Consider the following 288,358-nt stretch of genomic DNA (forward strand, 5'->3'; position numbering starts at 1 on the left):
AATCTGTAAGCTCAAAAGCTTGTCTCTCTCACTAACAGAAGTTGGTCCAATAAAAGATATTACCTCATCCACCTTGTCTATCTAATATCCTGGGGACCCCCCCCCCCACAGAAAGGATGTGAACAAATTGGAGAGAGTCCAGCAGAGGGCAACAAAAATGATTAGAGGGCTGGAGCCCCATGACTTATGAGGAGAGGCTGAGGGAACTGGTCTTATTTAGTCTGCAGAAGAGAAGAGTGTGGGGGGATTTGATAGCAGCCTTCAGCTACATGAAGGGGGTTCCAAAGAGGATGGAGCTAGGCTGTTCTCAGTGGTGACAGATGACCAAGGAGCAATGGACTCAAGTTGTAGTGTGGGAGGGTCTAGGTTGGATATTAGGAAAAACTATTTCACCAGGAGGGTGGTGAAGCACTGGAATGGGTCACCTAGGGAGGTGGTGGAATCTCCATCCTTAGAGGTTTTTTAGGCCCAGCTTGACAAAGCCTTGGCTGGGCTGATTTAGTTGGGGTTAGTCGTGCTCTGAGCAGGGGGTTGGACTAGATGACCTCCTGAGGTCTCTTCTAACCCTAATCTTCTATGATTCTACAGTGGTGAAATCCAGGATTGATAAAAAGACTGGTTAATGAAGCTTTCTCACCAGCAAGTAGCGGAGATTAGGAGTTTGCTGGCAATGGATCACTCTTGGTTGGGCAGGAGAATCTATTCCTGTTCTCACTGCTCCAGGAGGAGGAAAACATCTCCTAGCACTCTGTGTTTTCTATGTTTATGGCTGCACATTTTCAGTGTGAGGTGCAAATGCATAAAGTATATGCCCTACATTGTCTATATACACACCCTGTACTGTGCATAGATACCTTCATACATGATTGGGACATGGTATATAGATTTTCAGGATACCAGTGGTGGGTCAGCTATAGGGGATTACTGACCCCTCTGCCCCACACCCTGACACTCTAAGAGGCATGGAAGGGGGAGAGTACTGGAGGAAGGATCTCTGTGAAGAAGGCTGGAGAGAGGAGAATGCGAGTGGTGGTGGTTCCCTCTCTAAATTGGCTGAAGTGGTCTGTGCAGCCTCCCTTTTCCTAGGCAGCGGGGACCTCTGTTACATTTGTTTGGCCCTGAAATGGGCAGATCATTCTTTACATTTACTTTGCTGAAACTAATAGGGTTGTACTCTTAGAAGCCTATAGAAGCCATAAAGAACAATCTCCTTCCTATAAGTTTGTTGAACTCTCCGGCTGGGATTTAATTCTCTATTACTATTGGTCTCTCCGTATTTTTGTTGCATTCAATAGGACTTTTCCATAAGAGTATGTCCCAAACAAATCCCAGGTTTGGTTATTACTCTGCCTTCTTAAATCCTGCCTGCACTCTCAGTGGGATACACTCTTCTCTGATTCCTTTCCAGCTCTCTAATTCAGAGCCAGGCAGCCCCAGCACAAGACACAAGTTCCCTTATATCACCAAAGGATCAGATGTAGGGAAGCTCAGCTTCACCACACATCCTCCTGTCCTCAATATGCCCCCCTAGTCCTGGCACACTCCTTTCTCCCACCTATGCTGACGTGACAGGTGGTTGGCATAGGCTATGTCACCTTTGTATCAGCAGTGATTCCCTGTACACAGGAGTCATTCTCTGCTGAACCAGGATTATGTAGCAACCATTGCTATTTGTTTCGTTATTTATTTGTATTACAGTAGCACCTAGAAGCCTTACCTGAGATCAGGGCACTGTGCAAACATGGTAAGAGTCAGCCTCAGCCCTGGGGAGTTTACAGTCTAAATAAAAAAGATGGACAGATGTGGAAGGAGAAACTGAGGAAATGACTTGCCCAAGATCACACTGCAGGTCGTTGGAGAGCCAGGAGCAGAACTCAGCTTTCTTGTGTCTCAGTCCAGCATCTTATCTACTAAACAATGCCGTTTCCCCCATTGCCATGTGCTTTGTGTGCTAAATATCTCTGCAATATCTTTGATGAAAAATACGTAGGAAACCATTTCCTGTCCTTCCTCCTTCCCTTTGGAGGTAAATGCAGCATTAAACATAGAGAAGAAGGGATTCATCTAGCTAAGAAGCTGTTTTTATGTTTCAGTTAAGTACCTGGGCAGTTGGACTGTGTATTCTGCATCTGGTTGTTGAAAGTCCTAGTATATTTGGGATGGCTTTTGTGTTTTCCTGCTATATTGAAGTCGTTCATTAATATGATGTCCAATTACCCTGCCCACCTAGAAAGGAGATGGGTAGGGATGTTTTTTTTTCTGAATTTGCACAGGCACAGTGTGAGGATCTTGCACCAGAATGGGACATGCTCAGGGCCACTGTTTGGTCTTTTTTGCTTTTGATTCTAAGGGAATTCCTCAGTAGGACTTGCAGCTATGGGGAGTTGAATCCTTGGTCATCCAGTAAAATCTCAGTGTCAGTAAAGACATCAGTTTCCAAAGTCTCTGCTGCAGCACAGTGGTATGTGAGTGGTGGGGAAGTATGTCCCTTCTACTTTAGTCCATAGGTAGGTGAAATATTCCCAGGTGGGCTCCCACATAGCACTGCTTCCCATCACCATTCCTTGTTTGTTGTGGTTCAGGAGGAATAGAGAAATGGGTTATTGCATCCGAATGATATGTAGGATGAGAGGTGCTGTGGGCCAGGCAAGCAGCAAGCGGCCTCAGGAACTCACCGAATCAGTAAGTGAGAACAAGAAGACTGAGACAGATGTACCCTCGAGGTTCCATTTGAGATGGCCACATGACCCTGTGATGGGAGATGCAGGTCCTACCCTCTGGTAGTTGGCAGGTGGCCAGTCTTGCTACAGAGACTGCCAAGGAAATGAACCATGAAGGAATGAGACTGGGCTCAGCTGGCTGGCTAATAGTGAGGAAAAGCAGGAGCAATAACAAGGGAGTTACACACTGTCTCTGTGGTCCGTGACTGAGACAGGAACCACTCTGGGGCTGTAAGATACTCCTTCACCCAGCCCTGTGCACAAAGTTTGGAGGATTGTGTCCTGGGCCTGATCTTGCTGAGTGACCTTTGCCATGTAAAAGTGAAGTGACTTGGCCCTTTTCCCACCTGTGTAAAGCACATTATGATCTCTGGCAAAATGCCTTGCTCTATTATTCTTTCATTAGTGTGATATGGAATGGGTGGGATAGGGCTGCCTACATGTGAGGAATCTGAGCTGTGCCCTGCAAGATGCTGAGCACTTCAAGAGGGAAGCAATTTTGCTTTTGTGTGTTTGGGACCCTCCTTCTGGACCTAGATGTATGGGCAGGGACTCCTGCACTTGGGCCCGCTCCAAGTCTCCCCTGTCCCTTGCCTCCTCTTAGCTCTAGCTCTAAGGAGGAGACTAGTTGAGAAGTCCAGCCCCTACCCAAGAATTATTAGTGACATATGTGATAGACATGGTTCAATACAAGGTGCTACTGAGATGCATCTGCAATGGTAGTTTATCAGCTTGTCTCGTGATTTCTGTGGTAACCCTACTCTTTCCCACGCCATTATCTACCACACATCCTTTGTCATCCCTAGTTGTGCTAGGGCTAGCTGAAGGCCAAGCTCTGGAAGATACTGAGCACCTTCTACTCCCATTAAAGTCATGTGGCATTGAAGAGCCTCAGCACATGTTTGTTTGGCCCTAAGACTGTAAACTACTTGGGCCAGGGTCCTGTCTTTTTAAATGGTCTTTTTAAAGGACAGAATGTTCAATGGGAAACATTAGGCTATTTTTAACTAATTTGAATCATCCAAGTATTGCTATAAACTATTTAAAAAATACAGGCCAGGACCATGCCACTGCAAAGAAAATATCAACTAAATAGGAGATGGATTCTTTGGACTAGACACCCATAACCACCCAGTCACTCCTGGCCTATCATACTTGATGAAGCTCTGAGAAGTATTTGAGCCACCACCTGTGAAAAAGATCCTTGACATCCTGTCCGCCAAAAGCCAACAGAGAGCAACTGTACCCCTGCTAACAGGAAAGACTGATGCCTCTTTCAGAGACGTAAACCTGCCAAACTCACTGATAGTCCATCTGTGGTGATGCTTAACTTTAGAAAGCGGGCTGGGAGCAAGTGAGGATTTCTAAAACAGCGAGGAAGCTAGTCAAAAGTGAGGAACTGAAAATCCTTAGTCCCAGCATGAAAGCTACTTAAGCTCTCATAACAGAATTGCAGAAGGCATGCAGACCCCTCAATGGAAAAGGAAACAGGATGGCAAGAGAAAAAAAATTGTCTGGTTAAATGGTAGGTATCAAGAAGTTTAAACATATAGAAGGAAAAAAACTGCAGAGAATTGGTGCGTCCATTAGATGCGTCCTTCGCACCTCCCTGGCAGTAAAGGGAGCAATTGAGGAGAATGAGTGCATTGCAGAGAAACTAAATGGAAAATGCCAGTTTGTCAAAAACCAAAACTTTTCATGAGGAAGGATTGGTTTTGAGGAATTTTTTTACTCAATTTAAAAAAAAAAAAAAGTTTAAAAATTGTCAATGTTTCATTTCAACATTTTCACTGCAAAATTCCAGCTTTCTTTCTTTGAAACAACTTTTTGTTTCAAAACTTAAGGTAATCATAGTAAAAAAATAAATAAGCAGAAACCCAAAATGTTTCAAAAATATCAAAACAAAATGTTTCAATTGACCCAAAATAATTATTAATTATTATTATTTATTTTCAGATCACACACATTTTCAAGATTTCAAATTTTTGGCCCAATTTGGGACAGAAGTTTTCTCTTACATCTTGAAAATTTTTGCGGGATGGGAAAACCGTCTCCCATACAGCTCTAATACCAAAGCACTAGAGGATAGCACATATACTTATCTTTATAAAAGGTTAAACAAATCCTTTAGCGGGCCCTCTTCAAAATCCTCAGGTCATTGTTGTCATGATGGAGAGGAGTCGGTTATGTCGAAAGGGGTGTATGGAAAAACAAATTGTCTCAGGTCAGCCCCAAAATTCTCACACTGTCTCTGCCAGTTAACACTAGGGGAATTCTCAGATGTTTCCCAAGACCTAGGATGTCTGGGAGATAAACAGATCTTAACTCCAGTGCTCTGTCTACCAAGTGCCATTTGTCCTCTGAAATAGAGTGGAAAAAATGAACTTGATAATGAAGTGGAAAAATCTGGGCATTAATGGAAAAACCGAGCTGCCTACAGACTGGATTAATTCAGTGATTGTAATTGAGAGGGCCAAATGAAGAACAGATATGAATTGCTCCTCATGATTTAAATAAAGCTATAAAATGTAAACAGTATCCTATGAACTGCTGAAGCCAAGGCAGTAAAGCTTTCGGAAGCAAAAGTATTCTTAGAATTAAATGCAGGAGATGCACTTTGGCAAAGTTAGATGAGTTAAACTACAATGTGGCAAGTTTTAATGCACCTCTTGAACATTTCAAATGTAAGCAAATGACATTTGGCATTAATTCTGCTCCCACACCATTTCAGAGAGTAATTCCAAGGTCTCAGAGGTATTATAAGGCATTAAAGTTATAATGGCTAATGTTTTAATTTGGTTTAGGGTCCTTAAATAACTCAGTGAAAGACTTGGGACAGTTTTACAGAGAGAAAGTGAAAGACACATTCACGTGCATACAATAAACCTATAAAAAGTCATTAATTGGTCTAGCAGAAATTATCTCTATTAGACATAAATTGAACAAAGACAGCTCAATTGCTAATTCAGATAAACTAAAAGTAATAACTGAACTGTCCAGTTCACAACGGAAAGTGGACCTGCAGAGAATTATGGGGATGATTAACTACTTGCCAAAACTCATTCCAAATGATCATATGTATCTTAATGTTACACAAGCCCTTATGGGCATCGCTGAAAAATGAATTTTCTTGGCATTGGGAAAAGAGACAGAAACAGGTGTTTGAGCAGCTCAGAACCGTGATCATGAATCCACCCATTAAAAAAATGTGTGATTTAATAGAGCCAGTTACGTTGTCCTGCATGCTGAAGGAGGAGGTATATGCCTTATTCAGGAAAGGCAGCCAATTGTGCTTGTGTGGAATCCCTTAAATGAGACAGAAAGAAACTATGTCCAGATTGACAAAGAGATACTGAAAATTGTCTGATCTTAATGTCCTTCAATATAGTATAATATACATGGGAGAGAAAAGGTACATACAGAAATGGATCATAAAATACATAAAAGTTTGTTTTAAAAACATTTGCTTCAGTTGCAAAGCTACACTTTCCATGTGGAAGGCACATTGGGTAAGGATCTACATAATGCAAATATTCATTTAGCAGTGCAGTAAGCAGATCAACATGCCCTATAAGTGATATTAATGGATATAAAATCCCTATAATGAGGAATACCAGGCACAGTGGCATGTGCCTATAATCCCAACTACTTGAGAGGCTGAGGCTGGCAGATCGCTTAGGCTTAGGGGTTCTGGGCTGTAGTGTGCTATGTTGATCAGGAATCCAGTGCCACAGAGAAGCCTGGCCAGTGGGTGGCTGGAGGAATGGCTAGAACAACATGAATGATGTGTTGTGATCGGTGCTCTCTCTGTGAGGGCTGATGGACCAATCAATCAAGGTGATAATGAGGAATATGATTTATGACTACTTTATAAGTATCAGAATTTCAGACTGAAAGACAGTGAGATCTAATTTGCCATTAAGAGTTTTGTAGGGCTGGTCTAAAGAAAGAGCAGTTAGACCTCAAACTGGAACCACAACAGCCATTTGGTGAAGGAATTAGGGGAAGGGACAATGTTTTGCTGATTGATTGTCCCAGCAACTCAGAGAAAAGAGACACTCACTAAAATATATAACAGTGATCCAGATATTAAAAAATGTAAGCAAAGAACAAGGTATATTTTGTTCTGGTCTGGCCTGAATACTCAGGTAACAGAAACAAGACCTTGTTGTGATATAATTGCTTCATGAAAAGAGCCAATGCAGTGTCATAAAATCCCTTGGAGACCATGATAAAGGCAAAGAAGCCATTTAATTGAGTTTGACAAAGAAACCATTACTGTGATTTGATTAATACCCTGAATTCAGGGATATTTTAAAACTAAGAAACACAACTGATGGTTACCTCTATCAAATCACAGTTCACAAGGCATGGGATGCCAGCGGTTCGGGGAACTGACAATGGAACCCATTTCTCATTTGCCGAATTTCAGGGATTCACTAAGATTCACTGTTTGGCCACATCATCTACTCCTCTGGATACTCAGAGGAGTAGATGATGTAGAGCAATGGGATGGCCAAAAGCTTTCTTTAAACAGTAACAAAGCTCTTAAAGAAAGCTAACAATGGCAATAAAGAATTCTGCATTTAGCCCTGCAGTATCTTGCACCAACAGAAGATTTAGCTTCCCCAGCACAGATGCAAACGGTCAAAGGAATAAAGACTTTCTTTCCCACAAGACCACAGTTACTCCAACTTACAGAATTTTCACACTTGCAAATACAGCTGGAGGAAAGACAGAAAAAACAAAAATATTATTTTGTAAGGTGTACAAACTGCAGCCCAGGCTGACAATCAATTCACCTGAGCCCCTGAGCTGGTAACAGCTGTTCCCACCACAGCAGAGTCACAATCAGAGGTTATGGAAACAGATGGTTAGAGGTACCAGAAAAATCAGTAAGATTTACTTTAAATGCTTGAGGCATCTCTCAGAAAAAGGTGAACCCTTGATTCCTCAAGGAATCTGTCTCAGGGTCTGCAGAATCATTCCAGAGACCAGTGTTACCAAATGTTGGGTCATTACAGATACTAGCTTTGTCCAGGCTGTCAACCCAAGTAGCACCTGGCTAAAGCCACAGCATAATCAGCCTGATGGAAGAAAAGTTAGCAGCTGTGTTTTGAGAAAACCAGCCAGATACACACAGGGCTGATATAAAGTGTAAATAAGTAAGTGAGGAACTCTGAAAAGTATTTCAGCACCTATCAAGCAGTTACATTGTGTTATTATTTCAGTGTTAAAGTTGTCAGCTTAGAGGAGCTAAGTGGCTTAAAAGGGGGAAGGTTCAAAAAATGGGTTTCAAGTTACTAGCATGGGAGTGCCAATTCCCATGAAATGATGTGATGTTAGTATGGGAGTGACTAGGCTGATGCCTGTTTTAACCTGTGAGCATGCCATGGGGAAGGAGATGTAGTTTCCAGAAGCATGAGTGGCTTCAGATTGAGCGGTGTGCTTGTGCAGTTAGCAGAAGTGCTGGGCTTTCGCTTTCCTGCAAAACCTGCCTCATGCATCATTCGTTACACACATCTTTGCATTGTGATATACTTGAAAGCCCTATGGGAATGTTAGAATTGTTACAAGTGTGATAAGGGACAGGCCTGGTCACTGTGATTGTGGTGGGAGTGTTGTAATGTTGCTGAGTAGGTGAAGGGTTGGGGTGGTCTAATTACTTATTTAGATTTTTAGATTGTGCCAGTCTAGAAACTAAATGCATGCACAATAAGCAAAATTCAAACATTACAAACAAAACTGAGCAATAGAAAAACAGTTCTGTGCCTTCCAATCAAACTGTCCCCATTGAGACTGTCATAACCAAGTGCAATACCCAGTTGGTTTCAGTAGGCTTGTATTGTATTTGAGTGAGTGCATAGGCTGGAGAGATGTGGAAGGGTGAATAGGCCCCCTTCATGCCCCATTTCTCTGCAATCCCCTTGCCTGCCTAGTAGAAAGTGAGGGCAAGTTTCAGCAAGCACCCTTGGCTATTAATATGGCAATGTGCCATGCTCACACACTTTGCTGCTAGACACAACACTGGCCCTTTTCCATAGTAATGAGATGATGTGAGATGCCAGCTCTTGAGGGGAAGAGAAGGGACAAACTATGGAAGAGATGAGCAGCAGGGAAAGGAAAGCAAGAAACTGAATGAAAACTAGAAAAGCTTCTGAATGGAGAGTATAGGGATGGAGAGCCAGCTGTGTCCCCCCTGTGCATACAGGCCAGGGAGGCACTTAGAAGAAGTGATGATGTTGACAAGGATGGTCCGGAGGAACTGAAATGCTGTTTGTTAAGGAGCACCTAATAACTGCAAAGTGCAGGGTCACATTGTATGACCCAACTGGCCTTTTCTGGATCCCCATCTCTGGTTTTAGAACCCGGATTCTCCCTTCCTTCCCCTTCAGAATCTTAAAGTTCAGACTTTCTGGTTTTGATGCCCTGTTTGGGGCCAAGACTTGCAGCTGATAACAGCGACTCCCAGCAAATGCTGAGAGCCATTTAAAACCTAGGCCTTGGCTACACTTGCAGATGTACAGTGTTGTGAGTTAAACCTGACTTCGTGCAGCTGAGTGGGGAAAGCGCTGCAGTCTGTCCACACTGATAGCTGCCCAGCGCACTGTCGTGGCCACATTTGCAGCAATTGCAGCGCTATTGGGAGCGGTGCATTATGGGCAGCTATCCCACAGAGTACCTCTTCCCATTCTGGTGCTGTGGGTTGTGGGAAGGGGGCGTAGGTGCAGGGCATTCTGGATCCTGTCCCAACGCCCCGTGATGCATCGCTTCGCATCCCAGAAATCCCTTTGTTTCCGTCCACCTTTGGCGCCATCTTTCAACGGTTTCTGTGCAGCGCGATCTGTCTGCAGGAAATGGAGCCCGAACTGCTGAGGCGTATACTGACGAGTCTCGCCAGCACGGCACGTTTGGCTGTCGAACTATTTCTTAAGATCCAAAGTGACAATGAGAGTGAGGAGTCCAACGATGCTATCGAGCCGCGTAACGCGTACGACACGAAATTGCTTGTGGCATTCACGGACATGCTCAGCATCGTGGAACGCCGCTTTTGGGCTCGGGAAACAAGCACCGAGTGGTGGGATCACATCGTCATGGAAGTCTGGGATGATGAGCAGTGGCTGCAGAACTTTCGGATGAGAAAAGCCACTTTCATGGGACTGTGTGAGGAGCTCGCCCCCACCCTGCGGCGCAAAGACACGAGATTGAGAGCTGCCCTGCCAGTGGAGAAGCGGGTGGCTATTGCAATCTGGAAGCTGGCAACTCCAGACAGCTACTGGTCGGTCGCAAACCAGTTTGGAGTGGGAAAGTTGACCGTTGGAATCATGTTGATGCAAGTTTACAAGGCCATTAATCGCATCCTACTCAGAAGAACCGTGACTCTGGGTAACGTGCAGGAAATAGTGGATGGCTTTGCACAAATGGGGTTCCCTAACTGTGGAGGGGCGATAGATGGGACGCACATTCCTATTCTGGCACCACCCCACCTAGGATCTGAGTACGTTAATCGGAAGGGGTATTTCTCTATGGTTCTCCAGGCGCTCGTGGATCACCGTGGGCATTTCATTGACATTAACACAGGCTGGCCCGGAAAGGTGCATGATGCACGCATCTTTCGGAACACTTGGCTGTTCAGGAAGATGCAGGCCGGGACTTTTTTCCCAGAGCGGAAGATCACGGTAGGGGAAGTTGAAATGCCCATTGTGATCCTTGGAGATCCCGCTTACCCATTAATGCCGTGGCTCATGAAACCCTACACAGGGAGCCTTGACAGCAGCAAGGAACGGTTCAACTACAGGCTGAGCCGGTGCTGAATGAAGGTGGAGTGTGCCTTTGGCCGTTTAAAGGGCCGCTGGCGATCTCTGTATGGGAAGCTGGACTTGGCCGAAAACAGCATCCCTGTGGTTATATCCGCGCGCTGTGCCCTCCATAACATTTGTGAAGGGAAGGGTGAAAGCTTCACTCAGGCATGGACCTCTGAGGTTCAACACCTGGAGGCTGAATTTGTACAGCCAGAGCGCAGGGCTATTACAGGGGCCCAGAGCGGGGCTGCAAGGATTAGGGATGCCTTAAAGGAGCAATTTGAGGCTGAAAACCAGCAGTGATATCTGGTGCCCTGCACGGGAGTGAAGTGCAGTAGTTCCAATCTTTAGGAATCAGTGTCTGCTTAGCAGACAAGCAGACTTGCAGTGCCTGTTTATTTCCTGGGCTAAGGAGTCTTTTACTTTATGCAATAATAAAGAATGTTTTCAAAGCCAAAAAATCCATTTATTGAAAAGAAAAAAAAATATTTATTGAAAAGAAACAAGGGGGTGGAGTGGGGAATGGTACAATCACAGAGTTGCGTATGTCCTGTCTGGTGTGCTGTGCAGTGAGTGCTGCACTTCAGGATAGCTATACTGCATGGTGATGGGGGCTGAGTGCAGAGGGTAAGGGTCGTGGTTTTCAGGGCTGGGTGGTGAAGATACTGGTGTTGGAGGCAGCGGGTGGCGTGAAGAACACGGAAGTTGGGGAAAGTGGGTTGGAGGTGACAGTGGGGCACAACGGAAAGAGTTTGGGACCAGGGCTGTGGGGGGGGTGGCGTTTGCGGTACTGCTCCTCTTTCTGCAGGGCTATCAGCGCCTGGATAGCGTCTGTTTGGCGCTCCAGGATGCTTATGAGCTGATCCGTGCTTTGCTGCCGGTGCTCGGTGCTTTGCCGCCAGTGCGCTGCATTTTCCTGGTGGATCCTACTTTCCTCCCTCCAGTTCTGTGCTTTCTCATTCTCTTTAATAGATTGCCGCATCACTTCTTGCAGCATGTCTTCTTTGCTTTTTCGCAGTCTCTTCCTGAGTCTTTGCAGTCTCTGAGCAGGCGATAAGAGGGACGACTGAGGTCTCAAGGTTGATGCAGCTGTATAGGCAAAATGCAACATTTAACAGAGACAGCATTGTTTATACCAGACAGATTAATGATTCCCCCCGCACTTAAGGAGTAGAAAACACACAGGGTCTACACAATAGCATAATTTTCCCGTCTGAAACAGAGCACACACATCCCACGGGAGCCTCAAAATGGTGAGTAAGGGGGACTGATTGTTTCAGGGCTGCACTGTCCTCGGGGTTTCTGTGCCTTGGGGAGAGCCAACAGCTTCAGGGGGCACCTACACTGAACACTGTCCCAACATTTTCCACAGGAGTTCGTCCTAGACGATATCTCACTGCTGAGAGTGACCTGGGAAGCAAGGGAGGGTCTTCTACTGCAATGCGGCTTCCGCCCTGGCCCATATGCAGCTTGCCTGTGTGCAGCAATGGTCCCCCCACCCCTCGCGGCACAGTGGCGCGGACACGTTAGTCTGGCTGGGACAAGGACCACGGTGGCTCTCCCGATAAACCTGCGCAAGCGCATTGCACACGTTCTGGATGAGACATTCGAGGAGATTACCGAGGCCTATTACCGCAATGTGATAAACCACATCAATGCACTATTCCGCATCTAGGCATGCATGCCTAACCCTCCTCTCCCAAAGAGCCTGCACTGAAAAAATTCCTTCCCGAAAAAAAAAAAAACGCTTACCAGGAACCTGCTCTTCTGTTTGTCCTCTACCAAGTACCGGCTGCTGCGACTGGCTACCTTCCTCCTGGCTCGAGAAGAGCTCCTGGCTGCATGGCTCCAGGGATTCCGGGGTGTCTTCATCCGGGCCCATCACCATCACTCCCGTTTTCCTCCTCCTCCTTCTCCTCCTCCTTCTCCTCCTCCTCCTCCTCCTCTGCCTCCTCCCCCCCCCCCCCCCCCACACCGGCTCTGAAGTGTCCATGGTGGTGCTCGGAGTGGAGGTGGGGTTAACCCCAAGTATCGCATCCAGCTCTTTGTAGAATCGGCAGGTCGCGGGGGGAGCACCCGAGCGGCCGTTTGCATCGTGGGCTTTGTGATAGGCATTCCGCAGCTCCTTCACTTTAATCCTGCACTGAGGGCGTCCTGGTCATGGTCCCTTTCCATCATGTCCTTTGATACCTTCCCGAAGGTATCATAATTTCTACGGCTGGAGCGCAGCTGGGACCGTACAGCTTCCTCCACCCAAACACTGGTGAGGTCCAGCAACTCGCCATTGCTCCATGCTGGGGCTTGCTTGGCGTGTGGAGGCATGGTCACCTGGAAAGATTCGCTGATAGCACTCCACACCATGCCGGGCTGAGCAAACAGGAAGGGGATTTTTAAAATTCCCGGGGAATGTAAAGGGTGGGTCACATGGTTGGTTACCCGAGGCCAGGGCAGTAGAGTTTGAACTGATGACCAGAGTGGCTAGAACAGGCATTGTGGGATACTGCCGAATAATTCTGGAGGCCATTCACAGCGCATTGGGCCGCCACACAATACTCGCTATTCCTCTCGGGGAGGTGGAGTACATGCAGTGCTGCAACCATGAAGATACAGCGCTGCAAATGCCTTGTCAGTGTGGACGGGGAGTGAGTTACAGCGCTGGGGGCGGCTTTACAGCGCTGCAACTCGCAAGTGTAGCCAAGGCCCTAAGAGCAGTGGGAGTGCACACCCTGGAGCAGCACAGCTGCTTGGAGATGCAGCATGTACTGTGCTGAGCCACAGCATCTGCTCTCTCCAGAAAGAGTAAGATCACAGCCGCACTGGGGGGTGAAAGCAGATAGTTTGCAAGGTGTGTACAAATTTGGGATTTCCTTCATTTCTACCAGTCACTGTCAGAATGAACGTGGCAAAATTCCACTCCCCTCTGAACCTCCCTGCCCAGGCAGGTACTGGTCATTTCTGCTGAGCATCTTGCCATTTCGGAGTCTATTTTGGGGAGACAGCACTTTCTTCTTTGTGGAAATCTGAGGCAAATCACTTCCTCATGAAATCAATTTTCTCATTGGCAGTGGGAATTTTTTCACACCGCTATAGCAATAATGCTAACAGATCCAGGCCTACCCAGCCATTCCAGGGCTTGGTCCAGGTTCTCTCTGGAGGTGGGGGAGGGGGTTGTGCTACAGCCCGAGGAGAAGCTCACTCCTGGTTCCCAACACCATGAATCCCTCCCTCTGAGGCCTGTTAGCCTGTTTATTACCCACTAAGATGTGTTAGTGTTTGCATAGGAACTGTCACCAGATCCGATAGGCTAAGGATGGCAGATGTACAGGGGAGAGTCAGACCTGATGAAAAGCAGCAGCCTTGCTGTATAATAAATACCCTGGGAGTAGTGAGAGGGGTCCTGCTTTGCTAGAGGCTTGTTGTTTTAGACACTGATTGCTCTGAAGTGCTAACCTGACACCAGCACCATGTGTGGAATGAAGCAGAAACAGGACAGGGGTCACTTCTTTGCAGCTCTGTCAGTGGGGGATTAGAGAAGATCTTGGGACCTCTGAACCACGTCTGGAACCATTTGTAATGCCTCATCTGGGAGTGGGCAGATGGGTGTTTGAAAAGATGCTTGTGAGGTGGGGGGGAAATGAGGTGATGAGATGAGCAGCATGTGTGCGGGGAATGCACAATTTAGCTGGAGTCATTCTTCCTGCTATGCTGCTGAGAGGCCTAGCGTAGCCTGATGTACACCAGTGACCTGTAAGGGAAATACCCATGGCAGAGAGACAGGCCTTCACAAAGATTCATGGGGCTGGAGCTGAAGTTAAACACTGGTGAGCAGATGTGTGTATAGGTGCATGGGAGGGGAGTGCATGGCCGTATGTAGTTGTTTGCTGGTCATATGTGTATCTGTCTGCCTCTGTACTCAGTGTGTGCACTGGGCAGTTTGTGTATGCTGATGGATGCATGCGTGCTGTGCCCACGCATCACTGGTTTTATTTCAGAGCAGAAATGCAAGACACTCCCACAGGCTGGCATTACACTCGGTCTCTGACTCCATCTTGCAAATAGATATAATTTCTAGATGTACCGTGGACACCTTTTTGTCAACGTCACATCTAAAACCTTTGCATTCTGATTGCTTCTTGAAAAATACCCATTTTGCAGGACCTCGCGCTAACCTAGTTTCAGTTACTCAGAGATGCTGCTGATTCGTTTGCTGCTGAACAGCCTGAAATTCTGAGTGTGAAATCAGGAGCTGTCTCCTCCAGGGCAATTGATAAGCTTTGCAAGTTTATACTTGTCTGACATTAAACTGATAAGATTCCCTGGTGCTCTGCAGACTACAAAATGCAGCAGTAACAGAGAGCCTTGTTACAATGCAATAGATGGAGACAAGGCCAAAACCCCACAATTGCTCTATAAATGGGGTATATTTCGCAACATCCAAACTGCAGGGATCTGGCAGAAGGCAGTTATTTCCTATTTATTCTTGGTTCCAACAGAGTTTTATTTGTTTCCTGTTAAATGTATATTTTGGAAACAAGCTTTTTTCAGTGTGTTAATCTGTACAGTCAGGCACTCGGGGTATGTCTACACAGCAATTAAACACCCGCAAGGTGGGGGGCCCAGAGCCCGCTCCAGCCCAAGCTCAAACCTCTACACAGCAGTTTTACAGCCCCCAAGCCCCGTGAGCCCAAGTCAGCTGACATGGGCCAGCCGTGGGTGTTTAATTGCTATACAGGCATATCTTCAGTATTGAGTCAGTTACTCCTTCACCTAGACTGAAGCACTGAGGTCTGACGGGGTTATAGCTAAACTGATACTGTCTTCAGCTGTATCTCTTCAGCTAAACAGAAGAAAGCCTAGGCAGTATTGGATGGGAGATGTCCAAGGAAAGCCAAGATCCCTGCAAGCAGTGGGGTTATTCGGTGGGCAATGCTCTTCCCTCTGAGTCAGTCTTGAAGCAATGCTGCAACATGGGGGTAGGGAGTGCCGTGGGACATGTTCTCTTTTAGTTAATGTGCTCTGCCAGAGTCCTAGTGACATGTGTTCATCAAAGAACCCATGGTACTTGTCACAAGATTATATACAAGATACAGAAGATGACATGGCCCCTTCCCTACAGAATGGAAAAACTAAAGGCAGGAAATACAAAACCCATTCTGACACCTACTAGACAGGGCCTATCTTAGAGCATATTTTCTTACTGTTAAATAATTGATGGACAGCAGCATTTTTACTGACATGGATTACCAATGTTTGTGGGTTTGGGGGAAAGTATTTTTTTAAAGAAAACACAATAGACACAGCATGCTGGGACACAGGGAAAGAGGAGGGTTGATCCCAGTGCCTTGGCCACATTTCATGTTGTGTAATTACATCCTTCATAAATCTCACATGGAGCTTCAATTGATTATAATTATAGATTCATGGACTTTAAGGGCAGAAGGAACCATCATGATCATCTAGTCTGACCTCCAGCACATCACAGGCCACAGAACCTCACCCTGCCACTCCTGTAATAGACCTATAACCTCTGACTGAGTTCCTCAGATCTTTTTTCAAGGACTTCAAGTTACAGAGAATCCACCATTTACTCTAGTTCAAAACAGCAAGTGACCCATGTCCCACGCTGCAGAAGGCGGCGAAACCCCCCCAGGGTTTCTGCCAATTTGATTTGGGAGGAAATTTCTTCCTGACCCTAACTATTCTGATCAGTTAGATACTAAGCATGTGAGTGAGACCCACTAGCCAGACACCTGGGAAAAAATTCTCAGCAATAACTCAGAGCCCTCCCCATCTCGTGACCCATCTCTGGCCACTGGAGATATTTGCTAAAAGCAGTCACGGATGGGCCATATGCCACTGTAGGTACTCTCATCGTATCACCCCAGTCTTGAAACAAGTTAGATTTTTTGCTCCCCTTGAAAGGATTGTTCCAGAACTTCACTCCTCTGATGGTTAGAAACCTTCATCTCATTTCTAGCCTAAACTTACTGATGTCCAGTGTATATCCATTTGTTCTTGTGTCAACGTTGTCCCTTAACTTAAATAACTCCTCTCCCTCCCTGGTGTTTACCCCTCTAATGTATTTATAGAGAGCAATCATATCTGGTTACGCTAAACAAGCCAAGCTCCTTAAGTCTCCCATCATAAGGTAGGTTCTACATTCCTCTGATCACTCTACTAGCCCTCCTCTGCCCCTGTTTCAGTTTGAATTTATCTTTCTTAAACATGGGAGACCAGAACTGCACACAGTATCCCGGATGAGGTCTCACCATGTCTTGTATAATAGTAATAACATTCCCCTATCTTCACTGGAAATATCTTGCCTCATGAATCCTAGGATTATATTAAGACTTTTTCTCAGCCATATCACATTGGTGGCTCGGTCATCTGATGATCAATGACTATACCCAACTTTCTCGCCTCCTCTTTTGCTTCCAATTTGTATGTCCCCTGCTTATAACAAAATTTCTTGTTGTTAGTCTCTAAGTGCATGACTTTGCAAAATTAAATGTTATCCCATTTCTATTACTACGATTTTCAAGGTTATCCAAATCTTCTTATATGACATTCTGGTTCTCCTCTGTATCGGGAATGCCTCAACTTCGTGTCATTTGCAAATGTTATTAGCACACACTGACTTTTTGTGCCAAGATCATGAATGAAAAAGTTAAATAAGATTGGTCCCAAGACCAATCCCTGAGGAACTCCACTAATAACCTCCCTCCATCCTGACAGTTCACCTTTCAGAATGAAAGTTGTAGTCTCCCCGTTAACCAGTTCCTTACCCACCTTTTGATACTTTTATTAATCTCCATCTTCTCCAATTTAACTAATAATTTCCCATGTGGAACTGTATCAAATACCTTACTGAAATACAGGTCTACAGCATTTCCTTTGTCTAGAAAACCAGTTATCTTCTCAAAGAAGGAGATCAAGTTGTTCTGTTATGATCTACCACTTGTAAAACCATGTTTTATTTTACCCCAATTACTGTTTACTTCTATGTTCTTAACTTCTTTCTCTTTCAAAATTTGTTCCAAGACTGTGCATACAATTAAAGTCAGACTAACGGGCCTGAAGTTTCTGAGATGACTTTTCCCCCCTTTCTTAAATATATTTGCAATTCTTCAGTCATAGGATATGACCTCTGTCTATAAATTCATTAAAAATACTTGCTATTGATCTTTTGATTTCATGTGCCAGTTCCTTTAACATTCTTGGATGGGGATTATCCAGCCTCCATTTTGGTCCCATTAAAGCTGTTTGATTTCCATCTTGGATGTGGTAATTTCTGTTTCCATATCCTCAGTCCAGTTAGCCACCTTGCCACTGTCCCCCAAACTCTGCATTATTTTTATTAAAAACTGAGGCAAAGTATTCATTTAGGTGTTGGACCATGCCTAGTTTATTTTACATCTCCACCCCATCCTCTGTATTTAGCAGTCCTACTTCTTTCCTTGTTTTCTTGTTATTTATATGGCTAATGAACCTTTAACTATTGGTTTTAATTTCCTTTGCAAGGTCCAATGCTGTTTGGCTTTTGGCAGTACTTATTTTCCCCCTGCACTTTCTGACCTCCAAGAGACCCTTGCTGATCCATCCCTTCTTCCATTCCTTGTAGGCTTTTGTCTTTCTCTTAATAACCTGTTTGAGATGCTTATTCATCCAATGTGGTCTGCAACCCTTCCCTACAAATTTTTCCCCTTGCTTGGGATGCAGGCTTTTGAAACTTCAACTTAAAATAATTCCAAGCCTCTTCCACATTCAGACCCCCTTGAGTCCTTGAGTCCAGTGCACATCCCTACCTAATTCCCTTCTTTTTGTTTGCTCTTTTGAAATCAAGGACCCTAGTTGCAGACCTACTTTGTTTATCCTTCCATTTAGTTTAAGCTGAATTAACTCATGATCATTCATACCAAGGTTGTCCTCTACAACCTGTTCTTCCATGAGGTCCTCACTACTTACCAATACTAAATCAAAAATGGCATCACCTCTTGTTGGTTCGGTGACTATTTGGTGAAGAAATCTGTCAGCTATCAGATCCAGGAATATCTGGGCCCTACTTTTATTAATAGCGCTTGTCCTCCAGTCTGTATCTTGGAAATTAAAGTCTCCCATAATCACACAATTTGCAGTAGTCTTTATTTCATTAAAATATTAAAGAGGTCTCTTTCCATATCCAAATCAGATCATGAGCGTCTATTGTTGACCTCTAGTAGCACTATTTCAGTGGATCCTCTGTTACCTTTCTTCCCCAAAGTGATTTTGACCCAGACAGATTGCTTTATGAATTCCATCACTTCTCATTTCTTTGCAGCCTACCTCATTGTTAATATAAAATGCTACTCCACCATCTTTCTTTCTTTCTAGCACATGGTCTTTAATACCTGTACTCCAGGCATGACTACTATTCCAATATGTTTCCATTATCCCTATATCTAGTTTTACTTCCTGCACCAGTAATTCTAGTTCCTTCATTTTGTTACCCAGGCTCCTTGCATTGGTGTACAGACATCTTAGTTGTTTCTGCTTGGCTTCGCCCAGATTCCTCACACATTTTACTGCCAGTATCGCCTACCTGACTTACTGTCATTGGTATTCGCACTATCTTTCCTCTTGTTGTCCATTCTCATATCCTCTGTTGTTTCTTTCTCCATTGCTGTATCCTCAACCTCATTTTCAGTTCTAAACTGTTGAGTCATTGTATTATCTGCTGTTAAACAGCTGCTGTGTTCCACCCCAGAAGTGGCTGCATTCCAGTGGATGGTAAGTGGGAATTTCCAGCTTCTAACAATCTTCTTCAAACTACAGAGAATAAAATCCACTATCTCTAACAGTGTCCCTTATTCCATCCATGTGCAGGGCAATTCCTGCCCAGGCTTGTACTGGAAGAGGGTGAGCACATCCTTATCTCCTCTGAAATGAGACCAGAGTGACCCTAGCAGCATAGTGGCTTGCACTGGGGAGCATGGATGTGGGGTGGGAATTCATTCTCAGACAGTAGAAGGAAGAAGGTTTGATTACCTGATCCAATATGGCAAATCCTATGGGAGTCCCATGATAACATGGGACCATGGGATTTGCCATATTGGATCAGACCAATGGTCATTCCAGTATCCTGCCTACTTAGAGGACAATACCTGATGTTTCAGTTAACAGGAATTGTGCATACAAGTAAGCCTACATGGTGCCCCACCCAGAATGTTGCCATGGGAATAGGCTACCTTGTGCTTTAGGAGTGTAGACCACCAGGTAGATTATGGCAGAAGACATATATGACGGGTGCTGCTACCCACAAATTAACCAAATTGAGCCTCTCCTCTATCTAGGCTATAGCATCACAGCCCCTTCCATCCCAGCTCACCCTAACTTTCTGTGGGGGCTCAGTGTGTGGGGTGGGAGGGTAGAGTGGCTAGAGAGCCTATCAGGAGCACTTGCCCCTGAGAAGAACAGCGCCATTTTGGTGAGGCAGTGTAGCAGCTGGGGCATATGGGAATCCAGCAGGCTCAGAAACCTAAGCGCACAATGCAGTGATGCTTTCTCCCTACAGTGACTTGTTACAGGGTTAGCCCCATATGGCAGGTTCCCTACCAATTCCTACCTTCAGTGGCACATTCTCCAGGTAATGTGAGTGTGCTCCGCATCAATAGGTGAGGCTGAGAACATTGTGACAGCAGTGAGAGAGAGCAAGAGAGGAGTGGGACTGGGAAGCCTAAAGGAACAATGAGAGAAGGGGTTCAGCGGGGTGAGCCATGAAGGGCAGGTAATAGTAAGCACCAATGTATAGGAAAATATCGGCGAGCTCACTGAATAGGAGGGCACAAAGGAGGGCATTGGTACTCAGAATATGGCCACAGAGTGCACTGCAATTGTTTCCCAATGCTATGGAACAGAGAGAATGAAGAGGTGAGAAAAACTGAGATACTATGTGGAAGGGGCAGATATGGAGGCTCAGATTCTGGGGAATGGCTCTTCTGCTCCCAGCACAGCTGTAAGCCAATCCATTTCTGAGGAACTAATTAGAGCAGCTTCAACCTAAGTAGCACCAGCAATGGCAGCCAAGGATGACCAGAGTACAGCAGTGCTCTGGCCGTACTCCTGATGCTACAGCCTGATGTTTCCCCTATTCTTGGGGAGTCCCCAACAGAAGGATTAAGGTGGCTTTCTGCCTGCTTTGTGAAGCCAGAGTAGCACATAGCAAACAGTACTGGGTCCCAGAACAGCTAAAAGTTATCCAAGCACTAGGAGAGGAGCTGGTTGTATCTAAAACATCAGATAAGAGCAGGTTAGACAAACACCTGTCAGTGATGGTCTAGATAAAATAATACTTAGTCCTGCCATGAATGCAGGGGACTGGACTAGATGACCTCTTGAGGTCCCTTCCAGTCCTATAATTCTATGAGGATATGGTTCCTGCCGAAATGTTCATCCACAGCCCAAACCCCTTTGTTTATATAAGCAATGAATAGTACCAGGTGCCAAATTTTGCTCCTGCTTACACCAGCGTGGAGTATCTTCAGGGCCATCAGTAGAGGTACTAGGAATTTTACTGATGCAAATGAGAGCAGAATTTATTCCATCATCTTAAACAAGGTGCCTAAAAACTAGACTGCAACATTTTTGTCCCATTGAACAAGTAAGGATGCAAATGAGATTTTATTTTATACAAGCCATATAACAGCTAAGATGGAGGGGAAACACCTTCCTTTGGAAGCCCCTAGGAAAGTGGTTGATGGACTGAACATGTAGAGAGGGAAGAACAAGCAAGTTTCAGATCTGTTACAATTTATCTTGATTCTGACAGTGCCTGTAATATATTAAGCACTGTCCACACATACGAAAAGATACAGTCCCTGCCCCAGAAAGCTCACAAGCTAAGAAGACAAACAATTGAAGAGTGGTAGAGAAAGACTAAATGTACAATCAAATATGTGTCATTTTCACCTCTCTTCCTAAACAATATCAGTTGGTTAATTTCTTGCAGGTAGATGGGGGTCTTGAGAAGAGGAGGAGAGATCAGATCATGGAAGATGCTCCACGTGTAAGGAGTAGCCTGGAAGAAAAAGCACAGAGGTGGTCATGTGAGAAGTGAACAAATGTGGGTTGAGGCTGGCAATACTGGCAGGACAGAAGGGATGGGAAGTGAATGGGAAGTAAGATGCCCAATGTCTGGTTCTGAATTAAGCTGATGGGGAAATGGGTTTAAGTTGTTTGTCTGATTGTCCTTTGACTGTTCTATCCTTTGCATTTTAAATGGGGTAAGATTCTGAAGTCTTTTCTTACCAGAGCTGATGGGGGGGAAATTTCCAATTAAAAATAGTCTTTTTTATTAAATGAAAAACTTAATGGGAATTTATTGTTTCTTTCTATATTTCATTTTTGAAAACTAAAACTTTTTTTAAATCAAAACTTCCCCAACAATACCTTGAAAATTTTTGAAATTTGTTTCCCCCTTTCTTCCTAATTTTTCAGTGGAAGATACTTAGCATTTTCTAACCAGGACTATCATTCCTCTTTTCCCAGGCCGCTCTCAGAAAGACTGTCATTGGGAGTTTTGCCCAGCACATTGGGAGATCTGACCAAAAACGGAGGAAGGAGCTCAGGATCAGGCTCACTGTAGAGACAAATGCTGTAAACTATGGAGGTGTGAGAGTACTTTGGAATGGTGAAGGGTTAATTAGGATTTACCCAGGGATGTGATAGAAGCTGGGAGAGGGTACAGGTGGGTATTAAGAAAGATCAGCCACACTGTTGCAATACAAGGTCAGGGATGTGTTCCTACACCATCCCTGCATATATATAATGTATGTACTGATATGTACATATGACTTACTAGTTCCCTTGGATAAAGATCATCACCCTCCTTTCTGGAGCTATAAAAAACTTGCTCTCTCTCACTTTATGCAGACGATGCAGCTTCTAGGGTGCAAATACCAGTAGGCTTTCAGAGACAATTAGATACTCTGGCATCTTTGTGTGATAGGGCTGATCTCAGAATAAACACCCGTAAAACTAAAACGATGGTGTTTGGTAGAGAGAAAACAAATGGGACGTGCAGGCTGAAGGGAACAGGGATTCAGCAGGTTGCCGGGCTCTGTTATCTCAGGAGTCTGTTTACTCCAAGATTGAACAGGAGTCTGCAAGTTCCGAAAAGCTGAGCAGGAAGACAGCACAGCTAGCAGCTCCTCAGTAGCTTTGTGGGTGATGCAACTCAGGAGGCTTGTGCATGATATTAATATTAAAGAGTGTTAATGCCATTAGGTTTGGGGATGGGGGGTTATCAAGGAATTGTATGTATACCTAAAAGGACTGCCTAGCATGGGGGTTTGGCTGCCCCAGGAGCATTGTTCAGGGCCTGAGCCAGTGTTTAAAGTCTGATCAGATTGCGGTGCTTGATTTATGATTCATTATACCTTGCAGTTAATGAACAACGAGAGGTCAGCTAGGCTATGGTGGGGTGAGATCACTGCGAGGGTGACTCCAGAGAGGTCAGACTGGTGGGTGTGTGTAGATTAAGCCCTATATACTGAATGGGGCTCTCCTATGATAGTGAATTCTGAGTTTCTGTCTCTTCAGGAGATGAAGCGTTTCTTAAACAGAGAATGGGAAGTATTGGATCTCACATGGATAAAGCCATTTCACCTAAGACACAGTGCATCCCATCATACAGTATAAAGAACTCCAGAAGGACTGAAAACGCCTAGGCTGTTGGCAGCATGTACGAAAACAAGTATTATATAGATGGGGAAACTGAGGCAAAGAGCGGGGCTGTCACTTAATTACGCTCACACAGCTAGTCTGTAGCAGAGCCAAGGACAGAACTCAGCTCTCCTGAGACCACATTCTATACCTTAACTACAAGGCTGGCCTTCCTTCTGGCAGCATGATTGCAGCCACTCCACAGAACTATAAAATCTGGGGGGAATGAAATCCTTCGCTGTCTGCTCCAGGAGGGGATGAATGGCTTCTCTGGGGGCTGGCATATTCATGATACTAATACAGTAGTAAAAAAAAGATCATAAATCTCTGTGTGGAGGTAATGTAAGAGAGCACTGAGGGGAATATTAATACTAATGAGGTGGGTGGTAAATAAGCTTAGCTTCATTAACTCCAATGGACTACAGCCATCGGCACCAGCTGAGAATGCAACCCAGCATGTCCAAACACTGGGGCTATCGGCTGCCATAAGGGGACTTGTACAGAGCAAGGTAAGAAAATGCAGCTTCTACTACAGAACAGTAGAGGGAGCTGGGGGACAGAATCAGGGATGGAAGGACAAGCTGCTGCTGGCCTGATACAAATGGGAAATTGCTGAAGTAAAGAATGCAGTTTAATCCTAGGGGCTGCTGCTCACTCACACTCTGTCCTCCTAGTTTCATTCTGATTTGGAATGAAAAGCAAACATTTCAAAATTCTCCCTGAAAGGGAAGTCTGCCTGGCAGACTGCCCCAGAGCTGTGGATCCTGGCGTTCTGGGATCCCCAACTCAGAGGCTGTTTGCATGGTGACTGCTGTGGAGCCAGGTGGGCAAACTGGCAGGATATTTGCTCGATTCTAAACCTGCCTGGTACACGGGATCCAGCTGCACTCTGCCTGGGTTTTGTCTGAAATCAAACCATCTGCACAAAAAGGTTCCATTTTCAGCAATTGATACATTTTGAGAAAAGAGGTTTTGGCAGAATTTTTCTAACAAGCCCTGAGTGCAGGTGTCTCATGAGATGGGATACACTTCATACAATGAAAGCTGAAGCAATTAAACTTCCCTGCCTGAGCAGAAGGTACGGGAAGAATAATGTGAAGAGAGAGAATTCTGGGGATCGGGCCATGGGAAGGAGGTGAGAGGGAGGGAAGGACGGATTAGTGACTAGGGAGGAAAAGCTCCATGGGCAGCACAGGGCACAGGAGAGCAGTGACCCTTTTGCGGACAGCTGCTTTGTAAAGGAAGGGGTTGCCTGGTTTTGATTTCAGTGACCCTTGTGGCCTTTGTAGCCTAGGGCCCTGTGATAGTTATTTACAGGCCGTCTGGCCTAGGGCTTCCTTTAGTGCAATGGCTCATGTCATTCCAGAGAATACACAGTCACTGCAGGAGGGGAATGACCATGGCCCACAAGGTGTGGGAGGCCTGGATGACTCTGAGTGGCTGTGGTACAGCAAGGTGCGTACTGGGTGTGGGGTGGCTCATCCAAAAATATGGCTTCATCCAGCACTGGATGTATCTAGAACTCTAGGGTGAGGACCATGGTTGACAGTTCTGCTCCTTTGGCACAATGGACCACAAGGGCAAGTTCATCTGTGCAGGAGACAGATTTCTCAGGGGCCGCCTGAGATTAAAGACCATCCCAAACCTCACCACGTTCTGTTCCAAATGCCAGGCACATTTCTTCAGCCTACCTTCTCAAACTTAAAAACAGAGCAGTATGTACATTTAAAAAATCCCGCATAACAAAAGACTCCACTGCACACACAATTTTTCATCTGGGGAGAGGTTGCAAGAGAGAATGACTCACATGTGACAGATGTTAATCACATTGCTTAATGCACTTCTGGAAGATGCTAAGACACGATGGTGAGGAGGGCAGGACCAGAATCTGTATAGAATAGAATAGACTAGACTAGACTAGACACTGGAACAGCCCCTTTAATACAGGTGCTGTCCAGAGCGCCCCAACTACCTGCCTCAGAACTGCATGTTCATCCTGCCATCATGCTATTGTGCCCCGTGGGCTGGCAATGGGCAGACACTGCTGAAAGAAGATACCACAAGCCACACTGCATACGCATGCATATGCACATAGGCTCCCAATTCAGCCTGTGTGTAACTGGTCTGTCTCTTGGCTCCTCCAATCAGGAAATGCAGAGTGTAGTAACTTCAGCTGGATGGGCTGCAGCCACTGGGGATGAATTCTCGCCTATGTTGATTCAGCCATTAATGTTGCTTGGTCAAAGGGAGGGGCATGTATGTGCTTGGGTGGGGGGAGGGACTGTGGTGTAATGTCTCTACATGCAGTAAATCTCTGTGTGTCACTGCTGATTGCACATGCCTGGCAGTGGCAATAGCACTGGCACATCCTATCCTGCTGTCCAAGCCTGGGCTGCATGGAGAGCTGCAGAGGAGGCTGAGCCTTTGAAGGATCTCACCATGGCTTGATCTCCAGTCCCTCTGAGTGACTCTGTCTGGGTGACTAAGCTGCACCCTGCCTAGGCGGACAGCACTGCTGTGGGGAGAGCACGGGGCTCACATTTCTCCCTTTAGGTTCACTAACATTATAACACTAACATCACGGTGACTTGCTACTCTAGCTGCCCTTGCTCCATCTCCAGGGCTGTGTCTGGAGGGCCCATCAGCTTTGATTCGTGCCTTCCAGTTTGTATTACAGTGACACCTGACCCTGACCCAGCAAGGCGGTGAGGTGGGACTAGCATCCATTGGCTGTGGAACAGATGCTCACAGCATGCTTTGGACAGAGATGACCATGAATCACTGCCCCAGAAGGGAGCTGCAGGCCTGAGCCTTCTGAGGACATGAAGTGGCCCTGCCTGCCCTGGCCTCAGAGGGACACAGGTCTCTTATCATGGGAAAAGGGTACTGCCCAGGGGGTCTTTTTGTTTGCATTAGGAAGTGTCTGTAGAATAATAACTCCTGTTGAGATATCAGATGAACCTGGAACTCAGTGTGTGCAGCTTCTGCACCTTCTGGGTTCCACTGTCACAGCCAGATAAGCAACGCCACTTATTTCCAAACTGCAGCCTGGATGAATATGTCTGCAGCTAAGCTGCTGAGACCTCCCATTTTTGCCCAATAGCTACACAGTGAATCAGTCGGCGCATTTGCTTCCTCAAACTTTTGGTGCTTTCTTTCACGGCAAAAGGCATTTTAACCTCAGGCTGTGATTGTGCCAGTTCTCTCAAGCTAAGCAGCATCCAGGCTGCCCAACACTTGGATAGGAAACCTCCCAGGGAAGCACAAGTGTTGCCACCAGTGGTGTTTGTAATGCCCGAGGGGCGGAGGGAGTACTTTTCCCTCTCTATTGGTACTAACCCCAATATTTGCAAAATGCTACAGGGTACTGTGCTGCCAGAGATACCATCTTTCATGTGCAAAGAAAGCCAGGGTCCTGTTCTTGAAGGATTTTGTGGCTCTTGCAAGAATCAGGGTGAGTCCAGCATCATGGCCAATTGTTATGTGTACTGTGGTGTGCTCCCATTGCAGTAGGCACTGTACACTCACAATAGCAAGGACACACCCTGCCCTGCAGGATATACAATCTAATAAAACTCTAATCTGCATAATTACATTCCTTGGTGCATGTGCCACAAGAAGGGAGCTCCTTTGTGGTACAGGGTTGGAACTGGGGGGAGCCCTCTCACTCTCCATTGAAATCCTGGAGGTCTCTAGTCTTCAGAAAGAAAAGATGGTATCGAGCATATTGGTCTCTTTACAAATGTCACAATCCAGCCTGGTAGGTGAAGAGTGAGCTTGTTAGAAATCACTATTGAATTTCCCGTGGGTGGGAGGGTGTGGTTACGCTGCGCACACAGAGCCTCATGTCCGGAAGGAGCAAAGTGTGGGTATGGGAGAGGTTTACTCCCTGGGATGCCTCCAGAAAGAGACCCCTTCTGTGCCAGCATAGGCACTCTCTCCTCACAGGAACTCTGTGCCCTAAGGGCTTCGCTTTGTGAATCATAGGCTCAGCCTTTCCCCCCTTTCTGTGCAAACACTCCCAACCCTGCCATGCAGTGCCAAGGAAATGCTGTGTGTGTTTGTGTCCCCGGACCAGTGCGCGGCTCTGGTTTGGCCTGACGCCAGGGCGCTGATGATCACATGAGTGTTTTCATGCTAACAAAGTGTATAGTAAATAGCAGCTTCCACTTGGACATGATGTTTGAATCAAATAATTGTTTTATTCTCCTTATAAACTGGAGCTTGTTAACATTTGCCCGTGAACTGTTTTCATTAGTGAAGTTCTATAGAATAAGCCATTGTGATGTTGGAAAACAATTACAGAGAACACGTTTTCATGTCAGACAAGCAAAGGAGATGGGAGGATGGAGAGTAGTTGCTACAATAATACAACAGCTTTGATTTTTATGAGATCGTGTCTGTTATACACACGATCACCGAAAGCATTTGGGCTCTGCAGAGATCAACTAAGGGGGAGGCTTAAAGCTAAAGAGGGGGAAGAAAGGGTGGAGCAAGAGAGCTTTCAGAGAGATGGGGCAGCACCTGCACTGTAGCTGTGGAGAGTGTCTGGGAGAGAGGAATATACAGGAGGCTCAGTCTGAAGACATGCAGGCCAAATGCAGGTAGCTGTCTGAGCAGGAGGGTGGCACGAGTCCAGTGCAGGTTCAAAACCCACTAGGACGATTAGATTGCTGTTGGTTGGAAGTGCCTTCTATTTTAGTTTGCTGTCTGCGCAGGTTAAATGTGGTACATAGGGTGTGGAGAATGGGAAACCCTGAGCAAATTCTGTCTTTTCAGTGTCATCACCAGATAGGGCCAATGCTGCACATGAATAACACTGACACTGCGCTTAACTGGCAGTTATGGATGTTCCCCTAAAGGGAACAATATTTCAGGGTACTGTAAATGCAACATCTGGCTTTTTTTCCCTCCTTTGACCACACCACTCCTAATATTCTCTGGAATAGAATATTCAACACTCTGTCCATCGCTGGCAGGTTTGCAAGCTGTGCTGTGAAGCAGGTCTGGGAGAATAATGTGTCTTACGAAAGCTATAGATAGGGGCTGCTTGAGCCTCAGTTTCCTACCTACAGTGTGCTGAGTGCCCAGAATATGGTATCAGGCTTCTTTCTGGGCAGAGAATGAAGTTTGAAGTAAAGGAGCAGTGATCCACTTCCAAATTCCTCTTTCCTCTGAAAAAAATGCAGTTCAATAAATAGCTGGAATCTTTGGGGCAAGTGTCTGAAAGCAAAGCAATACCCAAAGCAATGACTGCTGGAGGGAGAAATGGGGGTGACGGTGAGGGAGAGTGTGTGGAATGGTTAACAATATGGTTGAGGAGATAATGAGTGAGGCTGGTACCCAATTTTCCGCAATAGGCAATTGTTTAAAGGTCAAGTGCATGTTTCAGCATAGAGAGGGTTGCGCGTTGTACTCTTAAATCAGATGTAGTTTCACATCTAAGGGGTCTGGAATGAGTGAAAAGCTCTCTGAGTTGGCTGCTTTGCTCTCTGCTCTCTACAGTTCCAGGGCCCATGGGAGAGATTTGATTGTAATAGATTCAAAATACAACTTGTGTTTTTTTCCTTTCAAATTTCTGTTGCATTACTGTTAAAAAAAATCAGCACAAAACCCTACAGCTGACCTGACTGCCCAAGCAGGAGCCCCTACCTCCAGCCACCCGCACATAGGACTGTCCTATACAGCTAAGGGGGATGTGACAGCTCATCCCATTTCTGCACTTGCCTGTTTACCCTTTAAATACTGGACTCTACTTAAGCCTTGGTAGGAAAGACAGTTTCTTGAAACAGTGACATCTCACATAACTCAGGGTGAAGGGATGAATATTTCTGTTAGATGTGTTTGAAGGTTTTTCCATGGTGCTAATGTCCCTTTCTCAGGACTTTATGTTTCAATAGACTCCATTGTTTTAGGAACACACAGGAAGGCGGCTCTAGTGCTTAAGGCACTGGTTTGGGACTCAGGAGTTTCTCTGCTCTGCCACAGACTTCCTGCATAACCTTGGGAATGTTAACTAGCTTCTCTGTGCCTCATTTTCCTACCTGTAAAATGAAGATAATAGAACTTCCCTATATCACTGGTTGTTGTGAGGATAAATACATTAATGATTGTCAGGTGCTCAGATACTATTATGATGGAGGCCATATAAGTACATACGGGGAAGGATAGTATGGTTAATTTCCCATCCTGTGTCTTTGAGGTCAGCTCTCTCTGGGATCCAGAGTAGCAGCCGTGTTAGTCTGTATCCGCAAAAAGAAGAAGAAGTGGGCTGTAGTCCACGAAAGCTTATGCTCTAATAAATTTGTTAGTCTCTAAGGTGCCACAAGTACTCCTGTTCTTCTCTCTGGGATGCTGCCTCTCAGTGGAGGTTGGCAGCTTTACATAAAAGATAATACAGTAAAATACAAGAGAGTCCTGCAAATCTATTCAGGCCTAACTCCCAGAGGCCTGGACTGTACTAGCTCTCAACTAGCACTTCTTCTACCATTGGTCCAGTTCCAATGTTAGCAACAATGGTGGAATTGCTAGTGTAGAAAGGATGTATACATTCTGATGTCTCTAGACCTGCTTGGAGGAAGGTTAGATGACAGGGTGGTGACAAGGTCTGTGCCTTGCATCTCTCTCTCTACATCAATGCTTCCACTGTTGCTATCACTGCTGGAGCAGTGCCATTTCTAGATCAACAGTGGAGAAAGGCTGAAGATTCCCATTGGAGATGTACCCAGAATTATGATAGGAACAGCACAATCATGTCCAATCCACTAACACATACTTATTCAAATAAAAAATTACTGATCCTTAGACAGGGAACCCTCCAGTACGTGTGTATCACACAGTCCATGACAGTCCAGGCAAATCTGCCTCTATAAAGCCCACTGATCCCATATGTTTTCTTCATGATACATGTTTGGGAAATGAGAGAAAAATAGTTGGGGAGGGACCAAATTCAATTATAGTCAATGACAATAGCCCAGGGTTGTATTTGGCCCAAGTTTAGCCACAAATAGAGCCTACAGGAAGGCACTGGCCTCAGAACTATTGGAGGAGCTACTATTTCAGAGGTCTGGCTACAACAAACTACACTTAATAACTGTGAGGAATTAGAGGGGATTTGGAGAGAAAATGTCTCTATTTTAAGTTAAATAGCAGTTTGATCTCAGCATCATTAAAAATCTTTCATGGGCTGCTGGGTTTTTTTCTTGGCTACAGAAGTCATCGTCAGAATGAAAAAGAAAAAGGATATTTTGCATGTTGTTTGCATAGTGCAGATGAGAGCCCAAATTAGAGGAGACGTGAGTGAATAAGTAAAGGGATGGGGATCAGTGTGAGCTGTGAGCATTAAGATCCCCCTTGTGCCTAGATCACGGGTGGGCAAACTTTTTGGCCCTAGGGCCACATCAGCGTTGTAAAACTGTATGGAGGGCCGGGTAGGGAAGGCTGTGCCTCTCCAAACAGCCTGGCCTTGCCCCCTATTCACCCCCTCCCACTTTCTGCCCCTTGACTGCCCCCCCTCAGAACCCCAGACCCATCAACCCCCCCTGCTCCTGGTCCCCTGACTGCCCCCTCCTGGGACCCCCGCCCCAACCACCTCCCAGGACCATACCCCTTATTCCATCCCCCGCTCCCTGTCCCCTGACTACCCCCCCACAACCTCTGCCCATCCAACCACCCCCTGCTCCCTTACTGCCCCCCCACAGAACCTCCGCCCCATCCAACCGCCCCCTGCTCCATGTCCCCTGACTGCCACTGGGGACCCCCTCCCTCTTATCAAATCTCCACCCCACCCCCTTACCATGCTGCTCAGAGCAGCAGAAACTCGCAGTCCCGCCGCAGCCAGCCAAGCCACCCACGCTGCCTGGCAAGAGTGGTGGGCCAGAGCGCTGGTGGTGAGGCGAGGTGAGGCTGCGGAGAAGGGGGGGCAGCGGGGGAGGGGCTGGGGGCTAGCTTCCCTAGCCAGGAGCTATGGGGCCGGGCAGGATGGTTCTGTGGGCCGGATGTGGCCTGCGGGTCGTAGTTTGCCTACCTCTGGTCTAGATGCCCATGTTGAGGTGGGAGGAACAACTGGGCAGCACAGTTCTCTCTGGGGCACTTCAGTAGAGGTCCTGTTTCTGGATGTTCTCAACTTGGGAGATCAATACTGAAGCTCCAGATGCCTCAGAAAACCCTGGCCTTAGTGGGATGCTCACTTAGTGCCATTTGGTAGCTAGTTTTAACTCCTTCCTGACAGAAAGGTAACCTCCACCTTTGTTGGGCTTCTCCCCTCCCATCAAGGAATCAGGGAAGAAACAGAATCTAAATCCTTGAGTTCCTCCCCATTCTGCTTCTCAATACCACAAGGTGCCTCCACATTAATTCCCTTTAACGTATCTCTTCTCCTTTATTCATAGAAAGAGAAGAGTGGGATGGGAAGCCCTGAAGCTAGACCAAGAACCTCCCTCCTACCCTTTCCATCAGGAATCCAGCATTAAGGTCCATGCTGATTAGCATGGTCATTGTAAACACTCAAAGCCATCTTAATGGATGTCTGCCCATCTGTATGGTGGGAGGTTGCAGGGCCCCTTCACGGTATTGGGCCCCCTTCCCCTTTACTTGAGTATAAACACAGAGTTCACTGGTGTGCTGCTTTCAGGTCATTCTTCTGGGATCAAGCAACCCTTGTGGACTAGCAATGGAGGATGGAAGCAAGCATCTGAAGCACAGAACATCTGTACAGTACCCTGACTGTGCCCACCCAGCCCAGTATATGGACTCTGGGGAGGAGTCATTCTTTCCCAATGTCCTTCTAAATTTTTTTCTGTTTTAGAAAATAACCAATCTAAATACCCAGTTGGTTAAATATGAATTAAGAGGAGAGCTGTGACTTTGAATCCACCTGCCCTAGAGAGAATTCCTTGTTTTCCACAGAGAAACCCTGCCACCCCAGAGAAAGATGAGCTTTCCCAATTGTGCAGACCACCTGGCCTTTATGCAAACACTCTGAGGCCGTTCAGACAGTGATGAGATCGGGGAGAGAGACAGGTTACCCCAAAGTAAGGGTGAGTCCCGCCACCCCCCAAAACAAGGTGGTACTCGGTTCCCCCTCTCCCACATAATTGTTGAGGAGTCTCACATACAAAAGTGACAGTAACTAAAAATACAAACGTTCCTTCAATCTCCTCCTCCCATACCCACTACTATATGTGTTTCTGGTTTTAAACCCACAATACTGAGGAGCAGGACTGCAGCACAGCCACCTATCACTGTGCCCTGCACCCATGCAGCCATCTTCCACCCATCAGGGTATTGTACATGGGATCTTTTCCTGAGGCTTTCAGCCCTCACTGGCTGGAGTCCTGAAGTTTGGTCCTAATTCCCACACAAAATAGAAACACTCCCATCCTACAGTCCCTATCCGCATTACGCTGTAGACCCAGACAGTGTTTCAAATCCAGCCCTGTGCACGTTGGCTCACATATTGATGTCCCTTTGCCAAAGTCAATATGATCCTGGCTGCTTGCTTGGCCAAGTTTCAGTGCCGAAAATCCTCCAAACCTTTATCAACAGGTAGGAAATAAATAATGTCAGAAAGATAAACAGAGTAAATACAGCTCCAGCTATTTTATTTCAGAAAATGTTTGCACAAGAAATGCACCCGTCTCGCTTGGATTATGAATCGGCAGCTAGTAGTTGGGTGTGGCTGTGTGTGTGTAGTGGTGGAGAGAGGGGGCAGGGTGGTGCCTTTTGTAGCTCAGCCATGGATAATCTGTTGACACACTGGTCTGGAATTTGGACTCCTAGTTTCTAACTCTTGGCTGTCTCACTGACTTGCTTTGTGACTGTGGACAAGTCACCCTCTCTGTATGTACCCTGGTTTCACCTGCTATCACAGAGATGCAAATTCATCAGTGTTTGTAGGCACTTTTAGATCCCTGGACAGAACTGGTAGAGACAGCAAATTGTGATTTAGTCTGACCTCCCATCCTGAGATATTCCAAGTCATAGTCCTACCATCATTCTATTACTCAGTCACCAGCTTTGCAGTGTAATATCTGGACTGGCCAGCGGATGCTCGATGTCGCCAACTGAGCCGCCGAATGGATGGGCCTCTGCTTCAATCCCAAAAAGTGCACCTCCCTCCATATCTATGGCAGCGCCAGGGCTCTGGTCCGGGCGTCACAGTTCCTGATCCAGGATGAGTCCATGGCCTCCCTCGAGGAGGGAGAGGTATACCAGCACCTGGGCACACGCAGAGGAGTCCACATCCGACAGACCCCCGAAGATACCATTGTGGAGATCCTTTGGGATGCAGCCCAAATTGACTCCTCCCTGCTCGTCCCCTGGCAAAAGATCAACGTACTCAATACCTTCCTGATCCCCCACATCTCCTTTGTCCTCAAGGGATCGACCGTGGCCAAGGTCCCCCTGAACAAGACTGATAGCACCATCAGGCAGCTGGTGAGGAAATGGCTCTACCTTTCTTAGAGGGCCAGCACTGACATCATCTATATTTCACACAGGCAGGGCGGTGCCAATCTGCCTCAGATGGACGACCTGTGCGACGTGGCGGTGATTACCCATGCCTTCCACCTCCTGACATGCCCGGACCTGACAGTGAGGAGCATTGCAGATGAAGCCGTACGGGACGTGGTCAGGAAACGCATCGCTAGGGCCCTGTCTGAGCAGGATGTCACCACTTACCTCAGCAGCTCCCTGGAGGCTGAGTTTGGGAGAGAGGGGGGAGACCTGTCCTCTCTCTGATCCCGTGCCCGCAACGCCTCTAGACGTCTAGGAAAGAGGATCGGCTGCCACTGGAAGTGGTGCGAGGAGCGCCGGGAGCTGGGAGTACTTGTGCCGCGCATAAAGACATTGGACCACACCATCATCACCTCGACTGCCAGAACGATGCTGGAAAGGACCCTGAAAGACACCATCCGCTGCCACTATGCTGAGAATCTCAAGCGGAAACCGGACCAGGGCAAGGTGTTTGAGGTGACCAGCAAGTGGGATGCCAGCAACCACTTCCTTCCTGGGGGCAGCTTCACCAGGTTCGCTGACTGGCAGTTCATCCACCGGGCCCGGCTCAACTGCGTTCCCTTCAACGGAGCCGTCCGCCATGGAAACCGGGACAAGCGCTGCAGGAAGTGCAGCTACCCCAATGGGACCCTGCCCCACGTCCTGTGTGGTTGTAAGCACCACTCCGGAGTCTGGCAGCACCACCACAACACCATCCAGAACCAGCTGGTGAAAGCCATCTCGCTGTGCCTGGGAAAGATCACCGTCGACTCCACTATCCCTGGAACGGACAGCCAACTGCACCCTGACATTGTCATGACTGACGAGGAAAAGAAGGTGTACATCATGGTGCCAGTTGAAAATTGGTCCCCGGCCTTCCACGAGGCCCGAGCTCGGAAGGTGTTGAAATACACCCCGCTGGCCAACACCCTAAGAGCCCCGGGCTACGAGGTCCAGATACACGCCCTGGTCATGGGAGCCTTGGGTGCATGGGACCCCCACAACGAGTCGGTACTGAGAGCGTGTGGAGTTGGTCAGCACTACGCCCGGCTCATGAGACAGCTCTTGGTGTCTGACACTATCAGGTGGTCCAGAGACATTTACACGGAACACATCACAGGACACCTTCAGTACTAGGACGAGTAAACAAGATCACTGGTCAGGGAAATAACCTACTTCCTCCCTGGACAAACCAAGGGACGCACCCCACCCATGTACCTATTCGCTATAACAACACTGACTTAGACTCCAAATACATTCTGTGGGTGGCTTACCCAAGATCACTTATTCACTGACGCTTTAAAAACTCCTGCACCCCAATCTGGGTCTATGCCGGTTATGTGCTATGTATGTATCTTGTGAACCTTGTAACCGATACTTATAACCTCTCTTAACTTAAGCGTGACCCCAGATGTACAGTACCTTCCTTCTTAACTTGTGTACATTTGATTTTAAACATTAGCTTTAATAAAAAATTTAAATCTGGACTGGCCAATGTCAGTTGAACTAGTCTTTAGTTAGCCAATCCCTAGCCTCACCCATTATGGGTGGAGTGGGAAATCAATTCAGCCAGCTGGCTGGGTAGGGCAGCTGAATTGCATTACATCTATTTTGTTATTGGTTACTTTGCCCAAAATTGTTAAAATTGGGTGCCTAAAGTTATGCATCTAAATCCACATTAAGCACTTAGCTAAATGGTCTGGTTTTCCAAAGGCCTAAGCACCCACAACTGACATCAAGGGGAGCTGTGGGTGCTCCACACCTCTGAAAATCAAGTGACTTATTGAGTGCCTACGACCCAGGTTTGACAATGTTGGCATTTGTATTTTTGCAGTAATCTCAGGGAATAATGACTGTTAATTAGGGGTATCATTTGCTATGGGACAAGGGGAGGCAGCTGCCCCCAGACCTTGGTTTGCCCACCCAGATTTTTCAGAGATATATATACTCAATTACGTCTTTCACTTTTTGTCCCCCTCTCCCCAAAACTTTGGAGGATAATATAATATAACATATAATGTTCTGTATGCTGACACAACTTTGCCCCCTCAGAATTTTTTTAAAATGACGCCCCTGCTATTAACTTTCAGCAATCTGACTGGCTAAGGGACATTTTTCAGGGATAATAGTGTCTAAAATAATGATTTTTCTTTCCTTTTTCTTAACTTTGCTTTTTCTTTCTCTCTTAGCATCTGACCACATGTGTTCTGTCACAGCTCCTGCTGCCAGCAGAGTCTCTGAGCCCAGAGACCATGTGTGCCCTGCTAATTGGCCATGATGAATGACAGAAGGAGTGGAAGTGTGGCTCATGGCCCAGAATAGGGTCTTGGTGTGACAGTGACAGATGGATCTCTCTGGACCAAGTGGGGATGGTAGTCTGGGTTGCTTATACAGATACAGCCTTTGCGGATATGGAGAAGAGATTCCACAAAAGCATCAACCCCCTTACCCCCCATGACCCTCTTTGGGACAGACAAGAACAGAATCCAATTTGCAAAGGCAGGTTGTTAACGCCAAAAAGATGATTTCCCAACTCACTTCTAGCTCTCTCTAATATGTGGAGCAACCAGCTTTGTTAATTAACCCCTTGGTGCCCAGCCAATATCATGCATATTATCCCCAGTAATAATATGCATTGCAAGGAATCCCCTTTTACAGCATCTGGAATGTATAGCTGCTCACTCCATGTGCCTCAGTGCCATGTTCTGAGAGTTCATGGAACCACTGAGTTGCTGTGTCTCTTGGAAATAGAAGATTTCATGTAACTCAGTGGGCCAGATCCTCAGCTGATATAAATTGGTATAGTTGCAATGAAGTCAATGCAGCAGTGCTGATTTGCACCAACTGAGGATCTGACCCTCCATTTCTTTAATCTCCTGTTGGACCCACATCAGAGTTTTCATAGATTCCAAGGCCAGAAGGGACCATTGTGATCATGTAGTCTGACCTCCTGTATAACACAGGCCAGAGAACTTCCCCAAAATAATTCCTAGAGCAGATCTATTAGAAAAACATCCATCTTGATTTAAATATTGTCAGTAGCAGAAAATCCACCATGATCCTAGGTAAATTGTTCCAATGGTTAATTATTCTGACCATTAACAATTTACTTCATATTTCCAGTCTGAATTTGTCTGGTTTCAACTTCCACCCATTGTATCATGTTAGACTAGTCTCTGCTAGATTGAAAAGCCCATTATTTAATATTTGTTCCCCATGTAGATACTTATAGACTGTAATCAAGTCACCCCTTAATCTTCTCTCTGTTAAGCTAAATAGAGTGAGTTCCTTGAGTCTACCACTATAAGGGATATTTCTAATCCTCTCATCATTCTTGTGGCTCTTCTCTGAACACTATCCAATTTATCAACATCCTTTTTGAATTGTGAGTACCAGAACTGGACAGAGTAGTCCAGCAGTGATTGCACCAGCACCAAATACAGAGGTAACATAACCTCTTTACTCCTAATTGAGAGTTCTCTGTTTATGCACCTTAGGACTCCATTAGCCCTTTTGGCCACAGTATCACACTAGAAGCCCGGGTTCAGCTGATTATTCACCACAACCCCCAAATCTTTTTCAAAGTCACTGCTTCCTAGGATAGAGTTCCGCCATCCTGTAAGTATGGCCTACATCAGGGGTCGGCAACCTTTGGCATGCAGCCCATCAGGGTAATCCGCTGGTGGGCTGTGAGACAGTTCGCTTACATTGACTGTCTGCAGGCATGGCCTCCCGCAGCTCCCAGTGGCCGCAGTTCGCCGTTCCCGGCCAATGGGAGCTGCAGGAAGCAGTGCAGGCCGCAGGGACGTGCTGGCTGCTGCTTCCCGCAGCTCCCATTGGCCAGGAATGGCAAACCGTGGCCACTGGGAGCTGCGGGGGGCCGTGTCTGCGGACAGTCAATGTAAACAAACTGTCTCATGGCCCACCAGCGGATTACCCTGATGGGCTGCGTGCCGAAGGTTGCTGATTCCTGGCCCACATTCTTTGTTCCCAGATGTATATGCTTACATTTAGCCATAGTAAAATACACATCATTTGATTGTGCCCAGTTTACCAAGTGATCCTGATTGCTCTAAATCAGTGACATGTCTTCTTCATTATTTACCACTTCCCCAATTTTTGTGTCATCTGCAAACTTTATCAGTGATTATTTTAGGTTTCTTCCAGGTCATTAATAAAAATGTTAAATAGCATAGGGCCAAGAGCCAATCCCTGCAGGACCCGACTGGAAACACTCCTGCTCAAAATGTAAGTTTGAAAGGAAGAATCATTGTTGAGACTTATCAGTTAGCCAGCTTTTAATCATTTAATGTGTGCCATGTTAATTTTATATCGTTCTAGTTTTTTAATCAAAATATCATGCGATGCCAAGTCAAACACTTTACAGAACTCAAAGTATATTATTGAAACACTATTACCAAACTTGATATCTTCTTTCGATGAGATTACAAGTTAGTTTGACAGGATCTATTTTCTATAAACCCATGATAACAGGATGGCTCGGGTGACTGGGATGGGCCAGGGGAGATAGTAACATCTTCTGGATTCTAAGCAACCTAAGCTAGAATGGAAGAAGGTGAAAAGATCCATCTCAATGGCCGCTTGGTGAGCTGTGTTAAATTAATCAAGGGTCTCAGTGTAATTCCTAGTGGACAGGTATCATCAGCACAACTGGCACTAACTAGACCCCTTGTTGCTAACCTCAGTAGGGAGGCCAAGGACTGAATGGACCTGGACTCTGAGTTCTTCTCATAGTTTAAGGTCAGACGGGACCACCAGATCATCTAGTCTGACCCCCTATATACCACAGGCCACCAACACCATCCAGCAACCACACACGAAACCCAATAATCAAAATTAGACCAAAGCGTTACAGCCCACAGGAGGCTAGACAATTATGTGATGCCACAGGCAGATAATAGGATGGACTGAGGTGCATGAGTGCTTGATGTCCCCTCAATGGCAGGGAAATGATTAATAATCCTGGCAAATGACCTGAACCCACACCTGCAGACAAAGGCAAAAACCAAACAAACGTTAGACCCTGAGCATGTGAGCAGCAACCAGCCAGCCAAGCACCTGAGCCAGGGAATTGGTCTCTCCAATCAGGGTTGTCCCCATTCACTCTTTAGGGCTGTCAATCCATCACTAGTTCCAGTGTGACCTTTATTTTAAAATTAAAAACCCAACACTCCCCTTGCTCTTATAAATATCCCCATTTCAAAAGGAAGGAACTATGCCTGTTGCATAATCACCCCAGCCCAAGATTTCAGCAGCAGGGAACTGATGAGCCTTTTACCTAATTAGGTAACGCTTGTATTGGCATTTGATACATTTAAGGCCCTTAGATCCTAGGTGTTGTGAGGGAGGGAGCAGGTTCGCTTCTTTTAGCTTGTGATGTGCCAGAGCAGCAGACTTGGCACCTGGAAGAACTCCTGAAGGTGTAGGCTGCCTACTGGTTTGGCTTTTGATCTTGCCCTTTGCCTTGCTGTAGTCACACAGAGATGAGTGGGAGCGGCCCTGCCTCTCTTTGTTCCTATTGCACACATTGATTCATACCTTTTGTTGTTTTTTCTACACTTGCTTACATACTTTCCCACAGCACAGCAGCACTCCACACGTGCTTTCTGCTTGCTTTGGGGTTTCCCCGCCCTGCCGATAGTTTTAAATGCTCTATTGCCTGTGGGTGAGCATAGTCTTTTACCCGCTCTAGTTTGTGTGGTATGTGATTCGATTTCCACTGGCCACGTAGGAATTCAAACACAAGTTGTTTTGAGGGGTATCTGGGCTCTGAGAGGTTAGTCTGATTTTCTGCCTTGAGGCTTCTATTTGAAATAGAAGAGGGAGAAGATCCAGTGGTTACATTGTGGTATTATGAGTCAAGGGCTCTAGGTTCTGTTCCTGGTGCTGCTACTGACCTTCTGTATTAACTTGAACAAATTGCTTTGCGTTGGTTTCCCCATCTGTAAAATGGGAATAATGATTCTTACCTGCCTCACAGTGCGGTTATAGGAAATAGTCAATCAATTTTCTAAAGTGCTTTGAGACCCTTACTGCAAAAAAGGTGCTATAGAAATACAAAGCATGAATAACAATTCTATTATTTATTAATATCCAGTATTAGTATTCATGTTTCCAATAGGTTTTGCTACTGCACCCAGGTCTTCCACTCAACAGGGCAAGGGCTTCTTTTACCTAGTGCAAGAGCATTGGCTTGGCTAGGATTAGTGACCACGAGCACTGAGTGGGTGAGTAAACATTGTTGTGAGATCGAGCTGTTACAGCAAGGCTGCACTAGAACAGAATAGGCAGGGAAATCAGAAATGACCCAGGACATAACAGCACCCAGTACTGACAGAGTGGAAATGAAGGAGACCATTTTGTTTATTTGTGAGTTTAAAAACATTTGCTTCCCTTGAGTAATTCTTTCTGTGGTTGCTGAGGATATATGTTAACTAAGCACAGGAGGGATAGTAACAAGGATATAAACCTGATTGCATGGTAATTTGTAATTTGTTTGCGCTGCCTCTTTAAAACCAGAAGGGATTATGGGAATTCCTATTACATATAAAAGGACCTGGAAAGTCACCTAGCTTCATTTTAGCTCCCAGCCTACTAGGGTTCCTATCAGGTTAAAGACTATTCTGAGTTTAGCAGATGCTAAGCTCTCAATGGCCATGTAAACCATGCTGCTTCCTCTGATATGTGCCTGCCTGACTGCAATGCCTGAGATGTTTATTAATGTAGTTTTTTGTTTTTAATTTGTGAATGTTTTCTGTTAAATTAGCGAATGTTGCTCTGTGTGTCTGAATGATGATGAGACTAAACACAGTCAGTTGTTGCAGATCCCTGTTGTTTTCAAATGTCTCTGTTTCCTTCTCCCACACTCATTCCCTCACTATTCCCCCTGAAAAGTTGCAGCTACCACATTCCATAGATAACGGAAAGCAGGTGTGCTTCTTCTCCCTTGTCTTTCCAGGCTTCCTCAAAGATCAACAGATTCCCAAGGTTGCTCCATAAAACGTCTGTCACTGAGAAGCACAATATGTGTAGGTCAGATGGGCTAAGCCGTGTAGGTTGGAACTGAGTTCAAGCCTAAATCCTCCTCCTCTAGAGTAGGGTTGAACATGGAATTGAGATGTTCAGTGTGGGCCCAAGAGGCCAGATTCATAGTTGCCCCATGGATGCTTTATGTTAGCTCTGATAGCCTTGAGACCCCACTAGGGAATTTCCCCCAATGTAGTGGATGTAGCAGAGTACATTTATGGGAGAAAGGCGGCATGGGTTGGGGTATTTCTATGCCTTGCTATTCCTAGCAGCTGGAATGGCCCAGAGGGGCTGTTGGCAGGCAGGATCAAGTTAGGGAAGCATTGAGGCTGCTCTAACCTGCACCAGGGCTGAACTGGCCTCGGGTAGTTTGAAGATAGGAATGGTATAAGGTCACCTTGGTTTCTCTTTGGTCCCTGGATATAGACACAGGGATGAACTGTCTTCTAGTGCACTGGGAATATCTACTTTAAAGGCATGTTGATCCCCTATCAATTTTTAAATGGTGAGATCGGTAGGGCTTGATGCTGGAGCTCGTGGCATGCACTTTCCATGGATTGCTGAATTTTTGAGAAGACTGTATTGTGATGCAGCCTGATCAATAGCCATGGAAGGCACTCCTTGTGGGAATGGAACTGCCCTTGCTGGCTTTAAGATGTTGTCTATAGCAGCATCAAGAAGCTTCACCAGGCTACCCTTGTCCTGGCCTTCTGTATGGACCTCCAGCTGCTGGTATTTCTGCCTTCCATTGTTTTTTAACCTTAACATTATCAGTGCTGGGACCTGCCCAGGGACAGGAAAACAAGGAGGAGCAGTGTTCCTGTGTATGTATGTGTGAGGAATTGCAGCAGGGTGAGACAACCATTCTAAGCCTAGTGGGAAATAATAAATAAGGGAGAGAAGAAAGTTGTTGTGGCTGTTGTCTGTGAGGGCAGAGGGTGCTGTGGGGACGGTCCTGCAGAGATAAGGAGTAGGCAGATTTTCTTTCTACTCTAAATGTCTACTGAGAGTTGGGGTCAATTACTCTAATTGCATTTGTATTACGACGCAGCTGTGTGTAAGAAGAAATTTCCAGGCACAGGCCCAGCTGCCACTCAGCAGACTGACAGCAGGGCACAAAAAGGGGACAAATCCACTACAGATGAGGAGCAGAGTAGTGTCGGAAGAAACAAAATAGACAGATGCTGAGCACCTCTGGCTCACAATGACTTCAGAGAGAATTGCTCAGAACCTCTGAAAAATCACTTTGGAGATTCATTTTGGAGATTAAATATGAATTTAGGAACCCAACTTTATATATTCAGGTTTGGCCTTTACCTTTCTGTGCCTTATTTTTCACATCACCTTTGCTTGTTCTCCCTCTCTCTGCTACACTTATCAGTCTTTTCTTTCTCTCCTCTTCCTCCTCAGATTCCATCTACCCCCACTGCCCTGCCACAATCCAGTGCTCACCTGTGATGCATGAGAGCAGAACTGTGTATGCTAGTGCTCAGTCTGGGTCAGTGGCTGTTTGTGCACCATGCTGCCAGTAAGCTCACCACTCACAACAGTGCCCAGAATCTCTGACTGTGTGTATAGGCGGGCTGAGCTTGAGAGAGGGGCTCACTAGGAAGCTTCATGGAGGCAGTGGTGGTAACATTATATGACTGACCTGGGGTAATCCCCAACATGCATAAGTGCTCACTCAGCCTGCTATCAATGTCACCAGCAAAGCTAGCCAACTGCCCTTTTAGGTGGCAAGTCTGCTGAGATTTGCAAAAACCAGAACAACGGACCATTTTCTATAAAAACCCAACTGCACCAGGCACTGAAAATGGGGGCATTCTTGGTTTGCAATTAGCCTGTAAAATTAAAAAGTAGGAGTTATTCATTCCTATTAATATACGGCATGTGGGCAGGGGGGATTGAGTGTGTTTAAAGGTATTTTTGTAGGAATAGTAGGACAGGAGTCAGTAAAAACAAACATGTGGGTACCAAGCTGGCAAAATATTTTGCAGAGCTGACAGAAAATACTAAGTTTGGCCATGGAGGCAAAAAATTTAACTGTGGGATCCTGGTTGGCATTTTCCAGGATCCATAGGATGTTAGTTTTCAGAGTTCATCAAGATTCTCCTTCTCTGACCCCCAAAGATGTTTATGAAAGAGATACAGGAAGGGAGGAAGATCAAACCTGCTTTAGTGAAGCCTTTCTGGTGTTATCTGTAGTTTATGAGGTGACCAGAGCTTGGCAGCTCTGTTTGAACTTGTTTTGAAGCCTGGCTGTGCTTTATGACTATTATTCTGAAATGTTTTGACATGATCAGCCCTCGCCCATTCCGGCTTGTCTGCTGGAGCCTCTTTCACCCATTTTGGCGAGTATTAGGGGCACTGAAATGCCTAGGCCTTGTCCCCTTCTGGGAGTGAGGAGAAAGACTTAAAGGGTCTGGGACTAATTTGAACGATAACTGAGCTGGGATCTCCAGGGCTATTAAAGAAAATAATCAGGAGAAATGGCATTGGCATAGAAATTGTCCTAATGGAACAGAATAATGATCCATGTAGTTCGTCTCTTGACATAGCTCCGGCCTGATGATGCCTAGATAGACTGATGTAGTGAGGTGGTTGTTGTGTAATAGCAAAAGAGGGGAGAAGTGAAAATTAATTTGCGATATTTAGCTTTTCCTTCTCTCATTTGTATGGAAGGAGTTGGGGACTGGAGTTGAGCGCTCAGCAGAACAGGTCAAACTGGAGCAGAATATCCAAGTTTATTTCTATTTATGTTTCCTCTTCCCTAAGGCTGTTTGCATGACTCCAGTTACCACAATTACTGAAGCTCAATGACCGTCAAGATGGCACTGACAAGAATCAGGTGTCATGGAGGCAAGAGCTACATATTAGAGGTGTTGATCCCCTGCTGCAGAGGCTTCTAAGAAGAATATTTTGGTGCCGCCTCCAGGAGAAAAAGAGGAACTGAACAGAATGTTTACTAATTTGCATCTGCAAGGCGTGGAAGCAACTATTTTGTAGATGACAGGATTGTTATTGCTAATTAAAATGTTTGTGAACAGGTGCCCTGGAGTGTGTCTCTGGCAAGTACTTGTTACTAGGGCTGATCGAAATATTTCCAACAAAACTCTTTTTGATGGAGAATTGGGTTTTCAGCTAAAGTGTGTGTGTGTGTGTGTGTGTGTGTGTATGTGTGTGTGCGCACGCGCATGTACATGTGCGAGAGAGTCAGTCTGTTTTTCATGGAAATTTTCACCTAAAAGTTTTTTCAGCTGAAAAACAACTTTTTGGTCAAAAGCCAAAAAATGTTGTTTTTTCCCAACAAAACAAACTTTCAATAGAAAATTTAAATACAAACTTTGTTTGTTTATTTTTGGTTGAAATCTTTTGTGGAAAAAACAAACATTTTCCAACCAGCTCCATTGTTGTTACTAGCACTGGCTGAATAGTGAAAAAACAGATTTGGGCATACTCATGAATAAACAGCTCAAACTGATTTCCTGCTATTGGTGGGATCAAATGCTTTGATGTTTGTGAACATTTGGATGGCTGCTGGGAAAATGTTCATGACTCCCGCGACTTTGCAAATTCACGCTGAAAGCCGACAATTTGCTATTCTCATGTTTGTCCTCAGATCGTATAAATCTTTTGCCTTTGTTTTATTAACGATTTATCCAGTCAGGGAGCAGAGACAATACCATGTGCTTAATCAGACATTATATGCAGCATATAATCACATGCAACAATTCCCAAATAACTGCATACTGGAAATTACTCATTCAAACTATTAAACAAATTCTTACAAATACTGATTCAATTTTCAACTGACAGGAGAGGTTCTTGAATGATTTGGATACAATGATAAAACCAAAATTTGTCACATGCCATTTGACTAGTTTTTACTTAATTAGTTATCACACTTTACAAAAGGGCTGCAGGAAGAAGCTGGCAGAGTCCTCCTCCCTGTTTTCAATTGGCTCAAGGCTGGCAACTTTAAACTGCCCTGGGAGAATTAGGACTACACTAAGGTTGCCCAGGGGAGAGAAGCTGCACCAGACTGGAGTTATCTTAAAAAAACAGATCAAGGTGTCTGTGGGTTACTTGGGAGAATGGGAGGAGCCAGCCCCAGGGCAACACGTCAGGATGCTTTTGGGACCAATATGCCAGGAGGAGGCCTATACTTGAACCAGTTACTAGCAATCTGACAACATGATACTGACTCAAGTACCAACTCCCTCTGGACCCAGTAATTATGGAAATGTTCATATTACAAGTCTAATATTTGTAGCTTGTTTAAGGATGTTTATTGAATAAAATGATCTGCTTCGTTATTAGCCCTACATAGTGATCACTGCTCTGTGTAAGGGGTAGTTAGGACACAAGGGTACATTGTGCTGGTCTTATGCAACCTTCTTTCCCATTGTATGAACACTAACCAGACCCCTCATTCCAGTTCCCCAGTATATAGCCCTGCAAATACATTTCAATTCTCACGTGTAGCACTCCCTGCTCTGTCAGCCTATGGGGCCCCAAATACCCTAACAGCTCTAACCGTGCACCTCAGTCCTAATGTGCATCTTCTACTCTTCCTGTCCTCCTCCTCCATTAACTAGCAGCCCAGTGCACCTCAGTTCTAGCCTGTGACAATCACATGGGAATGGAATGTTCCTGTACATCATTTAGGAATGTTTATGGGAAGGTACCATTCTCCGGGTTGATTTTGGAGGGGAAGGGTGTGGATTGTACAAAATTAAGGAGAATTAAATTAATTTCACAGTGATCTTTTCCATGCACTTGGGAAGTTACACTTTGTATCCCGGGGTGAACTCTTCCATGAAAATGTTCAGTCTAGGCTTCGGTTGAATTTGGCATATGGGTAACCAAGCCTGGTACATTGCACTTTGGGGTTAGGTGGGAGGAAGGGGGAAGAGAGAGTGCTTGAGAGGAAGGGTGTGTCATTAAGTAATATGGAAGGACAGGCCCACTGACAGCAATTCCGGGCCCCAGGGCAGAACAGTGCCTTCACTGCCATCGGTTCCATACCGTGCGCACCTAGAAGCCCTGCAGCCCAACCGGGCAATTTAAAAGGGACAGCAATTGCCCCCGCTGTCAGTGGGCCTGTGGAAGGAATACTGCCTAAATTAAGAAAACAGCAGCAGCTGCCTTTGTCTCTCCTTAGTGTTTTCTTTATTAAAATGTTGTGTATACAGATTCTGTCCTTGCTCAATATTTATTATTATTGAATCAATATTTATTATTATTGAAATGGATGGGCAGGTGCTTTTCTTAAGGCAATGAAAGGTTCTCTCACTTCTTCACGGTACTTTAAGAGCTTATAGAGAAGCATGTCAGCAGAAAGTGACAGTCCTCATGTGACTGCCTCTACCTCCTACAGCAACAGTGGAAGAAAGCTCTCTTCTCAGTCTGTGATGGAGGAAGAACACCACTGTCACAAAAGGTTATTAGCGTTTGATTCTTTACACAGAGACCAATAGGTGCTGTACACAGCAGGCAGGCTTTAAAAGGGCATCTCCTGACCATTAGGCAGGACTGAGAATGTACCTGCTGTTAGTGATCCAGCTGAAGTGCCCAGATATCTTAGAGTTTAATTAGACATCTGATCAAGTCCTTATCCACTTCCCGTAATGTTATAGAGAATCTGACAGTGATGGATAGAGCTTGGTAATGGGATTATCGGGGTATTTTAGCCCTTGTACATATGCAGGGCCAGGAAGGGGGAGGGATAAGGGTGTGGGATGCGCTATTTTTTGTATTAAGACTAAAAGGTGGTTTTGGAAGCAGGGCAGTGACCATAGGAATGGGACTATATTAGGCAATGATTCTGAACAACATCTTCTAAACACTGTTATCTGTGACTGGTGAAAGAGGTTTCCCTATGAGATGGTTACTGAGGGTTCTACCTTAGGCAGAGTTTCAGAGTAGCAGCCGTGTTAGTCTGTATCCGCAAAAAGAAGAACAGGAGGACTTGTGGCACCTTAGAGACTAACAAATTTATTAGAGCATAAGCTTTCGTGGACTACAGCCCACTTCTTCGGATGCATATAGAATGGAACATATATTGAGGAGATATATATACACACAGACAGAGAGCATAAACAGGTGGGAGTTGTCTTACCACCTCTGAGAGGCCAATTAATTAAGAGAAAACAAACTTTTGAAGTGATAATCAAGCTAGCTCAGTACAGACAGTTAGATAACAAGTGTGAGAATACTTACAAGGGGAGATAGATTCAATGTTTGTAATGGCTCAGCCATTCCCAGTCTTTATTCAAACCGGACTTGATTGTGTCTAGTTTGCATATCAATTCTAGCTCAGCAGTTTCTCGTTGGAGTCTGTTTTTGAAGTTTTTCTGTTGTAATATAGCCACCCGCAGGTCTGTCACTGAATGACCAGACAGGTTAAAGTGTTCTCCCACTGGTTTTTGATTATTTTGATTCCTGATGTCAGATTTGTGTCCATTAATTCTTTTGCGTAGAGACTGTCCGGTTTGGCCAATGTACATGGCAGAGGGGCATTGCTGGCACATGATGGCATATATCACATTGGTAGATGTGCAGGTGAACGAGCCCCTGATGGTATGGCTGATGTGATTAGGTCCTATGATGATGTCACTGGAATAGATATGTGGACAGAGTTGGCATCGGGGTTTGTTACAAGGATAGGTTCCTGGGTTAGTGGTTTTGTTCAGTGATGTGTGGTTGCTGGTGAGTATTTGCTTTAGGTTGGGGGGTTGTCTGTAAGCGAGGACAGGTCTGTCTCCCAAGATCTGTGAGAATATCCCACAAAAATGCTGGCAGTTAGAGTGCACAGCTTCCCTGATGAATTAAGATGGGTATGATGCATACCTAGAGTACACCCTATTCTTGCCCACTTACACCTGTTACCTTCTGGACTCTGCTGCAGTTTTGGTGGACTGGGAGGAGCAGAGTTTCTTGAAAGTGACAATTCATTAAACTCAACAGCAGTGAAAAGTGATGGGTGTTCCACGTTGGAGACATCTGAAGGGTTTTCCATGGTACTAAACTCCCTCTTTCATGGCTCTACTTTTCAGGTGATTCTGTAGTTTTACAGACAGAGATGTGGGGAAGTGTGGGTACCTAGGGGATTGGTTTGTTTAACACCCTGTGCTTGTCAGAGACCCAGCTGTCTCTGGGATGCTGCGCCTCAAAGAAGATTAGCACATTACATTTTAGGCCTTCCTTTTTGAAAGGGCTCTTTTGCATTTCAGGGTGTGCATACATAGGCCGGGTGCTTCATTCTTTTCACAGGTCCAGCCCTCTGACAGGGTCTAGCTTTTAAGTGAGCTCCTCTGTATATGAAGTTAATTGTCTGTTTTTATCAAGGAATCCCTGTTTGTATTTGTTACTTATGTTCCTAAATCAATCTTGCTCAACCATTCCTCAGATTCACCTTATCGCACTCAGCATTACTTCCCAGGCAATGGCTGTGGATAGATTATTTGCTAGTAATTACCATCTGCCTTGCAGATAGAACCCTCTTTGATCTGCTGCCTCACTGGAAAGAACAGGTCTCTTTTTAAACATCATTTATCATGGAAATGGTGCCGTATTGTGAAGGGGTTTTTGGTCCGCAGGAAAGCACAGTCTTTGTCATCATCAAACCACCAGCTTCTCCCTTGTACCCACAAGCAGTCTCAGAAGAAATAACTGATAGAAAAATTCATATCCAGAGTTTATGATCCCTTCTCCTCCCTAAAGGCTTTTGGAAAGATACACATACATCAGGCAGCATCTTTCTTGGCCATTAGAACTGGCCTTAGGGATGAATGACTTTAAACACCTGAATAGGGCAGTAATTGGTGATAGACAAATATCAAAGGATTTCAAGTTTTGTTCAGAGAAACATCCCAAAGTTCAGTTTTTCTCCAGACATGTCCAGAGGGACTCAGTTTAAAAACTGTGCTACAAATCCCAGCGAGTTTAATGTTTCAAGGGTGTGTTCAATTTGCCAATAGCTCAAAACGTCTCGACCGCTGAGCAGTCTGGTTGGGGCTGAGACTAGCAAGTGCAGGATTGGCAGTAAAAACAAATGATCTTTTTAAATCTCCAGGAAAGGTTGGAGTTCTAGTTATATGCTCAGGTGGTTTCTCATTTTCTCAAGGTCGCTTTGCTTGCTTCTGGTAATGATCAGTTCTCTATAGTATCTTAGTCTATGGCCAGACAAAAACTTCATGGTTGTCACTATGCTGCACACTAACCCCTTGCAACTTCATAGCTATAGACGGGGGAAAAAATTGAGATCCTCCTGCCCCTAAGGCACCGTCTCCTGCCATTTGGGCTTGTGGAGAGTCTCCTCTAACTGTTAGAGATATAGGGCCTATGACTCATAGCTGAGCAGTTCTGATGATGTCCGTTAGAGAGGAGAAGGGCATGGGTGCACACATGCCAGCTCATTACAGTACTTTCCTCAGTACAGCAAGCAAGAGTGTGTAAGGTAATGCCCCTTTAACAAGAGAAGGTTCTGTGACAGTTGGTGGGGGGGACCAGAAGGTTCTGTGACAGTTGGTGGAGGGCTTGGAAGGTTCTGTGGCAGTTGGTGGGAGCCCGGAAGGTTCTGTGGCAGTTCTAGAGAGCTGGAGGGGTCTGAGGAAAGTGCTGTGGCAGCGGCAGGACCTCCTGAGGAAGGGAGGGAAGGTTAACAGGAGTCAAGTAAAGTGTGGGAGAAGAATTGTGTCTGGTGAGCTGTGAAGGAGAGAAAGAGGAAGGTGAAAGGGACAGCCAACCAAACCAGGCAGAGAGTGAGAGAAGAGAGAGATGCCGAGTGAGAACCACCTGAGAAGTTGAGAGAGAAGCCTCTGCTGATTCTCTCAGTGCAGGATGGGCTGGAACTGCAGCCGGACCACACGCTGGATTGTAGCTGTATAAAAACAACTGCGTGTTTGCTATATTGTACAGAGATGCTGCTCCCGTCGGTGGGTGGCTGCTTAGTCCTGGGCAGGGCAATATTGCTCTTGAGGTGTTTATGCTTCTGGCTTCATTACTTATAGGAATACCCCAGGATTATAAAATCTGGGAATGCTTTTCATTACTGTTACCCCAAGTGGAAATGAAGTTGGGCCAGGATCCAGCTCCTTTCTGCAGAAGGGTTCAATAGAACTACATCTCCTCACTGGACAAGCTGTGTGATGTCTTTTCGTACATATACCACCAGCTCTGGTCTGCCTTCAGCTTGTGTTACCTGCTCCCTCTTTCTACCCTGCTTTTAGGGAACATCTCTCCTGAGCTGGATGTGCTTCAATAGGTACCAACATAATAGGTGCTGCTCACTGATCTCCTTAATTGCTTTTAGTTGTAGAAATATTAAAGAGCAAGGTTTAAATGTCAGGAAAAACAATACCAATTACCAGGGTGAGAAAAAAGAGACATGGTCTCAGAATAGTAATAGAGGGGAATTGTAGAAAGGAGTCCTAAGTAAAAGACTTCTCACATTACAAGCTCTGGCTTCCTGACAGGTTTGGATTTCCTAATGTTCCTCTCAAGGCTGTTTCACATCTAGAGTTAGGCAAGTTCTCAGAAGAATGTCCATAAATATTCACATAAATGAAAACTGCATTTACTTCAGCTTCCCACAAATATCCACGAGGAGGAGTTTTCTGGCAGAGAGGGATGAGAAAACCTCAAATTTTAAACGAATATTAAAGAATATTCAGGGAAAGAGCATTTGAACTTGTAAAAGTTAATGCTCATGCTGAAAATGAGTTACTAAGAGTTATGCTCATCCAGTCATGAAAAAGAAACAATGCCATGTAACCTATATCCAGTCAAAGCAAGTTGTGTTTGTTAGAACAGCAAATGTACTCTCAACAATCTGCTAACATCACAAACCAGCTGAGAATTCCTCTAAAAAAATGTTCTGGCAAATAATTTTGAGTGGTGACTAGATCTGAGAAAATCCTTAAATGCTTGAGGACAATTCACAAGCAGAAAGAGACCAAATTCTTCAAATGACTTGTTCTACCCTAGTCACAAATCAGCACAATCTGAGGCCATGCAAATCCTGGGTGAATTATGGGCACTGATTGGTGGAGGGAGGTCAGGAGATTTCTACTGACCAATCATGCTGCAAAGGACCTTAGGAGGCGTGCTCATTATTTCCTTTCTCCAGAGTGATAACTGGGGTTAGTGAGTGCGTTTTGGGATGATGGTGCCCTTTAAACCTAATGCGGGTCAATGGTTAGAGACTAGAACTAACCATAGAATAGTGAACAGCAGCGTCCAGGTGATAAATCCACACTAGGTCTTGAAATCCCTTTGAAGAATTGTCTGCTCCCACAGAAATGTGATTGCTGTAAATCACGTTTTCAACACTGGAATTCATGGAACTTGATGGCTAACTGGAGCTCTCGTATCCTGAAACAAAAAAAAACAATTGCCTTAATTATCTCCCTATGCCATAACCACAGCCACTATATGTCTGTCTGTCCATTTTGTCATATCCATTCAACTACAGTGGGAGGCCTAATATCACTTAATAGGAGAGCATTGTGCAAATGACTTGAAAAGGAGGAAATGGGGGAGAGATGGACAGGAGAAGAATTGATGTTACCTCCAATAATGTCACCAGCCCACCACTTGGCAGTGAGCTGAGTTATTCATAGGAAGGCACTGGCAGAGGGAGGAACCTGTGATGTCACAGTCTCACCAGTTCACAAAGTACAGCTCATAGACCAGCAGTGGGTGGAAAAGGGAAGGTGTCAATGAGAAAAAGAGAACCAGAGAAAGAGGAGAATCACATGAACATGGGGAGAAATAGGCTAGGGAAGCTAAGAGACATGGAGCACTCATGGGATAACTCAGTAACCATGACATTCTCCTGTGCAAAGGCTAGCATCTCTCTAGTTCTCATGTGAACATTAAGTAAGGTGGAACCTGATGAAGATGCTGGTGTGCACCCAGTGATGTGGTACCACACAGCACCACTGGCAATAGAAAATGTAGCTGAACTTCAAGTGTTTTTGTAACAATTGGCTAAGCTCTGTGTGACGGGTGGATCACAGAAACCCCCTTGGGGTTGCCAACTGATGTGCCAAGTCTACTTCTGCCCCTGCTTTCCCTCCCAGCTTGGGACTTTAGCACCCTGTCTTGTTGAACCAGACATGCCAGTCTGCTCCAACACAGACCCAGGGTCTGAACCACGTGCCCCAAAACTGCAGACTTAATTGAAAGCAGGTTAAGAAGTGTTTCTGTTTTTAACACTTAGATGCTTAACTTTCAATGGGGTTTAAACCCCAAATAAATTAGTTTTACTCAAATTGTTCGCCTTCTATAACACTGATAGAGAGATATGCACAACTGTTCCCCCTCCCCAGGTATTAGTACATACTCTGGGTTAATTAATAAGTAAAAAGTGATTTTATTAAATACATAAAGTAGTATTTAAGTGGTTTCAAGTAGTAACAGACAGAACAAAGTGAATTACCAAGCAAAATAAAATAGAACACGCAAGTTTAAGCCTAGTATGATAATATAACTGAATATAGATAAAATCTCACCCTCAAAGATGTTTTAATAAGTTTATTTTACAGACTGGATGCCTTCTAGTCTGGGCACAATCCTTTCCCCTGGTACAGCCCTTGTTCCAGCTTAGGTGGTAGGTAGGGGATTTTTCATAATGGCCGCCCCTTTTGTTCTGTTCCACCCAATTATAAATCTTTTGCATAAGGCGGGAATTTTTTGTTCCTCTGAGTTCCCACCCCCCCTTCTCAATGAAAAAACACCAGATTAAAGATGAATTCCAGTTCAGGTGACATGATCACATGTCACGGTAAGACCCCCAAGCCTTCATTGCTCCCAGCCTGACTCACAGGAAGGCCTGCCTGCAAACAGAGCCATCCACAGTCAATTGTCCTGGTTGATGGGAGCCATCAAGATTCCAAACCACCATAATGGCGCACACTTTGCATAATTACAATAGGCCCTCAAAGTTATATTTCATATTTTTCGTTTTAGATACAAGAGTGATACATTTATACAAATAGGATGACCATACTCAGTAGATTATAAGCTTTGTAATAATACCTTACAAAAGACCTTTTGCATGAAGCATATTTTAGTTACATTATATTTACACTCATCAGCATACTTTCATAAAATCATATAGAGTGCAACGTCACTCTCTGATCCTAGGAAATTTGGAATCCTATCGGATACATGCACAATGGAACCCTCAACAACCAGTCAGAATCTTTCTTTCATAATACCCATTTAAGAAATGAATATATCTGTCCCAAATTCTCCCCTTTCCTCTGGTAACTAGGGTGAGTCATAGAGACTCTTGAGCACTCCCAGAGTCGATCCAGTCTGACTACATAAATGCTCCAGCAAGATCTTTAGAACTGGACAAGCAAACAAACAAAAACAAAAAAAGAATGGGACAGCCCAAGGAAAATGCATCTTAGAATCTAATTTGGATCTCGCTAGTTCCTTCTATATTCAAACTGCCCTAACAAGTTTGGTGCCAGTCCTAGAGGTGGTGGCTGTGTCTATAGGAGCAAATGCAGCAGCTCCTCTGTGCTCTAGATAGCACATATGTTACAACTCGGCATATTTCTTATATATACTTCCCTTTGTATTACAAGCTTCTTCCCAGAGATTTGGCCATACATAGAGTGAAAAGTCAGGCATCTGGAGAGACCAGAGGGGAAGTAACAGTCATTTGGAGCGGGTGACACATGGTTAAAGGCAGCTTTGGATCTTAGAACCTGATTTTCATTGATACAGGATTGTAGGTCAAGACACTGGGGTGATCCTTACTCTTTCTGGAAAGAGCCATGGCATGGGCTGTTTAACTTTCACCTGAACCACTCCCAGGAATAGGCAGAAAGGGTTTGGGTTTAGTGTCTCCTCTAGTTCAGACTGGTATATACAGCTAGCTAAATGACTGGCTGGAGGCTAGACAGGCAGATCATTTGATAAAGATATAAAACTAAATAGAGGGTAAATACAGTAATCTCTAGAACTTCCCACTGGGGTGTTAGTATTAAGCATTGTAAATACATGGAAATTAAAGGCCAATAAAACATGCAAATAGCTGTGTCTCTGTCTCTCCTTCCCCTGTCTTGCCTCTCTTCTCCTCTGATTATCCTTCTCTCTCTCCTCCTTCCTGTACCTCTTCTTTTCTCTCCTGTGTGTTTGTCCAGGCAGGGAAGTGTTTTTTAAAAGGCATTTTTGTGGTTCTGGGCAGTAAATCAAAAAAATCTTCTTTTGTTCCCTTTGCCCCTCTGTCCCCCCGCCCCCTGTTCCAAACACATCATCTCAAGCCTATCCAGCCATCAAAATAAACACTAATTAAGATATTTTCAGTGATGTTCAGCATCAGAAATTACCAGCCCCACGAAAGGGATGCTGCTGTGCAGCGATTCATGGTGTCAGTTGATTCTTTTGTGGTCGTTGTGATAAAATATACCTTTTCCCCAGCTTCTGTTCTGCCTTTCACTCTATTATTCTCAGCTCTGTGGGCTGGTCCCCAAATGGAAAAGTACTATAGTCTCTGTAGACTCTTCTGTGTATATAGGTGAAACCTGTGACAAATAGAAACTGCAATGAGAATGTTACGTAATGATTCAAATATAATGTGACAATCTATTTTAAATACATTAAAGTATCTCATATCCTCAATCCCACCTGGGGGATCTGAGATCTTGCCTGGCCCATTGGGCCTGTTGTGGTGGGAGGATACATACATGCTCAAACCTCATAGTGGGAAGGACTGCATCATTCTTTGTCTCCTCCTAAGGCCATGCATAGGCTCTAGGAATCTGCATTCAGCTCTCCACATCTGCTCTTAGAGTATCCATGTTCTATACGTGTGTGTGTGTCTTTCAAATGAGTCCTTACACCTAAGGTCTGGTCTTCTCTGTGTGGAGATTATCCTTTAATTTAAAGATGGAAAAAGCCCTGCTAGACCACCCAGTCCATCATCTGGGTACATGCGAACTGGTGCTTTGCCCAGTTTAGTTTAAAAGTCCTAAGTGACATAGAATCCATCTCTTCCCCAAGGGAGACTATTTCCCAGCCTGTTACAATTCACTGGTAGGAAACTGATGCTGATATTCAGACTTCATTTTCCCTTGAGAAAAATGTCATCCCATTCCTCCTACTTACACCCCCTTGTAACACCCTCAATAATTCCTACCCTTTGTGCCAAAACCTTTCAGATGTTTGTACACCATTATCATTTCTCTTGGTCCTTGATCTCGTTTTTTAAATGTTTCCATATAAATTTTGAAGCCCTGGTTCATTTGTTTGGCTCTTTTTTCTGTCAATTTGTCAGTATCTTGTTAATAATGAGGTGCCCAGAAGTGAACACAATATTCCAGATGGATTCACATCAAGACATCACTGGTGCCGCTCTGGTCTGTGATGACTATATATTAAGCCTAAATTATATTGTCCTTTTTTGTTGCCTTATCTGTCATATTGAAACTCTTTTCTAATTTGCTGACCACTACCACTGCTAAAGCTGTCTTGCTATTACTGCATAATTGGTTTCTCCCTCCTTTAAGATGTGTGTTTTAGATTACTTTTCTCCTGGGTAGGTTAACATATTTTTTTTTGAACTAGGATCGTTTTATTTTCTGCACATTTCTAAGAACATAAGAACGGCCATACTGGGTCACATCAAAGGTCCATCTGGCCCAGTTATCCTGTCTTTCAACAGTGGCCAATGCCAGGTGCCCCAGAGGAAATGAACAGAACAGGTAATCATCAAGTGATCCATTCCTTGTCACCTATTCCTCTCTCAGTGTCTTTATTTTTCCCCTGACCTAGCTAATATATGCAGCGCCTCACATCTTAGCATCCTCTGCAAATATCATTAACATGCTGTTTATACCCTCTGCCAGATCATTAAGGAAGATGTTAAATAATGATCCCTGCAATACCCTACCAAACACTCTTAAGCCCTCACAAGGAGCCCTATCCAGAACGTGATGTATTGCCATTTATCCTCCATTCAGCCCTTAACTGTTCATATTCAAGCCAATTTACATTAAATTTGAGAATGGTCTCATGAGATACTGTACCAATTGCTAGTAATATCCAAATATATTGCATCTACCACTTCTTCTCATTCATTGATTATGTTATATTTAGAAAAACAAGATGTATCTGGCAAGGCCAATTGTTTGTAAACCCATACTGCCATACCTCATCTCATGTTTCTGTTAACCTCTGGATATTTTAATGTTTTTTCCTTAATAATTGTTCCACTATTTTATTAGGCATCGAAGTTACATGTATGGAACAACTGTCAGGATCACTCTGCTTTCCTTTTTTGAAGATTAGTAGTGCTGTTTCTCTGGTCTTCTGGTGCCTTCTGTCTTCTCCATAACTTTTTAAAAATAATTGAGCTTACTATGCTCAATTCCCATTATCTTCAGTTGGAGCCGAGGGTGCTTAGCACTTTCCAGGATCAGTTCCTTTGCTAGCTAATTCCCATATATCCTAGGAAGCATATGACCCAGACTACCTGATTTGTATACAACCAGATTTTCTGAGTATTGTTTTACCTGCTCTTTATTGATAGTTATTTTTTACAAATTCTTCCCTACTTCCTTGTCCAAACTTATTTTGTCTTGCTGAAAACAGATTAAAACAGAGTTCAGTATCTCTCATCCATTTGTGAGTAATTAGTTCAAACGTCATTAATGACCTACTTTCCCTCAAGTACTCTTCCCCCAGTATATTAGCAAAAGTGTCTCTTAGGTCTTGATGCAAGAAAGCATCCTTATTCTCGACAGAATTTAAGCACATGTTCAATTTTCACTCAAGCCATCATGTGCTTAGATCTGTATATGGATGAACTTCAGCATGTGCTAAGTGCTTTCCTGAATCATGGCTCTAGACTAGTGGTTCTCAACCAGGGGTACACGTACCCCTGGGGGTATGCAGAGGTATTCCAGCGGGGTACATCACCTCATCTAGCTATTTGCCTAGTTTTACAACAGGGTACATAAAAATCACTAGCGAAGTCAGTGCAAACTAAAATTTCATACAATGACTTGTTTTACTAGACACTGACATGTAAATGCAATATTTATATTCCAATCATTTTATTTTATAATTATATGGTAAACATGAGAAAGTAAGCAATTTTTCAATAATAGTGTGCTGTGATTTTTATGTCTGATTTTGTAAGCAAGTAGTTTTTAAGTGAGGTGAAATGGGTAGAGTAGTCTGGAAAGGTTGAGAACCACTGCCCTAGACTCCTTAATCCTTTTGACGTTATTCACTAATCTTATCTTATGCTGCCCTTATTTTTTCTCTGGAAACGCTAATCGACTATACTGGTTATCCTTTCTCATTTGCTTTCTCTGATATGGACATTTTTAACCTCAAAGTCATGAGTGGCCCCTTGTGAAGCTGTCGATTCTTGTTTCTTGCATTCTTCTTTTTCAATAGAATTGTAGCTAGCTGTGCCTTAATTGTTCTGTCTCTGAAAACTGCTTATGGATTTTGATACTTCCTCCCATTGAGCGTTAGTCTCTAGATTTCTCACGTCCGTAAAATGTGCCTTGAATCTAATACCCTCATATTGCTGCTGCATTTGGTACCCTCTCCATTCCTTAATTTTGTGATTCAAGTAGCACATGACTACTCATTCCAACATTCAGTATTATTTTCACCTCCTCACTCAGTTCCTCCCTAACACTCAGTAGATGATCGGGAAAGTTTTCTCTTGTGGTTGGAGTCTCTGGGCCAAATTCAGAGATGATGAATAAGGTGGTGTGGGTTAAGCTCCCTTAAATCTATCTACACCCACTCTATCAATGTGTAATTGGTATAACTTACATGGCAAGGAGCCAGGAAAAAGTGGACACTAATTTAGGATGTGGGCCATTTAAATTTACATCTTCTTCCAGTTAATCAGTGTGTAAATTACATCATCTTCAATACCCAGCACATCCATGGAGAGGGTATCAGTAAGTCTCAAGGAGTCTTAATGCCAGAAAGTTTGAATTACTGTAACGGAAACTTATTTACATCACCTTACATCTCTGAATTTGGTCCTCTGGTTTTGGGTCATTGGTTTTCTGCTGCCTTTTTGGCTGGCTACACTTGTTATCCAGAAAGTACCTAGGTAGTCTGAATCTCCACAAGTCTTTTATCCAGGAATGTTAAAGATCCCATGAAAGACGGTAGGATTTATAAAATGTACTGGTCCAAATTCACCTTCTGTCCCACTGTACACCATATGGCATGTCAAGCCCCTTTTGGAGAAGCTGTATTTTAGAGATGTGTGCTGTGATTCCTCTTTCTATATACCATTGACTGAAAAGTGACATTGGATCAAATGTACTGTGTGAATTATTAGGTGTGTTATCAGGTGTGTTAGGTCCTACCCATTTCATCACAGAAAACAGCAACTGGGAAAAACCTATTAGGTCCCATCTAGTTCATACTGTTGGGACCAGTTCAGGATGATTCCCTAAGATGCTGTGTCTAAGTGAGCTTTAAATAACTCAAGCAATGGGCTTTCTCCATTTCCCTTGGGAGATTATTCCAGTCTACCTACTAGATTTAACAATTAAGCAATTTCCCCAGGTATTCAGTCTAAATTTTCTTTTGTTCAGTTTTATCACATTACTCCCTTACTATAAAATTCCTCTGGTAATTTAAATATGAAGTGACTTTGGAATATATTTCCTGATGCAGATCATTACTTGATGGGAAAGTGTTTGTTCATTATGGGAAACAGTGGGCTACACAATGCTGGAGGAGATGGAAGAAGCAAGTTGAAGGCAGAGGTATGTCACAAGCATATTGGAGTCCATTGAAGTGTGTAAGGGAGCTCCTTCCCTGTCCCTTTGGAATGAAGTAAAACATTTCAGGAATAATAGAAAGGCATTTGGGGGTGAACTCCCACACTCTGTACCTAGGAATAGCAGTGGAGTTTTTGATTAGATTAAAAGGGGAGGAATGGGACAGGGCCACTGTGTATATAGAATAGTGTGACACAGGGCAGGTCCTAAACACAAACATTCTGAGAAACATGGCAATAAAGTGACAGCTCTATCTGTCCTTATAACTACCCTCTGGCTGTAGAAAAAGTTTCTGAATATGTGCAAGAGAAAATCCGCAGGCTGGATTAGAAAGACTCCTCAGATAGAAAGAGGGCACTGCTCTGTTTTACAGACTTTGTGAAGAGGAGCTGAGACCCCCCAAAACTTGTTACTGATTCATATATATATATATATATAAAAAAGATTCCAGGATTGTCACTGTGTGTCCCTTTGAAGCCTAGTATATGTGTTGAGTCAGTGTGAAGCAAGAGAAACAGCTGTTGAGAGGTTTTTTGTTCAGAATATCAGTAGGTTCAATTATCACTGGGATTTGAGGTCTGTTACCATTCACTTTTTAAGTTCTCGGCCATTTTGACTTTACGAATTAAATCTGTGTATCAGCAAGGTATGTCTCTGTCATGTCATGAGTACTAGGTCATTGTGATATCAGAGGTAACTTAACCAATCACCACCCACACTCAACAGCTAATTTGCATACAATGATTTTGTTGGTGTATGAAGGAGAATACACAGATGGTGGATTACTTCCTGGTCCAATTGCCACACCCATGCGACAACACAAGCTTTCAGCTATTAGTTTAATATATAAACCAGCTGTCCTTCCTCAAAACTTCAAAGGCAAGAAGAACAGCCTTTTTCTGTCACAGCAGCTGAGAGCTGGCTACGTCCTGCATCGTTTCTTTTGTATCTAGCATCCCCTATGCTGTACACATGCTGTGTGCTTGTGTTTTTGTCTGTATTCCATGCATGTTTTTGCATCTGTGAAGCATAAGTAAACCTCTTACATAAAATTCTGTATTTGTGTTGTGTGTGTTTATATTTGCACCCCATACATGTGTTGCATCCATGCTCTTGGCATGGAATCGTATAAAGAATGGTCTTTCCTGATGTGTGGCATGTGAATCCTTTGGACAGGTGGGAGGGCTTGTTCCATCACAGCTTGAGCCTCTGATCTCCTGCTATCATGGTAAAATGTATGAACTCTAGCTGTTGCTCTTAACAGGTGCTCCTGAGCCAAGAGTTATCATGATACCATAGATAATGGAACACAGCAAGTTGGTCTCCACTTTTGGTTAAGGAGGAGAATTGAAAATGTGGATGCTAAACAAATCATCAGGCTTCTCGTTTATCCCTTTACTGCACTTAAACTTATTGGCTGAAGAAGCCACCAAATTGGAACTTCACAGACAGACCCTTAAACTTCCCCATAGCCCCTCCCCCAATTCCAATTCAGGACCCCCTTCTTTTTCACTGAAATGTATTGATGTAAAGGACAAGGCTAGAGTGACCATACGTCCTATTTTGGCTGGGACAGTCCCTTTTTTAAGCCCTGTCCTGGCCGTCATGACTTTTTTGGCAAACGGGACAAATGCCCAGTTTTGTCAAAAAAATGGGGTGCAAATGAAAGGGGTGGGGAGAGGGAGCAGTGATGCCAGCCCTGAGCAAGGGAGGAGGCAGGACTCAGGGAGGGGTGGCAGACAGGGCTTGGCCGAGCAGTGACACCAGCTCCAGCCTGGGGCAGGCAGAGTGAGTGGTGAGCGGCAATACCAGCTCCAGACTTGCGCAAGGGGGGCAGGCAGGGCTCAGGCAAGCAGCGACACCAGCCCCACTTGGGGAGGGGAGGGGAGGGGTAGGGAGGGCTCAGGTGAGCAGCTCGGGCCAGGCCCGCGCAGTGTCCTGTTTTCCCTTTCAGAAATATGGTCACCCTAGACAAGGCCCCAAGGGTGTGTGAGTGGCCCCATGCTGAAGTGTGTGTCCAGTGGTAAAACTGCAAGTGAAGTTAAGAAGCAGAAAGGCAAAGAAAGTGAGACAGCAAGGAAAGGATGATTTAATTCCCACCCCTGTGTTACCAAGAGGCAATGGGCAGGACTTGATGGTGTTCATGAATATCCACTTCATTCACACTTCCAACTGTTTTTTAAATCCTGAGAAGGGCTTACAAAGCTTTGGATTTGAAATGTCTTTTTCTGAGGAAGGGTAGGGGTTCCATTTTATTAGCTGCACCTGCCCAATTCATTCACCTCCTGGCAATTTCTTATAAATCCTCATTCCCACCCCCCAGCCAAATCAAAAATAGCAAATCTTTTCTATTTCTGCTAAAGAATAACTAACATCCTTTCCTTGGAGATGGTTCAGTTGTACTGTTCTCAGGCCAAAAGTGAGATTTTATTTTTCCCCAAGGGGAAAATTTAGCAGAAGTCATTCATTTTGTAAGCAACAGTGAAGATATACTTTCTTGTTCTTGTGACCTGATTCCCCCCGCCCCCCCATGCCAGTGGTTCTCAAACTTTAGTAACCCAAGGACTCCCATTTTGATTTAAAATTTTGCCTTGGCCCCCCAAGCCTCCCTCTCAGCCCCAGGCCCTGTCCCCTCTCCCCCCTTCCTCCAAAGCCCCACCCTTGCCCCACCTTTTCCTGCCCCCCCACCCCAGCCCCTCCTCTTCCTCGCCTCTTTCCACTCCCTGGCGTACAGGAAGCGCTGAGAGGGAGAGAGGGAGGGGGAGGAGTTGATCATCAGAGCCCGCAAACCCCCTAGAGTACCATCACAGACCCCCAGGGGTTCGCAGACCCCAGTTTGAGAACTACTGCTCGATGCAGATAATTCTGATCTTTCACAGTTCAAGTTGACATAGATATATATAGTCCTCCTTGAACTCCAGTGCTTCTGCTTGGTTAGAGATATATGACTTTGCATTTGTCCATATGACTGTCAGAAAATTCCAGTAGCAGGAGAAATAGTAAAAATCTGCCATTAAGATGCATATTTATATAGCACATGAATACACAGCTATGTTTTTGTGTAGGTCATGTATTTACGGTCTTCAATAACAATAAAGATGTACCAACTGGCCTTTGATTGCTTGTTAACGACCAATTGTACCTTAGGCCCTCATTTTCAGAGTACTGAGTATGCACAACTTCAGCTGAAATTAGTAGGATCAGCCAAAATTCAACACCTCTGAAAATCACACCTGTCATTTTCCTGGGTTATTTTGATAGGCCAAGGCTGGTGGATACTGGTAAGTTCTAAGCTGCATGATTTGAGATGGATATACCAAGTGCACATGGGTAGAAGAATGCACTGTTCAGAGACTGTTGGGAGGCACAAGCTGGCCCACTTTTTCTTCTCTTTCCCTTTAAAAAACAAAACCTAAAAATTATATACAAAAATTATTACTACAACATTAAGGTTGAAATCTGAAGTGTTAAAATCAGTCAGGAAATGCCAAAGTTAATATACCAATGATAGTGCTAATTCAGCTAAATTGCAGAGCTGTAGCGTGTGCTAGTTCTGTTTTTCTTTGTAATTGTGTAGCTTCATACATTACTGTGTATAATAACTATTAAGAGCCATCCACAAGAGATACAGGATGTGCAACACTCCAGATGTTCCTACCTTTGCTGCTGGAATCCTAACTTTTGCATTTCTAGACATTGACTTTTTCAGTGCACCCTTCATGTAATGTTAAATTACTTTCTTTAGAAATTATTCTGGTTCTATTGGATCTATTTTCTCTTTCCACTGTTTACTCTTCTTCACAAGGGATGTTTCTTAAGAATTCACCTGCTGCTTATTTCCTACCTGAAGTATCATCTTGTGACACTGGCCATGTCCATGGCAACCAATTATGTTGTCATCTGCAGAGATTAAAGTCTGCCAGTTTCCATGGGCACTTCATGCAAGTCATGAAAAGTATGAATTGCTAGTTTACTTCCCCCATTTACTTAGAAATGGGATAGGCAAATGGAAAGAATGCAAAAGACAGATAGCTTGTACCTGTTAAAGGTAAACTACTTCCACTTCCTGGCACAAAAGACAAAGGGGTTATTAAGCTTGTTGTGACGTGTTTGATAAAATCTCTTGTAAATGTCTCTGTTCTTGATGTTATGCTTAATTTTCTGACTAGAACAAATGATGGAAGACACAAGAGGAAGTCATTGATGCTATAATGCAATTTTCTATTCCCCAGCCAACTTACTTAGAATAATTACTTTTGTTGCAATATAACTCATTGTGGTAAGTTATAAATCCTCCCACTTAAAGAAAAAATAACTCTTTCTTCTTTTCCCCCAGCATTTTTCTTCCTTTCTGAATTAAGATATCATATAAAAATGGTAAGTGGACTCACTCATTAGCTTAAATCAAATCTACAATTTTAACTTGTGTTCAGGATTCTAACTTATCCTTAAGTGCCTAACAAACTAATTTAGCTAGCATGGGAATGGGTAATACAAGATTGCTATATCCCTGTGTTTTCAGGGAAATCTCTGCAGAGCTTCAGTTTATGAGTATTTTATCTTCCAGTTTGCAAATACCAAAGGATCTCAAACTAGGTTACTTCCAGGTTTGTTAAATGCCATACTTCTAAGAGGCTAGAGTTTTGGCTTGAATGCTATCTGTTTTTAGCATTCAGCTCAACAGCAAAAAGAAGTGGCTCCACAGGCCTCCTGCTGCTTCTCCAAACTCAGGCCTGAAGTGTCATCTTTCTCACATTATCCATGTCTTAGGCAGATGTGAAACAATGAAAGATAACTTGAGAACTTTGCTTGAAGCATTTTCAAAATGAAGGAAGAAGTGAGGGAAAGAAAGCTCCCTCTTACCTCTTGCTCTCAAGGGACCCTCCCATTCTCTTAAGTAGAGAAATGGAGTTTTCTAGATTAGAAGAATATCTAATGGAGAAAATGCCTGGAGGACTGTCTGTAGCCCAAGAGTTTGATTTAGTGCTGACAGCTGCTCTTCTCTTCAACCACAGGACTGCAGCAGCAGCAACAGGAGGAAAAGCTGAGCCTGCAGCTATCTTTATAGACTCTCACTGAGGCATCTCAGGCTATGGACAGAAAGCGGGATGAGAGAACTGTCTTTCGGAGACTGTTTATCTCTAACAGTTAATAGGGACACCATACTTAAAAATCAAGGTGAGCCATTTCAAGCAAGGAGCAGGCGATGGATATGAACCAGACAGTGAAGTTATTAGCCAGCAGGGGGAGATATTGGTCCATATTTGAATGCCGTAACTAGCATGTCTCAGTAATTTAGCGGGGAAAAACGTAATACAGGAACCCTAGGGCAGTATTATTGGTATTGAAACACAGATAAAGATCAAAGTTGTACAAGAGTAACTGATGAAAACAACATATTACAAAAATAATCCCTTTTTTGTAACGGAAGAAAAAACAAATTTATAAAATCCAAACCCAAATCCTAGGGCTCCGAGTATCCTAATGTCCTTGAAATCATTCACATACCACCCCAAAGTCAGAGAAAATCCAATCAAACGGAAAACCAAACAATTTTAATGCTCAAAACTCACAACCTCTTTGTAAAAACAGCAACAAACTGTCTGGCAAAACAAGAGTGACCGAGGCTCAGGCAAACCCAGAAGTCATTAGATAGATAGCAGGTAATCCACCCCAGTTAGCACTCTAGCAGATTAATTTTAATCGGGGTTTTATAATTATAATCCCAATGAAATAATGCGCGCACACACTGATTTATTTTCCCTTTTAAAAGCAGATTATCTTGGACACGTTAGTGTTATGGAAAGTAAGAAAGATGTTGCGTAGGGAAACAGCTGAACAATTTGCGGGGTTCTAGAACTTGTTTTGGATTTATTTCATTTGTGTTGAACAGTGTGATTGTGTTTTATGGGAAGACGTCTACTACACGTGATTAAGCGGAGGGGGGGGGGAGTTTAACGTTTGAGACCCTGTGGATAAAATGCTGTATTTAATTTTATACTAGTAGAGAAGATGCAGAAAAGTCACTGAATTATTCCCAGTGTGTAGTGAGGGGAGGAGGGAGAATTGAAAGAATAACCCCACTCTGCCTGCCCCGTGAAAGAAACGGCTGGATGTTATAGAAGCGTGAGAGCTGCTGAGTAAAGAAGGGGCGAGCGAACCCCTCTGCAGTTTCTTCCATCCGGCTCTACGAAGAGCAGTACTACTTACAACGCCTCTGAAGCGCTCTGCAGATCCTTATCGAGTGGCTCAGAGACAGAGCGGCTTGTAAATCAGATAAGGAGAGGGGGACATTTCCTTCTGCAAACAGGGCTCGCCCCCCGAGCCCCACTCTCACTCCGCTCCTCTCCTTTAACCAAACAGGGAGAGTCTTTTGCAATTCATGAAAGTGAAGTGAGCCCTCTTCCCCTGCCTCCTCAGAGCTGCAGGGGGTGCGAGCATTTCGGGCCAGAGCTTTACGTTATCTGGGTGCCCCCAGCCTCTGTACCGGGGCGGCTTCTCCTTTCCAGACCCGTGTTGTCCCCACACACTTCGCTTTGCAAGGGGGAGCGCCCGAGCCAGGAGCTGGAACCAGAATTCCTCGTGAAGCGCAGCAGCTGCCTACCCCCAATTATTGCCAGGGTTCTTGGCTCAACCAGTCTCCAGAGCAGGGAGAGTCTCGGCATAGGAGAAGGGCCCTAGCAGAGCCCTGCACAGGGAGCCCAACGCTGCAAAGGAAACAGCTCCCCAGAGCAGCTGATTTACCCCCCCATGTAACCCAGTGCATTCCTCACAACCCTGCCTACTTCACTACAGCCGCGCATCACTGCTCTACCCTCTTCCCTCACATGCATCAACCCCAGCTCTGCGCGCCAGCAGCCGTGTGTACACACACACCATCGGTCACTTCACACACTCGCTCTATGGAGCAGACATTCTAGTGCCTCAGACTAGCAAATCCACGCGCTGCTGCAGCTGCACCTCCCTTTAAGAGGCCGGGCTGCCCCGCCCCTCTCAGCCTGAGAGGCGGAGTGAGAGGCGAAGGCCCCACTATCCCGCTTCGCTATTGGTCGGCGAGGTGGGGCTGGCCTCGCTGGTGCCTGCGCTGGGGAGTACAGAGCGTGGCAGGGCGGGCGGTGGCGCTGTGCAAGTTGGGCAGCTGGAGGGGAAACGCTAAGCCGCCGGGACGGGACGGGCTGAACCCGTGGAGTTACAGTGTGGAGCCGGGAGTGTATGGGCGCGCTGAGCCCGGCGGGACCGGAGAGCGGAGCCGGGAGACCCGCGGAGAGCTGGACTCCAGCCGACGGGGCCCCAAGGAGCTAATCCGGGGCGAGGCGCGGGGAGCCCCGGCTCGGAGGGACTAGTGCGTGGGGGAGAGGGGCGGATTTCTCCGCGGGACCAGCCCGTGCAGCAGTGCCCGTCTGGGGGAGCCGTAGCAGTTGCGCGGGGGGTCCTGGATGCGGGCGGAGTGAGCCCTGCTGCCGGGGGACTCCAGCCACAGGGGATGGGAGCGTGAAACCGGCTGAGAACCAGGGCAGCGGCCGGCGGGATTTACAGCACCGGGAGGATTAGCGGCTCCCCGGCCCCGGCGCCCCCGGGCGAGGGGGAAGATGGCCCTGCCGGAGGGGCGCCCCAGTCTCTGCAAGTGGCTCCTGGGCGTCCTGCTTGCCATGTGCCGGCTCGCGGCGCCGCTGGCCAAGAACCTGGAGCCGGTGTCCTGGAGCTCGGCCAACGCCAAGTACGTGTCGTACCCTCGGGTCCCCCATCTCCGCCGCGGGCGTCTCCCCTTTCATTTTAGCGGGGGCCGGTTCTCCGGGGCGGGGGCATGGCAGCGTGGTCTGGGCGCCCCTGCGTGGCGCAGGAGCTGGGGTCCAGGGCGAGGCAATCCCTTGGCAACTCACGGCAGTCCAGGGCCATTCTGAGCCGGCTAAACTCTCCCAGAGTGTGCGGTGCCCGCTCCTGCCCTGGTGCACTGCCCCGGGCGTTGGGCGCGGATCGAGCTGGGCTCGGCTGCTCGGGGTGGCAGATCAAGCTGTCATGTTCCTGCGGGTCGCCGTGCAGCCTCTCCTCCTTCCCCGTCCCTTTGAAGTGCCCGGCGAACGCGTCTGGAGTCTCCGCTGCATCTGCTGGGGCAGCTCTTGGGAAGAGAGAGAAATTACAGAAGTTTAACGTGGTCCCGGTGCTTAAATCGGGCCCGTTGGGCTGTAACGTGGTTCCGAGTTCAGCGTTGCTCCCGCGGACTTTGCCTCACCATGGCTGATCGTGCCTAAAGGGCCGGCCCCATTGTGTCTGATTTCTTCTTTCCCCCAAATACACAGTTCTGCCTAGATCCAGCGTTTAGAGAGGGGGGAAGATGACATGCACCAGGTTTTTAAATAGACTAAAATGAATATTTTATTAGCTTTTTTAGCTCTGGATAATCTAGGGTTTCATCTCTTCCACAGAAACCCATTTAGGAAACTGGCAAGGCATCCCACTGGGGACTCCATAGGTAACACACACACGCAGATGGACATAAATGATTTATAGGGCGAGGCGAGAGCCCGAAGTGATCACTGATGAAGCATTCTCTCTCTCTCTCTCTGATGAAATTAACCACGTATATTTTTACTTTGATTCTCCCTTACCCCCTCTATTAGGCTATCTGACTTGATAAAGCTAAATATATTCACTTAATCTTACCGTCCTAATAATACATTTACTTTTCTAATCAATCGTAACCTGGGGGCGATGCCCCCTGACTATGCCCTCAAAGAAGAAGGGTGGAAAGACTACTGATATGCTCTTGCCTCTTAGAGCAATACCATAGGTCCCTTATTTAGGGACAATGGCAATATGAAATGAGCAAGTAAAATGTATCAGTAAAAGAAGATTTTCTTATTTATCTAATTTGATTTTTCAGTTCATGCTGGTGGGACAGTTAATACAGTGGGAGAAGAACATCCCCCCCTGCCTCCTTGAATGGTTCAAGAAGTACAACATTAGAGTCCCATCTGTTTCTTTTAGGCCAGTCTGTGTTCAGTCCCAAGCTCTAGACATTACTTTTCTACAGGAGAATATTCCAGTTTTTGGATGTGCCCAATTAAAGTGGTGTAGAAATATTGTATTTTTAAATCTTGTGTCTCACTTAATTGCTTTTGCTCAAATATTTTTTGTGGGAGGTGAGAGCGCCTTTTTTCTTTCATAAGGATTCCCTGGCTGCATTTAAAACATTGCCCAAATTGTTCCTTCGTTTTGCAATCTTGTGACCACACTTTTACAAGATTCTCTCTCCCCCCCCCCCCCCCCCCGTTTTCTCAGGGAAAATCGTTGTTGGCGGTGGGTTAAATCTCTTTTTAATTGTCATGCAGACTTTTCTCCAGATCTTTGAACCTTTAAGTGCATTAGAATATTTCTGAATAGAACGGACAAAATGAAATTTTAATGGCCCACGAGGGATTTCAAGTTGAATTGGGATTCCAAATTTTAGTGCCCCTCTTGTGCCAGTTACTTGTAAAATGTAATAGCTATATTTGGATATTGGGTTGGTGGGGTTTTTTTCTGCTTGTTAAAAATAGGTTACCGAGAATCTTACTACTTAAGCTGTAGATATTGGTCTGGAATTGCCAGCAGATGGCTTTCAATTCACATGCTTTGTGCAAACTTGCGCTAGAGGCAAAAGAACTGGAGGTTAATATATCAAAACCTCATCACATCTCTGTCAGTTTTATGCCAAAACGATGTTCCCTTTGCACAAAAAATTGGGTGAGAACTTTGTCTTTTTTTAAATGTGTGAACTTACAACTTTCTGGCTGCTTTTGCAGATACAGATGAGATCTAGGAATGTTTCAAGTTATTTGCAGTCTTAACAAGACTTCAGTTTTATTGCAAACAGGATTTCTGTTGATATCTTTATTAGATCATCTAAAAGTAATCTATGCTTTTTACCCATGGCTTTAGAACTGCACAGATTGCCTTTCCCTTGTGCTAGGTTCAGATTGACTCTAGGCCCACTCTCCATTTTTTTTCTTCCTCCCCTACTGTGCTAGTCTGTAAAGGATTTTTTAATAAATTTTGACTAATGGGCAAATATTTAAAAACTAGCCCTGGTTTCTATCATTTACCTGAACTCTGGAAGCTGGAGCCAGGGAGACCACTCTGCCTACAATTTACATTCCCATTGACTACAGGAGCCAGCATCCAGAGATATCAATTGGCTCCACAAGAGAAGATTGTAAACTTCGGTGCCAGCCTTTATTTAATAATGCCTCTGGCTTGCACCTAGTATAAATGGTAAACACATTATACCTAGTTGTAGAAATTTTACTCTTTGTATATACTTTAATAAAATACCAGATATGCTCATCTGCCTGCTTCTTTAGAGCAGATCTTCAAATTGTCCTTGATTCTAAAATGGCTTGGAAGTACTATTTTCTGAGTCAAAATCTGGTCTTCCTTTGCTCCTGGCAAATTTGTTGTTGCCTATTTGTTTTACCTGGTGTAAAGTGGTAGGCACTTTTCTATCTGTTTCTGTAAATGTCTTTGTTTGGAAACGTTGGTTGTTCTGAACCTAATGGAACATGTTGCCTCTTTGTAAATTGTTTTTCATTTATATTTAAGGCACCCAGAGGCTGTTAGGCATGAGTTGCCTGAAAATTAAAGATTAATAGTTTTGTCTTAACAGTTCAGTACTGGTGTACTTTGATGTGGAAAGGCTGGTATGGCTTGTTAAAAAAGTAGATATTTTTTGAAGATTTCTGAGAGGAAGGAATCTTTCTTGCATTAAAACATGAACAGAGAAGTAAATCTTTGCTTCTACATTCCCGGTTTCTGAAATCTAATAGTACTGATTTTGTTACCAGCAAAGCTTTTGAAACAACCAGAATTTAAACAACTCTTATCTTCAGGGTAGGGTGACAGGGGAAGATTTAAGCACTTCCTTCAAGCCCTACTTTATATATCTGATGGGATTCCAGCATTCACTCCTTTTTCCCTCAAGTCCTTAGTCTAACGTGGCATTACAACTTCACATAGAATACATTCGGTAGAATCCCCAAACAACTGTGGTCTTAACTTAAAAATATTGATGATGAAAGTTACTTTTCCAACATGTTTGTTGGATTAGAAAGTAACTAAAAGCTTTTAAAAGATGTTTAAGAACCCAACTAGGGTACTAATGACATGTAGGCGTTTTGGGACCGATTACATCAGGATGTTTTTGGTAGCAGTCTTGCTGAACTTTATCTTGTAAATCAGAGTGTTTATATTATCCTCATCTCGTCTCAATTTTTTAAAAAAAGCCTTTATCTTGATAACTTTCTCTCCAAATCTCTTAACAATCAAATGAGTTTATGGCTTTTCTGGGAGAGGGAGGAAAGGGGAAAACGAAATAATTTGAAACAGTTTGGTCATCCTGTACAGCTGGACGCTAACACTTAAACAGCAATTTATCTCGCTATCAGCATGCGAATGTGGATGTAAATGCTCCCATTATGATTTAGAGGAGTTAGAAAGACTAGGAGAGAGACTTTTTCTGGCCAATAAAATCCCAGTAAATGATAGCATCTATTAGATTCTCTCTCTTTCCCCCCCCCTCCACCCCGAAGATACCTTCATGGGCCTGGAACTCAGGAGGAGCCCCCGTCCCCAAGAAGTGACCATCTGCATTTGTAAATCTATCATGCTGGCTTTGAGGGGGATAAAAAAAGTAAATTGGTTCCAGAGACCACCTCAGCTTATTTAAAAGAAAGTAAGTGGTGGGGAGGGGGGAGGAGTGGCACTAGAAATAATTTTTAACTGATTGCATTAGCTTGAGAAGCCATAGGTGGATGTACCTGACATGGGACCGATGTGAGAAGCCATTTCCTTAGTGAAGAGTGTTTGCCATTCTAATTTGTGCTAGGAAGCAAAGAGAAGATGCCCTCCTTCATTATATGATGAGTCTTCTTTTTATGAGTTAGCTGATACCTTTGAGTTGCATTTCTGGTACTTTTCCATATCTGGGTAATGTAAAATGTACACTTTGAGTAGTAGACAAACCTGACTAATTAAATTGTTTTTAGTGTTAAATTGTTAATGCCTGCAAGGCTGGGAGGAATCTTATAATTATTTTGCGTGTTTGGAGTATATTTCTTTAATGCCCCACCCAAAACAAAGCATATGCCAATGAATTTTCAGAGTGCCTAGCTGTCACAGGAAAACTGGTTGCCCTTATACTCTAAGTTGTTGCAGTACTTCCCATAGTATGGATTTCAGAAGGTAAAGTTTGTAGGAACACTTGCTTATGTAGAACCTATTTCTCTGATATATTCATATTTCTGTTTCTCTTTACTTTTCTGCCAGCAGGCCTCTGGTGTCAGCAGAATTTCTCTTTTGAATAGCCAGAATAGAGTGTAGGACTTGGGTGAGAACAAAGGCACAGCTCCATTGCCAGGCGTGTACTGGGGTTTACCAGGGTGAATAGGGAGTAATGTTCAAAATCATTCTTTCTTTCTTTCCCTCTACAAATTAACCTGCTGAAGTAGCGCCAACTAGATAGGAATTAAAGATTGGCTGGTTATTCAGTGGTGGTGAAAGGCTGAAATGAATATGGAATGTCTGCATGATGATAGAGTTTCCACACAGAAAATGTTAAGTTTTTGGTTTTCTGTCTTCTAGTTATGGATAGGTTGAACTTTTCGGGTACTTGTTCTCACAGCATTTCTCCTCTGTTTTGCAAGGATACTAGATAGAGCAGATCCATATCTGTGTAAGTTTTCTGTATAGAAGGCGGCTGTGGATACCAGTGAAGTCTATCAAATTCTATCTAGGGCTTGGACCCTTGTGGAATATCCTCCCTTGCTCTTGTGTTTTAATACACGAGTGAAAATCAAATTCTTAATTTCTGGACTCCAGTTTTTCAAGGGTTGCCACAACTAAATCTGTGGAACCCCTCTCTGTGTTGCTTTCTTCTGTGGTTCAGGTCTCATTGGAGACGACTGGTTACCAAATAGAACACGCTACACTTTTTTTATCTTGCACTAGTGTTTTTGGTTTTTGCAAGTTCTGCTCAATTAGACATGTCCCCCTTTTCACTATGTATTGCTCTCGCTAGCAAATGCAATTGAATAAGCAAATTTAAAAAGTGGGGTGAAACCTACATAGCCCCCATCACACATTGCCCCCCAACCTAATAAAAATGAACAATTTGCTTTTTGTTACATTAGAATTATTTCCTCTGTGCTGATGCATTTAAAGACCACTCACTAGGATTTTTGAAACACAAAAAATGTTTTCTCTTATGCTTCTTGGAAACTTAGAACTCCAGTGATTCCTTATCAGTTCTCTATCCAAATGCCATTACAAGTGCTTAGAATTAATACTTGTTTTTAGAAGAAAGAGTGAAAGCCTTTAAAAATATCATGTGGAATTTTCTAAGAGATGCAAGGAAAAAAGCATTACAGTTTAGACTGGCAGGACTTGATAGTGTCACTTTAAAATATGTCAGTATTTTTATGCCCTTTTCTCCCTGCATCCCACTACTATTCATATAAAGGATGAATTTATAATTTTGTTTTGTGACTCTTCCGTGGGGTGAGAGAAGTAGCTGTGGTTACCCTTTGGATTAAGTGGACACCATCGGGTTAAATATTGGATGTAAAAGGGCAACTTCCTTATAGATGATACAAAATGCCCTAGCCTTTTAAATCTTTCATTTACTTTCCACTTTGTCAAATATTTTACTTCGTTGGTGTTAAATGAGAAATGCAGAAACATTTCCCTTTTGTTTTTAGTCAGTTTCATTTTTGGCCTTTGCATATCCGATATTACTGTATCTTGTATTGTGAAAAATGCAGGATAAGGATGTGTATCTGAAAAATATGATAATTTTGGTGGGCTTGAGCTTTTAATGTGTGCTCAACAAACATTTAGGACAAATTTTGACAGGATTAGGGCCCCTTTAAGTGAGCTTTGCATTGGAAATGAGCAGAGTTGTTCTACGGGGGGCTCTATGAACCAATGTGGTTCTAATTTTATCCCATCATCTCTGAAGGGGGCTCTTTGAAAACTGCTTTCTGAGTTTACAGGGGGACAAAAATTGAAGTGTGGTTTCAATGATTTAATCAGACTGTGTGCTATTTAATAGATAGTGTTTTTGATCGCTGGTTGGGGTGTACTATTGTTAGACAACTTGGAGTTAAGCAGAAATTCTGACTACATCTTAAATCCCATGAGTGTAATCTTGGAGAAATATTGACCCTGGTGGGCTTCTGTGCTGAACGCTGAAAGGAAACATTCCTAATAAAATATGGTTTGGAAAATTCATTTCAGGCTGGAATTTGGCTTTCCAGAAAGCATTTTAATAGGGAGGAGAGGGAAATGGGACACATCATCCATGTAGCTTTTAAGAATTGATTATAACCTACTATACTTTTCTCCCACCCTCCTTCTCCTGCCCCCCCATCTGGAAATTTTATTCCTAGACTTGCTCACTTATTAGCTTTCTGTAGCAAAAAAATTACTGTCTTAAAAAAAAAATAAAAAAAAGTTTGCCAAGAACAAAAAGGTCTTATCCTTTGTGGTATTTTTATTCTGTCTTTAATGACATCACAGTGTCCTATTTAATTTTGTAAGCATTGGGTTTGAAGACTGGTGTCTCTCTGCTTTTTTTTAATGTCTTTTATGAGGGACAGAGTACTTGTGGGAAAGCTGTTTTTGATGGGAGTAGTTGGCCTGGAGCTCTGCATCAGTGGGCTAACACTTGTAGGAGCAGATGTAATTTAATTACCGTACTGGGGGTGCATGAGGCGCTTCACAGTATAAGGAGTTGAGCAATATTGAATACATGCTGCTTATTTTTAATTACAAATGTATTTTGATTGTAGAACCTTTTGAATAAGAGTGATTCTGCTGGTAGTAGTTGGGTGTTATCTGCTGTGGTTCCTTGCTAATCTGAGTGTGGGATATCCAGATGGCAGGGTAACTGATCTTATAGCATGCATGTACCTTTAACTGGTACATCTGAAGGGGTTTTCTTAATCTCCAAAGACTGGTTTGGATTAACTGGGGCTGGGCAGCCTGAATCCTGGTTCATGTTTCCTGCTGGAATGAAAGAACTGTTCTCAAATGTGCCAGGAAGACGAGGGTGGAAAAGGGGCTTCAGAGCATTGCATGCTTTGGTTCGAATAGTTCAGATGTAAGCTTGGCCTCATGATTATGAGCATAATGCTAGTTCAGTTTTGTGCAGGGTTGTTGAAAGTGCATTTTCCAGGTTGGCTAGTTTCAATTTAAAGTGTATGCAGAACATTGTTTGTGTGTTGTGATTACATATAGGGGTGCAGCAGTCTACTAACTACTTTGTAGCAAATCTACATAAATTTGTGTTCATGCATGATGGAGGGGATTTTTATTACACTTTGCCTGTCTCTCCATTTCAGTGAGGATATGGCAAGTGTGGCATGTCTTGGCGTTATTCAGGGGAGAGATGAATAAATGTAACTTTCAACTTTGGAGAAAGAAAGAAAGCTATTTCCCTCTACCTCCTGTTTCCCTTCTCCGTGCCTTTGCCAGGGCTCACGGAGTGTCTTTAGGGAATGACTCTTCTGTTGACTTAAGAAAATTAAAAAAAAAAAAAAAAAAAAGAGGGGGGTAACTGAATTTGAAGCAGCGACTGTTGCAGTAGCTGCGTAAATACCACTGGATTCTATAAAACAGATTTAATTGCTTCCTTAAAAAAGAGCTGTGATGGGGTGACTGATTGTGAAAGGAGCTGTAGTTTCATGTAGCTAAACAGCTGCTAAAGTACCTTAAAACACTGTCTGGAATTATGACAGAATCAAAGCTTTTGTTTCTTTGGGAGAGTGTTTTTTTTCTTTGTTCTTTCAGCATTTCAGATGAGAGGGTCCCATTTCATATTTGATCTGAAGGAATTAGTGACTTCAGTATATTCTCTACCCTTTATATTTTTTTAAATACAGCATTTCAGATATACATGGCACTTTATATAGTGGTTTAGCAAACAGAAGTTGAGTCTTGTCCAAAACAGGCATAGTACAGCAGATGCAGGTAGTGTATTCATGGAACGGAGTGTGGATACTAGCATGCATCGTGTAGGCCTTTTCCCATATCCTCATTGTGTTAGTTATAAAGACCAAGGCTAATATTTCAAACTATGTCTAATTAAAGCTTTTTGCCCCTTTATGGGATTAATATTGAGTGGAGTTTAGAAAGTTCTCTAAAAGTCTTTGATATGTATTGGAGACGGCACTAATCTTCTATAGGATTTTTGTGTCTCAGATGGGTACTATTGTCCCAGTGCCTCCTTGAAAGGTTTCATAGCTGCTAATATCTAGCAGAGTAGCCATTCTACAAAGTGTTAGAGTCAAAGAAGCCTTGGTGCTTGGAAGCAAATCTGCTTGAGAAGGGCAGAAGTCCTAGTGGAGAAACGTCTTGTACAGATCAGTAGCACATGCTATTTGGAGTCTGGCAGCTGAAGCAGGGTGTGGAGAAACAAAGCTGAAATCCGCTCTGTGTCTAATTAATGATTCCTTGTATAGGAGGAAACTGGAAGGAGTAGCCATCATGTCACATCTGGGCAAGGATGCAGTAATGTGGTGGTGCTTTTATTATATTTGTCTTATTTCCTCTAGAAGGTTGGCTCCTTTTGGGTTTTTTGGTCTGTTTTCCCCTTTCATTAATTTCTTTTAGGTCTTGTCTACGTAGGGAGTTATTCTAGATTAACTATTCTGAATTCACTCCATGGAGTAAGAATGTTTTTTAGAGACACAAACAAACAAACAAACCAAAAAGCCGCCTTCTGTGACCTAGAGTATCAGGGACTGAGTTTTGGAAGCTGAGCCTCTTTGATCGCAAGGCAGCTTCACAAGGGTGATAGTTTCCCACACTAATCCTTCAGGGGACTGTCCACATTAATGGTCACTCGTCACTAGCTGTCTGTGTTGGTCATTACAGTTGAGACTCAGAAGTCCACAGCCTCGCATAGAGGGCACAATCTGCTACTTACTGGACAACCTTAAAGGCTGTGCATACATGAGCGGTTTCTAAGATTGCCTGCTATTGCACTAGCACCAATGCAGCTCCATCAGTAGGCTGACCAGATAGCAAGTGTGAAAAATCGGGACAGAGAGTGGGGGGTAATAGGAGCCTATATAAGAAAAAGCCCCAAATATCGGGACAGTCCCTATAAAATCGGGACATCTGGTCACCCTATCCATCAGTAGAAGTGCTGGTCAGAGTTGCAGACAGGGTTTAGATGTTTTTATCTCAACCTGATCCCAGTGGGGCTAGACAAGTTGGCGCTGAACATCTGTCCTGTCTATGCTGACTGGCCCTGCCCCTGTGTTGCTCCATTGGTGGCAACAGTGGCAAGATTTACCTTTTTGCATTATAGCAGATCTAGGAGCCCCAAGCAAGATCGGGCTCCTTCGTGGTAGATGCTGTTCAAACACATAGGCAGTGACTTTGGCCTTATCTACACTGCCACTTTACAGCGCTGAAAATTTCTCACTCGGGAGGGAAATGATGGAAGTTTCAGCACTGTAACCTGGCAGTGTAGACAGAGCACCAGCACTGGAAGCTACTCCCCTCGCGGAGGTGGTTTTATTACAGCGCTGGGAGAGAGCTGGCTCTCCCAGCGCTGGAGCCACGACTACACAGCCACATTAAAGTGCTGCCGTGGCAGCGCTTCAACATTGGTAGTGAAAACATACCCTTTCTCTGTCCTGAAGAGAGTGTGGTCTAAAACAAGACAAAAGATGAGAAAAAGGAAGTTCCCCTCTTTTTAGGGATGGGGAACTGAGAGACAGATTAAATGATTTGTCCAGGGCCCCCTGGACATTTGTGACAGAGTTGAGACCACGACTCTGATTTTCTGAGTGCCTGGGCAGTGTCTGAGTCACATGGCTATTCTGGATTAAACAAAAATGCTGCTGTAAGCAAGGCTCAAGAGTTATGACGGTGGTGGCAGGTAAGGCTTTGCTTTGGTTAGCGATGACTTGTTCTCAGAGCTCTCTCCATTCACTCCCCAGAGCTGGATATAGAATTATTCAGGTGTCAGCGTGGCAAGGCCGTCAGGGTCCTGGAGCTGAGCAGCTGCACTTAAAAAATGCTAGCTATTTTTAACCCTGGCTTGTCTGTTCTGCTTGGAATAACCTTTCCTGACTGCAGCCTGCCCTTCACAGGTGCTCTGTCTTCTCTCTTCTCTTCCCACAGCAATTTTGTCAGTTTTTGTCGGTGGTGCTTGCTTTGGGTAGTAGACAGGTTGTGCCATGTTGAGGAAATACCAGTCTGTGGGTGAACAAATCACTGCATAGACTATCAGGATAGGGAGCTACATAAAGGCAAATACGTACAGCCCAATACTGATAAGATAAACCTGTTTTCAAGTGAAATTTGTAATGAACTGGATTTCTTTTTTAATTTGCTTGCTAGCCTGTCTTTAGTACCTTCAGAATAGCAAATCTGCATCTGCTCTGTGTACAGTGTCCCTGACTACTGAATTGATGGCTTGTTCCCCTTCTGCAGTAAAAGATAGGGATGGGCAAAGCTTGCATATTTGTCTTCCTGGTTTAAATGAAAAAGGACAAAGGAATAACTGGAAACTAATCAACCACAATTCCAGGAGGCTTCTTCCAGCATTGTAGCTGTGTGGCATGCCTGACTACTTAACAAGCAACTTATTAGCATACAAGATATTGACATGATAAAGCATGAACTAGATTTGTGATGCTGTCATGTCAGAGTGACTGCTACTCACAAAACCCTTTATAAAATGTTAGCATGTGATGTAGCAGTTTGAAAGGGTGTTGGAGCACCTGCTCCAGAATTGTTTTTTCCAAGCCCTTTTTATTTTTCCTGAAATCTCAGAGCTGAGATGCAGCTTTATGGGCTAGCTGGTGGCTTGCAAAATGTCAGTGTAAACAAACATCCTGAGGGAATTTCAGGAGCTTGAGCTGCTCTCACTGCAAACTTTTCAGTTTTATTTTCTCTTCCATATTATGGAAAAAGCAGATTTGCACCAAGTTGTGAAAACTAGTAACACAAGATTATTTAAAATGTGTCATTCTGTCGCATGATCTGCAGCTGGGATTCCCACTGACTGTGGCTTGGTGGTTGCTAATCTAGTATTGGGGAACAAACTCCTTTCTCAGCTTATTCAAGGATCTAGTTACTGGAAGAGTTTTATGTTTTGGGACTTGAGTGTGGGCTCTCCTCCCTTGGCTGAGGGAGTTGAATAATTACTGAGGCAAGATATTTTGTGTACGGTGAAAATCAGACTGGGTAGATTCTTAAGCCTGTGTGTTGCTTGTAATGGTTCAGTGGCTCTTCTGTGGTGGAGGTGTGGGGGAGGGGAAGAGGCTCAAACCTTAGTTGGTACACTAAATATGCAGCATACACCTCTTTTCCAACAACTGGTATCAGAAGGTCTGGACATGGTAAGATTCCCCCCGCCCTCCATATTAACCCTCTCACTCTCACCCCAGATTGGAGTGGGATTCTGCCCTTAATACTTAACCACTGTAAGGAAGTGGGGACAGGATTTGCATGAAAGGTGCTATACAAGTTAGTTATCTCTATCCCCGGAGAATATCATTGGTAGTGAGTTTGGGGAATACATTCTTCAAGAGCAGACCAGGTGTCACCCCCTGGTGGCTGAGCTCCTAACTCACAGGTAGCTGGGGAAAGGAATGGGAGAGACAGAAATGAGCCTGACACATTCCTTCGCTACCTAGAGCAAGTGAATGCATTTTTCCTGCTGTAAAGGGCTTTACTTCTTTTTTTGTAGTGACTGAAGTTCCCTTCTTTGCAGCTTGAGCTGAACCTTGGGGAATATGATCTGCACTGCTTGATTTTTTTTTTTTTTTAATTTTATTATGCAACTGCTTCTGGTTCGATACTTCAGAAAAAGCAAAATGTCTTTGCCGCTTATCAGCTATAAATACACTTATACCATTAGTATTGATCACTGAATATTTGCATATTTTATTCTTCATTAAAGCTGAGAAGTCTATTTGTGGTTGGTCACGTTAAATGTGAGTGCAAGACTTTACGTTTCATTCCTTTTTGCTACTGATTTCTGTATTTTAATGGGTTTCTAAAGTGTGTTTGCATGTACGGTATTGTGTGTGAGACTATTAAGCGAAGACATTCAGCTCCTCGTTACAGCAGCAATGAGACAAACGAGTGCCCGATTTGGCTTGAGAGAACTGCACTGAAGGATGTCTGCCTGTAAATACAGTTGCTGTAAGGGTTGGATGCAATTCCTTTGTTTAGCTTTCTTGTAGTAACCCAACTGAACACAAAGGGGAGACCTGCTGTTTTCCCACAAAGCGTTAGTGTAAGTCCATTCCCCACCTGGAGTTAAGGAGCAATTTTAGATGCAGTGTTTGTGAATATGGGATTTGTGGAATGGTGACTCTTCCCCTTTAAAAAGCGGTATGATGGCTGGAGTTTTGCAAAAGGGGACCCTTGGGCTATTGTTAGGCATCTTTTGGCATTTTCAGGATTATGGGATAGTGGGCCTCTCTTTTAGAGGAGAGTGTGAGATGGTTTGTGTTGTGCAGGGAGAAATTCCCCTGGAAGCCAGGGGAGGGATTAAGGAGGTACCCTGTCTGCAGCCGCAAGGGCAGCATATGGAAAGGATCTGAGTGTAATATCCCAAGCTGCAGAACAGCTTTACTGAAGAGGCCACTTCAGCAGGGGACGCAGTGTGGTTAGTCCTCACCGGCTGACACATCCCAGGCCTTCCTCAGACTTGAAAGAGCTTGAGTTAGCCTTTGAATCTGAGGATTTATAGCCCTTTTAGGCCTCTCCAATAAAAGCAAGGCTCCCTTCTCAGATAGAGCCCACCATCTCCCTCCTCTGGGCTCATTATCCTGGGGATTTGTGTTGCTTTCTTTCTCTCGCTCTGTTGTTCACAACTGTTAGTTTCTTCTTCAGATGTACAGCCGAGAACTTCAGAGTACAAAAGCAGAGTCAGCAGGAGCCAGGAGACCTGCAGATAGAACTATTGCTGCCAGAACGTGGCCCCCACCCCATAACTGAACACCCTCCCTGGAGGCCAGCAGTCCACTGCAGAGTCTGGCTGAAGCTGCAGTGCCAGGGAATCTAACAAAGGCAGCTGCTCCAAGGCCATCTCTGAGCAAAGACCCAGGGGTGCCGACAGTAAGTGCCGCCTGATTTTTAGATGATTATGTAAATTAAAAAGGATCTGAATGGAGAGGGGCACAGCTTAGAATTGGCTCAAGGCAGGTTTATTTTCTGTTGCAGGTGTGAGAGAAGGGGAGGGGTTAATGAGACTTTACCATCTTTGGGGAAGAATCCATCTTGCAAGTGTAAAATGCAACATAAATATAGAAAGATTTTTTTCAATTTTTACACTACTTCGTGACTTACAGCAAACTGAAGAGACGAATGTGCTTCTGTGTCTGATTGCCCATCAGATGCCTCCTTGTGTCTGTGGGTTTGGGGAAGCATTGGAGCTGGCTTCTTGGGTGCTGACCATGAAAGGAGCCATGGATGATGCTTTCTGATGTACAATGAGATCTAGTCCAATCTACAGACCATATTGTCCCCAAAGCTGAAGATAAAAATATCCTGATAAAATGTGTCCACTCATAGCAAAGAGCTTCTTTTCTGATCTCCTGCTGTTTTAGCCTTGTGCTGCCTCATCCTTTCTGTGCTACACTGACTGCAGATTGCAAACTGTTCAGAGTACAGACTTGTCACTACAGAGGTCTTTAAAGCACCATGCTCACTTGGGGTGTTATATAAACCATACAAATCCAGCTTCCAGCAAGCAGCGTGAAGCTGCTTCGGGAGCAAAGGTCCAGCCTCCTGGTAGCTCTGCTCCTACTAGCGTGTTTGTTCTTCTGCAGGGTTTTCAGAGCCTATCCCAGGTCTGTGGTGATTAGTGGCCTGTGACTTTGCTTTTCATGCAGCGTCTTAGTGTCGGGGGTGCTGGATTACTCACTCCTCTTGGATCCCAGGGTTATTAGAGCTTACCTCTGTTTTGAATTCCTGGGCTGTAAGACAAGCTGTACCCCTCCAGGTGTCTGCAAATCTTATTACCAGCCGCTTTCCCACTTGCCTTGCCCATGGTCTTTAAATTTCATGTGTTTGCTGAGTGCTCATTTGTCTGGTTCTGAATGGCCAGGACTCATTCAGACCTAGGAGCGTTCAGCTGCTCAACACATGCTGCCAGATTTATTTGGTGTCTTGTCACGTCCCTCCCCCTATCTATCTATCTGTGTGTGTGTGTGTGTGTGTGTGTGTGTGTGTGTGTGTGTGTATATATATATATATATATATATATATACACACACACGCGCACGTTCTTGCTTAGCACCAGGTGAAGAATTCAAAAGCTCATAGTGGTCTTGTGTCCATGCAACAGGGGGTGGGGACAGTCCGGCATATCTTTTTGCCATTCCCCATGATCCAAGATGCACATTATTGGGGTACTTGTTTTTCCGTCTTGCAGCATATATCAGTGGGGTCTGCAGTCCATCACCTCAGTGCCGGGCAATATGAAGAGGAAGCTCTTTCCACATGAGTCTCTGTCTCCATTTTCTGGCCCACATGAAGCTGTGTTTGCAGCATCCATCTGATCTCTTCTGTGCAGGGCTGGATTTATATTTGTTATGGGCTGCAAGGAAAATCATGGATGAGTTTAAAAAAACCTTTGTCTCATGTCTTTGGTCAAGAGATACAGTTTAGATGTAATAAAATGTTCGTGCAATTCTTTGAATGTCCTCTGCCATTCTGTTGCGTCCTATACGGGGGTTGTACGCCCAGGAAAAGGAGGGATGGCTCGCTGGACAGAGGTAGGGTTTAACACTGCCTCTCCCTGTGGCTACATTGCAGCTCCTGGATTTAGCCATTGTCTCATCTCAGGCAGGTAGTGGAAGGAGTGACGTTCTTAGCATGTCATGTTGTGTCTATGGCTGTGTCCATACTGTAAGCTAGAGGTGTGATTTCCCATGTCCATGTACACTACCCATCTCATCTCTCATTGAGCTAGCATGAGTAAACAGCAGTGTAGTGGTGGTAACCAGGGTAGTGGCAGTGGAGGTGCAGCTGAGCCATGCAGAGTACATAGCCGCTGGTATCAGGCAGGTTTGTACTCTGTAGCTCAGCCGTGCCTCCGCTACCCAAGCTTCTACCGCTATACTGCTATTTATACTCCTGCTAGCTCAGTGAGAGCTAGCATGGGTATGTGTAATGAGCAGGAGAAATAGCCTATATCATCTCTACACATGTAGGCACTGCAGCTCAGGTCTGTGTTATATGTGCATGTCAAGGCTCTAGCTCAGGGGTGGGCAAACTTTTTGGCCCAAGGGCCACATTGGGGTTGCAAAACTGTATGGAGCCTGACCCCCTATCCCACCCCCTGACTGCCCCGCTCAGAAGCCCTGACCCATCCACACACACACACGCTCCTTGTCTCCTGACCGCCCTCTCCTGGGACCCCCCCCACCCCTAACCACCCCTTATCCGGCCCCGGCCCCCTTACCATGCCGCTCAGAGCAGCATGTCTGGCAGCCGCGCTGCCTGGCCGGAGCTACACACACTGCCGTTCTGCTCAGCAGGAGTACGCTGCTCCGTTGCTCAGAGCACTGCCCGCGTGGCTGCGGGGAAGAGGGAGGACAGCAGGGGAGGGGCTGAGGGCTAGCCTCCCCGACTGGGAGCTCAAGGGCCGGGCAGGATGGTCAGATGTGGCCCACGGGCCATAGTTTGCCCACCTCTGCTTTAGCTGTTTAAATAGAGGTTTAGGAAAGAGTCCACAGAAACGACCTAATGTATTACATTTTTTTTCTTAATGGGCCCTGTCGGATCGCTCAATCTGCTATACACATTGTGCTCTCCTCCGCCCTAAACTCCTGCTGTGCCGGACTTCCAACAGGCTTTTTCCACTGCTTCATGTTTCTGCTTAAGAACCAAGCCACTTTGGAAAATTCCTTTACTTTGGAGCCTTTTGGAATCCTAATGATGAGACAGTTTGCTCAGGGAAAGACGGAGGCTTTCATGGGCTCATTAGACTGGCCTAAGCTGTGAAGGGGCCCAGCAGGGACTGAATGCCTGAGTGTAGCGGAGGTGAGTGCATACTGCTGCTATTGGTTGGGGGATGAATGGTGGTTGGGCAATTGGGACAGGTCCTGTCCTCGGGTAGGCCAAGAGGGGAGGGCTGCTTTAGTGGAAGCACCTCCAATGAAGTGAGAAGCAGCTCCTTGGGCGCGAGTGCCCTGGGCAGAAACCATTCTTCAGGCAAAGGGAGGAAAAGGGCTTTTTTAGGACTGGCATTTCTTCTGCAAAGCATCACTGGTGGGGCTGAGTCACTTTTGACTGCTGCAGGTGCATCTGAAGAAGTGAGGTTTTTACCCACGAAAGCTTATGCCCAAATAAATCTGTTAGTCTTTAAGGTGCCACCAGACTCCTTGTTGTTTTTGTAGATACAGACTAACACGGCTACCCCCCTGATGCAGGTGCCGAGAGGCCTTTTGGGACTGCCTCCTGCAGCAACTAATGGCATCATATGGGTGTCTTGTTGAGGCTTTAGCTAGTTGCACTCAAGTGAATGGCCTGGTTAGTCTGAATAGCCTGGGTCTTAAGGGCAGTTTCTAAGGAGCTGGAAAGTTCCTCCCCTCCTCAGCATCCAGCAGTATCTAATGTGCCGCAGAGACTGGAGAGAGAGAAGAGCAGTGCCCTGGTTTCCATCTTTTTCCTCAGAATGGGCATTTCAGTTGGCCATTTGTCTCAGACGTAGGCATCTAGATCTCCTCTCCCATCCAATTTTCCCTTCCTGGTAAACCCAGCTTCCAGTTCAAATGTCCATTTTCCACCTGACTCTACCTAGTTTGATATGGTGTTGAGGATCTCATCGTTTTCATTGTCCTGGACAGTTGTGGGGTATGTTATCAATCTGAGCTGCATCATGCCTTGTATTGTGAGAGTTCAGGACTTTCTAGACCTGCTTTGTATCCTGTTGTTGGTCTGCCACACATGTTCCATTGGGTGTCTGGCGTAACTCATACCCCCACGCTGGTCAGACTCCCATTCTGCTATTGAGAATTAACTTTAAAGCAGGACCATTCCTCTTGGGCCACAGGTTTGCCTTGGTTTTGGTGTGCTGGGGCTTCACTCCCCAATGTGGATAGCTGAGTAATATGAAATATGGCAATTTTACCTCAAGCCTCACTCCATGGGGCATGCGCAGTTCATCCTACGCAGGTTTTTGGCAGCTGTCACTCGCAGGGCTGTAGGCTGTAAGCAGAGGGAAAATGTGGTGAGTGACAGTGTGTGAATTTTTTCTTTGTCTCAAAAGTAAACATGTTAGGGAGCAGGTTATGTTTCTCTGTTGATGAGCATCAAATATGTTTTAAATTTGACAGCAGGTAGCAAAGAGTGGTGGGTGAAACTTTCCAGGTATTGCATAGCATTTCCCCCAAAAGGGGTCTGCTGCAGTGCTTGGGATTAAAGGAAAGCAAAGGAGAGGGAAGGCTAGCCTGCTGTGCAGCCAGGGGGTGGCAGCCTCCTGCAAGACCAGGACATGGGATTGCCTTCCTCCCCTCCTCCTGGATGAAAACTCTGCTCACTGCCTCTACGGGTTAGGAAAACCATAGCCCCTTTGAAAACCTCTCTGATAATAAATAGGTGCACCCACTGCGAGAGCAGTCTGCCTTTACATTCCCAACACACTATATGAGGCAGCATGCTTAAGACCCTACTTGATTTGCAATAATGTGGAAATTGCGGATCCCGCAATTAGGCTTCCACCACAGTTTTGATGGCAGGAGCTCCTGCTCTCAGCCCTTCTCCAAATTACTGCAAATAATAAGGTCCATTATTATGGGACTTTTCCGTGGTTTTTCCATGCCTCGTCTGCAAGTCACCTGCAATTTTTTGACAATCCTCCCGTGATTCAAGTAGGGCCTCAAGCATGGTCTATTGATTGGAAGCTGAGAGACCACCCCTCAATTTCATTCCCAGCTGTAATGTGGACTCTCTGTGACTCTGGACAAGTTGCTGTGCCTCTGTGCCTCAGTTTCCCTATCTCTAAAATAGAGGTTATATGGTATTGTGCTTGTCTCCCTTCAGACCAGCTAGACCCATAGTGACAGCTGAAAAAAATCTGCATGCCGTGCAGTGAGAAGCTACTGCGTGCACTAACCAAGTTCTTCTCTCACCACCTGAGCTTTTATTCTGAATGTACAATTTTGTGGGAGTTGTGTCCCCCTTCTGGAGCTATTCATTGAGAAGAGTGCCCCTGGCTGGGGTTGGGCAGGAAGGCCCCAGAAAGTGTGCATGCTTGTGAGAGCTCCTTTCTGTATACAGCCTCGTAGTGATGGATTGAAATTGAAAAGGGGGCCCTGCCAGATTCCACCCTTTAGAAATGGGCTGCGAGGAGTAATGAACTCCTGTCCTTTGAGAGGCACCAAGTCTGTGTGGGCTGTACTTGTGCCGGGCTTCCTCAGCTCTTTTTTTTTTTTTTTTTTTTGTGCAATACAAATGTGAAGAGAGGGTTCCCTCAGAGATAATAGGATAGTCCAGGCTCCCTGTCATCTGATGGGCTGCCAGTTGCAGAGCTTATGAGCTGCTGCCCTCTGTTCTTCTTTCTCTTCCTTACATGAGGTTGGTTCAATCATCTTCTCATCTCCCTTCATAGTACTCCAGAGTTGGTTTCTCTGTGACATACTCGAAAAATAGGGACAGCATTGGTGGAAGACGTAGATAAAGGTTGAGGCACATTGCTTAGCCTGCACAATGGATATTTGTACTTGGTCTGACTCAAATACACTCCTACTCAGGGCAGAAGTGCATTGTGGGCTATAACTGGGACTAATCTCAGGCTTTCCCCTCTCTGGGTACAATGGAAGTTTCCATCCCTTGTAGTCTACTCCTGGAGGACGCCACCCAGTTTCTCTGGCTTGCCTGGTGTTGATTTATTGTAATCTCTAGCTCTGGTGTATTTAATAAATGTTTCATGCAAGAGTGAACCTGGAATTCACTCGGAGTGCACAACTGGGGCTCGGCCAATTAGTCAATTATTTTAGAATAAGTAATAAAAAAAGAATTAAAATCTTACTTGAAGTGGGGAGGGGCTGATCTGGCTAATGCATCAGTGAATAGCCTCTTTCCTCTGGGAACCACTGGGGTCAGAGTGAAATGAAATTCATGGTAATAAAGGTAGGTCCAGAGCATGTAACTGCTGCGCACTAGTGATCTGTTCAGAAGTGTGGGACTCGAATGGTAAGAAGTGTTGTGTGTCAGGACTGAGAGTCACTGCTGCGTTGTAGGGAAGCCCAGGGCAGAGTTGCTCAACTTATTATTTTTTTTTAAACTCCAGCTTAAACAACTCTCTGTAGAAGCCTGGATTCTAGCTTGTGTCTTGTTAACTGCTGCAGAAAAAGGCAGAAGCTGAACATTGGTGGGGGTCCTAACATCTAAAACCTACAACGTAGGCAGTAGCTGCTCCTTTCTGTGCTTCTCTACCTCTTCTTGCAGCACTGCCACTTTAAAGGTTGGTGTTCAAGTGATGCTGGGGAATAGGCAGTTTAGGTGCTGCACTCATCTCCTTTCTCTGGCCTTGGCCTCAAAGGAGCTGCTCTTCCTCCTAATCCCTGCAGAGCTGGGAACAGGCTGTACCTGGAGGAGTGAGGCTGATGGAGGAAATGGCCGAGGGGGGTGGTGTGTGCGTGCATTTGCTGCAGAGCACTAGTGCCTTGGATATTGAAGGCAAGCAGACTGCCTTGGCAGCAGGGCCTGGCTGAAGTTATTGTATATGTCCTGTGATCCGCACCACCCTCCCAGGCAGACACACAAAGAGCTGCTTTCTCAGTGTGATTGGAGGCCGAAGCAGCTGATGAGGGAAAGGCTGTTGTAGAAAGCTGGGCCTGGTTGGGTTAAAGTTTCAGGAAGTAGTTTGGAGGTGCTAAGAGCTGAAGGCGGCTGGAATTTCCCCTTCAGCTGTGTTTGTTTTTAAACTTCTATTATTCTTATTTTGTATAAACTCTGGAGACACGTCCTGATCGCGTGCGCACCAGTGCATGTGCATCCAGAACAAAGTGCTCTTAGATAGGACTCTTCCCCTCTCCTGTTCTCCACCATTAGCAGTTTGTCGTCTATAACTAATTGCTGAAATAATTGGGGCAGCTACAACCTGTCAGGATAATTTTGTTGGGCCAGAGGTCAATGGAGAGCCCATCGTACAGCTGTGCCTTTCAAGCTCTGCGTTCCTGTGCAGCAGCTCAGAGTGATCTAATCATTAAATGAGTCTCTCTCCCTGTGCACATGCCCTACCCCACCCTTCGTGTGAAAGCTCAGGGTACTGGCTCTCACTCCAAGGCTGGTTGTATGCCTTTTCTTCTCCCGCAGACTTCATCTTATAGTCAGTGGCCTGGGTTCATTGAAGAAAGATGTCCCAGTGCAATATATTATATGAGGGTAAAGGACATTGGAAGTGGGTATGGGGCCCCTGAAGGAAGGAAGAAAGCCAGCCCAGACCTCTAGCTCAAACTGGTCTCTATGCGGAAATGTTAGTGTAATGCTGACAGACCCCAGTCGCTGGCAGGCAGGTTCGAACCTGGGACCTCTGGAGCTTAGTGCATGAGCCTCTATTGCATGAGCTAAAAGCCAACTGTTAGCTAAAGGCTTGTCTTCACTTACATTTTATAGTGCTCTAACTTGCTGGCTCAGGGGGGTGAAAAATCACCACCCTGAGCTCTTTGAAGCGCTAGCTAATCTCGTGGAGGTGGATTACCATGAGCGCTGGTAGAGCTCTCTCCCAGTGCTCGCGCACGACCACACTCATACTTCAAAGTGCTGCTGTGGGAGCTTTCCCGCGGCAGTGCTTTGAAGTTTCCAGTGTAGACAGACCCTAAGGTTGTAGAGCAGACTCATTTTCTCTCTCTCTCTCTCTAAGTGGTCTTGGTGCCACTAGATGGGACAGAACACCACACCCAGGAGGTGTGTGGGTTACACTAGCTCATTAGATGTTTCCTGATCTCTCACTTGTGCATGGGATGTGTGAGAATAGCCCCATCAGTTACCCTTTTCTAGAGTGTAGTAGGGAAAGGATAAAAATCCACGCAAGGCTTTCAGAGAGATGTTTCTCCTCCGCTAATGGTCTTAGTTCAGGGGGAGACAGTCCCATGTATGTGAGCTGACTGGCCATATATGGGTCTTTCCCCTTTCTCCTTGATGGGCTTGGGAAGGGAGAACTTGTGCCTCGGCTCTAGCGCAGTGTTATTTCAAAGTTGCCATGAGAAGTGAAATCTGTAAGTTTCCTGGTGCCTTAAATATGACTTATGACTTATGAGGAGAGGCTGAGGGAACTGGGATTGTTTAGTCTCCAGAAGAGAAGAATGAGGGGGGATTTGATAGCAGCCTTCAACTACCTGAAGGGGGGTTCCAAAGAGGATGGAGCTCGGCTGTTTTCAGTGGTGGCAGATGACAGAGCAATGGTCTCAAGTTGCAGTGGGGGAGGTCCAGGTTGGATATTAGGAAAAACTATTTCACTAGGAGGGTGGTGAAACACTGGAATGCGTTACCTAGGGAGGTGGTGGAGTCTCCTTCCTTGGAGGTTTTTAAGGCCCGGCTTGACAAAGCCCTGGCTGGGATGATTTAGTTGGGAATTGGTCCTGCTTTGAGCAGGGGGTTGGACTAGATGACCTCTTGAGGTCCCTTCCAACCCTGATATTCTATGATTCTATGTGTGATGCCTCACAACGTGAAGGGTGGCTGGGGTCTGGCAAGTGTAACCTTTATTACTACTGCAGCCTTGGGGCCAGTCTTACCATCCAATAACTTACAGGTGGGAGCAATGTGCTTAGAACTTTCCTGCCAGTGAACAATGTATAGACCTGCTGCACCCTCCTTGTGTTGGTGCAGGCTCTTCCCTCCCTGAGATGGGCCTATTGGCTGATCAGGAACTGGACTGAGCTGCATTTCTTCCTCTGTCAGCTCAGACAGGGACTGTGCTGGGGACAGAACTCCCAAAAAGAGGCCCTTAGCTGTTAGTTTTCATCAGTTTGCAATGGGAGGCAGATGCTTGTTTCAGTGGGGTGAGTCTAACAGCCAGTATTGTGGCTCAGCTCCTCTTGGAGAGAATGCTGTTAAATTATCACTTACATTGCACTTCTAAGCTTTGTACATGCATTGGTTGGGAACAGCAAAACTAATTCTCCTTTGTGACTGGAGCTGCTTCACTAACTGCCCCTCGGTCTAGGGCTGTTCTGGATATTTATGCTTAACTTGCTTTTTGTAGAAAAATTCTTCCTGGGAGGAGAAGAGAATGAGAAATAAACTTTCCTTTATTTCAACTTTCCTATATTCCCTATACTTCAGATCTCTGTTCATATAGCCCTTGGTGTCCCCATCCTCTTGAGGCAGCTTCATGTTGCTTCATAACATCTAAGAGAGGCACAACAATCTTCCCAAACCACCTGCCTTTACCCTGTTTTGGAGCAGAAGTTATTGTGAAGGTGGGCAGCCTTATGTTCATCAGGGCCGGTGTGCACCCTAGGCTTGTAACTCATGGCTCCAGCTCTGCTGCCGTGACAAGAAGTCAGCCAGTCAGTGATAGCTAGATTGAACTTCAGTCAGCAGTAACTGTCTTAAAGGGTGTGGGGGGGAAGATGGATCCATTTCACATGATTCAGAACCATAAACTATGCTCCTAACTAATCTGTGGAACTGATTTAGCTCTACCCTAGTCCTCCCTCTCCCTTCCCTTCTGTTTAACACTTGTTGCATCAGTTTCAGTTTAGATTGTAAACTCTTCAGGGCAGGGACCTAGTCTTTGCTTTGTGTTTGTACAGTATTCCAGGCTAAGTGCAAGTCTGAGACACAGGAAGCCTGGATTCCATTCCTGGGACTGCTCTAGACTTGCTGTTTTGCCCTTGGGCAAATCCTTTCCTTTCTCTTTGCCCACTTTTCCCATTTATAATATGGGATAACACCAGCTTGCTTCTTGTGGGAGTTGTGAGGGTTAATTCATGTTTGTAAAGTAATTTGAGGATTTTGGAGGAAAGGGTAGCCAAGTAAAACAAGCTGCAATTTTAGATCATTGCTAACACTGAACAGAGCAGCGCCCCTGAATTGCTATTAGTAATCTCCAACCTCCCCTCTCCATTTATGCAAGCATGTCCCTCTCTCTTCACATGATTGTATCCACCCTATTCCCAAGATGCATCCTGTTCACATGCCCCACATGCTTTGTGACTGGCAGGAAAGACATAAGCCTTTTTAAGCCTTTGCAGCCTACTTTCTCCAGGGAGAGAAGGGGTCACTTTCTTAGTTTATTAAAGATAAACAGGTTGGTTGATAGTACAAATTATTTCCTTACCCAAATACAAAGAGGGTGACAAATACAAAAAGTAAGGGGCTAATTACTTCCAGACAAACTCTTGCCCCACAAAATAGCGTGTGTGTGTGTGTTCGTTCTCCAAAGGGTTATCAGCTCCAAAGCTCAAAAGTCATGAGTCAGGCCTAAAAGAATCATGAGATGGGTTTAGAAAAATCATGATTGAAAATAAATTCATTTTGGGTTCACTTTGTCTTGGTATTTGAACCTTTTTAGGGTGTTTTCTGGTCACATTTTCAAACTTTTCTCCACAACCATTGGTGTTAGAAACTTTTTAAAAAGAGAGCTGAGATTCTCACAATTACAAGTGTTGGGGCTTTCTAAAAAATATCAAATATCATGGGACTTGTGATAAAATCATGAGTCGGCAACACTGATTCCACTGTGTCCTGCAGACTGTGATCTATGGAAAATCTAGGTGAGAGTCTCTTGTATTTTAATCTTCTGATTTTTCCCCAACCCAACTTCCTATCTGTGAGATGTTTGAATTGTGAGAGAGACCACATTTCTTTGGCATCTTGGCACAATCTTTTGCAGAAGGCATCAATTTAACACTAGTATTAGCAGGTTGAAAATGCCAAATAATTTAAACATCTGGCTAATGGAACACAAATGTTACCAGCATAATGTAACACAATACAGTCACCTCTGAGGATTTAGGACACTGGCTTAAACGGGCAATATACTTTTTTGAGCATTTTATGAATCAATCTAAGGGGTAGCTGTTGCTGTTGAAGATGGGTTTCATTTTGATAAACTTGTGGTGGGATATCGATATTGTAGTTTTGCAGCACTAAAGGCATTACCTCACTTTCAGCCAATCGGATCCTTTTATTCACTGACCTTATAAGTTGTCTTAGCTTATCCATGGCTGTGCTGGGAAAAGAGCAAGTTCATTTTTGCAGAGGCTTTTAAGTATGTTCTTGTATTTACATATAACGTCTATTTTGTTCCCAATGTAAACTGCTCAAAAACACACTTATCAAGCGAAACCTTAAATTCACAGCCATCGTAACTTAAAATAGGACCCTTCATTTTCAGTTTTTATTTTTTTTTAATTTTCTCCGGAATTTTTTGGTGTTTATTACTACAGCAACAAAAACAGGTGAAAATTGGTTGAAAAAACTATTAATAATTTTTCTAGGTAAATACCAGGTTTTATTTTGGTGGACAGAAGGACAGGACAAAAGTATTCGGTAGATTAATGCTTTGATGAAAGGAATTCAATGTGGTTTGCTGCAGAACTAAAACAGAACTCAAAACACAATGCCACAATGAGTTTAAGAAAACTATATATCTCTAATCCCCAAATAACACGTTTCATTTGAATAAACAGTTTACTGTTGTAGACTTACTATCAAGCTATAAATATTTACATTTAATAACTGGGCCACACCATTTGCAGTGCATACACTCAACTTTGTACTTTTCTCATGTTTTTTTTTATTTAAAACTTTTAAATACTTCCTTGTGTTCTGAAACACATTCTGATACAGATTTTTGTTTTCTTCCCATTTGAGTGTCAGATCTTTAAACTGTTATCTGCTAACAGCTTAAAATGTGTGAAATTCATCAGTACTTTCAGGTGCGCGCACATTTCAGAGCTTGTGTGCATCTTCTAGATCAATACATAGCCTTACTTCAGCAGGCAGCTTTGCATATACGCACAGACTAATTTATTATCACAATTCATACATCTTCTGCAATGTATTGTATTTTCCTAATAAAACAAGTTACTTTTTATATATTTGAATGATACAAAAGTAGGGTGAAAATCAGGAAAAATGATTAATTTTTGTAAAACCTGGGATTTGTTTCAGTAAAAAAGTTTAAACTGAAAACAAAGGGGCTTACTTATAAATTGCAACCACACTTACAATCTTGGTAGAAACACCCTGGTAGTAGATATTGTTGTGACTTTTCCCAAGGAAATGTCCATGCAGAAACATCAGGCTTGCTGGTAAGAAGGGTACAGAGAAAGGAGAGGGGGCTGGATGGCTTGTGCACTTTGGCATGCCAATGAATGTAGGTTTTACTTCTCTGCAGTTTCTCTAAACACTGGCACCAGGAAAAGCTCAGTGGGGAGGAGAGGAGAGGTGCTGAGAGTCATTGAACCAAACTGTAAATCCTGTATATAATGGAAAGCACTTCAAGCCAGGGGGTGCAGCAGCACCCTTAGTTCCAGCACCTATCAGAGGACATGTGAATGGAGAGAAACTTATTAGTCCCCTGGGTTCTGCAGTGCTTCTGAAGGTGAGACTCGAGTCACTTTGACTTGTACAAGCTCAGCAATTCTGTATTATCCCCAGAGAGTTACTGAAGCCATGCAGGGAGAAATAATACATGGGGTTAAAAATAGACACTCAACAATAGGAAGAAATGACTGAAAAAGCTCTTTTAAAGGAAGTGGACAGAAGCCTGGCAAAAGGCATCTGAATTATACTGCATCTCTGAGGCTTGGCTTTAATGCTTTAGCCCCCAAATTAAACATAATTTGTAATAGTTATCTGAAATGGAAGGTACTGAGAAAGAGGTTTAGAAGTCAAGAAGCACACAGAGCTACTGTTTTTTTAGGGTCAAGAGCAAAACAATGCTTGCTCCCTCTGTTGGCTCCATGTTGGCACTTAACACTGAGTGCTGCGCGACTTGCTGGGGCACAGAGAGCTTATAAGAATCTAGATGGGGGGAAAATGAGAACCTCATTAAATCCTAATTGTGTAAGGAGGGCAGGTGGGAAATATTTGGTTTGCCAAATAGAAAAGGAAAACTTGGCAGAGAAAAATGTTCCAGCTTCTCCAACGCTTTTATTACCAATGGGGGGAGAGGAGTTCAGATCAAATTGGGGCCCAACTAGGCATCTGGGTCTCACAGTGGCATTCACAACTATGCCCGTAGCTGTGAGATGGCCCTAAAACCTTTGTTGTAAAATGTCTCATTGTCAAACTGTGCCAGTGGCAGAGCTCTTTCCTTGTTAGGAGTTACCCTGCTTAGCCCAAACTGAATTGCTGTGTGATTACAGCATTACATGAAGCAGCTGCAAAATGAGTGTTCCTTGAGGTTGGCTACTGTATGGGATGTAGGTCCTGGGATAGGGGTGTCTCAGAGGCAGTTTAGGCTCATTGCTTTTCTCATTGCTTCCTACGGGAAAAGCAGTGTCAAGTTATTGGGAGGGTACCACTGGCAAAGCAAAGAGCCAGGTGACTTCTTAGCAAGAGGCCTTGCCAAGGAATTCTTGCACCAAAGGAGGTGCAAAAAATGGCTCTCTACAAAATGTAGAAGTGTTAATTCTAAAACCATTGCTTGAGGCTTTTGTTAAAGCTCATTAAAACCATCTGTGGTTACCAAAGCCTGACTAGGGAGCTGGAGTGACACTGACAAGGAAGACTGTGTGACAGCAGAAATCTAGGACTTTGTCAGCAACACACAGCCTCACCCTTCCAAAGGCAAATTCTGAACAATGGGACCCCCTTGGAGACCTTGGGAGGGAGGAAGAGAGGAGAAAAAGATCAGAACTCTAGGAAAACCAAGAGTGATTCTGGTTTCCTGACTGGTTTTAAGCTGGATTCTTTGTTCCATTTCCTTTACTCTGGCAGCTTTCTTGGCCTCATCTGCTGTGTAAGATGCCACAAATAGTGTGTGCACAATGGTTCTTGAAGATGGGGGTAGGGAGCCAGATAAAAGGGGAAAAGTAAAATTGAGCATCTCTGGAAGAGCATTTTGATGTAAATAGGACTTTTTGATGGACTTTGAGAGACACCAGCAAGAAAGGGCATCAGTCTCCTTTCAGTGTGGAGAGCTCCCCGGGGCTCTGTGCTGAGCTCTTGGCCCTTTCATTCTGTCAGGAAAAGGGCACTTTTTTTTGTCAATGAAATGGGTTCTTCTGTTGGGTGCACCTAAGATTATCTAATGTTCTTCCCCATCTTTATAATCTCCCGTGTCCGCCTTAAAGGGAGCTCCTCCCCTCAGACAATGGGGGAACAGTAATTGGATTGGAGCCGCTCTTGCTCCCTCACAATGGAGGAGCCTTTGAGTTAGGGGCCTTTCCCATCTGAAAAGGTGCAGGACAAACCTTTGACAGTCCGCTCTCCACCTCCCTGCCTTCCTGGGAACAGACTAGGGTTTTAAAATTAAAACTTTGTGCAGAATAGTTTAACTGAGGAAGAACAGAGGCCTGGTTGGCTTAACAAATTTGATTTTCTTCTCCAGAGACTCGCGTTCAAACGAGACTTTGCAAAATGAATTTGCTCTTAATGTAGACTCTGCATTGTTGGTGTCACTGTTACAGGACAAGCTGCACCCTGTCCCCTTTGTGGTCGCTGAGTGCACCCCCTCAGGTGTTGGGCCTCGTGCCTTCACCTCTCCTGGGGTGGAATTCTTCCACTCTTAGACTGAGCTGTAGGCTACGGTATCTTGTGTAGCCAGCATGCTAACCCAAGGGGTGGGGCGGGTTCAGCATGTGAGGTTCTTCCTTGTTGGGAGTCTGACTATACAGCTTTCTTAACACTAAAATATTGTTTTGTTTTTTTTAACCATAGGAACCAAACATTTAGAGAGGATTTTGAAATAAGTCTGCTCACATCTGTCTAACTTTAAGACTTATCATCCTTGATGGTAACCTAGGCAAGCCTAACTTTTTCAGGCAAACCAGCAGGTCAGGTTCCTCTGAACGCCCATCCAAGGGTCTGTTTTTAAACTGCTATAGTCCTTTTGATCTCATGTACATGGCCCTTTTCCTGTCCTGGCATTCTCTTCACCCTCAAGAGGCTGCAGGGAAATGGCTTGTCTTGAGTCATACTTTTTCTTTCCTGGTTGTTTTCCTTATGCTCTATTAATTAAATCAATATATTCATACAGTAAACATCACAATAACTAGGTCAACATACTATTAAATTATTACAGAGCAGCTCTGATTCAGTCACAACTGGTGTTACAGCTTAGGAGAGATGAAGGACTTGAAAATGTAGGGAGTTGCACGGCAGGAGTGAGGTGCATCTGCAGAGCTGCATGGGGATCCAAGACTGGAATAGCTAATGGAGTGGGGAGAGCTATGTGTCAGAAGAGAGGGGTGTTGGGAGGCCAGCCATACATGGCTGCTATGCTTCCTTATTGGTTGTCTGCTGCCAGTCTGGACACACCTTGGGCAGTGGCAAGCTGACCAGGAGCTGCAGCCAGGGAACGGTCTTTACACACTGATCTGGCTGCAAAGTGAAACTAACTAGTATTGTTTGTAGTTAGTTTTGTTTTCTTTTGCCGATTGCAGACAGAAAACAACTATTTTACTCCTGAGGGAATTCTGCACCAAAAAATTAAAAATTCTGCGCACAATATTTTTAAATTCTGCAAAATTCTGCGAAATTTATTTGTCAATAAATAAATGTTGCTCCAGCCTGGCAGTGGGGAACACAGGCTACTGACTGCATTTAGGTGGGAGATCACCCTGAATCCCCCACTTCCCCTGGTACAGGGACTTGGCAGTGAGGCTGCACCTGACCCTGACAGTGCAAGGGCTGGGCCTGTCCCAAAAATACCCTCTGTGCCAGGCTGTGTGGATGGGCAGGCTCAGCCCAGCAGGATCCAAGTGTGGAGGGGCTTAGTGTAGGGGGGGATCCAGGTGTGGGGTGAGAGGTTTCTGTGTGGGACAATCTGGGTGTGGGCGGCTCAGAGGGAGATCTGGATGCACAGGGGCTCATTGGGGGGTTCCGGATGCAGGAACAATGGGACTCTGCAGAGGATCCAGGTGAAGGTAGTTGGGGCTCAGCACGGGGGATCCGGGTGCTGTGGGAGTAGGCTTAATGGAGTGGGGGGTCCTGGTGCAACTGGTTGGGGATCAGTGGGGTCGGAGTCTGGGTGTGAGGAGCTCGTAAGAGGGGTTCAAGTGTAGGCAGGTATGGTTTGTCAGGGTGAGGGTTCGATGGGCCTGCTTAACGGGGAAGCCCCAGCTGCTGTTGAGGGGATGCTGCATGCAGGGCTACCGCTTCCCCCCTCCCCTCCCTTCCACATTCCCCTCCCCTGCCCTATTCCACCCCCTTCCTTCCCCACTGCCTCACCCCCCCCCCTTTTCTCATTCTCTCCCCTTCACCCCCTTTACCCAGCCCCAACATGGGCATTGACTATTGCACAGAAAACAGGAAGGCTCCCAGCATACAGAAAGAGCATGACCGGCACTAGGACCTAGGAGGCGGCGTTCAGCTGCAGAGGCAGCGGAGCTGAGAGGCAGCCTCCTTCAGATGGGCAGCTCTGTGCTTGCAGAAATGAGGAGGTGGCAATGGCACATAACTCCGTGGGCCACCCCCATGCCTCACCTCTGGGGGGGCAGTCCCCCCCAAAACTGCTCCCATGGTTGTTCTCCTCTCTCCCCCCCCCCCCCAATCCTGTGTGGCTTCCCTGCTGTTTTCTGCAGGGAAGCACAGTAATTCCTTGTCAGTGGTACTCTTTCTCTCCACAGTATTTTGAAACTCTTCAGACTTTTTCTCCAGGTGCTGATGACTTGACTCTGGCTCTTCGACTTGGCTACTACTCCTCCCAACTCCTGCCAAGCCAGCTTTCTCCTACTGCTACCAGATGCGGGGTCTGCTTTCACCCCTCTTCAGTTGCTGTCGCTAACTCAGTTGCCAACAGTCAGAAAATTTACTGCCAACATAAAACTATCAAAAAACTGACTGTTGGTAGAAGTAAAAAAGTCAGTAAAAATTGTGAGCGAGCTCAGGCAAACTAGCTTCTGCCTCTGACATAACTTTCTTTGACTCAGTCTTTTAATCTCTAATCTAGATTTATGGTCATCTTTATTGAAATGCTGGGTTCTGTAAAATGTTGACACGTATGAACATCATAAACAGAAGTTATAGGAATCCAAAATTGCCTTGATAGTCTGTGTCTGGAGGAAGCACTTTTAAAATCTGTAATCTGGATTTATTGGCCTCTGTGTCTGAAACTGTCAGTAGAAAATAAAATAATCAGTCCGTGTTTTTTCAGTTTGGCATCTGACTCCTCACTTCACTGTCTCCTTTGTCTTTCTTATCGCTTTAAACTCATGTCTGTTCACACACTAATTCCAATATCTTTTTTTACTTCCACTTCCTTCACTTGAAGTATTAGGTTGGAAAAAGCCCCATTTTCATACGTAGTCCATTTTAGAACCTTTTCTTTAGCCTGTTACTGGCTCAGACTGTGCATCTTCAGTAGTAGTGACCAGTGTTGCTCTTACTCAGCGTGCTTTCCTCTGCCTCCCTCTGTTGAGACTTTGCAGGAGCAGCAGAACGTTCATTTCACGCTGTTGCAACTTTTGGTCCCACCATACATGAAATGTGCAGGAGGAGGAGCACAGGCACTGTCCATAATGAGAAAAGAACCCTGTAGGATTTTAAAAACCTGAGGACACGGGGTAACATGTAAGAGCCTCTGCCTGCCCTAGAATAACTTTGTCCTGTAACTGAAATTGGTTAGAGAATAGCGACCTGGTGTTTCAGGAAGGATGCTTTAAATACATCCCTCGTAAGCCAGTAGGAAAGTGATAGACGAGTTGTAAATCCCCTGCCACTGCTGTCATAACTCTTACGACATTGGTGAGAGAAGAGTGAAAAATGTCCCATGCATGGTCCTGGCCTTGCTGAGTCCATGCTTCCTATGTCACTGCACTCTCCATCTGTGTGTGTATGGAGGGGGACTCCACACAATGAATGTACATACAGTCTGATCCCCAAACACTCTGTCCAATGCATCCCAGATAGCTTGTGCGTAAAACCATTAAATACTGGAATTGTAGCTTTTCCAGCTGCAGGGGAGAGTGCGGTCCTGGTGGCTGGTGGTCTCTGCACCCTGCCTTCCTGAACAAATAGGCTGTTAATGTAGTAAAGGGCAGGCCTGGGAATCTTGTTAGCATTACTGTGGGATGCCTAGGTTACGAGGGCATCCGTGACCAATATAAAAGGCAGAGAGACTTTTCCTCATAGATTCATAGAGTTGAAAGTCAGAAGGGACCGCTATTTATTATTTATTTGTATTCTCATAGCACCTAGGAGACCTAGTCATAGACCAGGACTTCACTGTTAGGAACTGTATGAATGCAGAACAAAGACAATCCCTGCCCCAAGGACCTTGCAATCTAAATACAAGACCAGACAATATATACAGTTGGGAGTATTAGGTCATTAGATTATCTAATCTGATTTCCTGTACATAAAGCCATTAAATTTCACCTCATTACCCTCAGAATTGTTTGGCTAAAGCATATCTTCCAGAAAGGCATCTAGTCTTGATTTGAAGACTCTCCAAGAATGGAGAATTCATCCGTTCTCTTGGTAATTTGTTCCAATGGTTAATCGTCCATTCTAATCAGAAATAAGGCACACATTCTTAACAGAATTTGTCTGGATTCAGCTTCTAGCTATTGGTTCTTGTTATGCCCTTTTCCTACAGATTAAAGAGCTTTTTAGTACCCAGTATTTTCTCCCTGTGAAGGTATTGATACGTTGTAATTAAATCACCTCTGTCTTCTTTTTGTTAAACTAAACAGATTGAGCTCTTAGTGTATAGCAGTGAGACACATTTTCCAGCCCTTGAATCATTTTTGTTGCTCTTCTCTGCACCTTCTTCAATTTTTCATCGTCCTCTTTAAAACGTGGACTCCAGAACTGTACTCGGTATTTCAGTACTGGTTTAATCAATGCTGCAGAGAGGCAAGATCAACTCACTCCTTCCCGTTCATATAGTCAAGGATCGCATTAGACCTTTTTACCACAGCATTGCACTGGGACCTCCTGTTGAGTTGCTGCTTGTCTACAATGACCCCTAAAGCCTTGGCAGTGCCACTAAAGGATACAGTCTCCCGTTCTGTAGGTATGGCCTAGATATATTATTCCTAGATATATACCTTTGCATTTAGCTGAATTAATGCGTTTTGTTTCAATGGGCCCAGTTTACCAAGTGATCTAGAGCATGCTCTGACTGCCCTGTCCCCCTCCACTCCACCAATCTTTGTCATCTGCAAATTTTTATTAGCAATTTACTTCTAGATTATTAATGAAAATGTTGAATAGTATCAGGCCTAGTACTGATCCCCGCAGAACTCCATTAGAAACACCCTCACTTGATGGTTCCTGATTGATTGTTACTTTTTCAGATCTATCAGTTCTTAATCCATTTAATGTGTGCTTTATTGATATTGTATAGTACTAATTTTTAATCAGAATATCGTGTGTGGTACTAAGTCAGACACCTCATAGGAGTCTACATATATCACGTCACAGTTACCTCTATCAACCAAATTTATCTCAAAGGATTAAATCAGGTTTGTTGTTTGAAACCTATTTTCCATAAAACCATGTCGAGTGGGGCTAATTATACTTCTGTCCTTTTGTTTCTTTATCAATTGAATTACATATCAGCTTTTTTTCCATTATTTTGCCTGAGATTTATGTCAGGCTAGCTGGCTGATTGTAAGCGGGATAACTGGGTCATTTATTTTTTTAAATATTGGCACAGCATTAGCACTTTTTCAGTCTTCTAGATTTTCCTCAATATTCCAAAATTTATTAAAAGCTATTAGCAGGCCAGAGATCTCCTCAGCCAACTCTTTAGGACTCTTAGGTGCAAGTTAAGTGGGCCTCCTGACTTAAAAATGTTTATCCCTGGTAGATGTTGTTTAGCATCCTCCTTAGTTACCAGTGAATGGAAAGTACTTCAAAGGGCAATGGTTGACTCTGGAAGAGAATACACTAATAGCAACGCTTAATTCCAGTTGAGGATTTCCTGGTGCTGGGTTCTCTGCTGGCCTAGACTCCAGCTTGCAACCCAAAGAGAATGTTTGGCTGACCGTCCTGGCCCCTTAGCAGACTTAACTTGCAATCCCCTCTTGCAGGGGGTCACCCTAACAGGCTTCCTCACGGACTTCAATTCAGTATTGGGGTGAAGATGACTTCTCAGTTTACACTGTGTAGCACCAGAATGGTGCACAGCACTTTACACAATGAGTAAAGGAATCTAGGAAGCAAGTAGCAAGCCTCTTTCAGTTGGTGAGCCCTGCTTTCTCTTCTCCCTGAGCTCCAAATAACTTCCTTTGTTTAGTTCTTGTCTTCAAAATCCCCTTCCTTAGGAGGGCTTGCTCACACAACTGCCCTGGGTGGGGGAATTGTAGGGTGACCATATGTCCCATTTTGGCCAGGACAGTCGCTTTTTTAAGCCCTGTCCCAGCTGCCCTGACTTTTTTGGCAAAACTATGCATTTGTCCAGTTTGCTTTTGTCAACAGGCTCAGGCCAGTCCTGAATGCAGGGGGGAAAAGGGGGCCTCGGTCATGCCCCATGTGCTGGGGGGAGGGAGAACTTGGAGCGGCTCAGTGCCGACAGGATGCAGGGTGAGCAGGGGCCGGTCCCGTGCATGGTGAGGGTGTGGGGCCTCGAGCCAGTCCCATGTGGTATCCCATTTTTCCTTTTGAAAAATTATGGTCACCCTAAGGAGTAGCAACTCCTGAGATTTGGGGATGGCTCTTCCACTCGGTATGCCCCTCCCTCCTTCAAAGACTCTGGGGAAAGTTTTTCCCATTTGCTGATGAGTTCTATACAGACCTGGAGTAATTGGATGCAAATTGGAACTGTTGGAGGCTGGGAGCCCCTCAAAAGAGCCTTTCATGAGCTGTGAGAAGGAGACAGAAAGAACGGAAGGCTAAGGATCCTGGGGAGGAGGAGGAGAGGGGGTGTTCAGAGCTCTTCTGTAGTGAGGAAAGTTTTTGTGCAATTTCTAGGCTTTGTCTGAAGTTGGAGAGTCCCTTTCTGCTTCCCTCCCCCCACGCCTCCGAGCTGGGTTGTCTATCTGGGGTTGGGAACAGCTGTTTGCTTAGTCTTTTTCTGAAAGGGCATTAAACTCCCTTTCCTTCCACTTGCCCCAAAATGAATCTATCTCCTACATTTGTATCCGCCTCTGAGTGTGAACTGTAGCAATAAGGTGAGCAGCTGATTTCTGTTTTACTTCTGAAGTCCTCATAATAATAGTGCTGAGGGCACTGGTAAGCATTTCAGAATAGTCAGTCTGCCCTCCTCCTCTTAAGTTGCAACCCCGGGTTCAGGTTTATTCTCCACTTACTGCCATCATAAGTGAGGGGTCTGTCCAGGATAAGTCTGTTTAGCATCATAAATGTGCATAGTGCTGTCAGTTTCTGTATTGTGGGCAATGCATTCTAGTTACTGTGATCTTAGTAAATGTTGCATAGAAACTGGGGAAGGCTAAGTTGCTTTCTACAAAACCAGTGTGGGGGAGGAGGTCAGGTGTGGTATGGGTTCTGGAATGCCACGTTCTGGGACAAAAAGAGACAGCAAACTCTGTGGGAGCCAGTATCCCAGGGTAGAGTTCCTGCAATACTGTTTCAGTGGCATAGCACAGGTGTTGGCACTTCACCAGGGCGGGAGTAGTTTCAGGGGGTGTTGAAGTAAGACAGTTAGAGAGGGCTCTCTGGTATTCATTAAACACGCACCATGGCAACAGTTTGGTTAGCCCTCTTTGTATGATCCGAAGTCCTACTACAAGGCACTGCCTACTTTGCTGGCCCTGTGTGGGTATATGGGGGGGGGGGGGGGGGAAATGGAGGTGGGTTAGCAGCTTCAGCTGGTGGCTAATTTACATGGCTCTAGAGTGTAGTCTTCTGAGGGGCATTTTGGTTTGGGGAGTTCCCTGACTTCACTCATAGGCCCTGTGAGCTGATGCTTAACCTTTGTATTCTTCTCCATATATTTTCTTAGAACCCTTCACTTTGTGGTACACTGGACCATGGTGGGGTGTGTGTGGCAGGCCTTGTATTTGCCTCACAATGTTGAGCTCTGTGCAGTTATCAGACTGCTTCCTTGCACAGTGAATGTTCTGGCTTGGCTCTTGCCATTGATCTCAAAGGGTATTGATAATGTTACTTTTCTCTCAGGGTACCTTGGGGTGTGGGTCCCTGGGCTGCCACTCCCATGGGCAGAGTCAGAGCCCTCCAAAGGCAGCAGAGGAAAAATTGGGATTTAACTTTATTTAATGCACTTCTTTGAGCACTAACCACTTTAATCCTCTACCCTTGCTATTCTGCCAACAACGAGCCTGGGAGTCCCATGAGAGATCTCCCTCTTAGGGTAGGTTTATACTTACCTCCGGGTCTGGCGGTAAGCAATCGATCTTCTGGGATTGATTTATCGCGTCTTGTCTAGACCTGATAAATCGATCCCGGAAGTGCTCGCTGTTGACGCCGGTACTCCTGCTCGGTGAGAAGTTGAGTATCTTAGTTCGAAGTGAGGGGTTAGTGTGGACCAGGCCTTAGTTTAGTTACCTTGGCCTTTCACAGACCTTTGGAGTGGGAAAGGTCTTTCAGCAGGAATAGCATAAAATCCATGGTGCTGCTGACCCAAGATACTTGGGGAAGTGCAGTAGAAATGTTAGTCTGTAACTGGGGGAAGCTGACCACCTGTAACAGGAAGGCAGTGTCTTTCTGTCCCCTCCCCTCAGGCAAATAAGGAAGGGCTTTAGCATAAGAAAGTTGGTAGCTTCTGACTTCTTTGCTATTTACTATTTATTTGCTATTTACGTAGCCGGACACACCAGCGTTTACTTCAGTACAACTTAAAGTTGCTCAAGGGTGTGGAAAAGCCCAATAGCAATATAAGTTATATGGACCGAAGTGTTGGTGTGCACAGCGCTATGTCGGCCACTCTGGGAGCTCTCTCCTGTCAGCATAAAGCATTTGTACAAGCCGTGCTACAGCAACGCAGCTACATCGGTACAGATGTGTCACTGTAGCAATTGTAGTGTAGACTAGCCCGAAGAAAAGGCCAGCCAAGAGGCGAGATTTATGGTGTGGCTTGGGGAAGAGAATGTGTTTTTTCTGAAGTGATCCAGTCCATCCTAGATCGGTGAGAAACTTATAGTCCTCTTTAGTGTGGCCTAGGGACATGTAGGCTTGAGTTGACACGCAAAATGAGTCCTTTACCGGGGCCACCAATCTTGTGGAACTGTGAGAAATGTCCACAGGGACTAGGCTAAGAATAACAAACTCATTACACTTCTGTACACATTAGTCCTGGCTTACATTCTGTCTCGAGAGGGTAAAGCTAACATATAACCCTATGTACTGCCCCTCAAAGGCTATCCCGAGAGCAGGTGTTGCCAGTGTGGAGGTAGGAGGAGTGGGTCATGGGCTCCCAAGATCATCTTTTAGAATCTCTTGCTCTATTGTCATGCCCTTTTGCTGGCAGAAGGAGTGAATCTTTGATACTGGGAAGGGTTTGAGCCTAAGTAATTGTACCTTCGAGAAGGAAGCAGTAAAACTCATCATTTATCAGTTGCTTCATTTTGAGTGTCAGGAAGGCAAGTTCCAGCTTAACAAAAGTTTCCAATGCAAAGGTTATTTTTATTAGTTTGCATAATGCCTTACAATGTGCCAGGCTCTTGAGCCATTTTGCTCTCTGTGATTTTAACCACAGTTGCCATGAGCGGGAATGGCCCCAAGGTAACTTGCTTCCAGAGTTTGGTGGTGAGCAAGACTGTGTGATTTGATGGTCACAAAGAGTGTAAGCAACCAGTGGAGGAAGCCATAGAAGCTAAAAAGCTGTATTGTGTAAGTGCTGTCATTGGTTTGGATCTGATAAAATGATTGCAGCGGGAGTTAGCCATTGGGGTATGCTGTGTAGTTTTTGTATTTAAACATGATAGAACCAGAGCAAACGCTCCAAGTTGCCATTAATATCAGTTGCTCTGCATCCTTGTTGTCTTGCATGTGGTGTTGGGCACTGCTCAAGCTTCAACTTTTGCTGGGAACAGAGGGATAGCAAGTATATTTGTGCCATCTCTTTGGAACCCAGTCCTCTAGGCTTTGTCTCAAAGGGACTTTGCTCAGAGGAGGGAGTGTATGTGCTGGGTCTCCAGTCTTTCTGTATGCTGCAGCTGTTATTGGCTTGAAGTTAATAGGCAGTCTTCCTCACTTACCTGTGCTTCTCATGCTTTCAAATGATGACTGTAGGTTTGCATAGACTTCATGTATATGTATATCTGGTTTAAAAACATAAAAGCAAGAGTGAATAAGATCTTGTTCAGAAGGAGGTGGGTTGGAACATGACACAAAACAGTGAACTTGTATCTCTTGCCTCTCCGCTGAGGCTGCTGAGTTCTTCATATTATAATCATTATTCTGACTCTCGCATTTATTAGCCAGGGAAACTGGGGGCAGTGCAGGAATACATACAGGGGGCAATGGGGTTCACTGCTGCTTAGATTGCAAGCTTCTTGGGGCAGGGGATGTCTCTTTGCTGTGTTTGTACAGTGTCTAGCCCAGCGTGGCTGTAATCTCTTGAGTGGGGCCCCTAGGCATTGCTGTAATACAAATTGGGACCTGGTCCATGAGTAGGGCTCCTGCATGCTATGATAATACAAATAATAAATACTTGCTGCTCCCCACAATGGGAGGAGGCTTTGGGAAGCCTTTTGTTCCCAACTCTGTGATCTTCTTGACTTTTTTAGGTACAAGTCAGTGAGTGAGAGGGTGGCTTTATCTTCTTTCTCAGGGTGCACATTCACCAGGCTTTAATTACCAATACAGAACTCTTGGACTCTTAGTTTCTTTTTGTGCATGGAGAGTTGGTGGCAGCCTTCTGAGTTGTTAGGAGTCTGACCTGGCTTTTCTTCCCAGCCCCTCTAAAACAGCCTGTTGTGAAAGGCAGATGGGTCCCATATGTATGGTGTGAAGGACATAGGGCTGATCTGTAATTAATGAATATTGGTTTGGTTATTGAGATGGTTCCTGTATAGCTGTACTGGGTTATTGGAATGTTTACTGTGCATATACATTTATTTAGTTTAATAGCAGGGCTGTGAAACTAGCAGGAAGACAAGTGTCTCTAGATAAGTAACTCCTAGTAAACATGGCAAGGGCCAGTAAGAGACAATGCTGAGCCGTTGGTTGGAGTATAGAAGTAGCATCTTCCCAGCCAAGTTAACAAGAATTGTTTTGCCAAGGCTAGGAGCCAAAAAATCAAAAGGACACTAAATAGTTAATCACTCTGGGAAAGGATGTGGGAGACAGTGGCCAGAGATTTGTTTGAAGAATGAAAACCTGGCTGACTTCCTACTTACAGGGTGGTAGGGCTAGGGTAAGATAGGATGGGTGTAACCCTCTTGTTTTAAAACCCTTTTCTCTTACACTTTATCTTCTTCCTACTGTTAAGATTAAACAGTACTTCAGTTTGGGAGAGCTGTCAGGTCACCAGTGTATTGGTCACAAGCACCTGAAGGGAAGACTTGCAGGTGCCGAAGTTAGTTGGACCTGCTGGGTGAGCACAGTTAGTATGCATGTAGGGTACTGTAGCCCAGGCCTGGTTTAAGAGTGGGAGAATTGGGGGATTCCACTGCTGGAGAGGTAAAGGCACTAGGCCTATCACTTGAGAAGGTGCACTCAGAGACCATCAGAGGTGCAGCTAGCCCTGTAACTGTGGCATATGGTTTCCTGAAAAAGTTCAGTGAAGAATTAGCAAAGCCCTAATCCAGTGTGCATCATGAACTTGCCCTGCCATTGAGGATGAGTTTGGGGCACAGTGGATTGGTGATGGCTTACCTTGGCATTTGGATCCATGAACTCTCCATGGTACTGTTCCTTTCAAGGTGTGAGAGTTGCCTTAGAAATTCCCAGGTCTGTTCAGCCACATGGGAATCAATGATGGGATGACAGTTTGGAAGGCTGGCTGGTGAAACTTTGTCTGAATTAAAGGTGGAAAGGTTTTCTGCTTGACGCTTCCAGGAAGTCTGGCTGAGATTAGAATGCTTGAGTGCAGCCATAGGTTATAAGTAGGTTTGTGTTGTGTTCATGGGAGTTATTGTAAAGATGGGTTAGACTTGGTTCTGCATCCCTTTCCCACCTTAGGTGGCAATGTAGTGGAGTTGGCGGTGGTAGAAGGGAAGAGGGCCTATCTCCGTTCCTGTAGTTGTGTGATGGTGGTATGGCTTGCTAGTGTGACCTCTTGATCAGTATCATTTACAAATGTTTCCTTGTACCAGTTGCCATGTGAAGGAATGGCTTTCACCATGGTGTTAACCCTTCCTCCTTCCCACCCACGAATTTGAGATGTTGGGACATGTAGAGCCCTCACCCTCCCTTCAGGGCCTGGAGTGTGTTAAAAGGAGTTTGACTGAACAACAATGCATGAATTACCTTTGTATTTTGGGATCCCAGCTAACTGCAAGGGCAGGGTTGGTATAGGGGCAGATGTACCTGCCTTCAGATCCAGAGGTGTGGCTTAGTCTCACCTGGGGTTCTGTGTGCTGTCAAGTCCCTAAATTGTGCTATAGAGATTAAGGCCCATGGAGGAAACATATTCTTCTGGCCCCAAAGTGACTAACCACGGCCTCTAATTTTATCTCTTTTTGCTTTTGTCTTTTTAGTTAATTCTTCAAACTGGAGAGTGAGGGAGTCTTTGGGAGATTAAAGGACAAAATACTACATGGTGTCAGATCTTTGACCAAACAAAGGGTGCTTCCTCCTCTTCCCCCTTCCATGTCTCCTGCTCTTGGTGGGGGGCAAGGGATGCTGTAGCAGTGAACACGAACTCCATTCATACCCTCTACCAGGCTCTGGATTTCCTGTGTAATGGTCCACTATGACGTTGTAGATGGCTGTAGTTTGCCTCCTCTGTGTTCTCACTCGGGATTAATCTGCATTACAATTAGTGGGGTTTGGCTGGGAGGTCTTGCTCTCAGGTTTCCTGGGTGTATTACTGCTGCTGCCATTTTCCCTTCCAAGTGGGCATGCAGCCGCTGCCGTGTTCCAGGCCAAAGTAATTCTTTGCTTTGGAACGAAGAGACGAAATCTCCTCAGTCTTATTTTCAAGGGGTCAGGGACGGAGTGGGACACCTGCTGATCAAATCTCATTCCCTTTTAACCTTCTCCCTATTTCCCCCATCCTCCAAGTGAATAGAGAAAGAATAGGGCTGCAGCATGAACGCAGACACAGGCATTCATGGTCCTCCCCCAAACCAAAGGAAAATAGAAAAACAAACTGAGCCAAGCGGGGAATCTGATCTGCTTCCGTCAGATCATTTAATGTCTGTAGCATCCAGGGGTTGGATTTTTGGTTCATGCCGTTTCTGATGAATTCTAGCTTTTGAAATTCCTGGTGGTGAACAGGGCTTGGCCGCTGGAGGTTTTTTCTGGCTGGGCTCCTGCAAGAAGAACCTTAGATATTTGGAAGGCAGGAAGCCCCCTGGTTCAGAGTGAGCCGTGTGTGTGTGTGTGTGTATCAAGTTCTATTGGGCTTGGTAAGTGGGGGTTGCAGAAGGAGCAGAGATCAGTTTATTAGCCAGGTGGTCTTGCTGAGCTTTGAAGCTCTATAGAAAGAGAGCCCCTTGGTGCTCTGCTTTTTACCGCTTTCCTGTTTTCATGGCTTTTTCTCTTCAGCTTTTTTGCATTTTTGGGGGTGTCTCCTCTCTCTTCCTGGCTCAAATCCAGCCCACTCCCCTTGCTGCTGGGAGAGTTCTTACGTAATGCTGAGCATACAGCTGTCGACCCCTATCAAACCACTTGAGAAACCCCATTTTAAAAAAAAAATCCTCCTCTCTCCTAATTATAAACAGAAGGGGCGGGGGGAGTGCTTTCTCCCACCCTCTCCTGCCCTTGTCAACCTAAGGCAGCCCTCATCTAGTACAGCCTTGCCAACTGGGGCCCTGCAATCAGAGCCTGCGCCTCATTGTCTCACTTTTCTCTCCATTCCTATGCCAATTAAAGCACCGTGTTGCCATTCATAGCCCTTATGGTTTTGTTCAGTTGTCTGTCAGTTCTTGTCAAGCACTGTTCCCTTCCCCTCCCCCATTTAAAAAACAAAACCTCTTACAAACCCCCCTTTGAATTGCATCTTACCTCATTCCCAGCATGGGGGCCCATTGATGGAGATATGAGCACTGACATGCCGGAGTGGGAGGAGGCAGGGAGACTGCTCCCCGGGACTCCATTGTGGTGTTCTGCCTGGCAAGCCCCTCGGGGCCAGCGGAATGCCAGGTCATGCGCTCGGTGGCAGCGACACAGCAGCCCTTCTTGACAGCGTTAATTAGATAACTTGGTTTGCCTTGATCTCTTTGAAGGGAGGTGGAGGCAATATCATTTCTGAGGGAAAATATATCATTTTTCAAAACTCTCCATGCATGTTGCCCCTCTCTAATGGCAGAGTTACTTGTTGTGCCTGAAAGAGAATTTCCAGGGGGGGTCTGTGTGGTGGTTTTGTGGGCTAGAGAATGGGGGTTGGGAGCTTGGACTGGACAATCTTGGTTCATTAGCCCTTATTCATTGCAATATGACCAGGAATTTGCATTGCAGGATTGAAAAGAGGCTCTTCTAACGTTAATTTGGGGAACCATTGTATAGAATCTCAATCAGGTGGGTTAAGGGAATCAGTGTGCTTTGAGCAGGGTCTGGAATACTGACTTGTCTGACCACTGCTCTCTGCTCATGAAGGCAGCTCTTTGTTCAAGAACAGGGTGAACAATAACGCTCATGAAACAAGTAGCAGTAGCCATGGTGAGAGATCCTTATACTGCACCTGAACTCTTATTACAGTAGCACCTAGAGGCCCTGTAGCGAGGCGGTGTGGTTCCCCGCTGCCCCGGGGGAGGGACGAGCCCCTCCTGACACTAGAGTGGGAGGAACCAGCGAGTCCTGCACCCATCCCCCAAAGGTCAAGGCGCAGGACAGGAAGTATAAAAGCCCGACCCCAGAGCTCACTCGAGGAGCAGCCGCCAGAGAGACCAGACGCCTCCGGCTTAGCTCCCAGTTGGGAGACCCTGGCAACCTACAGTGGACCTGAGGACTGGCCTGACCTGCTATGCCTGATGCTGATCAGAGCCCGGAGGAGCTTCCTAGCCTGCCCCTTGCCAGTTACCCAGAGGACCCCATGGTGCTTGCCCCCCCACCCCCCAGAGGACACGGTCCAGACCCAGGTACCTTCAGAGGGGGAGTTCAGAAGTAGCCCGGTGGGCAGCCGACCCTAGTCTGGCTGCAGCACTGCCAGAGCCTATGTCAGTGTGGTGTGGCCAGGATCCCCACTGACGTAGCAGCAGGTCTGCTGCTGCTAGGGCCCCGGGCTGGGATGCAGTGGAGTGGGTGGGCCTGCATCCCCCTTGCCACCCCAGCTTGCGGGTGGTAGTCTCCCCCTCTCCATGGGCCCTTCTGAGCCAAGAGCCTGGGCTTGTTGTTTACCTGCCTTTGCTCACCCCCTGCCTGAGGGCCTGAGCCACTGACTCTGTGTTGCCGCACCCTGACCCAGGGCCTGGGCCTGCTAGATAAATACGGTTTGCTCAGCTCCTGCCTGAAGACTTGAGCCCTTGATTCACTATTGCCCGCGGACCATGGGCCGGGCGCGAATAACTGTCTCTTTGCCTCTATTGCTGCCATGGCAAGAGACTCCACGGCCAGGCTAATTCCCCATAAGCAACTGGAAGGAAGTAGCAAACGGTGTGGTTCCCCGACACCCCGGAGAGGGACGAGCCCCGGCCAAACCCCTCTACAGGCCCCAACTGAGATTGACGCCCCATTGTGCTAGGTACTGCATGAATGCAGTGGGACAGTCCTTGTCTGAAAGCTTAAAGATCTAAAAAGACAAGGCAGACAAAGGATGGGAGGGGAAACAGACACAGAGAGTGAAGTGATTTGCCACTAACCTGTGTAGCCTTGAGCAGACAGAGCCAGGAATAATCCAGTGCCTTATTTACTGGACCTCAAGCCTCTTCTGAGTGGATGTAGAGCATGTCTATTAGCGGCTGAGACAATCAAACTCGCTTCAGCTGTGACCTAAATATATCTTGTGCCCTAGATCTGTAGTGGCAAAAGGTTATTGTGTTAGTCATAGCCCCACTGGAACTGCCCTTTCTTTCACAGCTACCAAAACACAGCAGGTGGCAGCACTAGCAACATGCTGAGGTAATCAAGGCCCCAGTTAAATCTCCTCCCAATGGCCTGACTTAAGTTTTCACTGGCTATGGGCTAATGTTGGTTTCTTATCTGGTTTGGGTATAGGGTGATACAGGCAGATTAACTTGTTTTGTGATGGATTGGGATCTCTCCTAACATTTAGAATTGGCTGCATTTAGCATCAGAGACTGGCTCTTGTAACTTCACTAGATGCTGTCTGCATCCATCCATGGGGTCTGGTGAATGGAGAGAACAATAACCAGTCTTCTCATCCAACATTGGAGCGGTGTAAGTGGAGTAAGCTCCCAGAAAACCTTTTGGCTCCCCCTTTGCCATGAATAGAGGAGGAAGGGCTGACAGTGTTTCATTGTTGGCTTTAGGTTAACAGCTTGCTACTTGTAGCAATCTGTAGAGTCAAGCAAGTCTCATACTGGCAGTAGATCACACTTCAAAGCCTGAGAGAATTCTTTTGTATGCCCTTGGCACCACACAGGGTTTGCTCTGACTAGTCTTTCTGCTGTGCCACTTCAAAAAATAAGTATAATTTAGAGGCACTGGTTTGAGGAGCTGTCTGGTATCTTCCTCTGCTCCCCATCACCTCAAGCACATGTTGCCTGACACGAATCAGGAGCTGCAGAATAAATCCAGCCTTAAAGAGTAAGGTCTGCGTGGGACCTCCCAGTGCAGACGGAGCATGATCCATCTTTTACTCTTCAGTTCCATTCACATTTAATCCTGCATTTAGGCAGTTCTCGGAAAGGGGTCTGCCAAGGCCAGATACCAAATTGTAAATCCTGAATGAAAAGTCACCCCCATCCACTTTGCTGACCCCCAGAATGGTATATAGTATGCTCACAGTATAGTGCTCCATGGTCAGCAGCCCTTCTGCGAGCAAGGTAAACAGACTTAAGCACTAGCTACTAAGTAGACAGACAAGCATCTCTGTTCTTCCCATGGCTGGAGATAGGTTGCAGACATAGAAATAGCTAATTTGTACATGTTTGTAAACAAACAAACTGCCACATCAAAGGGTTTAGAAAATAGAGTCTGGTGGCACCTTAAAGACTAACAGATTTATTTGGGCATAAGCTTTCGTGGGTAAAAACCTCACTTCTTCAGTTGCATCTGAAACCTGTTAGTCTTTAAGGTGCCACCAGACTCCTTGTTGTTTTTGTAGATACAGACTAACATGGCTACCCCCTGGTACTAGAAAATAAAGATCTCTCTGTAAATGTCAGAGTTGCCCCTACCTGCAATCTCTGTATAGCTCAGAAGTACAATGCAGACTGTAACAGAAGCCTAGAGCAGGGGTTCTCAAACTGGGGGTCAGGACCCCTCAGGGGGTCGCGAGGTTATTACATGGGGGGGTTGCGAGCTGTCAGCCTCCACCCTAAACCCCACTTTGCCTCCAGCATTTATAATGGTGTTAAATATATAAAAAAATGTTTGTTTTTAATTTATATGGGGGGTTGCACTCAGAGGCTTGCTATGTGAAAGGGGTTACCAGTACAAAAGTTTGAGAACCACCGGCCTAGAGCTTCTTGGGTGAAATACACATGAGGTCAATCCAGTTCCAACTACACATAATCTGCTTCCCAACTCTTCTTTGGAAACTGTACCACTTCACCAGACTGACACCCCATTTACACTGTAAAAGCAACTGAGTCAGGGGACAAGTTACAGCCTGGATGGCCCCAACTCCATTACAAATGGTCAAAACTGGTAGTATGGATGGGCAGAACAGCACTGTGACAGGGAGAAAACCTTGGACCTGTGGGGACCGCAGTATTTGTATCTCAGGGCCCTGAATTGGCGGTTTTAGTAGTGTCTCGCCAGTGGCCCTCACCTCCTAGTCAGATGCTCCTGCTCGTTCTAACTTGCATAAAACTGAGCTTGAAGCAGCTCAAACTCCATTGCATGCTGTGGGTGCAACTGAATAGGAGGGTGGGTGGCTGTTGGGAACTGAGGCTCAGGGAGGGGCAGCTAGAAGCAGCAATCTCAAACCTGAGAGAAAATACTAGTCTGTGTGCCTCTTTGGTGAGAGCCATACCCCTTATATCGAACTTTTCTCCTTGGGTTCCTTTCCTAGTAAGACTCATTATAGCAACTAACTCTGAACAACCAGTAGTTGATTATCTCCATTACAGGGTCATTCCTTTTTAGTTATATATATATATATATATATATACATACACACACACACAGACACAGACACACAGGTCTCCTAGGCTCAAAGTTCACAGCACAGTTCTAACTTGATCCTGACCCCACACTTGTATTGCTTATGTTACTCTGGGAAGAAACTTCTTTTCCACTACATTGTCACTGCACAGTTGGTCAACAGAATAGTTGTGAATAATGTGGTACTTGCCCTTGCCAGAGGCAGAATATCAGACAAGGGGGATTAATAGCATGATCCAGTTTAGCAGCTTCAGTGGCATCAGGGGAAGGATGTGGGTGTTTTTGAGGGTGTGGCAAGAGCCTGGGGTGGTATGAGTGCAGTTTAGGTCCCTGCAGTTTGGATGCATGATTAGAATTCAGGCAGAAATGTGAACTGGTAGGGAGGACAGAGAAACACAAGATTGAAGGGAGTTGGCCTTTTTGGCTGATGCTCAGTGTCCGTCTCCTGTATCTGTGCTTCCTCTGCCATTTCCTCTGATTCCATTTTAATTAGGGCTGTCAAGCGATTAAAAAAATGAATCACGATTAATAGCACTGTTAAACAATAATTTATTTAAATATTTTTGGATGTTTTCTACATTTTCAAATATAATGATTTCAGTTATAACACAGAATACAAAGTGTATGGCGCTCACTTTATATATTTTATTACAAATATTTGCACTGTAAAAAACAAATACTATATTTCCATTCACCTAATACGAGTATTGTAGTGCAGTCTCTTTATCATGAAATTTGAACTTACAAATGTAGAATTGTGTACAAAAAATAACTGCATTCAAAAATAAAACGGTGTAAAACTTTAGAGCCTACAAGTCCACTCAGTCCTACTTCAGCCAATCGCTCAGAAAATCAAGTTTGGTTATAATTTGCAGGAGATAATGCTGCCTGCTGCTTGTTTAAAATCTCACCTGAAAGTGAGAACAGATGTTCGCATGGCACTGTTGTAGCCGGCGTTACAAGATATTTATGCGCCAGATGTGCTAAAGATTCATATGTCCCTTCATGCTTACACCACCATTCCAGAGGACATGTGTCCATGCTGATGATGTGTTCTGCTCAATAACGATCCAAAGCAGAGTGGATCGATGCATGTTCATTTTCATCATCTAAGTCAGATGCCACCAGCAGAAGGTTGATTTTCTTTTTTGGTGGTGTGGGTTCTGTAGTTTCTGCATCTGAGTGTTGCTCTTTTAAGACTTCTGAAAGCATTCTCCACACCTCATCCCTCTCAGATTTTGGAAGACACTTCAGATTCTTAAACCTTGGATTGAGTGCGATATCTATCCTTAGAAATCTCACATTGGTACCTTATTTGCATTTTGTCAAATCTGCTGTGAAAATGTTCTTAAAATGAACATGTGCTGGGTCATCATACAAGACTGCTATAACATGAAATATATGGCAGAATGTGGGTAAAACAGAACAGGAGACATACAATTCTCTCCCAAGGAGTTTGGTCACAAATTTAAGTAATGCATTATTTTTTTTAACGAGCATTATCCGCATGAAAGCATGTCCTCCTGGAATGTTGGCCGAAGCATGAAAGGGCATATGAATGTTTAGCATATCTGGCACGTAAATACCTTGCAACACTGGCTACAAAGTGCCATACAAACGCCCGTTCTCGCTTTCAGGTGACATTGTAAATAAGAAAGAGTCAGCAGTATCTCCTGTAAATGTAAACGAACTTGTTTGTCTTAGTGATTGGCTGAACAAGAAGTAGGACTGAGTGGGCTTGTTCGTATGTAGGCTCTAAAGTTTTTGAGTGCAGTTATGTAACAAAAAAATCAACATTTGTAAGTTACACTTTCATGATAGAGATTGCACTACAGTACTTGCATGAGGTGAACTGAAAAATACTATTTATCATTTTTACAGTGCAAATATTTGTAATAAAAATAATGTAAAGTGAGCACTGTACACTTTGTATTCTGTGTTGTAATAGAAATCAATATATTTGAAAATGTAGAAAAATATCCAAAAATATTCAATAGATTTCAATTGGTTTCAGGGTGGATTTGATTTAAATCAAATTGATTTAAATTATGATTTAAATCACTAGTCAGGAAGACTCTATTTAATCATGGATTTCTACATAAAAGTGCATTCTTGTTGATTATTATAACCTAAATACATATTCTTCACAACTCAGAGATAGATGCAAGTTTCATTTTTAAAAGGTACACATTATACGTTTTTAAAGTGATTTAGTTTGAAAACTTTTCAGATTAGTTTTACAGCTATATCAGAAAATGAATGATTGGTTATTTCATTTACCAAAGGTAATTGAAGCAGTTATTTATAAAGTCATTGGGAGGTGAACTATCTCCAATTCAACAGGTTAATCATTAATATTTGGAGGATTTTCTTGCCATGCTGTATTAGTAGGAGAACATCACCAGACAGATTTAAATTGTTTTATTTAATTAAAACAATAACATTATGTATTCTGGATTTTTTTTCTTCAACAGCAAACATATAATAATATTAACAAAGCATAGCTCCTGGTTTTTCCTTGTCGCACTCTCAAGTATGGTTTTGCAGCTGTAATTTGGTGTTCCATTGTGGAAATCTGGGAGTGAGTGTAGTCTTTTAAAGATAAGTTTCTGATCTCATTTCTTTTGCTGATTAGGTGCAGCTAGGGTAATGGAGAAATCCCACTTGGTCTCCCCCTTCTTTAGTGTGAATGCCTTGGTCTCAGACCTACAACAATATCTTCTCCTGTCACTCCCCAAAATCTGCCTTAGGTATTTATAGGGAAGAAGTCAGTGCATCATGTAGTTGTTGAAATATAGTAAAATGAGGCATAACCTTAAAACTAAAGTGGGTGTTGGCTTCCCTTTCCAAGGACATGCTTGCTTCTACTTGGAATTTTTTTAGTTATGCTCTTAGGTTTTGTTGTTGTGGGGAGCTTTTGGCCAAGAAGTGAGTTCTTCATTGGGCTCTGAAGCTGGTCAGTCTAGAATGCATGATGCTAATCTCCCCTGGTAAAGTGTCCGAGTTTAGGGCCTAGAACCAGAATGGATTTTGTCTCATTCCTAGTTCTTTGTTTATCAGGTATATGAAAAATTAAGTGGTCTAGGAAGGCCATAATTGAGGTGGCAAGCACAGAGGTACCTTGTTCTTGACTCCAAAGATTAGACCCAGACCTTGAAGCCAGAAGGGGTTTGGGAATGGAAGGTGTGCAACTTGTAAGTGGTATCTGCGGCTAGTCCAGTCTTGTGTTGGCTAAGTGAGGCTTCTGTTGGATAAACTGGAGTGGTTGCTTGGCTTTTGAACGACAATGCTAGATAAAGGGAGTTGTCCTGTCTTGAGGTGCCCATTGTTACTAGGCATTATAGTGAGAAAATGAACCTAGTCTCCAAACATTGAAGAGAGGGGAAATCCTGTTCCTCCTTCCTGCAGGTAGGGATCTCATGGGTCTCATTGCTCCATTTATCTGTACTGGGTGCAAACGCTGAACAAGGCCCCATCTAGCGTGATTGTCTGTATGTGCACTAGACTATAGAGCAGGGGTTCTCAAACTGGGGGTTGGGTCCCCTCAGGGGGTCGGGAGGTTATTACATGTGGAGTCGTGAGCTGTCAGCCTCCACCCCAAACCCCGCTTTGCCTCCAACATTTATAATGGTGTTAAATTAAAAACACTTTTTAATATATTTATAAGGGGGGGGGGGTCGCACTCAGAGGCTTGTTATGTGAAAGGGGTCACCAGTACAAAAGTTTGATAACCACTGCTAGTGAGCAATGATGGAATTGTAGTGCTCACAGCCCTTGCTGCATGCCCAAAGACAGAGCTGTGTCTGAATAGGGAACTTAAACTCCTGATCTAACCTGCTGGGGGTGGGGAAGGAAGTTCAAGTATCATATTTAGGTAGGAATAATCTGGCGGTAGTGGAGGCTATTGAACGTATTTACTAGACCAGTATAGTAGTGGATGGCTGCTAATGGTTAGAAAGCTGTATGTATGAGTTGATGTCCAATGCCCAGGAGCACAACCAGCAAACTCCCTGCATTATCTGCAGATCAAAGACTACCTGGCTTTTAATCAGTTTAGCACTTTCCCAGGTTTAAGGTTAAAACCTCTTTCCAGGCAATGATGGTTTTCAGCAGTTGGTGTTTACATGGGGTTTTGCGTATGTTTTAACTTAAATTTGATTATAAACTTGAGAATCAGTCACTGATACAAAAGTAATGATGGCTGCATATATATACTGGATAAGCATTACCTTTATTCCATCTCTCTTCAGAGTTAGAAAATTTCAGCCCTGATTTGGGGGTGCTCAGATTGTGGTTCCTGAAGTCCTAAACTGCAGTCCTGAGGTCTGCTGTATTTGAGATTCAAAACTCTGGTGTGTGGACGCTAATGATTTTTTTTTAACAGGAAAAGGCTTTAGTGTGCTGCTCTCCTCCAGTAGCCTTAGGATTTGTCCCTGCTGGTGAACTCAAACTAATAACTTCTATTCCCCTCCAATAGAATATGCAGATAGAGTATTGCTGGCTGTTTTGATAATATGATTTACAAACTATGATGGGCACACTGGAAATATCTTAGCAGAAATTAGATGTATCCCTCAAGCTCCAAAAAGGGGCCATTCTCAGGGTCAGAGTTTGTGGTGGGACCTACTATTACTTATGAAGTCCTCAAGAAAAGCAAAGACTTGTTTGCATGCTTTGCCAAAACAGAGAGACTCAGTTAGACTTCTGTTTCATAAACCCAGTGCTTTCTATGCAGTAGGACTTTTAAGGGGAGAAAGTGAGTCTTAATCCACTGTACATCAACCAAAAAGGGGATGCCCTCAAATATTAGCAGACAGCCTTGCTATGTGACACCAGAACTGTGATGCTGGAACAATAGTAAATTAAAAATCTCAGGAGGCAAACAAAACAGGGACTATTTTCCTGCTTTGTCCCTTCAAACCCTCATCCAGGTTTTCTTCAGAGAGGTTTAGGGCTATGTCCGACCAAGGAAGAGTCCTAAAACTTTGAGGCACTGGCATCTTTAATATTTGAATGGCAAAGGTTTGTGCTGGAAAGAATGTTTTTCTATAGTGAGAACATATCCTATTTGGGAGTATAGAGGCCTCTCGCTATGTCTTAGGAATCTTCCCATTTACAGGCTGGTGTCTCTCTTTAATTCTTAATCAGTAAAGAGTCTGCATCAGAGAGCAGAATACCCTGTATGTGGCAGCACAGTTGGTTATTGTGAAGATGACTTTGCCACAGATGGGATTGTGATCTCAGAGGAAGGATAAACAACTGTAGTAAATGAACTCTTGAGAACAGAGCCCATGTTCATCACAATATCCATGCTGCTGCTAAAGGGCAAAAGGGAGCAATAGACTCTTTGGAATATAGAGGGATTGTCTGCAAAGGGGAACCCTTTCTAGGGAGGTGGCGGTCACTCCAACTGTAGTTTATACACACAGATTGGGTTTGAACTTCCATCTGTCTGTGTGTTTTGCTCCTAGCATTTCTTGCACAGGCTGAGGGGAACTCTCGCATAGCTCCATTGCATGGAGTATTAGTAGTATCAGTAGTTTTTTTCCTTTTGGGCTGTGGACTTCATGTCCTCTTTCCTGTCCCTCTTGGCACCAGGAGAGAGGGGGGGTGTTAAAGGGGTTTAACATTTTTTGTTTTTTTTTCCAAACTGATTGGAATGTAAAAGCCATACCTAACACAATGGGAGAGTATTGTTGGAGCAATGAAGATACAAAATGGCAGCTGTTCAAGGAGGATGGGGCTGGGAGTTCAGGGGGTTGGGGTTAACCATGACCATGGACTTTATCTGTGGAGGTGGCTTCTCAATTCTCAACTGTTCTGTGTTAAGCACAGGAGAGAGGAAGGGGACTGCTTTGGGGGAGCTGAGGTTACCATGACAACCTGTTTATGCCTCACTGATGTGTTGTGTAAATCCATTTAGAAACGAGAAGGGCTTTTTGTCTTTGGTAGGCTTGAATGGGCCTCATTAAACCTGAAATGTGAAAAAAATGCCCTTAAAGTGTGTCTGGGAGGGGGACGGGTCGAGTGGAAGGAGTGAAGAGGGCAGCCAACAAAAGCTCTCAAGTTGCTGCTTATCTCTCAGACTTTATTAATAGGGGCCTTTAACCCCTGGCAATTGATGTGGGCTGCTTCCATTGGGGGCCCTAGGAGAGGAGGGGCCTTCTCAGAGCATCTCACCATGGTGCAGCACCTGGCAGGATTTTACATAATTTAATTAAAGGGAGTTCTCCCTGTAGTGAGGAAAGGCCCGGTCACTTGGGCCTTATTAGATTATTCCACCACTCCAAACACTGGCAGCTTCTCCCATTAGACTTTCTGATTGGGGAAGTTGTCAGGGGTACAAGAGAGCAGGCTGGTCTCTCAGGAATGTTGGTGCTGACAGACCATGAGCTGGACTATCATCCTTTCAGTTTTTGTAATAACTCAGTGACAGGGGTTACTTTATTGTTCTAAGGCTTATGCTGCCAATGGCTGTTACTCTAGCTGTAGATGCCCAGTTTATCCTCCCAGGCTCTCCTCTACCTGCAAACATGGGGCAGGGATGTTATAAGTAACTGGGGTGGATGGGGCATTTTCATTCTTCCTCTGGAAGAGTTTAGGTTCAATATTAAGAAATGCTTTCAAACTCCATGAAGAACATGGAGCAGCAGAACAAGCACCTCAGGGAGGCTGTGGAATCTCCTCTCCTGGAAACATTCTAGGTGGAGAAATGGAGGCTAGCTCTCAGTGGCTTATGTATAATGAAATTGATCTTCCCTGATGAGGAGTGAGAGACTGGATTCTTGCCCAAATACCTCTTCACATCTTATCACAAATCAATGGGTTGTCTGTCCAAGTTCTTCTCTCCAGGCCTGTGCGCCAGCTCAGTACTTTCACAGAGAGCATAAAAGGCACAGCTACTCCTTGTGAACAGCAGGGGTCTTCTACGTGATGAAACATTGGACATTTATAGCACTCTTCACCTGAGCATCTGAGTGCCTTAGAAATGGGGAGAAATTGACACAGGTTGTGCTAAAATGATTTGCTGAAGGTCACATATGAGCCAGCCAGAGATGTGTGAGTAGAAGCTATATTTTCCTACCTGCGAACATGCTCTCAACTAGACCAAACTGCCCCATGTAACAAATTAGGGACGTGGTGCTCTCTAGCTGTACGAATCTCCCTTGAGAGCTTATTGCCTCATTGTCAGCAGCTATTCAAAGACTCTTTATCTCACATCTTTGTGTGCTGCATTCTTTGTCCACTGTGTGGTGCTTTTACAGAATCTTCCCTCCCTTGTTTCCCTCCTCACTTGTCGCTGTGGAAAGCAGGCCCTGTCAATGGAGCCTAGGCCTGGCTGTGTTCCCTGGATCTCATGTCTCTCTAAATCGCCCTGCATTGAGAAGTGCTTGGCACGTGAAGTTTACATTCTGTGTTTATTGACATCTGCTGCTCAGATTAGCTGTTTATCAAGATGAACATAAAATCCACGAGGCATAGCTTCTAAAATGGGCTCCAGGGTGGGATCTAGGGGAGGGGGGAGGAGTGGAAGCTTTCCTTTGAGCCACTGTTTGTATGCAAATAAGGTGGTATTGTGGTGGTGGACTTGGAGCGAAGCGTGTAAAGAGATGACATGTTTAGAGTGCTCTATACAGTATGGCGTGAAATACGGTGTGTGAGGATTCTCCTCCCTTGGACATGAAAAGATTAGACAAGCTGAAGGCATCTGTCTGAGTTGGTATCCCTCCCCCTCCAGCCATCACACATTTTCCCTTTAGAGATACATTCCCAAGGCCATATGGTTATGCTAATGGAGCCGATTAATATTCATGAGCTTGCTGCATGCACATGGTCACCTGCTGGGTAGCTGTAATTTGGGGTTTGTGAGGATGTTAACTTCTTTTGTGGGAGGGGATGGATGGAAGTTCCCAATTTTGGTATGGTAGGGACAAAATAACCAAGGAAACAAGGAAGCTGGCTAAAAAAAATTTAACAATAAAAGTTAAGTAATCAAAATTTTGGAATTGGCATAGAGGCCTCAAAAGCATACAGTAATGTAAGCATCTTGGAGGCAAAACTTCCCCCTAGACAAAAAAAGGAAACAGGATGGCAAAGCAAAGAAAAACAGCATGGCTAAATGGCAATATAAAAGAATTAATTTAACCGAAAAAGTCATCCTTCAGAAAGTAGAAATCCATCCTAAGTGACAGCAAAAGACAGAAATGGTAAGGGCAGGCAAAATGTAGGCTGGAGTAAAAGTAGTAAGAGGAAATTTGAAGACTAAGTAGTTTTAGACATAAATTCCTTGAGTACATCAGAAGTGGAAAGCCTGTGAGATGTGCTGGCTGATCAGGGAGTAAAGGGAGCAGTCGGAAAAGTGACGTTATAGAGATGCTACATCACTTCCTTATATCAGTCTTCATAAAAAAGGATGCTGTCTATCCTGGACCTACGCTTTGCAGACAATAAAGATGAGATACAGTCAGAGGTGTTTGTATATATGTATACGTGTATAAAAATGTACTGGAACAAACTCATGGGTTAAACTGCAATAAGTCAAAAGGACCAGATGGTATTCATCCAAGAATTTTGAAGGCATTTAAAGTAAAGTGGCTGTGCAGCTAACAAGATGTAATCTATCATTAAAATCAGAGGGTTGGAGGGTAGCCAATACTGTGCTTATCGTTAAAGGCATTATTCTGAGAATTACAGACCAGTTAGCCTTACTTCAGAACTGGGTAAACTACTTGATAAAATCAGTTACAATAGGGACAAGGCATCACAGCTTCTGTTAAGGAAAATTGTGCTCCTTCAGTCTATTAGAATTCTTTCAGGGAGTCAGCAAGCTAATGGATAAAGCAGAAGTGTTGGACAGAATCTGTTTGGATTTTAATAAAGCCTATGATAGATTTCCTCCCAAAAACTGGAGGAATTAAATAGTCATTGGGTGAAAAGTTATGTTCTGTAATGGATTTGGAACTGGGTAAGAGATGAAAACAAGAATGTAATAGTGTTCAAAATGGAAGGAGGCTAACACTTAGGGTGCTCCAAGGTTGTGTGTTAAGTTAATGTTTGTGATCTGAGAGTAAGGGTGAACGCTGAGGTGGTAAAATTCAGAGTTATCCCTATAGAGCTTAAGGTTGTCAAGACAGGTTTGTGAACACAAGTTTGCAAGGCCCTAGCAAAATGAGGTGATTGCACAATACTGCAACAGATGAAATACATTGTAGACAAGTGCAAAGTAATGAACGTTGGAAAGAACAGTTGCAGTCACTCTGGAAAAAGACCTAGATGCCATTGTGAATAACTCAGAAAAAAATCTCCTCTGAGTCACTGAGGCCAAAGGAGCAAACGAGATAGTATTTTTTTAAGAGTGGCCTCCTCTTAAATACTGTGTTCAGTTCTGATTACCTCATATCTCAAAAAGGATAACATAGCAGAAATAGAAAAGGTCTATAGAAAGACAGTGAAAATAATTAGACATTCTCAGGTTAGAGAGAAAAGATTTAGTGCTGTTTAGAAAGCAGAAAAATGATAAACGGGAACATGACAGAAATATATGAACTAATAAATGGTATAGAGATGGTGAATCGGGTGCTGCTGTTTACCATTTCTCATAATGAACAGCTCAGCCTAACAAATAAAAAGGCAGCAGAGGTAAAACTGATTAAGATTTTTTTATCTTGTGGATATCACTGAGTCAAAGAACTTAAGATTCCACTCTGGTGTTTCTTGCATGTTTCTCTAAAACATCTGATACAGGACATTGACATCCAGGATACTGGACTAAGGGCTGGTCCCCACTTAGTCCGGACTTCGGACTAAGGTACGCAAATTCAGCTACGTTAATAACGTAGCTGAATTCGAAGTACCTTAGTCCGGACTTACCGGGGTCCAGACGCGGCCGGAAGTCTCCCCCCGTCGACGCTGCGTACTCCTCTCGGAGAGCTGGAGTACCGGCGCCGATTGTGGGCACTTCCGGGATCGATCCGGGATCGATTTATCGCGTCTTAACCAGACGCGATAAATCGATCACAGAACATCGATTGCGTGCCTCCGGACCAGCCGGTAAGTGAAGACTAGGCCTAAGATGGACCATTAGTCTGATTCTGTATGAATGCCTGTGTCCTAGTTTACTGGCCCTTTTGAGGCATAAGGGAAGGTGGGAGACTTATGATATGACAAAAGCTGTTAGCTCCATCAAGAGGCCTTCAAAGTAAGGGTGTCTTGTATGCCTTACTGGGGAACCACCTTGTAAAAATGTCCTTGTGAGCAGAACTGATGGACTTTGTAATTCCTCAAGATAGATGAGGTGGGTGGGCAGGGCTTTCCGTTTAGCTCTCTACTTTGGATTCTGGTTAATTTGTGACTTTCTCCATAAAGAAGGAACTCGGGTGTCACAAACCAAACTGCAGGTTACTATGGGTGACAAATGGACCATCTGGCCCCATCATTCCCCTCTGGTTTGTTCTAAATCTGGTTATACTGGTGGGTTTTTTGTTTTTGTTTTTGTTTTTTGCCGGGGCTGTCATTCCCAGTCTCTACTCGACTGTGCTACTACCTAATCCGATGTTCCACAATCTGATGATATCATCCCCTTGATCTTAGTAGGCCTGAATTAAATATGCTTGCTAAAGTTGCGATGACTGCACTGTATAGAGCTGGGCAGCAGTTGTGGGCTCCAGAAGGAGCCCATGTCCCCTGGAGAAAGTGTATGCAGACAGTGTATGCAGATTCTGGGGGATTCCTCCCTCAGTAGGGAAGAAGTGAAGAACACTGAAGTCTCCTGTAGTCTGTGGTTGTGAGCTTGGGGAAGCAGGGAGTGATTCTAGAGGTGGGGAACTTATGGTGGAGTAATAGAATAGTAAAGCCACAGTTGTTATGGCTGTATCATAATTGTTTAACGGGAAAATAATAAAGAATAATTGCTAAATGATTTATTCCAGGAAAAAAAGAAACCTGCAAAATAATGTAGGAAGGCTTTTTAATTTTCTGTGAAGTTGGAGGTTGTAGGGGAGTAACGTATTTTACAAATATTTTGGAAATAAGATGATTTTTGAAATTGGATCTCTAGCATTTCACTTTTTTCAGAATCCTTTTGCAAAAATAAATACACATGGTGATCTTGCACTGCACTTCCAGTTTAGATTACTGAATATCTATATAGCAGTTACATTTCTCTTTTGGAATTTGAGTGCGGGAAGACTATTTCATAACTGATTTGAGCTGTGCCAATTTGAAAGCACCACATTAATATGATGACACTGATTGCTAGGCAATGACCTGTGTCTGTACATTGCAGCAGATTTGTCAAATTCCAGTGGCCTCATTCTCTCTAATGTTGACTTCAGCATTGCCAATTTGAAAGCATTGTGTTAACTAATGACAAAACATTCTTTCCTTGGTAATATCCTATGTCTCTTACACATGACAGCAGATTCACCAAGTTGCAATGACTGCATTCAGTCTAACGTCAGCATTTCTTCAGTTTATAGTCTCTACACTAAAAAGCTAGCAGATACCATTATTAACAGCCCCACACTTCTCTCTACCTAGAGCAACATAAAACATATTCACTCTTACAACTATCCTCCTTCCACAACACATTAACACCCAAGACTTCCTAAACTACCATGCAGCCTTAACTGCACATACATACAAGAACTAAAAGTAGATGTCCTTTGGCAATATACTACTGGTTTGGGATTTCTTTGAAGAAATTAGAAGACCATATAGCATCTTCTGTGCATGCCAGAGTTAGAACATTACGGCAGTTTATACAAGGAGGCGTATGTTTAAATGCTGATCTGTTTTCTTCAGAGAAGTGCAAATGTGGGAATACATACACTATCCATGAGTGTGCCCTGCATTTCATACCTGTAAAAAAAAAAAAAAAAAAAAAAAAAAAAAAAACAGGTTCCTGCTCCAAAGAGCTCACTAACGATGTGGGTGTTAAAATTAAACACAGGTTAGCTGTCATGGTCACTCTGGGATCCCTCTGAGGGCTGATTTCCTGATCAGCTGGCATTTTTCTAAAGATGATGTATCCTTTTTGTGCTACACAAGTGTTTAAAAACACTATTTAAAACATGTTAGCTAGGTCATGTTAAAAAAGTGTAGTGTGTTCCTAGTCTAGACATGGCCATACCAAATAAAAAGGGGTCTGGGTGTGGGGGAAGGACTCACTCACTCAGCGGATTCCTTAGTTAGCTCTGGGGTTAAGCAAACCTATTATCTTAGTTTGATTCTTAGCTCCTTGCTGCTTTGTTTAACCCTTGTTAAGTCAAGTTTCAGGCAGCAGACAGAATGGTGCTGCTTGCACCGATCACTTCCAAGTCCTTTCTGAGAACCCATTCATGCTAGCTAGGCTTGATTATTTTAGTGCTTAAGAACTCAAGTTATTGTGTGGCGGCCCCTGGTCTGGTTATATGCCCAAGTGTCATGGCAGGCTCTAGCATTTCAAATGTAGGGACTCAAGGCTGGTCCAAACAAGGGTTTGGAGATGGGACGTGTTTTCACATGTTCTGTTCTAGCGTGCTGTTCCTGTTTCAGCTTCCTGCAGTCTCCTAGGTGCTTGAGCTATGGCTGCAGTAAACCTTGTGGCTGAAGGAGCAGATTATTTCTTCCAGGGAGACAACTGATCTGTTTGCAGCAAGACTGGAAAACCAGTATCCAACAACTGACTTTCCCTGTCCTTAGACAGAGGAAGCAGGGCTGTGCTTGGGGGGCACCTGCTGGGGAGAGTCCAGGCTCTGAGCTTGTGTTAGGAGCTATGCTGTCTGAGATTTGCTCTGATGTAGTTGGACAGCTGATCCCACCGGTGAATTGGATGGAGTCACATCTGCTCAGTCACGCCTGCTGCTATGGTGTGCTTGAGTCACAGAGGTAGTGATCACTCTTGGGCATGTTTCTCACATGCTAAAGAGTGCCACCTCCATAATTTGCTCTGGCCCCTTGAGCAAGAGCATACTTACCTTTGACTCTCTCCCACATGGGTGCGCCAGACAATTTCCACCAGCCTCCCTGTGCACTGGGATTCTCTGTCTCCTCCTTTGGAGAACTAAGCAGGGATTATCTGTCACACTTGGATTGGCATATGTCCCAAACCATTCCCTAGGATTTTCAGGTGGGAGCAATGGGCAGTCTGCAGTCCATCTTAGTCTTCCACTTCATGAATTCACTGTGTTGGGTGACTGCTGTTTTAAATCCATGCTCAGATGCATCATGTTAGGACCAAGGGGCAAACTACCATTTAAATCCAGCTACAACTTCCAGCAGCATGTTTGGGGGGAATATCCCTTCTCCACCCAACCCCCTTCTCTCTTCAGTCGAATTACCTTAGTGTTGTTAGAATACTCAAAACGCCACTGGAGCCAAAGGAGTAACCGGCCATTTCTGGTACTCATGCCATAAGGTCAGGTTCCACTTAAACCTTTTGGATCTTTAAAACTCTGTATAGAGAGCCTGGATTAACCCTGCATTGGTGAGTGCACTGAGCCAGGCAGAAAGCATTGACTGGTCTCCTCCTGCCCATCTGCCATGCTGACTGGCCTATGCAGCCCTGTCTGCTTGCAATGGAAGCCTTTGATTTTTGGGACTCTATTTCTGGGGGCCACTGAGGCCCCCCTCTCCCGGAGAGGGGACTGCTCTTTAATTTAGTTTCTCAGCTCGGGCATCTTTCTGACTCCCTGAGGCCTGCTGCCAACAGAGCTCTCCTTGTTTACCCAACTCTGAGGAATCGGTTTACAAGCCTCACAAATACCCTTTTCACCTTTCCCATCAGAAAACACCTCCCGAAACAATGAGGAAATTGGATGCTGCCACCTGATAGCTCCCAAGGAACCTGCAGAGCAAGGAATTCACTCAGCAAACAGACTTCTGTATGTGCCCTGCAAGAAGAACCACAGCGAAACCTGCCTTTGTACTCTGGCCGTTGAGGGCCAGCTGGCTGGCGTACTGAGACATTCAGTGGCCCAGCACGGGAGAGGCTTTGTGGGTCTCAGGGTGGGGAGCAGTAACAGGAGTTCTATCCAAAAATCAACTCCAGGGCCTTAGAATAAATAGTCCTCCTGCTAACAATGCAAATAAATACCATGAATACTCCCATCCTGATGTATTTTTGAAAACTTGTGCAGCTTGCTGTGCCAGTAAAGATTTCTTGAACTGAAATGACTTGCCTCATCTTTCCCACAGCCAAGAAAAGATCTTCAGCAGCTGTTTCAGTCTGTGCTATCTGCAGTTAATGACTAATTCCATTACCTGACTGTAAAATTAAAACTACACATCCTCTCCACCATCCCTTGTGGTGTGGTGAGAAGGCTGGGCTGGGAGAGGAGCTTCATGGGAACCTGTGGATGTGAGAGTTGAGGGGTGGATTTCCAGTGTGGTGCTAAGGGCAACTGGGAAGGTTTTAATATCAATGACGTACCGGCCTTTGTGGCATAAACTGCAGTGGAATGGGGTCCCACACTGAGCAACTGTCTGACAGTGAACAAACTGGCCCATTGCCCAATACACCAGTCACAAAAAAGCTGGTATTTGGGGGCAGATGAGGGAGTTATTTAACCATCTCTTGTGGTTGTGAGGCTCCAAGTTAATGAAGGACTTCATTTTTCAAACGAAAGGAGATATAGCTATGCAAAGCATAATAACAGTTTCATGATTTGCATCAGTTGAGTGTTTGGCTCTTTTTGTAGAAACTGGGATTGTTCCAGCTGATGCCCTCAAACTGTCCCTCAGGACAGAGGTTTTTGTGCAGCACCCTGTACTTTTACATTTCTCTATAAATGTTTGCTTCCTCTGAAGTATACTGGTCCCCTGAAAACCAAGCAAAACTACTAAGTTATTTGTGCACCCTCTCTTCACAGTAAAGTTGGCCTAGAGGCCAGCAATTGCTTTAAGTCTGGTTTATGGAAACAGATCTGGTGGGACCTGTAGGGAGGCTGTTGGTAACTGCATGGCTTTAGAGTTGACAGTCACTCCCAGAACACACTTGTGGGGTGGGAGTGGGAGGAGGAACACCATGAAGAGGAGACTGCTCTACACCAGTGTTTGCCCACCCCAGCCTGGTTCCTGCTGCATTTCTGTATTGCATCCCAAGATGTAGTGCCACAGACTACGCCAAAGGGGACAGTGTGATTTAGGAAGCTGTGGGGAAATTAAGGGGGAAGTAAGTTGTGAATGGAACGAGAGGATTTCCGCTGGTGCTTTGCTGTGTGAAGGAGTGCCAAGAGAGGAGGAGGGGGACTGTAGCTGAGGACATTCTTCAGTTTTCTTTAGTTTCTGCTTTAATTTGCTTGATTGGTCAGAATATCAATCTGGTCATGGTACAAAGATGCTCTCTGATCAGGGGGATCCTGCATCAAAAAGCCACCCCTTCTTGTAGAGGGATTGCATGCAGTGGGCAATCAGTGTCTGCCCTTCTCTTCACTACCTTGAAATTTGATGGGTGGCTAACAGACCCTGCGTCTTTCCTTCTATTTTTCTATTACTCCTTTTTGTTGCAGGGATGAATGAATTATAGATCTTCTACTAAAACTAGTTTATCTCTGAGCCTGTTTATCTCTGAGCCTGTTTCCCCATCTGCAAAATTGGGATGTGTACCTTCAAGTGTCTTGAGATAAAGATGCTATATGTTAGTAAGAACTTCAGTAAAGGCCTCACTTTCACTTAGAAGGCCTCTCTTTAAAGAATTCTATAGTTTTGAATATAACTTTGTTAGGGCAGCCTCTTCTAGGCAACTTACTTTTATTTGTTTTGCTAGCCCTGGTCCCTTGGATGGCCACTGAAAACAGGTAGGGGTGTGTGTGTGTGTGTGTGTGTGTGTGTGTGTGTGTGCACGCGCACGCGCGCTCTACCTCAAAACAAGAATAACTGAAATTCCCTGCTGGGCTGGCCTGTGCATTGGTTTCCATGGGCTGTTTAAGGAATGCAGCAGCTCAGCAGGTGCACTGAAGGATTAGCAGTGAAAGGGTTAAGACTACAAGTACTCTTCGGTATCATTGGCTGGGGTTAGTGGATTCCAGGCTATCTCTCACCGATTCACTACCGGTTTTGTTTGTGAGGGGCCTACCAAGCTCCTGGGTCTCCTTGGTGCTGCAGTTGCATGTGGCAGTGCCTGGCTTTTGCCCTTCGGTCAGTTTGGGGGATCCAAAGGTAGTAATTCAAAGCAGGGAATGCTGCCAGCTAATTTAAGACTTCACTGTGAAGTCTAATGCAGAGTGCTTGCAAATTCTAAATATGGGATGATAGCATTAAAAGCTGCAGTTTTTTTGGGGAAACTGGATTAAAAAATATTGGGTCTCTGTGCTGGGTCCACTCTCACTGAGAGCGCTGTTTTCTGCTCTGGCTTTGCTGACATACAAGACTGTTCTCCAATTGGCTGATAGCACTAATGTGCATCAGCATGGATAGGCAGCCAGAGGGTGCTCTTAGGCTTTCCATGCTTGTTGTCTTCTCCCAGGTCCTTCCAATCCAAATGGCACAAGAGAGTGTAACCATGTGGGGAGGAGACATTTGTAGATCACAATCCAGGTCTTTGATTTTTCCATGGGGCCATAAGGTGGGCCCAGTCATATTTCCGGAGCTAGTCTGTACTGATTGGTGCCATTTGAGCTATATCCTGGATGGGCAGGTAGATTAGCACTTCAAGCAACTGATCTGTACTCTCCTTGCTACCCTCCTACCCAATTGTAAGCGGGGGAATGGTCTCCTTACACAATGCTTTGCCACTTTTACTGTTTTCTCAGGTGCCTATGTCTTAATCTACTTTACCCTAGTACATACTACCTGCATCCTGAAGTGTTTTATTATGGAGGTGTATGTCATGGCTCCATAGTTAAGGCTGAATTGAGTTGTGCATTTTAACAAAAATGAATTCAATCTTTTTTATGTATGAAAAATACAGTGGATCCTCCCTGAGGTTACAGCACATACTCTTACGGCACAGAATGAATTTCTTGATAATTTACAAGTAGATCTGGTCACTAGTTTTAGATCAAATTAATTTATAAATGGGTCCTTGGAGAGATTGGGCACCCTGTGTCAGATCCCCTCCACCCCCCCAAGTGAGCTTACTAGAATAATGTACTCTTCAAATGTCTCATGGTTAAAACTCACTACCATAGTCTGTATAAGTCACATATGAAGAATTTCTTTAGGGCTAATAGTACATTTTTTTTCCTGCTGTTGTTCACAACTGAGAAACTTCAGCAGAGCATGAAGAATAACTTTATTTCAGAGAATTCCATGAAGAACTGACCTCTTCCAAAATGTCTGCCATTTGCTATTCTCAACAGAATGGAGACCACAAGCTACCCCTTAACAAATGTAGTTCCCACAGTTTGCCTGCTTTTCTCTGCCTCGTTATAGATTAGGAGCTGCCATCTTCCCTGAAAGCAGCTTGGGGAACTGCTATTGAAACAATAAGAGTTGGTGGCCATTTTGGAAAAGAGCATCTTAACTAACTGCAACCTGTGGTTTGTTTTTTTGAGAACAATGGAAGTTGGCAGCCATTTTGAAAGGATTCAGTTCTTTGTGAATTTCTCTGAAGATTTTGTCAGTCTTTGCTTGAGAGAGAATTCTGTTATGAAAAAAGTCAACAAATTCCCATTATTCCTACTTATTTAAAATACCTTTTGTGCCAGATCTACTCAGCAAAGCTATGTGGAAGGGGCAAATGGAGAGGGGTGAAGGTTTGGAGAAATATAAGGGGAACAGGAAGGAGAGGAAAAATGAATGCATGTGCATATAGGCATGTGGGGGACAGGACATGAGGCAAAACGGGTATACACACTGGCCGCTTGGTGGCGGTCTGATGCTGCAAAGCAGACGTAAACCCAGTTTCCGTGGCCACTATGGTTTGGCTGATTTACATTGCTTGAGTGAAATAAAGCAGCTAGAGCAGGGGTGGGCAAACTGCGCCCCATGGACCGGATCTGGCCCGCCAGCTGTTTTAATCGGGCCCTCAAGCTCCCGCTGGGGAGCGGGGCCTGGGGCTTGCCCCTCTCCGGTGCTCCAGCTGGGGAGCAGGGTCAGAGACCGCTCCATGTGGCTCCCGGAAACAGTTACATGGCCCCCCTCCGGCTCCTATGCATAGGGGCAGCCAGGGGACTCTGCTCTGCACACTGCCCCTACCCCAAGCGCCGCCCCTGAAGCTCCCATTGGCCGGGAACCACGGCCAATGGGAGCTGCAGGGGCGGTGCCTGCAGACAGGGCAGTGTGCAGAGCCTCCTGGCCACGTCTCCACGTAGGAGCCAGAGAAGGGACTTGTTGCTGCCTGGAGCCTGCACCCCTGAGCCTTCCCCCATTCCCCACACCGATCCCCCTCCTGCTCTCCAAACCCCTCAATCCCAGCCTGGAGCACCCTCCTGCACCCCAAACCTCTCATCCCATGCCCCAAATCCCTGCCCCAGCCCTGATCCCCCCCCTCCTGCCCTCCAAACCCCTCAGTCCCAGCCTGGAACACCCTCATACACTCCAAACTCCTCATCCCCAGCCGGAGCCCTCACGCCCGCATCCCAATCCAGAGCCCCCTCCCACACCCTGAACTCCTCATTTCTGGCCCCACCCTGGAGCCTGCACCCCCCAACCAGAACCTGCACCCCAACCCCAATTTTGTGAGCATTCATGGCCCACCATACAATTTCTATTCCCAGATGTGGCCCTCTAGTACCTCTGAGCTAGCGCAAAGTGGTGGATCTGGATATAGCTCTGAAAATATTAATGGTTCAGGTACATACTGTGTATTTTCAATCATTGGAAATATCACGTGGTTTTAGTAATTTCACATATGAACAGCAAATACGAAACTCAGAGAATATCACTGAAGAAATTCCTAGCTAAAAGCTATATTAAGACTGAGTGTGTATGTAAGTACTTCAGGGTATTATTCATTACAGCGGTATTGTGATTATCCTCAAGAAATTCAAAGTTAAGGTTCAAACTATATTAGAAATCCAAACACGTTGAGGTATGGGATGCAGTTAGGGCACCCGAAGAACCTTAACTCTGTCCTATAGTGACATGGAGGAAATATAAAAATCAAAGGTAATATCTTCATAACTCAGTTTAATCTTATTTGAGACCACACCCTGTTGCACCTTAATCATAATTGTATGGTTATTGCATGGTGCCATTTGGGTAGATAGGGTATTGTTGAGGGGCTTTGTGTCACTGCAAAGACCCCTCTGGAGAAAGAGTTATGCTGGGGTCCCACTGAGGTGGGAAATATGTAGCGTTCTTCCTCCTTTGCCCCAAAACCTCAAGACGTCTACTTTGCTTTGTCTGTAGCTTCCTGTTTGGAATCTTTTGGTTAGGAAGGAGCCGGCAGAGGCTGAAGCAGGGAATTTGAGTCACTTGGATTTATCTCACCAGAAAATGCGTGAGTCAGACTAGCTTTGGAGAGGTGGATCTTAGATCCTGCTTCCTCCTGGGGTGGAAACCTGTGTGTGTACAAGTGTTTACTTGTTGGACCAAATGTGCAACCTGTGGCCTGTCACAGGGTGGGTAAAGAGGGGGCAGTTCTGTACAAGATGTAAGCATGTTCAGGGGATTGCCTCAGAGCTCAGATGGTGGGTGGGCAAGCTAGGGTGACCAGATGTCCCGATTTTATAGGGACAGTCCCGATTTTTGGGTCTTTTTCTTATATAGGATCCTATTACCCCCCACCCCCGTCCCGATTTTTCACACTTGCTGTCTGGTCACCCTAGGGCAAGCCTTTATCACTTGCAGCACCTTGGGAAAAGCATTCTGGCTAGCAGACAAGTGGCATAGCTGTGAGGTGACCCCTCTGAGGGCCAGATCTAGCTTACCTGCCAGCAGCTCTGATGAGTTGGAACACAGCTGCATCATTCACTTCATGCTTTGTGAGGCGCTGGAAACTCTAGTGCAATAGTCATTTTCCCCACATTCTTTTCTCATTATTTGCAGTTTACAGCGACAGAGCTCAGTCATTTAGGTGTTAAGTTTCTTGCCCTTTTAAGCTTACTGTGTATCTTTTGTTCTAGGAGTCATAGCTTTTATTAGATTTCATTACTTCCCCACGGCTTACATGGTAAAAGTGCGTCAGCTAAACTGATATGTGCTATTGGTATTGGAATCCGACAGGTGAGATAACCTGCCCAGTCAGAGTTCCAGTGGGTGGCTGACTTCCCATGGGCAGGGCCTGATGGGGGCCCTTTAGTTAAGCTACTGGGAACTTGTTAGCTACTGAGGTTTAAGTTCCAGCTGAGCTCTAGCTGCTGGGAAGAGTTTGGGCAGATACAGTGCAAATTATCTGAATCAAATTCTAGAACAGGGAGTGGCTCTTATCAAAAGTAAATGTCCCTGCTGCCCCATAGCCTCACCCTGTCTTGTTGGGTGGGGGGGGAGGGGCAATGGCAATTAGAATTGGGGCTACTCTGGTCTCTGAAGGAATAGATGCAGGTGAGATCTTTTTTGGCTGTCTTTTTGCCTTAACTGCAGCTGGAATGTAACTTGGAATCTTTGCCAAGAGTGTGTGGGCTCAGACTCCACCTTTCCTGCCTGCCTCCTCTAAACTTGGCCTGTAAATCCTCTCTGTGGAGCTCATGTGATGGGAATTTTGAAGACCAGGCTGCTGGCTCTGGCTTCAGCCCTTTGGCTTCTTGCTGAGACTTGTTTGAGAGCCACAGAGCAGGTTGATCTTGTGTGTCTGATCTTGTTTCTTTGATGCCTGTAGTTTTGACTTGTGCAAATCTCTTTGGGATGGAGGAGGGGAGAATAGAATCTGGGCATATACTCAGAGTGATGTCTTCTGGTTAGCAATTTGGTGGGGGAAGGAATTGATTAAATCTGGGAGGGGCAGGAGAAATGAATGGAGGTGTAGCCTATCTGGGAGCTCCATCCAATTCTCAGAGCACCCAGATTACATCAGTGAAGTCATGGCTGCACAGCAGAGAAAATTTTGGGTTAATATATATTCCTAGGTTATCTTCCATCAAGAAGAGATTATGCTAAGTAGATGTTCTTCCCCTCCCCTCTCTGCTGCCCCAATTCTTTAATTGCTGTGTAAAATTCAGCTGAGTAATTGCCCTGTAATAATGGAGCCTGAGTGTTAGCCACATTGCCTTCCTTCCTTTTGCTTAGTAATGGCCTGCCTTCCAGCCCTGAATAGCTTTTACCCCTCCTTGCCATTTTCTGTCCAATCCTCCCTTGGGCATACTGCCGAGTTTAGGACTTTGAGGCAACTCTTGTGTGTTGGCAGAAGGCACCCTGCTGATTTAGAGCTCTTCCTCCCTTCCCTATTCAGCAATAAAAATTCCGTTCGCAGTGAGGGTGTGAGAGGGAGCTCTTCACGCTCACCAGTTCTCATGCCCCCTCTCGCCCCCCCAGTTAATCCTCCTCCTCTAAATGAAACCCGGTGGCAGAACCACACCTTCCCAGTCATGGAAATCTGGACAAGGTACTCTTCCCTTCACCCAGCAGGCTCTCTGTGTTCTGCTCCTGAGCGCAAAGAGCACAGTCTTTACAGTACTCCACTCCATGAAGAGAGCAAGTGGTCCCAGCAGCAACCACGTAGTTCTCTCATAGGCTAACCACTGTGCTACCCATATTGTGGCATTTCGAGATTTGGGAGTGCTGAGAGATTGAGACTTCTCCCTGGCAGCTGTGTGAGGCTGACTGTTCAGGAAGGTTAGAGTGAGGAGAATGAGTCTCCATTTAAAAATAGACTGGCCCGAGCCCTGGGTAATGTACTGTAGGCAGCAAACCAGCAGTGACCCTGGCATTGGGGATACGTGTCTGAATGTTGGGGTGGAAGGGAACCTTCAGACAATGGCACTTGCCACCCTCACTGCAGGCATTTGTCATGAGAAGGAAAACTCGTTTCATCATAAAAAATGTTTTGTGGCGTGAAAATGGTGGGGCAAGCTCTAGGTTTCCCTCCAGGAGGGAGGGGGACACAGTTCTGGTCAGGATGAAATTTGTGAACATTGCCCCAGCCAAGCAGAAACTTGTAGCTGCCCTGGTGCACAATGTGGAGCTTCCCCGCTCAGCTGCATCCAAATAGGGCACATGAATCTAATCTCTTACTCTCTTTCCTCTCTAGATTTATGGCTGGTAAAGGGCTGGTCATCTACCCGGAGATCGGGGACAAACTGGACATTATCTGTCCCAAGGCGGAGCTTTCCAGACCTTATGAATACTACAAGCTGTACCTGGTGAAGCGGGAGCAGGCAGAGTCCTGCAGCACTGTCATGGATCCCAATGTGCTGGTGACTTGCAACCGGCCAGAGAAGGAGATCCGCTTCACCATCAAGTTCCAGGAGTTCAGCCCCAACTACATGGGCCTGGAGTTCCAGAGGCAGCAGGACTACTTCATCACCTGTGAGTCGTCCTCCTCCTCTTCCTCATTACCCCAGCTTACAGCTGTCTTTTTGTGCACTTCCAAAGCCTTTCAATGGCCTGATGTTTGTTCCCCCATTAAACTCCCTTTTAGTAGCTGTCTGGGCCAATGCTAGGGCATGTCTTCGCTTCACCACAAGAGGGCATACTTCCTTGTCTCTCTTAGGCCTTGGCTACACTTACCCGGTAGTTCGGCGGCGAGCAATCGAACTTCTGGGTTCGACTTATCGCGTCTAGTCTGGACGCGATAAGTCGAACCCGGAAGTGCTCGCCGTCGACTGCGGTACTCCAGCTCGGCGAGAGGAGTACCGCGGAGTCGACGGGGGAGCCTGCCTGCCGAGTGTGGACCAAGGTAAGTTCGAACTAAGGTACTTCGAACTTCAGCTACGTTATTCACGTAGCTGAAGTTCCGTACCTTAGTTCGAATTAGGGGGTTAGTGTAGACCTGGCCTTAGAGGATCAAGAGGAGGCTTACAGACAGGTTTAGCACGTAGGGATGTGTTTCTGATTTGGGCCCTGCTCATGGCTGGCACATATGGAAACTCTCCTTGTTCCTGTCCTGTGGGGGATCAAGGGGAGGGGAACAGTGGTGAGGAGTGGAATGTAAGCTGCCTCTTGGGTTGGTGTATGGTTCTTATCCTGCCAGTGTGCTGTGTGATTAAGTACCCCTCATCTTCCCTCCACCCCCTCAAAAAACCCACAACATACTCTTGTTTAGTTAAAGGGGCAGGGAGTATTTTCTCAAATTCCAAATGGACCAGGGAGGGGAAAGAGCCATGTTCAGTGACTTCTTTGCAGCCTCCTTGGAGCATGTGTGTTCAGTGATCTCTGTGGGGCAGGAAAGAGGTCAGTATGTGAGACCTTTTTTTAAGGGCTTGTTCTGGAAGTAGGAAGAACTTTGCAGTTAATGGATCTCAGGGTAACAGTGAGAAATTGGCCCAGTGTAGGACACAGCTGTTCAGTTTCCCTTCTGTACAGAAATTAAAATTAAGCACGTTGGCTGCTTGGAGCTGCCCTTGTTGAAATTGACCACAGAGTTGCCTGGAGAAGCAGCCCTTGACAAAGGATCTTGGCATTTAAACAAAACATATTTGCAACATTACTGGTACTGCCTTAGTTTTGACATTGTTTCATTGCTTCATAAAAAATGAGGAGGGGGAAGGACTGAGGTTCTTCAAAAGCCTGGAGGTCCTCGCAGACACATGAAAGTGACCATGTTAGATATGCCCGTCCGATCGTGCCTCTTCATTGCTGTTAGAAGAAGGAGACGCCCCTACCCCTGTATAGATAGGACTCCTTTTGATCTGCCCTGAAGAAGGGGAGGGTTTCTTTCCATATGTTGACCCTTTTTTTTATGCAAGGGCACTGCAATCACCTCATCTCCTGCAGTCAGTTTGGTCATGTTGGGGGTTCAGTGTGCTGTGTCTGGATTCTGTTAGCTAGGCTTCTCTTTCTTTTCTCCTGTGGATTCTCCTGAACCTTGCTGTTTCCACTCGACTTGGCGCACTGCACTATAACCCAATAGCAAGAAAGCAGGAAAAGGGCACAGCGGCCCCGCCACAACTCATCTGTCACCTCATGCATCGTTGGCTCCCCATTTGCTTGCTTGCTGTCACATGCTGCTAACTTGCCAATCATCAGCCTGGACCAAAGGTCAGCCTGCAGTGCCAGAGTCGAGCTCAGAGACATGTAATTGGGCACATCTTATTCAGCCATCTATTCTAGCCCACATCTCTCATCTTGGCAGTTGGGTGGGGACGGAGTCTACCAGAGCAACATTAACTGTATGCTACAAGTACAGCAATTGCCTGGTTACAGTGACTGCCTTTGTGATAGGTGCTTACAGGCTCTTTGTGGGGCTGTGCTGCTCATCTTAGCTAGCCAGATCCAAATCTTCCTGGAGTGTCTGCATTTGCTTTGGGTTAAACTGAACAGAACCTGGTGCCCAGAGAGCAGTAGAGATGGGCTCAGGTTACAAGATTCAGAGCCAGATACAGACTTTCAGACAAACCCACTTTTGGGACTATGAATCTAGACTTTGGCTTGGGCCCATCTCTAATTCTTGGTGGGAGCAGAGGCTGGTGTTGGAACTTACAGAAAGTTGACACTGTTGATGTGACTAGCAAGCAGAAACTGAACTGGTCATCTGAATGTGCAGTGTGTGATGTCTTTGCAGCCATGGTTTGTGCTGGGAGGGTCTGAAACAATTCATCTACAACCAGCTCATTATGGTTTAATTTTCAAGAACAGTTCAAAGTTAGGGGTGGAAGAAACCAGATGTTGGCAAGTCAGCGCCACTAGTTTTTTGGTTTTTTTTTGACCTGCCTTCCTCAATCTCTCCTGAGAATGGGGAGTCAAAGAATCTACTCCTGCCACCCCTCCCCCCCCCATTCTTGGGTAGATCAGCTGATGTCTCCCAGCTCAGCACCACACTTGTTTGGTGAGGCCTAAGGTTTGGGAGTCAGTGATGAGACTCAGTTTCTCCCACTCCTTTTCCATTGTTATAAGGGTGCCAAGAGGAGTCAAGGGGTTTTGGCAACAATGATAGAAACAGCTTTAAAACAGGGTGTTCTTGGTATGGGGGTGGCAGCATTGAGAGTTGTCCTTCCTAATTTTTCCAACAGCAAAGTAGCCTGCCACTTGACTCCCGGACTAATCTTCATCTTCACTCTCAGTTGCAGGTTCTAAGCTGGGATTGTAGTTCCATCGTCTCACCCTGAGTTAACTCCCCTACCCACCCAATCACACGTGCACATGCTTTATTCACATGCTTCTTAATTCCCAACCACCACTTGCTTCTGCAGGATGTTGTTAGAACCTTGAATGGAGAATCGGAAGCTCATTCCTGGGGCCCCCATCATGTGCAGCCAGCCATTGCTGCTGCATGCTATCAAGGGCCCAAACACAGATTGCCCTCTCCAGCATGGCAGCTGTCAATCTCAGCTAGGTCACACTTCAGTCCTTTCCACAGCTTCTCAGCCAAAGGAAGATCTGATTGAGCTGCAAGTTTCCCTGCAGTGGGCAAAAGAGGGGGGAGTTGAGGGGGCTAAATGCAAAGGAACGAGTCAGCCTTTCATATCCCGGGCAAACATCTTGAAGCACTCGGTCACTGGTTTTTCCATGTTAAGGGTCACTGCAGGTCAAGTTCAAGCAGAAGTTGACTCTTCAAACTAATGAGGATTGAAAGCAGGGGTCCCAACCGGGGCCTCTGTGTTACACCCCATGGGACATCAGGGATTCTTGTACCAGAGCTGACTTGAGCAGTTCTGAGCAAGAAACCCACCGACCTCTGTAACTGGGGAGGGGATGTGCGGGGGAGAGGGGGCGGGGGAGACTGACAATTCATGCACCAGAACAAGCCCTTCTAGCTCAGGGGTTCTCAAACTGGGGGTCGGAACCCCCCAGAGGATCGTGAGGTTCTTACATGGTGGGTCATGAGCTGTCAGCCTCCAACCCAAACCCCGCTTTGCCTCCAGCATTTATAAAAGTGTTCTAAATTAAAAACACTTTTTTTTATATATATTTAAGGGGAGGGTCTCACTCAGAGGCCTGCTATGTGACGTGTCACCAGTACAAAAGTTTGAGAATCACTGCTCAATGTTTCCCAAACTTTTTAGTACTGCAGTTCCTTTACAGATCTTTTAAAACGTGATAGCTCCCCAGAACCAATGCTGTTTACTTAACTGACTTGGGACATTAGATCCAAGTGTTCAGGACAGTAGATTCAAGAGGGACATTAGAGTTCTGGTGATTTTTCAGTTTTATTCAACTATATACAATTTAATTATATAATCCAGTCTAATCCAGGTGTCTAAAACTATAATTTGAAAATATGAGTTGTTTGGCAGTTTTTTAGTGAGAAGAATAGGCCTGTCTCGAACTGCACAGTAGAGCAGTGTTTGGTTGAATCTCTTAATGGTGCCAGATATAAGTCGTTTTCCAAGTTTAAATGATTTCTGAGTTTCGCTTTCACAGAAATTGTTGCTGAAAGTAGAGACTCTCAGAGATAACTGGAAGTGAATGAAAGCAGCACTTCATGGATTTATCACTGAGTTCGTCTTACTATCCTTTAACGTAAATCCAGAATTCCTGGTTTGTTAAATTTGAAAATGTGGTCTTCCATGTGTGATCATTTGGTAATTCTAAGATTTACTTGAGCCAAAATACTTGATCTTGAAATGGAATCAGCTGTTACCAAGAATGGTTTTCAAATCCAATTGGCATCTGAAGTTTCCTTTTCAACTCCAGGAAAATATTCAGCAAAATAGGAGTACAATCCAAGCAAATTAGTTTAATATTTGGCCTTTCATAGCATTTTGATCACTTTCACCTTGTTCTTTTTTAAAAGTCTAACAGTGAAAACATCTTAGTAACTCGTTTTTCAATGTGGCATCTCCAGAAACAAAATTTCTTCGTTAATCCTCTGATTTTTCTCTTTGATATCTAATATGTTTGTATTCCAACCCGAACATGTTAGGTTTGCCAGTCAAGTCCACCAGCTCGCATCATCCTGAAGTCCACACTTCACATGTAACCTTCAAAGCTTGTTTTCCCTAGGAGGAAAATCCTGATTTTTGTCATGCAAGTCAAAGGCGCCTTGTAACACTTTTCCATGTGACAACCATCTGACTTCACTGTGAAACAAAAGCTGAGTGTGGTCAGAGTCCATCTCTTTGCACAGCATATTAAAACACATTCTGTGCCCAGGATTTTATAAAATTGACAGTTTTTATATAGGGTGACCAGACAGCAAGTGTGAAAAATCAGGACGGGGTGTGGGTAATAGGAGCCTATATAAGAAAAAGACCCAAAAATCGGGGATGTCCCTATAAAATCGGGACATCTGGTCACCCTATTTTTATAACAATGTTGAGGGCTTTGTGTACTTCAAACCGCAGCTTCTTCGATGCCAAAGCTTGGTGATGAGTCATGCAGTATGTCCAAATTGCTGCTGGTGCCACTTCTTTACTCACGCTGCACCCTCACTGTTCTCTCTGGTCACAGCTGCCCACAGACGTGGCATAGTTAAGACCTTCATCCACTACAAATTTGAAGATCTTTAATATTTCCCAACCAGGGTTTCAGTTGGCCTTTCTTTGCAAAATAAACATTTTAAAGCTATTGTACCTGCTTTGACAAATCTCACATAACGCAGAAGCTAAGCCATGTTGGCTGAGTCTATGGATTCATTAAGGTTCAGTGCAAAATATTTACTCTTCTTAACTTACTCTATCAGCTGGTCCTGGGCATTTTCTGCAAGGTCATCAGTGCATCAATGGAATTATTAGTTGACACAGGAATGGTTTTTAGTGCCATTGTTGCTTCTTACCCAGTCATAATTTTACATGTCTGTTGGTGATGGAAGTAGATGGGTCTCGCAGATAGTGTACTTATTTGTATTTTGCAATTCGCAAGGCCACCATGTAAGATGCTTTTAAAGAACAAAAGAACAGTTGCTTCTTCAGATCTGACTCTTTTTTTTTTTTTTTTTTTTTTTTTTTGCTGTGTTAATTCTTTTCCTTTCTGAAATTCTTTTCCTTTCTGCAGTTCTTATTTACCAATTCTGGATGTTTGGTTTCTAAGGGCTGGTCTACACTGGGGGGGGATCGATCCAAGATACGCAACTTCAGCTACGCGAATAGCATAGCTGAAGTCGAAGTATCTTGGATCGAATTACCTGGGGTCCAGATGCTGCGGGATCGATGGCCGCGGCTCCCCCGTCGACTGCTCTACCACTGCTCGCTCTGGTGGAGTTCCAGAGTCAACGGTGAGCACGTTCGGGGATCGATATATCGATCCCGGATAAATCAATTGCTACCCGCTGATACGGCGGGTAGTGAAGACGTACCCTAAATGTCTCTTAATTTCTCTGGCCTCATACTTTTTCACTAACCCTTGAAAAGAAATGACACATTATGGTTACAGACTTTTTGCCATAATACTGAGAAGCGAAAATCCAAACATAACACAGCTATCATTGTGCTGTCTATTTTTTTTCCTTTTCTGTTTAACTTCATTAAAATCCTCTTCAGTCAATCGTTTGTTACCTGTAGGCTTAGCACTTGGTAAAAATTGTTCTATTATAAAGATAAGATGCACTGTCTCTCCCTATCTGCTAGAGCAGGTGGTGCTGCTGCTGGGCCCAGGAGCCTCCCTGTGTCCTCTGCTTTAGCAGGGAGCTTTCAGTACAGAGATTTCCCACCAGCTGCTTCCCCCAGCAGGAAGTCTTCCTGCTGAAGGCCCCCTGCAGGGGTAGAGACTGCAGAGAGGTTCCCAGTGCCAGCAGCAGCATAAGACGCAGACCCACAGGTAAGAGACAGGTGATTTTTAAGCCTAGTTTTAATACTCTTAATTAAAAAACAAACAAACAGCATATTGATGGCATTTTTTCTGAGATGCTCGTGGCTGCCCCAGGGAGCCATGTCTTAGTTTGGAAAGCACTGCACTAGCTTAACATCTTGTACTCCCAGAATCGGAATTGATAAATGCTTTGATTTCCATTCTCTGCTACTGATCCTTTCCAAACTCTCAAAGGAAAATGCTCTGGCTCTTGACACCCCCAGATTAATGAGAGGAAACCAGAGAGTGGGGGTGGGTCATATATTTTTTCCCTCTCCTTTTTGGGGGAAGAAAACAAAGATTTTTGAGCTTCTGGCTTTCACAAATTCAAGGAATTGTACTTGGTGTTTCATATCACAGAAGCGTGTTGCTTAAATCTTTTGCCTTTAGCTCTAAATGGCTTTTTTTCACAAACAGTGATGGAAAAGTGTGCTGCAAAATATAAACACTTCATGAAGGAGGAATGACTTTGAGCTTGTCTGCCATCATGCAGGCAGGATCTGCCTTGGCTCTGCCAACACATCTGTATCACTCCAGTTCTTCCAGACCTGGGCCCCCCTGCAGCTCTGCCAGTATCCCTCAATCCTGACCTGTTGCATCACCTGTTGCTATCATACAGTCTGCTGTTTTCATAATCTGAGCACATACATCCGTCAGGAATTAGGCTCAAGGTGTTAAACTGATTTAATTTTGACCTAACTGGAGTCTGTTACACAAAATTTGAATCCTGTATCAAAGAAAAAACTGTCATATCCTGCTTTTTACCAATGTCTGGGATGGCCTCAGAGACCTTTATAAAATCAGGCGTTACCTGTAAGTGCAAGTGGTAAATATAGCTTCCTGGCTTCTTGATCTGTTGTTGCATATCCCAGTAACTCGCATCCGATACAAGAGCTTTCTTGCAATAGAGGAATGTTGGGAAGCATGGGAATCGCGGCTTTGCCTCTCAGTGGAAGTGAGATTTTGCCAGTGCTTCAGAATCCTGTTTAAAGGGCCTTTGCTTAATATGCTATTTCCCCTGCTCCAAGGGCCCCTAACAGGGGAGTTAAGGAATCTGGGAGAGCCCTAAGCCTGACACCCCCTCTGGCCCTAAGACCATTTCTGACTTTAATTTCTCTTGACTTCTCCACTCTTTGAAGCAGCCTCCTCGGCTCCAGGATTGTGTCTGCTGTGAACTGACCTTTGGCCCCTGGGTGGGCTGAAGATGCTCCTGTGATCTGGCTGTACCTTCTGCCGAGAAACCCCAGGAACTCACTCTGCCAAGGAATAAAATAGCCAAAAAAACAAAGTCAAAAGTCTCCCATGCAGACCACCCACATGTTCTCATTTTTTTTTTTTTTCTTTCAAACTTGCCTTGAGACACAAAAGGTTTTTTCTTCCTTTTCATTTACTGGCGGCTTTAAGCCTTAGGGAAGCTGTGTTCAAACGGAAAGGAGCATGGACAGCAGCATGACGTGGGCTGCCCAGGCACTGGCTTCCCAAGGCCAGCTGGAAAATCCTCGCCATTGGAGCGAGAGAGCTTCCTGGGGTTCATCCTCATTCAGTGGCTGCCCCCCCTTCTTTCCCCCCCCTCACAGCCGCATTGGATATGCCAAGCTTCGTTTAGGGCCACTTTCATCATCTGGGGGCTCTGCCTAGCCCTGAGCTTAGACTGCTTAGCAATCAAAAAGGCCTTTGAAAGCTAACATAACCTCTCTCCATCCCCTTGGACTCCCAGCGCCAAGCTCTCGAATACCATTTTAAGGCTTTCATTAAAAGCATCTTTTCTCTAAGGGTTAGGCAGAGAAGAAGATTCCTCTCCGAATCCTTTTCTGAAAGAATAAGGCATGAGAACCCTCGTCTGTGTGTCCACACTTTGGCCAAAGTCTCCTTGGGGCTGCAACAGGAGAGCAGCACCTTGAGCTGAGCATCTTGGGCCCACCCTGTAGCACTGGAGCCTTGAGAACAAACATGAACGAGGGTTGTATTTTTTAATTCCCACTTTGTTCTGTAAGTACTTCAGTAAGCAGATGGCACAACACTTCTGCATGTCGGGGGCTCGAGTTTATGGGATGTTGGATTTCTGTTGGGGGGTGGAAAAGGGGCATGCAGCTCTTCAACACCTGCAAACAAATGGCAAGTTCCCAACAATTGGTGTAGGTGTGGGAAGCTACCTTGGCAGGAAGTCCTTTGTCATCTTGTGTCCTGTTCCCTCCATGCAAAATCACCCTAGTTTCCACAGGGCAGTGATGTATGAGTGGAAGCTGTTCTGACCCCTCTAGTCATGGGTCAACTCTTCTAGCTGGTGGCTTTTTGGGAAGAGTTGAAGGGTGTGGCCTCGGTAGCTGTGATTTTTCCCCCTCCCACCCCTTCTGGTGGAGGATGCACAAACACATCCGTTCTAACACGCCTCCATGTGGCCAGTGGGGATAGAGGCCCCAGTGCTGAGAGACACCAGGAAGTAGGAATGAAAGAAGGGGACCTCCTTGGGGTCCTGTGTGGGGATTATGGTAGGTGGTTTGGCTCTGAAGGAGGAGAAAATTCCTCAAAAGGCCATGCCCTACAGTAAAGCATACACCACTCACACCATCGAACAGCAGAATGAAAGATATGGGTGCCGATTTACTTGTGGCATTTGCTAGTTTCCCCTGTCCCAGCCCCTTTCTCCATGGGAAGTGGAAGGTAGGACCTGTAATCCAGTCGTGATTAACGCCTGTCTTCTACTTGTAAGAGAATCCAGACAGGGAATCTGTCAGTTGTGGAGGGAAGGGCAGGATCCAGAGGAAGCTGTAGCAGGGCATGGCCATCTTGGTTCTAGCTGTGCAGCAGCTGACTCTGAATAACGTTTTTACTGCTGAGGTCCCAAATAATGGATTAGCAAACAGCCCCTGCCATGCAAACGTTTGGTAAACCATTTTGGTAAGCCAGCAGAGGGGTTAGGTTCTGCAGCAGGGGCCTAAGGCAAGTACTAGTGCTTTGGTTTACTATTCCACATTGATTACACCACTTGGTTTGGGAGACTATATTCCGCAGCATAAGAGATCTCACTCTCAGGAACTTTTATATTCAGCCTAAATTGTGTCTTGTTAACTCCAGCCCACCTCACCTACTTGCACCCCTGTGTCACCCTAAATAATTTCCTCTCCGATGTTTACACCCTTCAAATATTTGTAGACCCTTATGGTTTCCTCCTCCAGTAAACACCAGGACAGCTTTTCAGTTTTAGTTTTTATCTTACTAACTTACTCCAGGTCTTAATTATTTTTTCTGCTCCTCTGAACTTGCTCCAATTTGGAAATCTCTGGTAATGAGGTGCCCAGAAATAAGTGTACTAATTCAGGTGTATTGGCACCAAAGCTGTATAGAGAGAGGAAATACTAGCTGTGTCCCATGATGCAATGTCTCTGTGGTACAAACCAAAAATGCATTGGCTTCGTTTGTTGTCACATGCATTTGTAAGGAGATGGACTAGAGATGTCCTTTTATTATGTTCATGGCATGCTCTCAGAGAAGTGAGATAGAAACATCAAATATTCTCGTTGGAAGATTCCAACATACATAATGCTGTTTTCATCCTTAGAATCCAGAACGAGAACACACAGTAACCAAAAGCAAACAGGGCAAAGCAGGCTGTTCCATTAGGCAAAGAGACATGACTCACCCCACCTTGCTCAAGGCCAGGTTGCCTGCAAAACTGACTGCTAAGTCCGGATTACACTTTTCTACAGATCCCAGAGTCTGCAACTGAGGCTAGGAAAAAACCCATAGCCTTTAAAGTGATAGATTACAATTTGGATAACTTTCCATGTACTGAATCTTTTCAGTCTGTAATGTCTCTTTTAGCTTTAGAAGTATTTGTTTAATTTGCTTTCCGCTTTCACCCCATCTATTTATTTTTAGTGTAGTGATTTCTGGAGGAATTGTGCTTGGTGTTGAACAGTCAGACAGTTCTTGGTCTGATGCAGGCCTCTTTCAGCCTTTGCTACTTTCCAAGTTTTTCCTTATCCCTCAAATACTTGAGTTTGGGATTGTATTGTTCTAGAAGTATTAGCTGCCTTTCCCCAGATTAAATCTCTTGCCTTCTCCCTTATATTTGAATGTCTTAAGTACTTGTGTGTTGTATATTTGTCCTCACTGGTGTTTACAGCTCTTCTCAATTTAGTATCAATCGTAAATGTAATTAATGTGCCTTACCTTCTCTTGCATTGGCTCACAAAGATTTTAATCAGCTCCTTTAGCATATTAGGATGTGGTTTGTCCAGAAAAACTCATTATGTTAACATTTTCCCAGATATTTATCTACCTGTTTTTAATCAATAGTTAATCTGTAAACATCTTACTTTTCTTAGTTCTTTTAGCTACCATGGACACATTCTTCTTTTATGCTTCCCTAATCTTTTCCCCTATAAGACTTAACTAATTTTGTATTCTAGTTCAGTTGCCTCCACTTGTTTCTATTTCCTATATGTGGGTTTTTGTTTTTTTCCTTCCAAATTTTAAACCAACCCCTCATGAAGCCACTTGGGTCATTCTTCTTTTTTTCAGACAAATTGTAGTCTCTACTTTAATGATGTCCTAAGATATCCCAATATTCTGCACTTTCACATTTCAATACTACTTCCCATCACATCTCTCACTAAATTGTTTAACTTACCCCAGATTTGCTATCCTGGAAAATTAAAACACAAAATGAAGCAATGCAGGGATATCCATTCTTTCCTGTGGTGATGTAAGTGTCTCACAGTCATTGATATCAATCTTGTGTATTATTCTCAATTGGTTCTTCCTTATCAGCATTGATCTGGGTGGTTTCTTCTGTGGCTGGAGTCTCTGGAGTACAAAGTAGTCTTTTGTACCTTAAGCACATTTCAAGAATGTTTGGCTGTTGGAGATCACAAACAGCTATCTGGGTAGTTAAAATTCCCCATGAGAGTCACATTGCAACTTTGAGTACTTCTAGAGGTGGGCCAAGAATGTTTGTTCTTGGTTTTTTACAGCCCAGATGTTCAGATGCCTTTTGTTTAATTTCTTGTGTAATAATCAAAACATCAGTTATTCCATTCTGTTTCTGAATCGTCAGTATTTTTGACGCAAGCATGTCCTCTCCACTTCCTCTTCCCCTTGTTCAAGACATCTAGACAGAATTGTGTGATATCGGGGAGGAGCCGGTGGTAGTGGTAGGCACCAGTGACATAGGTAAGGATAGGAGAGAGGTCCTGGAGGCCAAATGTAGGCTGCTAGGTAAGATATTAAAGTCCAGGACCCCCATGGTAGCATTCTCTGAAATGCTTCCAGTTCCACACACACAGCCAGTAGAACCACAGGGTCTCAATGAGTGGATGAGACGATGGTGTTGGGAGAAGGGATTTAGGTTTAGTAGAAACTGGGGAACCTTTGGGGAAAGGAGAAGCCTATACAAGAAGGATGGGCTCCATCTAAACCAAAATGGAACCATATTGCTCGCATGTAAAATTAAAATTGTCAAAGTTTTTTAACTAAGGGCTTGAGGAAAGCTGCAGGTGTGGAGAAGCACAGGCTTCAGACAGACACAGGGAGGATTTATTACAGGAGACATTTCTGTATCCTAATAAAGAGGTGAGGATAGACGTTGATATTGTACAGGTAGGAACCGAAGAGAAGCAGTCAAACAAGAGTCTGAAGGCAGACAACTAAATATTGACAAATTTTATAAGTGTTTGTATACAAATGCAAGAAGTCTAAATACAAAGATGGGTGAACATCAGTGCTTGGTATTAAATGAGGATATTGTTATAATTGGCATCACAGAAACTTGGTGGAATGATCATAATCAATGGGACACAGTAATACCAGGGTACAAAATATATAAGAATGACAGACTAGGTTGCACTGGTGAGGAAGTGGCTCTATGTATGAAAGAAAGCATAGAAACAAATATAGTAAAAAATCTTAAATGAATCAAGCAGTAGCATAGAATGTCTATGAATAGAAATTATATGCTTGAATAATAAGAGTATAGCTGTGGGAATATACTACCAACCGTCTGACAAGGAAGGTGACAGTGATTGCGAAATGCTCAGAGAGACTAGAGAGGCCACAAAAACAGAAAATTCAATAATAATGGGGGATTTCAACTATCTCCGTATTGATTGGAAATATGTCCCCTCAGGACAGAGTGCAGAGATGAAATTTCTAGATACCATTAATGATGGCTTTGTGGAGCAGCTAGTCCTGGAACCCTCAAGGGGAGAGGCAATTCTTGATTTAGTCCTAAGTGATGCACAGAATCTGGTCCAAGAGATGGACATAGCTGAACCGCTCAGTAATAGTGGCCATAATGTAATTAAATTTAACATTCTTTTTTGGGGGGGAAGACGAGGGGGGAGGAGAATATCAATGATGACCACCATAGTAGCATTTAACTTCAAAAAGGGGAACTCTACAAAACCGAGGAAGCTAGTTAAATGGAAATCAAAAGGAATAGTCACACAGATGAAATGCCGTCAAGCTGCATGGAAACTTTTTAAAAACCCCATATAGTTTGAGCCTCTTATGTGTATTCACTTAAAAAAAAAAAAAAAAAACATGAAGAGGGACAAAAAAATGCCACGTGGCTAAACAGGGTAAAAGTGGTAATTAGAGACAAAAAGATATATTTAAAAAATTTTCAGTATATATCAGAAGCAGGAGGCCTGCCAAACAATTAGTGAGGCCACTGGATGATCAGGCTGCTAAAGGAGCCCTCAAGGAAGACAAGACCATTGTGGAGAAGCTAAACGAATTTTTCTGTATCACTCTGCACTGCAGAGGATATGAGCGAGATTGCCACACCTGAGCCATTTATTTTAGGTGACAGATCTGGGGAACTGTCCCAGATTGAGGTTCGATAGAGGTGGTTTTGGAACAAATTGATAAATGAAACAGTAATAAGACACTAGGTCAGTTCTGAAGGAACTTAAGAATGAAATTGCAGAACTACTAACTGTGGTATATAACCTGTTGCTTAAATCAATCTTTGTACCAGATGACAGGAGGATAGCTAATGTAACACTGTTTTAAAAAAAAAAAGATGACTCCGGAGGCGATACTGGAAATTACAGATCAGTTAGCCTAACTTCAGTACCAGTCAGGTTGAAGCTATAGTAAAAAATAGAATCATCAGACAGATAGATGAACATGATCTGTTGGGGAAGAGTCACCACAAGTTTTGTAAAGGGAAATCATGGCTCACCAATCTATTAGAATTCTTTGAAGGAGTCAGCAAACGTGCACAAGGGTGATCCAGTAGATATAGTGTACTTGGATTTTCAGAAAGCCTTTGACAGGGTCCCTCACCAAAGGCTTTTAAGCAAAGTAGGCAGTCATGGGATAAGAGAGGGTACTCTCATGGATCAGTAACTGGTTAAGGGTTAAGAAACAAAGGGCAGGAATAAATGGTCAGTTTTCACAGTGGAGAGAGGTAAATAATGGGGTGCCCCCAAGGATCTATATTTGGACCAGTGCTGTTCAACACATTCATAAATGGTCTGAAGAAGTGAGGTTTTTTACCCACGAAAGCTTATGTCTAAATCTGTTAGTCTTTAAGGTGCCACTGGACTCCTTGTTGGTTTTTTTGGATACAGACTAACACGGCTAGCCCCTGATACTTGAAAAAAGGGGTAAACAGTAAACTTGGAAAGTTTGCAGATACAAAATTACTCAGGATACTTAAGTCCAAAGCAGATTGCAAAGAGTTACAAAGGGATCTCACAAAACAGGGTGACTAGGCAACAAAATGGCAGATAAAATTCAATGTCGATAAATGCAAAGTAATACATATTGGAAAACATAATCCCCAACTATACGTACAAAATATTATGGAACCATTAGGAAAGGGGTAGATAATAAGACAGAAAATATCATAATGCCACTATATAAATTCATGGCATCTCCCACACCTTGAATACCATCTGCAGTTCTGGTCACCCCATTCCAAAAAAGATACATTAGAATTGAAAGAGATACAGATACGTGCAACAAAAATGATTAATTTTAAGGCTATGGAACAGCTTCCGTATGAGGAGAGGTTAAAAAAAATACTGGGACTGTTCAGCTTAGAAAAGAAACAGCAACGGGAAGATATGATGATGGTCTACAAACATAACGTACTTCACACAACGCACAGTCAGTCTGTGGAACTTGTTGCCAGAGGATGCATTGAAGGCCGAAAGTATAACTGGGTTCAAAAAAGAATTAGAAAGTTCATGGAGGATAGGCCCATCAGTGGTTATTAGCCAAGATGGTCATGGACACAACCCCATGCTCGGGTGTCTCTAAACCTCTGACTGCCAGAAGCTGGGACTGAGGATGGATAAATTGGCCTGTTCTGTTCATTTTATCTGAAGCTTCTTGCACTAGCCACAGTTGGAGGACAGGATACTGGGCTAGATGGATCATTCGTCTAACCCAGTATGGCCGTTCTTATGTTCCCTTTGTCTCTCCTAAATAGATTGCACCTGTTTATATCAATATTCAAGTTACATAGAATCATCCCAGCAGGTGGCAGTTTGTCATTCAGTGACAGTTCTCCTTGCTTGTTTTCCCATTCTGATTACATGTGTTTACATACCTTAATATATCAGTACTCTTCATTTTTCTATTCCATAACAACTTGTTTGATATGGTGGAGGTACATGCCAGATTAATTCAGTTAAAAGCTCCTCATTTACCAAGTTAAAAGTTGAAGTGCTTGGAGTCTATTGTAAATGGAGATTTCTGTAAATAAAGCCCCCTAAGCAGCTTGACCCTAGGAGGTTGGCACCCTATTGGAGTGCAGACTAATCTAAAGTTACTACTTCTCTCTGAAGGCGTTGCAATGTTGTGAATCAAAATCTTTTATGCACCAGTGGCACAATCAGTTGGTTTCCAGTATTGGTTTGTCTTCACTAGTGCTTGGGGCCAGAGGGATCTCTCCAAGTCATTTAAGTTTTTTCTTTAGGTTCCTGAAACCGTTCTTGATTTAATTGAATCTTAATGTACTCGTGGTCATTTCCACAAGGCTTATGACCATTGAGTGCTTCTCCAGATACTTCAAGATATCCACTACCCTTTATAGTGTTCTGGTATCTAGGAGATGACATTGTTTACTTTCTCACCATGGACCTTGTTATGGAGTCACAAATGAGGGTTGCTACCCCGCTTTTTTCCCAGCAGGAAGACTCTAGAGAGTAGGGTAGGAGCCGTATCTGTGTGGTGTTGAGTGGATGGACCTGCAGCCTTTCCAGTCCCATCAAGCGCTGCAATAGGCAGTGAGTGATGGAGCAGTGGCTATAGGATGCTTGCAACTTCTCCTCTCCCCCTGGAGGTGCTGTGATCGAATGTGTGGGAGTGCCCAATCTACTGACGTGAAGACAAATGGCCTGTTTAGTGTCTGTCTCAGAATTTCAAAGCCTGTGTATGCGGTGGATGTGTCAAACCCAAATAATGGCTGTTAGATGACACATGGTTACTTGTCTTGGAAGCTTGTCTGAAGACCGTGACCAGAGTAAATGTGATTTTATTGAGCCCTGTCTCTTAAGCCTCTGCCTCTTTTCTCTTCTCCACCTCCCTCCTGACCTTTCCAGCTCAGAGTTGTCCCTGTACAGCCCTTGGCAGCTGATCTCATAGCTGAGCCTTTCATAGCACTAACAGGGATGAAAAGCCCTATCAGAAAGGGACTGTGTCCCTGCACTCAACCAGGAGGTAAATACCCAGAACTTTGATCTACTGCTTGGGAAGGAGGGGAGGCTTCTGCACAGAACAGAGTAAATGGTAATGGCACCATCATTTTTAAATCTTTAGGAGCTGGGCAAATTTGACTGAGTTTTCACTAGCCCTTTCCTACACTTACCTTTGCTCTCAGGGGAAGCTTTTTCAGTGTGAGATTTGTGTAGACTCCATGAAATTCCTGATGGGGAAACCTCTCTTCCTGATGCCACAATGTTTGGTGCAGTTCTAAGTGAAAGTAAAATCTATCTAGATTCAGTTATGGGAGCAGACTCTTCTCTGCTCACTCTGAAGTCTCAATATTTCCAAGAAAAAAATGCTTCCAACTTGCAGCTGGGGCTCTCTGTAGACCGAGCTGATGACTTATCCCATTAGGTAGAAAAATATAATTTTTAGTGCTTATGACAGTTGAGATGACTCATAGCACTTTGCTGTAGTTAGGCATAATGCAGCAGATAGGGCACTATGCAAACTTCAGTCACTTACCTCTGATCTGCTCTCCCCTGCTATTTCAGTCTTGAGCTGAGACTCAGCTCTGCGCCTCACTCTGCTCCCACTGCTCCTCCTGCTATTCCAGTTGTCGGCCTCTCTGAACCAGAAATTGCCAATTGCATGGCTGTTTCATGATGAGGACAAAACTGACGTCACCAGAATGATTGTTTGTGGTCCCTTAATTAAACATGAAAATTCACAGAAACCCTTTTTAAACTCTCACTACTTCATGAGGACTTGGTTTGATTCTCCAGGTGCTTTTCATGCTCTTCAGAGCCTTCTGAGTAGAACTGGAAAGGTTGAAAAATTACTCCTTTTGGACTAATATCAGAGAGGTAGCCATGTTAGTCTGTATCCACAAAAACAATGCATCTGAAGAAGTGGTTTTTTTACCCACAAAAGCTAATTCCCAAATAAATCTGTTAGTCTTTAAGGCGCCACTGGCCTCTTTGTTGTTTTTGTCCTTTTGGACTGAGCTTCTGGTGTTTTTTGGGCTCCTGCAACATTTACAGCCTCAAGATAAAAGCTTGCAGTTTTGAAGAGGCCTTCAAGGGGAATTTGTGGGGAAATATAAGTGTAGACAGCTACTTGGTTTGTCATAACTTCTGCTTCTAGCCACAAAGGCTGACAACACTGGACTTCACAGAGAACTTCCATTCTTCAGTGCTGGCTTCCCAGCACCTAGACCCTTAAGTTACTTTAGTCCTCCTGGCTCTATCCCTTTCCTGCCCTATGTGTCTATCACCCCTTCATCTTGTGGGGGCCTGTGACAGGTCAGCACAGACAACCCTGGCTTGGTGTACCTAGTATGGTCCCCCAGAATAAGGCTGTTCTCTGTAGGAAGTTTGTCAGAAAAGCTGCCCTCTTAGCAGAGGAGTCTCTGCTTGTCAGGTGACTTTACCAGAACAAGGCTGCTCTCTATACCAAATACATTTAGACTCTTGTTAATTTAAAAAGTCAGGGGCATTCCCACACAAACGTGCTAATGTTCAGTTGTAGTAGAATTTTGTTTGTATTTTGTATAATTTAAAATAAAAAATAATATAATAATGTAATATGTATTAAATGTATTGGTGTATGACTTAATCATATCCTGCCAGCCACCCTTTCTGAATAGCAGAAAGGAATGGCCTAATGGGCCATTTGGTAAAGCTGCATCAGCCGGAATCTGTGTCTGGGCTAATTTCAAGGCAGTAACAGACATTTTAAGGTCACTATTTTGTTGTAGGTTTAGCATTTTAAAATAAGTAAAAGAATGCCATGATTGTTTTCTTGTGCATTGCAGTTTGATGTTACTGTTCAAAATGTTCTGTGTAAATTAATTCTGTTTTGTGTGTGAATAAGGAATGTATGTGTTTAATAACAAAAAAAAAAAAGTTTGAAGGCCATCGCTGAGCCAATGTACAAGGAAGAAACCAAAAACAGACGCAAGGGTGCCAGGAGGCTGCAACATGCCCCCATTGAAATGTCAGAGGAGGGCAGATTAACGACTCTAAAAATAAAACAGGCACCTATCAATGGGGACAAAATAGCTGTGATAAAGAATGAGAAGGACAATTTTTTAAAAAAACAAGCACTTGTCAAACAACAATTAATTACAGCATGACGGAACTCATTGGTCCCAATGAAAAAAATCACTATATAAAAAGGGTGTCTTGCCATGAAACTTTGGGTTCATCCTGCCAAGACTTCCCCGGAGCATCCTGTCGCGACTGACAGAACCCAGCTCCTCCCTACCCATGATCAACCTAGCTGGCCACTAGATTGATCTGGACTCTGGGCTGGTAACTATAACATTGACTGGCAAGATTGTGTGTGTGGTGTGATTGACTGCATATGCTAATTGTTGTATCTTCAATAAATGCAGCGTATTGCCTTTTCCCCTGAAAAAGATCCCGTGTGCTTCTTATAAGCATAACAGTTAAAGCTAGTCAGTTAAGATGACTAACATCTTTAGTTGGGGTTGGTTCTGTTTTGAGCAGGGAGTTGGACTAGATGACCTCCTGAGGTCTTTTCCAAACCTAATCTTCTATGATTCTATGATCTTCCCCATCCTCGATTCACAAAGCAACACAACATCCAAACAAGCACTCTGATTCTTACCTTCTCTTGACAAACTTGGATCAGTTTCACCACCCACAGTGCACACATCTAGTTCCTCAGAGTCTCACCCAAAGGCCCAACCTTAACCCTGACCTCAAAATTCCTTATATAGAAATGTCAGGCTTTACAATAAGTTGGTCTGCTGAGATCTATATCCTTCTGAGGTTTGTGTTAAGGGTGTGTGTGTGAGTGATTTAGGGAAATTGGATGTGTGCATTGTGGGCGGTTGCATGTTGGAACTGAAGGGGTGGTGTGGGACTGAGGAGTCTTATCACATTTGGAGGCTGGTTGATGTGGATGCTAATGTGGTGTGTGACCAAAATGGGTAGAGGCTATAATCTATATTTTGAAATCCTCTCAAACTGTGTGTGTGTCCTGCTGAGGACTCTCCAGTTTGTGTACTCTGCCTTTAAAAGCTTGTCTTTCCTGAGAGAATTAGTCCTAGTTGCTTTTTGAAGTTCCTTTGCCCTGGGAGTGATGATTTTTTCTCCTGCTGCTGCTATGTAATGACTGTGCTCTTTGATCCAGGCTTGAAGCTCAGAGCTGGTATTAACACAGCTAATTGAGCCCCAGTTACGGCAGCAATGGCTGTCTGCAGAACAGCAAGGTTAATGGAGGGATCGAATGAAGGGCTCCCCACATTCTTCTGAAAATGAGCACAAGACAGGGTGCATTGGGTGGTTATGTTCTCCCATGTGATATCCCATGTGCCCTGACCAAAAGAGAGAAGGAAACATTTTTGTGTGGTATCAAGTATTAATTTTGGGAAAGAAGCGACCTGTCTCCTCTGTCCCACATTTTCTCTTGCTTTTCAGACACACACGGCAAGTGAGCAATTCTGTTCAGGTTAAGTACACCCCAGGAGCTTGATTAGGGCAGATTTAAGAGAACCAAACAATTCCATAACACACAAAACGAGGTGAAGGTTGCAAGAGGGTTGTTGAATCCATACAAGTGTAGAGTTCCCAGAGTGCTCCCTGTGGAGAGAGTTCTCCGCTGCCTTTTTATTTAGTTCCCCAAGGACCACCTTGCACAGCCCCTCAAAGTCAAGATAATAGTGCCTTGATGCTTTAGGTGTCAAATATCTGACCAATTCACCCTTGGAGTAAACACACTCCTCATGCTTACTCAGCCTCTGTTCCCCTTCCCCCACTTTTCAGGCACAAGCGTTGTTAATGTTACTGTGGTGGATGTTAGTGTATAACGTATTATCAAGATATAAACGGAACACTGCATTGTGGGGAGGATAGGATGGGTGTTGACTTCTGTCTGATTCATACACCCATCCTGCTCCGCTAAGGGGACCAGGGCAGGACTGGCTCCAACAGCATGCTTTTTTATGTATCATCCAGTCTAGTTTCAAATGTCCCAAATTAGGGGATTGCCAACCCTTCCCTTGGGCAATGACTCTTCAAATAAATCATTGTCACTAAGTGGTTCTTGATATTCATGCAAAATTTTCCCTTTAATTGTAATTTGAATTCTCCTTATTGTGTGTCCTCTCCCCCCTAAATTCCTTTCCCCTCTCATGGTTTACACCCTTTGGAGAATTGCATACTTTCTCCCCCTTATTTGTCACTTAGCCAAGCTAGACAGACTTAGCTTTTTGCATCTCTGGACATAAATCAGTTTTTCCAGCCCCCTGATAACTGTGGTTGTTTGCTGAACACCCGCCAGTTTGTTGGTATCTTTCCGGTAATGAGGTGGCCAGACCAAGCCCAGTATTGCAGCTGCAGTCTCAAAGGGCAGTCTCAAAGTGTCGCTCATGGTTGGTATGTCTGCATCTCCTTCTATGCAGGCTATTAACATTAAAGCGCACAAAGAGCAGTCGTTAGCCTAACTGGGAGGGGGGGGGTTGACAGTGTCCCCACACGAATCTTTCTGTTCCCCTAATAGCAAATTTCTTATTCACTGTCTTAGATATTTTGCTACCTAACCGGAGAGATTTACACCCTGTGAAAACTCAATAAGTGCTTTCCTCCTCTCCTGGTCCCTGTGGAGCCAACAAATGACTCCGGCAGAGCATCAGGTGGAGGATTATATGGCACTTTATTCTGACATATAACTGCTCAGGGCCACCACAGAGCTTTTGTGAGTAACCTTTCTCTTTAGTTGATGTCTCTTCTGTTGTTGTTGGGTTTTTTTCTTTTAAAAAGACAATAAAGGTTTTATTTTTCTGCCCCGCTCCCAGCAGTGCTTTAAAATGAACAGGTACGTGCAGTGCTGCTAGGGATAGCCAGGCGAAGGTTACAGGGACGCCTCAAGGCCTTTCTTGCCCAGCCTCATGGACTTTTCTCCTGCACTGACTGTTGCTGAGGACTCGTGTTTGAACAGATCAAGGATCCCAGAGCCAATTAAAAAGAGCCTTTCTGGCTTTAGTGAGAGTACAGGCAGTGTAGCTGTTTCTCTTGATTAGGGTTGGTCAAAAATTCTCCATCTAAACTGTTTTTGATGGGAAATGGGGTTTTTGGTTAAACAAGAATTTCTGTGAAGTGTCAGCTTTTCAGACCAAATGTCAGTTTTTCACCAAAAAACCAAACAGCCAAAACCAGAAATATTTTTATATGAAATGCTGTTGTGGTGCCTCCTGGGAGCTGTAATTCAATTACCTCATGTCCCTCTTTTCTTCTATGGGCCAGGCTCCTGGCTAGGGTACAACTCCCAGGATGCATTATGGGAGATGTGGTCCAACCAGGGAGTTTAGCACACACAGGAGAACGGGAATGTGAGGAATATCTAATGTTAAGGCTAAGAAATCAAACAAGAAAATTTAATATTTTGGGTATAAAACTAACTCTTCCACATTGTACGGACTGTGCAGTTTGTGGCTGATATAAAATTCTAATCCACAGTATACGTGTAACAAAGAACCGCAACAGAACATATCATATATCAGAAATGTGACCGAGTTAATGTATGAGAACTCCAGCATTTGAATTTCCTGACTTCTTTGTACATGTGTTTACAATAACATTGCATTAATGGTAACTTTGGCATTTCATTCCTTTGTTTTATAAGGGGAGGTGAAATAATATTTTACACAGTATACTTCAGTACTTTTAGGATTGTCTTCAAAACTTATCTAAACTAACTTTTCTGTAAGTTAGGCTACTGTGACTTTGTGGGATGTTTTGCAGCTTGCTGAAGCTATAAACACAAGCTGGAAAGAGAGCCTGGATTCTTAATGGTGTAACACACATGATGTGTTTCTTGATTGTCCCTGGCTATTCCCATTTCCTTCATACCAAAGCCTTTCCTAAGCAAGAGAGATGCCATTTTGTTAGGAAGTAGTCTCCCAATGGAAGGAGTGGGAACCTAGCTGTTGGGCTATGTGGTCAAATCACTGAAGGTTACACTACAGGAATGAGCGTGCCTTGGTCTCCTTGTTACTGATGAATGGACTAGGTACAACCTAATAGTCTCTTCCATCTCCATCTAGAATTCGTTGCTTTCTGTGAAAACAAAAGGGAACCTTTTTCAACCCAAACTGGAATCTGTGCTGCAGTAATATTGGGTCATCTCCTTGTCACCCTGATCAGAGAGCCCAAGCTGGGGTGGCACACCTCTCACCTTGGATACACACTTGTAGAATTGGCTCTGGTGCTATATAGTTGGGGACCGGAGGGAATTAAACTATTTGGAAATAGTGGAGGCAGCAGAAGGCCACTTGCATCTTTGTTCCTAGCACAGGGATAGGGCTGTCTCTGCACTGCAGGCCTTCTCCAGACTGCCAGGAAGCAGTCCATCTCAATGTGTCATAAAAGGCAGGCAAGTTTAACCTCCTGTTTGAGAGGTGCCTGTCAGGAGATCTAGCAGCAGCTCCCAGACAGTGTGCATAGTTCAGGAGACGCTCCAAACATTAGCCCTCTTGTGAAGAAGGCAACTGTATCCACTTGGAGCAAAGGTGAGCACACCAGGAGCTCAGCAGAGCCCAACCTGCTTTCCAGAACACTCTGCTGGGGCCGTCAATGAAGTGCAAGTTTCATAGATGTCCTGGGACCTCTGGTGCCTATCCCCAGCTCCTCATGAACCAGCACTGTTGTTGTGTTCTGCCCTTCCCTGCCACACTGTGTATTTACTCTCGGGATTCTTTGATGTGTTGTCCTTAGACCTCTGCTGAGGCACCTCTAACTAGTTCTCTTGCTCTGTAATTGATTTTCAGTAGGTGGTGGTGATTTGTAGTGTTTTCCATGAACAAGCTAGGCAGATGCCACCAAATTTAGTTCAAATGTGCCCTAAGCAGGATTTGTATTGTATGTAGGTTATTTCTAATGAGCCTATTATCCAGTGCCACACAACATAGAGTATTAATTAGTATAAAGAACTTTCCTCTCAACTCCAGCCTCTTGAAATATTCAGAGATCTTTATTTTGGTTATTTTAAATTGCTGTGTATTGGTTCAAGTGCTGGAGTACTTGAGCCTTGGTCTCTGGAGGTAAATGGCTAATGCACTAACTGTATATCGCCAAGCCATGCTGCTATGTCTGTTCCCAGTGAAAATTTACTGTCCCGGTAGTAAAATACTGGCTGTTGCTTAGCCCTTTGCAAGAGAAACTGAACAATATAAAGACTTGATGGAGCCTCCAGCATTAAGACTCCTTATTAAGACTGCATCTTCCAAGTGGGGCCCATATGGAAGCAGGGTATACAGGACTCTCATGGACAAATAAGGAGGTATGGTGATATCATCAAGCAAAGGTAATGTTAGATTGAATATTGGGAAATAGCAGCGTGGCCAACTCTTATAGTCAGTGTTTTTAAAGACCTCACTTCTGGAGTCCTCTGATTTTGAGAGTCTCCGTTTTCATTATCTCTTGTGGCTGTGTAGGAAAGCCTGAAAATGTGAACCCCGAAAGCAAACAAAAAGAACCCAAAACGTATTCATTTTAAAAACTCATGATTAGCTAATTTTTTTTGCTTTGGGGGTGGGGGCGACGGCAATTTATGGTTTCTGAATGCTCAGAGTTGGCAATGTGGAAACAATTTGTACTAAAGTGCTTAGACTGTGGGTCTCTCAAGGGAGGTGTTGGAAGGTGTGTGACTTGGGGATATTTAAAACTGGATTGGTGAAGACACTGCAGGTAACAATCTTGCCCTGTTTCTTGCGTAGGAGAATGAACTAGTTTAGTGTACCAGGTCTTTCCTGTCTCTGGATGTTGAGAAGATCCTACTTTCTTCACTCTGCAGCATCTGTATTGAAACTTGATGGTGCAGTGACTGTTTCTGCTGACCCATTTCTTTAGTAAGTTTCCTTTTAGCATCTGCAAAAAGGGTTATAGTTGACAGGAATCAGTTCCAAAGGGCAGCTGCCAGGTGCTGTTCTTGCAATGGAGACTAGAGGGACAAACTGTCTGGGAACCTGTGTGTGTGCATCGTGCATCTTTAGTGTCTGCTCAGGACAATGGGGGAGTGCAGAATGTAACTCAAGTCTGGCTTGCAACTACCTGCTTCAGCCTGGCTTTCACTCCATGGAAGCTTGGTCCGTGATTAAAGATCTGAAAGTTCAGGCATTTTAATCCAGGAATTACATCTTCCTAAAGGGAGCCCTTAAATGTCAAGGGTTATAGTGTATAGAAACCTCTCAGGCCTGTGGCATCCCTGTTCTGAGTCTGCGTGCACTGGCCCGTCCAGAGCCTTCTAACCTGAGAAATACTATTTGAATCTAGGGATTTTTAATCTGTTTTGACCAAGACAAGTGCAGACTAGTTTACAGCTTTTGTCTTTTGAGGTGCCATAGCATTTTCAGTAACTGGCATGCCAATCACACACATTTCTTTTTGGGTCTGTTCCAGAGCAGAGATTCAAACCTGGGTCTCCCCCATCCCAGGCGAGTGCCCTAACCACTGTGCTAAAGGCTATAAGGGGATGGTAGCACCATCAGTACCATCACTGCTGGCCATTTTGTGAATGGCCAATTTATTTGGGTCAAATTCACAAACAGTTTTGAGTCAACCAAAACTGCATTTTTTATTGTTGAATAAACTATTCATCCAAAATTGTTTTGCCCATCTCTAATTGCCACTCAGTGAAGACCCCTCTCTGTTTGAGAGGCACCATGCCACTGGAAGAAAGAGCACCAGGGGGACCTTGGCAGCTATGCTTTGGAGTGAGATTTCTAGGCTAGGTTTGGTCTGTAGCATCTTGCCCTCTCCCACCAGAGTTCATCTAGGTGCAGGCATCAATTTAATTTCAGGCTGTTCCTTTTCAGGTGCCATCCTGTCCAGAACTAGCATGCTCTGGAATGCTTGTAGTCTCCCCTGGATTAGATCAGACAACTACCTCTGTCTTTGCTCTGAAGGGGTAGATCTACAAGCATTGCCTTTGTCAGGCTGCTTCTTACTCAATGGGATGTTGCAGGCTGGGATCTGAAGACCCCCAGCCTGCCTCTCCATATTTAAAATAACAATAAAAGGCTATAGTCTGCTCTGTTTAACATACATTAGATACAAGCCTTTGTCATTTGCTGAGCTGTTGATGCTAGCCTTGAGTATGGAAAGCTTAGGGTTCCCAAGTGAGTAATGAGGCAATTGCATCTTGAGAGAAATGAAGAATTTGATGTATTAAATGTAACACAAAGGCAGCCTGGTGCAGTTCCGGATTAGCCTTCTTGAAGGTGACAGAGGCTCTTGGTTACCATACTGATATGGGGCATGTAAAAAGCTAAGTAGATGGAAGCAGAGAGAGAGAGGGGCTGGCTGCTCTTTTCCTTAGATTCCCAGACTGGAAAGGGATGGGCAGGACTGGTACAGATGAGGCACAGGGGCAGATGGGGAAGGTGGGGGGAATCGTAATGGGTGGGATGGGACAGAAGGAACCTATTGCTGAAACAATAGCCATCTGTGATAATTTAGTAAAAGTGTAAAGAGAAATTACTAGACAAAATGTGTTGGTTCCACTTCCCTCTGGGTGTTGGTGAAGGGCTGGTCTCCATCTTGTTTCCTTGTCCGTAGCTCATTAGCTGCCTCGTATAGGCAGAATTTCAATCCTGAGTCTCCCAGACCCTGTGGTTACAACAAAACCACAACCCAAGTTCTTCTAGAGGGTTTTGTCCTTGTCTGGGTGTAGTTGGGAGTCACGTCTTTTTCTTTTTTTAAATTCCCCATGATGCGCTCTCGCACTATTCAGAACAACCAATGGAGGGGGGAGGGTGCAGGGAGGCAGTGGGGTTGCTGTGGTGCAGCTGTTTTTTCCTTTAACCATAAGATCAATAGGCGCTTAGCGTTGGGGAACCTACTTCTTATGTCTTAGCATCTGGCTAGATAATGGGCTCTTTTCTTGGAGTGTAATTGCTCCAGCCTCCCCTTCCCAAGCTGCAGGGCCACTTGTGGCTGAAGAGCCTAATGTTCCTACACTTGGAGCTTCTCTTAAGCTCTCTGAGGTGGGAGCTCATCAGATCTTACTCTGCCGGGGGCGGGGGAATCACCTTTTTAAAAAGAAAAGAAAAACATTGTGACTGAAAGCAAAGGCCCTAACTGAAGGCTATATATGTTGGGAACACACTTCTGGAGAAGAGGAAGAGGGATTGCAGAGCCAGATTGCATATTGTATCTGTGCTGTGTTTGGCTGCACGTAGCGTCAGGCTGTTGTACACAGATGGCAGAGTATTTAAGAATAATAAAAGGAAAACTGTTTGGATTTGCTACAGTCTCAGCATGTTGATTGTGCATTGGGGCCCAAATCATAACAGAGACCTGCTAAAGGGAATCAGGAGAGAAATCAAACCTCTTATTCCATCCAAAGTTGACCAGTTAAAAGACCCCTGCATTTGTCTGCCAACAGGTACGCCTTCCATGGCTTCAGATCCTCCAAAATCTAACTGTTGTACACCGTTTAAGCATTTACACTGGAGAGCAGGACATGACCAGGTGGAATGAGGGGGCCCAGGGAAAGGCCCTACAAAGAGGACATTCCTGCTACTAGTACCTGAACACAGAGGAAGAATCCTGTGTATCTGGATTCTCCTCACCTCCACCTGGCATGTTAATACCCCACATACGAGCCAATTGGTGAGCTTCAGCCATCTCTCAACGTTCCATTTGCCGTATGCTTAGGAGCCATAAGCATGCTCCACCAACAGCCCAAGCTCTGCTCACAGTTCTGTATTAGCTGATTGTTTCTCCTGAATTGATTAGCAGTGATGTAGTTAACAGCATTGACATTACATTCTTATCACTGGGTCTGAGAGTTAACTCTCCCTTGAGATGAATGGAGACCTCTAACAACTCTCAAAACCAAATGCTGAACTCCCTTTAAGTCCATGAAAAGAGAGTTTGCACAGTGGGGGCTCCCACTCCCTGCTCTGGCAAATGAAGGAAAAATCCTGCAGAAATTGATGTGGCTAAAAGAAAATGCTGGTATGGCCAGTACCACTAAGGCTGGCTTTGCTGAGCTCCTGCTTATCCTAATTAAGGGACTTTTCCTATTGCAGCAAAAAACATGGTGGGGCATGATACTAATCCAGTCTCCTCATCACAGCTGCTGCTGCTTTGGCTTGAGGATGTGGCACTGATACTCTTGTGGAGAGGGCATGGTGGTGATGCTCATCACAGCAGGGCCATACAAACACACCATGTAGTTGAATGTCTTACACGACTTAGAAATATTCTGTGGTCTTCACTTCTCTGCTATAGCACTAGCTCCTTGTTGTGGTTTACACTGGCAGGTCAGATTGATCTCCTCTTACTGGCTGCTGATGGTGCTTCTTAGGACTGGAGTGGGGCGATTCGGGCTCTGGCACCTGCCTTCACCATGCCTGCCAATGCTCTCTTTGGTTCCAGAGAGATGGCTCGCACCCATCTTTTCCGTGAGCCTCTTTCTCTGTCAGGAGCCGCTGCCGTGGCTCTGGTGGGTGCCGTCTGGTGCAGCTTTCTCTGGCCATTGTACTCCTGTATCTAAAGGGCTTTCACTGCCTAGATCTAAGGACCAGAGTAGAGCACCCTATGAACCTGGATGGTTTTCTCTGTAATTGGGTAGAAATCGATGGATGGAGAAAGGTATCCAACAGTTTTAAATTTTCTTTTGTTTCTAATCCCCCTTTCTTCCCATAAACAAGTCACAAGGGGGGCAGAGGAAAGGAGTGTTCCTTGATTTTTATCTTACAAAATATCTTGCCTTGTGCCCACCAGAGATGAACTGACTGCCATGGGTGTATGGAATACAGTTTACACTTGCTGCGTTCCCATAGCCCCATTGCTTGTAATGGTAGGCTAGGGTGTGTATAGTTTCCTATATGTGAAACTGTTTTAGAATTGTGCTCTTGGTCAATAGTCAGTTCTGTTTTTATTCTGGACCCTAGACACAGCAGGGTGAATGAGTGTGCGGGCATCTTTCCATCCCCAAGGCATCATGGAGTCCCTAAAGGTGCCCACTGACTTGTCCTGTGGACCCTCCAGCCCTCTAAATAGGGTAATTGTCCTGTCTTCCCACAACAAAGGGGCAGTTCAGGATTTGTAGATCAGATGATTTCAAAGAACCCAACTTCTTTTTGCTGTTTCTGAGGAGAAATTAACAGCTCTCCCTAACTCGCCAACACCGTTCTCTCATTTGCCTGCTCGTCAGTTCAATGAAGAGTACTCGTTATGGGCCTGCTTGTCTCACTAGTGACCCTTTGTTTTATTGGGAACCCTGTCACTCCTGTGTGTGGAACACAGGATGTTATTGTGTATGTTGATTGTAATTTCCGATACGCAAAGGTTGAGTGACAAAGAGTCCTGTGGCACCTTATAGACTAACAGATGTATTGGAGCATAAGCTTTCGTGGTTGAATACCCACTTCGTCAGATGCGGTTGAGTGGTGGACTGAGTTGACAGTTCTCAACATGGATAGTAAATTGGTAAAAGTGGGCTAGAGGCCAGTAACACTGATTATCTGCTTCACATTTTCTAGAAGAATTTACATGGCAGGATGAGAAGGCATAGAGAGAACCATATCTCTCCTTGTCCCCATAGGTGCTGGGACTGGGGGTGCTGCTGCACCCTTGCCTTGAAGTGGATTCCATTATATATAGGGTTTACAGTTGGGTTCAATGGCTCTCAGCATTCCTACCATATAGTTCCAGCACCCATGCTTCTTCTGGAGCTACTCCTTTGTCCTGACAGAGGAATTATGCTGCTGTGAGGGGTCTGAGTTCAGGGCCTGACCAAGAGATGGAAATAGTTAGCATGGTTCTCAAAGGGAAACTTCCCCGGCCCTTCCATCCAGTTGACTTAGGGCTGATGGTGACAGAGCCCCTAATGAATCTAACAGCCTGTGAATCCCAAACACACAGTGAAATAAGAATTCAGGCAATGAAGAGTTGGTAGCCTGGGAAATTGGTGCCACAGGAGGGTTATCAAGGCACTCTGTGGCTGGATAACTTTCTGATCACTAAAAACATTTGTAGCTATTTCATATTAAGGAAGTATCTGATCACCAGCTTCAGAGCATCAGCAGATTCCTGTGGGCTCATCAGGCAGTTCCCCTTCTCTGTGCAAAGCATTGCGCTGTTAACTAGGTACACTACGGAAGGCCTGTACCTTCCTGTGAATCACTGGAATCCTCTGACCAAGGCACCAGACTGAACAATCCTGGAACCCTATTTGTTTGGGTCGGGTCACTCAGAAAGAGACTTTGTTTCAGGCCCTTGCTGCTACCCATAACATCCTAGCTGAGACAGAGTCAGATTTGTAACACTAAAGATTCCCTTGCATTCCTGATGCCTTTATTCCAGTCAGCCACATGTAATCCGTTTCCTGTGTTTCCCCTTAAAATAAGACTCTTTGTGCTACAGAGGGAGAGAAGGGCTCAGGCCCAAACCTCCTATCCTGTTCTTTGACTATTAAATATGCCATGGTGCTCTGTGCAGGAGTTAGGGATGGGGATTAGCCCAGATATCCTGGCCAAATTCTGTTTTGCACTACAATAGCGCCGTCCGTATAACAGACAGGTCGGGGATCAGAAGGCAAAGGTGAAAAGATCCATATCAAGGGACTCCACTTCCCACCCACAGCACCCACTCTTGGAGGGCCAGGATTATCCTGGGGCATCATTCTAAATTCAGAGAGACAGCAGTTTCTCTTTTGATAATTATATGGTGCTTGCTAGGATTGTATACAGTCTAATCAAGCTCCTAACCACACATGACCCCCAGTCCTAGCCACAACACAGGCAGGCATATCAGAGCTGCTCTAGTCACGAGAGGGGGCTCTTGAGCATGTTGGTGTGTCATTTTCTCCTCCATAACAGCAAGAGGTGTGTGCCTTACTTCACTCCCATAGGAACAAAAGAGACTTAAAATCTGCATAGACCATAAAACAAAAAAAAGTTAATGTGAGTTTAACTGACTTCTGCCCTGAAATTATAGCCATTCTAATCCATTGGGGCTCTGAGTTTACATTCTTTGCACAGTGTGTAATTATATATGTATAATTTACACTGTGCATACACACATGTTCCTATCACACATCTCAAGGAGTAAGGGGAATTATCCACTGGGGGCAGAGGAGGCGATGAAGGGCCCATAAGCCTTAAGGATGAGGTGTGGGTGATGAAGGGCCTGGTTCAGGACTGCTTCCTTACCATGGGAAACATTGTCTTTTTAAGTGGCCCTGACGTTGCTGTGTGCTGTTAAACAGCCACTTTCTTTTCTGCGCTCAGAGATGAGTGTGTTCAAGTGGTCTGTAAAGTAATTTCTGTGTGTACTGTACTTTATTGGTATGAAATGGTTGCAAAACAAAAAATAACCAGCAAAGCTTTATTCCTGGCAATAAAAAAGTCTCCCAGATACTTTTATTTATGATTTGCACTATGGTAGTGCCTGTAGAAACCAACCGTAATTGGGGCCTTATTGTGCTAGACACTGAAGAGATATATAGTAAGATACAGTCCCTGTCCCAAAGAACTTGCATCTAGGTAGGCAAAACAGATAAAGGGTGGAGAAAGGAGGTGGTATTGTCCTTGTTTTACAGATGGGGAATTGAGGTACAGCGAGATCAAGGAACTTGCCAGGGTGTCTCAGCCTATGTGGCAGAGCCTGGGTTCTGAACCCAGATCTTCTCCATCTCAGTCCTGTGCTTAACTGAAAGACCACCCTTCCTGACTGTGTGCTGAATTGTTTATGGTTCATGTAACCCGTCAGAGTTGGCAGCAACAAGAGCCGGGTTCAGTATCTAGAGGTTCCTTTTCAATAACCCAATAAAATCTGGCTCAAGCCTCCACCCAGTGACCTGGGACAATTATATACCACCACCCCCGGGCGCCTCTAAGAGGCAATACTTCCCCTCTCACAAGCACATTGTCTGAGGGTACGTCTATACCCAGCCGCTAGTTCGGCGGCAGGCAATCGAACTTCTGGGTTCGACTTATCGCGTCTTGTCTGGATGCGATAAGTCAAACCCGGAAGTGCTCGCCGTCGACTGTGGTACTCCAGCTCCGCGAGAGGAGTACCGCGGAGTCGACGGGGGAGCCTGCCTGCCGCGTGTGGACCGAGTTAAGTTCGAACTAAGGTACTTCGAACTTCAGCTACGTTATTCACGTAGCTGAAGTTGCGTACCTTAGTTCGATTTGGGGGTTTAGTGTAGACCAAGCCTCAGTGTAGCAAAAGCCTTTTAATAAAAGAGGGAAACAATGCAGCATTATGTTGGGGAAACACCACAAACAGGATTCATAACAGAAACCATGAGCAAAAGACCCACCCCAAGTAAGTTTGGCAGTGTCCTTTTCCCCTCAGGGTCTTAAGTTCAGCAACCCAACAGTCACCCCACCCACAGTTTCTATCCTTTGGTCAGTGCAACCCCGGAGTTCAGAAGTTCATCTCCCAGCGTGGGTGGAAGGTATGGGGGCACCTTACATAGTTGGCTGCTCAGGTTGATTGCGACGCCTCTCTGTGGGTTCTGCTACAGTCTTTCACCACTAGCCACCCAGCTGGCTGCACCTCTTCGCTAGCCACTCACCAATATATCTTCAGGCCCCCAAACACAGCTCTCAGTGATTTCAGCTCTTGGTGAGTGGAGCCTCAGTGTTGGTGCACCTGGACAGTCCTCTTGATCAAAACCACCAGCCCTGCGATTTCAGCTCTGCAGCCTGTAACAAGATTCCTAATGGAGACAAAATTAGCTCTGTTATTACACAGTGGAGAGAGAAGGGGTCAAATTGATGTTTAGGGCCTTCAGAAGGGGCCCCCACTTCTATGTACAAATACTTGTTCTGAATCTCTCTCCTTTCAGTGGGCTTTGGAATCCATGTCCCTTGCCTAGCAAGTGCTGCTTAGTTGAGGGTGAGTCCCTCAGTCATAAAATGCCAAGTACAGTTCTTCTGTCCTTGATTCACATAACCAAGATAACAACACTTTGTTACTCCTGCCCCAATAATAAAGAGACTGGGGATCCCACAGCAGCCAAAGTGACTATTTGGGCAAGCAGTCCCATCATGCTAGGCAAGGTGGGTGTGCCCATGCAAATGAGATCAGCCCCTGAAGTTCTTTTCCACAGCTCACCACCAGGGGAGAGCTCATTCTGACTCTGCTTACACTTCATGTGTGGAGTGGCTCCCCCAATCCTCCTTAAAAAAAAAAAATTAAAGGAAAAACTTGGTGTAAGAATAGCATCTACTGTGACATGCTCTCAGGTAAACATTTTCAGGGCTGTAAGTCCTCAGGCTTCAGAGTATAAATTCAGCAGCAGCTGGGGGCAGGAAGAAATCTCCCCTCAGCCTTTTAATATGGGTGGGAAGAGGTGAGTGAGTGTGAGTGAGAACTGTCTCCTTCCTCTGCGGCGTCTCCTTGAAGCCATGCTGCACAGATGGACCAGTCCTATCGAGTGACGCGAGGAGGAGGAGGAGGGATAATCAAGTTATAGACAGACCACTGGTCTGTGCTGCTGTAGCAGCCCATATTCCAGACATCATCTGAGCTCAGCGAGTGCTGCACTGTGCCTCTTGGAGGAGAAGCTGCTATGGGGCTGGAGCAGGGGAATGGGTCAGAAGGAGACACCGTAATAAGGAGGGAAGAGATGCCTGTAGACCCTATTCCATAAGACGGCTGGGGTCTGTCCATCAGCTGCCACAGCTTTTCTGAGCCGTGGCAGCCCCTTTAAGTGTTAGGCTAGTCCCCAGGCTGCTCAGAAAGCCATTAACCAGCCTTAAGAGGGGGAGAGCGACAGGTTGGTGAAAAGAACATTTCATGTTTTGTCCTCATGGGGTTAACAAGCTCCCTATTAAGGGGAGACAAAGTGATGGAGAGAATCTCTCTGGTTTATGGCTTGGAAAGTTCAGCTTCCAGAGCATTCCTCTCTTCCAGTGCCCTGGCTGCCTCTCTATAGCTTTTATCCCCATTGTGCTGTGGCTGTGGAGTGGGAGCCTTGGCCTTTGTCAGATTCGGTCTCTCTTTTTTCCTTGGAGTACAATCTAATTAGCAGCTCAGCAACCAGTTCAAGCAGCAGGATAACTATTTTAATGGGCTGGAGGTTTGAGTGAATGGAACTGGGGGGCGGAGCAGCTGGGATTTGGAGAAGACTAGAGTTCGGTGTATTAAACATTTACTGTGTGTTCAGGACTGTAGAATGAGGAAGCCCATAAATATCCTGACCCAAGGCTAGAAGTGGGGAGGGAGGTGAGAACATTGTGGAATGAATGCACACATCAGGAGAGAGATGGAAAAACTGTTACTAGGACTCCTATATAATTCTATTTTGTAGCCTAACTGGCTCCTGCTCTCAGGAGGTTTTCCTGATATGTATCCTGAATTCCTTTGTTCAGTTTCATTCTCTTACTCTGATGTTTGTAAACAGAATTTTGTGATGGTAATGTTAGGAGAAGCCCTCAAGGTTTTCCTTGGGACCTTTCTGAACAACTAGCCTGAGGTGACCAACCATTGAATAAAGGTCTAAAGCACTGCATCCCACTGCTTTGCAAAGAGAACACAGCTGAAGAGACATGGAGCCCCCTGTGTTTCTGCAGAGACACAAGCAATCATCTTTAAACTGCTCCCCATTCCTTCAGGTTAGCTCAGCACAGACATGAGATCAGAGTAACTGTTGAACCACTCTTTGGGGTGCCATCCCCATATTAATCTATGCCTCTTTCCTTGCCTTCTTGAAGACCCTTCCATTTAATAAATGCTCTTTAACCGAGTCTTCTTTTTCCCTGCAGCCACTTCCAATGGGACTCTGGAAGGCCTGGAGAATAGAGAAGGTGGAGTCTGCCAGACACGCTCTATGAAGATTGTCATGAAAGTGGGGCAGGGTGAGTCACTCCAGTCCTCTAGTAGAGTTTTCCCATTGGACATGAAATCAGTATTGAAATGAAATGTGCTACGTTTTACATAGCTGCCTAAGCCTGCAGTCCAGACTTGCTGAGAGAAGTACTAGTGAACCCTTCGTGGGAGCTTGACAAAGTACCATTGGGACAGCCTCAACACTACAGGAGGCTTCTCATGAAGGGACTGAGCTGGGCAGGACTGAAGACTTGGTGTCTTTTGCTTGAGTTGTTTATCCTAATTGTGACATCTTGTGGGGAATGGGTGAGGGAGGAGCTAGTTTGATGTCTTTGTATTTGATCACTAACTTATGTTGATCAATTTTATAATAAATGTTACAATTCCCAGAAGCCTTTGGCTCTCTTGATGCTGTAAAATACAGGTGATGTTGATGCCCTTGGGTTGCCCCATCTTTGCTCCAGGCACACTGGAGAAACAGAGAGAGAGAGAAGACCTATGAAGTCCCTGTAATCCAAGGGGCAGTGCAGAGTTGTTTCCTACACTTTATTTTCCAGTGCCCCAGACTTGACACCTCTGGTTGTGAACACTCCCTGCTCTAAATTATTAGAATGCCATTTAGATAATAAAGAGGATTAAATCATTTGAGTTTAGCAACCAGTCGTGGTTCAAGATTGTGAAGCATTCATGGCCCACAAGGGGGTGGTCTCTCCAAAACAGAGATCTATTCGGAATTATTTTTTTTTCCCTTTGGTGCTAACACTTTAGAAAGTTCCAGCAACTTTTTATAGCAACCTCTTCCTCTCTAGGCCCAAAGTGGGGTTACTGGCTATAGTCTGGCATGATGATTAGAGAGAGCATCTCTGTTGTTTGAGCAGTGATGTTTCCCAATTGTTCAGCAGAGTTTGAGTTTTAGGGCCCTTTTTTGGCCAACATTTGTGCACACACAGCATTATGAGCCCAAGTTACAGTTAAGTGTCAGTTCCACCCCACCTTGGTTTTATGACTCCGCTGGAAACTAGCTCAGACTCTGAGATGGATGGTCAACTGAAACTGGTTTGTTCTGTGATAAGGCAGAGTCCTCCAGCTTCCTCAGTGCAATACATAAAGGGAGTTGCCGTGTTCCTCATTGCTGGCAGAACAAATCTGAATGTTGGATGCTGCAGGTCTCTCTAGAAATAGCTGAAATTGTTTAGCCTGTGCTGAACTGGCCTGTTCTCAGTTCCTGCCTAATATATAAACTAGACACAACTTTCAAGTCTGAACTATTCTGTTCCAAAGTAAGACAGCAAAAACTGCTTTCTGCAAGAAAATCCAGTTCTTAAACTAAAATAGGGCCTTCCTATCTCTCCCTACCTGCTCCATTATTGAAGTGAGAGAGAGATGGCCATCAGAAGAGAGAGCTAGAGATCAGGGGCTTTCCCTCTGAAATAGTTCTAAGCAAGGATCCCTCAAACCTTAGCAGGCAAAAGGCACATTGGCAAGTTGCTAGAAGCCCAATAGTTACTCCTAGTTTGCATAAAACGGAATTTATTGCAACCAGTCAGGAATACAGGTCCTGGAAGCCATGTTGCCCAGACTAAGAATTGCATTCTAGCAGTTGCAGTTTCTGCAGGCCACCCTCAAGGAATCCATGTTCTGCAGATAGCCGACCCAGGGAGCCTCAACTAGACCCTTTGGCATTCAGTATCAGCAGTTCAGGTGACTACTGGCAGAAGCCTTATCTTCTCTGTGGGATAGATCCTGAAGGTGATAATGCATCTACCAACACAGTGCACTACATGCTCATCAATATTAACAATGAAGGTGGCTGTAGGTCTTGTTACAAAACCCACTGCATTGCAGAGGGCCCTGGGCACCCAAGGCATAGATGGCTGTTCCCCCATTGACCCTCCTTTGAGCAGTCCCCTGCATATTTGTAGGCAATATCAGTCTGTCATTTTGTTGCCCTGGACCCTTCAGTGTGTGCAGGGGAAAGCGATTTTGCCCCTAATACTAATGAATTTCACCTTCTGTGCTGTGAGATATTCTGGGAGTGATATCACAGCTTCATCTAAATGACATTTCTGGAGCTGCAGTTTAATTCCAAGAGGTACCATATGGCCCAGCCTCCTTGGCCTTCCATGAGCTTTCCCAGTGCATGCTGGGATTCTACAAGGAGGTCATGGCTCCTGGCATGGAGAAGGGGCAGCTGTGGGAACAGGGCTGAGGCACCGAATTCTTTCTGACATCTGATGCTTCCTTGGGAAATGCCCCCAGAATAAGGGATTGTAGTGCAGCCATGACCTGTCTGAATCCTTTAACTGTGCTCTGCTGTGTAATTTTTTCTGATGGTTGAAGCTCTCTGAAAACATTCTTCTGGGCCCCGGTGAAGCCACAGGCCTGACTCCAGCTCACTCCGTGGATGCAGAGCTCATAATGGCTGCTTTTCGTTATTTTGTTTGATGTTTTTGGAGCAGTATTTATAACAAAAGAAAAGGAATAGTGCTGCTGCCCTGGAAAGTTAGATTCCTTTTTGTTCGCTCAGCTGCCTTTGTTGGAAATATGCACAGACCCATGCACTGGCGCTCAGAAGGAATCTTAAAAAAACCAACAACAAAAAACTGTTTCCCCCAAAGTACTGAAATGTTCCAAGCCTGTGATGTCCCCGAACTCCTCTCTCTCAGCCTCCCGATGCCTCTGCCCTCCCTTAAAGACAGTGCTGCTTTATGACTGCCCTTTCGTGTGTGCTTTCTAGAGTGATGCCTTTCAGGCAAAGAGGCAGACAAGGTCCCTGTCCTGAAGAGCTTACACTCTGAGTAGAAGACAGCAAAATAGGGGATGGGAGGCAGCAGCCGGCCACTGCCTGAAGCTGAAGTTAGCATATGGCTTGTTAGTTCCGTGGTTTTCATTTGGCAGTTAGGCAACAGAACCAGACTGTTTTGTTAATGCTCCTTTGAGGAGAGGACTAGCTTTGATGTTGCTATTTCAGTAACTCCTGTGGGTTGGCCTCTTTCCTTTCTGCATCATGTCACACTTCCCAGACCAGGGGAGCGGCAGTAACAGGAATTGCTCCTGGTTTCGCACACTCAGTCAAGTCTCATGCATGCCTTTGGTCTGCTTGTTAGTAGAGTGCCAGCCAGAGTAGGTGAGGCATCTTTGCTCCCTGTGTTGTGTTTGATGTGGTCACTTTACAATGTAAAATTGGGCACATAATCAGATGGACATGAAGGGGAAGGATGGGGGATATGGATGCAGTTAGGGTGAAGCTGGCTTGTCTGTATTGCCCGCCCTCCACTGATGCTGAACAGACCATTGTCTTGCCAACGAGGCACCAAGGAAGCCATCTTGTTCTGCTCTGTCAAATGCCCTCCCTGCTACGTGACATTTTGCTACTACCAGGGGAGCTACTTGCATTATTCATCAATGAGCAACAAATGCCTTGAAGATGGCAGGAGGTGGGTCTGGAGGTCTGGGTTCTCCCAGCAGCACCTATGACAGGCTCATTTCTGTGTGATACTCACAAGGGTTTAAAACTCCATGACTATGTTAAACTGGGGTGGAGGGACATATTTATTAGCTACCTTTCTGGGGAAGGAAAGAGGGCAGCCAAAATACCCCAGCTTCAGGTGATTGTTCCTAAACCCTAGGTGGAAACATTTTGGGGGAACAAAATACCTAATGGCGCTTGTCGCATATTGTTAGTGTTTAATATTAAGGCTTTACTATGGTCCAAAAGGCCCATGGGCAATGTGCCCACACAAGCTTCACCCAACTGGTTACAGTAAAATGCAGTTTGTAATGTCCAAAGAGGAGATCCTGGTGCATATAGGATTCATCCAGGAATCTACCTCTGCTTCATGTTTATCTGACTCAGTGCTGTTTCTGCTCCAGTACTTCTGGCCTTGAAGGGGATGGCAGGATTTCCCACCCACCAAGCCAAGGGTATTGCCTAAACTCCCCCAAACTAAAAGCTATTCAGGCAATGTCACTCCTAATGGGCTTAAAAAGAAACAGATTGCCGGCGCTTGTCTTCAGCTTGTCTCTCTTGCTCACCACTGAGATTAGAGGTCTGAGGATATTATGCAAAAGTAGCACAGGCCTTTGGCTGAGGACGGAGCATTGCCAGCCATGATCTGCAGTGTCCATACTCTCTCTCTCCAGGCTCCATATCGGATTCAAAGTCTCACTCTTATGCTTGAGGTCCTAGCCCAACCTATGTCTTGTCATTGGTCACTTGCTTGCCCTCCTATTTGGACCCTCTGCTAATTCTGTTTCGGTCTAAAAATTCCTTTGTGCCGTTTCCAAGGCTGTCCAAGGAATGTTTTCTCTGAGTCTTACAACACGCAGCCTCACTCCCCTCCTGCAGATCCCTCCTTCAAACCCAGCTTTGCTCACAGGCCCTCGGACAGTGACCCATATAACAGATTCTACTCAAGCCAACAAAATTACTTTAAATATGGCAGCTGCTGCAATGCTCCCTGTGTCACTTCAGCAGCCATGATCACATTTCAGCTTTGTGCGCCTTCCTTCTTTGCTTGCTGTTGTTTTCCCAGCATTGTGTCTGCCATTCTCCATGTAGATTGTAAGTTCCTCAGGGCAAGGCCTGTGCTGCCAGTACTGCAGTGTTCTGCAGCACACTGTACATGTCTAGGGCCAGGCTGTACAATTGTATTACTTTTGAAAGGAAGCTATCCGTGGTCGCACTTAATCTAATGGAAATGCCTGCATTCTGGCAACAGATAGGAAGGATCTGACTCCTTACTTCCCCGCACCCTCCCATACAGGGCCGGCTCCAGGCACCAGCTTCTCAAGCAGGTGCTTGGGGCGGCCGCTCCGGAGAGGGGCGGCACGTCCAGATATTTGGCGGCAATTCGGCGGATGGTCCCTCACTCCGCCTGGGAGCGATGGACCTCCCGCCGAATTGCTGCCGCAGATCGCAATCGCGGCTTTTTGTTTGTTTTGTTTTGTTTTGGCTGCTTGGGGCACCCTGGAGCCGGCCCTGCTCCCATACATACACTCTTCCCACAAAACTCTGAGCTGCTCCTCTCTTCATCTCTATTTGGTCACCTTTGACATGTGTAGAACACACTGGTCTAGTTTCATGCCTGGTGTAGCCCTCTGAAGTCAGTGATGTTACCTCAGGGGTAGATATGGCCCAGTCCAGACCTCCTTCTGCAGCATTTAACCCCTTGGCTTCCTGGACCAGCCCTGTGAGGTGCAGAACCCTCCATGCAGAGCTGGGTTCCGGTTGGAGTTCAGGAGAAATGTTTGGTTTTGAGTGTTCTCGGGAAACTCAACCTAGCTTGCAGTCCTACCGTTTAACATGTACTGCTCTTGGGAAGGGGTGCCTGTGTGAAACCACCTTCCACCCACCTCTGTCGATTCGGGAGGCAGCTGATACTATGCTGTATTGTGGTCACACCGAGAATCCCCACTTGGGATTGGGGCCCCCATTGTGCTGGGTGCCTTGTGCACACAGGAAGATACAGCGTTGCCTCAAAGAGCCCTCCCTGTAAACAATTACTGAATATCACGGAGGACGAGATGAGGTGAGGGAGGAGCATAATGAAGATAAGATCATGCCTTGCATTAGATTAGTGACTTGCACAACTTGGTGGTCCTGATGGTTCTCAATTGTCTTAAATGTCAATCAAATCACTCTCCTTGACTTACAACTAAATCATTGTTGCCTGGTTAGTTTCTTGTGGGTGTCACAGCAGAGGTGAGTCTAGTGGAGGGATTAGAAGGAGGAAACAGTAGTAGCCTTACAAATTAATTCAGGGAGGGCATTCCCTGCATAAAGGGGTAGTGTGGAGGAAACTACAGAGACTGATTCGAGAATAAAAACAATGATGAGTCCTTGTGGCATCTTAGAGACTAACAAATTTATTTGGGCATAAGCTTTCATGGGCTAGAACCCACTTCATCGGATGCATGAAGTGAAAAATACAGGAGCAGGTATAAATACCTGAAAGGATGGGGGTTGCTTTACTAAGTGTGAGGTCAGTCTAACGAGAGAAATCAATTAACAGCAGGATACCAAGGGAGGAAAAATAACTTTTGATGTAGTAATAGCGACCCATTACAGACCGTTGACAAGAAGGTGTAAGTAACAGTAGGGAGAAATTAGTATTAGGGAAATTAAGTTCAGGTTTTGTAATGACCCAACCACTCCCAGTCTTTATTCAGGCCTAAAGTCTGATGGTATCCAATTTGCAAATTAATTCCAGTTCTGCAGCTTCATGTTGGAGTCTGTTTTTGGACACCATCATAGGTCCTAACCACATCAGCCACACCATGCAGGGCTCGTTCACCTGCACATCTACCAATGTGATATATGCCATCATGTGCCAGCAATGCCCCTCTGCCATAAACATTGGCCAAACCGGACAGTCTCTATGCAGAAGAATAAATGGACACAAATCTGACATCAGGAATCATAACGTTCAAAAACCAGTAGGAGAACACTTCAGTCTCTCTGGTCACTCAATACCAGACCTAAAACTGGCAATTCTTCAACAAAAAAACTTCAAAAACAGACTCCAACGTGAAGGTGCAGAACTGGAATTAATTTGCAAACTGGATACCATCAGATTAGGCCTGAATAAAGACTGGGAGTGGTTGGGTTGCTTATACAGACTAACACGGCTATCACTCTGAAACCTGATTAGAGAATGACTTTCAAATGTGGGACTTAACCTCAAACCATCACACATCCTCTAGTTAAAAGGAAATGCCTCAAATGAAAAACCAAGGCAGGACTTGTGCCTGCCTCCAGGAATCATGTTGCTGGTGCGATAGGACACGAGGGGCAGTTCAGGCCCAGAGTCCTGGACACTGGTTGTTTGAATAAGGGAGAGAAGCCTTGTATCACTCTGGTTCCCTCCGGCCCTTTTTCTATGTGGTTAGCCTAGCACTCAGTGTTGGAGCTGGGGGACGCAAGAACCAGAGTGCATGTTTAAAACCAAGGGGAATGTTTGCCCCTCCATACATAGTAGGGAAATGTACCCAGTGTTCCTAAGCCTCTTTACCAAGCCTCCCACTCTTACCCATCAATCCCTTGCCCCTGTGCCTCTGATTCCTTCCTCCTGCCCATACAAGCATGTAGCCCTTGCACAGGGCCAGCCCAGACTCCTGCCGCAATGCACTTATGCACATGCAGAGTGCTGTGCTGCACCACCTTTCTGAACAACGTTTGACATGGGCCCTCAGATACCAGGGTAAGGAGTGATGTTTAAGCGATTGACGGTGGAGGAAGAGCTACAGCTCTTGATGTTGTAATCTAGCACCTGGAAGCAGATTTCTCATCCAGTCTTTCTTTTTCACAGATCCAAATGCTGTGATCCCAGAGCAGCTGACAACCAGTCGGCCCAGCAAGGAATCTGACAATACAGTGAAAATCGCTACACAGAGTCCACGCCACAAGGTCCCTGTGGTGGAGGATCCTGGGAAACCAGGTAGGTTTGCCTGTTCATTTTAGGAAAGAGAGAAAAACCAGTAGTGCTCTTAGTGGGGCCAGGGAAGTGGGGCCAGAACCAGCTATTGATTGCCAGAGGAGCCAAGCCCAGTTCAGTTCTAAGAATCCAGGGAAATTGAGATACCTTAGAGCAGGTAGTTAGATCAGACATGTGCAAGCTCTCTGCACTGGTTCCTGCAAACTCATCATCTGGGGTTCCCTCACCATGCATCTCCTGATGTCACTGCTCAGCCTCTGTTTGGTAGGGGCATAGACAGTGAGATGCTGCCAAAGTCCAGCGCAGTGGCAGAATGGACTTGGACTCTGAAGGATAATTCCTGGAGCTGCCTTTTCAGCTCCCCATTGTCTTAAGCAGGGGGAGTTTTCCTTTAGCACTCTCCTGCTGCTGTCCTCTGCATTGGTTGTTATCTGACGGTTTATTGAGGCAGAGTTCGGGGGGTTGGAAGAATAGAGGTTGGATTTTTGTCCCTGCTGAGAGAGAGCAGTGGAATCCGATGAAGTGGGGGAAAGCTGCTCGTTTCTCCATCTGTGATACAGACAGGCAGCCAAACTGCTCCCCTCAGGGGTCTGGAGCTGCCTTGGACTGGGTGGCTAGAGGGAGGTGAGGGGCAATAACAGGATATGGCAGGTCTACAGGCATCAGAACCCACTTTCAGTAGAGCTCTCTAGTCTTCTGGGGGGAGCAGGGACTCCTGGGGTTCATTCTGATTACAGACTGGATATGAACAGCCATCTGTCTCCAGTCCAGTAGGGAAATGTGAAAGGAGAGGATGTCAGATTAGGGTGAGGAAATGGGGCAACAATGGGCCAACAGTGTCTGAGAGTGTCCAAGGTTTCTCTCTTACGGTATGTCTACACTGCCAGTGAAGCTGTGATTGTAGCATGGGCAGGCATACCTGCGTTACCTATGCTAGCTAGATTAAAGCTAACAATAGCTGTGTAGACATGGTGGCATGGGCTTCAACACAAACTAGCAACCAGAGTACAGGCCCTCTAGGGAGCCTGGGTAAATACTCTACTCTAGTTGCTAGCCTGTGCCATTATGTCTACACTGGTATTGTTAGCTTTAATCTAGCTAGTTTGGGTAACATGGGTATTCTTACCCGTGCTACGATCACATCTTCACTTGCAGTGTAAACATATCCTGAGATTGCATTGCTTCTTGAGACTGAGTAATAGGAGTTATGTACAAGGTGAACCCAGTACATGCAAAGTAAAAGAAGATATGCTGTGGACACTGCTGTGCTGGGGTCTCTCCAGAATATACCCATTCCTCCTCCTGGAATCAATGGGTCTGATGCTCCCACTAGCCGGACTGTTGCCTCTTCTATCTCAGTTCACGCGGAGGAAGGGCTGTGCTTCTGACTACCATCTGTAAGGGTTGGAGATGCAAATACAGCAGAGTGGGAGCCCTTGAGATCTTGCCAGCTCCTTGGTGTGTCCTCAAATCTGGGTGTAGTACTGGAACCCAGGTACTTAGGCTCCATAGTTTAGACATAGCCTGTGTCAGCATAGGGTATGTCTACACTATGGGGACTATACCAGGCTAGACATAGCCTACACCGGCAGATGGGTTTTCTGTTGTAGGAAAACCACCTCTCAGAACGATGTTAGCTATAATCACAGAGGCACTCTGCTGTCGACAGCCCTCAGTGTAGACGCAACTATATGTCAGCATAATTATGTTGGTCAGGGATTTTTTTCACACCCTAGACCATTGAGACTACATTGACATAACTTTTAAGTATAGACCAAGCCTTAGACTGAACTTCAACCCCTATCCCCTCAAATCAACCGGTAAACGCTCTTCCTCTATCTCTTGCCCAGTCTTGTATCTTAACCTTCTCTTGTGTCCCATCCTATAATAGCTACTTTTCAGTTGCCATTGCAGTACATTAGTGAACTGAGTTTCCTTTTCCTTATGCAGATGGGTGAATTTGGAGCTGGGCCAAGTGCTGGTAGGCGTACAAGCTTCTTCCCCAAAGCTCTACTAGTGTACCTCATCCCTGATTTTCAGCTCCCCCTGCTATTCCCGTCCACCACTCTTGCTAAATTGGGTGTGGTGGCTTTGCAGTGGAGCAAGGGGATTAGGCTGAGACCATGTAAATTATTTTTGTGGCTTAAGCAAGAGAAGAGCCCAGGTTCCCCGAGATGGAAGGGAGAATGACTAAATGTTTGGTCAGGAAGGTCATTTCCTCACTTTAATCCATCTTGTTTTCTCCCCCAGGCTCCGTTAACCAAGATGGGCAGAACACCCAAGGTAGCAGTGATGGATTCTTCAGCTCTAAGGTGGCAGTATTTGCTGCAATTGGTGCTGGCTGTGTCATCTTCATCCTCATCATCATCTTCCTTGTTGTCCTCCTGATCAAGATCCGCAAGCGGCACCGGAAGCACACCCAGCAGCGGGCAGCAGCCTTGTCACTTAGCACCTTGGCTAGTCCCAAGTGCAGCGGTAATGCAGGTTCAGAACCCAGCGATATCATCATCCCCTTACGGACTACAGAAAATAACTACTGCCCTCACTATGAGAAGGTGAGCGGGGACTATGGGCACCCCGTCTACATTGTCCAGGAGATGCCCCCTCAGAGCCCAGCCAACATCTACTACAAGGTCTGAGGAGCAGCCTCGGCAACCTACCAATGCAAGAGCACTAGAGAGCTGAGGGCCCTGGGGGCAGCCGCTGGCTCTCCCCACTAGTGTGCTCGCTCTGTGAGGGAGGAAGTGAAATGAACCCCATGGCAAGACCAGGGGAGCGCAAGGGTCTCGCACCAGATAGTGGATCACCCGCTCGCACGCTCTCGCTCTGTTTTCCCCTTTGTATTTAGTTTTGTAGTTCTCAGCTTTTGTAATCCCAAGACTCGAGGGTGGGCCTTCAGCATCCTCCTCCTGCTTCAGACTGCATCCTGGCTCTAGACGCATCTAGCCATGATATGGCCCTAGCTACGCGCAACAGCCATTGTGCGTGGGCGCTGTGCCTTTCCTCACTCTGATGCCCCTGGCGATACCACAAAACTCTGCCCCCTCTTGATTTGGAGATGTCCCTTTCAGCTTTTCCATCTATATTATGTTAAGTATTCTTGTGTTTGGGGCTGTGCCGGTTGTTGCTTTGGTCCAGGATTGTCCTAGGAGTCGGATTAACTTGTGGGCCCTAGAGAAGAACCGCCACTCACCTGAGGAATGAGCAGCTTGCGGCAGCACTTTGCGTAGGCGTGCCAAGGACGTAGACCCTGTGTAGGGGGGAGGCTGACAAACCCAACCTACTATTATTATTATTATAATTATTTTTTAACTTTTGTAACGTTTTTATTTTTGTGAAATATTGGTGGGACTCTGAGCCACCACCTGCAAGCCTTCTGGCATGCTCTTCTCCCTCTGCCATGCCAATCCCCTGGCCATGCTCTGCCAGGACACACACTCTCACCTTCTGCTGTCCTTGCCATTTTAAACTTTCGTGTTCAGTGTGTAGCAGTCGACTCTTGTTTATCTGCTTAAACGGGGCGGGAAGAAGAGGAAAAATATAACTCAAATGGTCAGTGCATGAGAGAATCCAGGGCTCTACCCCACGCCACCCAGAGCCAGGAGCCTCTTCCCCTTCCACAAGACAGTAACCTTTATGGGAACTCCTCCAAAGGTGTGTCTTCTTCATAGCATGTCCCTCGCCTGATCTCTTTTCCTAGGACAGAGGCTGAGCTAGTTTCTCCAACATCAGGGAGAGGGCAGTAGGACAGCATTCACTGATAGCCTCAGTCAGGCTGGATCTGGGACTGGGTTGAGAGAAAAGGGTGGGAGCATTCAGTAACTTAGTCACAAGGTTCATTCTTGGCTCTGTCGTTTCAGCAGATCCTGAAGCTGGTTTGCTCTTTGGGTTCAGGCCAAAGTGCTTCCATTTGGACTGGAAACGAAATGAATCATGCCTGCTCTGAAGCCTGTACTTGACATGTTCTCAGGAGGCTAGAGCAAGTGAGAAGAGAGCAGGAGGAGGTGGCTAAGAGGAAGAGAAAGCAAACTGCATCGATATTGGGGGTGGGGCAGATATTCAGTGGCCACAGCAGTTAGGCTGTTCTGGGCTTGGCTGAGCTGGGGAGGTCAGTATTCTGAGTAAGCTCATAGGCCGTCTAGGCCCCCATGTATCCCAGCAGCCTCATCCCTTCCACAGAGAGCAGCTGGGCCTCTTCTCCCGCTGACCCTCTTGGTTCTAGAACTCTTACACATTTCAGTGACTGCCAGGCATGAGGCTTGTTTTAACCATTGTACTGTCACTCTGACTGGTCATGCTCTTTGTGCAGGCCCTTCGGGTGGGGAAGGCAGCAAGTTTCTTGCTGTGGCACATCCTACACCAAGCCTCATGGCTGAATTGGCTCATTTCCTTTCCCTTCCGTTTCTGAAAAGCAGGGATTTGGTTTATCCAAGCTGGGTCCTTTCCTCTTGTGTTCTGGGAGCTGGCTTTTTCCACCCATTGTGGAGTCACTCCTAGATACTTTTTTGGTAGGAGGGGTAGCCTAACCCTGAAAGAGTAGCCCTTAATCATCACTACTGAGGCCTCTACCTATTAGCATTGGAAGCAACTGTCTGTTCCATGCTACCACTGCAGGAATCTTGTGCAGAAGGGGGAAAAACAAATCCTGTGATTGGTTGGTCTCTAAAAGCAAAGCCAGTCATGGAGGCTTAGCTCAGTGGTTTGAGCATTGGTCTGCTAAACCCAGGGTTGTGAGTTCAATCCTTGAGAGGGCCATTTAGGGATCTGGGGTAAAAAATCTGTCTGGGGATTGGTCCTGCTTTGAGCAGGGGGTTAGACTAGATGACCTCCTGAGGTCCCTTCCACCCCTGATATTCTATGATTCAGCGCTAGAAGCGGGGCTTAGCTCCTCGATGGCTTCAGCAAACCCTATTGATTGCTGTTGTCATGGCATGAGCACCAGTCAAAGACCCTGCTCCATCCTCCTGATTTACCAGGTAACAACTCATCCTATCTGGCTCCTTTCCGTGTATGCATGCGTCCCACCTCACAGGGCAGGAATGGCTGTGTCCTGGAGTAGAGAGGAACCTTTCACAGGAATACTGCAGTTCTTGCAGTTATGGCCCCAGACCTAGTAGTAACATGACTGAGTGGCAGTGTTTGAGGCCATGACTGGGATCTTGGAGCATCTTTGAGAAGGTGCTGCCATGCTGACCTTGTTGTGTCCAAGGGAAGGATGGCTACATTCCCAGTCTACATCCTGTGGGGGGATTTCCCAACATCTCATAAAAATGTAGGGTTGAAAGGGACCTCGAGAGGGCAAGTGTAGCCCCCTTTGCTGAAGCAGGACCAAGTAAACCTAGACCATCTCTCACAGGAGTTCAAAGACTATTAGGAACACATTAGACAATGATGGGGATTCCGCAACCACCCGTGGGAGCCTATTCCAGAGTTTAATTACCCTTATCTTTAAGAAATTTTTCCTAATATTTAACCTGAATCTCCCTAGCTGCAGTTTAAGCCCATTACTGCTTGTCCTACTTCAGTGGACATGGAGAACAATTGTTCCCTGTCCCGTTTATAACAGCCTTTCACGTATTTGAAGACTGTTGTCAGGTCCCCCTCACCCCAACCGTCTTTTCTCAAGACTAAATAAGCCCAGTTTTTTTAACCTTTCCTCATAGGTCAGGTCTCCTAACCCTTTTATCATTTTTGTTGCTGTGCTCTGGACTCTCACATCTTTCTTAAAGTGCGGTGCCCAGAACTGGACACAGTTCTCCTGCTGAGGCCTAAAAGAATAATTGTCTTAAGTGAATGTGATGTGATAACAAGGTGAGAGCCAGTGCTTCTGTGACCTTGTGTGGCTGCCTTGGCATCTGTCCCTGGGACGGGGGGGACGGGACGTTTCTGACCCTTCTGATGCTGCCTCCACCTCATGCATGAGCATGGGTGGGGAGTGAGAGAGTTGCTTGCCTTTTCCTTTGGGAAGTGGCTGCTTTGGAGGAAGTATAGTGTGAGGGATAGAACTTGTGGTGGGAAGCCAGTCCCTTAACTTATCCTTGAACCAAATAGCGAGGGTATTCCCAAGAGACAGAAAGTCCCTTCTCTCTCCTGTCCTCTCTGTGAGATTCAGGTATGGAGTCATCACTCCCCCCATGCAGGTCCTGCTCTGCTGGGCATGGTACTTAGGAGTCATTTAGTCCACTAGACTCAGCCTGAGGCTGCCCCCAAGAGCATGTGTGCTGCTGCCATCTGCTTTTCCCAATCCCATTTCTGGGCGGGGATTAGTCATTTTATTAGTTTACTGGATCCCATTTGTAAATCCATGAAAGGAATTGGCTAGAGCACAGTGTCTTAAACTGTCTTTGGAGCTGCAACTGTTGCATGGTGGAGACCTGCACTATGGGAATCAGAGGCCATCAGGACATGACAGGGGCCACAGCACCCATGTCAGCCTCCAAGCTGGGCTCTGCTTTAGGTGCTGGGCTAGTGCCCTAGCACTCCCTCTGTTTTCCCCGCATGTTTCTTTCATGTGACTCCAACTGTTCATGTTTACTGGTGGTCCCAGAATTGGCTGTTTGGAAGTGCACAGCTGGAGAGAACCACCATGCAATGTGGCTGGGTGTGATGAGTACGTGGCTGCAGGCAGCAAGGGGAGATGTGGCCCAACTCCGGGTACAGCCCAGTAAGCCGGGAGAGGGAACACAAAGCACAGCATACAGTGGGGGATGTCGCTGTCCTGATCTCATTACAGGGAGTCTCTCCAGAATCCTGGCCTTGTGCCTTCTCCCTCTAACCCAGGGCACTTATTTCCATAAGGCAACTGTAAAACCAAGAGGGATGTGGGGCCCACTGAGTTCCAGAGGGGAAAGCGGGCACTGTGCTCTGTGGAAATGGCCTCCTGGGGGCTGCATCAAAGAGCAATTGTTTAGTTTTTTAGAAATGGAAAAATGAGAGCTCGGGGTCGAGCAGAGCAGCATTCTCCTCTCTCTCCCTCTCTAATCCCAGACAGGGCAACAAGCAGGATGCCCCACACCCTCCACTTCTCAGCACAGTGCAAGGCAATAAACCAGCTAGAGTCATTCATGGCTGCCTTTACAGTGGGAGGAGAAGAGCCTTAGAATCACAGGGAACTTAACCTGATCCCATTGTCCCTCCCTCAGGCTCCGGGCTGAGACACAGCAGAAGGGACACTAGTCAGCTGCCAGCCCCTGAGAGATGGCAGGATGGAAAGAGGTTTCATTTTGCACCTTTCAGTTTTGCTCCCTCCCCAAATGCACCTTTTCTTCCCCGCTGCGGGGTCTGTGCAGGATGCCGTGCAGTGCCACATAGCTGCCAGGCTGGGCAGAGTGTTTTGCCAAGGTGTTTCTAAAGGGCTTAGACAAGAGTGCACTTTGAGGCTTGTTCGGCTGAGGTCGTCGGCCAAGGTCCATGTTTTTCAGGACTCCACAGAGGATTGACTGAGTCTGTTGTGTAAAATTGCGAAAAGATTCTAATCTTAAAGAAATCCCCCCCTCCCCAAAAAATCAGCATCCTGTTTCCAGGTGCAACTAAAACAATCGAGATTCCTAACGCTGGAGAAGCAGCCCAGCCTGTGTGCATTGTTAAAGAACCGTTTGTTTACGAGGAGTTTCACCTCCCAGCCTGGAAAGGCGTGCTTGGCAGTGGTTTGAGATTTCGATGGTCAAGCTGAGGGCATGCTTGATGGGAAGGGCTAGGAGATGCCAGGGGCCTGGCCAGACGTTTATACCAAAAGTAGATAAATACAATTATTCCAACGTTTATTGTTAGCTCTCCAATGTGATTACTGCCCCCTGAATGCAGTGACTGTCCGCTCGCCCCTCTCCTGCTTTTCTGGGATTTTTAAATCTTAGTAGTCTATTGCTAATAAAAGGGCAAAACCACCCATCATCAACAGAATGTGGGTTGCTTGTTCGTAACCCCCATAAACGTAACTAACTCCTCTAGCTGTGGGCAGCTGAAAAACTTGTAACCATGTCCAGGGGTGAAATTTGAACTGTAATCTTGCAGCGCACCTCAGTCTGCTGGGTCCTAAAACTGAGTGTCCCTTTTGTTCTTTTCACTGAAAGAATTGAAGGTGTTTTGTTTTTGTTTTGTTTGTGTGTAAATACTAGTCTTTTTTGGAAGAAATAATGTAAAGATGTTTTGTATAAACTCTGAATTATTTTCTGGTTGCTTTTTCTTAGAAAAAGAAATGAGAACTAAAAAAAAAAAAAATAACCAAGAACGGGTGTAAAACATTGTCATATCGCAATCAAATCCAGGAGGCTCATCAGCTAAAGGGTGTGTGTGCGCGCGCACTTTGGTGGAGCCATGGAGAATTAGGGAATGGGGTCTTCATTGCACCGCGATGCCCTTCTGACAAGGAAAATTACTACATGACCCCAGGAAGAGGGACTGAAGCTTGAGCCTACCCAAGCCCCACCACCCCATGGGGGGGGGGGGAGGGGGCAAAGCCCAAAGGCTTCAGCCCCAGGCAGGGGGCTTGTAACGTGACCCCACCGCCCAGGGTTGAAGTCCTCAGGCTTTGGCTTCAGCCCCAGACAGTAGGGCTCGGGCTTCGGCTTCAACCCCGGGCCCCAGAAAGTCTAAGCCAGCCCTGGTGACCCCATTAAAATGGGGTCGTGACCCACAGTTTGAGAACCACTGCTCTAAAAGCAGTTGGTAAATCCCCCCCTCCCATTTTTAAAAAAGGTTTTAAGCCAAACTCATGAATTTGGGGGGCCTACCTCGTGATGTGGGAGTTGTCAGTGCTGGGGTGGGATGTTAACCCACCCCCTCTTCTTTCTAATTGATAAGTGAAAGCTAAACTCTCCCCACCCATCCCTTACTGTGCCTGATGCCTTCATATCAAAGAAATGCACTCTGCCTAACTAAAGCGAATGAGTGGGGAAGCACCAGAGGTTAGTGCCATGGGGGGAGATGTGCAGGTGCCTCATGGAAGCCATTTCCAGCTCTGCTGTCACATCACGAATTGCAGGTGGTTCAGGGATGGAAGAGGACTAATAGGTCTGTCTCCAAGGTCTGAGTCTGTGGTGATTGCCCTGTGTATTACAGCTGCTGGTCAGTTAGTTATGCCAAAAACCTTCTGCATTATATCAACACAATGAGTTCATGTGAGGTGGTTGCTGCAGTACCAAGTTCTCTGGAATGTTAAGATAAATTGATGAGGTGAAAAGGGTCAAGGGAGCCCATTGTCTCCATGGCAGTGCACGCGCAAACACACCCCGTAACGTGACGTGCTCCCACATTTCAGAGATGTCAACAGGTACACGTTTGTGGGGGGTGTACCTACGGTGTGTATGCAAATACACTCTGGCATGACAGATGAGCCCATGCATCACAGCCATGTGCACATTTGGGTCATCTCATTAAACACCACAATCTAGTATTCAGCAGCAAGTTAAACTTCCTTCCATTTTCTTAAGTTGGGGACCTTCTTAAGTCATGTGATCAACCAGCGTCGCTGCCGCCTCGGCCGCCTTTGCCCATCTATGCTGGAGCAGTAACAGTCAGTTATGGTCTCACAGGTATTCTGGCTGGATCATGCTCTCGCCTTTCCTTCCTGCACCTCAGGCTCTTTCTTGCCCCTACAGCTGATGCTGCCAGCAGGATACTCCCAACTGTAAAAGATCGGAGGTAGCAAGTCATCCTCGTGCATTTCTGGAGTGTCAGTGAACCAGACAAAGGAGGGTGATTCATGAACACATTCTGGGACTAGATTAGTGGTCAGGCTGCCAGTGCTGTGCCGCCCTGCTGCTGTAACTGATGTCCTCATCTGTATGCAGAGAGTACAGATGCTCTCCAGCCCCAGGGCTAATGAGTGTTTACACATTTTGCCTTCATTACCAGAATTAAAGTACTCACCGCCTCTCCAGAGAGTGCCCATCCACTCAGGCCTCTCCTTGGCAGGCAATAGATGACTTGGTCTGAGAAACACTCCAAAATGAGAGTGCCTCTTCTCAGGAATTATTTTTCCCTTCCCACCCTCATGATTAATTGCAAGGTGCAGAGTATTTCTCCCTGCCCTAGAGCAAGATAGTCAATGGGCAAGCAACTCACTGGCTGGTTGATCATCTCTTGGTTTCTAATCATGTTCCATCCATATGTTAAGTTTTGGTTTGGCTTCTGGGCCGTGGCCCAGAGTCCTGGAATCCTATTGGTCATGCTCACCCAAACCATGTATTCTTTTGTTCTTGTCATGTTCTTTTTTTAATTCCTTTGCCTTTCACACAGCTGCTTTCACCCAGTATCATATCATCAATAATCAGTAATATGGAATCTGAATTCCATGGAGCCATGATGGAACCTGATATATTGTTAAATAAAAGATTTTTTTCCTATGGAAACCTAGCAGTCTTCAGTGTGTTTTTGTTCCTGCCCCAGACTCTTTTTGGAAATAATGTTGTTTTAAAAGAACCAGGAACAGGTTGACTCAGGGAATTGATAATGGGCTACGAAGCAGCACCTTGAGGTTCTGAGTGCTAGACTGAGAAGCATTTGGAGAGTTTCTTTATTTTGACTGTATAAAAAAAAAAAAAAAATCACACATATAGTTGCATATACCCAATTGTAATCCCCTCTCACTTGTCTTGTTTGACTATCAGCTCCTCAGGGAAGCGATCTCATGTTCTGTGTTTGTACAGCTCCAAGCACAATGGAGTTCTGAGCCTGACTGCAACCTTAACTGCAACATGAAACTGCCACTGCTTTGAATCAGGTCCAAGTTAGAACCCACCGAAGCTTTTCTATCTGCGTATCCATAATTGGCCCTCTGGTAAATAGGTTTGGTCCTGTGCTAGTGGGGTAAGGATCCATATAATACAAATGGCCAATGTAAATGGTTCCAGTGGATTGTCTCAGCCAGAAAGCAAATGTGCCATGACTGAACTCTCCTCTCTCCCTGAGGTAGGGCTATAGGACCTTGGCCGAGGGCAGCCAGAGGGGAAGCTCATGTTCTGTAGAGACACAGAACTTCAGTCACTGGGGCTGTCAGCCCAGCATCTTCCACCAGCACTGAGTAGCGCCCTTAAATATTAAACCAAGTCGCAGACGCGTCAAAGAACTGGGAGTGATTTTTCAGTTTGGAAACAAGATAGGCTCTCCGTGTCTCATTCACCACCCTAGGGATGCTTTCGTGAAATCAGGATCTTTGTTCCTTAGCACAAATACAGAGATCAGCACCCCCTGCCGGGGCCATTGTCCTTAGCTGGTGTGGGGAAGCCTTGTGAAACCCCAGCCAGTGGAATCTGCCTGAAGCTGGGGGTTGGCAGCAGGAGCAGGAACCACAAGCACCCTGCTCCTGTGCTGAAGACAATGCCCTGAGATTGTACATAATCTCGGGGGGTATTGCCCAGTGGCTGGAAGCATAGACCCCCTTTCGCTATTGACATTTATTTAATCATTCCTCCATATAACTTAATTTAATAAGTTATTAAAAAGTCATTCTGGGAAATGGCAGTAATAAATCCTTAACAGATGGTGCCATAACCAGCTCCGAAGCAGGCTCCACCATAGCTGTTGCTCTGCCTATTTATAACCTGCTTTAATATAGGATTTTACATGACTATAAAGTACCACAAAATGCAATAAATAATAGATGAGAAGCATTAGCAAAATGGATCCACTGAGCATGAAGCCCCTCTGCTTTGCTTGGTCACTTCTCACTGCAAGTTGGGTGGGTTCTGAGGCCAGTACTGCCCCTCCTGTGTGTGTCTATTGCCAAGTGCCAGTCTGTGTACTCACTGCCTAGGCATCAGCTTGGCAAATCTAAGACATGCTGTTCCCTTCCCCTGGGTGGAGAATAGGGAAACCAGCTACGCAATGAGCTGTCTGCTCCTGAGTGGAAAACTGTCCAGGACTGCCCAAGTGATTGGCTTTGGTAGTCTTTCGTTCTTGTCCTACACTGTAGGGTAGCACTGCTATGGGATACTGTGAACGTGTATTTAATAGGACTTTCTGTTCAGCCACGACGCAGCTGTACTTCATTAGTTGGGACCCTTTGACGTGCAAGGCACTATAGAAATGGAAGATCCCTCTCTCCAAGTGGAATGGAAAGTGTAAGGATGTTGCTATCTCCCTCCACCCACTAACCTGCAGAGATGACTGTATACTCAGGAGAACTTGGAAACCTTTGACTGCCTTGCTCCCTAGCAACTCTGCAGAGAGCCCCTCTGCCATTGCTCCACTTGCCTCCATAGGCTAAATTAAAAGCCACTCGACATGTGAAATACAAAGACTGTGATTTATGTCAGATAGAATCTTTGCAGAAATGATCCAAGGGAATGTGAAATGTCGAATTCATTTCCTGTGAAGGAAGTTCCTGGTGGGGCGTGATTAATGCTCTCCAGGCAGATGCCTGTGGGATTCCATAAGACAGAAGCCCTCATAAGGGAAAGGGTTTGCTTCTGATTCTTTATGGATGAATCCAAACCTTAGAAGAGGGTCTCTTCTATATTCCTGGGATTTGGACTGGGAATCAGGACATCTGGGGTTGGCCCTTCTTACTGGGAACGATGCCATAAGCAAAATCTGCTGGCTTAGCAACCTCCCAAGATGCAGAGAAGACATCAGGGTGAATGAAGGGATCCCTCAGTGTAGTTCATATGGGACTTGAAGTCTGAAGCATTTGGGATCATCGGGGATGAAAGGTGCCAGAGAAGTATAATGTCATGATCAGAGACACTGCATGACCCAGGCAGGAGGAGGCTGGTTAGAAAGGAAAGAGCTGCTCTTTATACATTGACCGTGCTAACTAGCAATGAATGGGAAAGAGGGGCTGGGGGAAGGTGAAGTTCACTAAAACAAGACTGAAGTGAATTTCATGCTGTAGAAAGATGACACGGTGAACTGCAAAGTCCCCTTTACACTGCAAAAGTACAAGATGGCCTGTGGAATGCAAGCATCCCTTACATCCAACTCCACCGATGTGCCTGACTTCTCCCTGCAGCGATCACCTCTGGTCGTGATGGTGGGTAGGTGGTGAAGGTAATTGATATATAGGTTTAAAGTTTGTTCAGTTGCCCCCTTGTAAGCATGAACACTTTCTATTCTTGGGGGGATTGGAACTTTTCTCTTGATCTCTTCTGTGGTTCCTTAGACAAAGTGTCCAACACAAAATGAATCATTTTCTTATTTTCTTTAGCTACTAGGTGGAGTTCAGAACTAGGTGGAGCCTGTTTCAGTTTAAACAGAAGCGTGGATAGTTTTTTCTGATTTTTGAGGGTCAGGAGGAATTAAGTTGTTAACCATATATTCCAGTCATGCTTGTCATCTATCTCTCATCCTGTAGATCCATGTATGTCAAGAAAACTCCTTGAACAGCTGGATCACTGAGGGCCATGATTCATTTCCTAAAATTGTCTTTGAACCCCTGCCAAGGAGTTGGACTGACCTCAGAAGGTTCCTTCAGCACAGAAACAGAGCTTAGGGAGACCTCCTGAAGTCCATCTCTGACCAGCTGTTGCTACAAAGCATCGGAATTCCAATAAGGCAGCTAACTCTGTCCAGTCGATCAGCACTATTGTCCATTTATCATGACCACACGTTTTCCTGTGGGCCAGGAACTCCACTGTGGCTCTGCTCTGGCCAGGTCTGACTCAGCAGAAAAGTGTCCTCATGAACACATTCATGAATGGATTAATTAACAGACAGAGAGTTCTCTTATAGAAAGAAATGAGAATGAAACCTCATGATGTCTCCCTAATGGAGCCTGTGGGAGGCATGGCCTTGGAATTGCTGTGCCTGCAGTCACTATCTGCTCTGGGTCCTTTTTAGAATCTGAGCTGTATTTTCCTGGGATAGTTCTCCCTTGGGGAGGGATTCTTCCACTCATAGAAATGTTTGTGGAATGTATCTTCAGGATGTACTGGAGATCTAACTGCAGAGGGAGGGATGGCAGGCGGGGAGGGGGGGGAGAGATTGTATCAGGTAAAGAAACAGCCATTTCCCAGTTCTTTTGCTAATTTAACCACCTCCCACTATGTCCAGGGTAAACATGGGCCTGACTGAAAGGAGCATGGCTCTGTGGAGTGTCAGAGAGGAATGTGGAGAAGCAGGAAGAGTCAGGGTCAGGGTATGTGCTGGGAATGCAAAGCACTTGGTGTGAGCTGAGACAGGAGCCTGGGAGCAGCTTGGGGTTCACGGTGGCTGGATGTTAGCCAAAAGAGGAACCTGCTGTGCATTCACTGTGCATGGTTGTGAAGCAACAGGATAAGCCAAGTGGCCAGCAGGGGATTAAGGTCATAGGATGTGAGCTAAGAACAGAGCTTACTTATTCTGCGTGTGAGTCCAGGAAGAGGTGACCCCAGGCAGAGATTCCTTTGAGACCATACCTCAGGAGCAGTGTTTGCTAGTTGGATCTACACTGGGGATAGACAGGGAGGGGACGTTCCTGGGGCTGAGATTTCCTTGGACTGTCCTGCATGAGCAGCATTCCCTAATGGAAGCTGTGCAATGGACACTCTGACAATGGAGAGTCTGAAGTGGAAAGTATTTGTGTCTCAATGTCCAAAATACAAGGAGTGCAAGAGAGAAACCTTCCCAAATTACTGAAATTGTAAATGGCTTTTCAGCAAAAACCAAAAGGGGGGAAAACTGCCTGATCTCAGGGAGAAAGAAGTGAGAGAACAAAAGTTTTGTTGTGTGTAATGCTAGCAATCTGCACCCAGATCAGGGATGGATGCTGCTGACAAATGGACACAGGAGTCAAACCCCCAACCACAGAGGGTATAGGGTAAGTTGTATCAACCTCTAACCAAGCAGCGCTGTAATCATTTATTAATACTGTATGTTAGTCTGGTTGTTGGTATGTTTACTGGATGCATATATGTGTTTAATAGGGGGCTATAAGATAAAACAAACAGGAAGGAGAAACAGTGGTTCAAGATAAGCCACTTCTTAGCAAACACTTGAGGGTTGTTAAGAGACAATACCAGGTAAAGGGCCAAATTCCCTAAAGATCAACAGGACTGTGGCAGATTTTTACAGGAACAGTTTCCAGGGGGGGAAGAGGATGGGGAACCAGACAGGGACACAGGACCCCCAAGGTATAGAATGTCACAGAGACCTTTTGACAACTGTTGTATAGCTTAGGCAAGCCTAACTTCTTCAATCATCCTAGATAGGGTGTCTGAAGAAGTTAGGCTTGTCTAAGGGTACATCTACACTACAGGGGGGAGTCGATTTAAGATACGCAAATTCAGCTACGTGAATAGCGTAGCTGAATTCGGCGTATCGCAGCCGACTTACCCTGTTGTGAGGACGGTGGCAAAATCGACTTCTGCGGCTTCCCGCCGGCGGCTCTTACTACCACCTCCCCTGGTGGAGTAAGAGCGCCGATTCGGGGATCGATTGTCGCGTCCCGACGGGACGGGATAAATCGATCCCCGAGAGGTCGATTTCTACCCGCCGATTCAGGCGGGTAGTATAGACCAGGCCTAAGTTACCATCAGGGAATGGTACACTGTTAGGTAAGATAGATGTGTGTAGACTGTTTAAAATTCTCTCTTTCCAAATTCTTTGCTCTAGCTGTTAAAACCAAGGTACTGTTAGTTTTAAGAAGGCTGTCTTGTCACTCTGTTCGCTGCTGGTCTCAGGCTACTGAAGGGAAGAACTGCAGATGCTGAATCCAATTGGACCTGTTGGGTATGCACAGTAATATATAGGGTCCAGAATACTGTAAGCCCAGGGCTTGGTCTGAGAGAGAGACAGAATTCTACCCCTAATAGGTAATGGCACAAGGCCTGACACATGCAGAGGTGCACTCAGGGAGACCACAAAGGGCCCCGTGATAGCCCTGACTGGGGTAAATTGTACCTACCTCTAGCCAACACTTGAGCAACCTGTCTCCTTTATGCTATTTGGCATGAGAAGCTATACAACAGTTGTCAAAAGGTCTCTGTGACATTCTATACCTTGGGGGAGCATGCTGTAACCCCCATATTCCTCATTTTCATATAATCATGATCTTATGTATAAAGCATGCCTTGTAAGGTATCGGGAAAGGTTATGATCTGCTGAAAGTCATTTCTCTATCCATATATGTATATCATTAATGCATATGAAGTTATGATTATGGTTGTCACTAAAACATGCTGTAAATTGGGGGAATCAGCCAGATATTAGTTCTCCAGAGGCAACAGCAAGGAAAGTAACCAACGCCTGGGTGGGGTGTCAAACAACCCATCAATAGCCATTGTCCAGCAAGGGAGCTACAATGCAATGACTCACCTGCATGAGGCCACACCAGGGGAATTGCTCAACCTTGCTTGGAGAGACTAAGGCCTTGGCTACACTTGCGAGTTACAGCGCAATAAAGGAGCCCCAGGTGCCCTAGCTCACTACCCGTCCACACTGGCAAGGCACGTAGAGCGCTCTGTCTCCGCGGCTACAGTGCTGCTGGTACTCCACCTCGGTGAGTGGAATAACGTTTGCTGCACCTTGGCTACAATTCCCGGGCATCAGTGTGAACTAAGTGTTGCATTACTGCACTCTGATTGGCCTCCGGAAACGTCCCATAATCCCCTTAAGTCAAGTGGCCACTCTTGTCATTGTTTTGGACTCCTGTAGGAATGCGGAAATGCCCTTTCAAAGCTCCGTTTCTGACAGCCGGCATGCAAGCCCTTACTGTGGAATGCTGTGTGTGAGAGAGAGGCGGGTGGGAGGAAGAGGTCTGCTGCTGTCTGAACTTACAAGGCAGCATGCTGACATGCTCTCAGCCCCCCAAAAACCCACTCTCTCTCCCCCCACATACACACAACACACTCCCTGTCACGTTCCACCCCACCCCTCCCATTTGAAAAGCACATTGCAGTCACTTGCATGCTGGGATAGCTGCCCATAATGCACCGCTCCCAATGCCACTGCAAGTGCCGCAAATGTGGCCACACCAGTGCGCTTGAAGCTGTCAGTGTGGACAGATTGCAGCGCTTTCCCTACTGTGCTCTACGAAGGCTGGTTTAACTCAAAGCGCTCTACATCTGCAAGTGTAGCCATGCCCTCAATAATGCTCATCTGACTCAGAAGTATGGGGGGGGGGGAGAGCAAAGCCAAGAGGGAGGAAAGGACATGATAAAAGGAAGAGACATTTGCCATGCTCTTCCTCTCTCTTCCACCTGCATCTACAGACACCACACCAAGCAACTGAAGTGTTGATCAATGGGGAGAGCCTGGCTGAAGAGCAACCAGCCAGCCTGCGGTGAGAAGCATCTAAGTTTGTAAGGACATTGAAAGTGTTAAGAGCAGCTTAGAATGCGTTTTGCCTTTATTTCATTTGACCAAATCTGACTTATGCGTTGACTTATAATCACTTAAAATCTAACTTTATAGTTAATAAATTTGTTTGTTTATTCTACCTGAAGCAGTATGTTTGGTTTGCAGTGTGTCAGAGGCTCCCCTTGGGATAACAAGCCTGGTACATATCAATTTCTTTGTTAAATTGATGAACTCGCAGCATCCAGCGGGCATAACTGGACACTGCAAGACGGAGGTTCCTAGGGTTGTGTCTGGGACCAGAGATATTAGCTAGTGTCATTTGGTTGCACAATCCAAGGAGCAACTTACATGCCAGAGGCTGTGCGTGAACAGCCCAGGAGTGGGGGTTCTCACAGCAGAGCAGGGTAAGCCTGGCTCCCAGAGTCAAGGATTGGAGTGACCTAGCAGATCACTGGTCCAGCTAAAACCAGAGGGGAATGTCACAGTCTCCATCAAACTGGGGAGTCAGATGGGGCTGGGGCTCCCTCAGGCTGTTCATGTCATTTGAAAACCACTGGGACCCAGATATATTTTTACCTCTGAGTTTGATATAAGAGTTGCTTTTTATGCCCAGCATGACTAAACCTGGGATCTGCTGGAGGAGTCACCCTGCACTACCCCTTCTCCCCCATACCTTCACATGTAGTTTGGCAGAATTAACTCATTTCCCTGTTCTCCCATTCCACTGTGTATGTTTGGGTATTGCAATGGCAGCCAAAGTGCTGTTCTTGACCACAAAACTTCACAGCGGGCCAAACCAAACACACAAATTATTGATCGTAGATGTCAGGGATAGAAATGTCCTACATGGCTCCATCTAAACCATCTCCTGGCCAATGCAGTATTGTTACTGGTTGTATAGTTAATAATGATTTCTACACTAATTTTCAACATCCCAGGTAATGTGGCTTTCCATCCTTTTTCTTAGGAGACAACTCCATCCTCAGCTGATACATCTCGCTCACAAGAAGTTATTCCTGATATTCAGCCTAAATTTTCCTGTTCTAAATTCCATCCCTTTCCTTCCAGTTACAACCCCTTGTACCACCACAAATGACTCATCTCCCTCCTTCATGTTTGCACCCATCAGATAGTTGCAGACTGTTTGTTTGTAGTGTATTGAAAAGTGTGCTAAAATTATAAGCTATCACTTTAAGTTTGCAAGGGGTTTCCTGGTCTTGCTTGCAGACCTGGAGGCTGTGCGCCATCTGGGCCTTGAGCTTCCCATCTGCAGAGCCATCCTAGAACATGGTGAGTTGTGCATTGATACTTTAGGGAGCAGTCTGCTTTGTCTCTCTCTGTTTTAGGGTTCTTGTATGGTGGTATTCTGAATTCTCAGACACTATGTAGTGTTACCCTTGCTGGAAGGTTGCAATGTATTTTATGTTTTTATCTAACTTTTCTGTGTATGCTATAAACATAACACTGTTCTCACATCCCCATGTACCCAAGCTGGACAGTTACAGTTCTTTCAATCCTTCCTCCATAAATCAATTCCTCCAGCCCCCGGTTAATTTTTGTAGCTCACACTCTAATTTGTCAACATTGTTCTATCTTTAGGTTTCTGGTAATGAAGTGCCCAGAACCCATTGTCCAGCTGAGGTTGTGATATCATGCCTCTGCATTTGCAGCCTCTAAACTTCAATGCGTTGTCCCAGTGTGGGGCTTAGTGGTTTACTTAGTGTTCAGTGCAGAGTTAATGGTATGGCCCAGAATGAGAAATAATTGTATAGGTTGATTAGATGGTACTAAGTAGCCAGACAGTGACTCTAACTTATGGTTGAACTTGGGGTGGGAGGGAATAAGGGTGGGCAGGGTGCATGAGCGCACAACCAACCAAGCATCAAACCAGCCCCTGATGGCCCACAGGCTATCAGACGAGTTAAGGGAGAATTGGAGATCTGCATTTCTAGTTTCCATTTAAGAAGAAACTGGGCTAAGATTTCTAGTGGCTTGAGGCCACACCCAGATTATGCCTAAAGTGTTCGTTGAGACTCCTCTTTGTCACAGCAGAGATAATGCTGTCTCAGACTCATTGGAAATCACCTTTCACTCCCTCGGGAAGTACCAGCAAATGTACTGACTGAACCCTGCTCACCTATGGTGCGTGAATAACAAATAATGTATTAATACACGTGTCAAGCAGCAGGGAAAAGTGCAGTATCTTGCAAGCTGAGCATACAGGCCATATCTGCTGCATGCAGAGTACGCAGAGGAAGCTGAGTGACAATGCCTTTTGTATGCAGAGTGCATTCTTTTCGCTGCCTACCTATTCGTGTTGCATGCATAGCTCATTTATTTCGCTGCTGTAGCACGCATACCCTCACTCTTGCCGCACATGGGGTGCATACCTACACTTCCTTAAGAGTCAGGTTATTATGAAGGCGACAGATCCAAGCAAAGAGCCTTCTCAGGCTACCTTTGGCCCTGCCTCCATGCACTTGCATACCAGCAGATCCATGTAACCCAGCCGTAACCTCCCCGAATCGAAAGCAGACCGCAAGGAGAGACTTGATGTTTTTCAGATGTTATTGGTGTATTTTGATCTCTCCGTTTATGTAAGTGCCTCCTGAGGAATACTCAGTTTACTCAGAGAGGTGTGTGTGTGCGTGTGTGTAATTTACCGGTCCCAGACAGGGAGGCTACACTCAGAGAGGGTGGCTTTTAGTAGTCAGGGATGTAGCTGTGCATCACCAGCACTGTTGTTTTTGTGGGTGTAGGGATGCCCTGGCAAATGTCTATGTGCACCCACTTCAGCTAGGGCTCACAGCCCTGCTCTTTCCATAACTTGCAGGGATAAGCTCTACATGCTGTAGATGAAACAGACTCCTCACATGTGGTGTGATGCAATCAGAGTGGGACTGACAGATTCACCTGGTCCAGTCCCCTGCATCTTGAAACCAGGAGTTTTTTCACTAGCCTCTAGTGTGGCTTCATCCAGAGTCTATTTTCCCTATATGCTTTGAGCAACAACATGACCTCCCTTGGAGATCCCACTAGCTTGTGTCAGTTTCCAAAATGCTGGGATCAGCTTTAGCCCAGGACCGACAGTGCTGCTTGGAACTAGGCATAGTGTGGGCAGGTGCTCGGCATTCCTGACCAGCTCTGCCAATGCCCCTCAATCCAGACCTGTAACAGGCCTTGTGATGCACAGATGCTGATCATACTGAAAAGCTCAGCTGACAAATATCTACCAGGCACCTGACTTGGCTCTGAACTTATGCCTCCAAGAGTTGAAATGTTGGCATGTTCATCCACTGCCCTGCACCTTGATCTTCCCATCACACAGCCCTGGCGTGCTGTCTCCACATGATGGCCAGGCATTGGGTACACAGGGTATCTAAATTCTCACACACCTCAGATCATCGGCTCCCCTGACAGAGGGAGCGGTGGAGGCCGGTCTATGTCTGCAGGGATAAACCAGATCCTCAAGAAGCAGCAGCAAGAGGGCAGAAGGAAGGCAAATCTCCGGAGGTTATTTAGTGAAAGTGTTGGTATGCGAGGCTGCTCTGAGCAGTGACTCCTGACAGCTGTGTCCCAGGGACAAAGCCCTCCTGAGGACTTCTCCTTTCTTTGTTTTATTCTTCAGTTCCTCGGGCTCTGGCGAGGGCCCCAAAGGCAGGTGAAGATTCTTTGTTGGATAACACAAACCAGTGGCGGGAGTGCCACAGAATTCTGGCTGTGTGCCCAGCTGAAGCTGGCTTCTGCTGCAGCAGGTGGAGGCCCCCACTGCCCCCAGCGCTCGTCCCACAATCACCTCCCTCTGGGTGCTGGGGGGCTGAGGGGAAGGTCTCTCGCTTCACTGGGAGGCACTGACAGCCTCTGTTGCCTTGGATGTTGGATGCATAAAGGTTGAGTGAGTCACCATAGCAACTTGTGTGCAGCAACTGACCTAAAATGCTTTTCTAATCTTTAGTTAACAGGGATGTTCAATGTCCTCTGTCTCTCTTTTCTCTCTTCCCCTTTCTGCTTCATTCCAGCCTCTGGGGTGTTGAGGGTTTCCCTCCCCTCAGTCACATCATAGCTAGCCTAGCCCTCCTGTCTCCACCCATTACCCCCCCCCCACACACACACACACACACTAGCTGCTTTTCCGTGAAAGCGGCTGCCTTTCCTAACCTGTCCAGCCACCTCTTCGAATGTTTCCACTTTAGCTCAAATAGGAACATTAGATTATATAATAAAAATGCCATCTAATAAATCTTGCCTGGGCCAGCTGTTGCAGTGGGGATTAGGAAGTTTATCCTTGTTTTCCCTGAGGTATCTCCAGAATAAATAACAGGTTCCACTGGTTGAGGCCATGTGCCTTTCCCACATGCAAAGCCTCTTATAACCTGCACCAGCTAAGTTGCACCTGGTTTCCAAGCTCGCACAAGGAAGAACCTGGAAGATCCATTAGACCTGCTGTGGTATGCAACTAGTCCCATTGGCCAAGTAATTAGAGTAATAACTGCAATGCACTGGTGGGCTATTTTTCATAGGCCCATCTGAAGATTCATTTGTTTAGGCAGGAGTGGCTGCAAGAGACCCAGAGCTCAGGAGCTGCCTCCTTCGTGCTGTGGATTTCTGAAGGGTTCTGGAGGGAAGGTGCCAATTGAATGCCCTGTGCAAATGGCTGTCGAACAGGTGCCAATTCCCAGAGTGCTGCTGGCATTGGGCTACACAGAGGCTGCCTCCCTGTCCTCTAAACTGGAGTAAGAGCACTGTGATAGCAACAGTCTGACAGGGGAGAGAGGATTAGAAAGGAGCCTTGCATAAATGGGGAATGTGGTAGGGAATCTATGCTGAAGAAACTCCTGGGAAATTACTCAGAATACTTTTATTGAACCAGCTTCAGTTAATGAAAGACACAAGACCTGAAGAAGAGCTAGTGGAGCTCAAAAGCTTGTCTCTCTCACCAACAGAAGTTGGTCCAATAAAAGATATTACCTCACCCTCCTTGTCTCTCTCATATTCTGGGACCAACATGGCAATAAGAATATCTTAGAAGACCTAAGAAGGTCCTAAGAAGGCTTTGGTGAGGGCCAATAAGGCCCTCACTAAAGCCAGCACTAACTTAATCTCCACCCACTCTGCCTTTGAGACCCTCCACATCCCAGCAGCCCATAATGCTGGAGCCACAGTGAGCACTGCTAAGTATAACACCTTCTCTAACATCACCTTGGCCGACTATCTCCACTACTATCAGCAAAAACATCCACGCTTCAGCCCATAACACCAGCATTCCCAGTTAGCTGGCACCAGCACGTCATCTACCAACATCCCCACCAGGCAACAAGCCATCAGCACCAATGCTACTGTCTGTGATACCTCCTGCCATCCCCAACAACACTGACATTGCCATCAGGGATATCTCTCCACTAATGCATGGTGGGAGAAGGATGTGGCTAGGAGAGGATGGAGGCAAGTCAGTAAAGAAAGGGGAAGGAGGAAAGGGCAGGACAGAAGAGGCCACCACCTTAAAGAATTTTGGGCCCCTGCACTGTGGAAATTGGGGGCCCCTCTACCTTCACTCAAATTTGGACTGGGCACCACCGATCCTCCCCCACCTCCGGTCATGACGGAGGAATGGCCAGGTCAAACCTGAGTGGTGTTCTGACCCCAGGCACCAGATCACACTGCCACCCACCCAAATCCAGTGGTTGGGGCCTCCCCGAGATGGGGCCCTGTGCAAGTGCACCAAGTGCGCGTTGGTTAATCTAGGCCGAGAGAAGGGACAGAATCTTCCCCTTTGAATTCAAATGGGATGACGTTTCTCGGGCTTTGCTGTAGGGAAAACTGCAGGGCACTACCTCTTTTGCATGCCCGATTCCCTTGCTGTCCTGCAGGCTCTCTCAGACCCTTGCTGCTGATAACTGGATTTGTTGGTGGTCTTTACCCAAATTCACAAAACAGCATTTGAAAGTAGGGAAGAGAAGGAGAGGAGATCAGGATATGCTAAAATCAGCAAACAGTGTTCTACAATGTGGCCCAATGACCTACTTGTGTGACCCATGCACCACGAGTCCCAGCATGAAATGCACCGTCATGTGCTGAGTGAAGGCTACTGGCATCCTGGCTGCAATGTGCTCCATTTAGTTCAATTAGACATGCTCTTTGGCCACGTGGAAAATTTGCCAGGTACCCCTTGCCTGAGCAGTATTTGGCCACCCTTGATTTAACCTTTCAGACTTCCCAACTCCTGTCTCTCTTGGGACTCAGCACTGGTAAATTCCACACATATTTATAAGCCCCAGAGGAGCTGCTGTTTCCAGAGATTTCTGTCAGAGGACAAAACCTGACCCCCTGTGCAAAGTTGTGATGCCCACCAGAGGCGTTTCCCCTTCCCTGTGATTGGGGGTTGCAGCACCCTGCCAACAGGCCAAACAGTGCCATGGCAAAGGGGCCTGTCCCATAAAATGCAGGCTGGGTGGAGCCCTCCAGTGCTGGTGAAGGCTGTGAGGCAGGCTCAGAACATCCTAGAGAATGGCCCAGCGTAACCAAATCTCCTCCAACCTCTGTAATAATGATTCTGCTCAGCTTTCTCTCCCTCTAGATTCAGTTTTATAGCCAAAATGCCCTCAGGAAGCTGAAGACTAATCTGAGGAGGTGAAGGAAACAACCGGAACTGAGGCCCATCCACCTACACCTCAGGATGAAAACCAATGGCTTACGGAATGAGTGGAGACTGAGAAATATTGCTGCCACTATTTCTGAACTGCCTTTGATTCACCTCAGGCAGGGGGGAACGTCAGCCATGGAAGCGGACCCCAGCCCCAGGGGTTCCTCCTGAGTCACCGTCAGGTGCTGGTCTCTTTTTTCCTTCCTATATTCCTTGTTCACTTGATAAGGAGCCAAGTCTGTCTAGCCTTTCAGCTGTGAGGGGAAGGCCAGGTAACCCAACCCAGAGCCAGCCCTGCTGCTGCTTCTGCTGGATGGCAGCTGCTTGCTCTGTGGAGAGTTGTCTGGGAACAGCCACTGTCTGAGGCTGGAGACTGACAGAATCAGGCATCCTATGGTGGTTAGGCCACTGTGTGTCCTTGGCCTGCCTTAGCTGGGGTAAGGAGAAGGCTGGGGTGGAGGCTGTTTCTCTTTCTGATGAGCTTTCCGTTCGGAGGGGTGTGGGGTGTGAAGTAGTCAGGGAACAGCTGAGGGGAAGATGAATGGATACTCCAGCTTCTGCAGTGCTGGGGCTGGAGCGCCCGGGGCCTTTCCCATCAGGTCTTTGTGTGTAGGCAGTATGCAGGAGTGGTGAAAAGAGGGATGGGACCTCAGGGGTGAGTGCATCTCACAGATTCTGGGATCCTCAGTCAGTCAGGCTCCTTGCATCAGGTAAACCTATCCATCTAATCAAGAAGGGCTGAATGTGTCTCAGAGCAACTCAGATTGGGAGCAGAGAAGGTCACTTGAGCAACGTGGGGTGCTTCCCTTTCTTTGGGGTTGAGCATATCACTCCATGCCCCTTGCAGTCTCTGCTGGCCTGGGGCTGGGTTACCAAGCTCTGTTTCCCTATGAAGCATCCTTCAAGCAGGTGTGCTGGTCCCAGTGAAACATACACCGCATAGAAGAAAGCCCTTCTTTATCACCAGTCTAAAGGAAAATGTAGTGCTTTATCCAGCGCTGTATGGGATGTGGGAGCCCCATGGGATGTGGTGTTGTGATTGTACTCTGTTCCTGGGTACGTAGACTTGCAGATCGACACCCTCAGCAGATCAGACGTGTCCATGTAATGATCCACTATGACATTAGTATTATCTCTTTAGCCATAGCCCTTGCTCCTCCCTGCCAGTCTGAGCAGACAGGCCAAGGACTGATGGGGCTGTGGGAATGGAGCTCCCCAATCCTAGTCCACAGGGGGCAGGAAGCCAGCTTAACAGCTTGCACTCTGGAGCCATCTCGTGCACCAAGATGTGTCATCATGCAATGGTCTATTGACATGTTAAATGGTGGTGTCATGATCCAATGCTGAATGCTGTCTGTCTATGGACATTGGTATCTGCATGACCTTCAAGCTGAGGGCCTATAAGCACAGCTGGCCGGAGGCAAGACAGCACCCTCAGAATCAATACTGTCATGCAAAGCCTGAGCCAGTGTCAGCACTGACCCGGCTTAGCGATGAGGTATGTTGCTGAGGGATGGTGTTTGTGGGAGGCTGGCCATGCCACCATCTGTACTGCACCTGCTCTGTGGGTCCATCCAGTCTGCAGGGCTATCAATCTGGCATCTTTCAAACACGGCACTCCCTTTAATACCTCCCCCCCCCAAAATCAGTTTGTTGGGAAGGCAGCTCCTTGGAGTGAGAATCCCCCCCACCTCTACTTGGATATGGGCTGGGCAAGGAACCTGTGGAGAGGTCAGGAGATGGTGTTTGCAGCCAGCCCATGAGCCAATGGGGCCCCACTCCCAGCAGCCCCTATACCTGCAACGAGCATGGAGGGGAGGGATGGCTGATGTCAGAGGTGCCAGCAGGCTGCGCCCTGCGGGGTTCTCCCCTTGGCTGCCGTGTTCTGCCTTTGTTATTGTCTAGAGCTGGTCGAAAGTTTTTCAACAGAAGAGTTTTCTAGCAGAAAATGCTGCTCCACAATGTTTAGCAGGAATGTATCCATTTCAATGGGAAAAAGTTCAAAATGGAGTATTTGGTATTGGCCTTTTCATTTCGCTTTATCTTAATTTTTTAGACTTTTAATTTATCTCTAGATACACACAATTCCCATTTATATCTAAATATTTCAATCTTTTTATTGAAATGAAATATTTTGATAGTCGTTTCAATGTTTTTGAAATGAAATAGTTCAGGATTTCCATTCCATGGTCAATTTTGAAATTTGATTTTTTTTCACCCTGATTCAGGATAGAAGGAAATTTTGAGATGTTAGAATTCCCTGCGGACATTCCATTTCCCTACCAGCTCTTCTCGCATCCGGTTTGATCCCCTCTGCAGTTCATGCTTTCAGGCGAATGCTAGAAGTGTGTTGCTAGAAGCAAAAGGACTGGGGCCAGGATTGGGAGGAGGCCTAGGAGCTTGGCACGGGGTGTGTGTGTGTGGAGGGAGCCATGCTGTACATGAGTCTCATTTCCCATAGAGGAAGAATGGTCCAGCAATTGGACACTAACCTAGGGATTAGGAGACCCTGATTCAATTCCTTGCTGCACCAGAGACTTCATGTGTGATCTTGGGCAAGTCACTTAGGCCTGGTCTACCCTAAATAGTGAGGTTGATGTAAGGCAGCCTACGTTGACCTAATTATATCAGTGTACACGCTACAGCCTTGTCCTGCCGATGTAAGTGCCGTACTACACCGACATCATAATTCCATCTCCCTGAGAGGTGTAGGGCTTATGTCGTTGTAATTAGGGTGACACAGTATCTACACAGACTGTGTCTACACAGACACGGCATTACTTACACTGGCTGCTGGCTGTCTTGTCAAGAAAGCTGGGCAGCTAATCCCGGCTGTCCCGGGTCCCCGCTCCCAGCTCTCCACTCAGGGAAGTGACAAGCCTGGTGGCTGCCCCCCACCCAGCTCCTGCTCCCGAGAGCCCGGGGGGCAGCTGGGCTCCCGGCGGGGAGCTGCGTGGAGCTGAGAGCCCTGGCTGTCAGCCCCCCACACTGCCCCTTTTCAATGGGTGGAAGTGTTCCCGGTGTGGCCTGTTAACTTAAGTCTTTAGTGAAGACATGCCCTCAGTCACTCTGAGCCTCAGTCCTGCCTCTGTAACATGGGACCAATGGCACTGCTCGACCTCACAGGGGTGTCATGAGGATAAATACAGTAGAGATTGTGGGGTGCCAGATATGACAGCAATGGGGGTTCCATAGATAAGTTCCATAAATAGATGTCACTCATTCTGGGCTGCAGCTAGACCCTTCTTCTGGTGCCAGTCTCCCGCTTGGCTTTGTGGCCATGCTTTTCTCTGAGAGATAAGGGGCTACTCTACTGAACAGGCTAGGGTGGCCTGTTGTCCCAGCACACAGCAGCTCCCAGACAGGATACCAGATGTGCTTGCCTATGGGTGGTCATCATGCAAAGCCTCTCCTGAACTGCTTCTCTGATGGCTTCTCTCCACCCCCTCGGGGCCAGGGCACAGCAACTCTTGTATCAAGAGGTTGGGGCACCATTATGAAGGGCAGTTATTTACCTGGGCAGCACCCAGATTCCAGCTCAGGGTTTCTGCTCCCAGGAGTGGCACCCAGAGCCCATTCCCTAGGGGGAAACAAATCCATCTGGGGCTAGTCTCCTTTGTTGATGTGCAGGGTGGAGAAGGGAGCGGGGCTCAAATAGTTGTAATTACCCTGGCTTCCTTTGGACTCAGACCCTCCCCAATCCTGGTGGGAAGCACTGAAGGAGTCTTAGATTTCAGCTGGGTTTTTTTCGTTTCTAATTCTTGCAGGCTGGTGTAATCCTCCTGAGTGAGCCGAGCGCCAGGTTCTTGCTGGAAATTGGCTCTTGTTGCGGCTCTGGGGTCTTTGCAACATTGCTGAGCCAGAAAGAAAAGAGAGACGGCGATTCAAAAGGAAATGGCATTGGGGAGGCTCCGGTCTCTTTCATCAGGGTTGGGGGGAGGTAGGTGGGGCAGCCCCCTGGGCTGTAAAACAGTCCAGACAGCGTCTAATACAGGGGGCAAATAGCCCTGAATCCTGACAGTGAGCTCAGACTCTGTCTGAACCCATCCCAAAAACGTGTGTCAGGGAAAGAACTGCTGCAGGGGACAGCTGCCATTCCTCAGAAGCTGCCAGAACAGTGCTGAGGGGAACGGAGATGTTCCTCTCTTCAGAAACTTGGTCTGTGCATGTCCCTGGAATAAAGCAGTGGGCCCAAGCTGGAACCTTTGATCTTATTCTCCCTTCACCCAGGCACCCTATCATGGTTCAGATGAAATAGAACCTGGATCAGAACCATCCCTGACCAGAAAAAGCAAAATTCTATCAAGATGAGATTTTGCAAAACAAAAGCCCATCCCCCATCCATCTGTACAAGGAAAGAGGGGAGAAAGGGAAATTCAGAGCAGAGAGCAAGGCGGGGAAATCAAGAAGTAAAGAAGAGTAGCGTGTGTGTGTTGTGGGGTGGTTAAGGAGAGGAGGAGATGGATGAGAAAAAAATCAGAAATTGAATCCAGCCGGAAGAGATGAAAGGCAAAAGGAGAGAGAAATGGCAGGGCAATAGGGAGAGAAAAGAACCAAATAAGCGAGTGTGCCTGGGAGGTAAAGAGGGTGTGAGGGGAAGGAGAAAGAAGGGGACAGAATAGAGAGAAGAAAAAAATCGGGGGGGTGGGGAGGGGGCGATAGCGGTGGATAAGATGGGAGAGCTCAGCCATAGCCAGAAACACGGAGGCGGACGGCTGTGCGGTTTATTTCATTTTGCAATAATGAGAGGAAAGGGCCTGCCGTTCCTGGTCATTGTGTGGATGCCAGTGCCCTGCTTCCCATCACTCTAGGAAAGTGGCTGTTAGTGCCTTGCATGAAACAAGTGTCTGCATTTTGAGCGTGTGTGCGTGGTTTAATTCCAAAGGCTCAAGAGTCCTCCAAATTCACACACAGCCACAGGAACTCCGTCTCCTTTAGGATGGTCTTTGCTCAAGAGTCCCTTCTGCAAGACAGGTGAGTTTGTGGCAGGATTTTCTACCTCCTGTTACTGTGCCCATCACCATAGTATCTGGGCAATGATGAAGTCCCCATCTGGGATAAAGGTGAGTCTGTGTGTATGTAGAAAGTGTGTCTAGTCACCTGTCAATCTGTGAATGATTGGCCTTCCCTTAGCACGCAAGTGAATGGAGACTCTGGGAACTGACCTGGGACATGGACCTGGCAGTGACAGTCAGGGAGCTGCCCTGTTCCTAGGGCTCAGCCAGCAAATGTATTACTTCAGTGTCCAAGCATCTGAGGACAAAGGTGTCAGGTGAAACTCATCCTGCCTCCACAGAATCCAGCTAGCTGCTCAGTGGTGATGCCACATTCCTTGCTCATGAACTTACTAATCATTCACATTCAGGGCTGGCTCCATACATGTGGAGGGCAGACATTACCACTGGTCCATCAGCATTGTTGGTAGTTCTGAAATATAGGGACACACGAATGTGTACTGTGTTCTCGGGTCCCTGGGTGCAACATCCTATTGTTCTGGGGATAATCCCATTGCCCTCAGCAAAGTTCCATGGCAACAAAATGGACACTGAGCGCACTCGGGGCACACACCAAACCATACACATCAGCATCTTAGCCTTTCTGAACAGCCCCAAAGTAACACCGAGTAAGAGTTTAGGGTGGGAAGTGAAGCTGCAGAGGCCACTTAAGGAGGCAGAATGAATGAGATCTGCCCAAGACACTAACTTGCTCTTCCAAAAAGTGCCAACTCCCATGACGACCAGTTAGAACCTGAGGTTTATATCTAAGACAGCATCTCCACTAGCCAAGTGTCACCTCCCCTCCTCCTCAAATTCCACAGCACAGTGTGGGGGCACTGGGGTCAGCAGTAACTCACAGGGAACAGGGCCGCCTGCTGAATCGTCAGCACCACTCCCTTCCGCACCTTTGGACTTGTTCTAAATAAAATACTGGCTTACAGGAGTGACATGTAGAATTAATTCCACAATTACATTATCATATTATGTAGCAGGAGTCTAAAAAAGACATGACTTGGAGCCTCTGATCAGCCTAGCAAAGAGCTGCTTAATTCAATAAAGAATTTGGACTCCAGTAATTATTTACTTAAAAGGCAAACTTGCTAAGGGACCTTGAGTAATGAATGAATGCATCATGAGTGGTGCCAAGTAACAGAGCAACTGCTGAGCAAGGGCAGGATACTCCAGAGGGACAAAGAGAGAACACAAATATCTACCCAGCCAGGCCTTTTGCTCCAGTACGAGGCACCTGCTGGCTAAGCAGGGATGAACTCCCCCTGTTCCCCAGCAGGAGGAGAATGGAGACATGTGAACAGCGAGCTGAGGAGACTGTGCAGGGTGGGGAGAAGCCTTCACAAGGGAACGGTTCTGAGCTCTGCCCCCTCCTCCCAGAAGAAAGGAGCCAAAGAGTAAGGAATGGGCCTGGGCCTTTCATTGCAACGAGCCCAGCCCCACTTTGAATTTGTGCCTAGAGTGAAATTGCAGTATATTGAAAGGAGACTGGAGTCAGGCTCACGTAGTGTGTTATATCTAGTGCCATTGGCTGCATTTCCAGGGCATGAATGTGGGCCTGTGTCACAAATGTTCTGTGCCAGCCATTGGGTGAAATAGAAATGAGAAACGTGATCCTGGCTGGGTGTGAGAGGGAAAGTCCCCTCACCAGGCTCAGGACAGCCTGCCGGCAACAAGGCTGAGAGGAATACAGGGCTGATGGGTTGGCTGCGGAGCTCTCTGTCTCCCCTCACACCATTTCTTATCTCTCTGTCTCTAGTCCCACCACTCTATTCTCTCCCTCTCCCTCCTCAAGTCACCCCTCTCTGAGCCCATCTGTCTCTTCTCCTTTCTCTCTTCTCCCTTTTGCTCTCTCTTTCACACATCCTCATCCCTCTCATGGTCTCTGTCTTTTCCTCTCCCTCTCGCTGCCCCACTCTCTCTCTTTGCTTCTCCCTTCTCCCCACCTCACACCTACTCAAGCCCCTACCCCACATTCCCCCTAGAGAAGACCCATCAAAGCGACCCTGCCAAAGCCCGACGCCTCTGCCCTCTCCTCCATTACTTTCAATAATAATCCTCCTGCCTGCTGGGCTTTGCTGCTCTTGGAAGCCAGGAGTGGAGCTGGAACTTTTGACAAGTAAGGCAATACTCTGTCAACAAACGCAGCCTGCGCAGCTGAACAAAGCCTGCACTGTCTCTATCAATGGCCAGCTCTCCCATTGGAAGTGCATCGCCTAGCATGGGGTCAAGGGGAAATTAATCCCAGGCTGGGGTGAAAGGGTTAATGAATGCTGATTTTACAGACATTGGCAGTATCCTTCCCCAAACTAATAGAGGGATAATTAGCCCTTAATAAAAAGGGAAAACGAATCCTCTAGTCTTCGCTGAGTGGAGCAAAGAGATGGCTTTCCTAAAGTTCTGCTGGGGCCTCGAACCAACCTCCTGAGCTGCCTGTGTCAAGCGCCAAGCCTACAACATATTGCAGACTTGGTGGGATAGAAGGGTTAGTTTTTCTTTAAGACTGGGTGATAAGGTTGCTGGATGATTTATTTCATGCCCACAGTGCAAACTAAGATGATAAGGGCAATGAAATATCATGCTTCAGGGCTGATTGTCTGTGGGGTCAGGATGGAATTTTTGCCTCGTGTACTACAGTATCCAAGTATTAATGGGGATTTTTCACCTTCCTTGGCAACATCAGCTACCGGCCTCTGCAGGAGACAGGTTTCAGAAGCACTGGGCCAATGTCCATCCAATATGGCCCAGAGCCGAGACTGGATTAATGACACATTGCTCTTCTCTAATACCTGCCATCTAATCTAAAGATCTCAAAGTGCTTTACAGACACTGAAGCATTTGAACTAATCCTCACTCACCCATCCTGTGAGGTAGGTATTATTAGATCCATTTAAAGCTTGGGAAAAATGCAGAGAGATTAGTGTCAGAGCTGTCAGAGTGAGGAACAGGAGCCAGATCTCCTGGTGTCCAGTCCTGTGCTTTAATCACTGCACTAGACCTTGCTGCATGGGAAATAGATGCTCCAGTTGTCTGATGTGGCCTGGCATCTCCATTACTCCTGTTACTTCAGGCCCAAATAGACAGTGGCACAAATTTGGTTTTCTCGCTGTTTTTTTGGAAGAGGCCTGCTGGGCTGATTTGGGGGCAGGGAGGCTGATACCTGTGTTGGGTGGAGCAACAATGTGAGCCCTGGCGTGGCAATCCTGAGCTGGAAAGAAGAGGCCTTTAGTGTGGTGGAGACTTGCATGTTCCCCCACCTCAGGGGGGCTGGTGTAAGGAGATCCTCTAACACCCAAGCCCCTGGGGGCCTAAAATGGAGTATTAGGCTGTCATGATGAATACGAACCATCCTTTGGGCTGTGCACCCATCCCCTTGATTTTATTTTTAATCCTTCCCTCTTGCAGTATAGTATCTGGGCAGAGAGAGAGAAACAACCTTTTTCACCCCAAAGTGAATAAAAATTCCAGAATAAAGTAAGATCAAAGCTAATTAATTTGAGTTGATTGTAACGGATGGCTTTTTTTGTTACTGTACAGTGTGGGCTGTGTTCCTCTCACTGGAAATTTTATACCCTATCACCTACTATCCCATCTCCAAATCCAGGGGGAAGCCTGTGCCCCAAAGAAATCTGGGCAATGCAGGGTCTGTTCTTCTCTGATTCTGTCTCTTTAAGGGCATCAGGCAGCTCCCCTGTTCCTCTGAGAGCCATGAAGTTCTCAGTTAAGGATCCCCCCGCCCTGCCCCCAGATAGCACAAGCACTCAAACGCATATGCCCTGACCATTTGTAGCTCACTGTGAGACTAACTTTTTTCCCTCCAGTCCCAGTCAAACACCCGACTGTTGTCAGGAAGAGCCTGCTCTGTGTCTAGGATTATTTCTCTGGGATATTCTCTCTTTGTTCTTTGGGGCTTTGCAGTTTGGAGGATGATCTGTAGTGTCTTCAAGGGTCTGGTGTTGGGGCTGGAGGGAAGAGCTTCTCTAGGAATTTCTGTGCATCTCAGCTCTTCATCTTCCATGCCAGTCTGTGACTCAGACACATAGAGGCAGCCGCAACAGTAAAAACATACCAGGGCAAAATGAAGTTCCCCAAATGCCAGGGGAACTCACCAGAGGTTTGGGCTGAAAGAGAGACAGGCCCAGCCCTAGAGGCTGAGGAATGTGGATCTGCTGTTGTGGTTCAGATTCACCTAGCAGAGAAGGGCCTGAGGCACAAAGTTTGGATCCAGACCAGACCTGTATTCTCCCAAAGTTCCAGCGCTCTGGATTGGGCCCATCTCTGCTCTGCTTATCATCATCCTTTGAATCTGCAAAGCCAGTGCCTGGGTGTTGAGTGACTCTCCTCCCCTCCAGCTTCTGGGGCGGTTCTGGAAACCGAACAAATGAGAGAGAGGGCTCCAGTGTGAACTGCCAAAGCTCAGTGTCGGTTTCCATTGTAAAGGCCAGTCAGGCATGGAGTTTTGGCAGGTTCTCACAGGCTCTCCAAGACCTCGACTCCCCCTCTCCCCCCGAGCCTGTCTCACACACTGAAGACGCTGGCCAGACAGCAGGTTGTTTCATTGTTGTTTGCACTGTCTCGTCAGAGCTCTGAACCAAGTGAATTCTGAATCACTTTTAATTTGTAAAGTGAGTTTCAAAATGCTGCAGGGCGAATCCTGCCAGCTTTACCTCCCTGCCACAGTAATCCCCTGGGGTACTAACCTTGAGGTACACAGCACAGACAACTCTGAGGGGCCTGGGAGAGTTGGACTAGACAGCATGATGTCCCAGCCCCACACCTCCCACACAAACACCATAGCACATGTATACACAATCATACTGCGCACTCTCTCTCACATACACAGCTTGCTCACACCCCCAGCAGATACACCTTTCACGTGCACCCAGTTGTCACACACTGACACCCACACATCCTCTGCTCCTGGGCAGTCATGTCTCCCAGGAAATAGAACTACTCCTGTGCTTCTCTCAAGGAAAAAGTGAGGTGTTGAGAGGGAGCTACAGAGCAGGGGTCTAACTGGGGTGCATGTGAGCTGTGGAGAGGACCCAAAGGAGTCCAGCGTAGTCTGTTTCTCACAAACAGGAAAGCAGACAGCTGAGAATTTATCCTGTTTGACCTCCTTTTCAATCACTATGGGCTTTTTAAAGAGACACTGTCACGTTATAAATCCTATATATTAAAAAATCCCACCAGTTTCCTTTCCCTGTGTCACTAACCACCTCAGTAAAGCATAAAGAGCTGATTTACTTCCCAGTCTTGATGCTGTCTACATACTTTTTTCATTTTTCTCAGGTGGGATAATGAAAGTTTCTAGTCAGTTTGCCTCCCAGATTCTCTTGCACTAACTCAGTGCTGCCTTATTTAGGTTGCAAACACTGCCACGGGAAGGTTATTTGTTCAAACTGTTGTTTCCACTGGAGTTTTCTTTCTTTCTTTCTTTCTTTTAAGAAAAAGGCTGGACATACATTTGTTAGTGATAGTTTTGTTCTTACTTAGTTTGCACAGATTGGACCTTATTGCATCTTCTGTGCTGGGCACTAGCCTTGTTGAGAGTCAGGAGGGAGTTTGTTTTTACATCACCATCCAACCCTGGATTGGCTGGAAGCTTACAGCAAGAGAGGAGATTTTGCCTACTCTGGTGCAAAACATTTTTATAAACTTTGAAAATGTTTTTGTATCCAAGTTTAACAATGCAGGAGAGATCTTGTGATTGAAGCAAAGGACTTGGAGTCATACCTCCTGGGTCCATGCCTGACTCCTCCACAGACTTGTTAGGGAGCCCTGGGCATTTCACTTAATCCCTCTGTGCCTCAGTTTCCATATCTGTAATATGGGGATAATGGTACTGACAGAACCCGCAAGGGGGCTGTGAGTTTTAATCATTAATGTTGTAAAGCACTTTGTGATCCTCCAATGGAAGGCACTAGAGACAGGCAGAGTGATGTCATTTCCCAATGCCCTGCCCCCTGGAAGGCAGGACTTCTGGATGTAGCCAATCAGCGTTACTGTGGGGCTGTCACATCATTCCCAATGGGCGTGGCATCAGACAGCAGGGAAAGGCACTGGCTTGATGCATTACTGTGACTGCAGAGAGAGTGTTGCCTTCTTTCTCCCTGATTCTAACCTGTACCTGCAGGGCAACTGACCTGAAAACCTCTGTCCTTGGGCTCTGCAGGGAGGAGCTTTGGGAGTGGTGCACCATCTCCTGGCCAAGAAAAGCCCATGCAGGTTTTGAGCAGCAATGCAGTGGGGGAGGGGCGGGGGGAGCTGAGCAGGGGTAATGCTCTCTCCAGGGATAGGGAGGAGATTGGCGGGTGGGGCGACTTGCTGGCTGGGAACGAAGGAGAGGAAATGTCAGTGGCACCGGGCTTGGCCGTAAGACCCCAGAGGAGAAGAATTCAGACCGAGATGGAGCAGCCCTCCTCTGCCCTCGGCACGCCGCGGGTCCCCCTTTCCGTAAGTCCCCACCCCCTGCTCTCTGCCTTCGTCTTCCTAAGCTCCCCCAAGTGCACGCAGTGCTGCCTAATGTGACTTGGCAGCTGCTGATGCCTCCTCCCTGGAGGGAAGCCGTGGTGCTCACTGATGTGATTCAGCCTGACATCCCAGCCATGTTATATAATGGGGCTGCTTAGGGTAAGTGCAGGGGGCCGGAGCTCACCATCCCCACTCCCCCCATTCTTCAGTGCTAGGCTGCAGGAAAGATTCATCTGCTGAGGGCTCTAAATAATGAAAAGGGTCAGGGATGGGTGGGTTGGTGCTCATCCCTTGTGGGGAAGAGGAGGTCCTTACGCTGCATGCCCCAGCACTGTGAATGGGAGGAGCTTGTTTAATGGGTCCTGGCTAACAGATATGACCAGTTGGCCCCATGGCCTGCAGGCCTCCCTCTCAGAGCAGGGCAGCTCTGAATCCTGTCTTGTGAAATTCACCTGCGGCTGTTTCTCACCTGACCTGGCATTTGCAGAATGGTCCCAATCCTCCCAGCTGGCTCCTTTGCTTTCTCTCCAGCCCATCAGGCCTGCAGGCTGTTCAGGGAGCCCTACATTATCTTTCAGTAGGATGTTGTGTGACAGCACCTGGTCATCATGGTGGTTGGGTTGCCACTGGGTGGTGATGTGATGCCTCTGTCAGGTCAGATTAAGGGAGATGGTGATTGTGGGCAGTGCGATAGGGCAGGGGCTAGGAAATGCCTCTGCCTGCTCCATCGATAGTGACTGTCTTTGTCTGCTGTGGTTCTGAGAGCGGAGAGGGAGTCAGTGGGACAGCCCGGGGGTGGAGGGTCCCCCTTTGTCTCCTCTTTCTTTATTCTGAAGTTTTTTCTTATCCCACCCCCAAACTCCCATGAAGCAACCTCATGGCATCTTGCGGCTGGAGCTTAGCACCCGGTGCCTGGAATGTGAGCCCCACTGTGGACCGAGAGGGCTCTGGCTTGCTTCTGGAATGGAGCTGTGGTTGGGCACATGGCTCCCGCTGCCACGGCTGGCTCTCCCCGCCGAAAGCCTGTGCAGTGAAACGGAGCCAGCAGGGACAAGCCAGGCCCTGAAGTGGCACAAAGAACTGGCATATTTACTCTCTCTGCATGTTTAACAAGTGCGATGCAGTAATGGGTTCTTTACAAAGGACAGTCACCCACCCAATCCCACAGCCCCTCCCACCACCTGGCTGCTCTCGGCTCCTCCATGCTGGCGTGCAACCTCTGCTGAAGAACCCCCCTTCCCAAGAAGCCTTGAATGTAGCCCCTCGGTTCCTCCTGGGCTCAGTACCTGGGCCTCCGGTGCACACTTCTTACTGGGGCACTGGATGTGTTGCTTCACCCCTTAGCATCTCTCTGGTAAGTCGCTCTCCCCCAGGGTTGCTCTGTTCACAAAGCAGACATGACTATTGCCGCAATGGCATGGCCACAAGCCGTGAGTTTTCATGGCATTTGTGTGTGTGTGTGTGTGTTTGTTTGTGCAACTTTTAATTGCTCTTGTGCCGTGCATGGAGAGTCCAAACACCAGTGCCGAGGGCACAGAAAGCCAGCAATTTGTCTCTATTGTTTAACACTGACAAAGTGCTAGATCCTTAATGAGGAGATAGCCCTTGCCCCAAGTGATCACAGGCTACAAGCCTAGAACAGTTCAGGTCCTTCCACCAAACCCAGCGTCCATCCCAGAGCACTGGGGCCAGATGAGGGGAAGAGGACCAGGGCTCCTTGCCATCAAGATGATAAATGAGCACCAGTGTCGCAGGCTGATTCCAGATATGGAAGAGCATCTCTCCGACTCTTTCCCCATCCCCTTAATGGAGGGGATATTGAGTCTGAGCAAGAGTCTTGCCTGAGAAATGTTACAAGTGCTGAGCTTCCCTGGCAGAGGGGAGGGGTGGGGAGGGGAAGGGGCTCTGTGACAGAGACATGTCAGGCCAGCAGAAGTGCCTCTCTCGCTTGGCTGGCAAATGAAATGGGTTGTTGGAAAAAGCAGCTGGCACCACCAGGAAAATTAGGGGAATTGGCCTGGTTTGGAACAATTTGGCTTCTGTTTTCCACTGTTTCTGCCTTTCCCCCTCCATCGCACCATAGACAGGGGACATGGACCTAAAGTGAACTCCAGCTGCAAACACTCCTGGACATGGGGGAGTCTCTATAGCCACCTCATTGCTTGCCATTGTATCTGTGCACTGGATCCACACTACCTCTGTAGTGAACCCCAAAGCAGGACCCTGGCTGCTGATTAAGTCAGGCCTGTCTCTATGTCATCTCTTCCTGTGGCCCATTGCCTGCTTGTGACATCACAATTGGTGGTCATGGAAACTACTATGAGTCATACCCAGAATCGGAAGTCACACTACACACTACTCACCCAGCCTCCTGTCAGGCAGCTGAATGTCCCCTAAGTTTGGGGATCCTGGCACATGCAGTGGGTCACCCAGCTTGGCACCTGCCCCATTCAGAGCCCTCACTTATTGTCCCTTGTGACACTCAAAGATGGCCATAGCTAGGGGTGAAATCTAAATACTTTTGCAGCCTTGTACCTTCAGTAACCACCCCTGAGGAAGCCCATGGGGAGGAGTCACTGGATTCTCCTCATCAGCCCAGTGAGGCCCTGGGGAGAATTGAGATGGTTCATCAGGGAGGATTGGCTCTAGGTGCAGACCATGGCCTAAGAACTAAGAGACTGCAGGGATGGGTGCTGGATAGGGAACATAGCCCTGGGTAGGGTCCATGGACCCAAGTCTGAAAGAGGCAGGCAACCTCCAGAACACCAGTGGCCTCTGCTCCAGGACTCTTGCTTGTTCTGTGCCAAGGTGTGTCTATATCCAGGTCCATGTTGCTCTTGTATCTACACCAATGTCCATGCTGTCTTATGCCTCTCTGAGTCTGTCCATGTCCATGCTGTTCCATGCCCATGTACGTGGGCAGGTGAGCGAGATCATACTGCCTGCTCTGGCAGCAGGAGAAGCCAGGCAGGGAAGGAGACCAGCAGTGACTCAATATGAAGATCAGAAATAACAGCAAATAGAGTCAGGATGGACTGCGCAGCCCAGTAAATGGCTCTTTGTGTAACCTTGGCCCCGTCCCTCCAAGTTTGCTGAAGTCTGAGAATTGCGCTTGAAAGGGAACCCACCGAGCAGCTTGAAAGTGGCAGGAGAGGAAGGGGGCAGAGTTTTCCACCAGGAGTAAACTGTGAAAGGGGCTGGGGGAAAAGGGTCTGTTTCATAGTCCCCTGCTGGAGGCTTCCACCTTCCTGAGTGGTGACCCCAACAGTGTTTGGGGGGAAGGGGCTCCCCCAGGGTCAGAGACTGGAAACCTTTCCCCCACTCTGCCTTTAATTCTGGGTTAAGAGTCGGATGATGTTATTTAACACTTAGCATTTACAAATGAAACCTTTCGTTTTAATGGGAGATTTTCTTCTTAAACCAGTCCCACCACTGCAGCGTGACTGGGGAGGTGATGTGCAATGGGAATCATGTACAAGTCACAGCTTTCTGCACATGAGCGAGCGTCAAGGTGATGGGCATGTCTGTGAGCATGCATGAAAAATGTAGTTACGTGAATTCTGCCCCATGTTAGTGTGTGTGTGTCACAAAGCAACCCCCCATGTCATTGAGCAGGAGTGTGTAGATACATAAAATCCCCCGGAGTGTGGACATGACAGGAAAGATCCTCCTGCGCTGACCTAGTGACTGGCTCCCAAGCCCTGCCATGCCTGCTCTCTGTCCGTCCACTGCTGGGGTCAGACGTGACATCACCTTTCAGCAAGGTGGCCTAAGAGAAATCATGGGAACTACCAGATGGCACCATATTGCAGCTCAGTGACTGGTTCTTGTACAGGCCCTTGCCAGTGTCACAGGTAAGACTATGAAAGTAACAGCCACGTGTCTTCAGCATAAATCTCCAAGCACAAAGAGAGCTCTAGATGAGAAATCATGCATGAGCCACAGCATATGGTGAAAAGGCTGAGGGGATTGGAGGGAAGGGAAGAGCCTGTAGAAGGTCGGGGTAGCTCTCAAGCCCCATGCAGTACTATACATGGGGTGCAGAAGATGGTTTCCAACCTGTGCTTGCTTTTAAAGCTGATGCAAAAGGCCACCTTTTACAATGATTTATAGGCAGGAGACTAGCATTATAACCTCCACTTCTTTTTCCTCCTTTCAGGGTTTTGTGTTGCACCCTTCAGTCTTTAGGAGCACAGAGATGAAAACACGCAGTACAATCCATGTGCATCCAACACAGCCTGTGCCCACTGCTCAGTGTTGTCTCCACAAGGCTTGCTTTTGATAAACGTTGGTCTTCTACGGGCCCTGAAGTCCTCCATGTGCACATGGAGAGAACGTGCCATTCTCCATCATTGGTCAAGGGCAAGTACACTATTGTCTGTGTTTCAAGTTGAAAAATGTCACTATTTCAAACTGCTCCCATAAAACAAAAGCTCTGTTGGTAATGACTGGAATGAGACACACCCATGAGCTGTTCTATTGCCAGTCTGTAGGAAAGAGCCCATTAGTGTTAAAGTTCGGCACAGAAGTGGGCCCAGTGCCACCTTGTTTGGAGGCAGGCTATGAACTCCCCAGGAGTTTTGGGAGGACGGTGATTCAGATCCAGGGTTCTGACTCAAGACCAGAGTTAGCTCTCATGTGCTGGACAATAAGGAGCTCCAGGAAGACCCAAGGCAAGAGTATGTCTCTATTTCCCTAGGGGTGGGGCCATGCTCATACTCCTAGTTGGCTCTGGCTGGGCCTCCGAACAAGGTAGATGATGTTCCATCCTGGGTTAAGAAAGACTGAAGGCCACAGTGTGCAGTCACCCTGCACAAGAGCCCCAAGTGAGACACAAATGGAGAGACTCCATAATGGACCATATCCAGCTATGTGTGTGAGTATGTGTGCATACACAAATGGTATCTGTGTATAGCTGTATATGTGTGTCAGAGTGTCTGGGTGTGCATGTCACTCTGTGCATCAGGGTATGTGCATGAGTCTCTCTCTATAGATGAAGCTATGCTTTGTATGTCAATGCCATAATATGAGTATGGCATGTGTATGTGACCAGGCATGTCTGTGCCCTTGCTGTGTGCTGCCCCCAGTGACTGTGACGGTCATACACCTGCCCTTTCCCATCCAAAGCCTCTGCTTTTCATTCTGCCCCTCTCATTGGCATTTCTCTGAGCTGCCTGTCCTGACAGCCTCTGCAGCCTGCTTCATTCCTTAATGTACAGCTTGGTTCTCTGCAGGCTCAAAGGCCCTGTGCAGCTGCTCTGCTTAGTGTCCCATCCTTGGTCTCTTCTGCAGCATTGTGCTGCCAAGTCTCCCTTGCCAGAGGAGCCCCTGAACAGATGGAGGCACTTGGTGAGCCCTGGAGCTCTGCATGCTCTGGGAGGCAGTCGGGAAGAGGCCCTTAGGGGACTATTGTGCTCTGTCTGTTTGTTTGTTTTTAGTCCATTCTGCAGAATTCAGTGGAACCAACTCTGTACCCGGTGCCAGGCGTGGCTGCCCGCAGACCCTGCTGGCCTCTTTCCTTAAGGAAAGCAGTTCAGCCTGCTGGCCACCAGCCCAAATGCTTGTGGTTGTGGACTGACCCAATGGGCTGGACACAGCCGCTCCTACACAGTTGGGTTTTGCAGACAGCACACAGACCCCGGGCTCAGGAACGGCTGATTCAGGGATCTGCAGCGAGTTGCTTGTTTACAACATGGATTGACATTAGGACAGTTTAGATTTCCTGAGCACTGATGCACCTTTTACTGCTGCCCACAAAGCCCAGCGTGCAAGCCGAAGCTAGCCAATGGGAGATGCTGATGTCAGAGATGTGTGCTAAGCCCTGCACCTCCCCTCCCCCAGAGATAGGCCCCTAAGTCTGGGTTTCCAGGTGGTGTGTAGCTCTGTGTGTGAGTCACAAACTGGGGAAGATTGGCAGCCAAGATGGGCAGGGCCTGATTTGGTAGATGTGCTCATAGGCTGCCTAACTCCACAAAACAGCTGGGTTGGCAGGAGGAGGAGCTCCCTTATAACTTCTAACCTAGTAGTTAGTGCACTTGCCCAGGGTGAGAGACCCCAGTTCAAGTCCCCCTTCCCCATCACCTGTTGGTGCTAAGTGATTGGCCACCTCTCAGGAGAGTGCACTAACCACTAGGGCAGGGGTAGGCAACCTATGCAACATGTGCCAAAGGCGGCACGTGAGCTGATTTTCAGTGGCACTCACACTGCCCGGGTCCTGGCCACCGGTCCAGGGGGCTCTGCATTTTAATTTAATTTTAAATGAAGCTTCTTAAACATTTTTAAAACCTTATTTACTTTACATACAATAGTTTAGTTATATATTATAAACTTATAGAAAGAGACCTTCTAAAAACGTTAAAATGTATTACTGGCACGCGAAACCTTAAATTAGAGTGAATAAATGAAGACTCGGCACACCACTTCTGAAAGGTTGCCGACCCCTGCACTAGGGTGTAGAGTTATTCTAGCTATCTCTGGCCCAATTCACACTTAATTATTCAATTATGTACTTAAAGTGGAATAACTTACACTATGGTCGCTATTACCGAGCTGTTCAGCTGTATTCACCTCTTGGACCAAATCCTGTGCTCCATTTAGGACTAAATCAAGAATTGCCTCTCCCCTGCTGGTTCCAGGACTAGCTGCTCCAAGAAGTGGTCATTAATTTTATCTCTGTGCCCCGTCCTGAGGCATTACATATGAGGGTGAGCTGCAGGGCTGAGGCTCACAATATGAGTGCCTTGTAAATGAAACAAATTTGACCTGGAAATTATTAAGGGGTTTTTCTAGTCACCTTCCAGAGGAGAGCTGCATCTTAATCATAGTGTACTGTACAGCTGGGGCTGGGAGATGTTTAAACCCAAGTGGACCCTGAATTACCCAATCCAATAGAGCTTTATTCTGAACGGCAGTTTTCATCCAAACTTCGAGTCTGACAATACAGGGCAGACACTGTATGGTGTGAGTCACAGAAGGCTGCAGTGCAAACTAGGAGAGTGTGTGCGCAGTGAACAAATTACAGCATCCTGACCTAAGGCCAATCAGAGGGAGCGAGATGAAGGCAGGCAGGATGTGTGAGAGAGGAAAGATCTGATGAGACCTTACATAGATGGAGTGGATAAGTCAGAGAGACAGAAGGGGATAAGGTTGTTCTGTTCTTTAAGGCAGGAGACGCAGAGGAGAAGGCTCTCACCTGCAGAGAGGGGAGATTGTGGGAAGGTGACAGCATGTGAGGACAATACATAAACCCCCTGACCTCTTGGGTGAATGTGACCCCACACCACTAACGAGTCTCTGCATCTGGGAAGGAGGATGGAGGCCTTCTGTTGGCTGGATAGCAGGTGATGGAGGAGAGCTTGCACTCAGGGAGCTGGGGAAGGAAGGGCCAGGTATATGGGCTCCCCCCAGACTGGAATCTGTGATTTTGCAGAGGATGAGTCAGTGATGATCATAATCCTTCTGAAAGACTGTCAAAGAAGCTTGGCTTTTTGGTATCTATCTATCTATCTTTTCAACCACGCCCGTCTGCTCCAGCTCAGCCCTCCGCTGCTGTCTTATGGAATGTTAGTAAGAGCCGAAATGAGAGAATAAAAATATAATTGTTCCCCTCTCCAAAGCATGTCGGCTGCAGAGTTCATGTAAGGGCTTCTTTGTGCTGAGTCGGGAGCAATGTGAGCTTGCGGTCCTCCGTGCTCGGAGGCGCTTTGCTTGGTAATTGCAGGTGTATCTTGCTTTCTGACTCTCCAGAGATGGTAATTGGAAACACTTGCAAGGATTCCTTCCATGTACAGTATGGCTGCAGGAGTGGGGGGGGGGGGGAGACCTGTGCAGCTCTGATCTCCAGGAGCGTGGGATCATTTTCAACATCCCAACATTTACTTCATTTGCTGCCGTGAACGCTCTGATTCACACTATGCAGAAAGCAGGAGAGTCTCTTGTAGGCTTCTTGCATACACACATGATTCCTTGTGCTTATTTGCATGTGGGCCTAGGAAAAGGGTTTTCATGACCAACTCGATCCTTTTTGCACAAATAAAAATCAGATTTTTGTGGGTGGGAGAAATCTCCCCATGTGGGAGGATCCTTGCACCATGAGATGGTTTAGGTTGGCTCAGTCCTGCAGTCTATCGAGAGGCCAGCAGAGGCAGAGTGCATTGGGGTACAGCTGGGTGGGACGGGTAAAGGCAATATGTCCAGAAGTGTGTGTCAGTGCTGTCATACCCCTATTAGGGTATCCCAGCAAGCTGCTGTCTTGCTTATGCCTGTTTGTCAGTGGTTTGGACTGTGATGCTTTCTGTGGCACCAGAGCTGAGATGTGACAGGCAACAGCCCAGCTCAGCCTCCTGCCAATATTTTGTTTTTAGACCCAATGTTGCTGAGGGGGGGGGGGGGGTCTGGCTGCAGATTCAGCCTATCATGAAGGGGGAGGGGGAACGTGTGTGGGAGAAAGGATGTCTGGACTGGTTTGGGAAGCGGTTCTGTTAACTAATGTGTAACAATGAGCTTTTAGGAACATTTAGAACCCTGTAAATCAGAGTTGGGAAAGTCCTCCAGCATGAGGGTCCGTGTAGTCCTCTCTGCATCCAACCCTTCCTGTCACCCAACGGCCAGTGCAAGATTGGTTCCTACAGAACATTCTCTACTCCAGACTTAAATGCTTCAAACAATGTGACTTCTAATATGGATGAGGTTCTCTGACTCCTTACTATTCTCCAGGGATGGTTTTTCTATGCGCCTTTAAGGGTTTCATAGGGCAAAATTTCACGTGATGACTCAAGCTTTCTCTGTGCTGTGAGATGAACCTGCAGGGCTGTCACCTGTTACTTACCTCCCTTACCATTCTGACTGGGTTATTCACTTGCAGGGCCCAGGAAGCTGCCTTGAGGTTCATAGCTCAGCACATGGGACAAGCATCTGCCTTGGCAAGCAATGCCCCCAGACAGGTTAGTGCTTGTGCTAATGTTGACCAGTCAGCCCCTTCGCACCATCAGCCCATGACCTGCGTGCACTGCTGCTCTGTGTATCTATGCTATATAATACATACCTGGATAGAAAGCTGGAGGCTTCATGGAGAGGTGGGTTCACAGCCTAACTTTTCCCTTCAGGAGACAAGAGTTAGTATCTTGTCTTGGCTCAAAGGTGAAATAAGTTTGGGGGCCTCAATTTATAAGTCTCTAGTGGACATCTTATTAAACCACAACATGAAGGACATCTCTGGTCAGGAGATATTTCCATATCCCAGCACCCTTACATTTGGAGACAGTTTGGATTCAGGTGTTCTGCTAGGATTCACCCAGGGCCGGTGCTACCATTAAGGCAAACTAGGCGGTTGCCTAGGGTGCCAAGATTTGGGGGCGCCAAAAAGCGGTGCCCCCAATTTATTTTTTACAGCATTCCTGGGCTGGGCTGGGCTGCCGGTGGCGTGCTGACACGTGCGGCTCAGACTCCCTCTCCCAGCGCAGCGGCCGCTCCACTTCTCCCACCTCCCAGGCTTGCGGCGCCAATCAGCTGTTTGGTGCCGCAAACCTGGGAGGGGAGGAGGATTAGAGCGGGGGCAGTGTGCTCGGGGAGGAGACGGAGCAGAGGTGAGCTGGGGTAGGGAGCTGCCGCATGGTTCCCTGGGCCGGGGGGGGGGGGTGGGGAGCTGCCACAGTGGGGGGTGCCTCAGGGCAGGGGGGAGCTGCCACAGGGTTCCCCACCCCAGCTCACCTCTGCTACGTCCCCTCCCCAAGCACGCCATCGCTGCTCCACTTCTCCCGCCTCCCAGGCTTGTGGCACCAATCAGCTGTTTGGCACCGCCAGCCTGGGAGGGGAGGAGAATTAGAGCGGGGGCCCTGGATTCATCTATAATCATTTTATTGGAGGCCTATCATCTAATGTGAGGAGGGAACTGGGTATGTGCAGTGCTCCTAGTCATGCCTCCTTAGATAGCTCAAAAGCTGTTCTGAGAGAGTCTGAGAATGTCTGAAGGGTTAGAGCTGCAGAGCTAGGTTGGGAATCTCTGGAGAATGGGCTTTCTTATAAGGTCTCCACACCTTCCTACCTCAGCTGGTCAGAAGATACCAGGAAAGCAGCTTTTCTTGGCCTGTTTTGGCACTTTCAGGCTTGCTGGGACCAGGAAATGCAGCAGCAGCACAAAAATGAACAATAACGGCATTCCGAGTATTTGGAATCCCAAAGAACTTCCTCATAGTTTCTCCAAACTGAGCACAATAGAGCCCTGATTCTGCTCAGCGCTACCCACATCCAAATACTAATTGTGACCATTAATCACAATGAATATGGTTCGGGACTGGAGGTTTGGGTTGGCTCTTATTTTATCCAAACAGGTCGGTCTCATTTGTACTTCAGTGCCTCCACATCTTGACACCTTGCAGCAGATGAAGGAAGTTCTGCTCCAGAGCCACATTCTCTCTGGAATCAGATGCCCATGAAATGTTGTTGTTCATGATGCCCGGAGGTCAGAGTGGTATGCAGGCCATAGCAGATGCTGCACTCCATGGCTGGTAGGGACGCAGTCAATGGTGGGGCACAGGCTGTTTGCTCAGAGGCACCTGCCCGGGAAGGAGCAGGATCCTGTTATAAATTCCACTAAGAAAAATGACTCCTGGGGTCTCATTCTGCTCCCTCTCTCCTAAAGCAGCCAGGTCTCATGTCTCCTAGTTTCTCTAGCTTGTCTCGCCCTTCGTGTTCCATTTCAGCAGGAGCGCGTTGGTTCAGGGAGGGAGGTAATAGCCGCCCCTCCTCCCTGGCTCCCGTACTGCTCTTGTTCTTCCCATCTCTCTCCTAGCTCTCCCCTTGCTGCTCTGGGACTCCATCCTGCTGTGGCACATCTCACACTCTGCTGTAAATTAGTCTAAATTCCAGAAAGTGTGAGCTTCCATATAGACTGTGGGCAATGATTTACCGTTGGTTAATAGACACTAACAGTGCTACCCGCGTGCCCCCCCCACACCCTTTCCCTGCAGCAGCTTTAGTGACCTACTTTGAATCCTGGGGCTGGGATAAATTAGAGACAGAAAAGGGCCAGGAGAGGTTTTGTTCAGCCTCTCTGTTTTTGTGGCTTTGAGTAGCACATCTGGGATCCCCCTTCGCACTTGGGGACTCTTAAATCCACCTCTTTGAAAGACTCCCCCGAACAGCTCCTCTCCCGTTCTCGTTATTGTTGTGATTAAGCTCCCCTCCCCCTGTATCAAATCCAGCTGCAGAGCTGAAGAGATTCTTGGCAGGAGACGGACGACAGAAACAATACTTCAAGTGTGTGTGTGGGGGGGACGTGGGCCAGAGCTCTTCCCAAAGCCCTTGAGAGCTACGGGGCTTCATTAAGGGGATTTTTGCAGCTGATGGTCAGAAAATCCTTTAACTTGGTAGCTATAAAAAGTACATTTCTATAATCTGTTTTGCCCAAGCAAATTAACATGAGAGTTTCACAGCTGGATTCTTAGCTGTATTGATTTTTGGATCTGCTGAAATGCACTAAAGTGAGCACCTGAGTAAGGGGGTCTCGCTCTTACAGGGTACAGCTGGCTGGATAATGCACTTGCCTCCTGCCCTGCGAGACCCCAGCTTCACATCTCACAATGCAAATGGGTTTATCCAGCTCTATCCCCAGGCATTTGTCTGCATCAGAAAACCCACTTTGCAGCCTGGCTGGGTCATCACCAGCCTCTGCTCAGGAGGCTGCCTAGCATGGAAACAATAGGAGGCACTGTGGTCTGGACTGAGAGATGTCAGATGGAAGGCTCAGGACTAGAATTACAGCGGGTCTGCAGGTCAGGACTGAAGTGCTTCAGTGGAGCTGGGTGGTGGCTTTTGAATGGAATAGTGGAGGGGGCTGTCGGTTGGGATTGAGGGGCACAGGCAGAGCGGTGTGGGGCCGAGGACTGGGATAGCTGTAGGATACGTGCCAGTATTGATCCAATATCTTTGAACCTTATTTCTTGCTTGCTCACCCCTTCTGGGGAGGGCTAATGATCCCTGAACTCCCCACTGATTTGCTCCCTTCTCATTTCTGCTGCTTAATGAATACGTGGGTTCTAATAACATGCCGTGGGGTACAGTTTATTATGCAAAGTGGTTTTGCCGTAGCTGGATAACGGGGTCACTTCGGGCTTTGCAGGAGCCTGAAGAGCGCAGGGAAAGTGCATTAATTTCCCTTGCCAGCAGAACAACACTGTGGGGGGTTCCCACACACATAGGCCTTCGGGACAGGGTAAATATGAATTAGAGTCTGGGTTTGATTTGACTCAGTTCACACAGGGAGGATACCAGGCGTGTCAGCAGGCAGGGAAACAGGAACTGGTGTTTGGTGGGGAGAGGCAGGGATTCCCAAAGCTGCTTGGGGACTTTGCTTGCCAAGGCTGGTTCTTGTCCCGGGTTCCGTGTCACTCCAGAACGGATGACGCTTTTTATTCATTGAGTTAGACCATCACTGGAGAGCAGTAACAGAGATGGCCTGGCAAAAGAACAGGAGAGAGTTGACAAGGTAAAGCAACAGAGTGTATCCCTGTGCCACTATGCAGGTGCGGGCTTTTGAACAGCAGCAGTCACTCATCTCTCTCCAAGTCCTGTTGGAGAGGAATAGTCAGAGCCACTGTATTGCTGGGCTGGATACTTCAGCTACATAGAAATGCCTGCAGCCACTGGTACCTAGATGAGCTTTCCCCCGGTGGAGTTGCAATGGTGGGAAATATTTGGTAATAAAGCCAGCAGGGTGGTGAGTCAGCAGAGCATGCAGGGGATAGGGCAGGTTGATTTGGGGGGTCTGGGAATGGGAATCAAGCCTTTCACCAGTTTAACAGGCACAGAACATTGTTCTGAAGGCTTCTAATATCTCTCTGCAGTCATTTATTCTGCTGTCTGTGTCCTATGTCCCTGGGCTTCCAAGGACAGTGAGCAGGGTCTCTAATGGCAGCAGAGGTCAGTCATTTCTACCTCTGGAGACTTCACCCTGACATAGGCCAAAGGGAAGAGACTTTTGGACATATTGCCCTCATCCTTCCCACCCAGCTGTACTCCAGTGCAGAGCAGCTGGAGTGTGCCCATCCTGGGGAGCTGTAATGTGTGTAAGGCGAGGCTGCCTTAGGGAAGAGGCGCCCCTCATGGGAAAACGAGCTCCAGCTCAGGAATGAATGTGAAAAAACCAGATTGAGCTCTGGGTGGGGAATCTCTGGAGGATTAAAGGTTTAATAAGATCAGAGGGACAAAGCAATAATTAGTCTAAATTATGCTGTAATTTATAAAATTAAAAACAAAGCCTCGAAGGTCAGAGTAATAACTATGCCCAGTAAACAGTAGAGACATAAAGGGGAGAGGAAGACTGGCAACTGAGGGAGAGAATCAGATGGGAGAGAGAAAGTTCGGCTCGAAGCAGCATGGCTTGATTGGGGTTAGGATTTGGGCCTATCTCTTCTCTTTACCATTTTCTGGATTCCACAGCCAGGCCCATGCATGCACGTGTCAGCACAATGCTGGGAAAGAGGCCAGGTGTGGGATCTTTATGCTAGTCTTCCTAACTGGCTGATGCTGGTGTCTCTTGTGTAGTAGGGTCTCTGGAATAATGAGCTATGATTAGGCCATGTTCTTAGACTGACACCATTGTACAAAGCTGCAAGAGGACGATTGGTCTTTACACTTTCATAACAAGCCTAGGAGACTCATCAGCGTGGCAATGACAGTGGAGTCAGGGTAGTTTATTTACCTGCCCTAGAGCTTAGCGTTGAACTCTCCCTTGAACTTCACCCTGGTCACTGTCTTTTCCCTTTTTGTATCGTTGTCTGAGGTATTTTCTGAGCAATTAAATACCCAACCAAATTTTGAAAAGTCCACCTGCTTGTCCTGCAGGGGCACACTTCACACTCCTGGATTTGCCAGTGGTGCAAGGAACAGATGAATTCCCTCCATCTCTCTGTCCTAGTTGCTGCAGCAGGGGATGCTCTTTGAAGCCCACTGAAGTTCCCTACTCTCCAGCAGATGGGAGAAAGGGAACCAGGAATAGCTGCCTGTCTGGCTGGAAGCAGAATTTTCACTCTTCTTTAAGAATTTGCCTCTGGAGAAAATCAGCTCAGACCCCAGACCTTAGCTCATTACAGTAACATCAAGATTAAATAGGATACAGAAAGCATCTGTCATAAAGCTCCTTTTCAGCAGATGTAACAAAAATAGATTCATATTTATTATGTTTCCTCCCTCCCTAACATTTAGATCACTTGGTTATTTTATTTCTGTCTGGGTCTCCCTGACTCCTCAGAGATCCCAATCCCATTCTGAGAACTAGAAGCATAGTAGCTAGGGGGAGGGTGGGAGCTGAACAGAACATTTGGCTTACGGAAACTTTTGTCTAAAATGCCAGGTCACTAATCAAGAGCTGGAATCAGGTAACTTGTAAGAGAAGAATCTGAGCAAAATGATGCCCAAGCCCCACTCTGCTCAAGGCACATTCACCACCCCTGACTGCATTTTCTGTTACAAATGCTAACCTTGTTTGTCACTTGTTGCTGCATGAACTTAACAAGCAGCAAATGTCCTAAATACACCCACCCACATGTGTGCACACATGACATAACTCTGCTGATGCCCTTCATCCCTGACCTGCAGCCCCTCACCTGTCCAGAGCTCCTCACACAACCCTGCCTTGCACCTCAATCTCTACCTGCAGCACTCGTTGTGAATACCATCCTTCCCAGCCCCCTGAGTTCTGCCCAGGGCCCCAATCCTGCCCTGCAGCCCTCCTGCTCTTCCAGTCCTGGGCTTCTCTTGAGCAGAAAACTGCAGTTGTGCCTCACTGTATGGCCATGATTTTGTGAAACTCTGATGCAAGGACCTCTCTCCCCCACACCCAATACAACTCACTGAGCACGGGCAGAAAGGCTGGGGAATGTGGGCAGCCACCAAGCACTCCTCTTATCTGGCACCTGATAAAGATCAGGAACATAATGAGGCACACGGCTAAATCCCACAGACCCATGCAAGGGGAGTATCGCCTCTGCTCACAGACAGCACCAGTCGCTGCACCTTCACAGCAGGCTGCAGTTAGATGTGCTTCCCGCCATGCTTTGGTGACAAGGACTGCCCTTATAAAGGGCAGTGACTGTGTGTTCAGGGGTTAGTGCTACATAATCAGTGAACCCAAATCGGAGTCTCTCTGGAGTGAGCAGGATGTTGCTTGCTGCTTTCTGTCCTGCCCCAAATGTCTCCACCATGGGAGCTGCCACTTCCACTGGCGGAGCTAGAGCTGAGCACAGGTGTGAATGGTTGCCGTGGTGATAGCTAGGGAGGCAGGCTTTTACAGGCCTTCACCTGCAAGTGGCCTCGGGTCTCCCCATTGCTTTGCAAGCCAAGTAGGGCAATGTAACCACCATCAGCCCCCCACTCCCCACCCCCTGCTGCTGGGGAGGGCTATTTTCCTTTCCTCTCCCACTAGCATCCTTCCCTAGTAGTTTACAGCAGCTGCAAGCCTGTAGGTGTCATGGAAACCTAGATGGGATTGGAGAGGGGCCCAGCCAGCTCCCTTTGTGACACTGTCACCATTACAACTATAACCGATCCGGGGACAAGGAAAGACAGGGTTCAAAGGTGCAGTGGAGATGAGAACTTACAATGGCTCTGTAACAAGGTTAAAACCCAGGACAACTGTGCTGTAAACAGGTCTCCTGACGTGGTTATAACTATAGCCAATGCATAAGAGGAGTGGTGTTCAAAGAGGACGGTTCAGGAAGTGAAGCCTCTTGAGTGAGACTCACAACCTGAGTAAACTCTCACTCTGCTGGAGATAAAGGCATGATCTTGAAACCCAGCTTCTAAGAAAGCTGCCTTTGTAGGAAACCTCAGCCAGAAGCCCCCTCCCTTACCCACACTCCTTGGAGAGCTAAATCAATATTAACTACAACTAAAGAACAGACCTGGGATTTTGGACTCCTGAGACCTAGTCTTACCTCTGCAACAGACTCACTATGTAAGCTTGGACAAGTGATTTCCTCATTCTCTGCTTAGTATAGTATGGGGTAATGAGGGGAGATTTGATTAGCTTGTGTGTGTAAAGCATTTTGACCTCCCCACATGGTGGGCACCAGGGTCAGGCAAGGTATTGGGCAGCACTTTTTCCCCCCAAGCAGTTTTTAGGAATATCCATTGCAGTTTCATGCATTTTGTAACTGTGCCTGGTGCACATCTCTCACAGTGGGAGCTGCCATTTTACTGATTTTTCCCAGCAGAAAGTCCAGTCTGATGACAACTTGAGAAACAAGCAGTTCAATTCAGCACCCATTCATGTTAATGGCAAAACTCCCATTGTCTTCAGTTGTGCAGGAGGATCAGGCCCTTGAGTGCTGAGTTGAACTGCTTGGTCTAAGGGCATGGGAGAAAGATGGGACTGGAGAGGGCCCCAGCCAGCCAGTATGAGAACTGACAGGGATGGTGGTGACTTCCAGCATTGGTATAAGTTCTGTTTTTTTTTAAAGAAACTATTTTAGTCAGTTTCCTCCCCTAATAACAGAACTTTGAAAGTTGTTTTAGGTCACTAAGTCTTGTGCCCTTCCTATCTGCTGCCTTTTCTCTTTGTCTCTCACTGTGCCTTTTCTCAATAGCCTCTCTCTCCTCCCCTTCTCCCTACAGAATGCTGCCCCCTCCACATCTATCAGGGCATCTCTGAGGTATCTTTTGGGTGCAGCTTGAGATGCTTTTGTTTTCTTTTGAGTTCCTTTGTTTTGGGCTTTTATGTTTATTGTAACTCTCTGGCTTTGGTATTTTTATAGGCATATGGCCTCTGTTTATTAGAATTCTATTTTCAGCTCCTTTTGCTAAGGCGCCAGAGGGCTTTAGGCATGAGGAGCCCACAAAACATCATCTATCAATGTCTCTCTTTCTCTAGCTTGCTCGTAGGTCTCTATTACCTTCTCTCTTCTCTGCCTCTCTTACCTTTTCATCCCACCCTTTGTCTCTTTCTTTCTCTCCCTTTCCTTCCTCTTTGCAGTCCTCTCTCCCACTTTCCTTCCCTCTCTCTTGTCTCTTCCTTGCTTGAGGGGTTATTCTTGCTCTGACCCTCTGTGCATTTATCTCACACACAGCCCTTACCCCAGATCCTTCAGTGGGATTCATCTGTTGCTGGAGGATCCACAGTGTAAATTGCTTAGATGGGAAACCAGCACCTGGTCTCATTACGACTATCACGTCTAGTACAATGTAATTATCAGCTTGCAAAGGAACCGGGCATAGGACCTGACAGGAGAAGGAAAGTGGCACCAGTGAGTTTGGGCTTGTGTGATTGTAAGAGCCAGTCAGAATTAAGTGTGCACCTGAAGAATGCCACATCCTCTTGGGGTCACCTTGAGCAGGGCTAACAAAGGATGGATCTAGTCTTATTGACAGGCGAGTACATAATGAGACCATGAGGGACTGGCAAAGAAACTAATCACAGGAGTAAATACACGATGTGCTGCATTTCTTTTTTTGTGGGGGGAAATCTGAGATCCTGACCCATCTCTTAGGCTGATCCCATCCTTTCAGCTAAAGCAGGATGAATAGTCCAAAAAGCACTAGTGAGGATTCAGCTGAATACAGAACATGAATTAATTCCAGCTCTGTCCCATTTTATTCATGTTCTATGAGCATTCTTGACAAGGATCTCTTACGTTTTGGAAGGATTGTTCATGAGTGGAAGTCTTGTGTGAACATAGATTTGCACAATGGTTGCAATGTGAAAGGTTTGCATGGCCACCTTGAAGTCTGATTGATTTCCCTAATTCCTCCCCCCTAGTTGTACAAGTTTAGATCATCCAATCAGGAAACAGAAACATTCTCAGGTGACTTGCACTAAGTTACTAATCACATCCTGAATAACGAGTAGTCGAAGATGTGTTTGAAAGGGAATAATTTGTGAGGCATCCATAGGCTGAAATATATCAACACACAGTATTGGGCCACACTGATTATTCATTATTGTTACTGCTCCCAGTGGTGTGCTAAGGTACGTTACAGAAGAAGCAGAAAGACATGAGGGTTCATAAAAATATCCAGCGGGAAGCAAAGTTCTCGAGGCTCCAGTGGATCACTTGTGTTTGGGCTAAAGGGAAACCTTTGGCACGGTGAGTGGGTTGCACAGGCAGCATTAGTCAACGATTGTAAGGCTCCTTGCTCTTCTCCTGTCATGGAGCTGGGAGAGCTACTTCTAACTCAGTGTATGGCTTGTACAATGGCCAGCCTCTTCTGAGCCCTCATTCTGTGATCTACAGATTGGATGAGACAAAGACACCATTGTGCGGAGCCATGCAGTTACTGGGCAGGCTTTTTAATCACAGTCTGTAAACATAACCCAAAGCATTGTGCAATTTAATCCAAACTGCTTTGGCTTGTAAAAGACTGGATTAGGGGAGCTACAAGAAGCCCAGACTGTATCCCAACTTGCAGAAACCTTATAACCAGCGCTGAGGAAAATTTAGAGCAATTACACTTGCAACCAGTGTCTTCATGCAGTACAGACCGGGTGATGCCTTGATCCAGCCGTACGCTCACTGTTGTTTGGATCAGATGGGAGCTCTCTGGGAGTTGCTCAGAGATATGAGCTGGCAGGACAGCTGTCCCCTCACCCTCCAAGTTCTGTGTAAGCAGGGTAATCCTGGTGCAGTAGGAGTTATAAATGCGGAGGGTTAGTTCTTGAGTCGCCAACCACCATCACATAGTACTTGGGCACTACTGCTGGTCTCCTTTGGCAATGACAGTAACTATCTGCTAACAACTGTGTCCATCTTTGGTGAGGTGGCGATGAATAATCTGCATCTCTGCTGCATAGATCAGACCTAATGGCGCAAGAATATGTTGCTCTCTCACACAACTCAGAAACTGCCCCGTTGCATGTGATTTAAACTCTGACCCTAGCCGAAGGCAGCAGGCACAGTCAGCTGGGGTCATGGGATTCAATTGTCTTTATTCACAGCTTTGTCAGCTTGGTGTAAATAACACAGGCCTGATTCAACCCCTGCAGAGAACGTATAACTACCCTTGAAGTCAATGGGAGCTGGGGGAGATTCAGATCCCACGCTGACATCTCTACGCTGGAGCAGAGAGCACTGTGGACTTAGCTCAGGTCTCTTCTTAGCTGCAGTGTCTCTGTTTCCAAGTGGGTATCAGGAATCTTTCTTGGATATATATCTAGAAACTGGAATGTGTGTATGTTGCCATTCGCCATCCACAAATGCACTGGGGAGTGGGGCAACTCTCTGATGCTAGAGTCATAGGCATAAAGGAACTACCTACATGGAAGTGTGAATAGGTCATAAATCTGGCTGCTGGGGATTGTCCCTCCCACACGTCAAAAGCCTCAGTGCAAACCTGGCCCTTACCCTGGTATCACCAGCACTGTTTAGAGTTTAGAGCAGGGGGTTGGGACTTCTGTTTCCAGCTCTGCTACTGACTCACATAGCCTCAGTTGTCCCATCTGTAAAATGAGGACAGTGATAGTGACCTTCCTGCTAGGTGGGCTGTGCAGCATAACTGGCTTCATGCTTGTGAAGCACTTTACTAAACAGTACAGAGGAGAGCTGGGGAGTGAGACCAAGGGTGCTCACTCGAGGGCAGAGAGCCTGGGGGAAGGGGGAGATGATCTAGTTCTGTAACTTCTATGCAAAAAATCATCTCAGAGAAATGGCTGTGATCTGTACCAGGACAAGGCAGTGTCACCAGAACTCAGGCTGGGTGTATTCATCCATCTGGCCGTGGGGGTGGTCAATGCATGTACATTGCTCTGGGGACAGGGGACAACTCAAGCCTAGCCCCTATTCCGTGAAGCACATGGGGAACAGTTCCTCCTCCTCCTCTGCTGAAGCACATGCCGAGGGTCCCCTCATTCAGTTTGGCTCCACCTGCTCCTCTCTGGAGCGAGATTAATCTTGCCTGCCCTTCCAGTGCATTCAGGTTGGGAAAAGCCACCATGGAAAAGCAGCCTGAGTGACAGTACCCTAAGAGCTTCAGGCATTTGTTTTATGCTGCTAGGACCCTGGCTCCCGAGGAGTCAAACGGCTCTATCATTAGCCCCATGGCTGCATGCCCCTGGCCCCGTTGGATCCTATAACAGTATGACCCTGAAGTGATCGCATCATGCACCTTGAAGAGATCAGGTCATTTAGTGGTCAGGTTCTATTGATCTCTGAAGTGATGCTTGGTCTGTTTGTATGTTCCTGAAATAACGATACCCTATGTGATTGATGACTTCCGATCCTGCATGGAGGCACTAGAACTAGCTGCATCTCAGATGACAGTTTAACATGGATTGACACCCCCACACACCTCTACTTCCTTTCTGGGGCTGGCATAGTTTTTAATTTGCCTTGGTCAATGGGAAGGCAGGGGAAGGTATCCCTGGAAAATGCTACTGCTGTAGTGGGAGATGTTAGTCCACCTCCCTTCCTGCAAGTGACTGACAACCTCATCTCAGGGAAGAGCGGCTGCCCTGACGCAGAGTCCTCCAATGAGCTAGTGCCCAGGTGAGCAGGCAGAGACTTAACAGGCCCTGTCATTCCTTTGCCATGAAGACAGGGCTAAAAGTACCTGGCTGACCTTTTGGCTCAAAATCACTTTCAGGAACCAGATAAGAGGCGAGCAGCTGTCGCTGAGATCAAAAAGCTGTAACTGTTTCTGTTGAAACAGGGCCAGGGTAGTGACAGGGAGACCTGCAGAGTGCTGCTAACAAAGAAGCTGAACTGCATGCCCAGCAAAGGCCCCTTGCTGGAGCGCTCCTTTCATGCCTTTTGCTATTACCCCTTCCCGTTTGTGTGAAGTTGCTGTGGAGTCACTGATGGCTTCTCACCTCTGTACTCAACTCTCTGCTAAAGAAGGGAGGCAGATGGCGAGCTGTGCTCCTGTGAAAGCTCACACAGCACAGGTGTTTCTTTCTAGGCTGCGTGTTCCATAGCTCAGTGTTTGCAAGGCTACCCTCTCCCCTGGAAGTTTTTTCAGTTATCCCACCCTAAGATGCAGTTTATTGGAATATTCTAAGTGATTTTTCTCTGCAAGTGAGAGATGCCAGAATGACTCCCCTTGGCGACTGACATTCTCTGACCACAGTATGGTTGCAGAACAAACAGGAGGAACACTACATATCACCCCTTGCCAATGTGCCCCAACACTTTCTTGGAAGGACCAGCTGTAGAAGTGAGAGTGAAGTTTACTCACCTCTCTGAGACTGTCAAGAAGGATGGTGAGTGAGTGATCATGCTGATGGTTGTTTGTATGACAAACAACTCTCCTCTCCTCCAACCACTGGGGTAAAATTCCAGTTCATTTCGCTACAAAGCACTGCCAGATGGTAGCAACTTCTGCTCACAACTGATCTGGGCTGGATTTGAACTGATGAGTTTGAGATGAAAGGCTACAAATTCCATTAATAAGCCTACGAGCCATCCAGGGCCCCAACCTACAGCTGTGCTGACAACCAGGTCTTCATTATTTTCTGCTCCTGACTTTCATAAACCAAGGCCTGAGGACTGCACCTACTTCTGAGTGTGCAGTGTACTGCCTGTGCTCGTGCAACTAGACCTTATGGTGTGCACACGACTAGGCAGACACTTCTCTGGCCATGTGGATGCACAGATCCCTAATTGTGCCTGCACATGGAATGTGTTCACACAACAGGAGGCGTGCAAGCTGACACCTATTTCTTAAATAGCTACAGTCATTGTTCATGCCTCTGCTGTTTTAATAACAGCTATATTAGAATGATTAGTAAATGATTCTCCCTCCTCAGTTCTTATGATCTGCTTTCTCTCTGTGTCCTTTCCCTCTAAGATACTTGTCAAAGCTCTTTGTTCCTCTTCACCCTTTTCCCATTGTGCATAAAGTCTTCTTCCCCGCCGATGTTGGAACAGCTCCTTTTGAAGACATATTGACCATTTCTACTTCTTTTGCAAAGAGACTTCATATCCCTTTACTGGGGTGTCTTTTAGGATTCTCCAGACTGTTTCCACACTCATAGATTTTAATACTTCCTCCAACTGCTGCATGTTCAGTAGGTTCCCTAGGTTCCCCAAATTGGCTTTCTTGAAGTCTGTCACCCCTGCATTGCTGTGCCCTGGGAACCTTTCTTAGTCTGAGGACTTCAAATAGTCCCTCCTTGTTGTTAAGTGAATCCAAAGTGATTTCTATACATTCTGGATCTGTGTTATCAATGGAATAAGTCACCAAAGTGGCCAATCTTCACCTTGGCCTCTTTACCGCTATGTTGTGGCCTGCCTCACGCCTGCTGTCTGTTTTATTGCCTTTTAGACTGTAAGCCCATTGGGGCAGGGCTTGGGTTGTGTTTTCTATGTGAGAGGTGCTAGAACATTGCAAGCACTCATGGATGTAGTATAGTAGTAGCTGTAATGAAATTAGCCTGAATGTGACATAGGAAAATCTTTGACCTCTTTAGCTGTATTTGGCTCACCTCTCAGAAATCTGGATGCTTCAAATCCCCACTGGGCCCCACTGCTGTGACCCCTGCCTCTCTGTGGGGAAAGAGGGGACTCCATCTGCTCCTGAGGGGAGTCAGGAGCCAGAAGTTCCAGGAGTTAGAAGGGAGCCCTATAGTGCCACCCATGGCTCTGGGGTGTGCTTGTGTTATGGGGGTGGGGTATGATGTGGGGGTGGATCTGCAGGGCTAAGTCTTAGGGAACTCCATTTCACAGTGTGTCTAGGGCCCCAGATTGCCTTAATCCAGCCCTGCCTGCTATTCCCCAGCTCTACTTCCTGTGCCTCTTGGGTGCATTGTAAAATGCAAGTTACATCCACATTCCTTGTTCAGAAAGGCAAAGACACTGACTCCAGATAAGTCACATTCTGCCTGAATCTTTAATTTAAGTAGGACCCTGGGGACACATCTGCAAAATACCAAATTGTAAAAATTAGGGCCCATTCCCCACCTTAGGGTCTAGTGCAGGTTTGGCTCCGACAGGCTGTCTTCCAGCACTTTACCTAAGCACAAGCCTAGTTTTAAAGGGCCCAGTGGTCATAGCAGTTCTTGCACGTCAGGCTCAGTTTAACTAATTCACTTGCAAGATTTCCCTGGATTTCTGAGTTCTGTGATCATGCCCCCATTATACCCCATCTGCCATGAAAGCAAACCCTTTGTATCTCATCCTGGGTGTCTGGATGCCTGTTAGGTGTCCTGTGAACCCGTGCCTAAAGAGGCAGAGCATTGGCAGGTTCAATCCTCCAAGGGAGGGTGCACCCCACACATTCAGCGGCCAGTGTGCAGCCAGCATTATCTGATGCTCCCAGCCTCGGAGGCGCCGCTGTAACACAGCTCCACTCTGTCAGCAGCACCACCAGAGCAGAACGAAAGTCAGGGGTACGAAAGAGAGCGTGAGCGAGAACGTAAGCACAAAGAATGCTGGCAGGGCAGAAACACTGAGGCCTCGCTGTGCAGCTCCCAGACAATAGGAAGCGGAGGCTTCTCTCCTTTGCATGGTCGTAGGCTTTTAGCATTCCACAAATCCTGCTGCCATGAATGGGGGAAGGGGAGAAGGTTAACTTCTAATGTGGTTGTTATCAAATAACAGGCTTTTATGCTGAGCATTTCTTTCTGTCCTTGATGACAGCTGCTAAAAGACTTCTAAGCTCAGGTGGTGCCGCTCATTCTTCTGGCTCCTGCTCTTTTAGTAAATGTTTCAGGAGCTTCTTCCAGGGGAATGATGGCTGCGTTTATGATTTTTAAATTAGTAAGGGATGAATTTGATGCTCCTGAAATGGAGGGAGATAATAGCACAGGTCAGGGAGCAGCTCTGCCAGGCATCCCAGCCTGGCTCACAGCTCCCTCCTCCTGCTATTCCAGACTGGGTTTTTCCTAAATTGAGATTTACAATTATTATTTTTTATTGCAGAATATTGGTTTTGCAGTAGCTCCCAGGGTCGCCCATAAGAAACGGGGCACCAGGGTGCTGCGCTAATGTATGTGAAGACATCCCTGCCCCAAAGAGCTCACAATCTCTGGTAAATTGTGTCCCGTTTTGGTGCTTTTCTCAGACAGGTCCCCATCATAGCCATGCTGCCCTAGGGCATTGGCGTTGCAATGGATCAGCGCATTAGCTTTTCATTGCAAAAGGTCAGTGTTCAAATTCGGGGGGGGGGGGAGTTGACTGTCTTATTTCAGTCAGTAGGTGGCTGTTTGCCCATTTCCCTAACAGCACACAACGGTAGGGTCTGCGCAGAAGAAGCCCAGCACTGAGGCTAGGTCTACATTATGGGGAGGGGGGGTCGACCTAAGATACGCAACTTCAGCTATGTGAATAGCGTAGCTGAAGTTGCGTATTTTAGGTCGACTTACCTGGCTGCCACGCCGCCGTCGACTCCTCTTCCGCCTCTTGCCGCGGTGGATTTCCGGAGTCGACGGCAGAGCCATCGGGGATCGATTTTATCGCGTCTTCACTAGACGCGATAAGTCGATCCCCAATAGATCGATTGCTACCCGCCGATCCGGCGGGTAGTGAAGACGTGCCCTCATAGCAGGGGGTGCAGCAGCTCAGGATTGAAGTGCCCTGGCAGAGCAGTGTGAGGGGAAGACAAAGGTGGTGTTCTCTAGTCACTCGTAGGAGCACTAGAGTCAAAAACCAACAACACACACAATGTTGTCTGACCTCAAAAATCTGCTCCCTGCATACAAGGAAAACCTCACTGGCCAAAACTCATCATGACTATCCGTGATGTCAGAGTTAGTGAGGGGTTCCAGTTCAGGACTCCTTCCTAAGGGTGTATACACTTTCTTTAGTGACTCCAGCAATTGTTACTCAGGAAGAAATCTTTATGGGGTACCTGATAGCAACTATCTCCAAGCAGAAGGCGCTATGCCCTATGACTCAGTGACTCCTCAGCATGATGTAGAAGGTGCTGGGACAGAGTAAGGTTTAAGGCATTGGATATTAATGAAAATTAAAAGTGATAAAACTATCAGGAAAGTTTTGCAGCAAGCAGTGGGCTGTAAAAATGTCTCTGCAAATTCCAGCCCTGTGAGCTGTGTTGGAAAAGCTGACGTGAGTAAGTTTGATGGCCTCATCTCAGTCTTTCACATATAAACTCAGGACACATGATGACTTGGTAGAATAGGCATTGGCTGTGTTCATGGGAGGCCTGGCGGGGACTGAGCTGCTGTGAAGATTGAAGCCCCTTGCACCCTAGGACAGGGTGGTCCCTCCAAGTCATTAAAGGGGCAACAACGGGGCAGGAAGTAAAGGGGCCTATTGATAAAGAAAAAGGGTCTCAGTTTTCATCCTTCTCTCTGAAGCTGACTTGCCCTCCATCCTTTCCCAGCCCCCTGCTTGCGTCCCTGCCCAGCACGCTGCATGCATGTTGCATACCACCAATCTTTCAGCTCCTCTCCCAGCGCCAAGACATTCTTCAGCACCAGGCTATTCCATGGTGATGAAACAGCTACTCAGCCAGCTTCAGGCAAAAGACAGTGACCTTGTGTCTCCCCTTTGAGTCTCCTGAAACTGCAGTTGAAAGACAGGGACAAGGTCAGTGACTCCTGCCGGCAGCTTTATCGACGGGGAGGAGCGAGGCTAGTCTCCAGGTTTACATTTCAGCAGTAGTACAGGATGTTCCCTAAGCCTCTACCTGGCTGAGGAAGGAACGCAGAGAAAGTGAAAACTAACTGACCGTGCTGAGAGTTAAAATGCAGCTCAGCTGCCAAGTTCCACTCGGGATCCAAAATGTCCCCAGGTTCTAGGGAGCTGGGGTTAGAAAGTGGGGCCAGCTAGAGAATTAGCATCTGGATCTGAATGTTCAGAGGCCAAGCTCCAGGGTGGGCTCCTCTTTGATGAATAAAGGACGCAGAAGTAAGGTCTGTAAAAATCCTTCACACCCCCCATTTCCACAGTGCTTGACAGGCTCATCTGCGGTTAAGTCCCCTCACCTGATCATGATGGTCCCTTCTGGCCTTAGAGTCATACTGCCAGTCTCCCTTCCTCTAGTTTTCAGTAATCATGACATCACTCCTACTCCCCACTCCTGTCTGCAGCACCCAGCTCCTTGCCCCTTTTAGGGCTTGTCTCCACTTACCGGTGGATCGACCCTGTGGTGATGGATCCACTGGGGGTCGATTTAGCGGGTCTTCACTAGACCCACTAAATCGACCACAGATCACTCTCTTGTTGACTCCGGTATTCCACTGAAACAAGTATAAGGTAAGTCGACGGACCCAGCGCAGTGTAGACACTGCAATAAGTCAACCTAATAAGTTATTCACGTAGCTGGAGTTGCATAATTTAGGTATACTTAAGCCCGTAGATTCCAACATACAGTCTCACCTCCATTGAACCTTCCTCCTGTCCATGGCTCTGACTATATCTCATTCTGCTCCACTTCCCATTGTTCCTCATGCTATCTGAATACCTAGCTCCTTCCTGTCCTCAGGTCTCCCTCGAGAGCTGGAAAGATAGGTGTTTACTTTGATAAGTTAGATGTCTTCAAGTCACCAAGGCCGGATGAAATGCATCCTAGAATACTCAAGGAGCTGACAGGAGATATCTGAGCCATTCGTGATTATCTTTGAAAAGTCACGGAAGATGGGAGAGATTCCAGAGGACTGGAAAAGGGCAAATATAGTGCCAATCTATCAAAAGGGAAATAAGAACAACCCAGGGAATTACAGACCAGTCAGCTTAACTTCTGTAGCCGGAAAGATAATGGAACAAATAATTAAGCAATCAATTTGCAAGCATTTAGAAGATGATAAGGTGATAAGTAACAGTTAGCATGGATTTGTCAAGAACAAATCATTTCAGACCAATCTGATAGCTTTCTTTGATAGGGTAACTAGCCTTGTGGATGGGGGGGGGGGAAGCAGTAGATGTGGTATATCTTGACTTTAGTAAAGCTTTTGATACTGTCTCACATGACCTTCTCATAAACAAACTAGGGAAATGCAACCTAGATGGAGCTACTATAAGGTGGGTGCAAAACTGGTTAGAAAACTGTTCCCAGAGAGTAGTTATCAGTGGTTCACAGTCATGCTGGAAGGACATAACAAGTGGGGTCTCGCAGGGATCAGTTCTGGGTCCGGTTCTGTTCAATATCTTCATCAATTATTTAGATAATGGCATAGAGAGTACACTTATAAAGTGTGCAGAAGATACCAAGCTGGGAGGGGTTGCAAGTGCTTTGGAGAATAGGATTAAATTCAAAATAATCTAGACAAACTGGAGAAATGGTCTGAAGTAAATAGGATGAAATTCAATAAGGGCAAATGCAAAGTACTCCATTTAGGAAGGAACAATCAGTTGCATATATAGAAAATGGGAAATGACTGCCTTGAAAGGAGTACTGTGGAAAGGGATCTGGGGGTCAGAGTGAACCACAAGCTAAATATGAGCCAACAGTGTAACACTGTTGCAAAAAAAGCAAACATCATTCTGGGATGTATTAGCAGGAGTGTTGTAAGCAAGACACGAGAAGTAATTTTTCTGCTATACTCTGCGCTGATTAGGCTTCAACTGGAGTATTGTGTCCAGTTCTGGGTGTCACATTTCAGGAAGGATGTGGACAAATTGGAGAAAATCTAGAGAAGAGTGATAAAAATGATTAAAGGTCTAGAAAACATGATCTATGAGGAAAGACTGAAAAAATTGGATTTGTTTAGTCTGGAAAAGAGAAGGCTGAGAGGGGACATGATAACAGTTTTCAAGTACGTAAAAGGTTGTTACAAGGAGGAGGGAGAAAAATTGTTTTCTTAACCTCTGAGGATAGGACAAGAAACAATGGGCTTAAATTGCAGCAAGGGAGGTTTAAGTTGGACATTAGGAGAAACTTCCTAACTGTCAGGGTGGTTAAGCACTGGAATAAATTGCCTAGGGAGATTGTGGAATCTCTGTCATTGGAGATTTTTAAGAGCAGGTTGGACAAACACCTGTCAGGAATGGTCTAGATACTACTTAGTCCTGCCATGAGTGCAGGGGACTGGACTAGATGACCTCTCAAGGTCCCTTCCAGTCCTATGATTCAGCCTTGCTTCCTCCAACCTCTCTGACTGGCCAGGACAGAAGTGTTCCATACTCACTCTCCCGGCTTCTCTTAAGGAAAGATTATTGGCACTGGCCTGCCACCCACATCAGCTAGTTCCTGGGGTACCAGCAACCTGTGGGTGTGAGTTCCCAGCAGTCCAACACTCCCAGCTGCACCTAGTTGCCATCTGCATTCATCAGCACTGCATTGCTTCTGCTGCCAGACACTAGGGAAGACTTGTGCATTTGTGAAGTGCAGTCATTGTGTTGCCTTGTAGGATCATGGGGAACTGAGAGATTGTGGGATTTGATCCCTCTAGGTGGGTAGCTCGCTTAGCAAAGGGAATGCTGGAGGCACTGGTACTTCTCTGGGACAAATCACCTGTTAGCTGTCACTAAGGATGGTTTTGGGAGAACTCATCTCTTCAGTTACAAAAGCTGCTGGAGCAAATGACAGGGCGATGTTGGGTGAAAGAGCATGTTGCCTGGATATTTCCACCACAGGGCGTTCTAGGTGAGATAGTCCAAGAAAGGCTTCAGCCACAGGGGAGAGCCAAGTAAATGCTCTCCTGAAGCTAATATAAGCCAACATTTCAAGTTTTCACCTCTTCCTTCCCCTTATTTTGTCTTAGAGCAATTTAATCCTGGTATTTCCCTCCTCACAGGCTTGTTTTAGGGCTGCTACAAGAGGATGATGGGTTGTGATCTTGCCAGATCTAACAAGCTAAGCAGGAGCTGGGTCAGCCCAGCATCGGGATGGAAGGCCAGCAGGCAGCATCCAGGGAGCTGCGGGCCCTGGTGCTGGTGGTTCAGTAGGTGGTGCTTTCTTTTCTGAGTCCGAATTAAACCAAGGCCTCAGTGCGGTGCTAGGTGTGTTATGCTGCTGGAAGTGCTGGCTTTTTGATTTAGTGGAAAACGGGTTTTGCCTCGTTGTGGCCATTTAAAGAACCCATGCAACTTTACCCCACAGCAGGCCAAGTACCAGTTTGGGAAATGCCTTTCTCTCTCCTTCAGTCCCCCTTTCTTTACTTTCTGCCCTACCTTGATTGCTATGTGCTGTTAGACAGGAATGGGCCGCAGAGCTGGGTGAATTGATTCCTGGGTAGGTATATTATGTAAAGTAAGCTGCAATGAAAGAGGCCATGTGTCTGTAGCAATCTTATTACTGATAGGATCCTGGGCTGGAACTTACCCTAAAGTGGGATCACGCACCTCATTATGGTGTCACTGAACAGGAATTCCCTAGAACGGGACTTCCCTCACTGAAGTTACCAGTTAATATCTATCAGACAGATGCAAGCATGGACATCGCACTGACAAGGGCTTGGAAACTAAAATGCTGCTTTCAATAAAATCCTGCTTCAAAGCGTTACCACAACTCCAGTGATGAAATAAGAACTCGACTGTCTGTAACAGTTTTAAATCCATCACGGGGAGATTAAATTCTAAAGGGATTTTAGCTTTCAATATAAACAGCAGACTCTTAAGTACCTCTTCATTTTCCGCATTTGGAAAAGACATAGAAAGGTCTAAAATCCTCCAAAAGCCCTCAGTATTATTCCAGCCCAGAGCAGAGATGGGCTAAGTGTTCTACAGCCTGTGGTGGTTTTGTACTGTGGATAAACAGCCCCTGTGGACTAGGATGCCAAGAACTTCCCACCTCCTATCCAGGTTTTCAGCTAGAGATGGGTCTGAGCCAGCACTCTGGCTCGAATATCGCTGAGCATAAGGGGTGTTTGGAATTCAAACCCAAAGCTGGAGCCTAATTTTGCAACTAGCCCCATATCTTTATAATGGGCTAATGCAATTCCCCACGTCTGAACCTTGGGGAATCTGAGATCTGGATGGTTCTTGGATGGCTTGAGTCTCTCTCTCTCTAGTCTGAACCCCAATTTCTAGCAGGGCAAGGCATCGACTGTGACAGTCCCTCAGTAATTCTCAGTTAGACCAGAGATGTTGAAAAATGCCTTTAAAATTTCAGTGCAGGATAACTGGCAGAGAAAGGCTGTGTGAGGTGCGTTACTGAGGGGGTTCAGAGCCATCTGATGCTCACTCAAAGGAATCAGAGGTCACTGGGGGATGGAGGGAAGGATGGCTGAGAGGGATGGGGAATGAAAGATGGAGCTTTTCATCTCTAGGCTACTAGTTAAAGTTGAAGCTAGTGCCTGAAAGGAAGTGAAATTAAGTTGGGTCTCAGCCCATCTCCTAGCGAGCAGTGTCCACATCACAAAACTTACTGCACTAATTGGCCCCCATGTGGGCCATCTGGGAGAGAAGCCAATGACTGAACAGGCCATGGAGCCAAGGGGATCCATTCTGGATAGGGTGGAGGGACACAGGATGAGAACGTTGTGTGGACATCTTGGACTGTTGCTGTCCACGCTGTATCTCAGTCCTCTATCTGCAGGGATGCAAAGGGACGGCTGCTCAGGCAGCAGTTCATTGCAAGCATGATGGAGTCACCCGTGCTCTCAAACAGATGCTACCCAGTGAAGCCTACTTGTGTCTGCTCCGCCTGCCATTTGGGTTGTTTTAGCATCTTTCTATAACTGCAGTGTTGCCAAATCTTGCAACACTAGAGATATTTGATGTTTCTCTTAAAGCCTCAGCTTCTGGAGCCAAGGGATTGCATGGGAATCTCAGCCTTCGCCACCGAAAAAGAAAAAATTTCCCTTGTGGTGCAGACAAACTTGAAAATGTGAAGTGAGACACCCTAAAGTCTCAGAAACTCATTCATTTTTTAAAATCTGGTGATTTTTAAGCCAATCTTGTAATTTTTTTGGGGGGGGGGGGGGTGTCTGATTAATAATTTTTGAGTACTAGGAGCTGGCAATGCTGAAATGTTTTAACAGTAGCTTTTTATTTAGTTTTCACTTGCTCTTTGTGTCAGGCAAGGCTGAAACAATCAAACCTTGGCCAGATAGTGAAACACTTCTCCTTTTCTGCCATCAGTTTTGGATTGAAAGGAAGCCCCAGCCCTCCCTCCTGGCATCCCTACATGTCTCTAGCCCCCTCCCATCCCCAAAGCAGGAAATTCCCAGCTGAAGTGTAGTTAGTAAGCGTATTAACTGGCTGAGATGACTGGACTGAATTCCTTGACTAACCACACCTGGAACAGAACTGGGAGGTCCCCAGAACCTTCAGGGCAAAAAACACATCAGATACCAATAGCATTACAGCTGTAATCCTGGAACTGCATACAGGGGTGGGAGTGGGGGGTGGGAAGGATGCTATCAGAGTTATAAGGAGGGGTGCAGAAGAATATAGGATCTCAGTATGGGATGCTCCTGGGCCAAGAACTCGGAGGTGCTGGGAGAGCAACTCAGATTATTTCCTTGCTTACCCAAGCTAAAGCTTCCTGTCCTGTACTTGTGTGGGAGGCAGCACTAGCCAGGAACTGGATGCCCTCTGGTGATCTGGCTGCTATTCTGTTTGGAAATTTCTCCTGCTGGGTAGGTGCTTCTCTTGTCGGCACCAGACTGGGCCAGACTGCTTAGGCCATGACGAGACACCAGCCTCCAGCCAAATTCCTCCCCTGTCTCTTTGTCTTTGTTTGGGCACGGCGTTGGCCGGAAACCAAGGTCTGGGTGTGTCAGCTCCATGATGTCTGGGGTCGATTCAGTCAGACTGCTACTGTCTAGTCACCTCCTGCCTCCAGCTACATTCTCATGAATGGAGGTTGGTGAGTGGGTTACCTCATGGATTATCTGCATGGGACAACCCCTGCATCACAGCCTCCAAGCCGGAAAGATTCCAGCCATTGCACCCCAAGGTGCAAGGTGAGGCAAGGACACCTTAGTACTTACCGAGTCACCTTCCATCTTTGGATGTGAGCTGCTTCTGACCTACTCAGTTATCAAGACTGGAGAGAGGCCCACTTGATTTTGGAGAAAAACATCACGGTGGGCAGTGTTGGTATCTGATTGTCTCGCCTATCTCTAGACTGGCCCATGATAATGTTGAGTGTGGTCACACCAGGAAGTTCCACAGTTGAAAGGGGTATTTTCAGGAAGTGATTTCAGGGGTTTGATTGGCTCTTGCTATAAGTGATGCCAACTTTTGTAATCCTATTTTGGGAGTAGTCATTCCCTAAATACTCTACTTCTAAATGGTGGGTTTGGACCAAAAGCTGGGTAGTCATTTGTTGAGTTCCCAAAGGCCATTTGGTATTCATGCCAGGTTCAGATTTCTCTCTTCCTTCTAGAACCTTCACCCAGAGTCCAAGGGACACAGAAACCCATTCTAGGCTCTTCTGTGTCTTTTTCCAAGTGTCTGAATAGCAGGGCCGGCTCCAGACACCAGGCACCCAAGCACATGTTTGGGGCGGCACCTGGTAAGGGGCGGCGGGGGGGAGCGCGGCGCGGCATTCTGCGGGGGGAGGGCGGGCGCTCCGGCGGCGCGGTGCTTGGGGGGGAGGCCTCCGGTTGCGCGGGGCTCGGCGAGGGGGCGGCGCGTGCGCGGCGCTGGAAGGGGGTTCCGGCGGCGCTCAGCAGGGGCGGGCTCCGGCGGCATGGCACAGCGCGGGGCTCGGTGCTCAGGGTTCCGGCAGGTGGTGCTCAGTGGGGGTGCAGCGCGGGCGCGGCGCTGGAGGGGGGTTCCGGTGGCACTTGGCAGGGGGCGGGCTCCGGCGCGTGGCGCTCGGCGGGGGGGGGGGCGTCGCGGGGCTCGGCACTTGTTGGGGGGGTTCCGGCGCGCAGCGCGCGGCGGGGGGGCATCGCGGGGGGCGGCGCTCTGGGGGGGGTTCCGGCGGCGCTCGGCTTTCGGGGGGGCGGAGCGGCACTCGGCAGGGGGCTGGGGGGGCGGCGCTTTTTTTTGCTGCTTGGGGCAGCAAAAAAGCTAGAGCCGGCCCTGCTGAATAGTCTAAGCAAAACCTCTGCTTGTTCCACATTAGAATCACGTAGCTCCTTCTTTCCCTTGTGCCTATTCTTGGGCAATATATGGAAAGCATTCTGCCAGCAGAACAAGTGTGGTTATGAAGTGCTGCAGCCTTATTTATCCCCCATGTGGAAGCTGGCACACTCTCAGTGAATTGGAGGGAGTTTTGGTGGTGTGATGGGTGCACAGAGTAGTGGCACATTCTACCTGGGCACACCTCAGACAGATGGGAACTGGAGTTGCTGTCATGCACTTAGTGCCCATAGGAACATTGCTGCAATTTGTTCTAACCACCAACCTGCAGTATTTCTCTTCTGGGCTTTGATCCCTGGCTGGAAATCGTTACAGTTCAAACATTCATTCTGGGTTATTTTTTTTTACCTACTGAATTTAAAATTAAAAATAAAGCCCAGCTGCAGTCTGTTCTGGTCTGCAGGTCCATCTGGTGTTTCAACCATACTCATCATCCTTGCACCTAGGTGCCATCATATAGGAAGGCTCTTCTTGTAGTGCTTCGGCCCTTGAAGAAATTCAGAACACTGGTGGGAGTAGAAGCCAGTTCTCATGAGGTGTCTAGGCTAATATGCTTCCCATATATTTCAGATGGGCATCTCGGTCTCTGGGAGGCTAATTCCAACCCAGCAATCTGTGCATTGCCAGCTACGGTATGGGTTCAGTGCCAGATACCTCCAATTTTCTGGTGCTGTCAGGTTTCTGGCAGAGGGGGTGTTTTGGGGAATGGTGCAGTGAGGCCAACGGGTTGGTGGGTGTCTTTTTTACTCACCTTTATCTGTGAGGAGCCAGGGCTCCCTCCTGCCCTGTTGCAAAGTGGGCTTACAACATGCAGGATCTTGGTGGGCAGTGGGCTAACAGAAATGCTGCTGTTAAAATAAATCTTCAAAAAAAAAGCAATACATTGTGTATGAACAAAGAGACCAACCACTGAAACAGCAGCAACGTGAATATTAAACACTTGCTCTGAAATCCCCTTTTGTGTAGCTTGTTCCACTTATTTGCTCATAAAACCAGTCACAAAGAACAACTGTTTGGTCATATAAAATCTTGCACCGATGGCCAAAGTCCAGGTCAGAACTGCCCCCGAGCAGCCTTGCCCCAGACGCCTTGACTTCCTGGGGAAGCTTTTTCTTCTTGGGTGTGTTCCAGGCTGGACGCGCCTCTTTAGTGTTGGCGGAGTTCAGAGTTTTTTGTCTCTCTAGCCTGCACTGGGTGGGGATGGAGAGAGAGGGTGAATTGAGCCAGACCCCAATAACAGGGAATGGGCAGGGATTAGGTGACTTCCCTTTCAAATTAAAGATAAACAGGTGGGGACCTCTCTCTAGAATGGAGCCCAATGGAATGGGGGGGGTGGGGAGTACAGATTCATCTAATGGCAAGATTGAACAAAGCCCAGGTCCCATCTGCTGAGGGAGGCTGCCTCAGAGGTCAGTTCCTTGTCCATACAGCTTTTAGAGGAATGGGTCTCAACTGGTGCTGGAGGCTCCTTCTCCCACAGATCGACTCTGGCACTATGCCACTTGAGAAACCCCCCTGTTAAGGGAAATCCCAGGTAGCAAGTTAATCTGGCTTTATGGCCCTTTTGTGCAACAGGCGTTGCCCAAGAGGGCACAGTGTGGCAAAGAACCAGACGCCTTGTGACTAGCGTGCCCAATCACAGAGCGGGAATAACAAGAGTGAATAGATGTGGTAGACACAGTTGGGAGCTACCTACATGCGTGTGAATTTCAGCTTGAAACAGTTTCTGAACAATTATGAAGAGCGAACAAATTAGTGAGGAATCAAAGTATGTTCATGAACATTTCACAAACAGGGGGGAGGGGGGGGAAGGGCAAAATGTCTTGAATAAATTGTTTGGTAAAAATAACAGAGAGTCCTGTGGCACCTTAAAGACTAACAGATGTATTGGAGCATAAGCTTTCGTGAGTGAATGCCCACTTCGTCAAATGCATGTAAAAATAGTTTGCCCCGTTCTAATAACGAGCGACAAACACAGTCAAGAGAAAACAAGGATAATGCATCACAAGATTTACTTTGTTCATTTATTTGACAAGTGTGGCTAAGTTTTAATTATTCATGATTATACTTCGTAATGTGCTAGCACATGTTCTGAAGAATATTTTAGTTTTAGTAATCTGAGACCTCACTAAAGCACTGTCCCAGCTATTCCATCTTTGCTGCACAGCAGGGAGAGATGGAGGTTTTGTCCATGCGAATCTTGGAGTATGGGAATTAGTGAAGTACGAATGAGATCTCCCTGTGTGTGCAAGCCAGGTAAGGAAACGTGGGGTTTGAAAATATAGGATTGTGAACTTCACAATATGCCTTTAATCTTTGTCACTTCACTTTCCAAATCCCAGAAGTGCTGAATTATTAAGTCTAAAGTTCCAAAATAAACTCACACTCAGAAGATTATTTCCATATCATTTGAAATTTCCTGCTCTAATAATTCCTGCGCTGTATGCGTGTCTCTTGCCCTAACCGTGTTTTGAAAGGCCAAGCCCAGCTTTAGGGCTGAGTAGATCCCCCTTCCCCCCAGCATGGGCTCACCTCCCTTCTTCCTCCCAGCTTCATCCCCCAAACTGATGACTTCTTAATTATTGTGCAGGATAATTAGCTTGTGGAACCAGACAGAGTCCTCCAAACTCATTTCACACAGGAGGGATTGGACTGATTTCCTAAGGGTCTCAGCTGCCAAACTTAATTCAAAATAATTTAACAGAAAAGTTCTTTAATGTTTCAAACAGGTAAATGCAATAAAATCAAGAATAGCCAAGGGCACTTTAGAAATGCCACTGAAGAATGGAGGCTGAGCTCAGCAATGTGCATGCCGCACACGTACTCGCTGGATGGAGACCGCCCGCAGCTAGCCCTGCTAAAGGGTTAACTCTGGTAGATTATATTAATGGTGGACGTGCTCTTGCCAGGCAAATAACAGGAATTTAGAAAGCATCACACCTTGCTCCTCACCCACTGGTATCACTGAAACCTTCTGCCCACCTCCGGCCTTTGCAAAGTCTTGGAGATTGACCTCCTCTGTGTATCACCAGAACAGAGACTGCGCTGGCAGCAGCAGGGCAAGGTCCCTACAGGCCATCCTGCCAGCATGGAGAAGACATCTGTCAGGCTCCAGGCCCAGTCGGTGCCTGGCATCTCTGCTGAGACTGTCAACATTGGCACATTAGTGTGCCACATAACGCTCCTTAGGAGATGGGGACACTTGTCTACTAAGACCTGGACTGAAACCCACCAGCTCTTTCAGGGCAGCTATCAGACGAGAATGACTTTCCGTCACTTCCAACTTGAACCAGCAGGGTAAGCGGTGAGCACAGCGAGGGATCTGGGCAGGCACAGGGCTGGGCACAGAGAGGGATCCAGGCACGTGAAGGGTCGGCACAGTGAGGGATTGGAATGGGCCCAAGCCTGGATGCAGCAAAGTTGCAGGGGTGGGCACAGACATGGATCCTGGGGGCACAGGGGTTGGCACAGTGAGCGTGCAGGCAGGGGTCAGCTTAGCGAGGGATCCTGGGGGGGAGGATACAGTGGTGAGCACAGGGATGGGCGCAGCAAGGAACCTGAGGGAGGCAGGGGAGATGCAGTGCTAGGCATACCGAGGGATCTGACACAGACAGGGATATTTCTTACCAGGAAAAGGAGAAAAATGCTTTTGCTTCCTGGATTTTGATTTTTTTCCCCCTGCAGTAATTGGAGGACAGAAATAAAATACCAAATTATTAACTCTAATTACACCCAGAATTACTTCAATAACAGCATAATTTCACAGATGACTGCTGAGAAGACAATACACAGGGATAAAAGGAGGCAGGGAATCTGCTTCCACCACAGGAATGTTTGCAATTTATTATTTTCGCATTAGCCCTTCTTTTTCAGTTTCCCCATATTTTCCTTAGGGGCGATTGAATTTCAAACAGTGCGAAGCAACACCCAACGTATGTTTGTTTCTCTGGAATTTGCCAACCTCTTATGGCTTTAAAGTTGAGCTGGAAATCTCATGAGAATAGGCCCACTTGGGAGAAAAGCAAAAATGCCAGAACTTCCTGCTTCCATGCAGGCCCAAAGAGTCTCCTCTGTACGGCTGTTTGTGGCCCTGGAACTAAAGTGACCTGGTGGAGACAGATGGCATTAACCCAAACTTTTTGGAAGCACACAAAGGGCTGCTGACAGAGGAGGCGAAATATTTGCTGCAACATTCCAAATGTAAGCTTTGATGTATTTTGTTGCAAATTCAAAATAGAGCCCATTCAAAACTGGTCCCATTTTTGCAAACTTCATTTTATAATTAGGTCATAGTTCAGTTTTTTCCCCTGCAGGCACAGGTAATTTTTATTGATTTCTTACATTTCTACAGACAAGTTCCCATAGTTTTGGGGGGATTTTGCAAAAATCACAAAATGATGTCAAGTATCAGAGGGGTAGCCGTGTTAGTCTGAATCTGTAAAAAGCAACAGAGGGTCCTGTGGCAGGTATTACCTGCCTCTGAAAATTTCCATTATTTGCATCTGAAGAAGTGAGGTTCTTACCCACGAAAGCTTATGCTCCCAAAACTTCTGTTAGTCTTAAAGGTGCCACAGGACCCTCTGTTGCTTTTAACTAAAAGATGGTGCACTCACAAATTCCATAAATGATCCTCAGGTTCAGAGATGACTCTGGACTCCTCAGGCACTGCAGAGGGGCTGATCTCTGCTGGCAGGGATCCTCTTCAGGCAGGAATCAGGCTGCGTTGGTCCCAGGATTTCCCCTCACCACAAAGGGGTGGAGGGCTCAAGGTGTACTAAAATCTGTACTAAAATCCAAACTGTAGTCTCCGACACACACACACACACACTCTCTCTCTCTCTCTCTCTCTCTCTCTGACTGAACTAGCAGACGAGCAGAGCTGACCATGTGGTGACTGGTCTCACCTAGGGAGCTGGAGGGCTAACGCAGCCTGGCTGGGGAAGTTTCCCAGCAAAACTCTACAAACTGGGAATCACCAGTGGAGAAGGAAAAACTCAGCTGAGGGATCTTGTTTTCAGGTCCCTAGAGACCAGTTCTCAGGGGGAACCCTGCATGCAGTCCTGGGACTTACTAGCTCCCCATACAGTCAGTCCTGCCCTTGCCCTGGCTGGCTCCAGACTGACCCAAAATGGCTTCTCCCCTTTCCTGAACTCCCTGGGAGGGGCATCTCACTCCCTGTTGGTTGCCGGGCAGACTCTGAGTTTGCCTTGGCTCTCCCTCCCTGAGCTGCCAGCAGACAGAGCCCCAGGAATCTAGGTAATCTCCTTGGGGGTTACACCTACTTAGTGGCTCTGTATCTGAGCCACAGCCCCCAGGCTCTGAGATTGCATCCTGCAACTGTTCGGAAGCACTAAATCCAATGGAGTGGGCAGGGATGAAAAATGCACTTTACACTGGAATGTGACCAGCCTGGGTAACTAAAACCAGAAGGCACGGGAGGCAGCCAGTGGCAAGTGCACAGCTGGCAAGCAGCTTGTCGTGCTGGCATGTCCACAGAGCTGACCTGCCAAAAGTCTCTTAGTGCTGCAAACAAGAAACCACCCACACGTGCTGACTTGGAGAGCAGCGTTTCTCCTTCCTTTCCACTCTGTGCATTTGGGCTGCAGGCCTGGGAGCCCTGATCTGCTTCAGTGGAAAGAGTAATTTTAGCTTAGGGCTGAACAGCTGAAGGTGTGTGGCAAGGCATGGTTTGGGGGCGGGAGGTGAATGGCACAGCAGTGGGGATACTGCAGCAGAGTGTGTCTGAGCAATGATGCGTATGGATGAACAGGCAAGGTCAGGGGAGATGAACTGGAGGGACGTGATCAGCACTGGGATCAGGAGGTGAGTGCTGGGCAGGCAAAGCCGCAGAAGTGGGTAGCACAGGGTGCTTAATTACCCAATACCAATAGTAGCCCATGGAGGGCCCCATTTTGCCCTCTGATAGAAGGACCTGGCTCAGCTTCCTCCTGACAGTGGGACTGGAGGAGAAGACAAGTCATGTTCAGCCCCTCCCCTCTGGCAGTTTGGGTTTGTGGTAATGAGCAGAGATGGCTGCTATCTGAAAGTGGGCACTTGCCGCTGAAAGACAATTCCAGGCGTGGGTAAAGGCATCTGACTGCAAGCAGGATTAGTGTCCACGCTGCCTGCAGCATAGAGTTACCATATTTAAAAAATAAAAAAAGAGGACACTCCACGGGCCCTAGCCCCGCCCCTTTCCCACCCCCGGCCCCGCCCCAACTCCGCCCTTTCTCCACCCCTTCCCCAAAGTCCTCGCCCTAACTCCCCCTCCTCCCTCCCAGCCACGCGGAAAGGGCTGCCCGAGCGCTACCGGCTTCACGGTTAGCCGGGCAGCCTCCAGACCCTGCGCCCCCAGCCGGCGCTTCCCCAGCGCAGCTGGAGCCCGGGAGGGGAAGCGCCCAGCTGGGGGCGCAGGGTCTGGAGGCTGCCCAGCAAACCATGAAGCCGGTAGCACTCGGGCTTCGGGCAGCCCCTATGCCTCCGGACCCTGCGCCCCTGGCCGGGCACTTCTCCTCCCCGGCTCCAGCTGTTCTGCTCCTCCCCGGACTCAGACTTCGGCTCTGTTTAAGAGCCAAGCTGCCCGAGCCAGTGCTACCGGCTTCGGGCAGCCCCCCTTGCCTCCGGACCCCAGCCGCCAGCTGGGCACTTCTCCTCCCCGGCTCCAGCTGCTCTGCTCCAGCGGCGCAGGGTTCGGAGGCACGGGGGCTACCCAAAGCCGGTAGCGCTGGCTCAGGCAGCTTGGCTCTTAAACAGAGCCGAAGTCTGAGTCCAGGGAGGAGCAGAGCAGCTGCGGGAGAGGAAGTGCCCAGCCGGTATTTTTCCCGGACATGTTCGGCTTTTTGGCAATTCCCCCCGGATGGGGATTTGATTGCCGAAAAGCCGGACATGTCCGGGAAAAAACGGATGTATGGTAACCCTACTGCAGCAGCACATTGTCCTCCCCTCCCATCAGCCCTAATTGAGTCACATGCAAGGAGGGGCACTCCCTTTCCTCTGTCTCAATTCTGGCCTCCAGTTAGCAGCATGAAGAGGGCTAGTTTACACTGTGCTCTAACCCCATGGATGTCAGCAGGGGCTCCTTGCAAGCTTCATTTACTTTATTTCATTTGTAAATATCTTTAGGGGTGGGACCCGGTCCCTGAATATGGGCTTCCCTCCCAACTCCAGCCATACTTCCCTTGCTCCTTTGTTTCTTCCATGAAGGAGCATTTGTCAGCCCTCTCTGTGCTACCAACGGGTTTCAGTCTCTTTGATCCTGGCATGTTGGATTAGCATGGTAAGGTGAATTTGGTACTATTGCAAATGTGTGGGGCTGAGAGCACTGATAGCTACAAGATGCACAGGGGAAGGTAGACAGTGTGCATTGTGCAAGTTCCTTAGCTGTAGTTCTGTCAATGCACTTCACTCCTGAGTCTCAGCACCCGCTGCTACTCCAATCCTGGCTGCCATACACAGTGAGATAAGGATGTTCCCAACCCTAATATTAACCCTGGTCTCAATAGCTAAAGGTCGTGTATTCTCTCACTTCTTCACATGTGCTACCATTGCCATTCTATGGGTCATTGTGGCCAACGCGTACCCGAGTGGAATATAAGCAGCTTTCCCTAGGGAACAGAAGCTTCATCTGGGATCAATAATTCCTGCATTTGACTCTGGAAATGGGAAGGGAAATCCCTAGAGTGCTAGCAGCAGGGCCAGCTCTAGCTTTTTTGCCGTCCCAAGCAAAAAAAAAAAAAAAAAACTGGACTGACGAAGCAAAAAAACTCCAAAAAAACCCGGCAGCCGCAGGAAGCGCGTGGAGGATGGTGAAGGGCGGCATTGGGGTGCCTTTTCCGGCTAGGCAGGCAGAGCCCCCGGGGGCTGCAGGAGGTGCTGGCTCAGCCGCTTCTTTAAAGGCGGCTCGGCTGGGCTGGGCTCAGAGCGGCGCGGGAAGCGGAGGCCGGTGCAGGCAGCGGGGAGTGGCGCATCCCGGGGAGCCCGGTGGCATGGTGAGCGGCGGGATCTCTAGTTCCTGCCCCCCCGGGTCGGGGTCCGTGCCCCTGCAGGGCTGGGCTGGGCTGGGCGAAGCGCGGGGAGCCGGCCAAAAGCAAAACAAAAAAAGAAAAAAGAACCACGGCAGGGCGGCCGGAATGTGCCGCCCCAAGATTGGCTGGAATGCTGCCCCTTACAATGTGCCATCCCAGGCACATGCTTTCTCGTCTGGTGCCTGGAGCCGGCCCTGCCTGGCAGGTGGCTGCTGCTGCTGGATTCTGAAAATGTGGCACTTGGATTTTTACATTTTTTTTTTTAATTTCTTACTTTGTCTTCATCCTGTGGGTAGCTCTTCTTGCTCCAAAAGCCAGAGATGGATTCAAGAATCGTTTTACACAAAGGGTGAAGCTATTTTCCTTCCCTTACAATAGCAATTCCATTCTCTCTCCACTTCCCTGTCCCTTTCAACTCTTTATTTTGACAACTTGAGTTATGTGTCTCTCTCTTGCCAAACTCTCAGCAGTTATTCCCATTGGCTGCAGTAACTCCTCCTTCCGAGGGTGGAGTCTCCGCCCTAGCTACTGCCTTGGCCAATCAGCCTCTCATAAATCACAGCAGCTGTTTCTGTTTTTAAGAACAAAGGGAAATTTCATAGAACATTTCCCCCTCCCCCCACCTTTTGTTTTTCCCTAGAGATTAGGAACAAAGTGCTGATTACATCAGAACACAGCAACATAGTTAAGGCTTGGAAAGACCATCTGGCCCATCACGGGGCCCAGGAAACACAAATTAGCCTAGATACTGCCATTTTCGCCCCTCTCAAATCTCATTTATGGACATACCCTCAGATTCCTCCTCTCCAATAATGTCTCCAGCTCCCCCTTACATTGATTTACAGTACACCACTGCCTTCCCTCGCTGCTTCATTCCATAGTCCAACCTGTTCCCGCCTTAGCTTCAATCCATCATCGCCTCCTTTTTGCTAAATGACTATTCTTTTTTTAAAAAACAGCACAGTTTCCAGCTCTTGTATGCCTCTAGGAGGTACCCATACAGTGCGTGTGTGTGTGTGTCATCTGGGATCTCCAAGGGAAAACCTAGGCCCCCAACAAGACCTTTTTGTTCACTTTTTACTATTTGAAAATCATTTTGCCTGCTACTGCATTAACTTTATCACTATTTTAGTAATGCTACTAATTTTCCCTCCTCAGTTTTCCAGCCATGTTTTGTGTGAAACATACAAGCAGGTCGAGTTTGTGAGCTGAACAGGTGGCGAAGATAAACTTTTTCATGCCATTAAGTGGGAACCACTGAATCCAGGAGCATCTGCTCTAGCACTTGTGGGAATGGGACTCTCCTTTGGCCAGTAGTGAGTCTTGTCTACACTAGATACATTTCCTGCAATTGATAGCAATGCTGAAAGAGTTAGCGTAGACAAGGTGCTGGTGGCTATCAGTCTTTCAAGTATCATGATTTCTAAACCTGTGGTTAAAATACAGGTAGCCATCTACAGTTGGGCACCCATTGTTGTTACCGTGGGTAGAACTGCTCCAGTGGGAAATGTTAGGAAAGTTTCATTCAGCCCTCCAGCTACTCAAGAGTGCATGAGCAAGCCCATTACAACATGGGATAAACATGAAAAAGACCACACCAACAAAAGGGCAGCTTAATTCAACTGTAGTTTCCTCAACACTGAATTGTCCCAGAGACAGAAATATGAATAGGCGCTCTTCAGCCTTTCTGTCTAGTTTCCCTTTCTGCTATGCCCTGCAGCAAGGTCAGATTCCTTTCTTTGTTCATTTTTATTTTCTTTAAAAAACATTTTTTAGGGTGAATTCTGTGCTGCTGGAAAGTGCCAGTTTGACAATGCCAGAGACTAAAGGCCTCTGTTGCCCACAAGAGAGAGAGCACAAAGAACGGCAGTGCAAGTTTCCCATACATGCTGCCTCTCCAAAATGCCAAACCTCCTCCCAAGAGGGACCCCTCGAGCAAATGAGCAGGGAGTTGCTTCTCCAGGACCCATTTTGTTGTTGTTCAGGCTGTCAAAAACACCCACAAAAAGGCCAGTTGGGGCCAAGCGGGCTGGTAGTTTGTGTGATGTGGACATATGTCCACTAGGAACTGGCCTGAGACTCTGCAAACTCCTTTTGCAAAGGCCACCAAATAACCATCATCAGATCAACCCTGCTTGACATTATTCCTATTTCCTTGTCACTGATTGGGATACCATAGATTCCGGATTACAATTACACAGAAGGACGGGAGAAGGGGCCCAGGAGGGATGTCAGCCCATCCCAGGAACATGAATAGCTTTGATAATTAGCCAGGGCTGTGGAGGGAAATGATGAAAGGTAAAAAGGATTTGTTTAAACATGGCAAGCTTTACTGCTTTTCCTCACTGAAAGCCTCTCTTTAAAGTGGTTGGAAGATTTTCTTCCTATTTCCCCCCAGATGTTTAACTTTAACATTCAATGCGAATGCATTGAAATACCTGTAATAGGAATCAATCAGTTAAAAGATTTTTTTCAAGGATTCCCTCGTACATTGTATTGCATTCAATCCCCAGCCAAATGTAGGGGCTTTGGAAGGAGCTTAAGCCTAAGGTAGCAATTTCCAGGTGATGTCCCTACCCCCTCCTTTCCTTGTCTGATGTAGGATGTATTGAAGGATCAATCTGGGTATGGGGCTGTGATCTTTCTAGGAGGAAGCATATGCTTTTCTGGGCTGGCCCCACTGCAGAATAGTGGACCTCCTCTGGGGGACTCCCTAACCTGACTGGCTGTATATCTGATATAGTGTGTGGTAAAAGGTATCCATATATCTCACACTTTCTATGTTACTCAGTCTTAGCTGAAGGTCTGTGTCCAGGACTGAGTAAACACCAAGCCATTCAGAAGCAGGTTCCCCTTTCTTACTAGTTGTCTGCTTCCAATGACCAGCAGATACTTCATTAGTGGCCTGGAGCTCTGCCCCCCAGCCCTGAAACGCATGACAGGGAGTTTTCACTAGCCAGATCCATGCAATTCTTTATCTTTACTTTGAGTGTTATTTCTCTTGCAGGATTACTCCAAGGCCCCACTCAGCACTGAGGCCCTGTTATGCTGGGCACTGTACAGACTCAAATGAAGACAGTCCCTGTCCCAAGCATCTTAAAGACAAAATGGAGTGACAGAGGAAGCGCTGCATTATACAGAGTGGTCGGGGCAATGCTGGCACAGGAGTAAGAGTTTCACAGTGATTGTTTATTTGCATGACCTATCCTCAGTTGCAGCCTCTTCTTAGTAATTATATATCCTCCTTCTTGAAGGCTTCAAGGGAGATTAATGTCTAGAGGAGAGATTTGAAGGGTGAGAGCATGGTGACCTGGAGTAGCAGCTTGGGAACAGCATTCCATGTTCAGGAATTGGCATGGAAGAATTCAACAAATCGGGCGACAGGTCTGGCATGCCTGGCAGAATGGGAGGGGATGAGGAGCAATGCAAAAAGAGGCAAGGACAGCTAATTACAGAGTTCCGCTTGAACTTGATGTGGTGAAGAAGAGAAAGCCAGTGGAGGGATTCAAAGAAAGGCAAGATGCATTCAGGTATTCCCCAGGGCAGACCGGACATATGAGTAGCTATTATCGACTAGGCATCTGGATTTATTATTCATACTACACCATAAGTGCTCAGGGCATTTTATAGGCAAATAAAATGAGCAGATCAGTGCCCAGAGGAGCTTTGCGCCTATACATGAATCTGATGGCTCTAATTGTTTTACAGGTTCCTTTTCCCATCTCCATTGCCACCTCGCCAGCACAGCAGCTCCATAATGGGAAGCTGCTCTTTCTCTCCTAATCACTTTCCAGCCGCTGGGCTCATGGTAGAGCACACAGAAGTGACACAGGCCGGCATCTCCAGTGACAGGCTGGCCTATCCAACTCTGCCTTCACTTGCTCATGCTGGGAAATAATCAGCTGCTCTCTCTATCTGCCTTGCTCTGGGGGAGCAGTGTCTCTCTCAGACATGTCAAGGGCACAAAGTGCTACCTAGCCTGGCTACAATCACATCACGGCTTGCTGTGTAGACATACTCAGAGCGAGCAGTGCAGAGCTGTGGAGCAGGGACCAGAGTATTGCCCAGCAAATAGTGAGAGCAGATCCTCTGGCCATGCTGTAGGAGCTATAGGCCACCCCCATGCTTCTTTCCTCCATTTCCTGAGTTTCTCTAGGCTACTATTTTCTGTTCTCCTGTTGTCATGGCTTTCTCCCCTTCCCACTCTTCTTTGCAACCTATCACTCATCTCTCCAGCTGTGTATCCACCTGGCTCCTCCTTCCCCACGCTCCTTGTCACTCCCTTTCATTCGTTTCTTCTCTCCTTCCTGCTCTGCTCCATCTATTCTTCATTTCCCCTCTTTACAGAGTCCCTTTTCTCTCCTCCTCCTTTTCCATTCTTCCTCTTCCATTCTCTCCAGCCAGGAGCTCTCAGCTAAAAGTGCTGCCCCAGCAGCAGGCAGAGCCCAGCGAACGCCCGCCTCATTTCCGTGGCGATGGGGCATGTGTTAACCCCAGCAATCCACTCATTGCCTCCTTTCCTCTGCTCGCCAGGGAACACCCAGGGTGACCGTGCAGGCTGCCTGGCTGAGATAGAAGCAGGCAGGCAGACCAGCCTCACCAGCAGGGTTTACACAGGCCAATACGATTCTCCACAGCCAGGCAGGCTGCTAACTTTCCTCCTCTCCCGATGACCAGTGTGGGGTTGGAGGGAAGGGGGTGCTGGGCGAGTCCCACCAGCTGCTGCCACCCCAGCTGCGGGCTGTTAGGTTTCAGTTTAGCTCAATTAGTTTTTTAAGCCTTATTAAATAAACATAGTTAGTGCTGGGGCAGCGCCCAGCCTTCTGTTTGCAGCTGGAGCCAGTGGGCAGCCCATGTGAAAGCAATTTGGGAGGGTTGGGTTGGCCAGGCTTGGCCAATTAGCCACACTGTCAAAAATGGAGACATTAACGTGGGGGAGAAGGGGCGAGGCTACAGGGTAAGAGTGGGGTTGGGAGGCTAGTAGGGAATGAGCAGATGTGGGGTTGACCTGCATGGACATTAGGAGTCTAAGTACCTTTGTGGATCTTGGCCTAAGGTCCTGGGGAAGGGTGACTGGAAAAGAGGCCAGTTAAGATAAAGTCACAGGGAATTGATTAATAATTAGTGGGTGATTAGTTATTTCTGGCTACCACCTAGAGAGGGATTAAGAAAATGAGGCACTATGGGGCTGTTTCCTCCTGGGGGCTGCTAAAGGGCTGCCTGTGCCTCTGTTGCATGCACCCCCTGCTCTGGTACAATGTTTTCCCTCCTTTGTGCTACTGACAGTGTAATTCAACTGGGGTGTGTCTGTGTCTGCTGAAGTCTCCTTTTCTGCAGCAGTTACAGTGAAAATACATATCCTACCATCCCCGCCTGCAGAGAGATGTGGGGGTGCATCAAGGGGAAACCACAGCCTTCAAACTTAATATTTGACAAATGTCCTGAGAAAGGCAAAAGCATGTGAATGAGAAGGAGGAAGGGCTGCCAGCTTTATGAGTGGGAAGATATGGGGAGGGTGCTAGGCAGGGTGGGCTATAAACATTATATTTTATCTCTAGAGATCTGAGTTCAAAAGTCACCATCAGCTTAGTGGCTTCTCAACCAGAAGATAAAAATGGGCATTTGTCAGATGGCTGACTAGCATTCATGTTAAAAGGACACTCATCGTCCCTGGATGGTAAACAAACCAACCTATAGCACAAGTGAGCATGGATGACAGTCCCTGCACAGGAGAGGCCCACACCGGGAAAAGCAGGACACAGAGCTGTGCAGGTATCCCTGCTGGAAAGCAGGATGAGGTGTATTGACCGAGTTGTGTGGACTGAAAAAGCAGAGGGTGCTTTGGGCCAGAACCAGGTGCATTGACAGAGCTGTGTGGTGGAAGCTTGCACAGCATCTGCTTGAACAGTTTAAGATTGCACCTCCCCACCTTGAGTTTCATTCTGCATTCACTCTCTCTGCCTCTTAGTGGCCACTCACCCATTTTGCATGGGGACTTCTAAGGTGTTCTACTTCTTCTTGGCCTAATTAACTTAATATCAGGAGCACAGAGACCCTGTGTCACTGAAGTCCAGGATTTCTCCCTCCCCACAATCATTTCCACATCATTTGGAATTTCCTGCTCCACTAATTTTTGTGCTGCTCTTCCTGCTCCATTGTGCCACACTGCAAAGGGCACAGCAAGTGAGTGCTACATTAGGTCCTTCCTAGATGCAAGGAGGCCTGAATTATTGAAAAGTTTGCTTCTTCATTTAGATCTGGAGCAATTGATCCTTAGCCTTTCATCTCCGCTCCCTCCCCCTAAGTAATGGGCAGTATCCCCAGTCCCAACAATGTACTAAGGGTCTGTAAGGAAAGGGTGAGGACAATACCAGGAATGAAGTGGTGGGGCTGTGCCCATGAAGAAGTGCCTGGACCTCTCCTTCCCCATGCTGCTGGAATAGACTCTGAGAATTCTTAGTCTCATTCTCCACTGCCTTGCTCCTTGTCTTTTGGCAGCATTTTACAGCTGCTGTGCACTTACTTTGAACAGGTAAAAATGATGCACAAGGTACAAGGCAGTGTAGGACTCAGCACCCAGGGCACTTCTTGCTTGGCTTGCCATCTGTGTGGAAGCCGTGGATAATCCTCAGCTGTCACCCACACTCCGGCAGGGGGGGCAGGATGACGGCTGCAGGGCCGCATCACAGTGTGATGGCACCATGCTCCAAATGCTATCGCCCTGGGTCTCAAGGTGATTTGATGATGCTGTGCAGCTGAGTCAGCTGAATTAAACCCCCGGATGTTTGAGGCTCATTTGGCAAAACTATGATAAATGCCCAACAATAACTGCTCCCCCCAAACCCTAATATTGCTTTTCTATCCAGTGCTTCTGGGAGATGGCTCAGAAACATCAACTGAATCCCCTTTGGGTGAGATGCAGCTGTAGCTTGGAACAGAGATGCCATTTCCTCTAGTGCCCTGCTGTGTATTTTAAATAAGATCATTTTGACATGGCCAGATCTCTGTCCCATTCGTGTGCAATAAATGGAATGAAGCATGTGACAAGTCTCCATTCTCCTCTCTGTGGGTGAGGTGAGAAGTCCCATCTCCTCCTATTCTCCTGTGAGCGCTCTCACAGGAGACTTGACTTTGCTCTGATGTGGGCTGTGTTGTTTCCACACACATGAGCAATAAGAGGCATGGCTGAGCACACACGGGGACTGGAAAGGTTAGCCAGGAATGAGAGAATCTGACTTCCCCGAAAGGAGCTCTCTGGAGGGGATTTGACTAGAAAAATAGCACCAGTGCAGAAACCAGAAAGCCCTTCTTTTAGAAACAGAAATAAAGGGATTCGAAGACACAGTGGAGACAAACACCATAATCTAGGGCTATTCAATGAACTGAAGAAGGCTCTGAATTATGGGGTCACACCCACATCCCACCCCTAGTTCAATGGGAGTCTGCTTTGTAAAATGCTGGCAGAATATGCCTCATGAAGGAATCACTTCACCTCCTGCAGTGAAATGCCTCCCTCACCCTGGTGAAACACCAGGCAGTCACCAGCAGTACTGCTGAGAAATGCCAGGCTAAAATAGGAGATTTTTACTCAGAGGAAACTGAAAAGGAGAGTGTGGGAGTAAGGAAGGGGACAGTGTAAATATCTGAGCTGGAATCTGATCAAGAAATTGGGGTTAGCAGTGTCTCCTTTTGGGGACAAGTGGTGGGAACTTTCAATATGTCTTTCCCCAAACCCTCCCTGAAATGTGAATACTTCATATGGGTCAGATATTCCCTCTGGGCATACTACACCTCAAATGCAGTGTTTAAGGCCATGGGAAAATTTCTGTTTTCAGCTCATCTTCATTTCTGCAAACATTGCTTCAGGTTCAGTCCAGGTGTTTCACTTTAAATATAGGGTTTGCTTGAAACCACCATGGTCAAGGTGAAACTGAAGTGAAAGCAGCGAGTTTTGTGAAGCTCTCTGCAGGGTGAAGGTGTACCAGAGATCCTGTGAGCTTTGTGAGGACTTCCTTGGGTTTTGTTAGAGAAAACCCACCATGCCACACATTTCATCACAAAGCCCAAATGAAACCACAAAACTCAATTGAGAGACATTTTCTGCCTCTCCCGAGACCACAAAAATGTTCTTGTGTAAATTTGTCTGGCTTTGCTTCTGTATTTGGATCTGAAAGTAGTTTTATGCCTCCTGCTTTCAGGCTAACAGTACCACACTGGGACAGGATTTGTATACTCGTGAGGTGAAACCTCTTTTTTGTTGAAGGGCAGAGTGAAATTAACCACTGAGTAATAATTTGGAGGAAATAAAAGAATTGTCTGAAGGGAAGGGGAGACTGATCGCAGCGCTGACATTGTTACTGAGCAACCTTTGAGTGTCAAAGGCCTCCGCAGACTTCCCCCAATGAGGCACAGGCACTTTCCACATCCATAACCAACGAGGCTGCATGACTCACACACTGGCTAGTTGGTTGTGCATTTCATATCCTTGGAGAACTGGTGCCCCAGAGTAACAAAAGAGCTTCTGAGTGCATTTGCAATGTCAGGCGGAGCTGATCGATGCCCTCCCAGGAATGGGAATTATGACCGGTTTGCATTAACCTTCCCAAACATCCTAAATCACTTTGTATTTTGTCATTATAAATCCAAAAGTTCCATCCCTAGCTGTTCATTACTGCAATGGCCCCTCTTGCACAGAGCCCAGCGGTACCATGAGTTCCTAAGCAGACCCCAGTGTTTGCAGATCTGCTTTTGCTATGTCTTTTTACTGCTGTTTAGCAAATGATACAAATATCAAACCTCAGTGCAACTCGGGGCAAAAAAGGAGAATGAGGATTCAGAGCTGATGCAATGGGTTAAAGAGAATACAGTGCTAGGGTTGGTGAGGAGAGAAAGGTGAATCTGTGGTATGCGCTCGCAACAGACTGAGTACCATTATTATCTTATTTATCCTTGTTCTCCCTTTCGCCACTCCATTGTTTGTTGACATCACTTATTCCCTTCCTCCCCAATTTTGTATTGGGGGGGGAGACCACATATTTTTTTATGTGCAGGCACCTGGAACACTTTAGGGTCTGATACAGATAATAACTACCCCCGCCACACACACACTTAAAAGTTAATTAATGGAAACTTCCAGATGTATCCATGCCTCACTGATTAACCATCTGATATTAATTACCCCTGTTTACTTACCTTCCTTTCCTTTCTTTTTTTTGTCTCCTTGTAATCTTTGTTTATGTGTCAGGGGGCATTTATTTTGTAAGCTCTGTGGGACTGGGATTGCTTTCTCACTTATATTGTGAAGGTGCCTGGTATGTATTTGGGTGCACAAAAGAAAATGACGTGCATATAGACTTCCCCATGCACAGGTGCATCCAATCTGTAAAATGGGGACAATGATAGTAACAGTCCATTGTAAACTGCTTTGAGATCTATGCACGCAAAGTGCCATAGACGTTCTAAGTATTAGTGTTTTGGATTATATACACAAACACCGCCTGCATTCAGGTATGCACACCTCTGCACAATATAGTGATCAGTAAAACTGCAAGCCTAGAACTCTCTGATATGCTCAGAGCCCTAGTCAGTTTCCCTAAATTTTATAGATTTGTTGGCACATTGACAGGGACCGGCAGCTCAGCTTTTCGTCCTTTTGATTTAAATTAACTGAGTGCTATGCAAGTAGGTACCATAACATCGTTAGCTCTGCCTAAACATTTAAGATCCATTAAAGACTGGTTATCTGACTGCCTCCTTCCAGAGGGGGCAGCACCACCATAGCTCGTGAGATGGTGAGATGTGCTGCAGATATATGTTGTTATAATGTCCTTGTTATTATGTCAGTGAACAAATGTTGGACAAAAAATGCCCTGGGCCCATTTCTTCCCACAGTCCTGGGGCCTCATCATGCACTTCACTTCATCGTTAGGCATGTTTTCTTGGCTTCTACTCATCAGAAATTTCCTGCTACAGAAGAAAACTATTTTAAGATTTGTTTTCTGACACATGATTTTGGAGCAGCCATTGTTCCGGCCTTGAGGGGAAATTGGTTTTAAGGACTCCTGAGCAGAGCTGTGCCAATAACCAATTTTTTTGGTTCAGTGGCCAAACAAAAAAAAAATCATTTCACCATAAGACAAAACAGTTTGTTCAGTTTTCAGTGTTTTTACCTTTAAAAAAAATAAAATGGAAGTAAAATTCAAAACAAGTCATTTAGTCTTTTTGGACTTTTTGTGTGTTTTCAGCTGAAACAATTTGACAAATTCAATATTAATTTGTGAAATGTTTCAGTCAACACAAATCTGAATTTTTCACTGAAAAAATATATTTTGTCCAAAAAATGTTTTATGGAGCTTTACTCCCCAGTTCTCTTCCAAGCTCTGACACTGACTGATTTTAATCAAATACCTTTCCCTCTTTGTCACTTAGTTTCACTATTTGTAAACTGGGAATAATACCTATCTCCCAGTGGGATTGTAAGGCTTAATTAATATTTATAAAATGCTTTGAAGGAAAAAGTGGCTAGATAAATGCTGAATATTGCCATCCATGTTATAGATGGATTTATGACATCGAGGTGCGTCAGCCAATTGGCACACAGTTTGCATTCAGTAATTTGCGTGTTGCCAACCTATTGGTTAAAGAGTTGTTAAAGTTATTTTATTTCTCCTGGTCCTGTCCACTTTGACAATCTTGTATTTTTTGTCTCTGATCTCACCGTTGTTCAGTTCTGCCCTCTGAAAACAGACCTGGGGAGACCTTAGAGCTGGCATTGGCTAAAGCTATCAAATGTATTGGAAAGTCATTGATATCACTAGTGAACCTGGTCTACAGCCAGATTCCTTTGTAGACATTTTAATTATAATGAATGCAGTTAAAGACTATGGAGATCAGCCAAAAAATGTAATAATGTATCCAATGTCTAGAGACCCTTAGCTGATGGGACCAGATCCATCTCTTGTCTTTCCATAATCAATGGTGTTAAAGCAGGTCTGAATTTGGCTCCATATATTATGGCTGCAAATCTATCTTTCTGTCTGATTAGGCACGGTAGTGTGGACTCGGTGATTCTGACATCGATCCCTTTCCTTTTCAAAGACTGTCACAGAATAATACCGTAGAAATTGCAGCATGTATCTAAGCCCAGATGTGGACACTTTACACAGAGAAATCCACTCAAACTTCCAACCTAGAGAGGAAGAATATTGAGAGCCTGCCCTTTAGATCATGTTTTCTATCTAGGATAAGCCAATTGCAGTGATCCTAGCAACTGTCCAGCAAAGCTCGTAGCGCGGCTTCTAGGAACAAGCCATAGACAGTGCCCTGCTGTAGGGTGGTTTTCACTAGTGCTCTGCCCTGGTGTTTTAATAGCTCAGCCTTTACTGAGCCCCAGAGTGGAGTCATCTATCCATCAGGCCTAGTGATATCAGTGGCCAAACATCTCTGAGTGGGGTTCTAAGAGGCTACCCACACCAGGGGCTAGTTGGAGCTCTAGTGGGCTCTTGAATGTAAATGACCTGTTTTTATCAAGATGGCTGTGGGCTTGGCAGCTAGTGCTCAGAGCACTTTGGATCTTACTGAGTCTGGGGGAGCTGCCAAGAGCAGGAATGCTCTTTTTCTGTGCAGCAGCATTATGTATACATATGCTGTGTGTTTATCTGAGAGTCTCCTTATCTGTAGCTGCATGTTATCCCCAGCCTTGAGATTGTTTATTAGATTCAGCTGTTTTCATATTTTGCTGATGTGTCTGGAACTTAATGCTATAAAAATGGTCACGTGATCTCATTGTACAATGCAAACCTGTCAGACATGTGACCTGAGGGCACTGGAATGTATTTAGAGAGATTTGTCTGAAGACAAGCTTCTCAATTGGAGAGCAGTTCAGTTATACATTATCTCTGGTCTGGCACAAAACTGCTCCAACTGCCTGGATCTACAGGCAGCTCGGGAGAAACCCGGGCTGCAGGTGAGGTGCTGCAGGGCAGGCATGAGGTGCATTGGAAGAGCTGGGTCGGGAGCTGAGGGCTGGAGTAGAAGGAGGGGTGCTACAGGGCAGGAGTGAGGGGCTTGGCAGAGTTCTGTAGGCAACCAGGATTGGACTAGTGGAGGTGGGTTTGGGATATTAATTATCTGGAGCTCTGGAGTGAGGTGTGTTGATAGAGATGCGGGGAGAAGGGCAGCATTAGCACCATCCTGTGCTGTGCCTGGCTCTAAACCAGTGATTTTCAACTTTTTTTTTTTTTCATTTGCAGACCCCCTTCAAAATTTCAAATGAGGTGCAGACCCCTTTGGAAATCTTAGACGTAGCCTGTAGAACCACTGCTCCAAACAACAATGGTCTCGCTGTCACAAACACAGGATTCAGTTTTAACAGTAGAAGCAAAACTGAGCTGAAGCCTTCACTGAGGACCGTCAGTTCTCATGTCGTGGATTCTCACACAGTGTCTATTACTCTGGTGCGACGGAGGCAGGTACAGGAATAAGGAGGGATTCTGGTGGGTCAACATTCATTGTAAAGCTCTGTTCCCTACAGGCCAGCAAGCTGTATTTGGCAGCTGGTTTATGATTGTCTTTGGCATTCCTAATGAAGTCCCTTGGGCTCCCCAGCCTCTTTCATAGCATTCAGTGTTCCTAGACACTTTAAAGCTCCTTTTGTTACTGGCTAAAGGCTGCCTTTAAACTACTATTTGAAATGGAATTAAATTAATTTAAAAAGAGCCTTTCAAAGTTGTTTTTTCCAGCCGTGGCAGGTTTTCCATCTGGGTTTACCTCATTTTGGGCAGGCGACTGTATCACAAGGTCTTTTCTCTTAGACCTGGACAACCAGCCTCCTTCAGACTCCCTCTTCCTCCTCCTCAGGTAGCCCAGCTTGTATAAAAAGCCTGACTGAGATAGTGGCTGCTTTCCCCAGCCCATGACGGGCTTTAAACACCTGGGTCTCTTTCTCTTGGCAGGGAACTGCGAGGCCACAATTGAGCCCTTTGAGTCTTCTGTGGAGTCCATGGAACATCCAACTGGTTCCTGGGCACAGTACCTGTTGTACCTCTTCCCTGCCCTGTTAGTTAACTGTCCTAGTTTTCCATGGGACACAGGTCAGTGCAGTCTGGCAGGGGCTCAGCAGCGCAGTAGACTACAGAAGTAATCTTGGCCTTCTGGAAACCTGAATGCAAATCTTGTTGCTGAATGTGACAAATGCAAATGGATTAAGTGTGTCTCAGCCTAGTCCTTAGTTAATTTTTGTCCACATCATAAAATCATGGCACAATTCATAGATTTTAAAGCCAGAAGGGAGAATTCTGACCATGTGGTCTGACCTCCTGAATTATACAGGCCCTATACTCTCACCCAGTAAGTTCTACATCAGCCCATAACTTCTCTTTGAGCTTAGAACATCTCATTTAGAAAGATGTCCAGTCTCAATTTAAAGGCTTATAGTGATGGAGAATCCACCACGTTCCTAGAGATGATATTCCAGTGGTTAATTACCCTCACTGTTAGAAATAGGTCTGTTGTTGCTCATCTGAATTTGTTTACCTTCAGTTTCAACCTACGGGAGCCCATTATGCCTTTTTCTGCTAGATTAAAGAACCACCTGCTATCAGAAATCTCTTCCCCATGTAGGTACTTGTGGGCTCTGATCAAGTCATCTCTTAAACTTCTCCTTGACAAACAAAATAGATTGAGCTTCTTTAGTCTGTCACGACAATACATATTTCCATTACTTGAACGACTCTTCTTGCTTTTCTCTGAACCCTTTGTAATTTTTCAAAAACCTGCTTGAAGTGTGGGAACCAGAACTGGACACACTTATTCCAGTTTTGTCTCAATAATGCCATGTGCAGGGGTAATACCACTTCCCAACTCCTACTTGCTATTTCCCTGCTTATGCAATGCTCACATTTGCCCTATTAGTTACAGCATCATGTTGGGGGCTCATGTTCAATTGGTTGTCGATTATGACCCCTAAGTCCTTTTCAATGTCACTGCATTCCAGGATACTGGATATTGTAAGTATGGCCTATATTCTTTGTTCCTACATGTATGACCTTGCATTTGGCTGTTCTAAAATGCATGTTATTCAAATGAGCCCATCTTACCCAACGATCCAGATCGGCCTGTGTAGCTGATTTGCCTCCCTCGTTATTTACCACTCCACCAATTTTTATATCCTCTTCAAGTTTTACCAGCAATGATTTTCTATTTTCTTCAGATCATGGGTAAAGCTTTAGCATGACTGTAAGTTTCTGTTTAGGTCTGGGTTCACTCGTAGAGCACTGGAAAAACAGCGAGTGCTGCAGGTGAGGTGAGGTGCCTTGTTAGTGCTGTGGGTCAGCTTGAAGTAAGACTTGTGCAAGAAGGGAAGATAAAGAGGGTGAATCCTGGAAATTCATTTCTACCCCCTCCCCACAATGCCCCAGAAAGTTGTGATCTTGCAAAAAAAAGCCATAAGACAGTGGTGAAATTAGGTGGAGTTTATAAGGAATGTGGCTCTGGAAACGCAAAAGATTTGTATGGTTCTTATCCAGACTTTCACTGGGGTTCAAATGTGGTGGGATTCATCCACCAGCTCATTAGTATTGGGATTCTTGTAGGTGTTGAAATTGGGAGAACTGCTCCCAGTGTGCTTAGTCATCTGTGACCAATCAGGGCTGCATTTGGTCTTGTTTCTGAAGCCCATCCGGTTCCTGTGCAGTTCTGGCTTCCTGCACTCTTTACCCATCAAGTGAAAGTTGGATCTGAAGGTGGCCAGAGGTCGGCATTTCTCTTCCTCTCAGAACAATGACGCGATGGACTTCAGCAGCTATTAGCAGTGCACTGATGGCTGCCAGCTGTGTTGCCTTAACATCTTCCCATTATCTCCAGGCTGCTGGCTGACTCTATCTTTGGGGAAGCTTTCCCCTGACTGTAGCAGATGAAGAGACTCTCACAGCATGGAAAGCTGGCCTGATGCTGGCTCAGTCTACCCTGAACATCTGCCGTTCAGTGGGAGTGTAAACTGGGCTGCATACCAGCTATGACTTTTGGAGACGTTCAAAAAGAAGAACACACACAGTTAGCACACTCAAAAATCCACATACACTCACTGAACTAACATGCACAAATATATTCACATGCACATTCACTGAGTCACACTCAGACTTGCGCATGAACACACACACGTGTACTGTTTTTCTGGAGCACAATGTGGAGTTGATCTCCTTTAGTTTCTGGATGGATGAACTGGATGGTTCAGATAAAATAACTAGTGACTCAAGCTTGAAATTAACCCAAACTTTTTTTTTTTTCTTTGAGGTCCTAAATAGCTTAGGCAAAATTTTCCTGTCATCACTTTAATTTTCACTGTGCACATTTGCATGTTCCAGTTGTAACTTGCACAAGAAGCAGAAGGGCTGAAATACCATAAGTCTGCTCTCTTGAGATCCCAACCTAGTGTTGGTGCTTCCAAAGCTCAGGATAGTTCAATTAAAATTCAATATTGGGAGTAGCTTATGCACATGGCAACTCCATGCTGTGGTTCACCATCGCTATCGCCAGTATCTTGCCCCGGCCTGGATGCAAATACAGGACACAAGACCCACTCTCCAAAACTTCCAGTGATTCTCAGAATTGTTCTAGAGAAAGCAATTATTTGCCCCTGGCACACTGAGAATCCAAGCCCCAAGGCCAAAATCAACAGGCCAAACTAATCTTTGGCATACCACTGAAGTTAATGGAGTTTCACCAAGTATGAATTGGGCCCAGTGAGCTGATTATTATTATAATTATTTGCTATTTAATAAGCACCAACAGTGTGCGTGGCACTGCACAGACATGGGGTAAGACCCTGTCCCTGCCCATAAGGAGCTCACAGATTAATACCAAAGTGTGCAGGAAAAATGAAGCTGCTGCACTTCTTAACCTTTGGCAACCACTTCAGAAGTGAAATCCCTACATGGAGAGGAGGTGAAGGATCACTGGCATCTGATGTGCAAATATAAATTAAACCCAAACATTGGCAATGGACCAAGGTAACAGTCTTGGGCCAAAGGCAGCTATTGCAGCAGCTATTGTGCTGTGATGGAGTTTGATGTCTTGCCTGACATCTCTCCACCCTGCTGTATATACTTGCCTGGTGTGTTAGAGTGCGAGATTGGGAAAGGAGCATTAGACCAATGGTTTCAGATATTCAGATGTCTACACTTACCGCGGATCGATGCTGCGGTAATCGATCCACCGGGGGTCGATTTAGCGGGTCTAGTGAAGACCTGCTAAATCAATGTTAGATCGCTCTCCCGTTGACTCTGGTACTCCACCAGAATGAGAAGCGTAAGGTAAGTTGACGGGAGAGTTTCTTCCGTTGACCCAGCGCGGTGTAGACACTGCAATAAGTAGACCTAAGCTACGTCGACTCCAGCTACATTATTCACGTAGCTGGAGTTGCATAACTTAGGTTGACTTACCCTCATAGAGTAGACCTGCCAAATTATGAAGAGTTGCAGGTTTGGCGGCTGCAATTCAGGACTGAGACACATTGGCAGAGCTGTGTGGGAGCCCAAGGCTGGAATAACATGGGGAGGGCCAGGGGGAACAGCTGCAGGGCAGGACAGAAGGGCATTGGCACAGCTGGGTGGCCACCTTGTCTCCTTCCTTGTCATGACAGATATGCAATGCAACGTGAATCACAAATGACTGGTAACCAAACCTAGCACTGAGAATGCTTTGTCATACAAAGATCTTAGATTGTCTTATTATTAAAGCAGGAAATATATAATCGCTTAATAATACTATTAGTAAACATGTTTATTATGGTAGTGCCTCAGGTCCAGCCGAGAATGGGGCCCGTTGTGCTAGGCACTGTACAAACACAGAAGAGTAGATGATCCCTGCCCCAAAGAGCTTACAGTCTAAACAGACTGGACAGACACAGAGTGGGCGGAGGGATTAAGACACAAGCATGTCCAGTGATAACTGTAGCACATTCTCTGAATGTTCAGAATCTGTTTTATAGATAGGGAAATTGAGGCCTGGAGAAAGTAACTGACTTGCCCAAGATGATACCACAAGTCAGTGGCAGAGTCAGGGATAAAATCTAGTAGTGCTGATTTCTAGTCCCTTTCTCTACCACAAACCCATTCACTTGTGGAGCTGAGAACAGAACCCAGGAGTCCTTCCCTTGCTCTAACCAGTAGATAACACTGTCTAGTTAAGGAAATGGTGCTGCAATACAGCCTTTCTTAAAGAGAGAGGCGTATGAAGGAGGGGTGTGATGGAGAAATCCCATGGCTGGCCAGTGCCAGCTGACTCGGGCTCGCAAGGTTTGGGCTAAGGGGCTGTTTAACTGTCATGCAGACATTCCGGCTTGGGCTGCAGCACAAGCACTGGGACCCTCCCACCTTTCAGGATCCAACCTGAGCCTGAATGTCTACATCACAATTAAACGGCCCGTTAGCCTTAACCTTGCGAGCCCATCTGCTGGCATGGGCCAGCCATGGGTTTTTAATTGCAGTGTAGACGTACCCCTAGAGACAAGGTTGGGGGCCTAGGTTGAGGTTGTAGAGAAGGAGAGTAGGTGAGAGAAACCTGAATAATTTGAGAACATGGATGTCTCTTGCTGTTCGGGTTTTGTGCACATCTTTAAGAGAAACACATGTGAAATGTGTCCTCCGTGGCCCTATCTGAGAAGCCTTTCCCATTTTTGCTGCATTAGCAAACTGCAGATGACTCTCTCTCCCTACCATGAACTACTGAGCAGGGATCTGGGCTTTCTGCTCCATTTTCATTCAGAGCCTCTGCCAGCATCATAAACCCAGGAAAACGTTATGGCATTTTGCACCCATTGGGAAGCCAAATGTATTTTAATGTATATTTAATAGATTTCAGGTCTTTCCGATATTAAATTTGCCTTTTTGCCTCTCTCTCTCTCTTTTTGGTGCATGAGACGCAATGGGAAATTTTAAGTGTATTAAAACAGCATCTCATAGAAACAAATCCAGATGGCCTGGTATGAATCAAAGAATCACATCAGAATCTATTAGAATCTTTAGTCCAAATGTAGTACACATTTCATCAATCAGAGAGCTGTGCCGTTTCTCAGCTCCTTACTAAATGACAGGGAAGAAACATGTGTTTTCTTGTTTTGTTTGCTTTATAAAGTGAATTGTAGTTCTTGGGAAGGTGATGTATTTGACAGCCGTGGAGGCTGTGGTCTAGATTCCTCTCATGTACTGGTGTAAATCTGGAGTAAATCCTGATGTTAATGGGGTTATTCTGGATTTGCCCTGCTATAACTAACAGTGGAATCCCAGAACAGTTACAGGATAGGAAGCAACAATACAACCTTCCTACATGTACACCACACTGCCCCTGCCAATTAGCCTTCCCCTGATCAGGAGGGGAATTCAAGAAAAAGTCTCTTTTCAGTTCAATTCCTGTTCTCCTAGTTAAGATTACCAACATGGGCATGTTGGGGAAGGCCTAGAGGACTTTTAATACCAGTCCCAGGGTCTAGGAGCAACTTGGACATTTGTTCCACTAGATTCCACTGCACTCCCAATCTAAACCCCCAGCATAAGGGACAGAGTCCTTTGGAATATTGCTCTGTGGCAGCTCTACCAGCTCAAAAGGTCCGTGCTAAGGTCATCAAGACAAAGCCAAAAGTGGCTATGGGGTAACATTCCCATGGGTTCTGTCTCCTACACTGGCTGTTGGGATTGGGATGGTGTCCCTGCCCCTCTGGTCCCATTCCCCTCAATCAGTGTCCTTTCTAGAATACGGAAAGTGGTAGAAATCTGGGGTGGCTTTAGATGGCTTTGAATTCAACTACAGACCCTCTCAACAGAGGTGAGTCCAATAGACAAGAGTTACTGTTAGCTCTCTATTTTTCATGCATCCATCAGTGGAAAAGTTAGAGGGATGGAGATGAGGGGTGCATACATATGGAAATAACTGTCTTGCATTGTACACTTGACATTGTACACGGAAGATGATTGACAATACATGTACATCCATACTCTGCAATGCATGTGTAATGTGAGCGTAGGTGGTGTATATTCAATGGGTATAGTGTTAATAGCAGATTATTTGCAAGGTAAACAAGAGGACCACAACTCCCTAGTGACTCAGATTTACATAGTTTGCTAGTATTGTAAACCACAACTTTGTCTGTTCTGGTTAAGAAGGATGGAGCATGTTAACAGTTGAAAATAATTTACTGTTTCTTTTTCCTGGAATAAAATGTTGACAGATGGTTTGTAGTTGGGGTAGGGAAATGGGGTAGAAATGGGGAGCATTTTCCTAAACATTGCTAAAGCACTCATCACTAGAGTTGGTCAACTGCTGCAAAACCTTTCCCACGCATAACATTCCGATTTTTAAACAAACTCACTCCGACTGTGTTTGTGCCCCTTTCGTGTTTGCCTTTGACCACTGTTCTAACAAGTGCAATGAGCTACTGGCAGGAAGGGTTGTGGAAACAGTGAATTTTAAGTAAATCTCACAGAATGTTAATGGAAAGCAAATTTTGAATTTGTAGTCAGAAGTGTTTGCATCAGAAACCCAATGCTAAGAGAGAGGCTCGTCAGCCAGGTATCAGAAGCAGCATTCTGTGACCTATGTAGCTAATAAAACAGCTTGAATTTTGAATCCTTGCAGGGATCTGCTTGTGAATAAAACACAGGCCAAGAATTATTTGCAGAAATTATTAAGGGTCCATTTAAGTCAACAGAAAGGTACATCTGCATTAGGCCCCCAAATCATTTTGGATAATGAATACATTTGAGAACACTGTTCTGGTCACAGCCAATTCATAAATAGAAAAGGAGGAAAATTCCATTGTGCTACAAGTAACTTGCTTAGCTGTGCTCATCTCCATTGTATCTGAACTTCTCACAAGAACTGAAAACACATCAGTAAATTTAGAAAGCAGAGCTCCTCCCTTCTCCCTGGAGTTTGGTGTCTTGCAGTGATGGGGGAGATCGTTGATTCCTTCTGCAGCTGGTTTCCTATGACTTGGTGGTTTGGGAAAATACTGGTTTAAACAGGGGCATCTTGAAGCACGAGACCATTGAAAGACACTATTTCAATTAAGAGAGGCTGGGAATTCCACAAGTCCTGAAGCAGCTGGATTAGGATGAGGTAGAAAGCAGGGCTTCGGAGCGGAGCGCAGAGTGGAGCTGCAGGTTTTTGCCTGGAGTTGGTGCGGAGCTGGAGCACAGCTCCAAAGCCTTGGTAGAAAGCAGTGAGGTAGGATATAGTTTCAGCATTGCTTCCACTTTAAAATCATTAAGGTGTGACATTTTCGGGCATTTCCAGAAGTCCAATAGCAAGCAATGATTGTCACTGTTTCCTTTCTTCAAGCCAATAAGAGATTTGTCCACATACCCGCATCCTCTTCCAGCTCCCCAATCCTCCTTGTTTCTTGGCACTTCATTCTCTAGGGCACCAGGAAAGGTTCTGCATTAGTGATCCATGGATTACAGTCTGAGACACCCTGCCCTAAGAAACTTTGATAGGTGTCCTAGCGACAGGCCAGGGAGATGAACTTGGATCACCCAGATGTCCTGTCTATAGCATTGGTCTGTCTCCAAATGCTAAAATAACAATGTTTACTACATAGAATTCCTGTGCCCAGCATTATGGGATGATAAAGAAACGTGTTGGTGCCCTATATGGTGGTGCGCTGGAGAGCAAATTCTATAATCCACAGCGGACTGTAAACAGTTTATGCAAAAGAGGGTTTATAGCCTTATGACATTGCACCCAGGATATAGTCACAAGAAAGAGATGTCAGGGAACTACATGAGATAGGGATGATGACTCCTTTCCCAGTGCAGTACCTAATGGATGGCTCCTCTTTTCAAGAGTATATCAAACTGCAGAGCCATTTGTTTGATGTTGCTTTTCCGTGTATCTAATTGTTAAGCACCCTGGGACTGTCAGAAGAAATACGATAGAAATAAAATTCATTATTATTATTATTATTATTATTATAATGTGCCAGTAATTTCATTGAGGTGTCGTGGTGAAGCCATAAAACACAAGAGCAAGGCTTGACTCACCAGAAGCCCCAGGAGGAGGAATGACACCATTAATAGCTGTACATTTTTATTGCCACACTTTCATATTGTACTTAAGCCCTACAAATCTGGCCATATTATTAAATTATTCTTGTTTTGTTTTTTATCCCTCAAGACTGGCAAATAATGCCGGAGGCGAAGAAATCTGGTTTGCTTTTTAAATAATGTTCTTTCCCTGACAATTATCATTATGAACATTTCCGATGTCCGAAAACAACACAACAAGGCTGCGAAACATACTGTCACTGACACAGCAATTAGAAGAGTCAGCAGCATCTAATAACCTGACCAGGCATTTGGGGGGAAGGAAATCATTCTCAAATTAAACTGTCCATCTGGGGAAAATGCAGGGAGCCAGATGCGGGAACAACAGACTAAGAGGGAGAAAGGGAGCAGGGAACTTGAGACATAGGAAGTACATCACAATGGAGAGCAACTAAGGAAATGGATTTAAAAAAAAAACCCAAACAACTATGTGTTATATTTTATATAGATAATTTGCAAAACTATCTGCATTGAATACCAGTGTAACGGGAAGCCAATGTCAGAGTGTATGACCCCAATCCCATCTGGATGCAATTCTGGTTTAGAATCTGAAAAACAAATACATATTTTGTGAACATATCACACTCTCGCTCTTTTTCTGTGTTTGTGTTTGTCTGTCCCTGGTATGTGTTAATGGGGTTAATGTAACAAGGGTGTGAGACACAGAAGTGCTGATAGGAGAATGAATTCTGTTCCCTGGTCTGCATCAGGGTTACACAATCCAATATGTCACATGGCAGAGGCCAGTTTGCACTGACTCCAAGTAGCTACAGGTCTGGCTATGGACTCACTGCCAGTTCAATATACCCCAAGGGTCTTCTTGGTGTCCCTCTCTGGGAGCCCAGCAATGGGACTCAGACTGTATATGCAGTAAGGGTGAAGTTTGCATTAGGAGACTCCCCGCTGTTCACTACATTCAGACATTTGGGGGAAGGAAGCAGTTCCAATTTGCAGGACTGGCAAGTTCTTCCCATCTTCATTCCCAACCCCCTGCCCTAGTTTTATGTGGTTAGCCATTAGCATTTTTAAATAAATTCACTTAGACTGTCACTCTCCATGAATATTGCAGTGAGCAGAATGCTCACAGAAACAGAGTGAATTCTAAGAGAACAGTGGGAAATATTTCCAGACAGCGAATTTTGAATTCAGAAGTGTGAGTATTCACACCAGAAACCTGAATTACGCTCAGCCAGTCAGGGAACAGAAACAATACCATGTGACGTATGGCAGCTGTCCAATCAAAACTAACCAGCATAGCTTGACTTTTAAATGTCAACTATACTCAACAGACTGCAGGTGAACAATCTATAGGCCAAGAAATCAGTCATAAAAAGTAGGTGGTGAATCAATTTGAATGTTAAATAAATTAGAGAAAATTGCAATCTGTCCACAGACCAGTCAAAAATGGAAAAAAAGGTAAAATTCATCAAATAAATGAGTCACTGTGAATTATTTTATATTTACCCTCAGTGAAACTCTACCCATTAGTGTGTGACATTATTACAAATGCTAGAGCAGGTGTGATTCCATACACTGGTGTGTGTGCATGTGTGCACACAGACACCATCATGTTTGTGCTGCGAACGTGCTGACTCAGTAACTGTAACTTAGGTCCCCTACTGCAGGCCATTGGATACACCTGATATACAGGTGAATGATGTATATTTTGAATTCATACAATTCAGCAATTGGCTGAATATCTGCAAGCACTTTTTTGATCCATGTTCCATGTGGCATGATAGGAAAAAATAGGTTGCAGCAGAAGAAATCTGTTTATTCATTGATCTCATTTTATTGCAATGGAGAGTTTGCTGTGGAGCATCAGAACTGTTCTTCTGTGGTTGGGAAGTTTGTGTGACAAGTATGTTGCTAATGGCCCCTTGTAGAAACAGGGTGGCTGTAGTCAGCCAATGATTTTCTGAGCTAGTGGGGGAAGGTATGTTTCCGCCCCCATGCCCCCCATGGATTTAATTGGCCTGAGCTGAACATGGCAGCTAGAAAGAAATGTTCCCATCTTCCCAACTCAAACAGGAAGATTCATTAACCGTAAAAATATACATGGCCCCAGCCCTTCAAAAACCTGCAATTTATTTTACTCCAGGCAGCCAAACTATATAATCCGAGATGAATGCAGGGATCAGGGGAGGCGGGGGGAATGGGGAAGAAAGTGCAAGGAAAGGAAGGCAGGGATGGAGGTGGAGGGGAAGGAGGAAGAAGGCTATTAATGAAAGGACAAGCACTGAGGGAGTGTGGAAGAAGGGAGTTTTCCGGGAGGATGACTACCATAGGGGCAATGTTGAATGATTGATGAACAGGCGAGCGCAGCAATCAACATGCCACTTTATCCAGCCAACAAACCTGGAGCCGTTGGTATTTATACAGGCCCCAGTGTGATTATTATTGTAAGGGAGATTTCTCTAATCAAAACTCCAAAATTACACACAGGCCTTGCTGATTAATATTACATGATAACAGGAATGGGGCACATCTGGCAAAGAAGCCAAGAATTTTCCACGCCGAGTGTCCGTTTATTTGCCTGGAGGAAGAATAATAAACGTAACCGCCCCCATCCCAGACTCCCCAATACCCCACGATTGTGTGTTTCCTCTCTTAGGGAGCTGGCAGGTCTGTCTGAAGGGTGTTACTCTCCCATTCCATCTCTGTGCTTTATGTACACATTAGACAGGAGCAGAATGTCCTGCATCTAGAGAGCTCAGTTGGGCAGGAAAATGTATTCGGTGTTGATGGAAGGCACCAGATTAACTGAGTTGGAGACTGAATCCTCTTGTTATCCAAAGACTAGCTTCCAGCTACAGCACAAGCAGTGGCAGCACAGGCCTACCTCCACCTGAGGATGTGTCTCTGACCAGGAGGGCTTCCCAAAAGGAGGGAGAGGGCAGCAGCCCCATCAGCCTTTGGTCTCGCTGAGGAGGCCACCAACAAAGAGGACCATTTGGATGCTGTTTTGGGGCTGACACTTACGTGCATGGGGCAATGGATTGAAAAAAAACCCATCTTGTTTCACATTGGTCACCAAACAGCTGTCATACCTGTATTCCATCCAGCTAATCAAAATATGTTTGTGAAAGGAAGCACAATGAAATTCATTGGGGATGGGGGGGAGCTGTAACACATGCTCCCCAGTAGGAAGGTACTGGATGGGGTACAGGGAAAGTGTTGCTGAGGGGAGGCTGTACCTGCAGAATCCAAAGCCTGAGCTCTTGGTAACCCTTATCTCAACCTCCAGTCTGAGAGGAAGCATGCTGCCACTGGGTCTTTATTCTTGGAGAGCTGACAGGACTTTACCTGGAGCGTTGTGAGTGCAACTCGATTACACGCGTATGTACAGAATATATTTACAGGCTCTCCAGTTTCGGGAAGTTCCCATTGAGCGGCTTGAGCGGCCCCCTTAGCCCCACCGCGACATTCTGCCGATGCTAATGTGATTTTTTTGGAAGCCAGAATGGAAACATTCTAACCTCATATTATAAAAAATAACAAATATGCGCAACAGTGCAATGCAAGGAAATTCCAGCCAGGGCTTTTGGTGCCTTGAGCTCCGCTCTCCTGCTTTATGATGTCACCGGAGACACTTGGTCCAGTTGCAACCATCGCTTTGTATTACGGGGCTGTTTATCGAGTAGTCTTATTACCACATTACCATACTAAATGCCTGTGGCTGGCTCTTGTCTGAATGTGACCGCTGAGGGGAAGGGGGACATTTGCCAGCCCCAGGGATTGCTCGCAAAGCCCTCTTCTTCGTTATTCTGTATGTGTGGCAGATTTTGGGGCCAAAATGTGTGATCAAAATGAATTGTTAATGTGATTACATATATCACTGGGAGATACATTTTTCTTCTTGAAAGGGTATATTGTCAGGAAGGTAAGATTGAAAAATTGACCTACCTTCAAATTATTCTGGTCTGCTGTGGCAGTGGTTCTCAACCTGGGGTCCGGAGCCCCATGGAGGGCTGTGAGCAGGTTTCAGGGGGTCCGTCAAGCAGGGCCAGCATTAGACTCACTGGGTCCCAGGGCATACGCCGAAGTCTGAGCAACATAGCTTCGTGGGGGGCCCTAAGGCATGGGGCCCCAGGCAACTGCCCTGCTTGCTACACCCTAATGCCGGCCCTGGTTTTTATATACAGAAAACCAGTTGTTGTGGCACAGGTAGACCGTGAAGATTTTATAGCATGCTGCGGGGTCTCAGAAAGGAAAAGGTTGAGAACCCCTGTGCTAGGGAATGGTCTCTGGACTCCTTATAGCTAATACAAAATCCCACTACTGGGTTACAATAGAACCTCAGAGCAGAACCTCCATTCCCGAGGTGTTTGTAACTCTGAAATGTTCGTAACTCTGAACAACATTATGATTGCTCTTTCAAAAGTTTACAACTGAACAGTGATTTACTACAGCTTTGAAACTTTACTATGCAGAAGAAAAATGCTGCCTTCCCTTTATTTTTTTCGTAGTTTATGTTTAACACAGTACTGTACTGTATTTGCTTTGTTTGTTTGTTTGTGGGTTTTTTGTTTCTGCTGCTGCCTGATTGCATACTTTTGGTTCCAAATGAGGTGTGTGGTTAGGGTGACCAGGGTCCCGATTGTATGGGGACAGTCCCAATTTTTGGGTCTTTTTCTTATATAGGCTCCTATTACCCCCCACCCCCTGTCCCGATTTTTCACATTTGTTGTCTGGTCACCCTAGGTGTGGTTGACTGGTCAGTTTGTAATTCTGGTGTTCGTAACTCTGAGGTTTTACTGTATTGAGAAACTAATAAAAATAATACCCAGTGTTTATATATAGGACCTAGACAAAAGCAAATCATTGTGCTCTGATATTTTTCCTGCCGGCCTGTAGGAGCAGTTCTGCAACATGCCCTACTGGAAAAAACTGATCACTGACTATGCTGGGGCACCAACAAGGATATATAAAAAAGGAAGAGAATCTGTCCGTGTCCATTTTGTACCCATAAGAACAACATGGGAGAAAATAATCTGTGATAGACAAACAGGAGAAGAGAAATCAGGTGGGAATAATGTGTGATCCTTCTTCATTTTACAAACAATCTGGCCTTGTAGTCCTTACCCCAGCCAAACTCTCCAGCCGTCAGTGAGTGAGTTTCCTTAAGAGGAGCTGCAGGAGCAGGCTCCATAAGGAGAGTAAAACAGGGGCAGTGAACAAGGAGGAATCATTTGCATGCTATGCTAAGGCCAGGGAAGATTAAAACTGGTCAGAACCCTTGCTCAGAACTCAACCTGAGTCTTTCCCTGAGGTCTGGAGAAGAGCATTTCATTTATCCCCTCTCCTATGTTTCCTGGCTGTGATTGGAAGCTGAAATGTCCTGGGGGAGGTTTTGCTCATGGTATTTCTGATATGGCTGGAAGTATCACAGGGTTCCAAGCACAATTTCCAGACCAAATCAGTTCAGAGGAAGCTCTGAATGGGCCCCTGAGATTTTGGATGCGTCTCTGTATTGAACCTTTGGAAGCTCCTCTCATCTTTCCCTCTGAGAGGGCCATGTGGAAGTGCCAGTGCTCTGGAATTACTTTACAAGCAGGAATGGTGAACCCCTCATTGATTCAGGGCCTGTAAGCTTAGCATCTTCTCCCAGACCTCCTGCTTTTGGCACTCACCAGCATGTCCTTGTTCCCATGACATTTTATTAATAAAGGGCAAGACCACTATGCAGGCAAATGAAATGAAGGTCTGCAGCATCCTGCGCATAGCCAGAGACATATATGGTGCTGGGGCCGGAGTAGGAATCAGAAGTGAATGGAAATAAAAATGAGTCCTCTCGTCCCTGACAAGCCCCCATTCCAAGGGCTCCCAATTCTCTTTTATGAGAAACATCCATATTGGTAGAACCACAGAGAAACCCGAGACCCTATCCAGCTGGGGAAGGGGGAGAGGTGAGTGGCCAAGAATTAGACCCATTGCTCAGCTGGCAGTGGTTTGTAAAGAGTCATGCTGAGGTCAGCACCCTCCTTCCCCTTAGAGCCTAACAGTTCTAGCATCCCATGGAGCCACTGCAACTGCTTTTCCTTTCAATATCTTTTGTTCTCCCTCCATATCTCAGCCCTCCTCTCTCGTACCTGCCCCTCCTCCATTCTCCTCAGTGTTTGTTTCTGCAGCCTGCTCATGACTGGCTGCCTCATGGTAGGGTGACCATATGCCCCGTTTTGGCCAGGACATTCACATTTTTAGGCCCTGTCCCAGCCGTCCTGACATTTTTTGGCAAAACTGGGCATTTGGCCCATTTGTTCTTGCCAACTGATCATAAATGGGCAAGAGCAAACTGGACAAATGCACAGTTTAGCCAAAAAGTGGGGTGCGACCCCAGTGGGGCACGGAGGAATGTGGCGGGAGGGGCGAGTGGCAACGTGCTGGAGGGAGGGCTAGGGAGAGCAGCTCGGGCAGGCTGGCCCTATGTGCGGGCGGGTGGCGGGGGGCTCAGGCCGGCCCCACACATGGACAGGTGGTGGGGCAGCTCGGGTGGGCTCGGACCAGTCCTGCGCATGGGGGGGAGGGGAGGGCTCAGGCTGGCCCCATGCGGGTGGGAGGCAGGGAGGCCTGGGACCAGGCTCGCACACGGGGAACGGGGGAAGAGGGAAGGGGGCTTCGGGCCGGCCTGTGGCGTGTTCCGTTTTCCCTTTGGGAAAATATGGTCACCCTACCTCATGGGAATAGCAGCAGCACACCAATAGCCAGGCCAATAGCAACAGCAGCCTCTTGCTTACAGGCTCCAACGGCACCATAAAACCAGCCCTCCCCTCCAATGTCCCTCCTGCACCTTCAGCCTTCATTAAAGTAACAGGCAAGCACGTGTGAAGAGGGCAAGCGACAGCAGCCCTGCGAGCCCCCTGTGGAAATACAGGGAGCCAAGTTCCAGAGTCAGGCTGCTGCAGGGACTGCCAAGAGCTGCAGGAGGGATTTCCAGAAATAAAATCAGAACCATAATAATAATAATAATAGCGAGGCTAGATGTGCCTTACTACTGAAGGATGGGGACTATAGTAGCCAAGCAAGTAAAGAGGAATTATACAGGAGTGCACTGATATCCAAAAAACAAAAGCTCAACAGAGCCATTACAATCTCTTCTTCAAGCCCTGAGAGAGCGGAGCCAGGGGATAAGGTTCTATACAGCCCTCCTCACCGCTCCTGATTTCACTCCACAGACCTGTGTCCTGAGTAATGAATATGATGTATCTTTCTCCTGAAGCACTTTGCATACTGTGCTTCCCCCTCTTGGCCACCTGGGAAATGCAGCTGCCTCTAGGGGGCAGAACAATGGCTGTTTAACAGTGCTCAACATCACTACACCGCAGCTTAGGGAAAGGAGTAAAGAAGACTCATCTCCAACTGAGACTGCAGGGGCAATCTAGGGAAGTAGAATTCCAACCTGGAGTTGGCCAGGACACCAGTATCAAAACTAAAACTCAGAGAAAGTTCAGAGGTTCCAACTGCTGCTGTTCTCTGACCCAATCTGATACTTAACAGCAAACTATATTGTGCCTTACATGTGCATGGTGCTTTCTAGACCAAAAAATGAGAGCCCCCTGCTTTATGGAGCTTGTGCCTGAGTAATAACTGAGGAAGGGATGGCACTGAGCAAAGGGGAGGGGGAGAGGTATGGGTGAATGATCCTCTGGTGAAAGATCATGAGCTAAACTGTTGTTATAGCTGGATCTTGTTAGCATCGTCTTCTTCTTTTTTTATTAGTCTTTTAGGCAGTACAAAACTGGAAGGTTGGTACAATATGAAATTAGACCTGAGTGCAGCAAGAGAGAATTTGGGGCTGCAGAGGCATCGAGGTTAGTGCATCTCAGTAGAGCTCTGGTGAAGCTACACAGAATACAGAGCTCACTTCTGTGCACCTCTGCACCAGAAAGAGACCAACAGATTTAGAATAATTTAGAGAAGAGCAACAAATACGATTAAGGGGCCAAGAGACTGGATTTAGGAGTAATAAACTGTGAACAAGCTAAGTATGCCCAGTCGGCTGAAAAATGACTAAGAGGGATGTGGTAACCATCTGCAGATATATGAAGGATGTGACAGTTGTGTGAGCAAGGGAAATTGACACACAGCAGATACAGAGTTCTTCCCTAGGATTCACACCAAGGAGGGAGGGGAGTTAGTTAGGGTGGATCATGAGAAATGGGGTGGCATTGAGCCAAGGAAAATTTAGGCTGCATAGCAGGAAATATTTCCTAACACAGGACTTTTAGACTGTGGAGCAGTCTCCCCATGGAAGGCGTGGAAGACCCATTGCTCATGAGGAGGTAAAAGACTAGTCTGTACAAAGCCCTGGCTGGGAATAATGGGAGGGAACAAGCCTACATTGGCTCCTGGGGCTGGCCCTATTAGGTCTTTTCCATCGCTAATTTCTCTGCTGTCACCAGGTTTGGTTCCTCTCAGAGCTGAGTTACCTGTAGCTGCTCTGCAGCCGGAGTGCAGGTCATGCATTATCAGAGATTTACGAGGCCCGATTTATGGTGCTGGTTGCTGGTCTGGTATTATATAGCCCATATTAAGGATTCCAATTTTATGCATAAATGCTATTCTTGGAGCATTATACCTGCAGGAATAGTGGTAAAAAAAGCACTTTTCAGTTACCCACAGCTCCGGGAGCCAGGAGCGGAACGGAGTCTGGTTCAATGCCATCTCACAGTCTCTGACGCCTGGAGGGAGTTCCCTTCACTCAGCAGCCAGAGCAGTCGTTCTAGAGGAAGAGGGAGCGTGAGGGTAAGAGCTTTAAACCAAACAGTGAGTCTCCAGAAATAAACAGAAATAATTCCTTTTGGTGTAGAGCATGGACCTCAGGTCTCCGGACACAGGAAGATGCAAAAGCTACATCCAAAGCCTTGCAGTCAATGATTCTCAATGACTTCAGTGGACTTCAGATTGGGCTCATATTGCACTGACTGACAGGATACTCCGGGCAACTGCAGAAACAGCACACTGGTGCCTATCAACAGGGCATGGGGAAATAGCAACCCTGCTTCCCTACTGAATAGCACATACCAAAGGGAAAGGATTGGAATAAAACCAGAACACTGGTGACTTCCTCCTTCTCAGTAACATCAGGCCCAAGGACTGGGAAGGGGAGCACTAGGCTCAGTGGAAATGCCCGCCCCTCTAGTCACTGATACACTGGGACCCCTGCCACCTTATCTTAAAGCCTCCGGTGGTTGAAAAGCATCTGTGTTTCCAGCCTGGCCTGACTTGGCACAAGAAATCTGGCAAACCTCACTCAAGTCTGTCCTGCCTGAAGCTTCTACCTCAGTTTTTCAGACAGATAGCGGGATAGAATCTCTCTCTCCTGGGTATCTGAGCACCTACAGTAAGGCAGGATGTTTTGAAGGGCTTGCTTTGGGAGAAGTGTTTTGTTACATTTGCCCTGGAAGGTGTCCCCTGACACCCCCTCAGGGCGGGAGAGGAGTTCTGTCTGTATTGCATGATCTGTTCAGTCCTTGATTTTTCTGCTGAGACTGACAACGAGGGATCTAATGATCATAATGGGATTTGAGATGTGACCACCTGTCCATTAGGAGCAGGGGTGAGCCCATCCATGCCTTGGCGAGTAGCTATTTCTCAGCTCTGAAGCTGCTTGCAGTTCATACAGCAGCTATCTGGGTGGAAAGAAAATCTCTGTACCCGGTGGTGGGGGGAGAGGCCAAGGTCCGAGATTGTTCTTTGACTGACACAGACCATCTGTTCACCCTGTCCTTGAAATTCCAGCACAACCATTCAGCCTGTCTCCGGCCATGACCCTTTGGCAATTTTGCTTGTCCTGGAATCCATTAGGGAAGTGTGCCCTGGCCTCAGGACACAGATGCTTTTTACGCCGGGGCCTGGCCTGTAGGGGGGTTGCACTAGTGTGGGATGGATCTAACCCACACCTGTTTGCATTAGACAGAGCTGTTTGGGGTGACGCAGAGACAGTGGATAGCTCCTTTCATCCCACAGACAAGGGCATACTCCAGAGAGAGTTGGGGTCAGGCCTGGAGGGGGCATTGCCACCTGGTTCCCATTAGTAGGTCTCCTTTCTCCAGGAGAGAGTGATGTCATTCTCCTACTCACCCCAATTAGCCTGGTAGGTTTCTATTAGCTCTGCAAAAAATAAACTGTCTCCGCTTGACTCTCAGTAGGGCAGATGCATCCTTGGTCAGAAGCTTTCCAACACGCTGGTTGCTGGCAGCCCTCTCTGGAAATGTTCCTTTGGACAATGACCTTTTTCTCAAACCCTTTCCTCTGCTTAGGGAGATAATCTACCTCACAACTATTTCTCCTACCCAAGTCCTTCTTCCTGACTGAGGTAAAGTGGGCAGCTCTTGATGGCTAGTGACCCCCACAGGTTACTGAATGGCTATGTCATATTCCCGTTCGCCCAGACTGGGGGCCCTAAGTAGTGGTCAGTTGAGGGTTGTGTTGGCAACTTGTTAGAAGCATCAAATCAATCTGAACACAGCCACCATCATCTCTAACATAGCGGTATGGCCCGCAGAGACTACAGGATCCAGCATGCAGAGCTCTAAGATGGAGCATTGTCTGATGGGAGATGTCATCTCCACAGCCACATTCTGGTGTTCAAGAGGAGACCAGCTGCAGAGCATACTGTAGAACTCCATGGGCTGCTCTTGGCTGCCTCTCCGATCATCTCTCTAGTCCCCTCGGAAGAATAATTTAATCCCTCCCCCCTGCAACCAAGGATTTGTTTACATGGCTTCCCTCCCCACTTGTGATGGCTGCCCACTGGTGATTAATTCAGGGCAGAGAGAAAGGGAGTTGAAGTGTCACCTTCACAGCATTTGGTCCAATTCACTGGGAGCTCCTCTGAGAGAAATACAGGGTGTTTCATCAAGTTACCCCCCTTTTGTTACACTGTGCTGCCAGGAGGATGGAGCCCTGGCAACGGCCAGCATGATGGGTCAGTGTCCCTTACTGAGAGCCTTTGCAAGATGGTTGTGCTTGGTCAGACTGGCCTTTCGGAACTCTATAGAAAGAATGTTTCATGGTGCCCATGTGACACCAACTGATAAAGGATGAGACTCGTGTCCCTGCTATAAGAAAACAAGAGAGAGGCATGGGACGTGACATTTCCCTGGTCATTAGGGCATGGAAGGCATCTGGGATTTTATCTAGCTGTTTGCAATTGCTCCAGCTGCTGATGACACTCTAGGCTAAGGTGTGAGTGAGCAATGTCTTAGAGATGAATGCCATGGGGCAGGGCTATGCTCCCAGGGCCATGTGTCTCTGGCACAGGGCAGGTTATCATAGGGCTACGTAGTGGAGCATTGTTAAAAGGCAGAGCCGCTATACGGTGTTAATTTCACAGATGGTTCTTTGAGTAGTTTAAATGGACTTTCATGGGATACCACAGGCTCTGGCAGGGTCACCGGTTTCCCAAACTTCCCCCCTTTCCTTCTGCTCAAGTGCCTGGAGATAACAGCAGCTAGGAAATGTGAGGTATTTCAGTATGGGAATCAAGGCCTCTCTCTTCTCGGCAGGAGATTAGATGGATATTTGTATATCATCTTTCTAGCCTCACTGTCGAGACCTAGCACTGAGTGTAACCTCAGCATGAAGGGTAAGGGGCACGGGAAATAGCCTAGTGGGGAGCAGGGTCCAGCAGCTGTATCAAATGGTCATTGCTGTGCGGACCACTTGGGTCCAGTTTTTGTAGCTGTGGTACTGATGCAACAATCTCTCCCTCCCCTGTGAGATGGTGACCATTGCTGGCCAGCATCCCAGATGGAGTCTACTAAGCAGCCTGTATGTTTTGTGCTCTTTTTACTAACATGCCCCAGCACCCCTTTTCTCCCATCGACACACTAAGTTGATGGCTTCATGTAGGACACTGAACCATTTTTCTGAACCTTTGTATTGCAGGAGGGTAGCCCGATAGAGGAAAACACCAGCTCAGATCCCTTAATGTAGCTGATTGAATCTGAAAATGAATTGCATCCAAGGAGATTTTCCTGGAATACGTACATGGCCTCCCTTCTTGTTGATTTGATGGTTCACCCCCATCAAATCACCCCAATTCATCTAGTAAAGGAACTGAATCACTGAAGGGGAAGGGCTCCCTTTAAGCAGTCATGTGAGCACGTGGTATGAGATGGCATGTGGGAGATGGGGACTAATAGATGATAAAATCCGGCCATGTTCCCTCCTTCTGAATTCAAAGTTATCTGACCTCTGCTGCCGTATCTGTGGTGGCAATGAGATCTTCGGCGTCTGGAGAAGCGACTGGTTTATGGTGCAGCTCCAGCCCAAATGTTGCTCAGATCTCCCCTTCCAAATGAACAGCTGGGTAGGCTGTCCGCACCTGGCCCGATTAGCATATTTCCAATTAATTCTCCCCTCAGCAAGACAGGAATGCCAAATGCAAACTGACAGCAGCTCGGTGAGCCAGGGTGTGGCAGTGAAGAGGAGCCAGCCAATTGGTGAGAGGAGACAGGAGAAGAACTAAAAGGGAGACTTTTGGGGAGTGCAAGTTTAAAAGCCATCCTCGCCTCTCCTCCCTCGAGTTTCTGTCTCTATCTTCTGAGAGTGGTAGAGCGGACTCTATCTTCTGGGTGCAATGGGGCAGAAACCTCCGACCCATAGATGGTCGGGGAGTCATAGACGTTAGAGTTGGGAAAGGCGGAAAAGGTTATCCAGTCCATTACCCTGCCAGCATGGGACTAGGGTGACCAAATGTCCTGATTTTATAGAGACAGTCCCAATATTTAGTGCTTTTTCATATATAGGCTCCTATTACTCCCCACCCTCTGTCCCGATTGTTCACACTTGCTGTCTGGTCACCCTACATGGGACTGACCCATCTTGTGTATTTAACTGGCGGCCAGCCCTTTTCTTGCTGCTATTGTTGTAGGGCCACCGTCAGGACTCTAGTAATATGGTTCTAATCTGCACATTTCCACAACCCTAGATGGCGCTGCAGAGAACTTGTGCTTTGGGTTAAGAAACAGGGAACTCTTGGGGTGGGTTGATATTTATCAGAAGCAGCCAGTATGTACCCACATTTTATACTAGCAGCTTTGTGAAACCACCGCCGTGTTCTGCCAAATCTCAGCCTTCATTGTTTTAAAAAGCAAGCCTGTAGTTGGTATGGCTGGGAAGAAAACCTCAGAAGTGTGAACCGAGTGTAACCAATGCCGAGATGCCTATATGAGTCTGCCCAAGAGCCTGGAATGACATCTCTGACATGTGTAACTGCCCCATTCATCTCAGTGAAGAATTAACGGAGATGACCCAGAATGATAATTTAAATGTCAGGATCGTTAACTATTTCATTCCCCATGTAAGAAAGGAGAGGGAGGATCATAGATCTGCACAATTTACTATGAGCGATGTCTCATTTTGGCAGCTCACATGGGTGGAGCCTGGAGCAATAGCACTCTTTCTTTTTCCAGTTTGACCCCTGGGTTTATGGTTTTTGTCTTTGTGACATAACCCTTTTCTAAAGGTAAGTTGGCCTATAGTGCTGTGGATTTTACTTCTTCGCCTCTTAAAATGATTGGGTAACTGTAGCACAAGGGAAGCAGAGATAGCTTTCTGTGCAATTTGAGCATGGATTGAGAAGAGGATGTGAAAGAGAGCTGTTCACAACAGCCAATCAGAATTTCTTTATTTGCATATAGAGTATCCAGTGGTTGGGTCAAAAAAAAAAAAAAAGATTGCAAGTTCCAGCAACTGGGGGACTCTAGGATTGCAAGGTTCAAGAACGAGCAACTGGAAATTTGGATGATTCAGGACACAGGCAGACTGAGACTATAAAGGGAACTGGGAAACTCTTAAGGAGGTGTAAATTGGAACAATATGGGTAGTATTGTGTCCTGATTTGGTTTCAGGGAATTAAGAGCTAATTCTTTCCCTGAGACTGGAATTGTTGGAATTGTACATGCAACAACCAGGGGAGTTTATGATCTCTGAACATGACCTGGGAGTGCTAAGGTTCAGGAACTGGAACTTTAAATGATTGTTTTTATAGTCAGTCCTTTCCTGGTTATTGAAGTTTAAGTTTTAGGTGCAGGCTTCCTTGTGGGCATTTGCTTTTATTAACGAGGGATCTGAATGCACTACCAGCAACTCCTAAACCAAGGAGAAATGGGTTACAAATTGATTACAGTGAGTTACAAACTGGAGGCAATTAGTGGGATTGGGCAGATTCGTAATAAGAGCAATTACAGTACTGGAATAGCAGCACTGAAATGACAGATAAGGAGGCTGGGGCTCGGCATGGCAGATTGAGAGCCCTGCTTTTTCTGCCAGAGTCATTCAGCAGAGTGTCTAGCAAATGGATAGTGTGGGCAGAGCAGTTTGAATTATAAAAGCAAATGGACAGAATGAGAGAAGGAGGCTATGTTTTCTAAGTCTGTTATTCTGAGGATGAGAAAGCGAGGTGCATAGAGATTTACCACCTGAGGGGAAAAGTGACTATGGAAGTTAAAAGAGCCATTAAAGCAACAATTTGAACCTACAATCCATGCATACTGCTGGAGCCAGGCTGCAGCCCTGGAGTGGCTGCAGAAAGCTGGGGCTGCAGAATAAAAGAATAACATGATACTTGGCATTCAGAGAGAACCTTCCACCCAAGAATCTCCAAGCGCGTTACATAGGTGGGGATTGTTATCTGTGATTTGCAGATGGGGAAATAGAGGCACAGACAAGGGAACAGATTTGCCCTGAGGTCCTAAAGCAAATCTGTGGCAGAGCTTGGAGGAGAACCCCAGTATCCCAACTCCCGATTTCATGCTCTATTCACTACACCTATATGCATAAAGTAGTTTCGGCACGACATGCCACCTGGCAGTGAAAGCTTATAGAATATGATTTAGCTACTAGAGAGTCAGTGATTCAGGGTTATTTTGTTACTATGGGTAGTGGTAGAATCAGAATTAATTTACCTAAGAGTTTAGAAGCGGCCATAAATGTGGCTGACAAAACTACCCAGATATTGCAGAGAATGGTGCTCTCTCAATGCCTTAGGCTAGGTCTACACTAGAAATGTTCCCCAGTATAATAATGTCAGTTAGAGGTGTGATCCTTTATAATGAGTGGGGTTCCGCAGGGGTCTGTTTTGGGACCGGCTCTGTTCAATATCTTCATTAACGACTTAGATATTGGCATAGAAAGTACGCTTATTAAGTTTGCGGATGATACCAAACTGGGAGGGATTGCAACTGCTTTGGAGGACAGGGTCATAATTCAAAATGATCTGGACAAATTGGAGAAATGGTCTGACTTAAACAGGATGAAGTTTAACAAAGACAAATGCAAAGTGCTGCACTTAGGAAAAAAAATCAGTTTCACACATACAGAATGGGAAGAGACTGTCTAGGAAGGAGTACGGCAGAAAGGGATTTAGGGATTATAGTGGACCGCAAGCTAAATATGAGTCAACAGTGTGATGCTGTTGCAAAAAAAGCAAACATGATTCTGGGATGTATTAACAGGTGTGTTGTGAGCAAG

At 46.2% G+C, this 288,358-nt stretch overlaps 1 protein-coding gene and 1 long non-coding RNA gene across 2 annotated transcripts; both read left to right on the forward strand.

Annotated features, from left to right (window-relative positions):
- The first annotated feature begins 39,400 nt into the window (after positions 1–39,400).
- Positions 39,401–44,515, forward strand: LOC135973592 (uncharacterized). The gene is made up of 3 exons (XR_010590497.1): positions 39,401–39,512; positions 39,858–39,963; positions 43,538–44,515. It is a non-coding gene; the product is annotated as an uncharacterized LOC135973592 (long non-coding RNA).
- Positions 44,516–65,674: 21,159 nt separating this feature from the next.
- Positions 65,675–183,721, forward strand: EFNB1 (ephrin B1). The gene is made up of 5 exons (XM_005284521.5): positions 65,675–66,268; positions 134,000–134,277; positions 168,056–168,148; positions 175,430–175,558; positions 177,806–183,721. The coding sequence occupies exons 1-5, from the start codon at positions 66,141–66,143 to the stop codon at positions 178,192–178,194; spliced, it is 1,017 nt and encodes a 338-aa protein (XP_005284578.1). The 5' UTR covers positions 65,675–66,140; the 3' UTR covers positions 178,195–183,721.
- The last annotated feature ends 104,637 nt before the right edge of the window (positions 183,722–288,358 follow it).

The sequence above is a fragment of the Chrysemys picta genome, chromosome 9 (assembly GCF_011386835.1).
Source record: "Chrysemys picta bellii isolate R12L10 chromosome 9, ASM1138683v2, whole genome shotgun sequence".
NCBI lineage: Eukaryota > Metazoa > Chordata > Testudines > Emydidae > Chrysemys > Chrysemys picta.

What these genes read in the sequence shown, in the direction of transcription:
- EFNB1 (XM_005284521.5), top strand. Translation starts at nt 66,141, where the DNA reads ATGGCCCTGCCGGAGGGGCGCCCCAGTCTCTGCAAGTGGCTCCTGGGC. An exon ending in TGGAGCTCGGCCAACGCCAA is followed by an intron (nt 66,269 to 133,999) that starts GTACGTGTCGTA and finishes TTTCCTCTCTAG; the next exon opens with ATTTATGGCTGGTAAAGGGC. An exon ending in GGAGGATCCTGGGAAACCAG is followed by an intron (nt 175,559 to 177,805) that starts GTAGGTTTGCCT and finishes TTTCTCCCCCAG; the next exon opens with GCTCCGTTAACCAAGATGGG.